The sequence below is a fragment of the Melanostigma gelatinosum genome, assembly GCF_949748355.1.
Source record: "Melanostigma gelatinosum genome assembly, chromosome: 12".
In the NCBI taxonomy this organism is placed as follows: domain Eukaryota; kingdom Metazoa; phylum Chordata; class Actinopteri; order Perciformes; family Zoarcidae; genus Melanostigma; species Melanostigma gelatinosum.
The window spans coordinates 15522696-15811053 of NC_136645.1; the positions used below are offsets into that span (position 1 = coordinate 15522696).

At 42.2% G+C, this 288358-nt stretch overlaps 13 protein-coding genes across 27 annotated transcripts in view; 6 read left to right on the forward strand and 7 right to left on the reverse strand.

The window, feature by feature from the left end:
• Nucleotides 1–17511, reverse strand: part of lmbrd1 (LMBR1 domain containing 1) — a 52306-nt gene extending 34795 nt beyond the window's left edge. Inside the window, exons 1-3 of the mRNA XM_079280817.1 lie at nucleotides 17434–17511; nucleotides 15056–15232; nucleotides 14089–14152 (exon numbers count right to left, since the gene is read on the reverse strand). Of these exons, the coding sequence (XP_079136943.1) occupies nucleotides 14089–14152; nucleotides 15056–15232; nucleotides 17434–17499 (307 nt within the window). The 5' untranslated portion in view covers nucleotides 17500–17511. The remainder of the gene's footprint in view (nucleotides 1–14088; nucleotides 14153–15055; nucleotides 15233–17433) is intronic.
• A 10158-nt stretch (nucleotides 17512–27669) lies between these two features.
• LOC306785781 (uncharacterized protein) lies at nucleotides 27670–124846 on the forward strand. 7 transcript variants are annotated; one of them, XM_079280266.1, is made up of 53 exons: nucleotides 27670–27767; nucleotides 29710–29835; nucleotides 30500–30574; nucleotides 30665–30764; nucleotides 36188–36311; nucleotides 36407–36682; nucleotides 37347–37427; nucleotides 38124–38243; nucleotides 39138–39191; nucleotides 45008–45052; nucleotides 48392–48436; nucleotides 57756–57809; nucleotides 59547–59582; nucleotides 61339–61368; nucleotides 61476–61502; nucleotides 62030–62083; nucleotides 83795–83839; nucleotides 85317–85352; nucleotides 88951–89004; nucleotides 89080–89124; nucleotides 90252–90284; nucleotides 93459–93497; nucleotides 93624–93659; nucleotides 95108–95143; nucleotides 96176–96229; nucleotides 96710–96763; nucleotides 98166–98237; nucleotides 99780–99821; nucleotides 100714–100791; nucleotides 101175–101210; nucleotides 101399–101452; nucleotides 101672–101725; nucleotides 102465–102506; nucleotides 104444–104548; nucleotides 104729–104782; nucleotides 105231–105284; nucleotides 106482–106535; nucleotides 106661–106714; nucleotides 107139–107183; nucleotides 107972–108004; nucleotides 108159–108203; nucleotides 109154–109180; nucleotides 110305–110358; nucleotides 111143–111187; nucleotides 111557–111601; nucleotides 111699–111761; nucleotides 112182–112217; nucleotides 113662–113706; nucleotides 114107–114241; nucleotides 115089–115155; nucleotides 115247–115384; nucleotides 118408–118485; nucleotides 120867–124846. In XM_079280266.1, the coding sequence occupies exons 2-53, from the start codon at nucleotides 29745–29747 to the stop codon at nucleotides 120965–120967; spliced, it is 3300 nt and encodes a 1099-aa protein (XP_079136392.1). In that variant the 5' UTR covers nucleotides 27670–27767; nucleotides 29710–29744; the 3' UTR covers nucleotides 120968–124846. The 7 variants fall into 7 exon arrangements, with proteins under 7 accessions (XP_079136392.1, XP_079136395.1, XP_079136394.1 ...); XM_079280269.1 differs by lacking the exon at nucleotides 98166–98237; XM_079280268.1 differs by lacking the exon at nucleotides 93459–93497.
• Nucleotides 124847–124998: 152 nt separating this feature from the next.
• On the reverse strand, nucleotides 124999–137862 carry col9a1b (collagen, type IX, alpha 1b). The gene is made up of 32 exons (XM_079279670.1): nucleotides 137675–137862; nucleotides 137139–137201; nucleotides 137012–137047; nucleotides 136860–136922; nucleotides 135761–135814; nucleotides 135381–135416; nucleotides 135219–135242; nucleotides 135065–135118; nucleotides 134105–134158; nucleotides 133913–133945; nucleotides 133766–133822; nucleotides 133608–133661; nucleotides 132240–132293; nucleotides 132068–132121; nucleotides 131853–131906; nucleotides 131712–131765; nucleotides 131540–131593; nucleotides 131392–131445; nucleotides 131204–131257; nucleotides 130520–130564; nucleotides 130363–130416; nucleotides 130225–130278; nucleotides 130082–130135; nucleotides 129433–129504; nucleotides 129208–129243; nucleotides 129056–129100; nucleotides 128899–128931; nucleotides 128654–128800; nucleotides 127550–127604; nucleotides 126409–126597; nucleotides 126249–126326; nucleotides 124999–126050 (listed from the first exon to the last, which is right to left on the reverse strand). The coding sequence occupies exons 1-32, from the start codon at nucleotides 137747–137749 to the stop codon at nucleotides 125854–125856; spliced, it is 2040 nt and encodes a 679-aa protein (XP_079135796.1). The 5' UTR covers nucleotides 137750–137862; the 3' UTR covers nucleotides 124999–125853.
• A 5311-nt stretch (nucleotides 137863–143173) lies between these two features.
• On the reverse strand, nucleotides 143174–145801 carry LOC306785746 (collagen alpha-1(IX) chain-like; the record flags this gene model as incomplete). Its single annotated transcript, XM_079280201.1, is given in 6 exon segments — nucleotides 143174–143597; nucleotides 143930–144062; nucleotides 144382–144441; nucleotides 144444–144467; nucleotides 145544–145617; nucleotides 145785–145801. Coding segments are annotated over 6 exon segments (732 nt in total).
• Nucleotides 145802–146814: 1013 nt separating this feature from the next.
• fam135a (family with sequence similarity 135 member A) lies at nucleotides 146815–160742 on the forward strand. Of its 3 annotated transcripts, none has more exons than XM_079280339.1 (21): nucleotides 146815–147060; nucleotides 148556–148685; nucleotides 149463–149542; nucleotides 150397–150536; nucleotides 151062–151132; nucleotides 151261–151434; nucleotides 151687–151813; nucleotides 152697–152850; nucleotides 153351–153428; nucleotides 153813–153862; nucleotides 154939–155097; nucleotides 155242–155315; nucleotides 155408–155562; nucleotides 155687–157613; nucleotides 157716–157876; nucleotides 157969–158060; nucleotides 158138–158235; nucleotides 158509–158660; nucleotides 158788–158898; nucleotides 158985–159098; nucleotides 159211–160742. In XM_079280339.1, exons 2-21 carry the CDS (start codon nucleotides 148609–148611, stop codon nucleotides 159414–159416), a joined length of 4200 nt encoding a protein of 1399 aa, XP_079136465.1. In that variant the 5' UTR covers nucleotides 146815–147060; nucleotides 148556–148608; the 3' UTR covers nucleotides 159417–160742. The 3 variants fall into 3 exon arrangements, with proteins under 3 accessions (XP_079136465.1, XP_079136466.1, XP_079136467.1); XM_079280340.1 differs by having other exon boundaries at nucleotides 154942–155097; XM_079280341.1 differs by lacking the exon at nucleotides 153351–153428.
• A 1050-nt stretch (nucleotides 160743–161792) lies between these two features.
• Nucleotides 161793–170767, forward strand: LOC306785559 (FERM domain-containing protein 6). 3 transcript variants are annotated; one of them, XM_079279982.1, is made up of 14 exons: nucleotides 161793–161911; nucleotides 164258–164442; nucleotides 164570–164660; nucleotides 166124–166203; nucleotides 166408–166484; nucleotides 166604–166799; nucleotides 166914–167069; nucleotides 167554–167619; nucleotides 168036–168104; nucleotides 168209–168383; nucleotides 168644–168913; nucleotides 169149–169280; nucleotides 169362–169441; nucleotides 169549–170767. In XM_079279982.1, the coding sequence occupies exons 2-14, from the start codon at nucleotides 164365–164367 to the stop codon at nucleotides 169834–169836; spliced, it is 1758 nt and encodes a 585-aa protein (XP_079136108.1). In that variant the 5' UTR covers nucleotides 161793–161911; nucleotides 164258–164364; the 3' UTR covers nucleotides 169837–170767. The 3 variants fall into 3 exon arrangements, with proteins under 3 accessions (XP_079136108.1, XP_079136110.1, XP_079136109.1); XM_079279984.1 differs by having other exon boundaries at nucleotides 169371–169441; XM_079279983.1 differs by lacking the exon at nucleotides 161793–161911 and adding an exon at nucleotides 162405–162607.
• Nucleotides 170768–171022: 255 nt separating this feature from the next.
• On the forward strand, nucleotides 171023–183756 carry tarbp1 (TAR (HIV-1) RNA binding protein 1; the record flags this gene model as incomplete). The annotated part of the gene is made up of 29 exons (XM_079280954.1): nucleotides 171023–171959; nucleotides 172058–172155; nucleotides 172256–172325; nucleotides 172726–172880; nucleotides 172988–173040; nucleotides 173171–173268; nucleotides 173365–173500; nucleotides 173589–173685; nucleotides 174367–174456; nucleotides 174569–174716; nucleotides 174800–175057; nucleotides 175668–175765; nucleotides 175856–176014; nucleotides 176098–176318; nucleotides 176396–176639; nucleotides 176804–176992; nucleotides 177090–177280; nucleotides 177370–177441; nucleotides 177559–177679; nucleotides 178139–178249; nucleotides 178342–178491; nucleotides 178590–178676; nucleotides 178770–178975; nucleotides 179069–179150; nucleotides 179250–179421; nucleotides 179526–179711; nucleotides 180359–180483; nucleotides 181214–181350; nucleotides 183425–183756. The coding sequence occupies 29 exons, from the start codon at nucleotides 171023–171025 to the stop codon at nucleotides 183624–183626; spliced, it is 4893 nt and encodes a 1630-aa protein (XP_079137080.1). The 3' UTR covers nucleotides 183627–183756.
• A 630-nt stretch (nucleotides 183757–184386) lies between these two features.
• LOC306785748 (5-hydroxytryptamine receptor 1D) lies at nucleotides 184387–187157 on the forward strand (the record flags this gene model as incomplete). Its single annotated transcript, XM_079280203.1, has 3 exons — nucleotides 184387–184543; nucleotides 185579–185739; nucleotides 185892–187157. 3 exons carry the CDS (start codon nucleotides 184387–184389, stop codon nucleotides 187155–187157), a joined length of 1584 nt encoding a protein of 527 aa, XP_079136329.1.
• A 2625-nt stretch (nucleotides 187158–189782) lies between these two features.
• Nucleotides 189783–229887, reverse strand: slc35f3b (solute carrier family 35 member F3b; the record flags this gene model as incomplete). Its single annotated transcript, XM_079280034.1, has 8 exons — nucleotides 189783–190024; nucleotides 190290–190379; nucleotides 190518–190710; nucleotides 191205–191330; nucleotides 194248–194467; nucleotides 196897–197239; nucleotides 228538–228752; nucleotides 229790–229887. 8 exons carry the CDS (start codon nucleotides 229885–229887, stop codon nucleotides 189783–189785), a joined length of 1527 nt encoding a protein of 508 aa, XP_079136160.1.
• An 8962-nt stretch (nucleotides 229888–238849) lies between these two features.
• Nucleotides 238850–243675, reverse strand: kcnk1b (potassium channel, subfamily K, member 1b; the record flags this gene model as incomplete). The annotated part of the gene is made up of 3 exons (XM_079279840.1): nucleotides 238850–239488; nucleotides 241408–241803; nucleotides 243321–243675. 3 exons carry the CDS (start codon nucleotides 243673–243675, stop codon nucleotides 239229–239231), a joined length of 1011 nt encoding a protein of 336 aa, XP_079135966.1. The 3' UTR covers nucleotides 238850–239228.
• A 4213-nt stretch (nucleotides 243676–247888) lies between these two features.
• Nucleotides 247889–265349, forward strand: map3k4 (mitogen-activated protein kinase kinase kinase 4). Of its 4 annotated transcripts, none has more exons than XM_079280000.1 (27): nucleotides 247889–248066; nucleotides 254030–254220; nucleotides 254351–255786; nucleotides 256309–256569; nucleotides 256748–256900; nucleotides 256990–257147; nucleotides 257368–257484; nucleotides 257584–257683; nucleotides 257834–257917; nucleotides 258001–258270; nucleotides 258364–258513; nucleotides 258681–258842; nucleotides 259029–259162; nucleotides 259842–259920; nucleotides 260036–260114; nucleotides 260802–260895; nucleotides 261230–261352; nucleotides 262673–262773; nucleotides 262867–262947; nucleotides 263060–263251; nucleotides 263340–263410; nucleotides 263497–263613; nucleotides 263702–263861; nucleotides 263980–264102; nucleotides 264428–264534; nucleotides 264803–264982; nucleotides 265136–265349. In XM_079280000.1, the coding sequence occupies exons 1-27, from the start codon at nucleotides 248035–248037 to the stop codon at nucleotides 265154–265156; spliced, it is 4776 nt and encodes a 1591-aa protein (XP_079136126.1). In that variant the 5' UTR covers nucleotides 247889–248034; the 3' UTR covers nucleotides 265157–265349. The 4 variants fall into 4 exon arrangements, with proteins under 4 accessions (XP_079136126.1, XP_079136128.1, XP_079136127.1 ...); XM_079280001.1 differs by lacking the exon at nucleotides 247889–248066 and adding an exon at nucleotides 248204–248343; XM_079280003.1 differs by lacking the exon at nucleotides 247889–248066 and adding an exon at nucleotides 253635–253744.
• Nucleotides 265350–266103: 754 nt separating this feature from the next.
• Nucleotides 266104–273473, reverse strand: agpat4 (1-acylglycerol-3-phosphate O-acyltransferase 4 (lysophosphatidic acid acyltransferase, delta)). The gene is made up of 9 exons (XM_079279755.1): nucleotides 273379–273473; nucleotides 272433–272614; nucleotides 272057–272226; nucleotides 271698–271859; nucleotides 271467–271620; nucleotides 271262–271364; nucleotides 268021–268096; nucleotides 267582–267780; nucleotides 266104–267000 (listed from the first exon to the last, which is right to left on the reverse strand). Exons 2-9 carry the CDS (start codon nucleotides 272608–272610, stop codon nucleotides 266918–266920), a joined length of 1125 nt encoding a protein of 374 aa, XP_079135881.1. The 5' UTR covers nucleotides 272611–272614; nucleotides 273379–273473; the 3' UTR covers nucleotides 266104–266917.
• An 11718-nt stretch (nucleotides 273474–285191) lies between these two features.
• thbs2a (thrombospondin 2a) overlaps nucleotides 285192–288358 on the reverse strand; it is a 16372-nt gene continuing 13205 nt past the window's right edge. Inside the window, exons 19-23 of one of the 2 annotated variants that reach the window (XM_079280540.1) lie at nucleotides 288187–288358; nucleotides 288011–288108; nucleotides 287671–287810; nucleotides 287152–287182; nucleotides 285192–286795 (exon numbers count right to left, since the gene is read on the reverse strand). The exon at nucleotides 288187–288358 is cut by the window's right edge and continues 100 nt beyond it. In XM_079280540.1, the coding sequence (XP_079136666.1) occupies nucleotides 286792–286795; nucleotides 287152–287182; nucleotides 287671–287810; nucleotides 288011–288108; nucleotides 288187–288358 (445 nt within the window). In that variant the 3' untranslated portion in view covers nucleotides 285192–286791. The remainder of the gene's footprint in view (nucleotides 286796–287151; nucleotides 287183–287670; nucleotides 287811–288010; nucleotides 288109–288186) is intronic. The other variant, XM_079280541.1, reaches the window with a different exon arrangement.

Sequence of the window (288358 nt, forward strand, 5' to 3'; positions counted from 1 at the left end):
GCTTCATGTAGGAATTTAAAGGTGACTGAGTTAGTTTGTTAAGCAAAGCATTAAATAGCTCTATGAGTTGTTGTGAAATAAAATAAATAAAATCAGCTCCCTATTTGATTGAGGTGGTAATGCTGAATATTTTCATATCAAAGTGAAAATTATTAAATATGATACTTATCCTCCTGCCTATTTTTAGTGACATCCATCCATTTGTGTATACGTTTATTCAGCCCACCAGCATTATTAATGGTGCTTTATAGGCTTTTTTGCTGCTTGTTTAACAGTAGCTAAACAAGGCAGATGTTTATGTTGACCAGCTATCAACGTTTAAAAATGGTGTCTGATAATGTTTGACAAGACGTCCCAGGTTGAATAATTCATCTTGGGACAAAAGGTGGACCACAATTGCAAGCCACTTCATTAACAGCAGTGTTTTCTGGTTTATGTGCCATCTGTAAAAGCTGGTTAATAATACTACTGGGAGTGTTTTCAGAAAATTAAAAATGTTGCCGCTTCTTTTCTGATTGTAATCAGGAGCACTGAGCAGCTGATTCAAATAGGCATTTGTATTTCAACACATTATCCTTCACTCAGCATCACCGTTTAATATTGCTTTGGGCACCACTCACAAAGCCGGTACTCATCAGTCCCACTTCAATGTGTACCGCTAGACACGGTGGACGCAATACACCCGTCTGTAGTGAAAGAGCTCACTTTTCTCTCATTCAAGCCTTTGTTTGTTTGTTTGCTTCCTTCTGTACAAGATGCTTTTTTTTATTTTTGGAGAATCCAAAATGCATTAGAAATTCATAGAGCGGAGGTGAGGCAAAACACTTAAATAGAGATATGCCATTTCAGGCTGGGGAGCTCCTCTTTCTGTAGCAAATGGATGTTGGTGAAGACGGCCCAGACGACCCCAAAATAACCCAAAGAGAAGCATGTCACAGAGATGTGCTCCACAACATGGTCGGCACAGCCCAACGCCTCCTCGAGGTGATAATGTGAATCATCAGTGCACGTCACAATAGGATGCCAAATTTAAAAAAACGTGCACGGAGAAAAACAGCTCATCACATGTTTTTCAGACATGTTGAATACAGGTTTGGTATGACGGTGGTGCTTTGTAATTTATACATTTGGCCTTAAAGTTAGCTGAATTAAACACAATCGAAACACAGAACCGTTATTGTATAAAGAGATTCCGGACTACGCAGAAGACACAACAACTGAATACGTGCCATTAGAGCATGACAAACTACACAACAATTGTAAACTGAATATTGGTCTTGATGAACATTTAATCAATTACATTTACCACACTTCAACTGCAATGTACAAACAATGCTCCATATCAGTCAAGAATGCCCCCGTGAGTTGGACTATATTTCCCAAAATGCTCTCTCTCCTGCAGACAAATGTCATCGGAATAGCGGCTTGCTTTTTGCCAGCTGTGATTGTGACAAGGCATTACTTTCAATAAGCACATGCTCATTGCTCCACTAACGTATCCATTTACACTCATTGACAGCCGGGAACGCAGAGCTTAGGATGACGCCAGGAGCCAATAAAATGCAAGCCATGCACAGTATGCCGCCGCTGGAAATGCACTCGTGGGTTAAAGCATTGGGTGATATTAATCATAACACCATGAATATTAACATACTGAGAGAATAGGTCATATTGCTTTACCACGCATCATCCATTACTCTCGGAGCAGATCTTGTACTGGGAAGAAGGCCTGACCAGGGATAGAAGTTTAGCACATTTATCCCCCTGACAGAGAGCACAGGATAAATAATTGATTGTCCTCCCTCCACTTTATACAGCTCGTGTTCAAATATAGCACGGACTCCAATTTACTCGTAAGGGGAAGCAAAAAACAAATGAAGGAAAACATATTTTGAAAGGTTTTGGGAGAGGTGGCCATAAAAGCGTTCCATCTACCGATGGAGTGCCAGCTGGGGAAATAATGCGAGGACATCCACACAGGCAGTGGTCAATAGCTCATTATATTTTAATAATCATTTGTGGCAGTTTACAACAATTAGAACTATTACAAACTCTCAAGCAGAGCAGTAGTTTCACTCCTAATGAGAAGCATTAGAGCAGTGTCCTCGCCTTACTGTGGCTCTCCACAGAGACATTAGCACCTGGACTCCTGTCCCTGGCAGAATCTATTACATTCTTTTTTGGGGGGGGGGGATTAAATGCCAGGGGAGATTTCGCACAGAAATACAGACTCTAACAAAAGGACTCCAGAGACTGATGAAAATATATGTCTGTACAGACACTTGCTGAAAGCTATGACACTCTGAGCTAGCACTCTCATTTTCAGTCAAAATCAGGGAAGGCTATAATTTGTTCTGGGGGGCGAACATGGGATAAAACACGAGTGAATATTATGTATTAAAATATGAAGGAACTCAAATGTGATGGCCGTGTTGCTCCGCTTTTGTTGGATGAGTGAGTAAACACACGTTTGCTAACATTCAAGACAAAGGAACTTGATACGATGATGGATTATCAAGGCTCATTTGCTGCGAGTATGTGTTGGAGTCGTTCTTAAAGCCACCTAATGCAGTTTGTTTTGGGCTTTATTTTGCTTTCGTTGGGCAGAGCACAGTGTAGAGGCAGACTGGAGAAAAGTCCCACGGCTGGAATGGAACCAGGGACTTTACAGTTGCGTGGCACGCGCTGTGTAATTGCTGCTTTTAACTACGCTTACAATCTGTATACAACCAAGAAAGAGCAGGGCCAGATCAACATGCATATGTATGAGTATGCAAATGTGGGATAAATTAGTATTTTAATATCGAACTCAAAGTACTTGACAGAGAGCAAAAACAATCATGGTCAATCCTATTTCTAATTGTTTTTTCTACTATTTAACCTACGTCATGGCAAAGTCATGTATAACAGTAAGAACACATATACTCACCGGCCACTTTATTGGGCACACCTGTTCAATTGCTTGTTAACACAAATCGCGAATCAGCCAATCACATGGCAGCAACTCAATGCATTTAGGCATCTAGACGTGGTGAAGACGACTTGCTGAAGTTCAAAGCGAGCACCAGAATGGGGAAGAAAGGGGATTTAAGTGACTTTGAACGTGGCATGGTTGTTGGTGCCACACGGGCTGGTCTGAGTATTTCAAAAACTGCTGATCTACTGGGATTTTCACGCACAACCATCTCCAGGGTTTACAGAGAATGGTCCGAAAAAGAGAAAATATCCAGTGAGCGGCAGTTGTGTGGACGACAATGCCTTGTTGATGTCAGAGGAGAATGGGCAGATGGTCGGGTCAGAATTTGGCGTCAATAACATGAAAGCATGGATCCATCCTGCCTTGTATCAACGGTTCAGGCTGGTGGTGGTGCTGCAATGGGGTGGGGGATATTTTCTTGGCACACTTTGGGCCCCTTAGTACCAATTGAGCATCGTTTAAACGCCACGGTCAGTATTGTTGCTGACCATGTCCATCCCTTTATGACCAGTGTACCCATCTTCTGATGGCTACTTCCAGCAGGATAATGCAGCATGTCACAAAGCTCAAATCATCTCAAACTGCTTTCTTGAACATGACAATGAGTTCACTGTCACCACATCTCAATCCAACGGAGCACCTTTGGGATGTGGTGGAACGGGAGATTCGCATTCATGGATGTGCAGCCGACAAATCTGCAGCAACTGCGTGATGCTGTCATGTCAATATGGACTAAAATCTGTGAGGAATGTTTCCAACACCTTGTTGAATCTATGCTACGAAGAATTAAGGCAGTTCTGAAGGCAAAAGGGGGTCCAACCTGGTACTAGCAAGGTGTACCTAATAAAGTGGCTGGTGAGTGTATGTTGAGACATCTCTGCACTAGCCAAAGAAGAATAAAGGAAGCTTGCGTTATCTGGCCAACAGACTCTTGAAAAACATTTTTTTAACATTTATTGACTCCAAACATTACTTGTAAGATGGCAGCAACTGGTGAACCTAACTCCAGACTTCTATGTGGAAACCTAGAGCTCATCTCTAGCGCCGCATGTTACTCTAGTTAGTTGCCATCTGCTTGTGACAATGGACTGTCACGAAATGAAACATCCTGTTGTCATATCCTATGATTTTGTTTCACTTCACAGCTCAACGGCATATTTTGTTTGGTTGACAAGAGGACCCCGTATACCCACTATAGGACAAATGGACTCCACAGGGCTCCTCGTGCATTGTTACAGGAAGTGGGGGCCATCGATTTCAAAGACGAGCCTTGAAGGACATGAAGAGTGAGCCGATACAGAAGAACTTCTTCATGGGAACAACATCTTAATGCGCCACCTTATCAAGGCAAGGCAAGTTTATTTGTATAGCACATTTCAACAACAAGGTAATTCAAAGTGCTTCACATAAAACCATTAAAAGCATCAAAACACAAGGCAAAAGAAAAGGAGATTTCAAAAACAATTAAAAAACAGTGTAAGAAATAAAATGCAGTAGTAAAATGCGGAAATGCAGGAAATTGATTAATATATTAATTGAATGTGGTTCAATTAAAGGCAGCAGCAAACAGAAAGGTCTTCAATCTTGATTTAAATGAGCTGAGGGTCTCAGCAGACCTGCAGCTTTCTGGAACTTTGTTCCAAGTTTTTCCAAATCCTGTTGAGACATAAGTCCTCTAATCCTTGATATATTCTTCAGGTGATAGTAGGCTGATTTTGTAATTGTCTTGATATGGCTGTTCAGGTTGAGGTCTGAATCCATAACTACACCTAGATTTCTGGCTTGGTTTGTGGGTTTTAACATCAGTGACTGAAGCTGAGCGGTGATTTTCAATTGTTCGTCCTTGGTACCAAAAACAATTACTTCTGTTTTATCTCTGTTTAATTGAAGAAAATTCTGGCACATCCAGTTGTTTATTTGTTCAATGCAGTTACCCAGCCCTTGTATGGGATTATAGTCCCCTGGTGACATAGTTATGTCGATTTGTGTGTCGTCTGCATAATTATGATAACACACTTTGTTGTTTTCCATAATCTGAGCTAGTGGAAGCATGTAGATGTTGAACAGAGGAGGCCCCAGTATTGAGCCTTGGGGAACACCACATGTCATTTTAGTCAGCTCTGATGTGTAATCAGCTACAGACAAAGTATTCTCGGCCCTTCAAGTAGGATTCAAACCAGTTAAGTGCTGTGCCAGAGAGTCCCACCCAGATTTTTAGTCTTTCTAGGAATATGGCATGGTCGACCGTGTCGAATGCAGCACTGAGATCCAGTAACACTAAGACTGAACTTCTGCCATTGTCTATGTTCAAGTGGATGTCGTTGAAGACCTTAACAAGAGCAGTTTCAGTGCTGTGGTGCTGTTGAAAGCCTGACTGGAAAACATCAAAGCAGTTATTTACGGCCAAGAAGTTGGTCAGCTGTTGGAAAACCGCTTTTTCAATTATTTTACTTAAAAATGGGAGGTTTGATATTGGCCTATAATTTTTCATCGTTGCAGTCTAAACTAGCTTTCTTTAAGAGTGGTTTAATAACTGCAGTTTTTAGGGCTTGTGGGAAGATACCTGAGAGAAGGGATGCGTTTACAATTTGTAAAAGATCAGTGCTCATGCAGTTTGAAATATTTTTGAAAAAGTGTGTTGGTAGAATATCCAAGCAGCAGGAGGATGACTTCAGATGTTGTATGATGTCTTCTATAGGCTTCTACGGTTGATTGAATGAAATTGTGTCATGATACTTGAATGGATGTCAGATCGGGACAACACATATCCTGTGGTTGATGTGGAGGCACTGACTGCTTGTCTAATTTTCTGAATTTTTTCAGTAAAAAAGGTGGCAAATTGATTGCATGCCCAGGTGGATTGGAGTTCAGCAGCTACCGACACTGGAGGGTTTGTTAGCCTGTCGACGGTAGCAAATAAGGCGCGTGTGTTGTTCTTGTTTTTGGTTATGATGTCAGAGAAGAATGACTGCCTTGCATTTCTAAGTTCCAAATTATAATTGCGAAGTCTCTCTTTATAGATGTCACAGTGAACCTGGAGATTAGTTTTTCGCCACCTGCGCTCAGCTTTCCGACACTCTCGTTTCTCTATTCTGACCAGCGTAGCATTTCTCCAAGGAGATCTTTGCTTACCCGAGACAACCTTCACTTTAGTGGGTGCAATGGCATCAATAATATTTTTAACTTTAAAATTGAAGCCATCTACAAGCTCATTGACTGAGAGGCAAGAGAGGGCTGGTGTGGAGGAGAACTTCTGAATAAATAGTTCACTGGTGTTTTCAGAGATGTAACGCTTTGTCACAACCTTGGTTTGGACATTTGTGTGCAAGGAGATTGCACTCTCAAAGAAAACACAGAAATGATCAGAGAGTGCAACATCAGTCACAGCAACCTTGGAAATGTTTACACCTTTGGTGATGATTAGATCCAGAGTGTACCCCCTGTTGTGGGTGGGTCCTGTCACATGCTGAGTCAGATCATAGTTATCAAGGACACCACATAGTTCTATAGACTCTCTGTCCTGGAGCTTATCAACATGGATATTAAAGTCACCAACAATAACAACACAGTCAAAATCAATACAGATTACAGACAGCAGTTCAGTAAACTCATCAAAGAAGGTTGCACAGTATTTAGGCGGTCTGTAAATGTTTAGGAATAAAGCTTGAGTGGAATTCAGAGCCACATATTCAAAATAACTAAAATGACCAAAGGGCATCTGCTTGCATTGAAGAGAATCATTAAATAAAATTGCAACTCCACCTCCTTTCTTATGCGCTCTTGTTTCACTCATGAAACTGAAGTTGGGAGGTCTTGATTTAACCAAGTTTCAGTTAAAAACAAAATGTCCAGTTTGTGCCGAACAATAAAATCATTGATTAAAAATGTTTTTCCTGACAGAGACCTGACATTTAATAAAGCTAAGTTTAATGTGGTTAAGTTTAATGTGGTTAAAGCTTTCTTTGTGCAAATGTGTTTTTAACTGTATTTTGTCGCATCAAATCCATGCGTTTAACATGTTGATGAGTAGTAAAAACATGTGAAATGTTAAAATGAATACATATAAGAAAAGAAAACTGGCTGAATTCAGACTGAGTTTTCTTCAACCTTGTCTTCTTATTGGGTCCTTGTGCAGAACTGGGGACGTTAATGATGAATGGTACCAGGGCTGCTTTTAATGATATTAACTTCAGAGCCTGAGAGATTGATCTCGTCTTCATTGGAGTTTCCTTTCAAAGATCAGTTGCCAGAAACGTCCATCAATGAGTTACTTGGTTAAAACAGATTCACTCTCACAGTTAGAGAAGTGTTCACTCACTCAACAAAGCTTTGGTGAAGGCTTGATAATGCTTTAGCACGAAAGTATTAAATTAATTGGCTGGATTAAAGCAACAATGACAAAGTGGGCAGACACACTGGTGTAATATTGAACATTAGAGCCTGACCAGTACATCACAACGGCAAACATTATCGGCCAATATTAGCTTACTACGGATATATTGGTGTTACCGTATTTGTAAGCCGATGACTAACAAGTAATTACCTTACAGAACTGACAAAGACATGTTTAAAAGGTTCTATATACGAGATGTATATTGCCTCTCAACATGGCAACGGCTGAGACGGCGGCTCACAGCTAACTGTGCTAACAGCGCTAATGGAACAAACTACGGCTAAAGTGCTGACAGAGCACTTCCCAGACGACGTCTTTGAAGTGAAGTGAAGTGAAGAGCTATCCGTGTTGTGGTTTTTTGCACATAGTGGCAAGAAAAGTGTTTTTTGTTTCTGATGCACACTGGACTTCAGAATGGACTTCAGACTTCAGAACGTCTTCAGAATGCTCTTACAAGAAGCACCAGACTACCACTCTCCTCCAAGATTCAGTCAGCGCATGTAGGCTGGGTGGACAAGAATCGCAGAGAAAAACAAAGTACTTGCGGAATATTTACAAGAGGATTGCATCCTCTCTAACTTCTCCCCTACAAATGGCATTAAAAAGGCAGAGAGAGAGAGAGCCAATGACTTATTTAAAGGTCCAAGGGGTATTTTTGCCCTGTTGCTTAAGGGCCTTATGCATCACTGCTTTGAAGTACTAAGCAGTTCAAGGAAATGTATAAATGGATAGAGGCTGGAATTGAAAGGCTGGGCTTTCAAACTTAGGGTTCATCAAAGATCACAAAAAGCTATTTGGGCTTTAAAAGGAAGTGGGTGTTTCAGTTACAAACATGTACATCCTCTGTGAAGTCGAAGGTAGAGTGTATCTGATACTACACTGCGTAAAATGGATCAACAACCGCCGGGTTTATTCTCTAGTCACAAAGTAACATTTCACTTACACATTTTCACTTCCTGTAGCTTGGCATTGCAGTTGCGTTGTGATACAGCCGTTATCTCTTCATCACAGGTACTCTCAAAATGCATTCTGATGCAACTTACTATCCCCATGCGCTCACACATGCATGCCTGTATCTGTGTGAGATGTAACACAGCTGAAATGTATTTACTTGACCTACTTCTGATGTTACTGGCAACATGTAGCGTAGCCTTCACAAGAAAAGTGTCTGAGCAACTGTGAGATTTTAAAATTAAACACACATGCAGTTTAATAATGAACAAAAGGGTGCAAAATAACCTAAATATACCACAATATCATCCACTCCCACACATTCAGTATAATTGTGTGGATTCTAAATATGAATACAAATCTGGTACAAAAGTAACAATCCATTCAAATTAAAATGGAATTGTGCCATATTATCATTATCTCCACTATCATGGTAAATGGTAAAATGTACAAATGACAGCTATGTAAGGCCATCAAATGGTTCCACAAACAAACTAAATAATGCAGAGAAATCTTAAAATCACTGTACTTATTAACTGTGATCAACACTGAATGCAAGTCAGTCACCTTTAAGGAAAGCGTGTCTAAGTGGAGGAAATAGGAGATCTCTATGTCAAACCTGCAGTTACTCAGTGACAGCACTGTCAAATGTGGCCTTAAAGAAAATCCAACTTTAAAGGTTAGACTTGGAAGGAGACACACGTGGAGCTTGGTCTCCACCTACTGGCAAATAAAAAAGCAATGCCCCTCAGAGAGGAGCGAGTCCCTGGTTCTTCATGAACAACAGGATACTTAAAGAGAACGAAAGGAAGAATATATTCTTCAGCAAAGACGTACAGGCCTCTCAAAATGTCATCTTCACAAACATCACATGCATCATGAATGTGCACCATTTTACTTAGTATGTAGAGTATGTATTTAAATCTGTAACAATTTCACTCAATATGTGATATTATAATATATAGTTGGCATCCCTAAGCTATAACTGTATTCCCAATATATGCTTTGAGGAACTAAGCACAATATCGGATTTTTTGTATTTTAGGCCGTTTTGCAAGCACTCAACCCTCCTTATCGACAGCCAAAGGTTGCAGGACCGCAACAAATTGGCAGGCGGAAGATTCTGCAGCACACACTCCCAGAGCTGTGATCACACAGATACATGCTAGAGGCAGGTAGCTAACTCTTTCAAGCCTCTCTCTTATCCCTCTGCTAGATCCTCCTCTTGGAAGATTTTTTTGAAACTGGATAAGAAAATGTATATAATGGTATGACAAACTATGTGCGTAATATGAAGCCTACTTAACACACTATATAGAATCAAAGCATGTATGTGGAATAAGGACTTGGCATGACGCACAGCAACTTCAGCAACCACTCTATAAACAATGCTAGAGATTGTGATTTAAGAGTCACCCTCAAATGTTCTACTTTACTAAACCAACGAAGTAACCTTCTTCCGTTCATGTGTGACACATTGCTTGAGCTTGGACTGTTGCACCACGAACATGGTTTCCAGGCAATTTGGCCATTAAATGAATTAAACTACTGGCGGGAAACAGCCCCGCATCCCAGACTAAGCCAACAGGATTATTAATTTAGGAAGTCTCTATAGAAGTTTCTGTTAAAAGGGGACGTCGAATCCAAACCATGGATGGTCACACAGAGAATTGATCTTGAGTAGGAAATCATATTTGTGAATGCTGGATTCAGATGACGTGTTCATGGTCTGTGAAAGCCAATTTTCTGATGTCATTATACAATGAGAAGTGGTTTCTTTGATTGGGCTGTCTGGGCAGGGAGACAGCTTGTCTTCCTTGCATTTGGCATTTCTGAACAGACGGTACATAACAGTGTTGCTGACAGGCACTTTAAGGCAGCATCTGTTAGAAAACGTGTGATTTAGTGTCTTTGGTATGACTGAATTTGCCACCGACAAAGACAACAAACTCATGCTTTCCTTTAATATGACAATCGTAAAGAAATTCCGGTAGAACTATTAGCTCTCGGTTAGGAATTCATCAGCCAAACGGCCGAGATACTGTCCCCATGATTTGCAACCACACTCAAATACTGGAATTATGGAGTGATCCATGGGGACGGGACCTGCTCGTAGCTAGAGAGTCGTGCAGGACGATCCAAAGATGCCTGACTGAACGCTTGACAAACCTACAAAATGATACGACACAGTTTGCCTCAAGCCAAAAACAAATTGCCTGTGCCAGTAAAGAGTTGTTTTTGGAAAGCAACACTGTGGCTAGACTTCTGTAGAAAAATAAAATTAAAATAAAAATAGAAATCGAGATTACTTGGTTCTGTGCACTGTTTGTTTGTTATCGTTTTGTTTCGCCAAGTTGAATAGGGCGAGGAACACGAGCCTTGAAATGATCGCAACGGTTGTAAACAAACCTTTTTTTTTTTAAACCTTTGATGAAGAGCCACGTTCAAACCTTTATTGATGAAGAGCCACGTTCACTCAGGTTTAGTTCCATCATTGTTCATACTAAAATGATGGAGACGATGTAAGTAACAATACTACATACCATTAAGGAGCAGTTTTAGTTTTTTATGCTTATGTGTTGCTAAGAAGACACCCCAGAAGATGGGTCACTCAGGTATAGTTCCATCATTGTTCGAAGTCAAAGAATAACTTTATGATGTACTTGATTTTAAAATACATTTATTCATTACAACTTACATTTCTCTGGCATTTATAGTTTTCTACTGTACCGAAACATACCGAACCGTGGCTCCACTGTACCGTACCGAACCGTGAATTTTGTGAACCGTTACACCCCTAATATCTCTGCATTTATTTGATATATTTTGTTTTACAAAGTTAGGAAAGCAAAGTGTAGTTCAAGCCCGATGTTGCCTTACACACAAAAGAATGGTCCCAGTCTCTTCCGCATACAGCTTAGTAATCAAACACCGATATCGGATTGGAACTCAACCGATACCCAAAGCCAAGGTATCAGTATCAGGACTTAAGTTGGATCGGTGCATCTCTAATTTTCTTTTTTACCTAACCCATATTTAAACAGGTATGGCTTGTTGAGTGTAATAAAATAGTAAACTGTTAAAACTACCGAAAAGGAGCAGTCACACTCAATACCTGTAGGTGGCGCAAGTGTCAACATTGCAGCAGCTATTTCCTTACTTGCCTGTAGAAGGCGCTATCAAAAGGTTAACTTCTATCCATTCAAACTGCAGCAGAAACTCATTTCTTTAACGATGGCCTAGTAAGCCCCGACGGTGAGCTGGTGAGCGTACACATTGCTAGAAGTACTCGACACCGGAAGTACCTGACATGAATCTAATGCAGTCGTCTTTTACAGTTATCAATTCCACTTTTGCTGCTACAACAAGTCAACATGTCTGCTCTGAGAAGGGTCCGTTAACAGGTGTTTTCACTTATTCTGGTTAATTGGACTTCTGCTCAGGCTGAAGTTGGGCTGAGCTATGCTTTCAATTACATGAGGCGGCCACATTTCATGAAGCAATAAAAATGATAAAAGGTGTAATGTGAAACCAGGAGCAGCACCAGACAAATGTCAATCACTATAAATCAATAAAAAACACCCGTGTGGATAGCCCATGGGTGTGTGTGTGTGTGTGGGGGGGGGGGGGGGGGGGGCCTTTAAAAAGGAGTTGTTGTCTTACTACAGGTTATAGAAGAGAAAAAGTAGGAGGGAGACTTTGGCTGTGAACAAGAAATGCAAAACATAAACTGCAAACGGTGTAATGATGCGAGTGACCACGATATTGGCCATCATTAAGACACAGTGGCCAAAGTATCAATGATTCTAAAATGTCTTCATATGAAGGTCATGAAAACCATTCACCTCGTGTTCCCCGGTAGTAGAGATGGGAATACTGTATGTGCGCTCCATCTACTGTCACCTCCAATGAAAACACTTTCAGCATACTTAATATGCAACAGGAAATGGAATTTATTATTGAGCTTTAGTTGACTGCTATTTGACACATTCCACCCATTCGTAATGGGCATTTTGCCAGGAAATGCAGTAAATGTTTGATATCTGTGACACATTGCATGATCATAGAAAACAAACTGCTCGGTTTTCCATTACCCGGTGAAAAGGGCTTTCTAGTTTCAAAGGTACGGCCCATTGTAGTTTATTAACTCAACTTGCAGGAGGTTATGTTTGGTCGTGTGTGCGCGTGCGTGAATCTGTCCATGGCTAACCTTGCATACCCCTGACCCATCAGCCTAATAACTCTTGTGCTCATCTATGACTGCATGCTCAAGGACCTCTGGTGGTTGCTGTGACACTGTGCACACTTTTTGAAAAACACTATTGACTGCTGCTTACTTGCTTCTCTTCTCTACAGAGCAGACGTCAGTCCAGTAGTATTCCTGACCTATTTCAGTGTAGGCAGTGGTGGGCCATGCATTTTATACCTGGGCCTTCTGTGCTGTCCTACGGTTATTTGTTTCTATTGGTGTAATAATACACGTATTCGTATTAAACCGTTTGGTACGAGGCTTACAAACCGAACAATACGTTTGAATAATACTAGTGCATTTTGAAAATGCAGAAGCTTAAATTGTGGGAAATATAATGTTTTCGGTGGACTGCGCTCACGTTACAGACAACGGGATGTGTGACCTTTTGAACCCGGAACAATAACAAAAAACAGCTGAGGCGCGTTCGCCGGCCGGCGTTTTGCGTTCGCCGGCCGGCGTTTTGCGTTCGCCGGCTGGCGTTTGCGTTATGGCGTCCTCAGGTTAGCATAGCATAGCTCCAAACTCATATATATATATATATATATATAAAATGAAACACATTCCCAGCCATAAAATGTGCGATGCTGTCAGCCAGGAACACCGTTCATACAAATCATTTTCCTGGCTGAGTCAACCATTGAGTGTTAAAAAACAAAGCTATGTAAAAAAAGAAATAATCTACACCAAGCAAAACCCTAAAAATGTTATTTCTTCCATATCTTTCAATTTGAACTCTTACTACTCCAACTAACTTCTGCCAGCTTCCTTCAGTTTCACATTAGTCACGTGCTCGCCCACTGACCAATCACAGCGCACGTTAATGTTCACGTACTTAGCAGGCTACCTGGATAGCATCAGCACGTCAACGAATAAGCCATGAACATGTCAAACTAAAGATCTGATTGGTTGAAGACTATGACAATCAACAATATCGTCCCCATTCACTTAAACTGCAAAGTCTACCTAGAGGACCTCGGGACTCTCTCCTTACATAGAGACATAGAGGCTGAATCTGATTGGAAAAAAGCTCTCCTTAAAACAAGCTGTGCTGGAAGCAGAGCAACAGAAGAAGACAGGAGCTGTGCAATGAGAAAATAAGCTAATGGGAAAAAATAAGAATACATGTACCAGTGTATTTGTGAAAAATTATAAAATAGCTATAACTTTGTGATTCTGTTTAGGCCAGCAGAGAAGGCTTAGCTGGCCCTGACGGCCCACCACTGAGTCTAGGTTATAGTTTGCCCTCGAATATACACTAAAAATAATATTCGTCAATACCCAAGGAGTTTCTGCGTATTGTTTCCAAGGTTGATATCATAGGAGAATGACGCAGCACACTTATAATCATTCATCGCAAAACAGCCAATTTCAGAGAAAATATTCAAACAGAAGAGCTAATTCAGAGAAGCAGATACATTTCTTCTAAATTCGTCAGTAAATAATACTCGAGCTATTGTATTATTTAATTTTTTTAAGGTGCCCCCACATAGACTGGTATTAAAAAAATGCACTTACTGTAATATCCATACAGCACAGTGTCTTCAATCTGTCCTCTTGTCTCATTGTTTGCTGCCCATTCCTGGAAAAGTCCATGGTGAAGAATTCAAATTAAGTTCAACAGCAAAAGGAATGACACAAGTATACAAATAAATAACAACAGGCATCAATTAGATTAAAGATCATTACAAAAAACATTATCAAGTATAACATATAGTGTGATAATTAACACACGCAGTGGGGGATACGGTGCATTTATCTAGTTTTATTCATGCATAGCACAGGTGTGGGAAAATGTCCAACATTGTTTGCATTTCCTGCATTTTACTCTCAGACCGAATTCTCCAGAAGCCGCAAAAAGATTAAAAACAATGTAATTATTTAAAGAGTAACAGCCTAAAATAAAATGTATGTGTCCGTTTCTGCAGGAACATGATTCTCACTGCAAAGAGACATGCTCAAATGATCTTTTCCTGTCACAAAAGTGTTATTATTCTTCATTTTCTCTTCACACTTGGCTAAATTTCATCAGAAAACCCACCACTTGCTTTCATGCCTCTTTGCTTATTTGTATTTTTTTTTTTATTACAAAGTATAATCACCAAGAGATCATCAAAATATCATGTTTGATTAATGAATAAGGGATGAGTTAACATGTGCAGCCTATCTTGGCCATGACTAAGTGGTACAAATAAAAACAGAGCAGCTCTAAACCCACAGAAACAAGGAAATGACCTGCTGTTCAAATTAAGATGCTATTACACACTGGTAAATCTTCAAATAGATAGAAGCAAATGCAATGACTTTGCAAAAAAAAAGAAAATGTATGAGCCCAGAAAACGCATTCAGCTTTTAGATTGGACTAAAACAACGTCCACGTTGTCTAATTCTAGGAAAATCACATGGCGAAGTTAAAAGCTGCCTCAGGACAACTCTATTCCTCAAATATATTTTTACTGGCGCTGTTAGCATAACAGATACTCACCTTATAGGTACCGTTGGGATACTTCATGAAGGAGACGAGGAATATATCCACCGGCAGAAGTGCTGAAGTTATCAAAGCAATGGCCAGTGCACATATTGCTGTGATAGTTGAAACAACCTCACTCTCCTGCCGACTTTGAAATTTCCGAATGTAGACCCAACAGAAAGCCAGGATGATCTGAACAGAGAAAAACAACAATTGACTATTTACTTGAGTCACTTTTCTCCTTCCAGTGACTTCACGTACAAGTCAATGGTAAATGGACTTGGACTTGTAAAGCGCTTTTACACTACATGTCGTTCACCCATTCACCCACTGAAGGGAGGGGCTACCATTCATGTTGCCTCCTGCCCATCAGGACTATCTACCCCCTCATACTCAGCTGGTAGCAGTTTTTGGGATTAAGTGTCTTGCCCAAGGACATATCGACATGGACTAGCGGAGCTGGGGAATCAAACCGCCGAACATCTGATTGAAGGATGACCCGCTCTTACACTGTGCCGCAGTCTGGTGATTGCCGTGTGTGTGTGTGTGTGTGTGTGTGTGTGTGTGTGTGTACCTGCCCAGGCACTTCAGATGGAAATTGATAACAGCTAAATCTGGCATCAAAAATGTTCTAATTTTGAAATTATGTTTTTGTACACGGCCCCAGTTTGATAAAGACTAATTATGACTCACTCCATACTTCTGAGTTTCCAGGATGTGAGGTTTTCTTCACATGAGCTTCAATTTGTCAATTTCTAATTTTTATTTTCCAATGAAAGGCCACTGACCAGGAAGCAAAAAACGAAAACAACAGGAAGCCTGTTTACTGCTTATCCATCCTGTCATTTACAACCTGATGTAATATTCCCTCTGATCAGAGACAAGCAGTCAGAGTGTACAGTACATGTACGTGCACTTTATCAGTTTTTGCTGACTTTGACCCATTAGGTCAGAAACCCATCTGTTCTTTAACTTTAAACGGTACAATTTCATTTGTCTATAATCGCAGAAAGATTTGGTAAATAAAATAATTTGAAGGAATTAAATACATTGAGAGAACTATTAAATAGTCACACAGGGGTTGGAAGAACTGTAAAACATGATGCAATCAAATATAATACCCTGCGAAAGATTTTACCTTTGTGCAGTTTAAATTGATCGCTGTTGCTGTGCATCTAGTCTATTCAACAGTTGCTGATTGCCAAAAATAATGACTCAAACGGTGCTAGGGAACAAGTGATCTGATTACATCATACTTCCTCCCCAGCACATGAGTGAATGCAGACTCACTAACATTGTTAAGCACTGACAGGAAATACCACAAATTAACTTTTTTTATGAAGCAAAAATAGACAATTATGCAATAAAGCTTTTCGTTTTCAACTTTGACTTAATTCATGAATTTGCTGATGCATGTGTTGCTGCTTAACATGAGCGAGAGCGAGCGAGAGATTGTAACTGGCAGGAAAGTCATTAGACAAGGAAGCAAATAAGGGTCTCCAAAATGACAAGGACGTATTCGAGGCACACAAGCGGTAAGAAGTGAGGACACTGCTAAAACTAGTCCCTTTAGATCAAGGCCTGCCATTCACAGACAGGATCAATTAAAGGCCTGCAACCTTAAGCCTCTGGCTGCCTGTTTTGCCGGGTAATGACGCGGGTTTTGCATCTAAATAAGATGCATTTGAAATGTTTGTTCAAATAGAAGGGTGGTGGGTTTGGGAAGCGGAGCAATTTAATAGCATTCTTCTATTCGGCTTCTGAATTAGCCACGCGACTGAGTGACAGCTGAGATAATGAGTGCTAAACCGGTCCGGGCAGCAGATTTCCGGGCAGCAGATTACCTGGCTGAGCAAATTCTCGCCAGTCAGTACAAGTCACGTTACCAGTGAAGTCATTAAGTGAGTCAAAAATAATGACTCGCAGGAACGGAGAGGTGACATGTATGCGTGTTTGCAGCGTCTGTGGTGGAATGTTCTTGTTTTCAGCGGCACTCACGTGGTTATACGGCAGACCGTAACCTTTCTAAAGCGCATTTTAAAACCTTGTGGGTGAAAGCTAACTACGATACAGCATAGTTGGACGCTGTTACCGAGAAACATCTAAACAGAAATGTTCATTTTCTGTATAGAAGAGTAAAAATACTCGGCCTCCCATTCTCGCCTTAGTGGTGTTTCACTCCACCCTGCTTCTAATAGTCTGGTATGTAAACGTATCATAAACTACACTGGCCACAAGCCTGCAACTGTGTCATGGCTAATGTTAGCTGAAAGCCCAGTATTGACGGTGATACACGTAATACCTTTACCACTCACCTGCTGGAACACCTCAAAATACTCGTGTAACAATACGCACTTGGTGAAACGGACTAGACAACTTCAAAAGTCGCTTACCAGCAGTATACAGGTGAAAATAGACCACCCGAGCGCAGACTCGGCGAGCAGCGGCTGATCCGCCATCTTCACTTCCTGCAATAACAAAGCCATGTGGTCTCGCTGACGTCACCACGGCGGAGAGCGAGCAGCAGGCGTGACGTCTGTTGATGTGTCCGTGTGTGTATGTTGTCTCTATATGTGTGTGGGCTGCACTGTTACAGCAGTTTAGTGAACTGTAGAATGTAAAAGCTTCACTGGTGGCGGGTCAGGGAGGCCATACACGAGCAGTAGATTCCAACAATACAATATAGGCCCAGCCTGATAGTGAGCCTGGTGACAAATAAATGTTAGGGTCAGCTGTCCTCGAAGTTTTAGTTTCATAGAACACCCTGACCCTACCATCTGTGAGGGAAAAAAGTATTTAGATGCCATGAGTAAATTGCATTAAGTAAAAGGTTGGCTTATAAAACCACAGAAGCATGAGCAGCAAAATGTTCTTGCATTTCAAATACGTTTTTATAACTGTTATTATAGGCTTTTATTTTAATTGGATTGGTGTTTTTATAGCATCAACATATCAGAATAATTTGGCAGTGTTAGGTATTCTCATTAAGCAATGGATCATAACTTGTAAGCTGATAGAAATGTTTTATATAAAATATTTACACGGGCACTTTGGCTCACCTGGGCAGTACTTCTGGGGGCAATTGTACTATCAATTTGGCACATGGCCTGACAGGTGGACACAGGGCCCTTAAACTGACATTCAGTATTCATCCAGTATATACGGAAAACTCATCTGGTACCGTGAGCTTTAAATTTGTTGAAAAACTAGAAGTAGGTCACTGTAAATTAGGGTGCAGTAGCAGCATTCCCATGTGTATAGCAAATCATTGGGGTAATACTCGCAATCAATTATCCACCGCAGTGGCCCACACAAGCAAACAGACACTGTCTTTGGTGCTGACGGTAATAGTCCCCTGATATGATTGTGTATTTCTCGTAAAATGCTTATTGTTAACAAGTCAAATGCAAAATTCCATATTAGCACAGCTGTCTGAGCAGTGGCTCACTGCAGTGTGTTTCATGAAGAACATATATTTGCTCTCTGTACATTAGACTTCGTTTCCTTCAGTTTTCTCTCTTGGTGTTGGCCTCTTAAATATATACTTTTCCCTTGAAGTTTATTTTGTCTCCTCTCTTTGGTTAGTACTTTTCAGCTAGTTTAGGCAATGACTTTACTCTGTACTGTATGCCTGACATGTTTGCTTAAATTTCCACTTTCAGGAATATGTAAAGCCAATATCTATTTTTCTACTACCCCGTATGTGTCCTATCATGGCCAACTTAAGAGTAATTTTCACAGTATAATCAGTTCTGTCAGATATCCCTGCTGCTACCTGAGAAACATGTTATGGGTCTTTCCAATTGTATATTCCTCATCTTAATGTTGAGAGGGACCATGAATTCCTAAAAGCCAGTGCATGTATTTATTTGAAGTACAAAAATGTATTCATAGCAATACCACTTAATAAAAAAAACAACTCTTTAGTGGTATGAGCTTCCGGTTCGTTCAGCAGGGGATCCAGACTTATGCGGCAGTGGGATTATCTAAACTGTTTCAGACAAAGTGTTACAATCATCTTGGGTTTTGATGTGCGTGCACAGGTTCCACACACACTGTATGCCAGGCACGCTCACCACTTCTTTCAGTTCATATCCATTTGTCTTGCAGGCAGACCCCATGGTATCTAAATATAAAGCATTTCTGGCTTTTCATTCTACCACCCTTCTCACAGTTGTAGGCACTTAGTGTCTGGAGAAGTACTCCATTTAAGGAGTATATTGTCCCTTAAATTACAACAGTGCAAGAGTGTGCAGTCATGCTTCACCATGTCTGCAATTATTGAGAGAAAATTAAATTATTACTTGAGTAATTACTTTTGCGAGGGGTAGACTATAACAGGCCACGGTGACATTGAGGCTCTAAAGTTTTCTGAAAGTGAAAATTCTCGATATTGTATTGGAGGAAATTAGTCGGTTACTAATTGGAATGAGGAACATTCTGACCAGTTAATTAGTCGGTCACTATTGGTTTGGACGCTTTCAGAATTCAACTCACAAAAATCAATAACCATAAATCTGAACTTCATTTATGCCCCTGACTTGAAAAAAAAAAGAAATTTAATTAAACTAATGTAATTTGTTCAGAACCCATTATTCACTTGCACAGAGAAGGTAGGTCAACTTAATTCATGCAACCTTTCAAAACTGAAAATGCCTTTGTCACGCAGCTTGGCAACGTGCCCTAATGGAAGCCATGTACCTGAGTCTGTCTGAAGGGGCTTGCTGGGAAAAATGTTCAAGAATATCAAGAATGTGTCAATCATGGAGGGTTTGGGGAATAGATGACTTACTTTTGATTGGCGTACATTATCTTAATCCTTCTTTAATTTCATAATGAGATGAGTCAGCTGCAGGAGTTCCTGCAGTGAGCAGATCACAAAACCCATGTTACCTATAATCCATTTTTTTTCTCTCGAGAATGATACTTCAGTCGCAGCAAAATTATACTACCACATCCACCTCTCATCCACTCAGCTGAAAAGCACTCGAGACGGTGCAGAAACACCTCCAAACATGTCCAATAGCTGTGTCCCTGAAGCGCTTGGTCCCCCATCAAATTTGTCCTTTCATTTTGAAAATGAAAAAAAAATGCACTGTCACCAGTTAATGTGACGTCCTCCCACTGACTGGCTGAGAGTAATAGACTCACATGACTTTAACAGACAGTGATGAAGCACAGGGATATGGCTGTGTGTTGTTGATGTGATATCTGATGTGGTGATAGGGGGTCAGTTTGTGAATATATTTCTAATTTAGCGTGACTAAAGCTGCACAGCAACCTGAACTATCATGTGAGAGCAGGTTGCTAAAGAACACCCGGAATGTAATGTACTATAAAGCAAGTGTCGTGTTTTTGTACAGACAGCAGAAATGTACAATATACAACCACATTAAATGCAGGATATACAAATACTGTTGGTGCAACACTGTAAAACACAATGTAAAATAAATAAAACAACAATGTCATCCAGGGTCAAATATTGTACTTTTGATTGTGGTGCCATTTAAAGCTGCCAAGACTATAGTCGATTTATCATCTGTTTGTGACTCCTTAAATGTGTGAATTTGACTTACCTCACAGTTTTTTGAATATCTTTGGGTTTTGGACTGTTGGTCGGACCAAACATTTGGTTCCATAACTTTGGGCAATAAACTGAAATAGGCATTTTTGTGTAGACCAAAGAATGAATCGATTAATTGAGAAAATAATCAGCAGAGATAATGAAAATAACCGTTAGTTGCGGTCCTTATGTCATCGCTATAATCAGGAAATTAGAAAAGTAAAAACACAAAAATCGAATTAATTGGCTGTTTAATAAGGTCCTTAAAGAGAGTGTTTTAACAAAGATGTTCTGAATTGAATATGTATTATATGGCTTCTGAAGAAGATTGCATTTACAGTTTCTGTCACCACGAATTGACTTTGGTTGGTTTTGATTTGACACATTAATTAAAGTACTCATGTCTGCACTTGTGCCTCAGGTTTAGAATTGATACCAAACCATTGAGCGTTTGAGTTGATATCAAAGAGAGCCACTTAATACAGACAGCTCAGTGAATTTGCCACCGACTGCCTTTTCTTTCATTAGATTTCAATAGATGACTCAATTATGTGATATTTCCAGAATACCCTATAGCTGTAGGCCAAACTGACATGTTATTGTATCCTTTTTAATTATTTTCCTTTTATTGTCTACATGGACGCTTTCATGCCCAGGTGAGCTCTCAGAAAAGATGAATGAGACTCCTAAATGGCTTTTTATAAGCACATGAAAGGTCCGCATCAATAGTTATGTCTGCATACAGATCAGTGACACACGGTATGCTTTCTTTGTCTTGTGCTTTGGCAAATATCAAGTTCGTAGATGATGAAACGGTAAAACGGACAGGTGTTTCTGCGTCTAAAGCCCTTCAACAATAGGGACTTGACTGGCGTAATGAAGAATCTGAACACAGCCATGAGTGTGTTTGTATCCAAGACAAACAACTGCTTGCCGAAAACAATCGTGTTTGCTGAGGTTGCGTTCATACATGTCCTGTACCAATACGATGCTACACACACGCAAAAGCACACACACACACACACACACACACACACACACGCACACACACACCAATACACATATAAACCCAAAGAGGAGAGTGCTGTATTTGTCTTCAAATGACCAACCAGACACAGGTCAAGCATTCAACATCAGAAGAGAGTTAGTTCAGTTTGTTTGTCACAAGATGGTTTTACAGCCCTTTGCAATTTAAACACCAGAAATACTGATGTTATGATCAACAGATTTAACAAGCAAAGCATGGTGTTGGTCACAGCACATTAAAACCTGATGAACCTTGAACCATCATATATTGAACACTTATCAGTGATGTGACTTGATGGCATTATTTCCCTTTTGATTAAAACAATGTGAAAACAATGAATTATAAACAGATTATACGGATATACTGAAACTTGCGGAGTTCAAACTCTGCTTTAACCTGCAGCTACTTTACCAGAGAGTCATTTTGTTTGGGTAATATGTTCAGGTCATGAATACGACCACTGAGAGCAGTTCCAGTTGGATCAATACACTGAAAATGTGTCCCATAATCACTCAGAATAACGCTCACATGTTCTGTGATGTCAGCAGTGGCAAGCAAAAAAAAGGTTTATGGCACATATTTTATCTCTGCACGTGGGTAGCATTTACTTATTAGTTTAAACTTGCATTCGTTTATTTCTGCACTGTACACTGCACCGCTCTGGTTTATGCTCTTAGATGCTTGTTTGAAGAGAGGAGATGCACTTATGACTTTTGGTGACGAGCAGTTCTCTCGAAAACCGATGTTGAATGCACTTATTGTAAGTCGCTTTGGATAAAAGCGTCTGCTAAATGACTGTAATGTAATGTAATGTAATGTAGTGGTGACAGTGAGAGGATACAGTGTGTATTGGGTGACGTCACTTATACAATTAGCATGCTATCCATAGTTAAATCTGGCAAAGATTATCTACAGCATTTAGTTTGATGGAAATGCTGAGATTACAGATTCATAGAGGAACCCAAAACAAAATATCATGCAGAAAGGAGGCTTTTTGAGCATAGCCTATGTTGTGCATCCTAACAGCCACTGGAGGGAAGACAAGCTAAGAATGCATAAGTAAATTAATGCGTCCGTTTGCGTCCAAAAATGTAATTTTGTCCTGTAGATGGAACACCAGTAAATCAAGTCCATGATAGTAAGATTCAGAGGTTGGCAAATTTCTGTTGACAGCTCTAATTTGCTTGTTGAATATACTTTGAACCTGAATGGCGGTTTGGTGTACCTAGCAATCTGTCATCATTTGATGCTGTCTGTTTGATGGGACAGGCATTGTTCTCTTTATACAGCCATGCTGACAGGTATTCAGCTAGCTATTGCTCAACTGTTATATGTGTCCCATAAAATCAAGAGAAAATGTCTGTTAATCCCACAATTCCCTTTAGTTAAGGTTACAGTAAGCTTAACGCTACTCATAGCTTCGTGCTAGCTTAGCTAACGATACCAAGACAAGGCTGTTAGTCATTATGTCACATGAATGTTTAATGTGAGCATAAGACATTCACAGGAGGAATGTAACAGGCTTTCTGTCTAGAGGACAGTAATGTACAAGTAAGCAAGATATATGAACAATAAATTGTGTCTCTTCTTATAGCCAAAGATGGTAAATTAGCCAACTAACTCCTTTGCTCATCTTGACTGTTCACCAAAACCGAAAGTGTTATCAGCTAAATTTATGTATTTACATTATATTTTCATTGTTTCAAAAATGTTGGTGTCCAACATTGATCATTATTGTACACTGTGAGCCAATGTTTTAGTATACTGTTTTATGTGGAACAGACACAATGTTTGCCATTCCAGCTGGATGAACCTCAAATGTCTTCAGAACACTGAAATGTTGTCAAAGGGTAAGTGGGGTTTGAAATTTCTCTTTTTGAAGAATATAATTGCTGACTCAAATAATATCGCCAATGCAAAACGTTCAAATGGAAAACAGTGATAGAGGGCACAAGCTGCGGCTAACCATATGTGAGAATAAACACTTTGTTAGTCTGAATAAAACATGAGATGCTTTAAGTGCACAGATAGGAAAGAATCTCTGAAAGTGCAATTTCTGCCATTATGTCTTGGAAAACTTTCCGAGTTACATCAGGAGGGCGCCAAACATGTAAATGTGTTGTCTTGGGGTCAGAAACAGCATGACCATCTGTTGCTTGTCGCATCCCCATGCACACTCCCTTGTCATCCTACTTTTCACTGAAATGCGAACTGACTTTTAAAGCTGAAATGAAAATAGTATTTCGAAAGACAATTCCAGAAATGCAATGGTCTTCTTAAAAACAAATTTCTGTTGAGTTATACAATGAATTTCTGCCCTCTGACAGGTGGTTTAGTTTATATGTCTGCAGTATCTGAGAAACTAGATTTTAATACTCAATGCGGCTGAGATTTCTGTCTCCAGCTCAATACAGTGGAAGGAGAAAGGAATTTCATTTGAGCACCATTAAAATAAAATGAACAGCAGTGTATCTTTTTGACAACAATGTACTCTGATTAATCCGCAGACGTCACTGAACCGTCTTATGTTGTAACTGCCAAAGAAATGCCCTGGAGACATTTAACAGCATTGGATTTGGTGAGGATTTTAAGGATAGTACAAGTGGAGCACCAACCCTAAAATTCAAGCTGACACATTTTAAAATGTTACCCTATTTCATACAGGTTAGACACCCACACACTCTGTCTTTGCCCAGTGAGAAGCGACCAAGCAACAGCATGCCTTTTCAAAACATTGTGAGAGGACTGTTCCAAATGAAGACAGTGATGCAGAATCCAGATTGTTGGACTTTTATAAAAAAAAGAAAAAATATATCAAATTCTCAAAAATTGAAGTCTGCTCGGGCCAACAATGAACTACAGTCAGGATTCTAGTTGTTACCTGAATAACAACTAATGAGCTCATTCAATAACTTGACAATGGAGTATTTATTGGGAAAACAATCATTTTGAAACTGAGACTTATTCATTAACATATTTTTTTGTGCTTTGCGAGTGAATGATAGCCAGGCATGGCTTAAGTTACATACATTCTAATTTAATTTCCCTTTCTTGTACAAATTACTTTTTCCGAAGTGCTGTTCCGTCTCGTGTGAATACTCTCACAGAATATTTCTCAAGCAACAATCATCTCCAGGGTGTTTCAGAGCCTCCTGACAGCTCTGGGGACCTTGGAGTTTATAAGACGTCACTCCAGTAAGATGTGCTTGGAACATTTACCGTGATGCAGCACTTGGTGGGCTGCATTTGTCACCTGTTTTTGCGCCGACACTCACTTTTATCTTTTTAGTGACAGCAAAGGTACATAAGTTTAGGTGATGCATTGACCATGAAGTCAAGGCAGTAGATGATGCATTCCCCAAATACTGCACTATGTTTGCGATGGGAGAAAATGTTCTGTGTGGGTAGGCTATTAGTATCTTTAAAGTATATTACTTCTTTATAAATTCATTTAAAAAAAGCTATTGTTTGAATAGCACTCATTGAAATTTTGCTGTTATCATGTTGCACCACGGACCAGTTCGTGGCATGCATTTTAAGATGCAATACGCACACATTGAATATGAGACAACAGTTTGTGTTATGGTTAAACACATTAAAAACACCGATCATTAAAGCCCACAACTGACTAATTGTGGGCACATTTGAAGTTGCTGTTAAATGGTTTATGGTACAGCCTGCATGCTGAGCCATACCATTTTCATTATTTCACCATGTCCCCAATCCTCCCCAAGCCTTTAAAGGGTCACCCAAATAACAAAACCCCACATATTGCTTGTGGGACTGAGCGATTCAGTTTCTTTTTTGTTTGCAAGGGTTTTGAGTTATTTACTGCTGAGACCCCTGCTGCCATAATAGCTATAGCTATAATAGAGGTGGAGAAAATGTCTTTTCAAGGAAAACTGGGACATTTTTTCTTTTCAGAGTTAACAATCCACCGACCTCACAGCGAACAGCTTTTATTTCAAGTATTTGGTATTGAAGAAAAATTACACTGTTTAAGTGTTGTAGATGCCATCTTGAAGAAAATCTGGAATTCCATCCCTGTATGTCAGGTTGAAGAAATGATTCAAGGTAAAATAATCTGGTTGCCGATGGAGAGGTTGTCCTTGTTGAATGGAGAAACCTTCCCTCTAATTTCCGGTGCAGAACCTTGTTATCAATTCATAGTAGGGGTGTAACAATACGCGTATTCGTATTGAACCGTTCGGTACGAGGCTCACGGTTCGGTACGCATGACGAACTGAATACGTTTGAATAAAAAAAAAAAGAAAAATTATTTATTATTTTATTTTTTTAAAAACCTTTATTTAACCAGGTAGTCCCATTGAGATTAAAAATCTCTTTTGCAAGATGTAAGTAACAATACAAGATGTAAGCAAGATGTAAGTAACAATACTACATACCATTAAGGAGCAGTTTTGTTTTTTATGCTGATGTGTTGCTAAGAAGACACCCCAGAGGATGGGTCACTCAGGTATAGTTCCATCATTGTTCAAAGTCAAAGAATAACTTTATGATGTTAGTTGTCATGAATAAATATATTTTAAAATCAAGTACATTTCTCTGGCATTTATAGTTTTCGACTGTACCGAAACGTACCGAACCGTGGCTCCACTGTATCGTACCGAACCGAGAATTTTGTGAACCGTTACACCCCTAATTCATAGTTAGTCGATCAAGGCTCAAATGAACTGTGAGTGAAATGAGAGCCAACACTGAGGGCATGGATCTACCAGACTGAACACCGGGGCTTTATTTCAGCTGAAAATACGAATAATAATATTTTAATTGAAAGACTCCCACCACATCACCACTTTCATGCAAAGTGATATATTCTTATATATCACTATATATATACTATATATATATATTAAAAAGATACGAGTAACAGAAAAGTAAAGATAGCTCTTTTCCTAACTTTACTGCGAGACAGACGGCAATTTATCTACCGCTAACAAGTAATTCAGTCCTCACTCGGAACAAAAACATAACTACTGAAAGACCAAAAATACATTCAATGCTTATGTTTGTTCACCGATGAAATATAGCCATCTGCTTCACTGTAAGCGTCTGTAGCTCTTTAGACCATTTTCTCTTTGTTTCTTTGAACACATGACTGAAAAGTCTGCCTGTCTGTGTGTCCCCATGTGGTGAAGGGGCTGGTGCACTGAAATCATCTGTCTAAACAGTGACGTGTGGGGACCCTGAGCACCTGTTTCTGTGTCTTGAACTGTTGGTGTGCTCTTTCAACAAAAACATATACCTGTGCTTTAACCTTCCTTTACTTTTAAAATCACAGTAATGCAATATGGATGTGGCATATATAGGCCTCGGTGGGTTGCTGTCTGTTACTGTGAAAGTGGATGTTGAAGTTGTTGCCTTCCACTAGCAATGAAGTATTGCGACATGGCATTCTGACTAAAATAGTATGTGTATGTTGCTGTAGCACTTTCTGCTGAGAGCTGTCTCTTTATTAGATCGTATAATCCATTCTACTCTTTCGACATGTATCATTTGCTCTGTGTGTGTGTGTGTGTGTGTGTGTGTGTGTGTGTGTGTGTGTGTGTGTGTGCTGGTTAGGCTGTACGTGGTTAACAGACAGGTGCAAATTTTGTATCAACGTGTATCGAGATGGTTTATGCGTAAAGACTCTTTGTATTGTTCCGATATTTTATTTTTTTTGCTTGATTTAGTGATAATAACACGCACGGAGTCCCATGCCCGGCAAATCCACGTGGATTAGTCCTTCTATTTAGAAGAGTTGATTTAAAAAAGAGAGAAGAAAAGATAAAAACATCAAACGGTGTTTTAATTCCCGCACCTGGCTGAGTTAAACAATAGAGTTTGTTTGGATCCCCGCTGGGCATTTATGTCCCCTAATGTGAAAGCTTTCAGCGCGTGTTCCTCCTGTTTGCCGAAGTCTCTTGACAGTGCCTTTCAGTGATAATGACAGAGTGGGAGGGCCACTCGGTGTAACTAATAAGGACTGCGATCCAGCAGGCGATCCCACTGTGACTTTTATTTCCAAGTCCTGGAATCCGGAATCAGACTGATCGTAGTCACACATGGATTATACTCTTCTTTTCGCTGCTTTTTGTTTGTTTCTGCCTTAGAGGAAAACTTTCTCACCAACTGTAAGTACTTATAGACCAAAATTAATTTAACAGTAAATAAACAAAAAAACCTGCTTCGTGTTAACCTGTTGAAATCCCTTTATAACGGACTCCTTTTGCATCTTTTTGTCGCTCGGTATTAAGTCGTTTTATTTCCCCCCGCGTGGTTTGATCGCTCTAACTTGCCTGTTGTCCGGTACACGAGAGGTTATTGCTGCTGATTTATGAACGCTCTGCAGCAGTGAGCGCGTGGACCGCAGCTTACTGCATCACTTGTTAGCGGTAAAGTGCGAAATGTTCCGGAGACTGAAGGAACATCATACTGCAATTATTTAAAAAAATAACTACATCCAGCCAATCAGCGGTCGCGCGGAGGAAACACGCTTCTTTGAATATTGCAGTGAAGTTATTGCGATTGACTGAAAAGTGGCTGATTGAATGATGGAGAGTAACTTGTCCAGAGTTTAGTGTTGTGTTGTTAGACGTGTCTGATGGATTAAAATACAAATAAAATGATCAATTGAGGATTAAAATCCCTGCAGATGGTGCAGCAGCATTGCTGCACACTGAACGAACTACATTTGGTAAAACAACGCCTGATCTTAAAGCACCAATTAAACTCCTAAAAACCAGTCATGTATGTAGAGTAACTGTGTCTGCAGGCTTTAGAGATGCCCATGCATGCATTTGCAGAAATGAGGGGAATAACATTACACCTTCACACAGACAAGGAACGTGATACCCCTGTAGTGCTGCTTGTCTACAGCCCATGCATGGTTGGAGTTGTAAGTGGCATGGTCACTTCATCTCCTGGTGCCATGATACTGTCGGCCTGCATGCACAACTTTATGATCCGGTGGGAGAACGCTCAAGTGCTTGCAGCATGAATGGGAATGAATCGTTGGCAAGATACATTTGGATAAAGACAGTGGCAGTTAAGGTGTGTATTGTGAAAGATAATGTTGGTGACACTGTGCACATAAATTCACTTAATGTGTCAAAGCCGTATTCTGGTGTGCGGAGGTCAAGTTCAGTATCGGCTCTGTCTTCTGTCCGTTCCTTCCCCAGTGGGAATAGATAGATGTGCGCCTGTAAAGAGGGATTATAGTCTTTGCAACGGGATTACAGATACATTCCAGCTGGTACTGAAAAAAAGCACGTCAGTCATTTTGAGTTAGGATTTGCCGCCTAATTGTCAGGACTAACGAACAGATGTGACCCGTTCTGTTGTTTTTAGAGAATAAAAGACAATATATTGTATATTTATTTATTTGGTGTCACGCATAGATAATGTGCAAATGTGGGCTTTCTTTTGAGTTATTTTTCAAGTCCTGGAAAGCGCCTGAAATGATATATTTTCTTCTTTGTGTGTCCAGTCATCAGCAGTGCACATTTATTTGCTGGCAAAGCAATCCAGAAGTTACTGAAAGTGTTTTGTTTGAGTTGGAGTAGTCTGCCAAAATGGATTGACTTCACTTTGGAACACACTTTTACCATCCTGGTTTGGCAGCGCTGTCGAACAGCCCGAGAGACCTACAGCACTTGTAACTGGAGGTTTACATATTTGATCACTACATGCGACGTCCTTGAACAAGACACTGCTGACAGTTTACAGACCAAAACACAACAGGGCGCTCAGATTTGAAGTTAATTAATAGAACACTGTGAAATATGATTGCAACTAGAAAGTAGTGAAATCTGTTTTTGAGTTGTATCCATCTCAGCTTGCTTAGTGATCACCCCAGAGTCAATGTTTCTGCTGCACCCGACAGAGTAGCGCGTTTGTAATGAAAATCAATCGAGCTTCCTTGTTTGCTTCTGTCTGCTGTTATCTTCTGTCTGTTAGCCCTGCCTTTGTTGCCACTTGCATTCGGGGAAAAAAAACATTTAATGGCACCCAATTTGACCAAGTATTACGATTGAACTGCATTGTGAAATAAAAAACTGTTCTGTCTGCATCCAGGTTTTGAAGTGGGACTGCTTCCTAGTGACGGAGCCATGATGATTTACCTGTTAAGATGGACTTCTTTCCTTTGGACTGTACATTTCATTCCTTGCACTTTTGGAATGGCACTGAGTGAACGAACAGGTATGTGTGCTTTTTGCCCATGCAACTCATGTCTTTCAACAGTGGAGTGCCATTTTGAAAAGTATCAGTTCAAGTTTTTCTCTCAAATGTCCTGGTATCAGCACAGAGCAGACACGTGTCACTGCATCTCTGAAACGAGTGATCCCTCATTAATATTGCAGATGTATTGACGTTTAAATGTTTTATGGTTAAAAGGGTTTTGTATTGCCTTTATCATATATATCAATATGTATGCTTCTTAATTTGTTTAAATTGGAATCCACCCTTTGTGATGGCATTATTTGGGGAATCCACTTTATATGTTTGAAAAGACGAAGAGTGTGGCAGCTTGAACTAAAACTTTAGACTTGTATAAATGTCATCAATCAGTATTCAAACAGTCATTTTCCAGTTCGTTTTTTGGTAAAGCAGATCTACGCTTGCCTCTGAATTACATCCCAGTCTTGTCTCGGTTACTTATTATTTTAAGGTTAATGGGAAACAAAGTGAATTGATTTTCTGCTCTGATGTCGATTTCTGCTGTAGAACTGGAAAGGAAATGCACTGTGGAAATGAATTCATGATTCAATTTATCCTCTCCTCTTCTGTAATACTCAAAACTGGTCCAAAATATAAATGAACACCTGTCCCCGGCACGACCAACGTCTTGGTGGCTTCTCTCTAGATGGCTCTTGTCCCCCTCTGAGTGTAGAGGATCACATGTTTTCTGATGTCTTAGATCGTCCCCTGGAAATCACAGGTATGCTCTGAGTGAACACACTTGCTTTGTAAGAATAAGTCAACAGCGGCTTGTTCAAAATCGAGTGACACGTTGTTAACCCGTTCGCAGGATTTGACCTCACGGAGAAGTTTCTTCTCCGGAAGGGAACGATCACAGAGGACCTGCCGTCGTTTCGTTTAGGAGGCAGTCCACTCATTAAGCCAACAAAGTGAGTAGCATCCTCGTGTGTGCGTTAGCATGCTTGTGTTTGTGATCTGCATCATTTGGGTTCAGATGTTGTACTCTGGTTCCTTATACCATCTCAGGACATCTCAGGATCATCTGGATTAACACCTACAGGATATTACTGTTTTGCTCCCTCATGTACAGGTTCTGAATATGGATTTATTTCATACAAGACCACATGACGCTGTGCAGAACATGAGGGTTTAAGCTTGCTTTCCTTCAGATCCGGTGATATTGTAAGATATAAAACAGTGTCGCCATAACTGGTTTTCATGAAAGAGCTGGCTTGAGGCAAACCAGATATACCCTGTTCAGAGCAATAGTTCCATTTGCCTTGTCTCATAAGGGCAAGCTGTGAGGTGAGCTGTTAGACAGGGAATCATTTCAACAGAATTAATATATATATCGCGTTTATTCTAGAAATCTCCTAAGGGCAAAAAGTGGGACATAAAGGAATGAAAAAAAATGTGGGAGCACGTATTATAAGACAGGAATATTAAAATAACCTCTTAAATGAATCACTGAGGTGCCATTTACTGAAGACCTTTATTCCCCTGGTCAACTGGTTCACCTTGATGCTAAAATGATGATTATATTAGGGATTTAAATTGTATATAATATTTTACACTTTTACATTTAGTACCATCAGTTGTATCAAGAAAGACCTGCACAAACAGTATGAACCTGTATGAGTTTCCAAACTTGGCTTTACAGTGAACTTTATGGAAAAAAAAGAAGTGTTTTGTGACGTTCATTGTTTCGTGTAACAGTGAATTACAACTCTGTGTCATTCTCCAGGGTGGGGACGATATATTCAGCGTTTTTACATGACATGCGACTGCAAACATTTACTGCCACTCGCTCCCTCTCTGGCTGTAGGTGAAAGAATCATAGAGCCAGGTGATTTGTGATCTGCTTCCCTGTTCAGTCAGCCAGCCGAAAATACATTTACCTCAGTGCTTCCCCTCAGTCCGCGGCCGTAGTGCAAGAAGATGCTGGCTCTCAATGACACTGCTGACAGTGTCATTGGTTATAGTGGCGAGACTGCGATCCCTCTCATATCCAATTATCTAAGTACTTTGACAGGTGATACTGCATGTCAGCTGAGGAAGGAAAGCGAGGGCAATTGCACGGAGCAGGAGGCCCCTCTGCCGCCCCCCCCCCCCCCCCCCCCCCACCGCAGCCACTAAAACATTGCTCTCTTTTACTCGCAAGATATGCAGCAATAGATGCTCGACTCTCTAGATCTCGCTAATGTTCTGCCCGCTCCTTGGCACAGAACACATTATGGCGCATAGATCAGAGCTGACACACTCGAGTACCGGTAACATTTGTGTGTTGGTGAGAAATTGCCCTGCAAAAATGCCACATGTATTCAAGAATTGCTCTCAAAGTATTAAAAGCACAGTGCTGCGGTTGCTGTCTGTCTGAAGAATACAGTGCTTTTCTTTCTCCTGCTGTTCGGCAAAAGAAGATCAATGGGCGATTTTTCTTTTTCTTTTCTTGTTATTTGCAGTAAAGTAGCAGCAACCTCATTGCATTAAAGTTTTAGGACTGACATTATAGTCTTTGTTTTGCAAAATAAAACAAACCCAAGTATAAAGGAAGAATGCACACATGAAGCCCAGCACAAAACGACTTAATTCATTTTCCAAATAATTTGACATAACAGCCATTGCTCATTTTGGAATAGGAATGAAACTAACACTTCCTTTGAATGTGCCCATAATGTCTCGTAATGTGATATGTGGTACTGGAATGCTAACTCTTATTAAAAATAACTAGTAACAGGTCAAATGTTCAATGGAATACAGTAAACCATTATCTTATAATATGTAGAAGCTAAATATATTATGAATAGTAGCGTGAATTATAGATTCAAAGGAGCCACTGAGGCTGATATATAGCGTATCAATCAATCACCAGGGTTCGTGTTTGTTTATCAACCTGTGGCTTCGGTGGTTTATGACTCTCTTGTCAGCTAATTAATCATATTTTCCGCAATCGATACTGTCAAGCTGATTCACTCTTTTTTTGATTCATAAGCATCTAGATTATTTATGGGAAAATACAGTGCTTGTCTGTACTTTTGATTTTCTGTCCAGAAATATATTTTGTAACCATTTGCATTGACGTCAATGACCTTTTAGTGTACGGCCTCACACATCCTAGCAACTTGAAGTGCTTTAACTTGCCCACATTTGCTGCCAAATCCGCATGCAAGGACTGTAATTTGTGTCATCGTGTGTGTTCAAGGAAAGTGACTCAAACGCACACAAGCAGACAGACAGACAATTAATGTTACAAAACAAAACAAATCACCTGATTTGGCTTCATCCAATTAATAGTTATTGTTCTTGCAGTATAAAAAGTTGGTCTGTGGTAAACAGATGTTCAGGTGAGACTTCCAATAACAACAATAGCTTTCTCCATTTCGTTTTTCATGTTTTTCCAAAATGTTTGTATTTCTTTGGCAGTCCCAAACTATACGTATGATTATGGTCACCGAGCACACCACAGTTTCTCCAGCATTGGTTGGTCGGATTGTTTTTACAGACACAGGCTGTCAGCGCAGTCCTAAAAAAATCTAATTTGAACCTTCCAATCAAATTCTATCCATAGCTGCCAACAGCTACTGTAGAACATGTGTTTTCCCAATTGTCATCATCGACTATTGAATTGACTCGTGGGAAAATGGGTGGACGGAAAATGGCAGGTCTGGGAAGTAATGCTTGGGCCGGGGGGAAGTGAGAAACAACTAAGGTAGCCGTCGCGACAACTTGTTTCATAGTCACAGCAGACGTTTTGTTATGTCATGTGATTTTCTACCAATGAACGATTGCACATTTTGATAAAACACTTCAGTCACTGGTGGCTTGCTGCTATCACAGTGTTATCTCTCCATTATGTATGCACTGGAATGACGATAACATAGCAGTCTCACACCCCTCAGCGACACACATGCACACTCAATCAGTTGTATAACGTCTCTTCACTTTCTAAGATATCCTTCTCCCAGATCACAGGCATACTTTTAATTTGACTCCATCACCGTCTATCATGCTGACAAGCATAGCACTTCCACATTTAAACAGAGAGGAGTTATGGTCCTTGCTAGCAGGAAGGATGCATTTAGTGTATGAACTGACATGGTTGATCGTCCGCTTTGATCTGTTGGAGGATTCAGTGTCAGTGATAGGGATGTGAGCCAACTACTCTAACATTTAGGGTTTGATTGTTTCAGCTACGGCAATCTGATTCCTCTGACTCATTTGAAAAAATCCCCCATGATAGGATTGCTTATAAGCCAGGACACTAAAGCCGCTTCCGGGAGATTCTCTAGCGGACTGGTAGTGTTGCTGTGACATGCTGTCAAACCATCGCCTTTGATTATACAAGGAGTAGTGCCTGCCAAGCACTATGCATGGCCAAAGACCGTTTCCAAGAGGGCTGATAGTTTCCAGAAAGCACATGGTGGTTCTTTATCAAACAAATGGAATTAGTTGTGATTATAACTCTTGTGGTGCACTATTTGAGAATATACAGTACTTATGCACAAGTAACTGTTGCATAAAAGATACGTAGCTCAAGATACATTTTTTATGCTGCTCCTCATCGTTGTGGCTGTTTCAGTCATTTGGCTTGGAACCAGACGAGACTATTTACATTGTAGAATCCAAGCCTGTTGAACAGCATACAAACGTCACAGGACTCGCATTGGAACAAATGTTGTTATTGAATCTAGGAGGCTGTTTTTTTCTAAAATTTGGCAACGTAAATTTGTTATAAATAAAAGGAAGTTTGAAGATACAGGGTTGGCAAAAGCCAAAGTATATTGTAAAAGTTCGTTTTTTAGCATTGTAGCATGAAAGCAGGGGAGATGAATGCAGAGCCGCTTCGTTCCCTCACTTACTTAAACATGCAGAGTAGCGTTTTCTTCAGAGTCTCAGGATAACAGCGTTCAAACCAACCTACTGCCATTTAGCCACAAATGCCAGTCAACACGAGGTCAAGAACTTTAACCCTGTGGGCCCCCAAAGATCAAGTGTGCCACACTGTAGACAGACTGTGTTATGAAATAAGATCAGACTTCATGGGGGACTTCGTAAAGAAGGGAGAGAACTCCAACAGAAAACAGCCCAGCGGTGTATTTCGCAGAGTATCTCTGTTGTATTAAACCTGCTTAAATGTGTTACGTTATGCTATGTTCCATGAGTTGCAGTGTCGTGCAAAGGCTCTTGGAGTTTTCTTTTACATTTGTCTTTTATGTTACTCCCTGCGTCTTACAATAACGTGTAACACATTTGCTACAAGTAGTTAAACGTACATGCAGCATGGAAATACTCTCTGTTGAATGCATTTTGTAAATCCTCATTTTTATAAATTACCTTGCCACTTTTCACATTGATTTGCAGCTAAAATAGTCCTTTAGCCCTTGGGCAGCAAATAACCTTCCCAGCCCTTGGCCTCTCAAAGAGGCATTTTTCGGGAGCTTTAACTCGGTGTATTCATCATCTTAGTCATGTACAGTTTACGCCGAAATCTCAAAGAATGCAAGGGACACAATAGAAGAGGCGATGAGGCTCTGAGAGGAGATGATATATTGGAGTGAAAACTAATTTCCAACCTGTCTAAAGAAACTCTCTCTCTCCTCTCCCCGAGGCTGTGCTCTGCCTTCTCAATGACCTTATCATTGCGTTATTATTATTTTTACTGATCTTGATTTATTATGTTTATGCTCTTCCACTTTTGACTGTTAATCTGGGTTCAGAGTTAGGGTGAGAGCATTTTGAAGGGTACAATGTTTGTTTATTTTATTTGTGCAATTTACACAATTAGGGAGGGTGTGTGTTGAGAGATGAGTTACCGAATACATCCATTTTAGAGTGGGTGTGTCTTTACTGTTTATTCCCTATTTTCTCTGCATAGTTTGCTGCAGCTGGAACATATTTTCATCTGTGAACACCGGATTGCTATTTGACTTTACAGAGCCGCTGAGGTCATATAAAGCTATAACTGCATTGCACTAGGCAGCCATAACTGTAGCACATAGTATCTCAGTGAGGTAAAAGATTGGCTTCTGAGAGTTTGGATCAATTTCTACATGTTTTCATTATCTGAAAGACAGGGACGCCAGTATTCAATTCATCAAGCTAAATCAAGGTTGTCAGGTTTATTTGTGCGCATAATTCTGCAGCAGGAGGTTATTGCAATGTTTTATTGATCATTGAAGTTGATTGGCTGGTTCATTGTTCAGCCACTGAAAGCTTTGAAAGAGTCAACATTCAATATTGAGAAATGAAACTTGACACGGTCATCTTTCATTTTTGTTGTTGTTTTAATGATGATTTATTATGTAAATCCTGGGAGAATCTGACTGTGTTATATGATGTTTTTTTTTTTTAGAGAAATATTTCCAAATGGGCTTTCAAGTGAATACTCCCTTGTCACCATCTTCCGGGTAAGAAAAACGACAAAAAAAGACCGCTGGTATCTTTGGCAGATATTCGACCAGTCGGGAGGTAGTCAGGTGGGCCCCGAACGTTTTAATATCACATATCAGTTTCAATATCAACAAATATAATAGAATATCATGAGCTGCTTGTTTGTTTCTCTGCTCCTCAGGTATCTGTTGTGGTGGATGGTGGCAAGAAGGTGTTGGAGTTTTCGTTCCAGTGCCAGCTAAAGAAGGTTCTCCGCTACACATTTAAGAGCCGTGACCTACATGCCCTTTTTGATCGCCAGTGGCACAAGCTGAGCATTTCAGTACAGAGCAACATCGTCTCCATTTACATGGACTGCAAGCTAATAGAAAGGAGAGTGACTGATGAGAAGGACGGCATTGACTACAGTGGGCGCACACTCATCACCACACGAATTGAGGATGGACGACCTGTCGATGTATGTCCCACGCAAACTTTGTGAAAAACATTTTGCTCTCTCTCTCTCTCTCTCTCTCTCTCCCTCACTGTCTTTTGCTAAATCTACTTTTGATGCAGTCATTTTGTAACTCATCTCCATCAATAGTGTACTGTCTTCACAGACATTTCTGAAACACACGAGTGCTTTAAAAATATATTTAAACATGCCCCAGGGGCTTGTTTTTTAAAGCTCTGTAAATCCTCTATTGTGTTGTATGTGTTAGTCATGCTCATGCCCCCAAAGTGCTGAAAAAACCATTCGGTCAGCTTTGCGGTTTGGTCACCCAATGCCTCAGAGTAGAACTTGGCTTAAGTAGCATTAACAGCTGACTTCTTAGCCCGTGTGATTACGGTAGTAAAACTGTAAGTGAGTACATCTGAAAAAATGGTCGTGTTCAAGGTCTGCTCTGAAGCAGCTGCAATTCATGCAGAAGTTAAACACTTTTGATATATATAAATGTTTTTGAAGTGTTTTGTTGGCAATGGACAATGTCAGGAAAACTAAAACAGCTGACAATTGAACAACTTGTACGTTCTTAACCAGTGAAGAGCAGACCTTAGTCAGTAAAAACAGGAGCATGATGGGATGATGAAACGAACGTATGATGCTGTTCATGGTCCCTAATGAGAGCTCTTTCCCACAGATTGAACTGAAACAAATACTGATCTACTGTGACCCTTATATGGCCGAAATGGAAAACTGCTGTGAGCTGCTGGGGCCAAAGGTAAAACGCTATCATTCTTCACCTCAGTACTCTTTATTATAAATCAAAGTGATGAGTATTTATAGTTTGAGACTAAATGTATCATATATAATGCATTTCACCACTTAGAGCATAAAATGACAAGATGCAGTATAAGTGTGCCTTCCATTTTGCCTTTGAGACAGAAAACCATACATCAGTAGGTCACCTATTGGAGTAGATTCACCCGATGTCTCGGTGCTCTGTAGTAACAGACTGCACTAGCTTGTATTCTAACCGATGCGGTGAGATCAGACAATGAAAGTGTAACACGTTTTTGGTCTAGTCCGTGAGGGCACACGTCCCCAGATAGAAACTCGATAACAGAGATCTTCCATCACCCTAGAATCAATTCCAGCTAATGTTACGGAGATTCCAAATGGAGTGATAACCTTTGACCCCTTACCATTACACGTAAGCATGCTGTCATGTCAGTGTAAAATTACCCTGAGGGAATTGTCACAACCTTGAGAGAGACTTATCACTCCTTGTCTGCTTAGTACTATCCAAGTTTCCCTGCACAGTATGCATTTTATATGTGTTATGGCAGCATGATGTACATATATTACAGCTAAAATCCCAGGTGTGCTGCATCACAGTGAATTCTGCAGTTTTTTGCCATGTTGCAAACATGACAAAGAAAGATGGCTAAATGGTGAAATTTCTGTATTGATCCAGTGTGAAGCCAAGAAGACCTTTAATGGGACTTCACCTCCCCTCGTTACATCCCAGCTCCCCCAGATGCTGGCTCAGCCGGCCTCAAAGTCAATTGACAGATGTCACTGTCCAGCTGAAAAGGTACAATCAATTCCACTCAACAAGGGCCTCTAATTGAGTAAGTGTAATGTATGTTGTAACTGAACCAGCACTGATTTACTCATCCTGTATCGTCACTAAACTGCCAGTTAAAGGACATTTATACCACAAAAGGAGACAGTATAGCCATGTTGTAGAAGCAAACACTGGTATATTTCTCCCAAACTGTTCAGGGATGGGAAATCGGTACGCTGCTATGAATTTGTGAAAACAGGAAAGGATTTTTTAAACTGCCAATATTAATGTTCGATTAAAATGCAAATTGACACCTGAAAGCTGAAACACACAGCCTTTCTTTTGTCATTTTAAAAGTTAGCTTGTACGTTACAGACAGAATCAACTTTTCATAGATTAACAGACAAATCAACCTTTTGGGATCCAAGATTAGAACACTATTTCGCTACTCTATATCAATTAATGTTGACTAGGTTGTTGTTGTTGTTACAATCGGCTCAAATAATAAAGATTACACTTCGCCTCTACATTGCTAAATACCTATATGTCGTTATATCGTTAACAAAATCGTACAACTTCCGTCAAGAACTATTTTTCATTCAGAAATCATAAGACTTGTTTTTGTTGAATAGATTTGTTGAATAGATTTGTTGAATATAGTGCCGCGTATTTTCTGACAAATGACTGCTTTCTGTCATATTGTCAATAATATATGATGATAACAAATATACATATATACTGTATCAATATGCTCTGTGTCTGTGTGTGTGTGTGTGTGTGTGTGTGTGTATGTGTGTGTGTATGACTTTGTGCTTTATTGCAAAGGTTCAAAGTATGTATATGTATCCAACAACAATAGCCACATGTTCTCTTTGATTACAAGTCATCTTTTAACCCTACGAATGCATACCGTGTGCACAGGGAGATGCTGGTCTTCCAGGACTCCCAGGATTAAATGGAGAGAAAGGAGACAAGGTACGGACAACATTTGTATGATATTGATATTTAATTGATAGGGAACACGCAGGGGTTAAGCGAATGTTGTAGATGCAATATATTTTCACTCCAGTCTAGAGTTAAGAAGGTGGGCAACATCCCCGATTCACTGTTAGTCATACATCATTTAGAAACATTCACTCAATCTTAGAGTAGTATCACTGGGTCACCATGCTTTGTCCCATGTTGTAAATATTACCATACTTTTCTTCTCAAAGGATACTCTCAACTGTTCCTGTGGGTTTTCTCTGTGGCCAGTTCCATTAGTTTTCCAGGACAGTTGCAAGGTCTAAATGTGAAGAATGAGAGCACATGTCCCTGTAGGGTGAATCTGTCAGAAATGAATTCTCTCCCTCTCTCGTCTATGCTGTAGTGTCTGACATAGGGTCATGCAGCCATTAAGTTGTTTCAGAGAGCTACCTTGCAATTACCTTCACAAGATGAATTTTCTCACAAGTCTCCCAAGATGTGTGAATTAGGAAATCATTTTGAAATCAATTCGTCCAATCACTAGGAAGATAGTATCATTTCCTACATGACAGCTCAATAGACAGGTGGGAATGTAAACGGTAAATACCCCGTCACTGAAAATTGTAGGTGGAGGTGTTGGTTGGAGAGCAAGAAAAAAACATAAAAAACCCATCAAAAAACCCAGACAAATAATGGTATTTTTCTCCTGACAAATCGTTTGGAGGAAGACATCCCCCCTTTAGCTGTCTGTGCAAGGTTGAAAAACAACCAAGGGAGAATGCTTTCAGCTATGAATGGAATTCATAGGGATGAACAGGTGGTGGTACTGTATGCCTGATAAGACCAGATGGCTTCTGGGGTCAGTGTCATACTTACCATGATGTAGCTGTGGGGTTAAGATATGCAGGATGACTTGTTTCTGGAAAACCACTCATTCCTGGAAGGCACAAAATCAACATATATTTATTGGTGTAAAATCGTTGTTCCTGTAGAGCTCAGCACGGATATTCGGAATCGGGGTATTTCCTTTGTGCCGTCTAGTGAAGCATTCTTACTGTTTAAGTGTCATTGTGTTTAACGCTGTTTAGCCTACCAACCAGGTGCTGCTATTCTGGAACATTTTAGGTCTCTGTTCTGTATAAAATTGTGTAAAACGAATCTGAAATTAGATAGATGTCTTCATTATTAAGAAAGCACTTCACGTTTGACACATAGCTGCTATGTGTTCAGTCAATGTCAGTAACAAATTAGCATAATTCTGTTCAGAGAGATAGATGTTTTCAACACTTGTAGCTTTAAATCTTTATAATTGTTATTTCTAGTCAGTTAGTTTTTAAAAATGTTGTATGGATTCAGGAGGTGACAACCCTTAAAAACAGTCATAGATCTTCATATTAAATGTACTTTGTGCAAGCCTATTTTCTTCCATTTTCTTGTAGAATATAATTGTATTACCCAAATTGTGTATGTTGCAACAGATTGTACAAATCAGATTCGCAAATGTGTTTTAGTTGGCCTCTAATGACTCTTAATTGACCTCGCAGGGGTCAGCACTCAAGCTGTAATGTGTGTGTATATGTGCACTTTGAGTGTGTTGGCGGTCCTGGTAATTCATTTCTTGCTGCTCAGTAAAATCACGATAATCAGTGGGCAAGAATGTATCAGGCAATTTCACATTTCACAAAAGGCAGCATGTATGGCAGGCACCGTGACATGCTCTTTCTCAAACACTGATATATATATACACTGAGTTTTGAACGGAAGCCTAAGAGCACACCCAGAGAGACCCTTGGAGCACATGTCTTGTGTTACATTGCTCAACAATGACTTTAACATGGTTTTCCGGAGGCCATTCCATTTTTTCCCCCGAGTCTTTCTGCTGGCAATGGCTTGTGCTATGAGTCAGGGGATCATGCTGTTAACACTTGAAATCTAATTTTCAGGTCCTCAACAAATCAATACTTGGCACCAATTGTTTGCGTACTGAACAACAGAATTCTCGACAAATCCTATTACAGCCTTGAACACTAAATCAATGAAGTTAAGGAAAAACTTGATCAGGGACGAGACATTCAAGACTAACCGGCACAGTCAGTTTATAACACTCCATCATTGTTTTTCTCTTCCTATTTTTGTTATTTTTCTGAATATATTGGACCCGTTGTTCCACTTTGGATTAATAGTATGCTCAGGTGGATATGATTTGTTTGTCAAAAGCCTGGTAAATCTCCATGGTGAACTGAAACTGAACTGGACTTAACTACAATGCCATGTTTAATTCTGACGCAGGCTTATGCTTTATTATATGGCTGGTACACAGACAATTTACACAGCTCTTTATTTTTAATTAGCTTCAGCTTTTATGTCTGTCAGCACCAATTTTACCAATACCACGATCGAAACCTGGATGTCGTTGCTATGGCAAAGCATTGTATTTTATGGGATTTGTAAGTGTTTTTGTAAAAATAGAGCATAAACAGTGCAAACCACCAACAGTGATCACAGTTATAGTGATGTTGGGACAGAATCTCTCCTATACAAATGCTTTAAATAAAAATAAATAATTTGCTCATAGTAATCGAGTAGTTAGAGTTAGAGTTGTTTATTTTGCACAATTCAAACAATAAGATCTAAAATAATCAAACATAACAGAAATAAATGAATCACAGTGCAGGAAGAGACAGAAAGCCAACTTGGCTTATTTGAAGCCTCCACCTATATAATATTAAAATTTTACAAAATGACAAAGAAAAAATAAAATATGCATCAGACATTACATTACAACAAAACAAAGAGAGCCAAAAAATAATGTAATTGTGTCGAGTGTGAGTGAGCGTGTGTGTGTGCGTGTGTAATATAACAGCTAAAACAAGAAAGACATGAAAACTAATACATAAACAAACTGTTACAAAACAGCAATCAGATTTTCTTTTCGGCATCTTTTAAAACATTTTACAGAGGGACATTCTTTTGTTCGGTGGGTAGTCCACTTACAGTGTTCATTGTGGGTCCTTTAAAACAATAACTAGGAAACAAATTGCAAACTATAGCAATTCTATTTTTTACTTTAATCCCATGATGCTTTGCCTCACGGTCTGCTGGCTACCTGAGGCCGCAGCTGCCTGCATGTTAAAATGATGACCAGAAGAAGAGAGTAATGTGCTCTCAATGAAAAAGGTTGTCTCCTCGAGACTTATGACAAACTGACAAGAACAAGCCGCCGAGATGCAGCGGAACAAGCTGTTCCCCGGGCTACATTGTGTCGTCGACTCAAAGAACGAGAAACAGTCATAGCTGCTGGTGAAGGAGACAGAAAACGAATGTGTGCGGGGACAGCACCAGTGGTTGAGGCCACCTGTGAAACCATTAATAGTAGAGCTCTCTTTACATGTCGTAAATATTTTATAATATAAATGCTAATTAGTTTTTTATTAGTATTTATTAGTATTTATTGCTTTTTGCATGTGACACAAACATACACTTACCTAATATGAGGTTAAAAGAGTAATTTGCTGAATCTGAAGTTTTTTGGGGTTTCTTGAATTGTGTACATCATTTTCTTTTTTTTTAAATGATGAAATGTTGAAGTATAAATCAACAGTTATTTTTACACTTATTTTAAAAAGTGTGTATGGCATAAATATCTGACCTCCCGATAGCTTCCTCCCACCTCAGGTCTTCAGAGGTTCCTCCTTTTCTTCATTTAAAACTCCCTTTTCTCCTAATCCCCTTGTCCATCTCCTTGTACTGGCATACAATGCATTGTTGTTGCAGGATGAGAGCTGAAATCAGTTTGGAAAGATACCACGTAATCTAAAGTTTAGTCTTGATTGAATAAAATCAAACCAGATGCAGTGTGCTGTTCACTAGCATTAGCTAAAATGTTAGCGAAGTAAGCAACTGGAGCAGATACTTGAAGACAACAAAATGTCACTAATCATCCAGTGAAAATGTTTCTCATGTCTTGTGGGATTTGCAAATGATCATGTGCCACTACCACGAGGAGAAAAACAGCAGTGCAGTGTATCAGAAACGTCTCGCTTTAACACAATCACATGTAGTAATAGCTTTTCTCTTTTTTTGCCTCTGACCTTGTTGCACATTAATATGTCTGGTAAAGTGTCGTAGCAGTGGACCTCTGTTTAAGCGTCTTCAATTTATGATGATCCCTAAATTTCCAAGGGAGTTCCAGTGACTATGAAACGGTGCTGCACTATTTTAGATTTACATTCTAATACATGAAACAGGGGTAACAAAGTCAAAGCAAATACTCTTAATAAGTTAAGCTCATGAGACTTTCAATTACCAACATGAAAATCTCACTCCGTGTAAGATTAAAAAGTAGTCAGAGTATACTTATTAGCAATGTATCCTTACTTGTAGGGATTAATCAAAGACATTTGGGACATTTATAGCATTTGAAACATCCATAATGAGAGGTGCAGGCCAATCATAGTGATCTTCACAGAGGTTTCCTTCGGAAAGTGTGCGGGGATTACTTTGGCTGTGTTACTCCAACAGAAAGTATAGGATCCTGCATTACAGTCAGGAGTTTGATGGAGGATTCTAATGCACTGCAAAGGGATTAAACTGCTATGATTAATCCAGAATCCCTCAGGAAATTAAACAGATAAGGATTGGGTCATAAGAATGCAGCTTACTTGAAAGGAAATCCATTTTCTATGGCCTTGCACATAAACCCTGGTATTACTCGCTTTACAGCTCCTGCATTTACATGCAAAATGAAAAAAAAACACCACAGGCATCATGGTGAAATTAAAACTTCTCCCCCTTTTACAATACCTTTAATTTGTTTTTGACCATTTACAACTCTCCTGCTCTTATGGGTTGTGTTTTCAATTAGTACTCTCTAATTCAATTTATACCCATTGTACCTCCAAAGTGAATAATTCGAGGATTTTTACTCAAGACACTTTATTATTTCGCTGACAGTGAATTTTGATTAGCTGTCTCAACCTTCCATTTTTCCGATCATACTCATCAGTGTGAAAATGTTATTAGCTTTTCTAAAAAAAGAGTTTTGTGTCGGGGATCGAATCGAACATTTAAATGAAAGAAGAATTGAGAGCACTGTGAAACACATACATTCCCATATGCTTTTTTCTGGGAAGCTTATCTGTTCTTAATGAATCAGCGTCAGCAGCTGTGAATTTCCTTTGTCTCGTAAATGGAATAATCATCTCGTTGCCGAGTCCAGGGAAAGTGTAACAACCTGCCACGTGCTTGATGTCCAGTCAAAGAACAGTATTTGATCAGATCCTGCTCAGTATTTATAAAAGGTAGACTGAGAGTGTTTTCGAGAATAATGGGGTTCATAACCCATAGTGTAGAGATGGCATCTCAGTTATTAGGATTTGCCACATTTCCCTGTTCGTCCTAAACAAGCCGATTGAGTTGTGGTACTGAAGGTGTGACCGTGAATAGACATCACATTTAATTAGATTCTTAGCTTGCAGCAAGTTCTGTGTGAGCTCCATCTTCTCTCTCTTAACAATACTGTGGACAATCTCTTTCCATTTCTCTCCCATTATGTCTTGACCTACACCACCCTGTATAAATGTCCTGTCCTCTGTTTTTTTTAAATGATGTTATTAGGACAGTAAAATGAACCCAAATAACAAGGTTCAGATTTGAGCTTTCCAGTTGTTGGGAAACAGTATCCGCAGCTGCTGAGTCACTATGTCAGCAGTAACTTGTGGAACAGCTGTAGGAGCTGCTGAAATGGCATTCCGTCATTAAGCTATTCACTAATGTGTGAACGAGAGACCTTTCACTCACTGTTCTGTGTGTTGTTTCCGTCACAGGGGGACACGGGGGAGGACGGGCCTTCGGGAAACCTAGGACATAAGGTAGGCTTCTCACTAATGAAACAACTTCAAAATCTTACCATCACAATTCCCTGGTGTTGCTTTTCCCTTTAAAGCTGTGATTTAAGCTGTGATTGACATGAACTCAGTTGTGAGCTTCAGGTTTTTTGAGGCTTTCTGCCTCCCTTTGCTTTCGTTTCATATCGACTGCATGCTTTTACTGCGTGTTTTTTTGTTGATGCCGTGAAGAGCAGGTGGCACGTATTGTTTTGGTGATTTATGGAATCTGTCACTGCCCGTCTCTGAGATGATTTTCTGACATCATCGGATTGAATCGCTGGCTTGCCTTTGGCGTTGACCCCGCCACAGCAACACAGAAAACAAAGCCATCTGAAAATCAAATTGAATCAGCAAGTGGGTGCTTGGTTGGCGCAGAGTGAATGGCGCTGCTACAAGAGACGCAACTTCCAACGTCCCAAGCAACGCCAGCGCCAGGGGCCCCATCGGCCACAGTTGGCAGTAGTCCTGGGTGTGAAGCCAGTCAGCGATTGTGTCCTTGTTGTAGTTGGAGAGGGTCGGCGAGAGGGCTGGGATCTGTGGTGTGAACATCAGTGTAGATATTCACTGTGAAAAACAAAAGGCTTGCTGTGGAGTCAGACATTTAAATTGGGAGAAAAGTGCATATTTAAATGGGAGCTTGAACACTGGCTAAGTGCTCTTTTTGTAATTGGGTGTTGCTGTTGCAATCCTAAAGAGCTGAGAAAATAGCCAGATTTCACATGCTCACGATCATCACTGTTTTGCTGCTTGCCGTTTGCGTTCTAAAATACTGCCATCGGTGAGATTGTGGGCCATTAAATGTGTTTATCTCTTTCAGTGAGGGGGGGGGGGGGGTACAATTGTGTGTAATGCCAGTACATGGCTGTTGTTTCCATGTCTTAAAGTAAGAATGTCCCGTAGTAAGCATTGAAATGAGAGGGTTTAAGATTGTGATTCTATTGTCAGAAACAAAAAAGAAATGCACAGCAAGAAAATATTCATATCTGCTAAATATTTCATTGTATTAACGTGAGCGATTGTACTACAGATGGTTGTGGTAGCAGGTTATGCATCGGCTGAAAAGAAGATTACTCCTGGACGGGAAAGATGACTTAATCCTGGACTTATATCTGTAGAAGATGTTAAGCTCACCGTGGGGGACATTTGGAGATTAAGCTTGATGTAATATGGAATAACACTTAGTGGCACAGCATCTCTCTCTCTCTTTCTGAGATGAGGTTCAGGAGCTAAAGCTGTTTCGCTACACAACAGTGCACAGGAAAAGTCTACACTAAGTGCACCGGCAGTAGTATCGATATTAATGCTAATGCACAGCACCACGTTTCATAGAAATTTATACCTATAAGGTCAACTCCTCATCAATGAATCTTTTTCTCGCATTTTCGTATCTCCCTCTTCGGTCTTAAATGGTGCCCTTGGAGAAAATCACACACATTTTGGGACTCTTTTGTTAGCCACAATGTGAGAAAAACAATTTCATGCAGCTGTCGATATAAGAGTAATGATATGGTTGCCCTTGGACAATATAATATGGCGGTTTTGCGTGAGCTTTTTACGGGCCATGCTGAGGTCATGAAACTGTATAGGTCACATTCTCATAACAGAGCCAACAAGTTCCAAGACATCTCACATATTGCTGGCAGAGAGTGTGGAAAGCAGGGGCTGGGTAGCTTTGGGAGAATCAGTGATCACAAAGATATTTGTGGAAATAAGCCTCGACCAGCTTATTCCCAGACAACAGCCAGTATAATATATTACCTATGCTACAGACTTTGCTGGAGCTGAAATGACGCAGTGATACAAACAATATTGCTGGGAATTTGGTATCTGGTTCCCAAAATGTGTGCGTGGTTCCCTGCTAAGCTCAGTTCGAAGGAGCTGCAAGTGAGTGTTCGAGCTTGGGATTTAGCTTCATTCCACCAATGAGGAGTGGAAATGAAGTTCCACTTTCACCCCTTTAGCACAGTTTTACTTTCATGAATAGATGCATTTAGGAAGGATTTCTTTTTCATGTCCTGCCACGTGGCACCTGGCAGTGTATGGGGAACACAATGTCACCCTGCTGACGTGTAGGTATTTGTGTGTGACTGTAGACACGTTCTTGGAACCACAATAACTCAATACAAATACATGATAGAAATAGCATACTCACACCAAACAGTCCATCTGTACAGTGCTGTGATTAGATTGTGGAGCCCCTTCCCTTGGTGCTTACATTTACATGTTGATGTGGATATACTGTTTCCTTGTAACTGCTAAAGCTCCTTAGTGCTTTAAGTGAGTGATTAACAGAGGAATGCTCACATTTAGTAAAAATCGTTCTTAATGAATGTATTCATTGCCTAATGTTATAAATCTGATCATCTATGAAACACTGAAGACCCTTTCAGTGTAAACTCATTCATAGGGCTCATTGGATCAATGCAAGAGTTTCCGAAATGTACAAGGATCCGAACCCTAACTGTATGAGAGCTAACATGCATCCTGCAGATCATGTACACATGTTTTGGTGATGCTCATCTCTTGCTGGGTTCTGGAATGACTATCTTTATGACACTCTCAAAAATATGCGGCGCACAGATTGGACTCGAGCCTTTTATTGCATTATTTAGGTGTTTTTTCTCGTGCACAATGCAACTGACCAAAACCAATAACAATGCAATCGCCTTTGTTACTTTGTGGTCAAGACAATTCATTTTGCTTCGATGGAAAGCCTCTGCACCCCCCTCTCGTGCCCTTTGGATTAAAGCCGTTTTAAATTGCATGAGGTTGCAAAAAGTCAAACACACACTTATTGGGTTTAAAAACTAATTCTGTGCAGTGTGGGCCACCTTCTGAAACATTTCCCTGCAGATCCAGAGTGATGTTAAGGATTGTACTGTCTGATCAAGTTGACCTGCAAACTGTTTTATGTAACCTTATATATATATATATATATATATATATATATATATGTGTGTGTGTGTGTGTGTGTACTTTTCTGTTCCTGTGACGGCCCTGTCTTGTCGTAATATTGTTTATGATGTGTTGTTCTATTAACTTACAAATGCAATTATTTTATAAATGCTGGTTACGTTGAAAATCCAATGAATAAAGTTAAAGAAAACGAAAACAAGCTTTTTGGAGTGACCGTGTCCCTCATTAATCTTGCTCGAGAGGTTCTGGTTCACGCCAATCAGAAATGTGGTATTAAAGTGGTATTAACTGTACCAAATTATTAAGACCTTCTGGGTGTAAAAGTGTGGGGGGAAAAAAGATTAAATTCCAAAACTTTCCAAGGGTGCTTTCCTTGCCTTTCAACTTTCAATCTTGTCATTGCAGGGGGACCTTGGATCAGATGGGAAAAAGGGAATCGATGGGGGGAAGGTAAGTACTTCTATCTCCAGCAGACACATATTCCATACATAGCACATCAGCCAGATCTAGTTTCGTCAGGGAATCAATTCTTATAGGTTTTTCATCTTCTGTGCGATGCCCCGGGGGGTCGGAGTAAAGCGCAGCTTTCTGTGTGGCTGTTTTCAGGTGCCTGTCATATCTGAAGTGGATCTAAGTGTGTTTGAGCCTGCAGTGTCCTTCTGTAGTGAAATTAATTGATATGTATGCTACCATAGACTTTGCATACTAATGGCCGAACCTAATTTTTCAAATGAACATGGTCCCTTCTATGTCATTTCAGGTTAAACTTTATTGCTTGCTCCTAAATCTGGCTGCAGTGATGAAACTAATGTATGTACAGGCATGTGAACCACGACAAGAAATGCTAGTAAATAATTCAATTTCTTCTTCCACTTAATGCAAATGCACTAGAAGTGATTTACTATTCTTCTTCGGTCTTACTGAAGTTCTTTTTGCCAACAGCAAATCAGTGCAGTCCTTCTAAAGTATTAGTTAAATCAAAGTATGTTTCATGTTGGACAGCATTTGTTTGCCCAACATGTCACCCTCTCAGTAGATGGTGTGCAGATGGTCAGTTTAAAGTGGCTCAATAAAGAGACTTTCTTTTCATCACCATCACCCCCTTGAGTAGAATAACAGCTGCCCCAGAAATCAGCCTCCCTGCAGGCTGCGGATGTGCCCTAACAGTCACTCTGAGAGAAAGCAGAAAAGAAAGCCAGGCATAAACACAAGTATGTACAGCTGAAGGAGTATTGACCTACAGTGTACTCGAAGTAGAAGTACTTGGTATTCAAAAAATAGGAAGAAAGCCGTAAAAAATGCACTAAAAGTAAATTTACAGGAGTGCGTAGGTTCCCAGAAGAATCAGTTCATAAAGTTACACAGTAAAATAGTACATAACCTGCAGCTGTACAGTGACTTGTGAAATTCTCTATGAATTTGTTTTGAGGATTTCAAGAAAACACACACTGCTGCTGAAGTGAGTAACAGATATAAAACACATGAGCAGAATTAGAAATACTGATTCTATATATGTTTGCATTTTGCAACAGAAACAAATCGCTATGTCGCGTTAAAGGTTAAGCTGCTGGTGATGTGAAAGGGAAGGCAGCTTACCGTTACTCTGCTCCTCATGAAAGAGAAGGAGGGTGTTGGTCAACTTGGAAGGTTCAGATCAGACAGGATAGATTCTGTACTTCTTGCTTTTCAGGATATCCCTTAAGTGCAACAATTGAAGTGAAATTCAGATTAAAGGAAAAAGAAAATAATCGATTATAAACTCAAGCGTTAGTATGTCCTGCCACCACCAGCATAGCTCTCTTTGTTCCAAGGTAAGTAGCAATTTGCTGCTTAAAAAGCCAGTTGACGTCATGTGTGTATTTGCATATGAATGACACAATCAGGTTTATTTGCGTAGAAATTTGAAGTAGAGCAAGACCACCCACCTGGAAAGTTAACTCCATCTACCGGTACATCAGAAACGGACTGATTTGTACCGTAGTTATAATATTAAATGGGAACTGTAACACGAGTGTACATGATTCCTCTGGTTTAAGTTCACTGATTGCTTCTGGTTCTACAGCAATCAGGAGGAAACAGCGACAGAGCTTGTGAGCAGCCTTTGTTTGTTCGCTCACTGATTCACCCATGGGCTTCAGTCGACTGGACAACAGCGCTACGTAGACTGTAAAAACAGCTGGAAGCGTGTGCACTGTGAAGAGACTGTGTTGATGACCCTTGTCCAAGAAAAGCAGCTGCTCAAAACGTAGCCGAGGTGTCAACAGTTGATGTTATTTGCTAAATTGCATTTCAGTATATATAGTGTGTATGGGGAGGCAGGGGTCTTGACCAAGGGTGTGCTGACAGGCCGGTCTGCTCCCGTCTACTCTCTGTGTGTGTGGGGGCATCATCGTTAGTGGTGCTCAGTCGGAAACTTTGTCACCAGAAATGAGATTCTTGTTATTGTGTCCTGTATTCAGTCAGTGATTAGAAATACAGAAAGAGACAGTTCCAGTTTTCAGCAGGAGGTGACTTTTTTTTTTTTGCATCCCAAATGGCCGGTTGGGCTTTCTTTGGTCATGCTCACATGGCTCAACATGCATATCCTATCGGGATTTATTATACTGTGCCTCATCCTTGACCGATTTGAAACAAAGTTGGGACTACATTTTGGTAGCATTTCCTCCAGCAGGCTTGGTTGTCCAGCATTAAGCACCCATAATGGATAATAATGGATAGCTCTGGGGTATGGTTAGCCTCGCGCAAAGACAGCCAGTCGAGCTAAATCAAAAGTGAACAGAAAGTGCTTGAAAAAGGCTGTATCTTGTCAGATAGCAGGCCAGTTGCCAACACATTGAGGAGCCACAAGGGATTTGTCTTTGAGCTTAGTTAGGTTAAACATGGCTTGGACCTGCTTTTGTCTGGAAGCACAGAGATGACATTGACACGGTGGTTCTTTTAAAGGGATAGTTTGGGTGTTTTGAAGTGGGGTTGTATGAGGTAATCATCCATAGTCAGTGTATTATCTTCTGTAGATGGCGGTTGGCACGCCACCAGTTATTGCAAAGCAATATACTGCTGTGTTCAGGGCCAGCTGCAAAACTCATTTTAAACACGTAAAGAAAAAGGCCCGCCGAAAAAAACTCAATATCTGTTTGTCTTCGCTGCATGTTGAATATTTTCACCCCATTATCTTGCCATCAGACAGCCCTTTTTGACAGGGAACTGAACTGTAAGAAAAGCTTCTCTATACTCTCTTTAACGCCACAAGACTTTGTTGACAAAAACAGTATCGATAAGTTTCACATTTCCATGTCACAAAATACAAGTTTATATTTCCATTACCTGCAGTAACAGGTTTGTTTTTGGACACTTGGTGGGAGCGGAAACAAGCTGTAAATATATCAGAAATAACTTACAGCAGTATCGCCTTTTAGGTTTATATGCTAAACTTGATGGTAAACGGTTGCCTGCTTACACATACAGCAGTTACAGAGCATCAACATCATGAATTCAAGTCCATTCGTCACTTTTCTTTTAGCTCTGCTTTTGGTCTTCACTACCTCTTTGGCTCTTAAATGTGCTGAGATAAGCAATTTGATATTCAGAGCATTGATAAAGCAGCAAACACTATTTGCAATGTAAAGATAAAGTGGAGTAATGTCTACCTGAGCAGAGAATGAAGCCACTCTCCTGTATGTGTTCTAATCCGAGCTTCTTTGTTCTTTGTTGACAAAACCAGGCCGGCCGTGCGTGCTTTGAGTGCGTGGTCCTGCATGTTAGCGTGCCTTAATGGCTAGCTCACCGCAGCTCTGCACTACGCTCATAAGGCGGTTATAGCTGATAAGGCCGTCCCAACCAATGGGGTCAATGCGGAAACATAGCACCCTCCCTCTGGTTCCCCCTCAGTTAAACTCTGTTGTCGATGTTGGCACTGATAGCACCGTTAGCACCGTTATCTGCAAGTCGCTCAGCCGTTGCCATGTTGAGAGCACCGTTATCTGCAAGTCGCTCAGCCGTTGCCATGTTGAGAGCCGTTGACAGGCAATAGAAACACACTCAATCTCGTATGCGACGCCTGCAGTCAGCAGGGCAGGTACAGAAGCATGCAGTAGGTATTTAGGGCCTTTTTTTGCTGGAAATGACGGATGCTAAGAACGGGGAGAGTGAACCAGAACAGTAACATTGTGGACAATAAAACCAACCAGAGCTAATTGACTCTAAAGTCCTCTGTAGAGCTGAGGGGAACAACAAAGTAGGCTAATATTCTCTGTTGGTTTGTCACCCAGAACAACTCCTTTCACATTCAATTAGTGGCTCCGTTGTTCATGTAGAAATATTGATTCTAGCCGCTTTCAAGTGAAGAGATTAACCAGAATTTGTCATTTCCACCCTTTGTGTTTTTTCTAAGCAAATAATCCCAGTTGACATTGGTGGGTGTCACACATACATTTTTACCATTTATCCCAATTGATGCATTTTTCTTGTATGCATCCTCCTAGAATTTCAGTGGAAACCAAGAAAATCCACGATTTAACACATTCTCCCCAACCATGAAATTGTAGCATTATTAGCAGTATTAGTCTTTTTCACAGCTGTTTTTCTTTGATTTATTCGATTTTTTTGACCAAACCCTTGTATTTGATTTCGATTAATTTGAAATCAGGACACGTAATAAAAGATATGAGGTAAACTAGCCCAATGTTTTATCAGTGAGCATGGAGCAGGACAGGATTAATGGGTTACAACCAGTACGCCCAGTGCCTCCGTAAGTCAGTGAATGAGGTTGAGCCTCAGCGACTGAATAAGGCTGCCCCTTCTTAACCAGTTAATCACTTACAATAATCAGTTATAAAAGACTTGAGAAAGCCCAAAAGACATTATTTGTAAAATCTGCAGATGTCCCGGTCTGTAATGTAGATATCGAACAGAGCTATTGACTGTTGCTTGGTTCCTTAAGGCCTGTAAAACTGTGAGAGCCTTATTTAACATTATAAAGGTGGATCAGGTGGTCATATATATAATTAATATACTGCTACATATAATTGTATCTGTCATCAAGTAGTGGTTGACTGATTTGATTTAGTTTCAGTTGCTTCAATATTGATAAAAAGCTCAGCCAGTGAATTGAATGCTGCTCTGTGTCTTTTAATGCTCCCGTTGTAACATTCAACTTTAACTTCAGTAAATTGGGGTTGTGCTCCTTGCATTTGAAAAGGAAGCATGTAGGGAGCAAGAAGAAGGCAGTAAGAACAGCAGAGAACACGTAGGTTACTATCTTGTAAACAAATTTTAAAAAATGGATGTTGCACAACTAAACCTTCTTGATGATTTCAGTTAACCTATTTACTGTGAGACGCTAATACCCGATGTGTCCCTTTACTGCAATTTGCTCATATTCCATTTTTAAAGCTAGTATGTTATTTCAGGCGCGAGTAGACACCTGAGAACCCAGAATTCTATGTATGAGCATGTGATCTCGTCTCATTTTGCAGATACACGTCCTGTGGGGACAGAGGGAGTGCGCACCATGTTGTCTTGTGGGTAATCCAAGTTACATTTGTGGATACATGTTCAGTCGAAAACTGAAGTGTTGCAGAAAAGTCAAAACATTGCTGGCAGAACATGATATCTAGAGGATCTCTGACAGTGAACTTTGATATCCTCACACAGTGGCCCTTTTATTTAGGTTACCTTGGAAGCTGTATACATTCATATAGTGTAAAAAGACATGCTATTAAGCAAACTTTGTCACCACTCAATGGGATTCATCTTATATCACCGCACTGTATGCGGTGGTGTATCGCTGAGCAAATGGAAAGTCACAAAAGGCATTTCCTGCTGTAACCTCCCTGGCATTTGTAGGCCGGCACTCAAGATATCTATGTTACCTAGAGATCCTGTTCCAGCCAGCTTTAACGGCCTGTCATTCAGTAGTACAACATCTCCCCACCAGAATGTTTGGAATACATACAGTAGTACAGCTACAATTTTTTGATTTAGCCTCTCCCTAATAGGCCGAACCCAGGATTGTGATGATTAAATTGTGTACAGTAACTAAAACTTGCAATTATTCCCCCTCTTGTCAGACGAGGGCAGTGACCTGCAGCTGCTCTGGCTGGTAAATGGTAGAAGTAAACATAATTAGACTGCATTTGTGCATCCCCGCTTCTCTCTCGCTTTAGTGCTCCTGTGCTGGGGAGTTGCCAGATTGTCTTGTGGCCTCACCGCTACAGGAGTGACGAGACACAGTGGTGTGTGTAATTAGCAGGCAAGTGTACACAGCTCCCCACAGTGTTCTGACCTCGTGCTGCAGAAACAGACGACAACACAACCTGCGCCGGCATATTCCCAGCCCCTTCATCCCTCCTTCATCCTTCCCTGTAAATGATACAAAGCCAACAGCTTGTGAGAAAAGCGAACAATATATCCTGGCCTTCTCGCGTACACTTCCCTCCGTGTCGTTCTGCACGTAAATTGGGTTTTCGACTGAGTCCAGATTAGACAGAGGGGCAGCATCTTAACTGGGCTATAGAAGACAGGATAATAAAGGAAAAAAGGTTTTCCCTTAATGGGTCCTATTTCAGAGATGGGATGTTTCATACGTCAGAGATGGGACCTTCTGGACAGTAATCAAAATACATAATTGAATGATTTAGTGTTGCTCAATTGAGACGATTCAAATCAGTGTCGTTTCGATTTACATCTCAGTTATTGCTTTGCAAACAACCACATTCAGTCATTCAGTCAAGAATCCTTTCTATACTTTAAGATGATCTCATCCCTTGGTAATATAATAAGAAGTATTGCCTTGTTTGTAAAGATCAAGTGATAAATGGGTTCCTAGATGTTTCTTGCCACTACTGTGTGTGTTTGCAGAGCAAATATTGTGATATATGACATAATTCAAATATAAGGTATGTTTTCCCTATCTATCTCAATCAATTAGACATCTAGTTTTGCTGTTATTTAACTGATACCAAAACACATTTATTATTTCTAACACCTTATTTCACTTGAACAACATAAGAACGAGTCTTTTGAAATGATCTATATGTGGAGGCTTGGAGAAGGGAGAATGCAAGGACAAGAGAGTTCTGGCACAACTTTACACAGTGACACAAAGAAGATTGGTAGGTAACACTTGACTGCACAACTTTGAACAATATTTGCAACAGTGACAACAAGAACGTTTTTTAAAAAAAGAGCAGATTTTGGCTCAGGGGAAACCTTGTCATGTGTAAATTAGAATAAATAAATGTTTGTCCATAACATTGAATTTCTGCTCTCGTGAAGTTGAACAAATTTAAACCTTCTGTAATTGTGTTAATTGACATATAGTATACTTACATATATATTATTAAACAGCATTACATTCCCCACAGTGAATCGTCACATAAAAGTGAAAGAAACAACAAAAATATTTTAAATATTCAACCACAAACTCTGGTGTATGGCCACGGCTGAGGGAAAAGGAGACAATTAGAGCAAAAATATTTTGTGTGTCCCCGGGTAAGATTTAATGCTAAATTTGCAAGACTGCCAAGAGCCTTCGCCAAAAAAAGTGAGGGCTCACTTTTTAATTGCGCTGGTTGTCATTACGGATATTACTACAGACAAGTCCAGATGCTGTGCAGTTCCACAGGTTCTATCAATGACAATACTGCCATCTTGGAATTATCTGAAGAATCACACAGTTGAGCCAAGTTGTTGTCAAAAACACTAATTTGTCGAAGTCAAAGCGCCTTTTTGTCACAGTAAATTAACAACCGCAAGTACACATGGGAATTTGAGCATCACTCAGCATAAGTTGAGAGAGTGCATTGTTAGCATTTTGGCAAACTTAATCAATTCTGGAGCTTTTATGTAAAACTGCTGTGTTGACTCTTGTTATTAAAATATTTACCAGCAGGAAACTTTTATTTTCTGGCACACATATTGGCCACAGCAGTTGCAAAGTTGAGCGAAATTGTAAAACACGGGGAGCGACTGTCATTCAACATGTGGCGAGAGAGGGACTTTTCTTTTTGACTGACCTGTATTTGGTTTCCGATGGACATGTGCCCTGGGAAACATTACTCACCACCCTGCATGAGTTCTTCCCAGTTGCATTCGTTTGAATCATGGTAGTTCCATGTCAACAGGGAAAGCATAACCTTAAATATTTATGATTTATAACAGAACCCAATAGTGTTGTTAAACTGGATGTATAGTAGCTCCAGGGATTCATTTAAAGCAGGTGTGGTTTTTGATTGGTGTTCCAGTGGTCAGCTTTTTGCAGGATGCTTATGTTGAGGTCATGTATATACTGTATAGTAAGATTATAATACCCTCCGAACAGAGTTAAGCACCACTTCAGATGAATTGCAAGCATAATTTAAGAGATGATGCTGAAGTATTTACGTCTACATTACTGTAGTGAATCATGTGTAGTCGTGTTGTTTTGTAAGTGTGTTTAAAATGTGCTCGTCACAAACGCAAAGCTTCGATTGGGAACACACGTCAAAATAACAAGAGGAAACCACATAATGACTGTAAAAGGATCACAATAACAACAAAACATGTTTATTAGGACACGTTTCACCAACAACAACGAGACAAGCTCTCCTCATCACAAAAATGGTGGCAAATTTCTGACAAGATGAATCAAAATCTCTTCTGTAATTGACAGAACCTGAAGTTGTTTACGAGCTTGTTATCAGGTGAGCCTTGTAGTCTCCTTCGTTTCTGCCTCAGCTCTGGTAATAACTCAGAGGGGAATTTGCTTCTGGATATCCCCGTGTCAGATTGCCCCAGTAAAGCGGTTAGGCTGTCGATTTGAATCAAGAATTGGGCTCTCATGTGCAGCTATGGGACAGCTGCCCTATTATTGACAGTGTGCGTGGGCAGAGGGTCCACACAAACTCATAAAATCATGTCACAATCATGTCATCATAAACCCAATTTATAGGCAAGCTGCATTATGTGTTGTTACCATCAGGGCAATTATGTTACACCGGTATTACCACTGCTTCAGTTTTTCTGAATGGTCGTAGGAATAGGCAACGGATGAGTCACGTCTCTAGTGGAGCCATCAGACTTAATGTGACAAAGGCAGGTCATCGTCTTCTGCAGATATGTAACTCGCGATTAATACCCTTTGTAACTCTAAATTGAATCATGAGAAATGATTGTATTGCTGAATCATTTTACAGACCGCTCACGCACCCCCATCTTTCCTTACCCGTTCCAAAGAGCCGCTGCTACTGGCCCAAATGTGTCACACCTAACAAGGCTCGCTGCAAATGCAGTCTGTCAATATGTCTCAAGCCTCATTCATCAGCTATCGCTCTTTATCTCAGCTGTCACTCCTCTTTCACATTTCACCACCGAGAGGCTTGCCTTTGCCCCGAGCTTTGTGTTCAATTCCACCCCCGGGTCCTCTGCTTTAGGGTGTAAAAGCAATGGCAATCACAGTTCCTTGCTAAACCCAAGTGTGACAAGGGAAAACAGAGAAGGGGTTTGGGGCACAGAAACTGTGTAACCAGCTGATTTAGAATCTCTCAGCAGATGTTTTATTTTATTTTGGTACACGCAGCATCTAATGATTGACATTATCTGCTCTTCTCTCATTAACTGGTTGTGACAGGCATGGGAATCTCACACCTGCATGACATACCTGTCTACTGAGTGTCAACATACTGACATACAGTAACACATGTTGGGTCCTTTTTTTTTGAACAAGTTTTTAATCCGTAACTCTCACTAAAAAGAAACATACTTCAATATGTTGTATGTGTTTTGTTCCCAGGGTCTAAAAGGTGACCCAGGGCCAGTTGGTCCAGTTGGTCCTGAAGGCAACAAAGTGAGTGAGTCTGCCCATACAGACTGGCCCGGACAAAATGACACCATAATTGTTTTTCGTTGTTCTTTTTCAAATGCAAATAGATACTTCAGGGAATCAGCTTGACTTTCATGAGCTGTAGTGTCAATAACAAGTGTGCCCATCTGTTTGAAGTGCTGCTATGATTGCTACTCCAAACATGGCCAGCCAAAGAATATAGTTATTGCTGTCTTAACTTAAGTCATTGATGGTCCTATAGAGCAGCTTATAGCCCGGCAGAGAGAAAATGTTCCGCTCACTATATTTGCAGAGTATTTGTATATTCATAGGGAGAGCTGTTTGTAATAGACATAGCCAACAAAATCCCTTTATCTTGCTCTCTCCAAACTGGTTTTTATTATAAAGCCTACAGCAAAGATGTGGATTGCATATTATTGCCTTCTTGTTTGTTCTTGTTTGTTTGTTTGACATTTGGTCCCAAATAAAATAAAAATCCAAGAGTTATGTAGCTACGTCATGTACATGACTGGTTTGATAATCCTGTGATTTAAGACAAGCTGGACGTGCAGTAGAGGAGTTTGATGCAAAACTTGAGCAGGTTTTTTATAGTCTGTCCACTGACATCACTGACATGAATTAGATAAACTCTTGTTGCAATGCAGAAAATATTGGTCTGTTTTAAACTTTACTTTTTCGTTTCATCCCATTGTGGGATTATTTTCCAGGTATGAGATGAAATGTTCTTCCTGTAATTAGTTGCCATATATCTCCAGCACTTTCATTCTTTTCCTCCCTTATTGGGGCTTTTTTTGTTTGTTGTTGTTGTCTTTTGGAAGAACTCATCACATAATTGTAGGTGCAATGCTCTGTCTGCCCGCCTTGAAGTTATAATGAGGTCTGTGTGTTTCTGTGAAGACAACAGAGAATCACAGCGCATTTTATCCTATTTTCCGGATGGGATGGTGGGGATGGCGGTGGCGAGAACCTTTGTTTGTATTGAAACTGACAGAGGGAGGCAGATTTGGAATATAAAGTAATGAGTCCCTTGCATATCCCATAGCAGGCATATTTTAGCTGTGACATTCATTGAGACAACAAAATGGATATGATCTACAAACAGCTTTTTTTCCCCCTTCATCCACATCTGATGAACAGGTATTGCCAGATTTAAAGTTCGCTGATCCTCAACTCAGAGCTTAATAACGTACTGTTGGGATTGCGGTGTAAAGGGGAGAGACCACAGCAATATTGGACAATGATACATGAGTTTTATCTGAAAGGGCACAAAACAAGTGAAGCAGTAAAAAGCATGCGAGATCATTGCTTACATTGGGTAATGCGTAAAAAAAAATAGTTCTTGACTGCCCGTATGTCACAGTCACCAAACAATGTTATCATACCTGGCCATTGTCAATACTGTACTGCAAAGCTTTTACATGATATAGTACGGCTGTGTTTATTTTAAGGCCTGTCACATTTAATGGCACCAGCCTGTGAGCCAATCTGGCAGTTTGAAAGACATCGGACTTCATTTTAAGACGTACTGTAAATACCGTAGTGCATATTGAGATATTACTGCTACGCATAGTAAAAACCTGACCTTCAGTTTTTATCACAAACATTATGACTGGCCTTTAGGCTAAATGTTTAAAAGTCAAAAATATATAGCTGTAGCCATTTCTAATGCAAACAGAATGTTAAAGATGCAGTTGACTGAAGATTTAAGTCTTTTTTACTCATTATTATCTTCGTTCACAGGGTGATGAAGGTCTGCCTGGAGATCCGGGGCTGCCTGTAAGTTCACACTGTTACATTTGCATCTCATTATGCTGTAAGGACATTCAAAAGAAGTATAAATATTGAAATGGGCTCATGGGGGTGTGAACTGAAATAGCTGGACTGAGCTTTGTAAATATCGCAGCCTTTTGGCTGACCGGGTGCTACACACGGTGTTAAAATGTCTGGCCCACAGAGATGGAAAGTGAGGCACTCAGGTGAGCAGTGTCTGTGTCACGTTACCATTACCTGGGAATGGGTCAAACAAGGAGCAGATAGACAGGGCTCAGTGGGCCTCCTCACTTCGGCCAAAAAGGATAAGGATGAGCAGCCAGGCAGAGAAGAATAGAGCTCCGAGCCTCAGGGGGGGGGGGGGGGGGGTGAAGGTTTGACAGGTAGTCGCTGGCTGTATCCCACATGGGTGAGAGAATGCACTTTTTGGGTTGGTGACTGTCCCTGCTGACTTCTTCTTTGCAGACACCAGGGAAGAACAACAGCGCACTTTATGTATTTCGATCTCATAATTGGACTGGCTGTACGAGCGCCTCCTCTGTGGTCTTGTAAAAGCGAGAGGACAGAGAACATAACCCAGAAATGTGCTCATTCCAGTGCCCACACAAATTGAGGGTACATGTGTCAAGTGGACAGCAGACATATGTACTAGCAGATGCTTCGTCACCTATCATGGCATGTAGTGAATGTGTGGGCACAGATGCAAACACACACACGCACGCTCTCGATGCATTGTAGCCAGGGAGTTGGCGGCTGCTGGAGATTAAAGGTGTACTGTGGGTGGTTAGCTAATTATGTACACATCATGAGGGGATCTGTCTGCCAGTTTAGATCACCACTGGAGTGATACAAAAACTGTGTCCTACTGCTTCTGGCTTGCCCCTTTTATGCCACCACAGTGCCTACGATACCCACGGAACACTGCTGCCATCCATTAGCTTTTCTCCAAAGCTAATTTTAACGGACAAGCAAAACAACACTCTTTCCCTGTAAAGCGAACATGTTTTTTTTGCAAAACCTCCTCACATAATGCCAGTGAATTGGGTGGTGAGTTTGAGCAGAAACTGTTGTGAGGAAGTTATTAAAGCAGTGGGTGAATTTGCATTGTACATTGTATTGCTTGTTAGTATCCAAGGTCAAAAATCTGTTCTCACAAGCCAACAAAAGTTGTACCGCTGTACATGAATAATTGATTTATAATCGAAAGCACTGCATGGACTAAGGCATGTTTTATTTAGGGTGTCACAGGTCAGCGCTGTCACTCTTTTCTTATAGATACAGCTGCAAATATCTCCGGGCTGTCAGCCTCCTTGTTCATTTTTCTTTTCTTTCATTGTTATTTCTTTGCATGAGGCCTCTGACTAACGTGAAAGACATATGTTATCGAATGTCCATTTCTGCAGCTGTTTCCAAGAAAAGTCAACAGAGTTTGACTTTTGGATGCCAATTGAAAGAGGACACCAATTATTCGGCCAGTCTTTGAAAGTCGAGATGCTGTATGTGTCCTTGTGTCCATTCTGTGGGCTGGTGGATAGACGACTCTGTCTGCCCTTTAATGACAGTGGCCAGCAGGGCGTCTGGGGAGTTGTAATAGCCATGCCCTGACTTCTCTTCGGGGTCATCGCAGCCAAAGATAATCACCTCCTGACCAACTGTGTTGCTTACCTATAACTGGAAAACATGTGTCGTTCAACAATCTATGAATGACGGGAGTCTTGCTTTCAGGCTGACTGACTGTTTTTGATTGTTGATTGATTCCTAGGCTGACAAAGAATGTCTCAAAGGAGATCAGGTACCCAAGTTAATGTTGTTTTCATCAGAAATATGGAAACATTCTGTACTTTTTGAGTTCATGCTTTTGTTTTCTTGTTTACATAACTTGTTATTTGTCACATTCAGGGCCCACCAGGTGACAAAGGAGAGGAGGTAATACATGCATCGCTTCATTTCATTGAAGTATCTCATTGTCCTCTGTTTGTTTCTCGTTGGACAGAGTGCATATATAATGTTCTCAAGCAACCAAGTACAACTATTAGGTTCAACCAGCAATTATTGAAGCACAATAAGTATATCTTCGCACAAGAACTCCCAAACAAAATCACCACTCAGTATGTACCTTGATTAACTTACTAATTGTTCCTTATCAAGATACTGTGTAGACTAATGAGATGCTTTGATCCTCTGAGGCTGAACGTTGCCTGTTAAAGGGATCCTGGATCCTGAAACTGCAGCTGTACATATTCCCTTCTATCTATTCATGCAATTTTAACGAAGCTAATGCTGCCTCTCCTATCACTGCAAATAAGCCCACTGTTTATCCACTGGTCTGTTGGGAACATATGACACAAACATCTGTCTGCATCTGCTTTTACAAGAAGCAAGCCATAATATCTTCCCGCAATACCGCATGAATGTAGCACCCAATTCACTATGATGTCTGTCCTATTCCCCAGGGATTTGCTGGGGTGCCGGGTCAGCCAGGGGAACCAGGCAAAGAGGGCAAAAGGGTGAGTAAACACCAACAGTCCACCAGTTGTGTTTCCTGGCTGGTGGTTGTACTGACTGAGAGGACCTGGCCAGGGAAAAGGCCAAACAGCAGCTGAGTGGCTGTTGTTGTTTTAAGGGAGGCTAAGATGATCTGTAGCAGAGAGACAAGAGAGGGGTGGGCTTGTTGACAATTAATTAATGGGCTTCATGGCCAAGGGGTCACACACGCTCACAGTTTGTCCGGCAGCACGCATTATTAAGTTTCCAAAAGGTCAGCTTCATTTGGGAGACTATGTCCATGACTAAATCAACTGAAACATTCCACCAGATGTATTTATTTGTCACCTCTGACTGGAGTAACTGTGGTTCGGAATACAAGTGTCAGGATTTGTGTTGTAAATGAAAAGTACCGGTACATACCATACATTTACTACAATAGGAGGGCTGCTTTTCAGAGCTTTGTACCATAAAACCATCAGTCTGCGTGGGAACATTTGCAAAAGTCCGGTTCATTTGAAAAGTACTTTTATATCATGCATGGTGTTCAGACATTCTTTTTGGGTGATTATAACGCTATGGTGGGCTGAAGACCAACAGCAAGAATGTTATTGTTCCCAGACATCACAGCTGAAAGGCAGTGTTCAAGAACAGGTGGAGAGAGAGTGTCCTTTTGTGTCCAATCGACCTGTGTCACCGTGATTAAAAACAGGCTCTCCCGACTCAGTATTCCGGCTTATATGACAGAAAATGGTCATTAAACAGGAAGATGTTGTCGCTGGAGCAAAATATAACATATAACTGTGTAGCAGGTCGAGCCATAGAGCAACCGTGTGTAGGTCTGGCAAACGTTGTTTTCAGATTACGAAAGAGCCGAGATGATGCACAATACTTGGAGCATCTGGACACAAGTATCTCAAGAATTCCCCCCTCTGTTTGTGAATACACTCAAACTCAAAACGTGGTCCCATAACAGGAACAATTTATGACCTGTCATCAGTTGTATTATTTCTCAATGGATCATTTCCCACAATGCATGAAGTAACAGGATCTAAAAGTGAGCTCAGAGTTTGTTTTGTTGGGGTTTTGTCAATGTTGTCCTTGCACTTCATCAGCTCGGTGTTAAGTAGGCACAAAGCGCCAAAGGGGCCGGGATAATGGTGTCCGCTTTTTATTCTGGAACACAGTTTTATGATGAATCTTTCAATCATAATTGGTGTTGAGGAATAGAAAGTCACTCTGCGTTTGATGTTGTGGCTTCTTGGTTTCCTATGTACTCGTAATATTCCTGCACTAGTTGTTTCTTTGAAGATGTTGTAGGTGAAACAGCCACGGGGCTTTAAGCTGGCCATTTCAGACGTTCTGCTGTTGTTGTAGTAGCTGTTGCTGAAGACACAGTTCTGATCTATTAATACCCTGTCTTTGATGACTGGCTGACTACATGGTGACTGTTCATGTGCTAAGGTTTCTGCTTATTCTTAGCTCCACGAGTCACATGTGGCCTTCGAAGTTGTTGACCGATCTGTGTTTCTGCAGTTTGACAGCCTATTTTAGGGAGGTGGACATGTATCATTATCAGGGGCTAGCTAGTGGCCAGCTGATCCAGCGAGAGACTCTCACCCAATTAGCAACTCTTGTCCACGCTTTCGACTTATCGGTTCTACAAAGAGCCGTAGCTGATGCACAAGTGATGCAGAATATCTTGACATCGAGTGACCACTCCGAAACCTTCATAGAATAGCTGGGAGTAGAAAGCTTTCAAAAGGCCTTAGATTCAAGCCAGAACATCTCTCACACTGTCCACTTGAATTAATTGTTGAGGAAAATACAAGCACTCGAGGCAATTTAGATTTACTCCAAGGAGATGTGGAGGGCATAGCGTGGAGAAGAGGAATGATGCCATTTTCACTGATCCTTCTCTGAAGCTCAAAGCAACATATGCAAGAGTGGCTATCAAGGGCAGTCACCCAGCCCCCTCCGGGACCCCGTGTAGAACATTCACAGAATCCTGATTTTATATTATTACCCTGATGGATGGCTAATTCAGTTTCTCAGGGTGGAGGTAAGGGCCAGTCCAACCATATCTATGAATTTATGGGAATGTATTTTCCCCACATTACACATTGCCATCAATAGTAATGGGAATGGCTTGGTTTTATCTATTATGGATGGCATTGACACAGAATGGCAGGCAAAGAGTATGACTTTGGGATTCAGTGGCACATTACAACAGATCAAAACAGAAGATGGGGCGCACCAGTGAAAAAGGGATATGTCCCCCTCACCAACTGCATTGTGGTAAAATATAAATCAGGTGCTCTGATGCTGTGCTAAGCTCTGTGTTGTCATTGTTGGCTGACCCTCTCCTACACAGGTTGAGGAGAAGAGATATGCGCATGCTGAAGGGAACAACCTTGGAATTTTAGAGTTTTCAGTGTAGTCATTTGTATTTGTATTCTCGTACAGCATGCAGTGCAGAGAAGCGTCTGGCTGACACCCATCAATATATACATTCGAGGGACTGTAAGTGTTAATAAAGTGTTGTGCGCATACAAAAGTGATGTGGGATTTGGTGGCAGAAAGCATTGCAATAGTACCAAATGACATATTTTTGCATGCTTAAAATAAACCTACGCTTGCCTGGTCAATGCGCACTGCTTCCTTAAAGCCAAAATGCACTGGAATGCCACGGCAAGCTTGGTTTATTCATGCCGTGACAAGTCTTCCCAGCATACTTTTGCTTCGGTAGTTGGCACAGGGATGTGAGTGGGTTCACCCCTGGGCAAGGCAGTAGGTTCCTGTGGATTGATAAATAATCACCTTAAGGAATCCCCCATTACAAGGTGGGTCTTGGAGTTGTAATCCATGCCTAACACCACATCAAGCCTTATTAGTGGTATAAATGTACCTGTGTAGCCTTATAAATAGATTCTCTCTATACATACTGCGATATTATTTTGGTTGAAAAAACGATTTACTTTCTTCTTTGATTCCTTTCGGTGCATTTTGCTGAATCTAAATAATGTGTATGCAACACATTTTAAATCGCCGTTCATCAGCCGAGGGCCTCTACTGTGCCAAGTACTGTTTGTTCTGACATGCTGTAGCTGTGCTAGTGCAGAGATGATGAAACTCCAGCAAGACCGAGAGGAAGCACAACTGCTCTGTCTACGTATGTGTTCTCTTCAAATGAATAATGCAGTGTAGATCCTCTGACTGATTTATTATTTTATTTATTTAAATTGAGATGGTTGGTTATTTATTTAGTTGTTTTGCTTAGAGAGTGAACTAGTTGGCACAGTTTGCAAATGATATGGATTGATAACTGGTGATTCGTAGCTCAGTAAGAAACATGCAGGTATCTTTTATCGTGCATGAGGTGAAGAGATTTCTGTCATCTTTGATGCTGCAAAGACTTAAACCATCAGGTAAGAGGTGACATTTTCAACTGCCTGCCTTCCGAATTGTCTCTAGTGTCTCTCCCCTGTTAAATGGCTCCTGTTTCTCATGGGAATATTCGTCCGCGTGCCTCAGCTGTGGATGTGGGTGGATGACACGGTGCCACATGAGATGCCTGCCTCATATGTCAAGGAGAGAGGACAAAAGTCACAATAAAGGTGAAAAGGCTCGGAGACCATTACTTGCTAGGCCACACAAGATGACCTAGTGGAGGGAAAAGCATTTAAAGAGAGACTTCCAATCTGGAAAGAATCATTTTCTCACTAAATCATTTGATGTGCCACTCGCAGAAGGTTTAGCTTGAATGCATTCATATCCTGTGACTGTAGACATGCAGCAGTATGGAGCCTTGAACCAGAGTGCTTTTTATTTCCCCAGCACATTTAGTGATGTCATAAGGCATGTACAGCTTATGCCGGAAGTCGAATGAAACTAGCGAAGAACTTTGGTGCAAACTTGATGTTCACTTGTTGAAGACAGTAAATCGACTCTCCTCCAGTTATATGGCAGAGATGGTCAACTGCTGTCACATCGCATTCGTCAGCTGTCATCACTTCACATCATGTGATAGCACGGTCCCAGATCAATGCACGTCAGTAATTGTCGTGCGGGCACACTTTCGGTTCTTCACTCGTGTCAAAATATGTAACAAACCTCAGCGACAGCTGCCTGGGCACTTTAAAGTGGTGTGGATACAACCTGTCAAAGCGGTAGAAAAGATTGTTTGTCTTATCTTTGCTTGCAACTGGAATGGTCCAGATTTCCAAAGAAGAGTGAGGTAATTGTGTCGTTTGGAAGTGATAGTGGTGTTTACATTTTCCATTCAAGCCCTGTGCTGAATGACTGAGACAGCTGTCTGTAACTCCTGACCAAAGCCAAAGGCATGTTTTTCTCCACATATTTTGTTCCTTCGTCCTTGTGCCAGCATATGTCTCAAAAGGTCATCCGTACATTGGATGCTTAAAGGGCCAGTGTGTAGAATTTCGGGGGCTCTATTAGCAGATATGTGATATAATATGAACAATGACGTTTTCATGAGTGTATTTGCACCTGAAACTAAGATGTGTTGTGTTTTCGTTAGATAAGACTGAGTCCTTCATATCTACAAAGTAGAGCTGGTCCTCTTCACGGAGTCCGCTGTGTTTTTGGTGGCGGAACTTTCCGGTTGATGCACTCGCTGGACCAATTGTCCTTCCTGTAATCCAGCTCTGGGTTTTTGCCTTATGGGTCCACCACCTCGGCCTCCTCTACCAAGAAAGGCTGTGAGCAATACTCGCTGAACAGCGTCACTATCATGTGCAACGCGCTTCTTGCCTTGGTCAGGTCTTCAGCTGTGCACTCTTCTTCTTCTTTGGCTTCAGGGTGATTTTTGAATGGCCACCACTGGTGATAGGGGGAATGGACATTGGTATTCAATTGAATATAACCACACCACTCGACACCACGAAATCCATTTGACCACTATTCCCGTCAGACGACTGGTCAAATGTTGTCTTTCACACCAGGGAACAACTATAACATTTCACTTGTGCCATTTTCTCTACTACCAAGCTGTCGATTTCTCTCTGCACAAAGTGCACGAGCACATGCGCAGTATCCTACTGGTATTCTCTAGATGGCGTAATGCAGGTCAAAACATTAGTGTCAGATTGGATACAATAACATTCATCTACTTTAAAACGAAGTCGATGTATCCTCGCTACACAATAGCGTTTGTCATTTAACCCAATTTGGTTTGACAAAGGCTGCTGTTCTCTGAAAACCAAATGCATGCCGTAACCCGAATGCAGCTGACTCTCTTCTACAGGGTCCAGCTAATGTTGTTTTGAGATAATTGAGCCACCGCAGTATATATAATATTCATATTACATCTGATGCACTTGGCTCAGGTCCGCTTGGATCAGTCTGTGTTTGTCTGCAGGGACCGAGGCAGGCAGTGACAGTGATAGGGAAAGAGATATTGTTCGGCGTGTTGGGACTGGGACATTTGGCGGCGGTTTCCTGCTCCATAGGTGGAGGCAGACATGAACAGCGATGCAACTGTAACAGACTGTTGACCTCTACCAGAGCACCTGCAGGGTGAGATTATGAAGTAACGAGTCCCTGGTGAGAATACCAGCCTTTCCTGCCAGAAGTTCTCCATGGGAGGCTTTCGCTGATTCGGGTGATACAGTAAATCGAAAGTTACGGACGTAACTACGGTTCTATGAATCCTGGATGACCGCCAGAGGCAGTGCTTAACACTGGATGTATCCCGTCTCGCGCATGCGCAGGTCGAATATTTATATCAACAAAGTCACGTGTGACCTCGGATGACCACCGTCATCTATAAGTTCCGGTGTCATCCTGAGCTCAGTCCTATGGAATCTTCTCGCGAGTTCACGGGATTCCGAGTGACCAAGAACTCTGGCGGTCATCCAGGATTCATAGAACCGTAGTTACGTCCGTAACTTTCGTTCTATTTCATCCTTACTGACCGCCAGAGGCAGTGCTTAACACTGGATGACTTATACCAAAAGAGTCACGAGGAAGCACAGTAACTACCCCTTATAGCTCCGGCAGAGAAAATTGGCCAAGAACCCTCCCCAGTGGGTGAGGGCCGGCAACGTTAACTCTGTAGTGTTTGGTGAATGTGCTCGGCGATGCCCCTGAGGCCGCCGCACATGTATCCCCCACAGGCACACCACTCAGGCTTGCCCTCGGTGTGGAGACACTCTTGGTAGTGACCCTTCACCCCGGATGGCCGAGCGCAGCCGCTCGCCTTGTATGTATCGGCAATGGCCTCCACTATCCAGTGGGACAGGTGCCGTTTTTCCTTTTTCCCTTAAAAAGGAGCACAGCCCTTCTTAGGCTCACCATAACTGACTATGCAGGCGGTGGCTGCCATATAAGCTCTGAGGGCCCACACTGGGCACAGCAGCCTTGACCTCTCCTCTCCCGATGGGCGAGGGGGGGGGGGGGTCAACTTTGCCAGCTGGATAGGCCGGTTTATATGTGACCGTATCCACCCCCTTGGGAGAAACACTGCCTTAGGCCAGAAAGTGACACCCAAGCCATCTGAGTTCCACCTCAGACATGATTCTTTCACTGATAGGGCATGCAGCTCGCCCCCACATTGAGCTGAATTGACAGCAAGGAGAAAACCGTCTTGCTGATAGCCATCTAGGCTCCGCCTGTGCCAGGGGTTCAAAAGGACAAGCATAAGCTGTCCAGTACCAAGGGTAGGTCCCATGCAGGGGAGACCGGCCCTTATCCAGGAGAGACTGTAGAAACTCAGTACAGCAGGCACGGGGCGCTGTACTGGGACCTTGTTCTGAGCCGCACACTAGTCGGAGAACAGCTTCCACCTGTTTCTTGTACTGCAGGCAGGTAGACCGCGCACTGGCATTCAGAATAGTCCGTCAGACTGGTTCTATGCAGCCACTCAGCATCCGGTCGGGCCCTCCCGTGACCCCTAATTGAAGGCGGCAGGGATTGGAATGCCAAATCCGACCCTCTAGTTGCGACAGGAGATCCCTCCTGTCGGGGAAGAACTCTGACAAGCCTACAGCAAAAGCAGAGGGAATGGTGGAAAGGCATAAAGAAGATCCTCTGGCCACGTGTGAGCCAGGGCATCTTGACCCAGAGGGCTGGTCCTCCGTCAGGGAGACCCAGTGGGGGCAGTGGGTCGACACGTCTGGCTGCAGCCGCCACTCTCCCGGTGGAGGCTTGTAACGGAACAGGAAAACCACAACCTTGTTCCATTCTCCTGGTGGGTACATTGCCCACAGGCTGGTCAGGCGAGGGGCCTCCCAAGTCAGAAGGCCACGGTGATCCCCGTAGCAACTTCTGCAGATCTGGTGCCCCATCGATAGTTCATGGGAAATCACAGCAGAGGTGCTGTCCACCGGACAAGCACATGCTTTCCCTTCAACATGGAAGGAAGTGCTCGAGCGCTAGCTCTAGAACCTGGACCTGCGGTCTTTCAGCAGACAACTGCCCCCAGGCTGTCCCGTTCTGTCACCCTGCACCCGCCTTGAGAGGCAGGTAACTGTTGTGACAATCTCCTGGTGGAATGGAACCGAGCCCCTGGGGCTCGGTTCCTGGGACACTGTTCGCCAGATATGCACTCCCTCCATGGGGATAGTGAATAGATGAATAGACACTGTTTCGATAATATTATTGCCCTGTATCTGTGCCACTTGGCATCCAAGTGAAGGCTGTTCAGCCATCCGCACTGGGGCGACAGACAGGCCCTCATAGGGCCACCCTAATGAAGGTTATGCTCTGAGAAGGGCTCAGGTAGCTCCTCTCCATGTTCACCTTGAGGCCTACCGGGCCACGTGAGAGAAGGCGAGCAGTGTCCTGTGGCGCCTGAAGCCGGGACGGCGCCTAGGTCAGCCAGTCGTCTAAGTACGGCAGTATGTTCACGCCCTGCGATTGCAGGGGGAAAGGACAGCAGTAACACACTGTGGACACCCATGGGGAGATGGGAGAGTCCGAATGGAAGCACCCAGGACTGAAAGTTGTGGTGACGCACCATGGGAACAGGCGTCGATAGACGTGCACCACTCTCCCTTGGAAATCCGCTGATGGGAGAAAGAACCCTGACAGCCGGCCTGGAGACATCTCCTGGCACCCCTGCCGGGGGGGACGGGGACGTAAGTAGGGTTGTATAGGTAGCGGTCCGGCCTCTCAGCAGGACGCCGAGGCCTGTTGCGCTACTAGGGTAAGCTGGAGGCTGAGAAACGGCCTTGTGGGCCAAAAATGGGACCCCTAGGTCTGGGGGTGCAGGCATGTCCCTGCAAAGACCAGAGAACTGCTGCCAGGTCTGGCTAGCTCTAACAGTCCGCTGAAGCGCCTGTACAGCAGCTGACTCGAACAGCTCACCAGGCTCCACTGGGACAGTATGGAGGGTCCTCCTACATGTCTCAGATAGGGGTGACTGCGCCAGCCAAACCTGGCGGCGAGTCTGAACCAGGGTGGACATCATACATCCACGTTCCCTCGATATGAGCGCAAACGCCTGCAATGAAGCATCACTGAGCAGAAGCGTCGAAGTAGCCCGCTGCAGAGAATCTGCGAGGGAAAGCATGAGGTGGGAGAGGGAGTTGTCGATACGGTGCACAGCGCTGCTGTGTCCTAAGCCCTGGATAGCAGGTCATCTTTGACCCGACATTGGGTCGAGGGCACCTGGCATCGGGCCTCAGAGTCTCCTCAGGGGAAACTGATGGACGCCATAGTCGTCGAACTGGCTGGCATACGTGCAAGGCCAGATTTGCCACCTCCTGCATGGTCTGATGTAAGGCGGGAGAGAGCCCTGGTGTCTCCACCATGCACGCAACTCCCTCAGATATTCCTCGGAGGGAGGAACAGAAAAGGTGGTGAGGGCGGGAAGGTGCCTGAAGAAGGCACTCACAGGTGGATGCTCCAGCTGCTGTGTATGCCCGGCGTGCAAGCGCCATACCAATGACCAGGGTAGGTTGGTCTGGATTCAGCTGCCCTGACAGGGGGAGGTAGACCTCCCGCATCAGGTGTTCCACTTCGGCCAGCCTAGCAGACCTTACTGCTCAAGGCGTGATGCCGCAGGTCCTGCCTGGGTTCTCCCTGCTAGGGCAAGAGGTCAGGGCCGTCCTCCGGCTGAAGAGGAGCTATACAGGTCCTACAGCCGGGAGAGTTGAACATGGCCGCGATTCTGGGGGAACCCTTGTCCCACTAGTTTATGCGGAATTCCCAATCAGTCCGAGCGAGAGCGCTCTGCTGAAGGTTGAGAGAACAGGCAGGGGGCAGTCAGTGGCGAGTGATCCTTCGGACACTCTTCCCTTAGCCAGCCGCTGCGGATATTGGTGACCCACCAGTTAGCCTGAGCGAGAGCACTCTGCAACTGCGGAAACAGGTCAGGCAAAGTCCTTATAGTGAGAGGGGCGAGGACACTCTCTAAGCCCACTCTCTTCACTAAGATAGTTGCTGCAGATATTAGTGTCCCCCCAGTTAGCTTGAGCGAGAGCACTCTGTTACCGTAAAAACGGACAACACAGACCACAGTCCGTACAGTGAGAGGGGAGCGAGGACACTCTTCACTAAGATAGTTGCTGCCGATATTGGTGTCCCACCAGTTAGCTTGAGCGAGAGCACTCTGCCACTGTGGAAACAGGTCAGGCAAAGTCCTTATAGTGAGAGGGGCGAGGACACTCTTCACTAAACTAGTTGCTGCCGATATTGGTGTCCCACCAGTTAGCTTGAGCGAGAGCACTCTGCTACTGTGAAAAACGGACAAAAAAACCCACAGTCCTTACAGTGCGAGGACACTCTCCACTTGGACAGGCGCTGTAACTCTTGGTGTGCTACCAGTTAGCCTGAGCGAGGGCACTCTGCTAACTGATATCCGCTACCGATATGTCCATAATGTTTACAACAATCAATGGACACACCGAGTATTAGCTTCTAGTTAGCCGGAGCGAACTCGACAGCCGTAATGCGTCAAAACCATCCATGGGCACAACCTCAATGCTGATTTAGTACAACTAGCATTCACCGAGTTAGCCTGAGCGAGCACATTCCGCTAACTGTGATCGTTGTAATGCTACAAAGTTGATGGCCACAGCCCCAGTACCAGCTTTGTTTATCTAGTTTCCCACTGAGTTAACCTGAGCGAGGACGCTCTGTTAACTGTGACAGCCGTAAGGATACAAAGTTGCTGGACGCAGTCCCAGTATCAGCTTTTGTTTAGCTAGTTTCCCACTGAGTTAACCTGAGCGAGGACGCTCTGTTAACTGTGACAGCTGTAAGGATACAAAGTTGATGGCTACAGCCCCAGCATCAGCTTTGTTTAGCTAGTTTTCTACTGAGTTAACCTGAGCGAGGACGCTCTGTTAACTGTGACAGCCGTAAGGATACAAAGTCGATGGACGCAGTCCCAGTATCAGCTCTGTTTAGCTAGTTTCCCACTGAGTTAACCTGAGCGAGGACGCTCTGTTAACTGTGACAGCTCTGTTAACTGTGACAGCCGTAAGGATACAAAGTTGATGGACGCAGTCCCAGTATCAGCTTTTGTTTTAGCTAGTTTCCCACTGAGTTAACCTGAGCGAGGACGCTCTGTTAACTGTGACAGCTGTAAGGATACAAAGTTGATGGCTACAGCCCCAGTATCAGCTTTGTTTAGCTAGCCAGCTAGCATCCAAGTTAGCCTGAGTGAAGACACTGCTAACTGCGAATTACGTCAGATGTAAAGATTAAATCTCCATGTACACAACGCCAATGCGGACTAGTGTCTCACAAAGTTTGCCTGAGCAGGAACACTCTGCTAACTGTGATAGCCGTAACACTGTGAAGGGCGGGCCGACAGCGTAATTCTACGCTCTCGTTAGCGCGCCACTCGATTACTAGAGCGGAAGCGCTCTGCCAACCGTGGAACAAACAACTGTTATAGAAAACAATGTTAATCGATCTTACCGATTGCTGTCATCACGACTTAGCTGACCCTTATCAGACTGGTGACGACCGATGATAGGGGCGTCCACCCGTCCGGGGCTCGATGTCCGAACGGCGAACACACCGTTCCCTCCGAAGAGGGACAGCTCGTCGCAGCCTTTGGAGGGCGAGAGAACCGCAACTCCGACCGGTAGTCACAAGGCTACAGCGACGAGCTCTAATATGTCTTGATCGTAGACACATCCTTGTTTAAGCTACCATGGTAGCTAACCTGCGACGCGAGAAGAAAAAAAGGACTGAGCTCAGGATGACACCGGAACTTATAGATGACGGTGGTCATCCGAGGTCACACGTGACTTTGTTGATATAAATATTCGACCTGCGCATGCGCGAGACGGGATACATCCAGTGTTAAGCACTGCCTCTGGCGGTCAGTAAGGATGAAATAGAAGCATGAATTTACAGCAGCTATTTGACTGGAGCCAAGCTATTTGTTGTCCAGCTCAGTGCACAGCTTTAATTATGTGGTAAATGAATTTCTCCCAACGGCTTTCAGTCAGATTTGATCTGATATGCCGCTGATCTGTTTAATATACTTTTGTATCCTAAATACATGCATTCATGTATTGCACATTGAAGATAAATAAATTATAAATCATGGCTAAATGCAAATGTTCTCCCACATTTGCATTCTTCTGCAAGAATGTGTCACCTTGACACATTTGGCATATCTTGATTTATTTTGTCGTACATTTTCGAAAAATCGATTTAAGAAAAATTGAAATTGAGTATATCCCATAAATACACATTCACATTTATGTCAAATTCAGCGTGACTCAATTGAACATGTACATATGCACACGTAGCACCCGTAAAACCATATGTTGAACCATTGAGACACGGCTGGGGACCATATTGATGGTGTGTGTCTTTAAAGCAGTGTTTAACCACAGTAGCGTGATGCAGGTATGTAGTTACAGTATTGGCCCGACCCGTTGAAGCTCAATGGCAGAGTAACACAGAGAGAAGAATTTACAGGTCAGCAGGGCTCACAGCTGAGATTTAATGGCAAGATTTACACCCCCGTGCGATTTTACAAGCAGGGGGGGGAGGATTCATTAACCCTTCGTCGAACAAAATGGAAAAGGTTATTCTTCTCAATCCCTGTCCAGATTCATGTGGAGGAAATCCAGAGAGCCACGCTTGTGACACCTGTATTGCATCAGGAGGTAGCACGTTTGCCCAGTGCACAAGGCAATTCATCTTGTCAATGTCGAGTGCATTGGGACAGAGGATGAAACAAAGATTTGACCTGATTGCCTATGAAAAGGTCTCCCATTTGGGCCCAGTTGGGAATATGGAGGGTTACAGGGGGAAGCGTTTGGCACATGCAAGGACAGATGCACAAAGCTTTGATTTATCTGTCTGACTCTCATCTTTCCCAGAGAGCCTCAGTATGGCCACGTCCATGGGTGTCTACAATAAACACACATCAATTGGCCAATTAATTACAGGGACGAATACAGGGGGCAAGACTTTGAGGGGGCAGCTTTGATTGCACATTGTTCACTGGCCTTTATAGTCACTGCGCGTGTATGTTTGTGTGTGTCTGTGAGTTGATGTGTGTATGTATTTGTGAAAAGGCTGATGTTCAACAAGGGGTAATGTAGGTCAACCCATCCTCTGAGCATTAGATAGGCTCGCTATACTTGGCCAGGGCACGGCCCTCATTCACACATCTACGACCTCACGACTTCCTCAGGAGACAGAGCTGCACCACACAACAGGGACACTGCAAGCGATATGCCCGTGCTTGCTGCTCCAGTGTTAGGATTCATGAAGGCCTGCCATCGCCTTGGCCTGTGTCTAATACCACGGCTTCAGTCATCCAAACAATGGGATCTCTCTGGCTCCAAACTGTCTAGTAATATACAAAGACACTCTCCTGGCATTTTAGGTCAGTTTGAGGAGGAGACAGCGGTTGGGAAATGCTGTGAATGTAAATACCTTTAAAAGGGCATTTTGGATCTGGGATGCTTGGATGATTGAAGCATGCCCCGAGTAATGTCCCCCCGAGCTCCCTCTATGTCTGCCGTTTCTTTGGCCAAGGGGGGGGGGGGGGGGGAGGCTGGAACGGGGAGGAGATGAAGCCCTGAACACTGCAGAACACGGAGGCGCGGCAGTGGGAGGCTGCATCACCGTTACATCCATATTTTAGATTCTTCACACTCTCATCCTGCCCGCAACCAATTTAGATACATTCATCTGTGTCCACTTTAATGGCATGCCAGGAAACAGCGCATTTACAGTGGCCTGATACTATACAGATGGTTGTGTGTGGGACCTTAGTGTAATCTGTTATGTGTGGTGAGTGATATGAAGCATAAGACTCGCCGAGGCTACAGTACCTGGAGTGAGCGCCCTGTGGATCTTTGCACAGTGTATTCTCTCAAATATTTGGTTTGTAAAATGAAGCAGGGTTTATTCAATGGAGACTTTCAGCCTCTCCTATTCACTTGTTGGATAATGCATGAATGAAACATTCAGTATCTGTAAACATAGGACGGGAGCAGTCTGCTCCGGATGAATAATACGGCCAAAAGTCCAGATGAGACTGTGAAATTTGTAAGAGCCAAGACTAATAACAGCATCCATTAGGGGAAGAGAGCATCCGAGTGGCAGCGTCTGCCTTGTGAGGAGCCAACGCGATATAGGCACCCGACTAGCATGGAAACGCTGCACAGACATTCAGCTGATAGGTGGGGATTGAGCTCATAGTTGAATATAGATTTATCATCTTCACCGCATAAAAATGTAAATTCAGATCATCAGCCCTCTTTCCTCTCCTTAGGAGTTGTTAAAATCAATGAGCTCTTAAAACTCAGACGCGGTAGAGACGTGGCTGTGGTAAGGAGCTGTTCTGAGGCTCCCTTGGGACGGCCTTGCCTTAGTTTCCACAGACATCCCCTGTCTGCATTCCCTGTGTTTGCCTTTGACTGTTGTGTTTGCATACTGTGTGGCGGTGAGGATTTTGGTGTTTGCTGAAGTAGCTCTTGGTTATTTTACCCAATGAGCGGCTGCGTTCTATGACAGCGTACCCTTGTAATGCCACCTGTGTCCCCTTGTGTTGTGTGGTAGTTGAAAAGAGTCACAATGCGGTGTGAAAATGATTGTCCCTTTTTCTCTCACTCTTGCTCTTGTCTATTTCCTTCTTCCCTCATCGTTGTAAGCCCTCTACAGAAAAATCTCCTTTACGGTGTTCAGAGCCTAATTGCCAGATTGCCTAATTAGGGATGTTACCCAACACACATCATACATTCATCCATTGAGGATGTCTATCCACTCTCTTAGAGAGCTTACAGCCTCCTCATTGGCTCTGTCCCCCACCGTGTGCAATGTTTGTGATGAAGCTAGTTTGCCATCTAGTGGCACATGTACAAATCACCACTTAGTCACGTGGGATCTGCGATTGAGTCTCTGTGAGGAAAGCCTTCATCGAAAGCTCTAGCCAATAGCCTATATGTGCAATCTTGGCCAGCTGAGCTGTGTCTTAAGTCGGCTGCAGTGTCCGCCATCTCTTTATACGTCCCTGAATATTTAGATGGCTGGAAGTTAAAGAGAGCATTGTGTGCCAGTCAGAATGGTGAAAATGCTAAGCTGCATTTGAGTCCCTGCCAGGCAGCTGTCGGCTTTGCCGTTCTCTTCCTGCCCCAGCCGCTCCTCTTAACCCTCAGTAAACAACTGGAACAAATCCTGTTTTATTGAGGCTTTTACCAAGTGCAAGGGATCTTTGCAAGCTCCAGTGCCCAGGCATTCTCTGAGCCTGTGCAGTGTCCTAAGATGGCATCCAGGGAGTCAGAACTAGGGAATTTGCACTTGTCTGTCTCTAATTGGATCCTTATTCTGAAGCAGGTGAGGCTGCAGCCTCTACAGTGTGTTTTGTGACATTTCAAGCACGCAGTATAATCAATGTTTACCTCGGAAGCGTTGATAGCTGATTTGACACAGTGAAAAGGGCTTTAGTGAGAATTCTGTCAACTGTAGCAGATTGAGCTGCATAGTTGGTGTGAAGTTGGGTGATTTGTCCTCTTCTCCAACTGATACTCAGCTGAAATCTTAAAGCTTTACACCCAGAAGCAGCTGGGCTGATGTAGTGTGAGGAAATGTGATTAATGTCGGTGAAGCTGAGGATGCATATTAGAGAGCTCTGTAGATTATTTTATGTCAATTTGCTATTTATTTGAAGGGGGGGGGGGATTCCTTTTAAGTGACACTGGAATGTATGTAATGTTTACATTCATTCCCAACATATTAATTGATAATTAGACACGTACAGTACTGTAGTTGAGTTTAACGTGGTACAAGCTTTAAAAGGTCGCTGCAGACATCTTGGTATTTCAGAGATTCTTTGTGCATATTGATGCTGTTTTTCCCGAGTCTTGCTGATTCTTATGGTTCACGGTGCACATTTAAAAAAATGAGAAATCAGAAAAGATTTGCAAGCGGGAGGGATGACATTTCAGAATTAATTACAGAATAAATGAGCTTTTGCTGGCAGTGTGAGTAATTGTATGTATCTTGTCTGAATCTGGATTCAATGAGAGTTCCTGAGGGACTCGAGGTTTGACCGTAGAAATGAGGGGATAAAGTGCATCTGGTTGTAATTTTTTCTAATATCTTTCACAGGCCGCGAGCAGACAAGCTTCTACACTTGGGAATAAATATTGTGACAGGCTGTGCTGTGGCAAACCTTCTGTGTGTGTGTGTGTGTGTGTGTGTGTGTGTGTGTGTGTGTGTGTGTGTGTGTGTGTGTGTGTGTGTGTGTGTGTGTGTGTGCACGGGGCAAGTGCACATTTGTCTGTTTGTGTTTCTGTCTTCTTTGGGTGTGAATACACAAGTTCACACTTCTGGATGTCCATGTGTTTTTTTGGACGGTCTAAATCGTCCTTTTGAACATCTGTGTGGAAGAGTCTTTTCTTTTTGTCTTTGGCCCCTCGCCGCAAGTGCAGCTTGCACAAAAACAATAACACAAATCTCCACACCATCTACTCTTTGTTTGTTCAGTGGCATGAGGACATTATGAGGAGGCTGTATTATCTGTTTTGTACACATTTGTTTACCAAGCAAATGCAGCTGCTGCTCATACGCCACATAGTCAGTTCCACTTTAACACAGTAGAGCAGTGAGACAAAAGGCTCAGGTGGCCTGACTACATGTCCCTAGAGGGAGACGGGACTCAGCTCAGGCAGAAAGAGTGGGAGTGGCATGTGAGTTTTTTCAGTCAAGAAAAGGTCATCTCTCCTATGAGCCACACGGCATGGCAGACCAACATGGCTTTGGTAATGTCAGATAGATTTCCCTTCAGGACATGAAACTTCTCTGTCACACGTAAGACAGGCAGAGGAAAGAAAAGCAGTACACCGTATGAGGCTTCTGACGATTAGTCGGTCAAGGTGTTTGTGTCGAACCAGGCAATATTTGGTCAAAAGTGTAAAGTAAACCGTTTCCAAAAGTAAACGGTTCGGTGGTAGATGAATAGGTGGTTATGTACAATGTGTGACTTAATGGGAAAAACAGTTTCTCCTAAACTTCCAAGCCCTTCTGAAATGGTCACATTGTGGCTCCTACAAATACAATTGGGATGTCAAAGTAAAAATAGATTTCTAATTCAGCAGAAAATAAATGTAAATAGGAAATAGAGATTTTAACTTTTGGGAGAATTCGCCTTTTCTCTTTACACAGAGGGGCAAAAATCAAAGATGAGGTGTTTGAAATAAGATTAGACCGTACATGTTGAAATTAGTTCAAATTGATTTACCCACTGATAGCTGACCCTGCATGTGAAAGGAGAAGCATCATAATCCCTCTCTGCTGTGTGTCAGGTTTGAGTTGGGTCCTGCCCTGTTCATCTCGGGAGGCTCCTCCGGCTTATCTACTGACCCCTCTTGACAGAGGCATTTGTCAGGTGGATTATGTGGCTTTTTGATGGCATATCTGCTTTATTGCTGAAAATGCAACACCTTCTGGCCTCTCCATTTTACACCACTGTGTTATCCCGGTACGGGTAGTCAAACAGGGAATGTCTCAGAGAACATGTTGACATTTGGGATAAGGATTATGGAGTTATCATGAACGAGTGCCTCTGCTGTGTGTCACTGTCGCTGTTGACTTTGCCCTCCGATTGGGGCTTGTGTTGCAGCGCTGAGCCGGGGCCACATGTCAGCGCTTTCCTTCCGCACTTTACAACTCATAGCAGAGTTGAAGCTGGTTCGGGGGCCGGGATCCATGTGGATTAAAAATACGCTGTCAATCTACCGAGGCCTCCTTCTTACCACAGCTCAGACGTAGCTTTACTGGCACCATTATTGAATTAGTAGTTAATGTGGAGTGCTTTTCATACTTCTGCTATGCGGTTTGCAGGAGGGTGGAACAGATAAATAGTGTTTGTGAATATGTGTTAATTCTTGTCAGCCCGTCTTTCGTTTACTCAAGGAGCCAGTTCATCTTTCACTCCGACTCTCTCTCCTTTCCTCCTCAATCCCTTCATGTTTCTCCATCTTCTTCCCTCCCTCTCGTCCCTCATTTCCTTCCTTGCCTCCCTCGATCTCTCCCTCCCTCTAATCTACTGCAATGACCTGGAGGAGGGCTTCACACTGCAGCGCTCAAATAATAATCAAGCGCTAGGATGTTGTCAAATTTATAGGACACTAAGCGTTGCATAGCAACAGAGATTGCCAGGGTGATCCACCAGGCGCTGGAAGTTGGGCGAGGGAGGAACATGGCGAGTGACAGGAGACAGGAGAAGGAAGGAGAGATGACGAGGAAAGCAGGAAAGAGGGATGAGATGAGAGTAATGGATGAGAGTAATGGAGTTATGCCATTATACACAAAGGGAGAGATACATGAGAGATGCAACAGAAGGGGAGATTAAAACGTTTCACACACACTGCTGCCTGGTCTTGTGTGCTTGCCACTCTGTTAAAATATAAGTTATATCCTAGTTATCATCGGTTGGACACATCCTACCTCGGCATACAGAGGTTGTGTTAAGTTTAAGAGTCTCTTGAATTTAGCAGAGCAGAATTAACGATCCAACTCCAACTGCAAGCTGCTCTCTTGCTCTCGCTACACTGTTTTTCACTTTGTCTTATGTTTCTTTCGATCTTTTTTGAAGTTGAAATCATCATTTTGAGTTTGCTGTTCATCCCTGTTGCCTAGAGACTGCTTTGGAGTGCAGTTTACAGTACAGTTTACTGACATTTTTGTTCTGGTTTTTCATTTTTTTCATTTTTTTCTGGTTTTTCTTCTGGTTTTTCATTTTTCTTCTGGTGTTGTGTCTGCCTTCTTCACCACAAACATTGTCAAAAAAAGAGCAAAAACAATAAGACAGAACTACAATGAAGCTTTGTATCCAGGTATACAACTCATGGAATTTTCTTGAACTTTTTGAAAATTTGCAGTTTTGATAAACTAGAAAACAACCATCGACATCATTTGAATGCTTTTATTTTGACAATAATATACTGAATTATTTATTTTTCGAACAGTTAATGCAAATGTGTCGCCTTAACTTTGTGTATCCTTCAGAAAAGCATGATTAACTGTTATAAAAGTGAGAAATATTATGTGATGTTTTTTTTTTTCATGTTTCTAAAATGAAGGCAAGTAGAAATGGTATCAAAGCTATTTTTATGCCGGAGGCATTATGTTTTTGGGTTGTCTCTCCGTCCAGTCCATTCTGGTGAACATAAGTAATATCCCAGGAACGCCTGGAGAGAATTTCAAATGTGGCACAAACCTCCACAGACATGTATGTAAACTGCAACACGACTGGTTGGCGGAGGAATGCAACCCTGAGATCGTAATTGTAGCTTTAGCTTGTGCCAATACGCATGTATTGTTCTCTGCAATGACCACAAACAGTTTACAGTAACAGAAGAAAAAGATCTGTTCCATGACTGAAAAATGATTATAAAATGACCTCAATTCCAAATGTCAGAGTATCCTGTTAGACAGACTTTTACAAAAGTCTAGGAGGTCCAAGCATGACATTTAGACTTGATCGAAACGGCATCAACACAGAATTCAACTTAAAACCCGGAGTTAATGCTGCGAAACACCTCACGCACTTGTGCTAAAGGCTGGACCGTTTAATCTGTTGCTGTAGTATTTGGGTGCTCATGGGCACTACGGCGATTGCCGGCATCTTGATTATCTCAGCATTGCAGAGCCAGTATGTCCCTTCAGAGGCAGTTATCTCATCGTGTCACTGGCAGGTGTTTTAGTTTGGAGAGTCAACTGAGTGCAAACGGTGATGACAGCTGTGCTCTGGACAAATTGTTTCTTGTCACTGTGCACAGATTTGCTGAGGACGGCGTACTAACCAGAGGTCGTCTGTACACAGAAGTGTCGGTCTCACCCCAATGTCACCTGGTGTAGTCTTTTTGATGGATTGCTTTGCAGTGAACATTAGTGAGCTGTTGGTGTTTATGGATATCACATAAATGATCATGAAATGGTACGCTTCCTGTGATTGTTTTCGAACGGTGTTCACACCTGAAATGAACCGCTCCAGATATTGTTGATCAGAAACCAACACTTCGAGGCCGACCAGAAAGCGGTTGTTTGTCCGGCGTTCACACCAAGACAAACGAACCGCACCAAGGGGGTAAAAGCGCCAGAGTTTGGTTCAACCGGACTAAGTAAGGCTGGTTTAACGCACGATTAATATTAGAAACACCTCTTAGTACAATGAAATACAATTCAGCAGCGCCACAACAAAAAGTTCCCCTAAATGGCCATAGAGTTGAATCAACACCTCTCTACACCAGTTTCAACAAAAACTGATTATGATCACCAGGAAATCGACTTCATAGCAGGGCCGTTGAATTACAATGCATTAGTTTAGGTGTACCTAGTAAACTGGCAAGTGAATATAAATCCAATGTGACTCATATTTCATAAAGCCAGTGATTCTTTTTTGTGAGCCGAATGTACGAAAGAAAGAAAGGAAATCTTTACCAAATGGGGAAATTAAGTCACAAACAAAATAGATTCGTTGAGAACTGAGATAGCGTAACGCTGTTTATTTTGCTGACAATATGCAAATAAGTGGACACCAAATTAATTTGGCGTTAAAAGAGCTTTACGGGTAAATGTGGAGAAATTATTTAGAAAACTGCATAATTCATGACCTGTTTGGAATAATAGCAAATGAAATATTCATTAGCTAAATTACTTATCTATGTAATCTGCTTTTGTTGTTGAGTTCAGGTGAGAAAGGGCAGCAGAGGGCGATAAGGCTCGAAATCAGTCTGAACTTTATGCAAATGAAGCAACGATTCAATGTCAGCCAATTCGCGGTGAAAGTAAAAACGGTCCACCTTCACCAAAACAGCATCTTTCTCTGTGAGAAGTAGACCTTCTACACAAACGTGATGTGTTCGGAACCTGCACGAGCGCTGACTGATTACTTTGGCTCTTTTTCTGCACATCAGCGCAGTTCCAGCTCTTCTCTAGGTGGCACTCGTTCATGCTCACATCAAAGCACATGTTTCCTCAAAGCCACGTCAACACAGATGATCAAAAGGCGCTGGCCAAACCTTTGTTGCCACATCAAACAGCATGAACAGAGGAACGCGTGCAATTCCCAAAAGGAGGCACACGCAGGTTCCACTGTGTCATTATTAGGGTTAATATTTACTCTACTACACCTTAGCTTCTCCAGCTTTCCATTATTCCTGTAATCTGTGGACTACAAACAGAAACACCAACAGCATGTAAGCATGAGCGCACATACAAACAGATGATTAAAAGCAATCGCTCTCAGTGTTCCTTGCTTTGTTTTGTTTTTTTGCAGGCAAACGTACACGTCAAATTCGACCCAGTTAATCAAAGTCTGCATACATGGAGTTTCAGAAGGAACGATTCGGGGGCGTTGCTTTGTGATTCTCTATTTTTGTTCTCAGCCGCCAGTGATCCGTCCTCCTCCACAGAACTAACTAACTCGCTGGAGGAGAGAAGTTTTTTTATGCGAACCACTCTGACACGTACAGTAGGAGAGAGATACAATGTTTCAATATTGCAATTTGTCAGATGATGAAACTCTTATTAGCAGGTAATCATGTGTAGCCATAATACAGATATCTGTATTGTCTCCTACTTCTGCCATTGATTACACTGTTGTACAGTGAAATGATACTGGCCAGAGTATTACCGTCTCCTAATTGAGTTGATTTTACATCCGTCTTGTGTGTGTGAAAGCCAGCTAATTCCAGGGATTCCTTATAACACATGGCCAGTGATGCTCTGCCAGTTTATAGGATAGCTGTAAGGATATCCACAGAGCTTTATCCTCTTTTCTCACAAGGACATAAACCCTCTTAATGTACATCATACCAACTTTGGTTTGGTTCGGATCGCATTACATCTCATTACGCTTTTCAAGCCTCGCTGACTTTCAAGCGCTGAGGCCTTTTGCAATTCACAAGTTGTCAAAAAGGGAAGCGCCTTCGAAAACAAGCGGAAACGGTTGAAAATGGTTGCTTCCTTCTGACCTCGTTTTGCATTGCTGGACAGCACATGGCTGGCTTGGCCTGTTTGCGGCTGTATCTGCTCCTCGGGTTGATTGATGCACTGAGGGAATCACACAGCTGGAAAGGAGGCAGTAAACCAGAGGAGGGAACAAAGACTAGTGGGCTGCACGGGGTGCAGCAATTAAGCTGTTTTCTTGTTGTTAATTAAAAGCAAATTAGAGACTGTGAGTTGCTGTCTAGGCTTAATTGCTGGCAGCATGTATGCCCAACCACACCTGTTGTTTTATCTCCACTCACTCATCTTAATCTTATTTTTTTATTCTTCCTTAGGGACGGAGAGGAAAGACTGGGGAGCCTGGACTCAGAGGCCTGCCTGTAAATGATATCCAGTAACACAGACACACACATAACATTTTTTATTTTTGATTTAAGGAAAAAAGATGAATAAACCAACAACTATATAAAAACAACTAGACATACAATATATTTTAGTTTTATGCATCCATCTCAATGTTCGGAATAATAACCTGAAACGGCTTTTACAGCTTCAAAATCTATTTTAAACTTCATTTGACCAGTAATTCCCCCTGAGATTACCAGTGTCTATTTCAGTTGAGGCATATGGCTAAAAGTGGACACATAACAAAAGTTGCAAAGTGATCATAATTACAAAGGCATATTAAAGCAGACAGTCAATCAGCACAACAGACATGCACTATAAAATCCAGCTTTAAAAGGAGGAATTACACTCTCACTTGCGAAACATCTCTGGAAACTTTGTGCATTAATTCCGTGCTTAGGCTGTATTGATCTGTTCAAAATCCTCTCCCATACCGCTGCAAGCAGGCTATATTAATTGCACAAAAAGGGTTGTTTTAAGATAGCTCTTGAGAATGCTTGTATTGATGAGCATGACAGGTTTTCCTTAAAGGCCCGTTGAATTGTGGTGTTTTCCTCAGGCGTCCAAACCAATCCCAGACACTGTTTAGTGTGTTTGTGTCGTGACCCACAAAGCAAAGGGCACAAACACCACGATGTGTTCAAGGAGACAGCGTGTCAGACCCTTAACTGCTCTGATGTCAGGACAAAAAGGAGCATAAAGGCATCATGTAGCTCCGTAGCTTTGGGTGACCGATTATTTTCATGCACTATCGCCCTAATTACACTCGTGATCAGGACATCTTGGTTTGTCGTACTTTATATCATCCAGAAAGCCAGAAAGGTTCTGTTCTGCTTCTATCACCGTTACGCTCAATAGATTAAATTATCTTGAGTAGAATTTGAGCTACTCACTGTTAAACCTCTTCTGCATGACTGAATGTATCCCCTGCCTCCTTAATAACTCATAAAGTTGTAGGACAAAAGAAAGACACGACGGAGAAGGTATGACATTTCTGAATGGCAATGTCCTGATGATACCCTTAGCATGTGCCAGCTTTGCCTCCATCCCCTGGTATTGGCATTGACGAGTCACCTGTTTTGCTGAGCTAGATCTCGGGGGCAAAATCATCTTTTCGAAACACACACCAGGGCATCACTTTCTCTTGTGCAGTGGCACCAGGACGGTGCTTGCATTTGAGGGGGCAGCGGTTATTTTGAAGCCAAATTAGCATTGTGCGACAACGAGAGAGTCTGTGATAGGCATTCAACAGACACCGTTAAAGATAATCTATAGCCTGCCTGTGGCCAGCCATGTCATCATGATGTTTTTTAAAAGTAAACATGACAAGGTCGGCAAAGCTTAGGGTGGTTAAAGAGCATTGATTAGACATAAATCATCTTTTATTTGTGGCATGAAATCCTTCTATGCTTTCTCTGTGTGTAAAGACTGTTTCACTGCTTGTAATTCCAGGGTCCCCCAGGAACCCTGGAAGGAGCAAGTGTCAAGGTACCCCTCAAAGCATTGTTCATCACAAAACAAAGTACTGACATGTAGCATTTAAAGTAGATTTGAGCTGTCTCCCCGTTTGATAAACTGGCCCTTACCCGCACTTCCAGCAAGGGTGAATTGTCAAGATGACTGAGCAGTGGTCATTCTAGCAGTCCTCCAAAAAGGAGAGCAGTTTAATCATCTGCACTGTGTTGTCTGTATGAAGGCGTACAGTGTGTAAGTAATTGTCCCAAGTCGTCTGCCAAAACAAATCAGACGTATATGCGACCAGACATCTGTCCTTGACTGACATTTTTTTTCTGTTTGCAGTCAGGAACGGATCTCCCTTGTCGGAAATGGCACATTTCAGTCAATTGTAGCCTATCTAGTGTGCAAGGCAAGGCAAGGCAAGTTTATTTGTATAGCACATTTCAACAACAAGGTAATTCAAAGTGCTTCACATAAAACCATTAAAAGCATCAAAACATAAGGCAAAAGAAAAGGAGATTTAAAAACAATTAAAGAAACAGTGTAAGAAATAAAATTCAGTTAAATAGATGTTCCCACCTTGCACCTCCTGCAGCGCAGCACATAGCGTGACTCAGTGTTCACACTCCAAACAGACAGATGGCCATTACGTACAGTGCTTTTGCAAAAAAAAAAGGGTCTGTAATCATTTTCACGAAGCCCAGGGGTGCTGTAGCTCACTAGAGGCTCCTGAGTGTGAAAAGAACGTGCAGACATGGACCTCTACCAGGCCTCCTGCTGTCTTTGTTGCTACTCGCCTCCTTCACAAGCCCAACCGTACCCCCTCAGCCCCCACCAACAACCTACCGGGCCTCCAGTGGCCCACTTGTGATCATGCTGAGAGTGAAAGCTATTGTGTAGCGGACAACCTCCCGACCGCAGCTGTTCATTTGATGTATAGGTGCGTCGTTTTGCTGGGTTTGTCAGCTCAGGCCGCAGAATTCCTTCTGCTCCCTCTGCCCAGAGGAAGGAGAAGTGTCAGCCGGCCAACCTTGAAAAGGAAAGTTTCCTGCATGAGGACACACGTATTATGCCTGAAAACAAATGGGATAGCCGCAGATACACCATAGGTGAAGGCAAAATGGATCGTGGCTTCATTTGGATGAGAAATAACACGATTTTTCCATGCCCTTGTAAGTCATGCTTGAGAATAAAATGGCAAACAGAGATTACCTTGATTAACTTTTCATGAGTTTTCTGTAATTGCAGTTTTATTATCTCGCTTGAATCAGTCTCATATCATAAAATGGAGCCGTAAAATGTCAGTTGGCAGAGAGGAAAATAGCTCTGAGGTTTTGGGTCCAGCATATGTTTTCATCGTTCTTTTTGATTTTCCTCACCAGTGATGAAAGTGCAGTAACGGTAACACATAATTATTGTTCGACATTGTGGGTTAAACTCTAACACAAGTTTTTACAGAAAGCAAATCTATCGGCTTTCTGTCAAACTGATTTCGGACTGATGAAAGGTAGAGTAACACCTGCAGGTGACAAAGCCCGCAGGAGACCAAAGCTACCCGTTTGAGATTAGATTAAGGCTTGCATTATGATTACATAATATGATTAAAGCGTTCCTTTGACTCCTGCTGATGTTATGGAGAAACGCACCACAAAGAATGCTTACATTCAACGTGCATGCCAGCCGTGCCCTTGCCACGAATCAGCCATGCCCTTACATTACAGATACATCTTCCGTTTGTTCTAAAAATGCATGCTTACTGTGGATGACAAGAAAAAGGCTCTTGTCCCAGAGAATCACTTCACATTTGAATCCCTTAAAGCGAAAGCACAGCCCCACGTTTAAAGAAATGTACACAATCCAACATAATGAGGACGAGAAGCTAAATGGAATGGAAAGTAAACAGTAATAATTGAGCAGCATCAGAGATTCTCCCTGCCTCTCAATGGCCATCCTTGTGCATTGTTTAGCTTCGACCAAACAGACGCAAGTTAGACTAAACTGCAGCTCATGTAACATCTGTGTGAGCCCGGCCCCCCCTCACTCGCTCAGCAGAGTGTGAATGTTTTAAAGTGGAGAAACTGAAAAGCCTGTGCCGGGAAGGCGGTGTTCTCATGAATCACATCTCCATAACACGGTATCTCCCACTGACAGCCGCATACGGGCTCTGACAGAATGCTGCAGACATTGATGGAGAGACGGAGAGAGGAATGCAGACAGGCTAAATTACAGTTTGATGGCTCGAGGTGCCTCAACGTGAACATATCACCCACAGACTTCCGCAGTTGGACCATTTCACTGTCTCATTGTGTAAATACAGTGATAATCTAGATAAATACGGCCCGTGCTGCAGTTAATTTCCTTTGAAAGGTGTATTAACTTGTACCCCTCTGCCAATAAACTGACTTTGAATGATCTTCCATGGCGGTCTTACAACAGAAATATTTAAACATACATAAGTCTGTGATTTACATTGACTGACGACTCAATGTGAAGACATTTTCTGTGTAAAGCATAGCATGTAGTTACTGTAAGACAGATGTTGTACTGTATTGTGAGCAGCCTTCGTTAAGAAAAAGGCCTCTGAGTGATAGCAGGCCAACAATGATAAAACAATAAGATTATGTTAAGATTATGGTGGTGAAATCACGAGTTCCCATGTGGTTGATGAAGCTGAACAGAATTCAATTCAAAGTCAATTTTGCCACTAGTCCCCCCCCCCCCTAAAATATTAATAGAACAATCCATCTGTTCATACATCGCAGCAGTGTACTGACTTAATAACAGCTCATAAATTGGATGAGGAAACAGTGACTATAACTCATTAAATGAACGGTATCACAGCGGCTGTCGTTAGCGGGGGCAAGGCGTGGGGGAGGGGCTGCACAACTGAATGGCAGACAGTGTTTGTTCGAGTCAAGGCGCCGCGAAGGAGTGTGCAAATATGCTGCAACCTTTCTCAGATGTCTCTCCGTCTTCTCAGATTGCTAAACAGATGCTCCGCAATGTCGTAATCGCTGGAGCGTTCCCTACACATCTGCGCACGTCATACAAAAGAACTACAATCTCTGTTGGACAAGCTATATGTTTGCATTTGGTGAATTATTTGCCAAACATCTGCTATGTCACTAAAATGAGTGCTGGTAATCAGTGGGAAATGCATACAGTGTGATTCTGCTGATGCGTTAAGAATTTGACAGTGTTCTAACACACATCTTTTTAATTACCCATTCGCTGCGTGTCTTGACAAAGGTTTCTGTTTACTTAGAGGACTCTCCACAGAACTGACAGGAAGAAATCCTATTGAAATACTCGTAAGGACAGCTCACCAGCAGTCATAAAGTGCCATCTATTGGCAGCCAGGGGAATGATTCTAACATGGAAATGTGCTGCAATGCAACAGGGGCTTGAGTTTATCATGATCCTGCTAGACCTTCAACACCACAGCATCACAAAGCCACATATTGTTCCCTTTTATTCCTACCGGTTTTATTGTGAGATGACACACTTCCGGGTATGTTTTTTCTGATTAAGTCTGCCCTTGTCTAAGTTTCACTCTCTGAGCGTTCCATCTTTTTTGCCCTGCCTTCGCTGTCAGTCACTGTCAAAGATCTACTCTGTTCATACACAGGGGGAGCGGGGTGAGTCTGCAGTCCCGTGGGGAAGAGGAGAGAAAGGAGACCCTGTAGGTGTTTTCCGGCAGTGACGTTTACAATGCCGTCATGTTACAGAGTCATTAACCAAGGTCTCCCTTCCACAGGGTCAGCCAAGTGCGGAAGGCGCCGGCGTGATGAAAGGACAAAAAGTAAGTCACATCAATGCCAAGTGTCATACATGTTGATTCACTCTGTGTGTGGAAGAAGCAGATCAGAGGATCACAAAAGTCATTCGAATGTGTTGTATGGTCACCATGGATATATGTACCAAATTCCATGATAATCCATCTAATAGTTGTTGAGATATTCCACATAAGCCCAAAATGTCACGCTGATGGTAGTGCTAGAGGAGTAATGGGATCACCAAAGTCAGTTGGACTCATACTGTGGGAACCACGCATCTGTACAACATCAGAGGAGGTTTGACTGTTTCATCTTCTGGACCCAAGTGATGGACCGAGTGACTTTGACACATTCCCCGAGCATGGCTAATATCCTTTACCTGACCTAACCTTACCTTCACGATGTCATGGTAGCCAAAAATCAAAAGATAACATGAGAATATAGCGTGGTAAATTGCACAGCTGTGCGACTTGTTTAATCAAACCCTTAAATCCTTATGTTCCCAGGATTAAGGTTTATGCTTGAAACCTAGATTCTACACTTCCAAACCTTTTCTGTTATTAAAATTGCTCATTTAGAGGATTGTGTGGGCTCGGTACGGTACAGCATGTATTTACGGAGTGCTTTTTATTTGATAATGGTACTGCAATATGCAGATGTTGTGCTTTGTTCTTGCTTTGTTAAAAGCACACCAGTTATAGCTTGTAAATTATGAATGGAAGAGTCGAGGCTGCCAAATGCAATGCATCACAATTAAGGACTGTCTATGGTCCCCTGGAGCACCCAGTACGCCCATTAATATATACATGCGTACCATTGTTCTGCAGGATGCACATGCACCATTGAAGTATGCTCTTCTTCAGAGTTTTTTGGTTTTTTTCTTTCCACTCATCTCATGGCTCTTTTTAGATCTCTTGAGCGGGCCAGTATTTTCTCTGACGTCTGGTCGTGTTATTGCCTCTTTTATTGTTGCTTTAAAATCCATTGATGCAGCTGTTTGAGGTCATCTGTGGCAATTTGCTTTCAAAAGTAGTTTCTCACATTTTTGCTGTGTATTTCTTTCTATTACTGCGCCTGTTTTTGTCGCTGTCTTTCTCTCTGTCGCTCAGTCTTTTAAACAGTGAGTGATATTATGTTTCTGTTGTATTTTCAGGGTGATGTCGGGCCTCCTGGTCCTCCTGGTCCCGTAAGTACAAAAAAACACACCTTACAGAGTATCGTTCATTGTCAATTAGTATGACATTGCATTGACGTCTCCAACATGGGGACATGTCCTCTTGAGACCATTTTCCATTCTTTGACAAGCCTGCAGAATTGTTCAGTCTTTAGATTAGTTTTAACACAGACTTATTAAAAACAATACAACAGTGGATCAGGATTGATGAAGGGCATGAAACATGGACAGTCTTTTCAAGGCGGTTGAGATTAGCGCTGTTGAAAGAGCTTCTTTTTTACAGGTAGTTGGCAACAAGCTCCCAGTGATTTATTTGTTTTCAATGTTCTCAGCATTAAAATAACTGTGATTTCCTTTTCCTAGCTAGTATTAAATGATCACATTTGTACTAGCCATCACCCACTGATGTCGTAATCTTTCACTTGGAGCAAAAAAAATAAATCTTTACAGTGTAGATTAATGGGGGCCGTGCAGAACATGACCTGTTTATAATGTCCATAATTATAAATTACAGTAAAAGGATTTTTGTTGGAAGACACCACAGTAGTGCTGCTTTTAGTGGAGAAAGGGATAAAAGCACAGAAACCCTGACGTCATGGTGGCTGTCTGATGCACGCTGAAGGTGACACAGGGTGGGTGGTGCTGGGATGAGAGAACTCATTGCTCCGACGGTTCAAAGTCAGAAACGCATTGTGACAAATCAGTAAAAGATCTGCGAGGGGGCAGAAATGACTCCAAAAAAATGCTGCAACTGTAAGAGTACACAAGTATATAAAAGTGTCAAACGAAAGCATGGCGTTGGAGTTCACGTCTCGCAAAGTGAGGGGGTTTGACGTTTCGGTGACTCTGTCCTAATGGGTTTTGTTTCTAAAGACTTGTTAAGCCTCTGAAAGCTTCAGACACGAGTTTCGGAAACAAAGTTTGATTGCTTTCATTCTTATTCTCATTGCTTGTTAGCAAGCGATTCATATGGAAATTTGACAACTTAATTACACGGAGAACAAATATCGCTCACCCTCCACTGGTTTCACTGGTTTCTGTCTAACCATCAGCAAGTCTACTCCCTTAATAATAAGAATAGATATCAATAGAGGCGGTTGTAATGCCTTTTCAAAACATTGAGGTCTTGCTTTGCAATTATTTTTTGAACAGTTGTCTCTTTTCCCCAAATTCAACTTTCATTTCAACGAAGGAAGCAAGACAAATGTTCTGTCAAAACGAAAAGTCAGTTGTGTTCATTGTTGTGCAATGAGGTATGGGCCACCCGAGATATAGGAGATGTATACAATGCGATAGCACACTGCAGAGGGGAAAACATTAGTCATTTGATAAATGAGGCTGTTTGAATATTTAGTGCCAGTCTCTGTCTGTGCTCTGCTTTCCCATGGCAGATCATTTTGGCAGTTAAGCGTTGATTTCCCTTACACAGCAGAAGCAAGGGTTTGGATCATTACCCTCCCTTCATAAACCTTCTCGTGCCTCTGTTTATTAGTGACGGGGAGGAGCAGTGGGCTTAAAGCCATGCATTGCCATCACTTCCCCAGACCCCCTTAAGTGGCAAAACAGTTTCCAGCTCTGAGGCTGTCCTGTTTTTATTGCTGCCAGTGTTGCTTTACAATAGAATTATATAATCTATTAAACTGAAACAGGTTTTCCAAGTTATTTTAAAGAAAATATTCGATGTGGTGTTTCACTTTTTCTTTCAAAAAATAAAAAACCTGGCTGACATTTCTGATCTGGTCACATACTGATGGAACTGAGACACTGTTCAGCATCTGAGGCACAAAAATAAAATGCCAGCAGCTGCTTTGGTGAGTGACTGCAGGTTGAAGGTTGACTGATGATTATGCAGACAATCCAGCGGGGCTAACAGTGGATTCAGTACCTTACCGAAGGTTATTTTTATCGTTGCTTCTGAAGGAGGGCTTCATGTCAAGTTTCTTTGTACAGCCCTATATCACAGTAACACTCTCAAAGGGCTCGCTGGCACACACTAGTCTGGAAACAATGACACCCGAACAGGTGGACATGACCTCATAAGAAGGCACATCCTTCCAAAATTGAAGTGCCATGGGGGCACCAACATTTCCCCATCTTGATGTGCCTTTCAGTTCCAAGATTGCTTCTGTTGGCTCGTGCTTCTTTGCTCGTTATACCAAAACCACCCAAGACTGAACTGGTTATAACTGCATACATGGGGTGAAACATGTGGTTAACACAACACAAAGGGCCCAAGGACATTTAGATGTAACGCGTTCTGATTATTACAGGTGGATAATAGGGTTTGCGCTCTAGATTGCTTTGCAATGGTTGATTCCTTTTTATAATACACTGGGATGTAAGCATTGCCCTCGCTTTTGAAACATTGTGTGCAATTTACACCAACATTAATTCTGCATCTCAAATCCAGATTGTGTCTAGATGTGCCTGTGTCACCTGCTTTTATGATATAGATCCCAGTGTCAATAAAGAAATGTGATGATGAGCAGTCCAACTGAAACCTTTTATCTTCAGTGAGGACACCGTCTCTCCCTGGTGTGTGCGGCTTAAAAAGATAATTGTGGCCATTCTTAGAACTGCAATTTAGAGACAAATTTTATATTTATAAAGTGGTGAAAATAAACATTCGACAACTGGAATGCATTTTCGTATACGTTTGAGTTCAATGTGCTCTTTTCAGTCAGTAGTTTGGCCATTGAATAGCAATTAGTCCTCAGTGTGTCCTGGGTGTATTTCCAGTGCTGTCAGATTGTGTTCTGATCCATTGTAATGTTATTAGAAGGTCTTCAATTGCATGTGTAACCTCTACAACGAATAATACGAGGATCAAGTAACTCTGTAGAAACAATTGCTGCTTTGATTTGGGTATAAATGTGGACATTTCTTCTCTTCACATGCAGCAGTTTTCATGCATCAGCCCACCTCCGCTGGTTGCTCTTGACCTTGCCCCTTTCATTTCATTTAGTTTTGTTGTAAGAAGCTCTGCACCATTTCTGGGATTCACTTAAGATCTAAAATAAATATAAAAACATTCTATCTAGATAGGAATTTATTTTATATTTGCTAACCAAGAAAACATTTTTACTTCTATATTGCCTTTAAACACAATCACCAGCTGTCACTTGCAGTAATTGTGAGATCAGAGGAGACTGTTCAGGGAACACTGTCTTTTTTCCCTACTTCTAGGTGATGACAGCTCATGGATTAAGACAGCTCTCTGAAACTGTAAGCAGCTGTTTGTATCATAAAAGTTGAACTGTTAGTGTGTGGTGTCTGTGGTCCCTCTTCAAATTGTAAACAATGTACACTTCAGTCAGATTCTGAAGTGGTCTGCTTTCTCTTATGTTGTAGGACGAAATGAAGGAGACGGGAGAAAAGGGAGATGAGGTAAATATCTTCCCTCATGATTACTATATTTCTGAGTGAAGACAATTTCATTATAAGAAAGTCAGCATTAGTTTTCATTGCATCCACCATATGACACCACAGCGTGCGATCATGTTAGACGCGCTTGTAATACATCACGATGGGCTTTTCAAAAAGTTCCGAAGGTATAGACAAAGCCAGTTTACTTGTTTTTTGTCTGTAGTTGTTGCCTGTAGTATCACCTTAATATGACGTCGTTGAGTACATACTTCGGCTTCTGCAGAACACGTCCGTTGAGTGGATGGCCCATGGTGGCCCCGGAGCACATTCACGTAAACACTAAACATTACACTGCTAAAAGAACGTGGCCATATGCTGCCCAATATACCTCTGTCCTCAATGCCCGTTGGACGCATTCATACTTGCACTTAGAGCTGTGCACTTGTGATCGGATCACTCGAGACGCATGTTAATACCAGGTGTGAACAGGGCCTTTGTGCACCACAGAGGTGGAACACAGAATAAATTGGCATGCGATGATTGTTTGGACTTCAAAACAACAGATGCATCTACTTGAAGCAAGCAGATTACAAAGCCACTGATGCAGCGATTAACCTAACATCAAAAGACAATAAATGACATGTGGAGATATAAGAAGCTGCAAATGAAAGAGATTCACTGACGTGTAGCAGGCATCCAAACCAAACACTCAGCATACAACCACGATGAGTAAGTGGTATTAATGCGAGAGCATAAAAGGTTCTGTATGGTATCTCAGGGGTATTTTTTTGGAAGTTACTGCTTTGATTCTATTCACATTCACAAAGGAGCAAACTTGGCAAAGGAAACACTGTTCCTAACCTTCACACATGAAAGCTTACTTCATGAAGTTCAGGACATTTTGTTCAGCCTAACCCCATCAGGAGGTGACTTACATGACTATTTTCTTCATGCACTTCTTGACAAATGATGGTGTTCTCCTTTTACGTTCTAAAGGGGGAGAGAGGAACTCAAGGGCCGCTAGGCTTCAATGTAGCTTGTTGTAAGACTTAAGACTTGCACTAGGAGTTCAGCGTTGATACCCACTGCCAACAAAATAGGGCTCCAAAGTCTTCCAAACCCATTGAGTGTTACTCTGTGTTGTGCGGTTACAACAGGGTGAATCTGTGAGGAGTATACATGTTGTTGATGAAAGCCATTTGTATTGTATGAAAAAAATGACTTTCTTTGATATACAGTAAGTCCAGCACGACAACATTCCAGATATCATACGTATCCTTTTTGGTGTTTTTGAGCCTCATATTTCGATAGCAACACACCTTAAGTTCTGTCCGTTGTCGACTTTTATGCCTCTACATTCTTTTCTATCTTGAATTCAGATATTGTATTGTGACGAGCCTGATGCTTTTTTCCTCCATTTCCCTGCCTCCCGCATACCTCTCACTCATCCTTTGTTTGTGCTGTAACAGGGAAAGATCGGGCTCAAGGGGGCTCAAGGACCAGAGGTGAGTCTCTGTATTTATCTTCTGTCAGCTTTACCACTTACACGAGGTCAAACGGAGAAGAAAACCTGCTGAATATAAGCAACAGTGAGACCAAGGTTTCAAATTGCAAAGTTCAAAGTTTAAGTCATGAATAAAACTGGAAGAAAATAATTCCTGACACGGTTTATCTTTTAATAAGGGGATGAATGTAAAGGATAATTGCATATTACACTTTTAACAAGCTAATGCCTCGTCTACATAACTAGTCTACATAAATATTGCAAATGCATTCACTGTAAACCAAACCAAGGCAAGGCAAGTATATTTGTATAGCACATTTCAACAACAAGGTAATTCAAAGTGCTTCACATAAAACCATTAAAAGCATCAAAACACAAGGCAAAAGAAAAGGAGATTTCAAAAACAATTAAGAACATTCATTGCATTAAAACATTAAAAAACAGTGTGAGAAATAAAATGCAGAAATGCAGGAAATTGATTAATATATTAATTAAATGTGGTTCAATTAAAGGCAGCAGCAAACAAAACAAAGTCTTGGTTCATAAAAATATTATAAAACTATCATAATAATACAGATAACCTTTTATCCCAATCATGAAAAAGGCTTATATACATAGAAGCCAGGTACTGATGCTTGTGTAGCCATTTTATCAGTTGTTTCAACGTAAGCTCAGTTTCCATAGTAACATGTGGATCGTTCATTTTATACAAACGCAGTAATGAGTCTCAAAGGGGAACGCTTTTAGAGTTTATCTAGAATTACGGCATAACCAGGATATAAGCTTGTATTTGAAATAAGAAAAACCTACTGTTCCCCTGTCATGATGATATCCTCGTCATACAGTAATTGCCATGAAACTAACCATGGCTTATTAAAAAAGTGTTGTTGAACAACACTGCTATTTGAAATACTCTCGAATGTCGTGTCCAGTGTAGCGGGCCGGGCTGTAACATTTGAAAGCCCAGACAGTTCTGTCACCAAACAAATGGAGAAAATAGCCCAACGTATTGGTTTCCTTTGTGTTTTGCCAGGGTAAGCAAGGCCAGCCTGGACCCACTGGTCTCCCAGGACTGCCAGGCGAGCCCGTAAGTATATTGGCGCTAGACACAAGCACTTCATGTCAAGCCGTCCTTTCTTTCATGGCCTTATCTGTCACCTTGCCATATCCTCGACTCTCTAAGTCAGCCTGCCAAAATGAAAGAGAGAGATAAACAGATAAACCTCAACAGGCAGAGACAGAGCGGAAGTCGGGAGAAAAGTCCAGAATTTTTACACAGACAATCAGTAATCAAATTTAAGAATTAATGAGTGGAAAGAGGCAAATCTAAGCTCTTTATGCCAGGAACGGAGGCAGAGGCTCAATCTGTTCTCCACACCTGCTTCGGTAATGAGCATCTGTCTTTACTCAAAAGCAGGGAGGGAAAAGAGGCATTTCATAAATCCTGGCTAAGGGAAATTATGTTGGAACACGGCAGCCCGCTGAAGCAGTGAGGAGGAGGAGATAAATGTGCGTGAGGAGATGAAGGCCTGGTGATAGATGTGTCTCTTTTCACCACTATTTACAGGGCTCGCTAGGGGAGTCAGGGTTGCCTGGGAGAGATGGCCTGAAAGGAGAAAAGGTAAGTAATCTTCAAATCAAGTTCTCGCCTCAAAGAAAAATATGAAGCTATGATGTTTTATCACACGTTGAACATGCTAGACAACTCATGACGACACCTTTCAGATTACTGGCCCTGCATGCCGTTCTCAATCAAGGTTCAACTTGGTGTTGCTGCCTCTGATGCCTCTGAGAACTCTGCCATTTCTGCACACATTTCTTCTTGCAGTCGGACTTGTTCCAAACACTGTGTTGAAAGTGGAAGAGTGTGCAGTTGAGCTGCACAGTTGTTGGTGTTTGTCACTCGTCAAAATAAAGAAAGTAAGACTCCCCACCCACTGGAGTCACTCTGTTACACCCACGGGCAGAGAAATAAAACCTAAAGTGCTGGAGCCTTCTGCATCCATTCACACATATACTGTATATATTCCTCTCTGCTGTACTGTCACTTCTGATCCATTCATATGGTAGTCTATAGAAAAATGTGAAAAGACAAACAATGTCTGTATACGGTAAATATGAAGCTGGAGACTAGAGCACTTAGTTTGGCATAAATACTGTGAGCAGGGGCCTACTTCTAGACAAGCTCTTTGGATACGTAAAATGAATTCAATTTTCACGTTTTACATTACCACCATAGTTCTATGACACACTTGTGAAACTGCGGGGTGCAAAAACGTGGAACCGCGTGCCACAGTCTGACTTACTTTGCTCCTAAAGTTGTGGGATTATGGTAACGGTGTTACCATGGTTCAAGACTCGAAAAGGAGGAGTGAGCAAAGGAGTATCCAGATGATTGCAATATGCAACCACAGCGCTAGATGCAACCAGATTTGAGTTCCATACGGTTCTACAGTAAAGTTTAGACCGACAGGAAGGCAACGTGAGCCTCAGGGAGTCATCAGCCAATTTAGTCCAATCTCTAGCATGGAACTCTCCAGGTTTTATTTTTAGTGCATTTTCATCAAATGTACAGTTCCAGTTGTAGTAAAGAGTAGAAGAAGACATTCAGCTGGATAGTTATCCACGGGATCTTGGTTATAATGGTGATATTGCCGTTGAAATTTAGAATACATGCTATGCAAGGATGAAAATCTGATAGAAATAGGTGATAGAAATAAGTTGGGCGACTGCGGCTCAGTGTCCTTCAATCTGTGGATCGGCTGTTCAATCAATTTCCAACCTACAAACGTGATGGTTTTGTAAGGTCCATGCAGTGCCAAAAGCTGTGCCCTCGAACAAACAATGACAGCGTTCATGCTTATTGATGTGCCAAGTGATCCTGGTAAATGTTGTGTGCCCCTGCTTCACCCTCCAGACGATTCCCTGTTCACCTCCCAGTGTGTAATACAGTAAACCCTTTGCATTGACAGAGCCAGTCTGACATACGGTCTGTGGAGAAACTTCTGTTTTTCGGTTTGTAGGGAGACTCTGGTGGCGTGATGGGGCCACTGGCACATAAGGGTGAGCCTGGAGAGCTTGGAGGTGGCTATATGGTGCGTACTATCAAGTTTAGAAAGTCACTTTCATCTAACCGTGTTGGCTTTAGCTCTTGAGTCACAGGACACAAACATAGAAACTGTAAAACAGGAGAACAACAATACAACTGATTTTCCCAAGACAGCTGTAAGAGCAGCAAAAACAAAGTACAATAAACTCGGTCTTCTAACTGCCATGACACTATGGAGATGCAATGCCATTAAGGAATCCACCATTGGATAACCCCAGCCTGGGTAATCACCTATCCTCCCACTTTGGAGCTTATATCTGTTGAAGCACTCTCTTTTATGGATGTAGCTTTGCACATAGAAATGTTCATTATGGCGTTCCCAAAAAAGGCGGCACGTGTGCAGCCACGGCCTCAGTCCTTGTTGACGTCGCTTGCACTCCTCAATTACTGGCAAGTGCTCTGTGGCTTTAAACTTCATGTTTGTTCATGTGTGGAAACGCTGAAATGACCATTAAACCGACAACAGACCTACTCATCAAGCAACTGGTAGTGTGTTCTGTTTCGCCGAGTAATTAGGGAAAGACTGACGTGTTTAACCTCTTTCATGTACTCCAGCACCGTGAAAATTGCTATATACTGTAGATATAGCAATTTTCACTGGAACATGTGTGTGCAAGGGTCATAGGGTCAATGACCTCTTACGTTGTTACACAGTGAAACAACGAAAGCTGTCTTTAAGACCTTTACGAACACCATTTATGTTTGGAGGCATTGGAGGAAAATGGATTCTCAGCACTTTATGGTCTTTGTTATGTAAGACAAAAAAATGGAAAAAAGCAATGAAGAGAAGTTATTGCAGATGGTCTGAGGGTCTTTAACAGCGTGCTCAAGTAGTTAATGTAACTTTATTGATTTTGCCTTTCAATGAATAATGAACAATTTGCGTTTCTTTCGACTTTTATTATTTGCATAGATTAGCAATCTTGCTCTACTCTCAAGGACTGATATAAAGGTTTGTCTCAGTGGAGTGCCATTGCATAATGGCTAATGGATTTCTTTCTTTTCTCTTTTTTTCCAAAAAGAAAATGCATTCATATCCCAAATAGTTCCGCACTTTCCAAACTTTTCTGGTTCATGTTTCAGTTAATTGGTGCGTTTCTCCCTGTAACTGCAGAATTGCTGTGTTTGTTGAAATCCAACTTATGTACAGCTAATTTATATTGTGCAGTGTCGGACTTGTACCACTATTACATGCTGACCACAGAAATCAATGTCTCATCAGAACCGTACAGTAAATAATACTTACAGTAGCCTCAATTCCAATCAAGGTTTTTCTCTGAAATGGCATTATCAGTCTGCCTCTGTACGCAGAAACTATTACACAAGTTGGAAACGGTATTGAGCATCAGCTCATAATGCTGTGTTCAGACAGTGTGCACTGTGGATTGTAGCTCATCCAATTTTCCCGCTTTAATTCCAGCACTCCAGAACAGCTTTTTGTTGGGCTGCACCTCGGGTCCCACAGTGAATTGCTGATGAAAGTGCAGTGAATCCCTATTCTGATGTTCTTCTTCCGGTTGTTTTGTAGGGCGATGGGTTGTCTCCAAGCAGAGGGACTCGCGGGCCCAAGGTAGGAAGCACTGTGGTGGTGGAGCGTCGCCAACACAGCCATCTGTGCTGCCCACTATTATAACTTCTGCAGATAGATAAGTGCTATTTATGGTTTTACATTCATACTGCGAAGAAAAAACGTTTGTCATGTTCAGGTACAGTTCAGGTCAGTGGTTCCCAATTATTTTTGTCAGACTGAACTCTACAGTCCTGTCAGATGAACTCAAGCACTCCTTCATGAACAACACCTTTCATGTTTAAATGTGTTCATTTGAATTGATTTTAAACTGAAACATTGTCAATCATTTAAAGGTGGATATTGTAAGCCAAGAGTAATATTTTCATACTATTTGGTTGACGCTGGATGTTCTATCCATTATTTTTAGCAATTTCAACAGTTTATTCATTACGTTTAGTTATCTCAATTATGTATCCATCATTTTTAGCATCTATTTCAAAAGTGTATCTCTTACTTTCAGCTACCTGTTTCCTCACGAACTAGTTTTCATCGAAACCAAAATACGCTCACATACTGTATATCTAAATGAAATAACTGTCGTAGATTTCAAGGATTTCCGATGATATCATGCCGAGTTTGTTTGCGGGTTTGGAAAAAAATGCACCAAAGACGCCCCAATAATCAAAGGTGTCGTCTTCGAAAAGATAATGATCCATGTGACCATACTGCGTATCCCAGCACACGCATGAGTTCAAATGAAATGCAAAATGAACATGTGCACGCCATTAACATTGAGCGTACTTGTGCTTCTTACCCTTAAAGCTCAAAGCGTAAAGGGAAAATGAGCTCGGGCAGAGTTTAAATAGTTAATGATCACGCAGTGCAGCTCTGCTTGACTTCTGGATTCACTTTTCCTAAAACCCCACTGACTGCTCCCTTGTGTTCTTGTCAGGGAGAGAGAGGTGTCCCAGGACTGCCAGGAGACCACGCTGAAAAAGGCGAACCTGGAGAGAGTGTCATCGGCTCGCCTGTGAGTATGATGTTGTATTGACAGTCAATCATTACTTCATTCAGACGACGATATCTTCAGATTATTGTCTTCAGTCATCGAAAGATAGAGATCCCTTTTTGAATATCAAGATCAGCATTCATTAAACACACTCTCAGAAGAAAACGCTGGTTATTACTGTGAGGTGCTGGCGTGTTGCACTCTTCCATCATCATATCTCTCTGCACAGCTAGTTTGAACCCAGCACGAATTTGATTGTGAGCGATGTCTGCTTTCATTTTTGAAATACGGGATTGTTGGAGACAGACAATCAATAGAGCAAGAGGTGTCCAACACAATTCCTTTATTGGATCCTGGGTGCCCGAGGGCAGATGGTCTTAACAAGATGTGTGATGTGTTTTCAGGGCCGCACGGGACCCCAAGGAAAGCAGGGAATTGAGGTATGTGGAAAATTGTTCAACAACACTCAAACAACAAGTTTATTTTTACAGGTTTTTCGGCATATTGATGCTGCGGCCAGTGGTCATGCAATTATTTTACAATAGAAATAACATCCTGTGTTTATCAGGTATCTGGTTGTATGAAGTAGGATTGTTAAAGGCATCAGAGTGCTCTGCATGTTTTTCAGGGCCCTCGTGGAACCCCAGGTTTATCTGGCTCTCCTGGAGCTCCAGGAAGAGAGGTGAGTGAGATCAGTCTGTGCTTTCACTCTTATTCGCTCCCTTATATATCTCCAGATAAAAGACAGCTGAAAAGCACAAACAATGTCAGCTACCACTGTGGAATGAACAAGTACGATGTATCCGGGCTCCTGGACACAAATTCCCACCAAATGAGATGTGTGCATGTCTGCTATCATAGCCAGGAGGATCATTAACTCCTTTCTTTGTCTCAATTAAAGGGCTCCTCTGGTAGGCCAGGACCTCCGGGCCCTGCTGGACCGCCAGGTGAACGAGTAAGTGAGAAGATGTCTTTTTCGCTCTCTGTAGTTCAGCATCACTGATCTGCAATAAGAACTGAGCTAACCTGTAAGTCAAAATCACCATTCACAGTGCAGCTCCAGTTTTTTAGATGATTAGCAGCAAGTGCTGCCGTTCACTAACCAACATCACTTTGAGGAAAGTGTTGCAGTTTACCACTAAATTGGCAGCACCCTGTTGTTAGCACATGTTCGTGTCTAAGCAACACGTACTATAGTTCTCAAAGCTTTAGTGTGAGTACAATACGAGTGGTGCATCAAAGCCTTGATTGTTTAGCATTTTGACCCATTTATATTTGTGCATGGTGAAGAGCCATAAAACCCATTTATTGTCCATTATATATTTTTAAATGGGCTGCAGTTCAAAATGTTCCTCTCGGCTCCAGAGAACAACACTATTTTGAAGATGTGAAGACTGTCTTCCAGCAACAAAGTGATTGAACTCTTTCCTCAAGCGTTGCAGATAAAAAGTGAAAACAAAACACTGATACAGAAGTTTGTTAAAAAATAGATTTGTTTGGGGTATAATCACATTCCTTAACGTCATATACAACTTTGTCAGAAATTGGTGTCTTGAGAGATTTAGTAGATGCATTTGCACCAAACAAACAACAACAACAATAGAATATTTCCCAAACATGAAAGATATGTGAGCTTTGAGATTCAGACTGTGGTTATGTTTCATGGAGTTTTTTTGCTCTTCTTTCTTTGACAGACTGCCCTGCCAATTGTTGGAGACATGAGTGCATTACTCAAGGTATTTCATCTTCATGGTTAATGATAATTACAGTTTTTCACAAGCAATAACATGCAAAAGGTTTCCTGGGTTCGTGGTTGAAAATGATCAATATGTGTTCATTTGAAAGACTATTTTATCAATGTATGGATGCTATCAGTCTAGAGAGATAGCATCAGGTGCACTGTCAAGCCATACTGCAGGACAACATGATATATAAAGCCTGTCAATTTAACATGCTTATTTAGTTTTGTTGAAATTATTGCTATGTGGCAATTTTCCTTGCACTGTATGAAGAGTCATACATCATTTAATATTGGTTTATTTCACAACAGGCATCCCTCGTGTAAGAAAGCTTTTGTAGTGTGAATTGTGAGAAAGTGTAAAATGCCGTCAGTAATAGGTTGTTTCTCTTTGCTCGAGGATGCTGCATGCTGGATAACAACCGACATACATCATTTAGGGGATGACTATACTTCGGGATGATAATACTCCATCAATCAGTCTTAATGGGGTAGCAAAAACCAAGTGTCAGACATGGAAAATGTTGTTATGTCCCTCATTGTGTTTGTCCTTTTAATTAAATTAACATTACATTCTTTATCTGACATACAGATATAACTTTAACCAATGTAGATATACAATGAAAATACAAAATCATCATGTATCACAAATGAACATATATATAAACCTGGCAGAACAACATGGCCTCTTATAGGTTTACAGAACGTGAGTTTGATCAACCATGATGAAACCTGGTATGCACCACTGTTGTTTCAAGCACACTATTCTACGTATTTCAGATCCCATCTAATCGCGCCAAAACCTCCAAATAAGCCTCTGAGAATAGCGCCCACCTCTCCTACTTCTCAAATCCTTTAATTTAATTTCCTCTGGTAGATTTCCCTTGTCACTTAAACCTTCACCTCCAATTACCAAACGTTAAAGCAGCTGATAAGAATGCAAAAAAAAAAAAAATGTCTTATCAAAGATTTGAAAGAAGGTCTCATTTTGAAAGGCTGGAAATTGCCCCTAATTGTTTTCATCAATCACTGACCAAATGCAGGATTTGCACTGGGACCGCGAGGTCCAAACGTGATGTGAAACACTTTTCAGCCGTCAGCCTTTATTACCCGAGTTTCTTTTGCGGTTGTACCTTTAATAATGGCCATTTCCATCAAAGTCTATGCAAATTACCGATTTATTGTTTTTTTATTTTTCTTCTGATTGAAGCAGGTTAGTCACCTTATTAAATGATGTTACCTGCAGGACAGCACTTAGCTAAATCATGATAATAATTTATAATGCCTAATGCATTTCAACTCTGACAATAAATATAATGCATCACATGACTAAGCATAAAAGCTAATGCCAGAAGTCTTATCATTTTCTGTCACCTCTCAGGGTCAAATTATTTCATCCAACTCATTCAAATGAGTTATGTGCTTTTCTATACTAAATAATAACATGTTGCTTCATTGATAACATTTCCTTGGAGAATAACTAGATACCCAGTGTGTGCAGATTCATTTCTATTTGGTATTCCAGGCTCAGCTTCTTTTTAATGCTGCTTTTTAATGGTGCACGGTGCGTGTTTCCATCGCCTGCCTCTAACTTCGAGCTCCATAGCTATTTTCTGGAAGGTGCCGTGCCGATACCTAGGCTGGATGAGAGACGATGATATTTAAGATGCTCACCTGATTCTCACCTAAATGTCACAGCCAATGAGTTTGACAAAGTTCACCGCTCAGATGAGAGACACTCTCGGAGACACCCTTGGTTGGTTCACATCATTCTGCTCTGCAGACATTTAGAGAGCACTTTGTGTCAGTTAGGGTCTTATCCTCCGCCCAGTGTCTGTGACATAAAAAAGGGGCGAAATTGCAGTACTCCAGCTCAACTTGATGAAATCTTATCTGTGCCACCACTTTTGCTTCCTGCGTTGCCTGCGCTGGCAGAATGCCTGCAGCGTGTGCCTGACGAGAATCCCAGGGCTTCCTGGGCAGAAGGGGGAGAAGGGGTCCCATGGAGCGCAAGGAATAGAAGGCATGGTGGGAGAAAAGGTACAAGCAACTCATCAGCATGGCAGGCAATTTGGAACAGATGCTGTAAACATGTTAATCTGACCATGCTTCTCTGCATTACATGACACTCGTTATATTTACTCTCGGGGTTGCTGATTGAATACTTTAAGAGCATGTGTGCTTACACCCACGTTCATTGTGTGCTTCTATGTTAAACAGGGGGATCCAGGTGTAAGGGGTCCTATGGGTAACCCTGGGAAGGAAGGCCCAAAGGTAGGCAAAGGAAATATCCGGCGTAAATATACTCACATACTACGACACGTTTTAGATACAACTGTTTGTTCAGATCGAAATGAATTATTCAGCTTCTCAGCATGGCAGAATGTAATATGTAAGGCTAATAGCCTCATTCTATGATATTGTTGATTTAAATGTGTGTTTAAACGAATATAGAGAGATCTACGTTGACGCTCGCTTTCATAAATAGCCTTTTGGATTATCGCTGGAAGCCTAACCAGCTGTTATTCTACTCTTATGTGCTCGCTGCAGAAGTTGTTGCTATGGATACAGCGTTGTGCCACGGCGAGGCTATTTCAAGTCGTGTGTGTTAAAGAGGGAAAGAGACATTTTGACGCTTACACCCATCAGCCTTTAGTTTTAAGCCTTTTCATGTTTGGTGAAAAACACTTTTCCCTCCCTCGCTGGTTGTGCCTCCCTGCAGGGAGTAAAAGGAGAGAGAGGGTTCCCAGGCCCCGCGGGAGATAAAGGTGACGAGGTGAGTGAATCCAAACACAAATGAATCCGGTCGTTATCTAACCTTCCGGAAGTCACTGTGACATTGAGAAGTAGCTCTTTCAAAAGAATGTAAATGTTTTGTGATGTCTGCCTCATCTTCAAGCCCGTCTACGCTGAAAGTCTGTTTTCAAAAGAAGCTATCAAAAGCCATCCACAGGGCTGCATGTGCACTGTGCCCTATCTGTTGCACTCCAAGGAGCTGCTTTAGAAAAGAGCCTGCCCTGCATGTGTATGTGTGTGTGTGTGTGTGTGTGTGTGTGTGTGCTAATTAAAAAGCAAGGCACTCTTTAGAGGAGCTGAGAAGCATTTCATAGGTCAACCTTCAGCATTGAATTGCAATGGCAGGATATTTTCACTAACAGGCAGACTTGTTACGAGATTTTATAGGCTTAATAAAACACATTTTATATCCCCTGTTGAAAGGGGGGGGGGCGGGTTTCAACGATAAACGAAATCATTGAGAGAAACATGTGCAAGGCCATCTACAAAATACATCAAACAATACAGAATTGCCTTATCTGAACACATGTACACAGATGCTGCATGTAGACGAACGTTTCACAGCTTCTGTACGTGTTCAATGACGCTATAAAGAGAAGACAATGTCAACATAATCCCAGCAGTTGTTGCAGTGAATATGAAAGTTTCAGCATTTATGCCCTACAGTTGAGTTGCAATCACTATGTGCAGTATTATTTCTGTGATTTCTGTCACTCATGGATTCCTAGAAAGCTGTTCCAGGCATCAAGAAATTGGATAAGACACGGGCCATTACATTATACTTCAGCCTTTAGGTTTGCAGTACCTGCTGTGGTCTGTAGGGAACAGACAGCAATACAACAGATCCAGATGCCCACGTCACCTATTTCGCTATATATATGGAAATATTACAAATGGGCCGACTGTCTGTTTTGCTTTGCACACATGAGAACACATCTGTAAAAGTGTGAGCTGCTTTTGTGTTCACAGTGAAGTACAAACCAATACAAAGTCAACATCCTGAACAGGTGTGAGGCACAAACAGAGAACAGAGCACGATGAGTTCTCCTACAGCTGTATTTCTCCACAGTGTTTTTAAATGAGTCAAGGAGACATACTGTACGTCCAGTGTTCCTGTGAAATATGAATCTGTTTCAACATGATTTTACAAAATGGTGATCCACTTTGTGACCTCCAGGCAACTCCTGGAGTACCAGGACTTCCTGGTGTGACCGGTCGCACAGGGGCCCCAGTAAGAATCTCTTTCATTATTTCACAACACAAAGTACCTTTTTTTATGTTGACTGTATCTCAACATGTTGTGAGTTCCTCATTCTTAAATTAATGCTTAAAAAAGGGATGCTGTTCTGTTTGCAGGGGCTTCTGGGTAGACCTGGGCCAATGGGCCAACTAGGAGGCAAAGGAGAAAGAGTAAGGTGTTTTAATATTCAAGCGTTTATCTACATAATGTAGGGAGTGTGTATGTCTTACGGGGGCTTTATCAACAATATACATTGGATGAATGTGTACTCATTATGACTGATTCAAAACTGTATGTTTGCTCATTTGCATTGCAAGTATTCGTGGCTCAAAGCCTGTAATAAATAAATGTGTTTTCCAGGAAGTATAAGTAACTTTGGAACTATATGTTTTTCCCCTTAAAATGTAGGTTTATCAAATATTTTGAATATAATTCAAGGCTTTTAATTATTGCTCATTTAATTATAGATATTTTTTTGTTGTCAGAGTTGGGAAATGAGGTTCCTTATCATTAGATTACATTAGCAGGGGACTGTGCTTGATAATCATTTCCATTCCCACATGTTTAACGATTCCTCTGGTTTGTGTTTGGTAGGGAAATGAAGGACCGACGGGCAGACCCGGGCTTCCAGGGCCTCCGGTAAGTTCCTCCCAAGAGCCAGATGGTGATAGCAAGTCTCAAACCCTCTGTTAAGGTCAACGATTCTATGTCGCCGTACATGTTCACTTAAATACAGTTTGTTGTTATTTTTCTTCACATTTAACCTTCTTCATTTTTAAGGTTACAGACTTAAAGCCGTGCATTCAACACAGCTGGCACATTGAAAGCATTTAATCATCCTGCTTTTCTCAGCGCTATGCAAAGATCTTCTTTTCCCATCACGTAAAGGTCAGAGACAAAACCTTGCCTCGGCAACAATTCCGACAGAAATAACCAACTTTTGCACTTATATTTTGCTCAGTCGAACAGTATTTAGTGTTACAAGAAACACAGAACTGACAAACAGGCACAAATATGACGGAACTGTGGCGACCTGCTCACTGGCATTGAATCTTGCTCGTACCCTTTAAAAGGCCAGTGAGTAAGCACTTCTTAAGACAAATCTATAATTCATCAGCCGTCCCCTTGAACCCCACCACACACCAACACCCAGGTCTCATAAACTGCAGTACGGGAGGACAGTGGATGGCTCAGTGGCCTGAAAAGGGCACAGGCATCCACTTGCTTCTAAATGAGAACCTTGACTCCTTCTACATGTACAAGAGCTGCCCTCTACCAATCGATCATGGGAAATAACATTCTTTTATGTTCTAATACTACCCAAGAAGATGCGATTACCTAGTTCTTCATACCCGGATTACTTTTAATCACTGTGCTCTTTTGTGTTTCTGAAATGCTTTCTTTCTCTGATGTTTCCCGATGTGCAGGGCAATGGGATGAGCAGCCTGTACAAGCTCCAGGTAAAGACTTTTCAAATGACTTCAACTCAGCGACACTGTCATTGTATGCACGTCACAGTGCCTTCAATCAAATCGGCAGAAAGGTAGTCTGCAGCTTGTGTTTGACCCACATTGTAAAATATATCGTCGTAACATTAAAACGATGTCTTTTCAGAGTGGTGGAGCTATTTTAGGACCCCCTGGAGCTCCCGGTGCTCCGGTAAGCATAATCATTGTTATGCCTGAAGCAAATCCTTTACAATGTTCTGTGGAGAGTCACAAGCACACAGGCACGTTGATACTGTACGAGCCGCAGAACATGGGAGAGCTGAATGACAAATACCCTGAGCGGCCCTCCAGTGTTATTTTTCGACTACCGAGTCCCTCTCACAGTCAATCATGTTCATTGAGAGCTGGTGTTTGGTGAAGGCCAAGAGGCTTCCTGACTGTCAAACAGGTGTTTCTGACCTGCCCCAGGACACACAACATCATTGATATGTAAAAACAGACTTAGAAGTTCAGTTGCAAAAAACTGAAGTGACCCGATTTGCTTATCAGCTCCCCCTGCTCCGCCTTATCAGACAGTTTATAATCTCGTCCAGTCTCCTGGGAGACATTCATTTACAGGCCCTGCCGGGATCCATCCACCAACACGAAAGGTGGAGGGGAAAATAGACACTCCAATATCCCCAGTGCACAATGCACATGAACCACAGCTCAATCCTGAGGAAGCTTCTCCCTCGACTGCATCCATTACAGGCCAACAGCTCCGAGAGCATCTCCATCGGTGTTAAGACGGACAAGAGGCCAAATGTATCAAGACTCCTTGTTTTGATTGTGTTGGAAATGTGGGAATGCTTTACTGAAAATGTAAACATGTATGACCAGTGTTTTGTTAAGCATGTGTGATAGCCAGACTGGATCATATGATCCTGATCATTTTAAATCTTGCTTGACAAAGACCGCAGTCTCAGCAGTGTCATATAACACCATGTCAGCGTGATTTACAGACAGAAATTGTGAGACAAGAGGAGCAATAATGAATGCTATAAATTTTTGATGACACTAACATACAGTACCCACATGTCATTTCAGACTATATTTATGATTTTTACGGGAGCGGTTGTCGCGTTCACGGGAGTAATCTGTCCCTTTTCTCTCTTTTCTAAGGGTCTCAAAGGAGACGAAGGACTTGCAGTGAGTAGAAGCTTTTCATTCTGGAATATATATATTTTATGAAATATTTGTCTATTTTTCTGAGTTCCCAGTTGCTTTCTCTCAATGTCTCCGTGGTTCTCCACAGCATAAGTCAATAAACCCTCAAGCCTGAACACTTAACCACTCGCAGTCGAGCTCCAACACACAGTGGAAAAATGATCATGTCTCCTGCAAATATGAAACCGCTGTACCATATTGTCTTGCCAGTGGGAACCTATGAACTCTTTCTGCACTTCAAATGCCCCCTACCTCCCCCCCCATACTGATGCCTGAAAACACTCCACGCAGACATGGAAACAATCCCACGGCATCAACTTGAATTCTTTATTCTCACGGGGCCAATTGCGTTTTTTTATTCTTTTGTTGCACAGTGATTTTTCACCAGGATGTTAATTTGACATTTTAATAAATTGTGTGAGCGGCTCCAGTGCTGTGGTGGAATTGCCCCAATCTGTCTCACAGCTGATCCTGTGGCTGGCCCACTCTCCCCTTACTCGCACTCGCTTATTCATGACAATCTACATGTGTGACAATTACCTGCACGATCCGTCTATGTCAGCACCGGTTGCCCCTCTCTTCTGTGTAACGGCATTTCTCCATGGCAGCTTGAGCAAGATGAGGTGGATAGAGGCCATCACTTGCTCGAGCACTAGTAGCAATGGGTCTCTAGTTTTAGTGTGGAAAGCACGTCTGATTCTGATTGTCAGATGGGGCTCTTTGTCATCCCGTCTATAGCAGGTGAGACAGCATGCGTCATAGGTCATGTGACATAATACACTCAGGTCGAAGTATTGTCCTCTGAGGATTATCTTCATATTGAGACATGAAGAGTATCAATATGTCACAGAGAATATCAAGAGGCAAGATGAAAATGTGCTCCTGCAGAATTTCATTGACTCGTCTTTACGTAGCTTTGGTCTGTCTGTGCTTGTTTAATGTTTACTGACGGCCTCATAATGATTCCACTTACGTCCCGGCAGCTCATCACCAAACAATAGCGTCATTCTTGTTTGTGAAAAGGGCAAACTACCAGCCCTCAGTCGATATCAGTTTCGTGACTTTTTTAGTCTTGACTCAGCCGGCGGTGTGCTTTTCTCTCATAGGGGGAACCAGGGGCCATGGGGTTACCCGGGCTTGAAGGGCTACCCGGTGCCAAGGTAAGCAACGGGATCAGCCCAGAGAAGCGTTTCATGATCTGCCGTGACCTAACCTGATTACACAGTGAGGGGAAGTGCTTTCTCTCTCCTTCTTCTCATTACAGAGCATTTCAAGATTGTGTGTCTGAAATGAGATTTCCAGCTACAAGTGTGAAAGTGAAACACACTATGGGTCCCTGTTGTAGTTATGAGTCAACTTAAGGGGAAAAATAATTGTGTTTGAAATTCAATCGCGGAATTTCAGATTTTAGATATCTGAACTTGATATGCAGTAAAACCACAGGAATTTGGAGCCAAAGCATTCATGCTGTTGGTCACCATCTTGCACAATTACAAAGCTAGTCCTGCATGCAACTTCCTCAATCGAAACTTGTTTGGAAAAGTTGCCACTGATTGACAGTGTGTGACTGCGTGTTTTCAGGGGTGGAACGTTCCAGTTTCTGTGACGTTCAGAGTAATTTATCCTTTTCGGGGAAATACTGTCAAAGGTGTGACATATGCAAAGTGTTTGCTGTTGAAATATGAAGACTGAAGTTCACAAGGAGGTTGTTTATCATAACTCCCTATTTGTGATTTTTTCAAAGGAGAGACTTGAGTTTTTAAGCGACAAAGACTATTTGCATTGCATTTGTCCAAACAGTGAGAAAGCCCAAGAAGACCATTAGAACACGTTTTAGGCCGTTTCTGACATCATTATCTCTGCGTCTGCTTGACAGTGATGTATGTGTATTGTTTATGTATTGTGCATGTCATTTATCTGAAACGTCTGCAATGTTTCCTTCAGGGTGATAACGGTTTGCTCGGTCCACCTGGGATACAAGGTTCTCCAGTAAGTTTTTTTTAAATTATTTTTTCACAATTTACGCAGACTCACTTTCCTCCTTGATGTATCATCTGGGTTGTTCAAGTCTGCTGCTGGCAACAATTCGATGATGTTTCACAATGCACACAGACTAACAACGATCAAAACAGAAGTGCCATAACACAACACTACTTTGATTAATAACTCGGAATAACACAACACTACTTTGATTAATAACTCGGACGTTTACTTGTGGTCTGTTCAGTGGATTTCCTGTGGAGCTATAGTAAGCTGGTTGGTATATTATAAACTGGAGGCTGCAGAGGTGCTGTAGATAGGACACCATTGAGGACCTGTCAAACGCGGTCTGTTCTCTTCCCATGTTGTGATTGACAGGGGAAGCCCGGCACTCGTGGAGAGCCAGGGATCCCAGGAGAGCCGGTGAGCCTCAGCCTCTAACTCTCTTTGAGCTGTCAATCCACGTGTCATTCCTTTGTCATGGCAGACTGACACATCGGCTATCTCTGTTCTCCGACAGGGTGAGAGGGGGCCGCTCGGAGAGACAGGATTTCCAGGGCCCGAGGGACCCCAAGGTGTTGCTGTAAGGATGCTACATGAATTATGTTGCTTTTCCCAATAAAATCAGGACTAACTGTTGCAACAGCACCTTCCGGTAATGCAGGCTGGAAGTACATCAGGGCTTTGAGTAACACACTGCTCCTTTATCAACAGTTGCTTTCACCATGATATGAGAGAGAGAAAAAGCTTGATTCGAGGACAATATGGATAAATATGTACGTTAGCGACCACTTGTCCTGTAGATGATTGCGATCCTCTCTGCAATTACCATCAGAGATGTAAGCGCACAATGGAACAGTGTTCGCACAGCAATCAGGATCATTATCCCTCGGTTGAGATATCTCATTAGCTGTGGAGATGACTAGGAGTGCAACAGTGCTGATCCAATCGAAGGTGGGAGCTGATATAAAATGTCTTTGTTTGTGTTGCACTCCTTGAGCAGGGGAGACCTGGAAAAGATGGAACTCCTGGATACAAGGTGAGTTGTGCAAATCCCCTTATAGAAAGTGCTTTACATCAGCCGAGCTGCGGAAAGATGGCACAGCAGATTTGTATCCCCCCCCCCCCCCCCCCTCTCTAGCTACAGCATCCTGAGTGCATTAAACCGATTTGCATATTTGAGATTTTAATGATAAAAACGAAATGGAATGCTGCAGATTTAAGGCGATGTTGACTTTTAGACTTTTTACACTAATTGTAGAGTTAATGCTGTCAGGCAATGATAAAATGTTTGTAGCTAATAGAGGGCAGCAGACACTTAGATTAAATACGTGTTTTCCTGCCTGATGAACCGGGCTAAAATTGAAACAAATACTGCAGCAAAGTCTGCTTCATGGTGACTGATCAAATATATTACACGCTATTTACACAGAATCACACAGAATGGGCTATGCTTTGGCTATGCTGTTTTGCTGTCTGATTGGCATCATGTTTTGCACCTTAATGACAACTCCAACAGTTCATTGTTTGCTTATTATTATTAATATTATTCCACCAAACTATCAGCATTGCATGAAGCCCTTGGACAGCTTCACCCTCATGTCTTGCTGCTATAGCTCCTGACTTTTTGGTGGGGCAACAGTGCCACCTAGCAGGTGGCTTTGCTCCTCTACCCAGACTCCGTGCGCACTGCTTTGAGGTTCAATATAATGCTCGGGGAAGCACATTTCAGTGGGCAAGATGATAGATTTAAGCCTCCCATCAGGCATTGGGGAATACAGAGTACTGCAGATTAAAGCAGGCAGGGGAGAACAGCATCACAAAGGGATGCCCATTTTAGAACCACATCATGCCAGATTGTCTTTTGCATGGCTCCTGTAATCCAGTAAGGAAATTGATACAAAGATGCTCCCGGGGGTATTGCTGCACGGTGAAAGGGAAGCAATGAGGAGTGACAGGGAGGGATTGGAAGACACAAGGCGTTGTGACATGAAGCCTGGGACAGGTACTTTCTCTCCCAGCTCCCCCATACAGTAGAGACAGCTGGCGGGGAAGCAGGCGTTTCACAAACGAAAGCAGCAGTGATGCAGAGAAGCCGTGACATTGCAGAAGGTGAAACACTGTACAGGGAGATATTATACAAGCGGTGCACCTGAGCTGAGTAAGAAGCAATCAATGCACAGTTATTTGAAATGTGTACGTTTCTCAAAGTCAAGTAATTCGGGAAAAGCTTGCTCGCAGTTATTTCTTCAGGCAACAGAACAGAAACTTCTATAAACGCCAATATGATGGGTTTAAATACTAGAAATATCTGCTTAATATCTACAGAGTATTTTGTGTGCCTCTGCATGTTACTGAACACCAATGCTTTGTGTGTAGTGGGTGAAAAGCTTCGAAGTCATCTTCATTTCTTTTTCTAATGATTTAGTTGTTACTCCTTTACCAACAATGTCTTAAAACACGTGTCTCTGCTTTTTCTAAAGGGATCAACAGGTGTAACAGGGGACAGAGGATCCAAAGGAGAACGTGTAAGCAGCATCATTACTAAAAAGAAGCTGTACTTGTGACTCAGACTATAATGCACAAAAAAAGGTTTTGATGAACAGTCATGAAAGTCTTCACTTCAGCACAAACACGACTAATCCCCACAAGCACGTAAGCAGTAGATAAAGGCATTTAACGCTCGGCGCAGTTTCCTGTTGTATTTGCAAGGCAAAATTAAAGAGCTCCGTCACACTCACGCAGTAATCGTTTTGCAAACAGAGAATGCAAAATGAGGCTTTTAGCTTTATAGTTGGCAACATGAGCTCAGGAGTCAGGCTGGGAAATAGTGAAATGCAGTTGTCATTGTTGTACTGCAAAACTCAACGGCTCGGCCAGTGCGTCCATCATATGAAGCTGAGAGATGTCTGGGCTTCCTCACTGCAGGGTGATCCAGGGATTCCTGGAGAAAGAGGTGTTCAAGGCGAGAGGGGTCGCGCAGGAGATTCCGGACAGATCGGACCGCTAGGTCATAAAGGAGATCCTGGCCCCCCAGGACATTTGGAGACCGTAAACCTCTTGGTGAGTTGTACATTTGCAGATACCACCGATAACAAGAAGAGTATCCCCCCGCCGCATGATTAAAACCTTTATCAGCCTACTTCCTCCCTGAGCTTGTGTAACTAGTTCAGTTCTCGTTCCCTGTATGAAAAAATGCTGCAGCTACAGATTTCTGCATGAAACATCAAACGAGGCTGTGCAAGGGAGGCTGCTGTTCTCCTCCTGCTCAGCGCTTCCCACTCCACAAGCAGGCGCAGCAGAAGGTCAGAGAGGGAGGAATATGGAGACAAGAGAGAGAAAAAGACAGAGATATGTGGGCGTGCCTAGAGCTCTGCGGAGCAGTGAAAACACCTCTTAAGCACAGACGGATTCCGTTTTATACCTCGCTGGATTTGAGGCACAGATGTGATATTATCATGCAAGGTAGTATTTCGCCGAATAGTGTTACTACTCCCAGAACCCAAAAGCACAAATTCAGAAGCAGCTAAGCGTCCACAATCCTTTTAATCAGTCACAATCCAGGAAGGCAAAACAGCTGAGGGACAGACTTTAACCAGTAATCAGGCAGGCAGAATTCAACTTGATCAAAATGAAATTCAAAAAAAGAATTGAGTGACTGATGAGGATAATGAGGTCCAGGCGTGGACATTGGCAGGTAGGCTCAGGTAGGAGGACTTGAGGTGATAGCAGGGCAGATGAGGCAATGACGGGAGAGTGAGTGATCTCTCCTCCCTGTTGTTGTTTTCAACACAGATGCTCTGTAGTGCAGGTATTTTAGTTGAGAAAGCTGCCTCCTCTGTATCTCCTCTGCTGCCAATTCGCTGTGAACAAAGATTTGTTTGTCTTCTTCTCCACTGCACACACACAGGGTGATCCCAGCTTCATGGAAGAACTCAAAATGTTCATCAGAAAAGAAGTACTGAGGGTCTTCGAAGGTAGAACATTTTCCCGAATGACATTTTTCTGTTTTTTCTGGGGTTTTTTCTGCATTCTGACTGTGAATTTTTGATTTTTCTTACCTTGTAGAGAAGCTATCGAGCACTGCCGTGCAGCAGAAGACACCTGCAGGGATCTTGGCTTCACAAATCCACGGGCCTCCAGGACCTCCTGGAAAAGACGGATTACCAGGAACGCCAGGAGAGCCCGGACCTCCTGGTACTCATGGTAAGAGCTCAGGCTGCCAGACTGAGCTGCTGGATGTGAACACCACCCTGGAAAAAAAAAAACCCCACTCCCGTTAAAATATGAAATGCAAATAACACTGATGTTAAATCCACCAATTAGTCCAACTACCATGTAGCTGGAGCGCACCTATTTAAAGCAGGCAGCATTTACTACTGCGTACACAGAGCTGCAGGTTGACATGAACCACAACATCCATCACTTAAATATGTTTTCCTGTACATAAAAAGTTGGTTTGGAGCTGGATCAGGATGGGGGAAGCAGTATAGGTTGATACGTGTGTTTTGTAGGGATTCATGGCGATTTTTCTCTTGCTTGGACCCGTATATCATTGCAGACTGAGGGGCGGGGAGCAGAGGAAAGGCCAGGAGTGTGGTGCACAGCGGCTCTCTTGGAAATATGAAGACAAACGAAGAATTGACTGTGAATAAGAGACAGTATTATCAATGTGGACAGGAAAGAGGCCCAGTATTGATACCTCACTCCGGGAAAGAAAGCTTCTACAGTAGAAAAGGAGCCTAGTCAGGAAAGAGGGTGGACGTTCTTTATCTGACTGCTCATTCAGCACTAACGGTTTGCTGGTCGGGCTTTATGCCTCATCCTTTGCTGAGAATTGTATTGTGTCCGCAGCAGAACTACGACGTCTTTAACTTTTGAAGAGGAGGAGTGTGTTAACGTGTTGTTGCAGATCAAAGCACCACTGCGTTGGCCTTTCTCTTTGTATCTACCTCACATTATTCAAGACCATTTACATTTTTAACCCACTGCTGTAACATAAAATGCTGCTTTCATTCATGGATAATGCAGTTAAAGTAGGCAACTACTCGACTATGAATATGTGTGCTGTGTTAATGCCATTTGCATTACACGTCTTTTTGTTCAGCTTGTTTTTTTAATGCTTCCAACGAGTGTTTTATCGGTGATTCTTAATGCAGCTTTGCAATAAATATTTATTGAAAACAAAAAAAGGAAAGTTTTTTTCCCCCTTGATAAATCTAAAATTCAACAACTTCTTAATTTTTTCTTTGTTGACTTGTGCCTCAACTCAGCTGGGGAGAGAGTTTGGGGTAATATTTCCTCATTATTTCTCGTCATCCTCTGCTGGAGACTGTGCTCCTCAGGAATATCCAACTTGACTTCTTTATGGAGAAGAATAACCCCTCTGTTGAATTATTATTGTTTTTTTTATCCTCATGGTTTGATTTCACATGGTTGAGTGCTCATTGATCATTCTATTCATCTTTTATATTTGAGAGCGTAGTGACAAAACTCACTGTTAGTTATGGTGTTTTAAGTGCATTTCATTAATTCAGCATTTTGTTGTTTTTAACATTCATTTTTAATTTTGTATGTCAGTGCATTCTGTATATTTATTGTTACTGACTGAAACCAAGTGTCTGTTATTATATCAGCCCATAATCTCTGCTTTGTGCTGGAACATATCAGTAAATATCCCACAGTAATTGGTCTTTGATGGAGGAGCAGCTCAAAAAAAGGTGTTTTTTTTTTCTTTTTCTTTTGTAAGGCATCGCATGAATATTTAGATGTTTCTGCAATCCTATCAATCAAGCATGGAAAACCACTCTGTGGCAATATTATTTTCGATGAACATATTGTGTCCATTACTGCCCCCAAGAAAACAATTGGTTTCTACCAAGTGCAGACCCAGGGTGGCATTTTCGATTTATCAGAGTCCACATATCCAGCGTGCCACCCAACCTTATTGCCCTGTGTGCTATTCAGCATTTTTTTGCTTAAGGTACAGGGCTATTTTCTCCATGGATCGTCTCCTTACCCTGAATGAATGCCCCAAGCTCTGTGAGTGTTGAAAGAAGTCTCATTATCGTGACAATGTGTGGCCAGACCCTCTCTCTTTGAAACTCGGTTTCGGAGCATTCATAAGCCTTTTTTTTTTCTTAGATTTTCCTCTGACACGTAAGCGTTGGAGCGTTTACCCCTTTGGGCCGGGCGCTGCGATGCTTGATACTCCTGTCAATGTTTCTGATGCACTCTATGCAACCGCTGGTCCTGACACTCCATTACTTTAAGTGCCTCATGGGGATATATTTTCACAGCCCCTCAAATTCGTACTTGTATGCTGCTGTTTGGAACTGGAAAGACTCCCAGGCTTTGCATGGAGTGAGAAAGCCTTTGAATAACGTGTTTGTGAGCATATTGTTACAATCAATGCACTTGTTGGCCTGACTTGAACATACTCATTTCTCTTCAGCCTTAAGCATGTTGTTGTGTTCATCTCTGCTTGTTCAGTCACATGAGAGGTTATCATGCAGCAGCCAGTCCCCATCATAGAAAATACACAATGTTTTAACCCAAGATGATTTGGGTCAAACAGAACAAAAGGCGTCATGATCATGTTCATGTTTTATCCAGTGAAGTACACGTCTGGGTTTAGTTTTCATGAATAGACGTGACTGTTTCCTGCATCTGTGGAATGGAAACATCTTTTTTACTCTCTGAATGCCTTTAGTGACCCACATATCTGACCTGCGATTGAAAAAAAAAGCGTCTTTGCTCTTTTTTTTAATTACTATTCAAAGACGTGCGCTTGAGGTCCTGTTGTTGACGGGAAGCCGTACAAGCTCGCAACGCCTCCTTCTTGGAGCACGAACTTAAAGATGGCTCGTTTAATGATGAACATTTGGACAGGATATCAGTACGTCTTTCATTATTCAGACATCTGGGATTGAAACTTGGAATCCAGAATAGCCCGTTTACATCAACAAAAAGTGCAGACTTGATGCCTGACCGTGCCATCGTATTGATGATATATCATCAATAAAGCTAATGAAGCTGTTCGAGTCCCTGGACAGATATAAGAGAATCCTTATTTTGACAGTTTTGACTTTAACATGTTTTGACATTTGAACTAATCTCACTAATTGTGCCAACACACGCACTCCGTAAACACGCCCGCCCCCACAGCTCTACTTCATCTTCTGCTACAGTATTTCTTTGCTCAGCCAGAGTTTTGTGTCTGTCCTCAGGGTACAGGGGTCAGAAAGGAGAACGAGGTCAGCTCGGTCTGGGGTTACCAGGAGACACAGGATCCACGGGGCCGCCAGGTAAGAGGCATCTTCTTTAGTACGATGTGATGCATGCATTTGAAGTATGTGGTCAAACGGAGGCTTGATCTATTGCTTGAGCAAACGTGTAGAAAGTAGAATGTAAGGAGTAAAACAGTGGAAAGCGTATCTGAAAATTGTGTGAGTCAGCAACATGCATCAGCGAAGATGTTGGTGGACTGGTGTTTCATGCTCTTTTGTTTTCCACTGGTGATTTTTTACTAAACTGCATGAATTATTAATACAACTATTACTTAAACTGTCCCCATTAATGTGTAGATTAACAATGGATCAGATGTGTGTAGAGTAGAAAGGGTCATTCATTGTGTTGAACCCCAATACATTAATTCTTTAAATCTTAATTCTACACCTAGGATTTAACAGTACTCAAAGTTTAAAGATAACATGATTTGAAGGATTTTTAAGATATTTTTGGACTGCCACTTAACCATCAGCCAGAGTAAAACATAAGGAAGTATTTGTACCTGTATAAAATAGCACACGCTTCATTCACAGTCTGCATCGCCCTCCTCCACATCTACTGCTGTTCATCAGATTTTAGGACCTGGCCACCCAAGGGCGGGAAGAGTAGCCAATCTCACTGTGATGAGAACTTTGGTTGTGTCAAGTCTCATACCTCAAATTCTATTTAACATCTCATATTGGAGATAAACGCAACTCCCAGATGACATTATGTTGACATTAAAACTCTGAACGCTGCTGTGACACAAATAGACTCTCAACAGAGGACGAAATGCTGCAATGACGTCCGTTCTGTAAAGTAACAGCTCCGCTTGGTGTTGTCCTCATCAAAAGTTTCCCTGACCAAAGCTGTCAGCCTGTCCCCTGCTCCTGTGAGCTCAAAAATAACTCCCCCGTGCCCCGGTGGAGCGATGAGAAGTGGAATACTTGACTTTCAGCCTGTGACAGGAGTGTATCACTGAACCTAAAGTCACCCATCCAACTATGTGCGTAATGCATGTGTCGGGCAAAGGGAACTTGGCTGTAGCTCCTCTTTAAAGGACAAATCACGGCTGTTAAAAGACATCTTCTCCAGGAATAGTGACAGGAAGAACCTTTTGGCACAACTGGCGGGGGGTTACACTTCAGCTGGATCTTGGAACGAATTTAAAAGTTTGAACAAACTGCCACAGTGTCTGGCCACTGCTTTGGCTCACTTCCTATCGTCCCTGTTCAACAGAAGATTATTTTTTACCAACCAAACTTTCTGTCTCTCGGCCATTGTAATGAGCTCGTACCCCGTGAGTTCCACATAGAGCAGGCTCCCCGTGGACCACCGGCAGGTTCATGGAGACTGCGACAAAGTAAATCACATACGGGGGATTTTCCAGTGTTGTTGGTTCCCATTACGACACTGGCGACAAGACTGGGAGCATCTCAGTGAATGACAGCTGCTGTGATATATGTGAGAGTGACCACCATCGCCTCTCGCTGTCTTTTTTTCCCCTGGGCTCTTTGTACCCTGATAGAAGCTATGCTCGCCGGCGGTGCATTAACTCTGTGCAATAGCTAATTAGCAGAGTTGAGCTAGCAGCTGGAAGAAGCCACCTAGACACAGGGGAGGGAAGCATTTTTGATAATGATTGTGCACCTTTGCTCCGCTACCACCACAGCACTGTGGAGAGTTTGTGTGCGAGCAGTTAAGCAGGAGATGGATGTGGCAGTAACGAAAAGGGCATGTTGTGTTTTCAGAGGGAGGAAAAGGACAAGGCTGTACCGGTACTTGCAATTGCTTTTGTATAAACTGTAGAGGGCACAGGGCTCCCCCGAGCTGTGACTGGTCTGATTGATGTAATGGACACCTTGCTGGACTGCAGTGGGGAGATTTTCTTTTTATCATAGGCTTACGTGTTAGCTGTGTTGTATGGACAGTATATGAGAAGCAAAGTGGACACCTTTGCCACTTCAGCAAGCTGTTGCTAAGTAACGTGAGATACTAATGTCTCATCTGCCGTGATGACCTCACCGTTTTGGAGAATGAGGAAACGTACCTTCTCTGTCCTAACAGTGAAATTAAAGAATTGGTTATTTATCTGCACCAGGAAGATGCTTGCATGAGTCGGTAGAGTGTCCACGGCTAATCTCACATTCTGCTGCATGGAACTGCATTATGTTTTGTTATGTCTGCCGGCCCAAGGGCTTTCTCAAAGCACCTATTTATTGCTCGTTTTAAGCTGCCATTGATTGCCTGCCGGCTCCTCACTTACTATCTGAGGTGGATATAAAGCAGACTGTAGCCTTTTGAATTAAAACCAGTCATATATAATATAATATATACTTTAATGCAATATATCACCCTACTGAAATGTGATAAAGTGCAGCCCGGCTCAGGAATTAATAATGACTAATTCTCTGTCAAGGCCCTCCTGGGATCACTACTCAGGGCCCACCTGGCTCTCCGGGGCCCCGTGGACCTCAAGGGACATGCGACTCCAGTGACTGTCTCCTTCCACCCCTCTGAACCCAGCAGAGGATGTTCCAAGTGCTGGCGTCCAGCTCAGTGCTGCAGCCACAGAGCAGGATCCGGTCGGCCTCGCTTCCTCAGCTCTGGTTTATCGGACAGACTCACAACTGACCTCTTTTGATCACTTCACAACAGCATTTTGCATGCAGTCAGGATTATTCTTTGATGGGTTTTGTTTTGAATGACAAAGAAAATCTTTTGAGGGTTTTTCTTTATTTTGCAATGCTGTACTTTAAAGTTATTTCTTGCTTTCACATCCCCTACTGTTATGTAATTCATTCCTTGTCAACTCTCATTATGTCTTTCAAGACCATGAAATGACTTTGTTTCATCAAGTTCAGTCCTGTCAAAAAAACATGATCTTAATTATTTGTTTGCCTCCTTAATGGGCGTGCCTTTTCACTCTTCTGTCCTTATTTGGATTAAGCCAATGTGCTGGCAGAAGGGACATCTCACATCTATGTGTGTGTGTGTGTGTGTGTGTGTGTGTGTGTGTGTGTGTGTGTGTGTGTGTGTGTGTGTGTGTGTGTGTGTGTGTGTGTGTGTGTGTGTGTGTGTGTGTGTGTGTGTGTGTGTGTGTGTGTGTGTGTGTGTGTGTGAGAGAGAGAGAGAGAGACAGCGCGAGAAAGAGATGAGCTGAATGAATATACTTGTTTTATGTGGAGGTGTGAGAAAATATTAGATTTTTGAAAGTCCTTATGCAACCAAAGTGCATCAGATGTGTCTGATATGGAAATTATTTATTAGAAGCGTGTTCTTCAAGAATGTACGTAAAGATGGAAACACTAAATGTCATAAATGTAGCATGGATATTCAGTATTGTTATTACTAGAAGTTGGATTAATGCATTTCTGGATGACTGATATGCATTATCACTGACACATTTACATTGTGCATGATCCATTTTTTCAAAGAATCTGCAGTATAATCATTGACACAGATGTCCCGTCTGTCTGTTGTCTGTCGGTTGCGTGTCGGTACTGACCGCCATATCTTTTGTGGTACAAAAACCCACAGCTCGTACTTTTTGTCTGAAACTACTGTGTTTGTAATACATCGAGGGCAGATTTGAAGAATGTACTTTAAATGTTGTGTTTATTTAACGAGTGTGACGTGACCTCACATTCACCTCTACTGTTGGTTTATTCTGAAGAGAAGTTGAATGAGTGATTGTGATTTTTCTTTTTTTCTTCCTGTCTAATGGGGCCTGTAATGGGACCTGACAATACAATTACATAAGCAATTTGTCATTGCAATGATCTGATAAGGTTCTCACTTATATTGTCACTGTGTGTGTGTGTGTGTGTGTAGGTGTGTGTGTGTGTGTGTGTGTGTGTGTGTGTGTGTGTGTGTGTGTGTGTGTGTGTGTGTGTGTGTGTGTGTGTGAGATGGTGGTGATTAACATTTACTGTTGACATGGTGTTGTGTATGATGATTGCTCTGGTTTATTTGTATATTTATGATTTTCAGCCACAAAAAGGAAATCGGACTACTTCACTACAACTTCAGACTTTTTGCTTTTGGTGTGCTCATTATTTCATTCTCGTACTTGAACCTTCTCATTGTTTTAACAGTATCATGGTCTACATCCTGGTTTTTCACTCACTGACCAGCGTGTGTCACGATGTATAGTCTCGCGGTTTGGATTTATTTATTTGCTATAAGAGGTTTTAAAGCCATTTTAATGTTCTCAACTAATTTCAGAAGGTTTTGAGTCAACTTTACCAAAAAGTAAACTTTATAATCACGCTAAACATTTAACTTTTCTATATTTTCTTAAAGCTTTTTATTTTTAGCGCTGTTTTAATGAGTTTTGACTCAAAGGCTTTCATTTTACTTCTAAGTGTCCTGCTGTGATTAATGTTTGAAAACGTCGGTGGGTGTATATCTGACATTTTGTGCCGTTATAAACTTGGTTCTTCCTGTATATCATCCGTTAAGATCTGTTTGACACTTTTCTTTTTTTACTTCACCATATTAACATCATAAAAAGTCGTCAGGCTTCTTTTACACATATGAATCAAGAGTATTTTTTCTCAGCATGCAGGCTTGGTTTTATCTCTGTCCCTGTGAGTGGGTCTAATTTCAAATGGGTATTGAATCAAATGTCTGCTGCTGCTTTCATTTGTGAGTTTAAAGAGCCCCCTGCTGGACACGCAGCATTCATTTTCTCATTGCTTGTAATGTGAATGGAAAACAATCTTTCTTTGGGTTATAGGCAACATAAAATCCCCTCCTTTTATTGGCTTCTGCCCTTTCGTCATGCCAATTTAATATTTGTTGTAATGGCTTCCCCTTGGAGAGAATAACGCCGACCTTGACCAAATTCAAATGAGGCAGCATCAGTGGACTAATGTGATCTGAACTTTTTGGTGTACTGTTGAGAGCAACTCTGCGCATATTGAATTGAGCTTGAATTGATATTGATGTGCGCCGGTTTGTGACTTCAATTTTGCTCAACTCTATGATAACTAGGGAGGACACAAGATGCCCACTAATGTCACAGCCCACTTCACTAGCAATTTGGTGCCAGCCAGTTTTACATCGCTCCGAGTTCAAATCCATTCATTCTAAGTGTGAAATGTTAGATGAAAGCAAACTGAGAAGATGGAGGTTGGAGCATCCTTCAAATTGAGTGACGTTAAACATCCAAAGATTGGCTTGTCAAATGAGGCAAAAGTCCTTTGAAACAATATGTGTTGTACTTTATATTTCATTATTGCTTTTTTTTATTATTGTAATGTAAGTTGATCCTGCTGCAGCATAAAATAGAATCTTGTAAATGAGCTTGTAATGAGGGGGAATGTGGATCAGCCTCTCAGCACGGTCCCTCGGATTAAAAAGGTCTGCCTGCTGCTCTCAGTGTAACTCCTCCCTGCTCCTCTGTAAGCTCATGTCCTGCTGTGGGACTTGAATGTGTGTTTTTGAAAAGTCTTTGTTCCGTTTAATATCTACCTCAGTCTTGGTTTACCACATGTCGACACGATTAGCCATTTTAGAGAAGAAAAAAAGAAAAGAATACAACACAAACTGTTGCCTTTAACTGAAAAAAAGTAATCAATACCTCATCTGTATGTAGAAACAGACAGTCCTGGATGTTGACATCGGTGTGCTGCAGGTCGACTTACTGGACTTTCGACAAAAAATAAGGGGAGCGCTGATCTAGTGTGTGTGTGTGTGTGTGGTTACCAGGTATCAGAGGTTATATTTTACACCTTTCTTTGCAGCATCTTTTATTTACACTGATTAATGGCACCTGCCTTACCTGTGTGCAATAAATGTTATTCAGTGCTTTATTTCCTGTGTTCTTGTGTTTTTGGGCTCTAACACAACCTGGCTTACAGGTTTCTTGTTTTTACAAGTAAAATGTATTTTATGATACACTTTGTTTGTTGAACGGCAGTTATATATATATATATCTATATATATTTAATATTAAGTTAGTGTTAACAACATGAACGTCTTTAAGAAGTTATATCATGTGAAAAAATATATTTTTTTCATTGTCTAACCAAGACTTTACTTTTCAGTTGTCTTTAAAATTAAAATAAGTTTTTTAAACATTAATGAAAATGTAAAAATATGTTTAAATGCTATTCTGAATGAAGGTTTAAAGTTGATTCTTGACCTTGGAAACAGCTTTTGACGAAAATAATCCCGCCTTAAAGTACAGTTAAAATTGGACTTTTCGCATCAAATGATCTTCATCAGCAGATGGAGTTTGTCCAGTTGTCATGGAAATGTAGATGGAAGACAGTAGATTAGACTGGACACCCTTGAGCTGCTCCAAAAAGATGGATATGAGCATCTACATTTCAACAATCTGCTGATGAAGATCTTGTGATATGATCGAAAGCTCCAGAGCAGCTAGTAAACGGATCGTGAGGTGAGATTGTTTCGTCAACTGTGATATCTTTGTTTTTATTTTCGGTTTTAGAAAAACTACTGAGAACTTCAATTTTGCATTTGCTCATATTTGTCACAGAATTTATCATCACAAAATGATACCAGAATACAGAATGCAATAATCACTTCATGTGTTGTTGTCTTTATTTGTAACATTAATGAGGGTCCCCCTCATCCCTAAAATATCTTTCCATACATGCACGACTGCACTCTGTTGTCATTCTGTACAATGAGGCAAAATCTCACATCAGGTTGTTTTGTAGGAAATATAGTTAACCACAATTCAAACGTTTTTTTTTACAGATTTACAACATTTTCAAAAAACTGAAGTCAGTGTGACTTGATTACATTTCATCCTCTCTCTACTTTCTATTTTGAACGGCGACGCTGAAACAACAGCCAGACAAGTAGAACAATATATTTTTAAAAGGGGGCTTCATCAGGCTTTATCGGGTTTATCTTTGGTACATTAGCACATAGCAGAACAAAGTAATTGGAAAAAGGCACTTAAACCAAACAAAATCCTGATCCTGATTTGCTTTGGGGGGGGGGGGGGGGGGTGAAAGTGGAGGAGCTTTTATTGAAGAAACCTGTAATTGGTGAACATAAAAAGAAAATGCAGGCAGAGGGTAGAAGGAGAGTGGGATAAACAAACATCTCTGGTCATTTCATTTCATCTCAGAAATGCGAGCGCACTTTCCTGAAGATATCAAAACATCTCTCAGGTAGAAGAAAAAAAAACAAGAACAAGCTCGATTTTTGCAGCACATCAAAAACAATGTTTGGGTTTTTTTTTTACATGAAGAGGCTGGCTCATGATGCTGATGTGGCCGGCACAAAACATGCTCACAAGAATAGAGGTTAATGGATGGAAGGCACCACACCAACCGCAGGCCCTGGGGAAAAAAAACTGGGAAAAATATTGTGTGCTCAGAGGAGCTAATCCAACAGTCTTTCTGTCCATGTCAGAGTGGCTCTTAGTTCCCTGCAGGTCCCTTCACATCCAGAGACTGATGGGCGGCCCCTGCCTGGAGGTTACAAGATGACGGGTCGCAGTAACCATTGGGACCGGCTGTACCGGGAGGCCCAGGTACACCGGACTGTCCGTGAACGCCAGGAGGTCCCCTCTGCCCGTCCCGACCATCCTGACCGTAGCCAGGTTTGCCTGGCTCACCTGTGATCACAGCATTCATTTTAGGATGCCAGGTGCTACATTTAAAGGATTGGTTCTCATTGTATAGATCTATTTTTGTACAACAGTCCCGTGCCCTTAAATGCAGCGAAACACTTTTGGGTTATTGTAATAGACGGACTCAGAAAAGTGTACCCTTTAAGATAGAAAGGCAAGTTTAAAAAGGCAAAAGTTACTCACCAGGAAGTCCGGGAGGTCCTGGCTGACCTTTAGGTCCTCGCGCAATGGGCCCCCTGGAGCCTCTGTCTCCCAGTTCACCTGTAACACGTATTACGTAATGAAGATGTTTGTGTACAAACATGTCATTGTTTTATTTGATGCATGCCAATACATTGATTACCTTTGGGTCCTTTCGTTCCAATAGATCCTGATGGCCCTTTGAGTCCTGGAAGGCCCCTTGCTCCACCCTGCCCAGGGAAACCATTGTCTCCTGGAGGACCAGGTTGCCCTGGAGGTCCAGGTTTTCCAGGTAAACCAGCTACGCCAGTCTCTGGCCTCCTTAAACTAGCAGCTAACTGGGCCAGCTGTTCTGTTGGAGCAGAAAGAAGACGATGAACCGGATGAACTTAAATAAATCAAAATGTGATGTAATTCATATGCATAACTAGCTGCAAGACACTGAGTGTTTCCAAACAGTTGTAGCTGACAGTTATCGAGGGACTTTTTAATACATAACACTTTGTTATAAACCATGCGGTAGCATAAGTAAGCTCATCTCTGAAAGCCCCAAAGCAACTCTCATAGAGGAGATAGTCCAAACGCTCTTGTACTTGAGTCAGAGTGAAGCAGAGCGAGGTGAAACTCTGGTCACGATATCCCTCGAGCTTCTCCTGATTTTCAATCTCTTTCTATGGAACCTCAGTAAATTGAGCAGAAAATAGATCATACTCTTTATTTCAGGCAATCAGCAACAGGAAATGTACATTCTTGGTGCAAAGGATCTAATATTAATCTCCTCTGGCTCCTTGCAGCATGGTATTCTGCTCCTGAGATTTTAGTTGTATGGCTCCTGATGAAAATTCATGCAGCAGCTGCTTGACTGCTCTTTTCTTTTATATTTCCTTGCCAAGCAGACTATTTGCATTGAGTGGAGGAGAGCTGTTCTGCTGAAGGTGAAATTAATTTTTCAGCACATCGGGAATGAAAAAGTCATGAGTGTAGGAGATGAGTTGTGGAGAGACGTACAGTAAGAGCAACAGAACGAACAGAAGAGAACAGAGGTTGTGACTTCAGAGAAACATCTCTGAAGAGGGGAATCTTTCATCCATCACATTAACGGAGACTGAAGCTCATTTCATGTTTTGGTCATTAGGCCGTCCCTTTTTCGAGCTTCAGAGTATTCAGCCGCCACCCAGATCAATGAGACAACGGAGGGGCGGCTCGATGTGTGGTTGTGTAATGAGGCATTGTGGGAAAGATTAAAGACATAAAATGAGGCACAAGGGAATGATAAATGGGGTCAAAGGCCCATCAGTTCTTACCGTGCATGACTCGCATGCAAACTTGTCTGATGTGCTGATCGCTTGGCTCTTTACCCTAGAGGGAAGAAAAAGACGACTTATTAGATTTCATGACCATGTCGAAAACATTGACTGTGTGTTAAAACTCCACAGTACTGTTTCACAGTACGCTTCCTGTTTTACTGACCTGCTTTCACTACATTTGAAAGATTACTTTGGTGGAGAAAATTCTGCTATTTTGAGCTTTTAAATACTGTTTTATTGTACGGAACATTTTCAGGGCATGTTGATGTCATTTGATGTGTTACTGCTGCACAATTTGGGGTTCAGTGTTTTAGTATGAGCACAAGTTGAAATTATAACATGGACATAAAAATATGAAGATAGTAGTGTGTAGGGATTTATTAATGGCCTTCACATTTAAAAAAACCGTTCAATAGTCTTTGAGGAAGAAATACTTCTAAAAACTAGCACCTCTTTATCCTCTCAAGAGTAGACCCTAACTATACCTTTTGAGAAGATGAGTAGGTGGGAAGGAAGGTTTGAAAGTAAAACATGAAGTGACATACTTGTACAGGATGCCACTTTGGATGGTGAAGTCATGACCCGCCCTACTCTGCGGTATGAAGATCAGGGTAAGCCAATCAGAGGCAGAGTAGGGCGGGTCATGCTGTCACCATCCTATGAAAATAAATGTTGCGTACAGGACACAGGGAGGTTTAATTCATTAATTGCAAACACATTAGATTCAGTTAGGAAAGAGGAGGTATAAAACCCAGAACACTATCGTGGCTTTAATTGCTACCAATACACTGAATTCAGTGCATCAAACTCTCTTTTGATGTCAAAATTTAAAAAAAATTATCATGAAAAATAAGCCATGGGGTTTCTTGGTAAATTGTCTACTGTACATCAGGAAAATCTGCTGACATGGACAAACAACAAAACAAATTACATATTAACCCCCTGACCAGACAGTTTTGCCCCTTCTATACAGAGCTATTGTGTAAAATGAAGAAATCACAACTGAACAACGTGATACATACTGCTGTACAGATATTGCAGTTATCCTCAAACACTTTTTTCAAAACATTTATTCCTCAAAGTGTCTACTCTTGGACCTACCGCAGGGCCCTGGGACCCTCTGACTCCAGGCGGACCCCTGTTCCCCTGCATGCCCCTCGGTCCAGGTGTGCCAGGCGGCCCCTCGATTCCCGGCTGGCCTCGACTTCCCTCGGGACCTCTTTTGCCAACTTCGCCGAGGTTACCGACCTTCACAGAAAGTGAGACCGGAGAAATGTTTCAAAGCTGCAGCACTTCCTCAATCGAAATACTGAGACGCCAGGTCAGAATGATCTGTTTGAACTCACCTCTCCTTTAGATCCAGAATCTCCTGACTCACCCTAGAACACCATTTATAAAACACGGAGAAAAGAAAGGACAAATGCACTCTGTTGAGATCCTCCTCTGTTATGAATAGTTCAAATAAGTTCAATTAATAGTGTTAGTGTTGGTGTAACAACTTACAGAATCCCCTTTGTCTCCAGGGTTTCCGTCATCCCCTTGTGTTCCCTATGACAACACAATCTGTAAATGATTCATGCAAAGCAACCCACTTTGTATTTAAACGCAGCATTAATGTTAAGAGTGAATTAACAATTAGTATGAGGGCTTTATACCTGTTCTCCTTTGGGTCCTCCCTCTCCCCGTTCTCCCTGTAATAACCGAGACAAATGAGTTCACTTTGCGAAATGATCATTAGTGTTGTGAATATTTGTCCACACTAGAGGGAGCTGATCAGCTGCTTGTTGCTGAGCATTGATCTCTCTCTCTCTCTCTTACTGTTTCGGACAATTGTCCTAAAGTGTAAAAGGTCTCTGAATGGGACTGTGCTGCTTTCTCACCCTCTCTCCCTTCACCCCGGGCAGGCCAGAAGGACCAGGGAGACCGTGAAGGCCGGGGTCACCTTTGGGTCCCTACAACAAAGAAACACGCACATCTGATGAGAAGAGACATCTAAGCAGGTTTATATCTAAGGTATGCTGAGATCACAACAGCCTTTAAAAGACAACATTATGCACTTTGCTCTTTATTTGTAAGCTATTTCACAAAGCATACCACCTGTTAATCAATAGTGAAAATCTGAAAAGCTGAAATATCAATAGTAGTAAAACAACGATAATGTTGGGCATGTTTGTGTGCGCCACTGCCCCTTTGATCACCGAGCGACTGTCTGAGGAATGCCAGGAGAACAGAGAGCTCATTCAGCCCGCTGCTTACTCGTCTCCCCTTACTGTGAAAATAGACCTCATGTGAGATGCAGCCTCAGTCTATTCTCTGAGACATTCCAGTGAAACAACAGATACACTCTGAGGCGTCCCCTCCTTCTTCAGCTCCATTCACTCAAAGTATCAAATGTGCATGTAGTCTGGCTGCTCAGCCTTTATTTCCAAAATAAAGGCATGGATAAAAGAAAAAAAGAATGGATATAAGTTCAAATCTAACTTTAATCGAATTGTGCTCTTCAACTCTTCAACTGTGCTTGTTACTTACCCTGGCACCTGTCTTGCCAGCTGAACCTATAGGGCCTTGTTCTCCTCCAGCTCCCTGGGAAGAAGAGAAAATAATAAGAAAGTAAATGTTAAAATGAACATTTGAACAAAGTAAAAAACAGTTGAAACAGGAGAAATACTCACAGGTTCACCAATCGGTCCAATAGATCCTAGCGCTCCCTGTTCTCCGCGCTCACCCTGAGGTGTGACAGTGAAATGACACAGTGACACAACGGAGGTGACAAAAGTCACGACGGTGTCTTAACATGAGCGGCTACTTACTGCTTTGCCGGCAGGTCCCATTGTTCCGGGGAGGCCTGCTGTGCCAGCGTCTCCCTGTGCAGAAACAAACAAAGTTGCTTTCAGACTTTGACTTAAGAAAAACTCAATGGATGCAAGAAGTAACTGATAATATTTGATCATTGATGGAGCAAACTACCTTAAGGCCACTCAAGCCTTTTGGTCCAGGTGCACCAGGCAAACCCTAAAAAAGAGAGAGCATGTCTTAAAGAGACGCAAAGGAGAACAATTTCGACCAGGAAGTGTCATTTGTAAAACAAAATGCAGCTCGCTGTGAGAAACACTGGATGATAAAGAAGGCTTAGAGGATACAAAACACATTTGGTTTGAGCTTTTGACCCGAACAAGCTTAAGGTGATAAACGTGCTCTGGATATTTGAATTAGGTGACGACTTTTACGCCTACGGAAACCTTTCTTAATGCTGCCAAAGGCGGGCTGCTCGTGTTTGCCAACCTTTTCTCATTAGTGCTCTTCATGAGACTAATCACAGATTAGTGAGCTGGAAAAACTTCCCTTTCATTTTTGTGCCAGAGGAAGACAGAGATTAGTGTCTCACAGCATGGCCTGCTGTATGTGTACCATATCACAGAGGGATGGAATTCAATCATATTTCAATTCAATTTCAACCTACAGAAACTTTACTGTGTACTATAAAATGTGAGATATGAATACGTTGTGACATGTTACTGCAATACAGAAGTGGAAATGAGGAGTATTGTACTGCAGCAGGCATGGGCCATGGCGCTTTAAACTGGTCCTGAGGAGTACACAGAGGTGCATCCAATCAGACTCCGTCAGTTTGGGGTCAAAGGTCATACTCACTGGAAGCCCCTGAAGTCCGACCTCTCCAGGAACGCCTGACTTCCCAATGCCTCCCTGCAGGGAAACAGAGAGGGAAAGAATGACGCTCCAAACAGAAAAAGACTTCAGGGGAATACAGTTTAATATCATGAACTGTACCATTAAAACATACTAGTTTTAGTAATAAAGTAGCAGAAATGTTTCTCTACCTTTGTTCCAGGCATCCCAGGAATACCCTCGCGACCGTCCACACCCGACAAGCCCTGGTGATAAAAAGCACAAACTGAAATGAGCTGTTGGCAGACAAATGTGTCCGGACATTTAAGCTTTATTTGTCATCATTGATCGGACACTCACAGCCCCTCCCTTGGGACCTGGAACACCTGTGATTCCTCTCAGCCCTAGAATACCCTGAAAAACAAAGCAACAGCTCATTCGGTCGGTTTTGTCTAAACCGTACAGCCAAATTCCAGTGAGTCCATGTTTATTTCTTCACCTCAAAAGGTCTTATTAACTTCGATCAACTTACCGTTTCACCTTTAGGCCCAAGCTCGCCCATCACGCCTCTCTGGCCATGATCCCCCTGAAATAATGTATTGAATCACACGCTACTCAATCGTACTTTATTTGCTGCCAAATTGTAAGCACGTGTGTTGTTGGAGAAACTTACAGTTGCCCCTGCTACACCCTGGGGACCTGGACCTCCATCAAGACCTCGAACTCCCTGCCGGAGAACAAGATTAGTTTTGGTATTATGATCTGTTTAGATGATAAACATTTCAATAGATATCTAATATGGAATTCACCCCGAATTCACAAGTTATTTTGGAAGAAGCTGACATATATGAAAGGTGCTATAGGTTTAGAAATCATAGGGACATTTACCAGTTCTCCCTTGGGGCCCAACATTCCCATGGCTCCACGAGTTCCCTGAGGGCCCTGAAATAACAAACAAAAAAGGTGCCTCAGTGAGCAAAAGAAGGAGAACCTGACACAGAAAAAGAACAAACTGCAACTTGAAAGACTCTAATATCATATCATAAATGTGGTTTCTAACCATTGGTCCTTGAGATCCGACCTCCCCTAGACTTCCCTGGTCTCCCTCCTCACCCTGAGCGAACGAAAGAGAAAGAACGTCAGCGGAAAAGCAGCATGAAGTCAATCAGATGAAACACTGAACAGCAAATTTAACTTCATTATATAAGTAAAACAATTTTAACTGAGGCTGCTCATCAACTTAGTGTTAATTAGAAAGTTAGGCAGCCTTCCTTGAATATGTTAAACACCTATTTTTTTTTAATGAATTGCACAGGGGGCAAAAGCAAAGAAATGAAATTCAAATTATCGCTCTCCTGCTTTGCTAATTACAAGTAATTGATATGCTGACTCTGTGGTCGACCTGAGGAGGCATATCCATTTCGGTGGATAGGGGCTCGGGTGTGAGGCTGCATGCGCACTTTTTCTGTGGTTAAAAAGGCAATTTCTTCATTTATGTGTATCAGAAATGGCTATTAAGACATGTAAATAAAACATAGCTTATAATCAAATATTACACAACAAACAGAAATGCTTGAAAGGAAATGATCCTGCTTGACTGTCTGATCTTAAAAAAATCTCCAATGAGTGAAAGATGAAAGTCTGAGTCAGCCAGACTGTTGAACTATTAATAGAAATATTTGATTGATATATTTTATGTTATTGTTATATATCTAATATAGAATTAATGGAGGATATAATTGTTCCTGTTTGTTTCAAATAAAAAATAAAGCACTGCATGTTTCTAACTGGGTCACACAATCACATTTCTCCCAGGGTGCAATCTTACTTATATTTTAACATTTAATGTTCTTCTTTAATGTTATGACTTTATGCATTTCCAACCCCGGCACAACATCTGGCTATTCTGTTGTGAGCTGTAAACACCTTTATATCTGTGGGTGGAAAACAGGCAGAAGGAGAAAATCATTCTTGGGTACGCGGCTGCAGCCTGACAGTAAATCATATCGTGGCATGGGGTGATAAAGGGAGATAGGCCCAGACTCATTTCCATTTATATAGTGCATAGACACATTACAGGGAGAAGCTAGCTGTGCTTGAACATCATTTCAGATAAATCATCCTCCATGCATTGCAAGGAGTGAGAGGCATTACACACAGGCATGTACCACTTCCTCTTGAAATAGAGCAGCGCAAATAATACTTGTCTCAAAGGTGCAAAGAATCCCTTCTTCATATTTAAGTCATGCATCATTTTTTCTCTGATGTGGAGCGTTGTGTCAAGTGTGACAGTTGTGGAGGAAAAATTCATATTTTCAAGTAACTATGCAGTTTTATGTGTGCATAAATTTAAACTTGATGTTTAAAACATTTCATATGATTAGAAATACTTGGCTTTGGAGTTACGAACAAGAATGACTTATTTTACCTTGTGCCCTTGTTTCCCAGGTTCTCCTGATTCACCTTTTCCACCTTTGTGACCCTTGAAACATACAGAGAATAAAAACAGCACAGATTAAAAACGTTATATTTTCGGGCACGAACGGGATTTCAGTGCAAAACAAAAGCTTAATCTGCGCTTCTCACCTTCATGCCAGGAAGGCCAGGATGTCCCGAGGTCCCGGGCGGACAAGAGTTTGGACACTAAACAACAACATGAAAGTAAGAAAATGTTCCTGACAATTTATGAAAAGTCAAATGTCATTCATTAGCAACAGAAAAACAAAGCTTTACCAGGTCAGCACTGCCTTGCATTCCAGCTGCACCCTGAAGTGGAGAAAAAGCGGCCACTTTTATAATGTGATTTATCAACATCATGATGGATCTAAAGAGCTTGTAAATCACCAGATAAAAGGCTGTGTGCAATGGTGGTATCACCAACAAGGCAAAGTCAAATGTAATCATTTGCAAATCTGTGTCACTTACTCTGGCCCCCGTTGGTCCACGGGGTCCCTGTGGCCCTCTCACACCAATGGACCCCTGCAAAAGGACATCAAATGTGTCAAAAACTACACAAAGACAATAGATGCATTGCACTCTCTATTGTGTCATTAGGAGTCCTGGCATGGACATTGCTCTTCTTTGCTTTACTGTGAATTATACATTAGTTAGGATTGTCAAAAGTTAACTTCTAGCTCACAATGACACATTATACTACAAATCCTTTAGGCCAAGTCAACACTCTTGATGCAAGCTTTTTTTTGATCATTAGAATGTTTGTGTTTTCCAAAATAAAATATTGTTTGGATCAGTGCCCTCTATGGTGAAATGCATTCAGTAGAAACATCCATAAAACAAATACATTTGTTTCAGTTTCCCTTTCTGACACAAATGTACCACAACCAGATTTTAATCAGTAAGATCGAGCGTGCCTTCAAGTCTGCAAATACACTTCAGCTAGCTCACTTGTTAGATGTGTATGTTATATACTCATTCAGGAGAATTTGAAGTTACTGTTCTTACTCTGAAAGTCCATGTTTCATGTATAGCAGAAGGTGATGCTGGTTTAAATGCACTATGAGACATTAGGAGCTAAACCCAGATCGCAACCCTGACATTATATCTAAAACCACTGCTTTGAAATCCAATGTAAGCTGATGGTGGACTTATGAAATAAAAAATACAGATACATTGTATTTATATGAATCAAATCATGATCTGTAAACAGCTTTCTGGTGGCAGTGGCTTCACCTACATTCAGTATTTTTCACTGCAGCTTGGAGCAACTTTCACTTTTTTGTTACCATGGCCGACACGTGAAGATGAACAGGTCTGTTCCGTCATTGGCTAATGGTAGCATTCCACCACCTCAGTGCTCATGTTGGTCGTATTTGATGCTGCAGTGTATTTTCTAGTATAACAGCCCATTCCTCAGTCTCTACTCACAAGTAGTCCAACTTTTCCCACTTCACCCAGACGTCCTCCAGGCCCGGGTGGTCCCTGTTCAAAGTAACATTTCAGGTATTCAGTATTAACACATTTTAGACCACCAAAATGTAATATAAACTGTAGTATTTGTTGTGTAGCATAAATGACTTACGGGGGGTCCATCGGGCCCAACACCCTGAAAAGAGACATATACAGTGTGACAAGACAGATTTAAACAATAAAATGTAGACAGCTTCTACATTATGTGATTTCCAGATAGTCACGGTTGATCTGATCCTTGGATCGACGGGTCTAGAGAGGAAAAGATACTCACAGTGGCTCCACGAGGACCAGATTGTCCAGGTTCACCCTAAAGAACAAAGACAAACACATTAGATACATAGAAGTAGAAATAACTACTGAAACACTGTGTTCAGGTAAAATTGAGCCGTGTGAGCCTGCAGTTAACATTCCTCCAGCTCGTCACATGACTGCGCCGGCCACACTTGACCCAGCAATGTTCAGCCTAATGAGGGCCGATGTTGGGGCTTCGCTCCCCACGGAGATTACACAGAAGACTTGTAGGATTAAGTCTCATTTGTCATGAGGAATTGGTTTATGCACTGCGGCTCCTGCTGCTATGCCAAAAAGACTGGACAGCAGCTTGGCACCATTTCACTGAAGCAGGAAAGCAAAGGCTCATTAGTCACTCACTTTGTGTCCGAAGGGACCATCGGGCCCAGCATCGCCAACAGGGCCGGTCAAACCCTGCAGAGGAGAGACATCATGCTGAACTAATGCATCATAAACAAAAAAAACTTAGAGCACTTCAGCAGCTAATTATTTTCACCTTACATTTGAAAATGATTCAACAGGCAATACTTATTTCCCCATCTGTCAATATTTGTAAATCCAGCATCAGATGTCCATGTCTTACATCATCATACCATAATCATACTCCAGTGGGAGGAGTCCTTCGATTCATCAATGGGATTAACTAGACCACAACCCCCCTCCTCTAAAGTGGTTCAATATATACTGCACTGCAGCTCCACGCTGGTCAGTCACATTTAAATCAAAGCTCTGTTTTCGTGCACGTCATGACGTCCACAGGAGCAACTTCACAGACACACAGAAAAAGTCGGCAAAGGGGCAGAGGGCAAAACTCACAGACTGCAACATTCCTCTGGCTCATTTCAAACAAGTGCACTGAAAGGAATCATTCCACACCGTTTTGAGGATTCTCAACAGCAGATACCAACAGCGGCCAGCCAACAAAGCTGCTATTGTTCTCATAATTCTGGTAGATGTATCAAGGCATAACACACCAACAATGGATCATAATGCATAAAACAACTGCATTATATGAAATGGCATTCTGAAACTCGTACTTTATCAACCTAAGCCTTTATGGTGAACTAAAAATCACCTACAGTCCCTCTTTGTCAGTCTATCGTCAGCACCAGTGTGATTGGATGTTTTCCTAACCCTCCTTTAAACTCTAGGGAGCAAAGTTAATTTCACACAGTTCCTGGTTTACCTTCTTAAAAAAGGAAATTTGAATTTGTTCATCCTGTTTAATAAATTCCTCACATTTTTGCACACATTCCCCCAACATCCCATGCTGAATGTGAAATCCCACTGGTCACTCTGCAAGACTAAAAAGTGTAAACATGATCTTTGATGGTTGGAGGATCACAATTTGTAGTTCCACCCCCTTGCAGACTTGCATATTGCCCTTGTTGTGGCCAACAATGCAGATGTACTGTATGAAATGTGCATGTATTGTCAATATCAAACAAAGAGTACTCACATCATTTCCAGGAATTCCAGGTAATCCCGAAGAGCCGGGTTTACCTGCATCTCCATCAGGTCCCTGAAAAAACATACACACATATTTCAGTGAAAAGCCCTACCATGAAAAGTAATGTATTGATTTATTTTCGTATTAAATGTAATAATTACAGAAAATCCCTCCTCGCCATCTTCTCCCCTTTCCCCCTGAAATGAAAGAGATGAAATGCTTTAAGGTGAGCCGAGCTTAGTGTTTGCTACGTGATCTGGATAAAGTTACAGAACTAAGAGCACTTACAGCAATGCCATCAATTCCTGGGACACCTGCAGGTCCAGGAGGGCCAGCAGGTCCTTGGCTCCTCTGAGTAACAAAATGATGACAATACTATTAATAATATCTGAAAATGTTATAGCTTACATTTCAAAAAAGGCCCGAACAACTTGTGCCATTTCTCATATGACAATATGAAAAATGAGAACAGGTGTATCGGCTTATTGTACGTAGAGACTCTCTGGGACATATTGACATTGCTTACAGTCTATAGAGGTGATTTGTGATTGCAGAATACATCAGCATTCTAAGGACTTTGCAAAAGGAAACATTTAAAAAGGACACTGCAGACAATAGACTCGTCCTTGACTTTTTTTTCAAGGCACTTGGCCAATCAATTTACTGGATGAAACAACCTCATCATCTCGCCAAAATGTATCATGTTATTCGGCACCAGAAGAACACTCACCTGCACCTCTGTCACATCGGTCTACAGAGACAAATAGAGACAGATAGAGACAGATAGAGACACCAGAGAGAGAGAGAAAATTAACAAGTCTTACTTGAGCGGAGCAGATAAGGACAAGCTGCAGAAGCAGACCCAAAAGTGACCCTCTAATGCTGGGGGCCCGAGCCATGATCTCCCCGTGGGCAGGAAGGGTAAACGTTGTAGTCCTTTCTCTGGGATTTGTTGGGTTGAAGGAGCCCCCGACAAAACAAGCCAACTGAATCGGCTTCAGCTATCTAGACTGTCCGAGGTCCCATAGCCATCGGGGCACTCATGTATATTCATACAATGTTTGGTTACAGGAAGGGATTGGAGGGTTTGCAGACGGGGCACCGCGGGGAGGGGCCTCAATGCAAACACCACCAATAGGCAGGGCCAGCGGGTCATTCAACCTCTGCTAATGATTTTATTCCAACTATATTTTAGATGAGACAAGTGTAAGTTTTCACTGAAGTCATCAAATTTATCTCGAGAGCTATGTGGGCAAGTGAAGCAAAGTTTAAAGACATAAAACAACAGTATCGCTTTTATGCACACAATTTGTGCAGGGCCGAGATCCTTCTTGTGGCACTGGCACCTCTGTGTCACTCAGCGTCAGTCTGTGGCAGTTCAGCGGAGAGAGTCAGCTGTGGCAGGCGAGCATAGTTCGGCACCTGTCAAGAAGCTGCGGCGCTGAGGGGGCGGAGCCACATTTCCTGAGACATTTCCTGAGAACACCCATTGTTGTTACGACAGATCAGCTTCCATAAATCAGTTTTCAAAAAAAATTGAGTATTCAAAAACTCAATTTTAGTTGAGTCACCGGAGTCCCCTGTTCTCTGTATGCATCCTTAGAGTAAGTACGTTGTACTTTTTTGTTTCTCATTAATTTTATTTAAGTATGATTTTTCTGGTTTTGCAACAAAATGGAACATAATACACTCTTTCCAAATTATTACTTTTATAGTCATTTACAACAATCGGCTAAAATAATGAAAATAAATCATCCATTTTATTATCATTTAAAAGTATATATATAAAAAATTAAAATTAAAATTAAAACCCATAAAATGTCCAATCCAAAAATACATGTTTGAAAATATCTTCACTCTTCCTCTGCTTATATGTATATGTATGTCAGTAGGTGCCACAAGTTGCCAGAGAGTGCCAGAGAGTGGCACAGGGTCACGCAGAGTGACGCAGGGTGACGCAGGGTGACAGAGAGTGATGCAGAGTGACGGAGGGTGACAGAGAGTGACGCAGAGTGTTGCGACAGTTACCACCGTTTTGTGGTACCTGCCACTACTTTTCGCGACAGTTTTCACTGTTTCCGACAGCTGCCACTAGCATCTTGTGGCAGCTGCCACTCTTTCAGAGCGGATTCCGCCGTAGTTTAGCCTTTATTTGTCGTTATTTGACATTATGTGACAATACATTAAGGTCATTGAAGGCATGACTGTTGGTAGTTGTAATTAGTTTATTAAAAAAAGGCAGAATTGTAATGGTATGGCCACTCGTTTTTGTCAACAAGCTAATTGCGGGCTAACTTCAATTGGTACTTGTTGCCCAAAAAAAAGTCATGTTTGTTCCAGCGAGCAACTGGGACAACCAGGTATGTGCAACATGAGTGGCAACTCAACTCTATTTTATTTATATGGCACTTCACACACAACACAGTTGAAAAGTTCAGTTTTATGTAAGTAACTTATGATTCGAGGGAAAATGCATTTTGGAATATTTGCAATTGACGAACCTGATAGTAATTAAAAATGTGTGGAATATTGGCAGTTGTCCCACCTCTGTTTTTTCATAGGGTTTTCCATGACCACATAAAGAACTACCAATGGGTTCAATGCTCAACTTGCAAAAATTGGCTGCATTTCGAGTGTGCTGGTGTGGAAGGTGACTGGACATCAAAGGATTTCTTTTGTGGATGCAACATTGTCCCAGATGTGTAAGAATCATCTCATTAATTCATTGATTGATATAAAAGTGACAATTGTTTTAGTTGCGTTTGATATAAATTAGGGAAGAATTTCCCTTTGTGTCTCCAATAATTTCTCCAAAAAGTATCATATATTGAACATAATTCATGGATCACTGGAGTTAACACATAATAACATTGTAAAATTAACAAATAAATAAATAGATAACGTAAAAAAGACTGTTAATGACAAAGAAATATACGATTACCCAAACAACATTCATAGCCTTTAGCGATTTACAGTATATACTGGCAACAAGCTAGTTATATATACAGTATAACCAATGTAAAATTTGATACATGGTAATTAAAGGTGTATGTTGTAAAACTACAACATGTAAAGATTTTCGTCAAATTCAGGCAATGCTTCTGTCTTAAACAGAGACAACATCTTGGAGTCTGTTAAAGCAGAAGAAATTCTTAAGGATGAAGAAATAAAGGTAAAACATACATTGTACATTTTCTCCAGTGAGCTGGACAAAGGTTATTCACATAAAAATGGTATTCACTAATTATACATAACACTGAATCTACAACTACATATACATCTCATATTTCAGGACTTGGAAAGAAATCTGCAGAGTGGGCATTTTCTCTCCAACAGAATGTATCTGTGGAAACACAGAGGATTGGATGCAGCCCTTCGAAAATATTACAGTGAACATTTCACTTTATTCAGTGACATGAAGGTAGAGTGTGCTCTTTTTGTCTTATTTGTACACACAGCATTTTAGGCAGAGGAGGGGAAAAGGTAGGAATAGATTGATAGAGAAATGTTGCCGTGACATTTTCTTGTTCTCCTCTTTCAGGATGGTATACAAAAAGTGTTGTATTTGTTTCTTATTTACTTGTTTTCCCAGACAGAACCGATTATCCAACGTCTAGAAAGACTACTGTCAGTGCCTGGAACTGTAGCTGAGAAGCAGCTATTCGTCACAGAGGTCATTTTGCCAGAGGTGAGCTATTGAGGATGTGTACCAAATTAACAATTAGTTTAAGAATTACGTTTACAGCAGAAAATGAGTGAGTTATTAATGGGATAGGCCTCTGAGAGATACAAGTGTCAATAGACATTTGAGAACACCATTTGGAGAATATAAACTAAAACTACAACTGGAAGAATAACTTAGTATCAATGTGCTAACTTAACTGGGTAACCTGGTACAGGTAAGTATCAATTGAAATGAAATATAAATGTATGTATGTAATGACTGACAATTAACATTTGGTAAAAACTGTCAAATTGATTTAACATACTTTATAATTATTATTATCGATACATTTTTGTAGGTTGTGATTCAGTGGTTGCAAAGGACCAGCAACATGTGCAGATACCAGGCAGAATCTGTGCTGCTGGAGAACACATATAAAGAGAAAAGGTAGACTACCGGTACATGACTTGTGTTTGAATTGTGGGTGAGCATGCATATGTGTAACATCACGAAATCCATTATGCCAATCCTGGCTAAGAGTGGTTTTGCATGTGAAGTTGACATAACTGTAATGACTGAATGTGGCAGTGGTTCATTTACAGATAATATATATTTTTTCAGTGCTCCAGAGTTGTCAACAAGTGACAGAGAAAGCACAGAAGAGGTAAGAAATGTTAAAATCTTTGCAGTCAGAGACACAGATGCTGGTGCGTAGTTTGATTTACAGTGACTTTATTTCTGCATGAAACAACAAAGCAGAGTATATTTGATTTAATCCACAAGACAAATTCTATTTTTTGCTGAAATAACTTTTTACGGATTCATGTGCTCAAGGGCGACACCTGATGGCGGAAACCATGCAGCACATTTACAAACATCAGAACTTCATATTATGTATTGCATGCATGTACAGGAATAACAATTAAGCTGAATATAAACCGATGAGATGAATGAAGTAGATTCTTTAATACAAAAATAAGAAATAATAGATTTTGGGCTGCCTGATAAACAATAAAAAATGTATTAGCATGAAATACTAAAACTGTAAATATAAATGAATGTCATTTAGCCTTTCACATAAGATCCATCATGAAGGTATGTTGCATGATCATAAGACAAGATATTACATTACAATCATTTTTATCCAAAGCGACTTACAATTCAGTCTATCACATTTCTACACTGTAGGCACAGCTACGGGAGCAATTTTGGGATCAAGTGTCTTGCTCAAGGACACATCGACATGCGACAAGCAGAACCGGAGCCAGGGATTGAACCGCCGACCCTCTGATTGAAAGACGGCCCTGCTATCCACTTAGCCACAGTCGCCCTATATAGAATCACTTCACTGTAAAGTGAATTAAGCGGTTTTTGTGAACTCACAGGATATCTAATAAGATTGGTACTTAATTATGCGTATGGATTAACGTCTGGCTAGAATTGGTTTGCAACTATTTATTGTCAGTATTAATTTACATAAAAAAATACAGGTACATCTTATTATATACTGCCATTCAATTTGGAAGGCTCTCGATGGAACCCATCCAGCATTAGTTTGTTCTTTGTTGCTTATTTCTCTAAATAGAGATTTGACTTTTAGATGTTGAATGACACAAAATGTTGATAAAGACAACATTTGTTGTAACAAAATATCTATTCGTTAATTAGGTACTGTAAATGCTGTACAAGTTTGAAGTATTAGTTAGTTACGACACCAATATACAATAAATACTTTGAGTACACTTTATTCTTTACTGCAGGTAAATGTTCTTCTGAGAGACAGCCTGGCTGCAGCTGGTGTCGCAAGACACAATTCGATGGAGGGTTTAAAGTTCCCGCTGTCCTTTCCATGGATGAAAAGGAACAACAGCAAGCCCTCCAGGAGCTGCACAACTGCGAAGATGACCCAAGTGAAGAGTCTCCAGCAGAGCTTTTCACTTTTGTTTTTGATAAACAGAAGGACTATGACAAATTCTGCACAGAGCTTATTGATAAAAACAATTTTAAAGTGTTTTCGAGGTTTGAGGAGAAATAATTATTCTACATGTGCTTTCCAAGTGTTGTAACTAACTAACCTTTCACTGTCAATGTATGTTAGTTTAAATGTCTGTATTTTGCTGTTATTATTGACAATATGTCAAATTGTTAATTTTTGTTGTTCAATACATTTTTTTTTAAATAAACCATCGACGAAACAGCCGTGTCACCTTTCCCAAAACTTGTGACAACCCACACGTTATATGGGTTGCCATCATTCTAAACAGTACAATGCATATCATCCATATTTACAACCTGCATTCCTTTAGTCTGCAGCATGAAAGTGTTTATCGTTGCCATGGGCAACAAGTACCAATTGAAGTTAGCCCGCAATTAGCTTGTTGACAAAAACGAGTGGCCATACCATTACAAGTCTGCCTTTTTTTAATAATTTTTTTTTTTTTTATCACTCTGTAGAGTGTATAAATAAAAGTGTATTTATATAATAAAGATTTGATATAGTGCATGTTTTTTTGATCCCTTTTACAATGACAAATTGAAAATTGTGGAATAATGTTGTATGGTGCTTGAGAAACGTGTTGGGGTGTAGCTGTGGAAGTGTGAACTTTAGTGTACTGTGGTGTAATTCTAAAATTCCAGAAATGTATAGATATTGCGTTAGTTACAACAGCAGGTTTGACAGACGTACCAGAATTGCCACCACTGGATTGTCTTTGAGTTTCCCTGTCAACGTGAAGCCATCCAGACTGACTCTTTGTCGGGGTGGTATATTCTGAGACCCGACCATGACACAGTCCACGAAAAGGATAACAGAGCGCCTGCTGACTTGTAGCAGGACTTGGTGCCACTGATCATTGAAAAGAAAAGCCAGACGGCTGAAAGCAACAGTCTGCCTCCCGGTGTGCAGCGCTGTGAAGGTAAACTCCAGAGACTGAGGCTCCCCGTTGAGTCTGACGGCCAGCTGCTCCTTTCCATTTTCATTCTGCATTTGCCAGATATTCCAGTTTTTATTGATGACGCTGCCACTCATGCGCAGCACAGCCACAAATGCAAACTCCTCCGGCAGCCCAAGGGGATAAGCTGATCTGAAACATAAAGGATGGGCTATTATACAGTCACCTTTAATGTTCGATTAAAAAAAAAAATCAATATTCCAATGAGGATTTATGAAGTCTGTAGTAAACATTAATTATATCATCCACTATTGTCCCCTTTATAATGGTCAAATCATATATCTCATCATATAAATGCAATTTTTGTGTGGTTTCTTTTTAAAGTTGTATTCCAGAAGGAATGTGGTGGTACAGGTAAAGTCAGTCTCTAATGTTCAGGACCATGGAGAGGGTAAATAAGCGTTATACCAGCTCAACCACTAGGGCTCAGTATTCACTCAGTATTCACTCGCCCCGACGCTTACCTTGTGTTGATCCTGAAATTGAACGCTGGGCCTATTCGATAAGCAACGTGCTGTGGAGATGATCCTGCCACCTTTTTAACTGTGCCCCTTCTTGCCAGCTCAGCAATGTGGAACTGGGACATAATATAAAACCCTATAAGAGCGCAGGGACAGAAGAGTGGTTAAATGCAAAAATCATCTTGCAGGTCCATGACCTTGGCTAAATCCTACTGTATGACAACTTGCTATCATGATTATATGGAAGGGTGAAACAATATACACTTACAGTATACCTTGTTGCTTTTTCCAAACTATGGTAATATAAGATGCTTTTTTACAGTTTCACAAACATACAGTATCAGCATAATAAGTATGAGTTGTACTGTTTGTGGGACTAAAATGATGTAGTTCTATTTTTGTGCAGGTAGGGCAAATATAAAAACAAACTGTGCTCATGGTTTTTGTGAATCCACCTGGGAAATGATCCTCCCCAATGCTGATCTGAGGGCACATGGACTGCTGCTCCATATGATACCAACTTGAGATGAAAATCTCACAGCTGCAAGATGGAAACAGAAAGCATCCGGTTAGCAGTCAAAGTGTGTGTGTGTGTGTGTGTGTGTGTGTGTGTGTGTGTGTGTGTGTGTGTGTGTGTGTGTGTGTGTGTGTGTGTGTGTGTGTGTGTGTGTGTGTGTGTGTGTGCGTGTGTGTGTGTGTTGTGGGGAGGGAATAAAAGCTCAGTGTTTGGAAAGCTGCACCACTGCCTTGAATAAATATTAGGCTAGCTGTTTGTGGCGTCCTCTTTAACACTTAAGTTCTAGATTTGCCTATTTTAACACATCTGGACAGCAAGTTAAATGTCTTAAGTTTGAATAAATGCTTCACATACAACAAGTTGTTCCTTTTGACATTTGACAAGCAAGCTGCCAGCATTGTATTAATTATCTGACACTGTTCACATGACCACAGTTGATACTGTAATATAATACTTTGATGCTTTGTCAGTATGTATTTATCAGTGTATGTGTACCATTTAATGCACAGCTGAGTCTATTCAGGCACACAGCTGGACTCTCTAACCCAGCAATGTTAGTGCTGCTACACAGACCCACATAGGATACATGTCATCAAATATAGATAAGAGCAGCAGTGTGTAAGGAGGTAAGACAAATTATGTGAATGCCTCATGGAACAAAAACTATATGTAGTTATATAATAAGTGCCTTATATCAATGACTATCAATAAACAGAGTTTGACAGCTATAAATGAGGTCTGCAGCATAAACAGGTAACTGAGCTCCACAGACCTTGCAAATGCAGTAACAAAAAACGGCACAATTATTCAATTTGTCAAGAGGAACATATGCCGCAACACATGCCGAGCACAGAGAAAGTGCTTCAGCAAAGACGAACAGCAGCAGAGGTATAATTAACATATTGAGTATGTAGTGGGTTGACAAATACTGATAATCGGCATTCAAGTGAACATCACTCGTCTTTTGCAGCAATGCACTGCACTGGTAATTGTGTTACTCTAATGTTGAGGTGCTTTTATGTGAAATGTTCACATTATTTTGTCCACCTTTGTCACTAGTATCTCACCAATTGCACCTTGCAGTGCAGAAGACGACTTACTTTGAGAATGAAGTCCTGTGCAAAGATATTGTGGGATCAAATAGCAACAGCACAATGAGTACAGAAGGGTATTTCTGGAATGCAATCAGAAAAAAAACGTAGCCGTTCAGTTTGAGTTAGAAATGTATTTGTTTGCCTTATGCCTGTCATGTATAATTGAAATTATAGACTGGTGCAGTTTTGGCATCAATTACATGTCAGTCATAACACTCACATGGTCACTGTTACATGCATTGTTTACCTTTTGACTCCACGCATTTCATAGTCTCATCTGGAAATGAAAAAAACAAAAAAACACCTGCCCCTGGATGTTTCTATAGATCAGCTTGCAGGAGAGAACAAGACCCTGGATGCTCCCTCAGCAAGAGTGAAAACCTTCAGGTCACAGCGAGGGGTCTCTTATAGGCTCGACTGTCATTTATTTGGGGGAGTGAGTCAACAGTCTCCACAGTGTCAACTTTACACTCCACTGGAGTTATCTTGCTCCCACCTTGGATTTAATGTCAATGCTTTTTCAAGTACAAAGTTATAGTATTGTACCCCATTTTTTGTTCTATTATTACGATTTTGTACCATAAGTAATATAAGGTAAATTAGTTATGGAAAAGATGATGTTACCCTGCTTTGGCTTTATTTGTCCAGCACTTTTGGGAACTGCATTCTCTGTTGTCTCTATGGTTGCACGGCATTCAGACAGCATTTTTTCCAGTGCAGTCCAAACTGAAAATCAAGAGATGCTGACTAAAAAGCAATTCGAGCTGGGTTTGCTCTGTCAGACAGAGTGGCAGGAAAAAAATTCTCATTCTGCAATTCCTGAAATAAGGTGGAGGACTTGTATCTTTAAATTGGAGTGAAATCATCCAGAATCCATTCAAATACATTGTGTTTATTACCAAGAAACCCAGCTTTCGTGATGTTTTCACAGGGAAATTGTTTTCAGAATTTTAAACCGTGCAAGGAAATTAAAAGCCAACTCATAGTTGATATACACAGAGAATAAAAACGCAGTTGTTTTAACCTCATAACAAGTGGCATGCACAGTGTCACAAGATGTGAATATATTTATTTTTCAAAAACTGTTTACGGCTAATAATACAATTTATAATAATAGTAATCATGATAATATTGTTATTATCATCATCACATGCATCCAACACTTCAACGCTCTATTTATAGGCAGCAATTTTGCATGTGCGTCAGATGTGCAGTAACGCGCAGTTAAATGTTCGTGAGCGTGCAGGTGGAGCAGCGCTTGCTGGTGCTGTCAGCTCTTCAGATTGAGCACAGTTAGCTTGATGGCTAGCAAACACAAACAACCCCGTTCATGGAGATCCATGGCCACTCTACTCTGTGTGTCATTGTAAGGGCGTTTCTCCTTTAACGCTTGCCAAACTAGGACGTGACATAGTCAGCACAATAGTGTTTTCTGTCCGCAGCTTACAGCGAAAGGACGGCGAGAGGACTGAAATTGGAGCTAACGTTGGTTAGCTAGCTGCTGTTAGCTTGCCAACGCAATGGTGAGTAGCGTTAGCTTTCTTTTGCGGCTAATGTTAGACCCACTGATAACTGTTCGGTGGGTGGCTAATGTTACGCTAACTGTTACTGTTAGCTAGCTACGAGCAATAGTTTATTTCCCCGTTGGTCCAGTATGTTATGTGTTTTTCAGATCGTTCCTGACCTGATGTGGGCCCTTGGCAACAACATGTAACGTTAGCTTCCCACCTGTAACCCATAAAATACCCTTGCCGAGATTCTGCCCACTTGCCAGGGACCTGTGCCACCTCACTTAGCTGACGTTACTCCAGTCACAGCGTCACAATAATGCAGCTAACGTTAAGTCATAACGTTAACTTTATTAACTTTGATGCTCCGGTTTCCAAAATTGGTCTGTCTCAGTTTTGGGGTTTTAGCTGGTGACGTACAGGTTCCCGGTTTTTAAAGAAGAAACTGTTCGCCGGAGTATGTTAAGGCCTTCTCATGTGTGTATATATATTTAATAAGACTACGTTAGATGTTTTAGTTTTCCTTTCTTCGAGGTGGTTTGTAGACTTGAATTATATGAAGTGCTGGCGACATATTAATTGTTGGAGGCTAATTTTGTAACTGTGGCATTTTATTTTCTTATCATTTTTTTCCAAACTACAATCTTGTGTTGATTGTGAGTTTATTTACAAACGTTTCATCCGCATTGGCAGCTCAGTTGGTTTATTGGCACCAACGTGTCAGCCTTCTAAACAGTCAACACCTTAAATGTACAGTTGCTCCTTTTTGAGTTTATTCTTAGCAGAGATGTTTGTGTAAATATTCATAGACTCCTCCATTAGAAACTGGAGAACTGTTTGTCTATTGTACAGGTTTAACAATGCCCCCCCCCCCTTCAGTGTCATTATTGTTCACCTCACAGTGTAGTTACAAAGCAGCTGTCAGTGGTTTGACATGACTGAATAATTCAGCTTGGTGTAAATTGTACTTGGTTTGACTCATGATGTCTGCCAAAATAACAATTTGTGCCAATTTCTGTAAAACGGTGATAAAGTGGTTGTTTCAAGGTGTTGATAAAGGGAATTAAACCCTAAGTTAAAACATAAATATGCAGGGACAGCCAGTGTATTCATTTAAACTACTCTTGTCCTTGTACCTCTTCTGTGTCGTGCCCGGTTTAATTTAGTTTTTAACAGACGGCTTTTAAAGATAACTGATCCTATTCACTCTGCATTAGGCATCTGTGTCAACCAGGTCAGATTCCTGGTGGCCGTTTGCATCTCATGTTGGTTTTCACTTGCATGGCTACAATGCCTTGTGGTCTGCCAGTGGATGATTTATTCATTTCATTTCATGACTAATTTAGGGACCGTCTGTATGATTATTTTTGCCAGTGCCAATACTTTCCCCGACCCTGTCATACCAATGCTATAATTGGCAGGGCTTTTAACCAATTAGGCCCTGAGGATAGTTTTTTTACAAAAGAATCCTGGAGCTGAAATAACCAATTTTGATTTGTTTAACCCGTAGGCCTACAGGTGTATCCCAGACAATGTGAGGCACCCCTCCCTGTAGAGACAAAGATGACTGAAGTCCAGGCCACAGTGGAGTTCTCTGTGGAGCTCCACAAGTTCTACAACGTGGACCTGTTCCAAAGAGGGTGAGTGTCGTCTCATTGTCTCTGCTCTTTTTTTTATTTTTACATGTGTTTCCAGTAGGTGGCAATTCATTCATGCTTCACCAAAGAAGTGTTTTTCTAACGTACATTACAGACAAGCCTACCTTACTAATGAAAAAACAGCAGCTATGATTTATTCCATGAGTGTCCCAGACAATCTGGGGGAGTCGGTCATCTTTCTAGAGTTTCTCCACAAAGAATCACTCAAAAGCACCATTTTAAACCTTGTGGTCACCAGAGACATGTTCATATTTGTTGGAAGTCATTCAGCATGAAAAAAGCTTTAAAAAATGACTAATTGATTAAAGGATTCTTAGTCGACTAAGACAAACGGATGATTAATCTTAACTAATCGTCTAAGAGGAAGCAGCGCTATCTGACTCACCTCCCACTAAATTTTTAATACATCGTGATTACTGTGGTGCTGCAGGCATTGTAAAATCGTGAAGCCATTTGTGTTTAGTTGAAACCTAAAAAATGGATGTCTTAGGAAGCCTCTATTGACAGAGCTTCATGTAGTCAAAATTCCGTTTTCACAGCAGCCGTGTAATGACACGTCACTTTGCTGAGATACAACTCCTGCTCCCGGCTCGTCGCTGCTATCAGAGCTCAGGTTTACTCCCCGAGTGACCGCAGCAGAAAGTGCTCATTGTTTATTCACGCAAGTTGTAGTGTCATTTTGCAAGTGCTCGTGGCTAACCCGTGCGGTTTGGATGCTGCTTTGGACCGAGCTAACGCACAGTTTGTCTGCATTTTCAGCTTCTACCAGATTCGTGCCGGTCTGAAGGTGCCGCCCCGGATTCCACACAAAGTTGAGACCGGCCTGCTTCACCCGGGAGGTAAATACATTTCAGATGATGCAAAGAGAGGATTCATGTACCCTTTATGGCTCCAATTGGTCAACCCAAGCCCTGCCCCTTCCCTTTCAATTCTCCAATTAAAAGCAGTAGCAATGCTATGTAACTTGTAGTATGCAAAAAGTAATGATGTTTGTGTCCCTGTGACACTATTTAAGTCATACTTGAACTTCAGGTGGCTTGCGTACAGCTCTTTCAGCGCTCTGATGTTAGCACCGTTTCGCTGAAAGTTGTTATTGCAGATTTGGTTTACTTATTGTTTTGTTTACGGGGAGTTTCTGGGAGTATCTCACAGGCTGATCCTTGTTCTCATTGTTCCTCTCAGGTTTAGTGCATACGCTGCACCCCCCCCCCCCCCCCCCCCTGCTTAGAGACCTGCGCTGCTCATTTTGTTGCACAAAGCACTCAATTTGTGTTTCATAAATAAATGGGATCATCAAGGGGTGTGTAGTTCCAATGCTTAAATGTTTTAAATTCCATTTGTATTACCGTACTTTGAAAGCCTTGCTCAGTAGAGTAGACGGGGAAACAGCACTTCACACTTTCATCTTCAATGCAGACCTGATGAGGTCTGATAATTCCTGGCACCGGTTCTACGGAGATTATTATCTGTAGGTTTGCGCGTTCATGATCTTTTTTTTGGGGATCTGCAAAATCCATCTAGATGTCTCTCCATCTTTGAACTGTGAGCCATGTGTAACAGCACCTGACATACTAATGCTTCGGTGCCCGGTGTTTCTAAAAGTTTATACAGAAATGATCTAAAGCAGGCATGTTTGCTATAACCATTTATATTTTTCTTAAACACACAGTTAATTCTGGTGGCTTTTGTCTAGGCTCTGATCTGGCGTTTCCCGCTTCAGTCCAAGATGATGTCATCTGCAGCAAAACCTTCCAAATTCTCTACAAGAACGAAGAGGTTGTGATCAACGACGTCCTCCTCTTCAAAGTGATGATGCTGCTGGATGAGAAGAAGGTACATTTCTCTGCGTATATTTTTAAATCGGTGCACAATGTGATCGGAGATGTGACTATAAAATAATTTAAAAAGGTATTTTCATTTCATCTCAACTTTAAAAAAAGAAAAAGAGGTGATGCTTTTAGTGCGGTGCTGTCTTCAAGCAAGAGCAGTACATTAGAAGCATGAAGCACCTGCAAAATGTCACGGAAATAGATTCAAAGGGATTCTTTGATCAACCCCCAAGAAAGCTGTCGGGATGAATATCTTGTGTGAGAAAGCTTCTGCCTCGTTTGTGCTGCTCGAGCCTTGTTTTTGGTGCTGAGGTTCAACTGTTCTAACGGTGCACATCGGAGTGTTTTTGGCATCAGGGTGACTCATTACGATCACCAAAGGCTTCAAAAATGCATGTGGCTTAGAGCTGGTACCATCGAGTGACAAAGACGCACCTTGAATGATGTTGTGTAGATCTTTCTGATGGACTAGGGACACCATATGCCCTCACACAGTGGCTCTAACACGACTGTTTTTCAATATTCTCAGGTGGAAGAGTCCCTCAATGACATTGATTTCCAGCTATTCTTGGATTTATATTTCACAGATGGTGATTACACGTAGGTGTTGCAACATTTTAACTGCATGTTCCCTTTTCAGTGGATTTGATATTTGCACCTCCTTATAAAAAAGAAAAAGGCGGCACTGATGTATTTCTCTGTATCTTCCTTTTATTTAACTTCCACAGGCCAGATGATCCAACCTCTCTACAGAACATCAGTGGCCGCACACTTCGTTTGCACTTTAGCCTTCAGCGAGGCATCCACCAGCACGTCAACGTCATGTTTGACTACTTCCACCTGTCTGTCATGTCTGTAGCCGTCCATGCCTCCCTCGTGGCTCTCCATCAGCCCCTTATCAGGTCAGACTGCTCCCTAACACCAGAGAACAAGTGCTGCAGCGCTTTCATGGATCTCCATCATGTTATCTAATATTGTTTACTCCACACAACACATTTAACATTACAGTTGAAGTAAACAACAAAGCTCTTATTTTGAACTTGACATGCATGTGCAGCCGTGTGTGATATGAGGAGAAGAAACCTCATTAGAAGTGCTCATTAAAGTCTTGTGGCGATTATCAGAGATTGACGTCACTCTGTGTGTTTACCAAGTTTGCCTCGACCGGTGAAAAGCACATGGCTGAACCGCAACGCTCCACCGCAGAGCAAAGACTCCGTCATCCCACCTCTGGAGAACGTGGTGTTCGGGGGCAGTTATGTCAAGCAAGTATCGGCAGACGTAAGTGGACCTCCTTCATGGCAATGTCAAATAGCTGTATTGCATTTGTAGATGCTTCTCAACTACTGAGTTGTCATGAAAGTCTGCAAGCTTGCTGTAACACAAAGAGCTAAATTAAGCACTTGATGAAAAGTAAATGGTTGTCATAAGCCTAATAATACTTCCTTTTATGAGGAAGAAATAAAGCTGAAGAATAAAAACAAGCATGCGTGTATTGTTAAGGCAAGGCTGCCTGCCAGTAATGCAGCCTTTTGATTATTACATGGACCGTGCTGTGGACTTGACAGTTGTTCACCACAGGTGGAATGGTGTGTTACATTCACTGCGTCTGAAGCACGGGCAGAAGGGTCGGGATGTTGACAGAGAGGGCATCCGTCAGACCATTGTCACATTTGGCCAGGAGTAATTGGCCTCTCCTGCCAGAGCTAAAGCTGCCCCTGAGATGCGGTAGTGTGAGTGTACCGGAGTCATTCGGACAGAACAGAGGCAATAACCCTCGTCCGTCCTTGATTCATCACTAACGGGCAGCTTGGGAACAACAACACATCAACCGCTATTCATTTCACGAAGGGCATTTGTGCCGAAAGCACAATAGAGTGTTGACCCCCCGGATATCGCTCACTAAATAAATGTCTAGTAACTGGCAGGATAATCTGTTGGCATGTTTTAGGGCTGTGGTGTTTACTGTAATACAGTCTCAAACCGTTTTCTCCTCTATATAATGATATATGGGTATAATACTATCGATCAATGTTGAATTCATCATCAAGAATCATGTTTCCACCCCTGGTAAAGGCTGTGAACCGAACGTTTACAACTGCTTCGGATGTTTAAACCAGAATGACATCATCTACGCCGTGTCTTCTGTGTCGTGATCCCTCAGGGCCGGACGTTCCTGGTGTCTGACCACTGTCTGCAGCACGCCTTCAGTCTGCACCATGACCTCTGCTCCAACCTCCTACTGGCCTACCAGGGCCTCTTTGACTACTTCACCTCCATCACCAAGGACCTGCCCTCCTCCCATCGCATGGAACTAGGTACACAGCGCTATGGCTTCACTGTCGTGTCACAGTGGGGGGGATAACAACAGGTTGTATGAAATCCTAAATCCCAGACTTGGTATTCTCAACGGCATACTGTACAATACCGTCTGAATCATTATTTTTTTTTTTTGCTTTGGTTGGATTTTCATTGTTTTGTCTTTTCAGCGTCGCTGTTGAGTTCTCATATCATTTCACCTGATCCCCACACATTGACTTATTTTACCCTCTAAACAGACGACACAACCAGCAACCCGCTAAGTTCACTCAGGAATCTGTCTTTAATTAATCTTAGTTCATTATACTTACAAAACTAATCTGTCACTCATTCGATAAGTCTGGTAACCACTAAGTAGAAGCCTAATTGTAACATCTCCTCAATACAAGTCATCGTTGTAACTGTGGCTCACTAAAGCTAACCCTCACAATTAAACGGATACTAACCCCTCCCAGAAGACCAGATAATAAACCGGTTTAAATATGTCCAATCTTACTAGCCAAGCCCAGCATGCAAGTCCTATATGAGCGAGTACTCAGAAGACCCTATCCCCGAAGTCAGAGGCACGTCTACATAGGTATGTCCCGACGCTCACAGTACCGCAGCTCAGCCTGCCTTTCTCTCTTTGACTCCTCTTCACTCTAGTGTCCTCTTTATAGAAAACACCACTTCCTCTTTGTGTGCCATTTCCCAGACACATTATACTTAAAACTGCTGTCATGCCACATGTGTATATATACACTATCTTTCTTTCTTTCTTTCGAACTAGGCATTGGTCAAAGAGTCTAAACTTCTCTAGAATTTGTAGTGACTCTCTGCTCAAGTCATGTAAAATGTACTTTCTAACACCACTTCCTTATTCTGCCTGTATTACCGGCCCTTTTAAAAACAACATTCTGTATAAATAAACGGGTCAATTATAGAAGTGATTCTTAGTAATGCTGTTCCTCTGCCTTCCCAGAACAACTCGACTTAGAGGCCCGTCTCGCTGAGTTGTGTGAACATGTCAAGGTAAGACCTTTTTTTTTCATATTTCCTCATTGGGCAATGATGCAAAAACATTCATAGGAAGCAACTAGCCTGGTGCTAAGTGTATAGGGCAGGAGGAGGTAACACAGCATATGGCAAAGGGACATATAGAAGCACAAACAGGCTGAGGGAATGCGGTTTACTTGTTCATTTGTAAGCAGACTGGCGAGCTCTCCAATGTTTCTTCACAGTTGGTAGATTTACCTTTTTAAAACTAGTCTCTGGAACGTTCCATACTTGTGTAGGTGAGATAACCTCTCTTTAGTGGTTGGATCCTGATAGGTTAGCCCGCTTGTGTTGCAGAGCTGTGGAATGATGGGCGTTTCTGTAGACGGTGGTGGTACATTATGCAAGTCAAGTTCCTCTTGTGCGTTTCATCGCACAGCACTTTCTTTCTAAATATAGTATTTCATATTAGATATGCAACAACGGTTACGACAGACGGACACACGAATGGAGATGGATTAACTTTATGTATTTAGGAGATTTCATAATGCAGCTTCATTTGATTATAACAAGCAGGTTTTTATGATCGTAATACTGTTCATTTGTTTGTCAGCAGTGCATAAAAAAACATGAAAAACCATAATGGCCTAATTATTATTGCTTAACTTGACTATTAAGTGTTTAGAAGACACTTGTGGAAGTGAAGACTGACAGTACTCCCGTGTCTTTGAGAGAGGTCCTTGTGACAAAAATGATTAACGGCACAATGAGTAGGATTTGTCATTTTAAGGTTTGTAATTACAACCTTCAGATTTGGCCCCTCCTCCCCGGCTCAACAAGGGTTACACAGTCTGACACGTGGTCGCCATGTTGTTTTAGGGGTTGATGCCCGAAAACACAGAAAATTGAAAAGGAAATAAAATACAGGCAGACCAGGGCAGGGTCACTGAGAGGGATTATCGGTGTTTGTGCTTAGACATTTATTTATTTTTTGAGGAAAGCCCTACTCAATGTGCCACGTCCTGTTTCATAGAACTGCATGCCATTGTTCTTTGGGGAATAACGCTCGCTTGAGCCCTCTGGTGGGTGACTTGTGTCTTCATACTTTTTAGCAGAAAGCGGAGTCCCCTGACGAGCTGGCAGAACTGGTCAATATGAACCTGGCCCAGCTCTGCTCTCTGCTCATGGCTCTCTGGGGACAATTCCTGGAGGTAGTGTCCCTGCAGGAGCATGTTGCTGCCCTACTAGCTATGGAGCACCATTCACTGAGAGTGAGTCCCGACTTCTTAAATCCTCTGCAAGTTGGAATAAGTCACAAGTTACCTTTTTGAATTACAAGAATCCTCTTTTGATCTGATGGCTAATTCAAAACTATACTCAAGAGACTGAATCTTGAACGTGGGTTTTTGTTACAGGTAAGGCGCTTTGCTGAGGCTTTCTTTTGTCTCGAACATCCAAGACAAGCTGCACTCGCGTATCAGGAGCTACAGTAAGTTGCAGTGTTTGTGGAGGTTACGAAATAGTGTTGGACAAAAGATTTATATATTTTTTTTGTCTTACTCTCCTTCCCTCCTCCCCCAGTGCTCACAGTCACCAGCAGATGACGAACGCTATCAAAAGCTCCAGCTACTTCCTGTCTTTGCCTCCACTTCCAGTGGAATGTGCAGACCTAGATGGTGACGTTAGCTCCCTGCCGATCATCTTTGAGGATAGATACCTGGATTCTATCACTGAAGGTCAGTAATGCAGTGTTACCACTCGACTACACGTACAGTCAGCAGGCATCGACTATGTTTTTTAAAACCAATGTGTTTTTGTTTGTTGCCTTTTTTTGCTGTTCAACACGGTTTGAATGTGAAGATCGTGACGGACCCTGGCTGGGCATGCACAACGCGAGGACTGGCTCTGTGTCCAGCAAAGCGGACAAGCCCAACTCCAAGGAGTGCAGTGCTGCAGCCAGCCCCATACCAGAGTCTCTGTGTGCCCCTATGGATAACACCTGGCCAGACAGCTACGATCCACCACCCAAGTCCAAAGGCAAGTCGGTCAAACTGAAGAAAAATGCAAAGACTGAGAACTCAAAGAAGCTGATCAGACAGGCCTCCAAGGACTCCGTGGTGTTGGTGGGCTACAAGAACCTCAAAGCTCCTTATGGTGACCCAAAGCACAAGGAAGGGGAAGCCCCCCTAAACCAGGAAGAGGATCGAAATGCATTACAGAGGGACTCGAGTAGTTATTTAAGGACTTATGCAAATTCAGCTTTTGACTCTGGTGCCACTTCAGCACACTGTGGAGACGGTGCTGTGGACTGTGTCGCAGATGACAATATCAGTTCTGCTGCTTGTCAAAGAGGTTCCTTCAAAAAGACAAATGCAGACGCACAGAGCAATCCTCAGGCTGGTACTGGGGTTATTGCTACATGCAACCAACCGCTTTGCAAAGATCAGCAGGTTGACCCTGGTGGCCAAACGCTGCCAGAGTGGTCTGCTGGGCTGAAGCAGATTGAGGTGAAACCAAGTTTAAAGGATCCATACCAAGGGGACAAAGTAACGGTCCTGCTCCCATGTCGGACTGATGGAACCGTAAGCGGGAATGTTCCTGAGACGGACGTGTGTGAATCAAAGCGGTCCGTAGTGGACTCTGTTTTCGAAAGGCCCGGTAAAGAGGCAGCGCAGCGTAGCCAGTCCTGTCTGGTCTCAGCCCAGGTGAAGAGTGATTGTTTCAGGCTGCCGGACGGCAGAGCCCCCAGTGCCTCGTCGCGACTCTCGGACTCGGGCATCGAAAGCGAGCCCAGCTCTTTCGCCGCTCAGCTGGTTCCGGGCCTTCAGACTTTCGCAGGACTAGGCGTCTCTGAATCGGGCACAGCTGCCCCCCAGGCCGAGAGACCCCTCCCGAGTCCTGCACCACGGCCGGTTCAGCAAAGCTCGGTGCAAAAGCCCAGCGGGGGGGCAGCAGAACTTCTTTACCCAGAGAACACCAGCGCTGTCAGTGGAGTCCAGTCCTCTCTCACTTCCATCAACTCCCTGCCCTCGGATGATGAGGGCGAAAGCGCCTCAAGGGGCTCCAGTGGAGCTGAAGTCCGAGGCAGGAAGTCCAGTGTTTTGGTGCAGGAGCAGAGTGTAGTGTTCTCTGGAGATCTCACCATCAGACCGGCCGTCGACACTGCTGCAGGGGATTCCCATCTTACGAAACCTCCCTTTGACTTTGAAACGGACCCCAAATCATTAGGTACTTCTGATCTTGGACTAGAGGGAGCAGCTGCTTCTGGGACTGTTAAAGAACCCAGTAGTGACCCCCATACCGCCTGCCCTTCCAGTAACTCTGCCACCAGCAGCACTGACCTGGTGAAACGTGGGATGGTGGAGAACTACTTTGGCTCGTGCTCCAGCACAGACGCGTCTGAGATCAGCCCGGTGGAGACATCCGCCATCACACTGGGAATCCATGCCGGGCCACAGGTGGAGGACGACGAGGACGAGGCCGAACACGAGATGATCGAGAACGGTTACTACGAGGAAGGGGACGGCTACGCTTTTGTCAATGGCGTCATTGCCGACGAGGAGCAAAGCGCGGTCGGGGACGCGGCCGCTTCAGAGGCGAGTCTTCTGTTCGAGCAGCTCGGCATCGGCTACCCCCATGAAACAAAGGACTTATCAAAAGCGCCCATCTGCTCCAACCTGGCCTCCAGCAGTGCCGGGTGTAGCTTGGGCAGACCTCCCTGTCCCTCCGCCTCCTTCTCCTCCAGTCTGCGGTGGTATGACTGTGCACCCACGCCACACATGAAAGCGTGAGTCGGCTCGCACAATTATTCGTGCTATACTTTCTGCAGATATTTATCCTTTCTGGCACATTATAATTAATATTCAACTGTTTTCTTCTAATTCTGCAGGTTCATTAAGGCAAAGGAAGAAATGAAACACCTGAAGCTGCCTGGCTTCCTGTACAGTGACGTGTCTGAGCTGGCATCCACTGTGCCCTACTTCAGCCTGGAGGAAGATGAAACTTGCGAAGAAGGCATCCATCTCATAGTCTGCGTCCACGGCCTGGACGGTAGGAAACCGTATCTTCTAGGGTGAATTAGTTCCTTTTATTTTTGTTTTCCAAAAACACATATTGGTGTTGTGTTCCCTTTACTGCTGCAGGTAACAGTGCAGACCTGAGACTGGTGAAGACTTACCTGGAGCTTGGACTGCCGGGCGCTCGTATAGACTTCCTGATGTCAGAGAGGAACCAGGTGAGTGGATGAGCACACGGACACTGTCAGCATGGATGAGCTGTGCCACAATCTTTTAATGCTCTTTTCATCCACAGAATGACACTTTTGCTGACTTTGAGTCGATGACGGACCGACTGCTGGATGAAATAGTCCAGTACATTCAGATATACAACCTCACAGTGTCAAAGATAAGGTAACATGTTCTATCCTACCCACGTGTAATATATCGTGTATTATCTAATTAATTACTTTAGGGGTTCGTTAGGTAGCTACATGATGCAGCATCAACAGAATCATAAATAAATATGTCAAAAGTTTAACCTTTGCAACCAGTTTAATTTTTCCAAGTTTTTAAGCCAACTTCATCACTCGGATTGTGTCCGATTCTGTTATTTGAATGTGTTGTGTAAATGAGTCAAAGATGTGCATATAAATGTTGTTTGGTGTCGTCCTGGTCTCTCTGCAGCTTTGTGGGTCACTCCTTGGGGAACCTCATCGTTCGCTCGGTGCTAACTAGGCCCAGGTTTAAATGTTACCTGAGCAGGCTGCACACCTTCCTCTCCCTCTCTGGACCTCACCTGGGCACATTGTACAACAGCTCTGCTCTGGTCAACACGGGTACGTTTAGCTGCTGGTCCAACAGCAAACCACTAGTTGCCATTACTCTCTCGCTCTCGCGCTCGCCTCCTCCTCCTCCGTCATTGTGGTGAAGCCTGTTAAGTGGTGGTTAATTGTGTGTTCCCAGGACTTTGGTTCATGCAGAAGTGGAAAAAGTCCGGCTCACTCCTTCAGCTGACTTGCCGTGATAACTCTGATCCTCGCCAAACTTTCCTCTACAAGCTCAGCAAGAAATCTGGTTTGTCTTCTATTTTAACAAAATACATTTCAGGCTGAATATGAGATTGTAGAGATAACTTTTCTACTGTTCATCTGCTTTTGAAGGTCTGCAGTTTTTCAGGAATGTGGTATTGGTCGGGTCACTGCAGGATCGTTACGTCCCGTATCATTCTGCTCGACTAGAAATGTGCAAAACTGCAGTAAAGGACAAACAAACAGGTGGGTTTGAATTGAATAATTATGTCTGCAAAACTAAATCGTATGCCATCCTACAAATGAACTAGAGTATCAAAAGTACCAAACCTTGGCCTGTTTCTCTCGTCCATACCAGGCCCTGTGTATGCTGAGATGATTGAGAACCTGCTGCTGCCAGTACTTCAGAACAAAGACTGTAATCTAGTGCGATATGATGTCATACATGCCCTGCCCAACACAGCCAACTCCCTGATTGGCCGGGCCGCCCACATTGCCGTCCTTGATTCTGAGATCTTCCTGGAGAAGTTCTTCCTCGTTGCAGGCCTCAAGTTCTTTCAGTAGAAATGAGGCAGAATCAACAAGAGGAATGTGGCGCTAATGCCTCGCTGCATCGAAACCTTATTCTGATTATTTTTGGTTTTTAAAATACATAGAATCACTTTACATAGAAGACATGAGCAAAATCACAATTATTCTTTCATCTCATGTTTATATTGGAGTCACAGTGGATATGGACATTTTTTATTTTTCTACTGCCATCTTTTAAGCATCGTTTTTATTGTGTTCGGGAAACTATCCCTCCCCCCCATCATATGCTATGTTTTCAGTGGTATTTATGTAATGATTATACTTTGAATTAGTTATTCAATTAATTGTAGATGCTGAACTGGAAATGTAGCTGCTACAAAAATGAAATGGCTGTTTCGGTGAGCTGGCCCGGGTCACGTCTGCACACACACGTACTGTCCTCACCATTGCAAACGTTTCCCATCGATTTTAAGAGACACTGCATTGATTTGCACCACAACTACATTTTACAAGCTTTTTGTACTGAAACATGGTCATTTGTACAAGTTACTTTTTTATCAACAATTTTCCATCATGTGTAATGGCAAAGATTGCATTTGAGATAGGATTGTTGCTCAGACTTCGCAGCATTTGCGTTGGTCTTAATACTTGCTACTCTTTGCCATTTTCCCAACCTGGTGTTGGGAGAATAAAGCTTTACCTATGACATAACAACATTTTGTTACAGGGGTTTTAAGCAATGATCATGATTTAGCAGAAGCACATAATGGTATTATGAACTTGTTTTATTGAAAGTATTTGGTTGTTATTTGGTGATTGTGTTTGAACTGGAAAGTATTGCTTTGAATTAAAAAAGTTTCTTGGAAAATTGTTTATATATCATCGTAATCTACCATTAAATCTGCATCTTATGAAGTTGGTTAAATTACTTTTCTTTCTTATGTGTCACTGCTAATCACAGGGCTTAGTACACTAAGTGCAGGAAACCCGTTCTGAAGTGATTTCATGTCAACTACTAATACAATCTCAGCTGTGCCGTTTATATCGGGGAAGAATTTCACGAGCTACCTAATGTTGGCCACGCTTGTTATGTTGAATTTAAGTCTATAGTTTTGATTAACATTGATATACATCTCTTGGGCTGGGTTCGTTATGATTGAACACATGTAGCAGTATAATTAATTATATCGTTTCTGCAGTTTGCGCTGTTATCGTGGTGCCTTTTCTTTCAATAATATTCATCTCTCCTTTCATTGTTTAGAATTTTTTTTTTTTCAATTGATCAAATGGCCCTGCAGATGGCAGTGTCATCACAGTGATGTGTTCGTTTAAAGACTAACAATAAAAGTGGGAACTTGTGTGGAGTGTTTTGCTCAGAACCTGGGTACGTGTATAAAAGTCAGAGGTTGTAATATCTCAACTCTTAAGTGCCAAAGTTATTAATTTATTAGAGCATCACTTAATGTTGTTCTACATACTGTAGGCCTGTATGATCACATGTTGAAGGTTTAATGTAAGTGTTAACTTGTCATTCCTACTGAGGAACTGTATATTTTACATCTTTTACATAAAGGGAATTTGAAACCTCATCTGCAACCCACTGATTGGAGACTATTGTGTTCTGCCAGAGCAATAATATTTTAAAAGGATGTATCGGGTTACTGGCTGATAGAAAAGAGATAGACGGAGGCTACAAAGTACACATGATTGGAGACTTATTTCCACAAGATTATGGCAGATGAACCACTTCCCCGTCTTTATTGAAATATTAAGTTAAGCCCACAGGAATACACAGTACAGGCATTCATATAAAAAATAAGTCATATTAAGTCCAGGAGAAACATTCCTATTTATTTGTATTCCAACATGGAAAGAGAAAATACAGCCGCATAAAGACTTCTCATGGGGTGAAACACATTCACCATAACAAGCGCCATGACAATAGGTCATATGGTGTGATTTGACTATCAGAGCAGCATTCATCCGCTTCAACAGCAGATACCATTGGAAACAAAAAAAATTCCATTCAGGGCCGAAATATTGGTCAAAATACAGAACTATATATACTAATTAAGCACTAGTCTATGTTCGAGGAAAACCTGATAGGAGCCTATTCAACGCAACAGCAAGGGTCCCATACGTTTATTGCCTCTAATTAGCACGAGATCGCTATACCAACTAAAAATAGGGGACATGTCTGTTGAGGACCACGTTAAAATCATGAATGTTTATTTTCATGAATGTATAAGTAATTATTATTTAATACCCGTACGATAAATATTAAAATAAATATTGAATACAACATGAAAATAGTAAGAACACTTCCAACAATCATTCACTCACAACAGACGCACCCCTACAACTATGCGAAATGGTATGGCTCAATCGTAAGGGCTGCAACACGCGATGGGGAGGGGATGAACTGGTGTCCTCCAAACTTCTGTAATGGTTTTATTCGGATAGGAAAAGTAGATTTTGAGTTTGACCAAAGCACTAAGAAGACCTGCGACTGAACATACGATGTGACGGTAAGTTACTTACCGCTTCATAGCGTGCTAACTAAGTTAAATGAGTGAAAACAGCCAGAGGTAGAGATGCACTTGTTGCGTTAGCGTTAACTTACCATCCAAGCAAACAAACTTCTCCCTTTGCTAAATGTTCAACGTTATCGCGGTATTGGTTCAAAAACAGTCTTGCTTTAGCCTCTCCTGCTGTTTTGTATTTGAGGAAGCTTACGCAGACTGTAAATAATTAACCAAGCTACAGCGGCACTTTGACAGAAGTAGAGGCTACTAGCTTGGGACGTTTTGTTGCGTTACGTGTGCCTGTCTGGGTTCTGCTCCCTCAACACTGAAGAGGCGGCTCACCTTATTGGTTTCAAGTGGCCGCGAGTACATCAAAGGTGGTGTTCCCCTGTTTATTCAGACACGTTACGCCCTCGTATGTCATTGTTTTACGGTTTTAGTGGGCTGTGCGGACCCCTCACCCTCCGGAGAGCTCGCGCAGTGCAGAGGGGTTTGCGACAGACAGCAGTGGATTATGACAGGCTTGTAATTAAGACGTACAGATGGCTCCTCTCATGTGATGCCAGGTTTCCTCCTGGTCAGCAGCGAGGGGATGTCTGAAGACGTCCAAACACTGTTTTGGGCTGATAGTGAACGTGTTATGGACGCAGTGAAGACTAGTGTAGCTGATCATTACTCTGGATTTAAGGCTGATTTAAGGTTAGTGTTGCTTCACTGTTACAGGCATATATTGACGTACAGTAATATGGCAGCATTAATAATTGCTTAACCTTATGTTTGCCCTGTGTCAATGATGACAATATTTTTTATTTAACTTTTCAGTCAGGGCAGATGCAAAAACAATGCAAAAAACACCCACAAGCCCAAATTGCTAGTATTTCCGTTTCTCCTTCTGTCTCTATTTTTCAGTCTCATTGCGTCACACATGAATTGCTCATAAATTGTTTGCATATGTCTGCAACCTCCAGCATCTCAGTCACAAAAAAACGTATAGTGCATTATCATTTGGTTATCATCATAGATTTGGTTTTATTGTATAAGTTTATGATGACCGAATACAATTATCCAAGTCATTGAGGACTATATAAAAATGCATGCGGTAGTATTGTAATATTTTCATCAGTATCACTCACTCATATAGTATATTGAACAACCAGAGTAGAGAGGTACAAAACCTTCATAATGGGCATACATTATATTGATGTAGCCTCAAAAACTAGTGATTAAAAATAATGATGCAAGACTTATTTATACATTGTATAAATGTACACACTAAATGTGTTAAGTGTGAAAATACATCATATATTTGAGTCTGTTCTTTACCACGTGCTGCATTAACAGTGTAAAAGTACAGTATAGTTTGACTCATAAACAAGTCTGATGTCCCAGCTTCTGGTATGTCAGGTTTTTTTTCCGCCTGTTTGCACTGACACACAGATGTGAGTGAGGCTGTGTTTCAACACGTCCATAATCGTATTTGGTACGACGAATCATTTTGCTCTCCGAGCGAAGAACGTATCAGTTCCCACAACTTGTTTTGTACACTGGCATCACCTTTTTTATAATGTTTCTCATGATGTATCTCAACAAACATATGCAAGCATATTTCTCCTCTACGAGAATGCCAAACTCCTAGAAAGTTTGGTGTAAAAAGACACAAGTGTGACGCAGAGAAGCAGACGTTTGTTTGTCCAAGTTGCCCCACCATGCTGGTTATCATCTACTTAACTAAGAGCAGTCTGCTTCACTTACGGGCCATTTGTTTTTTGTTGTCCCTTGTACCTTTTTCTTACTGGTTAACAGTCAAGAGCAGGATTTAAGTGGATCAGAGCCGGTACGGGCTTCAGGTCAGCGTCGCTGGGCAAGCTTCAGATGAGTAGACTGTCCCGGTTCACCACGGCCACTTGTTTTGATGTCTTAAGCCTCATCTGCAACAACACAAATCCTTTTTACCATTTAGTGTTGCTGCAGTTACCGCTGGAATAGAAAGGATTACAGTAAGGTAGACCAATGTATGTCATGTTTTTGATTCAGTTTTGGAAGATTAATGTGTTTCTGGAAGATGAATGTGTTAAAACATTTTACCTTTTTTTTTTTTTTTTTTTAGCCATGTTTGGTAGTAATGGGAGAAAGCCATGTAATTGTGTCTGAATATGGGATAATGTGTTTTTTGCTTTGGACTGATTGACAGCATGCTAATGCAATGTCAGAAGGTTACATGTTGCACAACAGAACCTAGATCTGTTTTAAATTCCACTCTGCCGTCTCCATCTTTCAGATTGAACTGTAGTCGCATCATGTTTTTTTTTTCAATTTCGTTGCTTATCTCACCCTGATGTAATCTGTCAGGTGCAATATGGACGAACATCCCGGGAACAGATAAGAACGTGAAGGACAGAGGAAGCCAGAGAAGACTGAGGCCTTTTAACAGAGCGAGAGTACTTATCGCCGACATCATGTCCACCTCTATAAAGCAGGAGAGAACCATTTGTGTTCTCCTCCCCAACAAAGACCAGCTGGACATCACTATCGGGGTGGGTGTCTTCATTTGTCTCTCGACGTCACTCTTGGTCAACGCTCTTTTTTTTTTTTCTTCTTTTTTTTTCTTTAAAGTTTGTGAATGTATATTGAATACAGACTTCTTTGTCTTCTCTGCTGCAGCCAAAGTCCACAGGACAGGATGTTTTCAATCGAGTGGCAGAGCTTCTTGGAATCAAAGAGCTGCACTTCTTTGGCCTCACGGTGGTGAGAGGTGAGTTCACTCCTCATTGAGCCTGAAAGGACCGTTCACACTAGAGTACACGGCAGTGTTTGTCGGAAGGCTTTTGATCAGTTTATGCACACATGCCGCATTTCAGTTAGATCGTAAACAAGAGCATCGTGTTTGGATTACGACGGTTTACTGCCGCGCCTCTCTTTTAGTGGCTCCTGTTGATGTAATGCGGATAAAGTTTCTGAACTTTCATGTTCCGTAATGTTTCTGTAATCTCGTGTGGCTCACCACTTGAACAGGCAGCCTTTTGTTTTTGTGGTGTTGGTTCAGCGAACACTTAGGCCTGGATTCCTGCGATATTAACTTCATTAAGCCTGGAATGCACCCTTGCATTCCTCCCTCTTCACTGAGGGGAAGGACGGAGTGATGATGAGAGGAGGAGGGTGAACTCATCATGACACGGGCTGGCTCACTAAACTCTTACTCAGAGACTTCAATGAAGGACGGGGGGGGGGGGTGTGAAGGAGTTGCAATGAGTCAGAGTAGGCTGAAAGGAAGGACAGGGGGGGGGTGTGAAGGAGTTGCAATGAGTCAGAGTAGGCTGAAAGGAGAGACGGATGGTTAAAGGAACGAGTTGTGAAACAGCTCGGCGAACATGATTTGGTTAAACAAAAGAGATAAGGTGGCTCAAATTAATAAATGCCCGTGTCATGACTCATAGGAGCAGGCTCCGAGTGATACAACATCCTCATTCCCGTCGCAGGTTGCAAACTGCATTTCAGCCCCCCATCTGAAATAGAAGCCAACATTAAAAAAACAACATAAAAGTTGGAAAATGGATACGTAAAAAGCTAAATATCAGGATAAAAGCTCTGCTTTGTTGAACCTCAACACATTTTCAGAATGTTAAACTGACAATTCAATTTATTTTTGTAGAGCCCAAAATCACAAATTTGCCTCAGAGGGCTTTACAATCTGTACACATGCGACATCCTCAGTCCCGGGACCCTCACATCGAAACAGGAACAACTGATGTCATGTGTACAGAATGAACAACATAGCAGAGTTTACAATACATTCAATGCACATGACATAAACTATTCATATAATGAGAGTAGCAAGCAGAAAAATGACTGCTAACAACAACAGCCTTGGATATAGTGGAATAATAATGATTATAAATGCAGTAATGGTATCGGTAACAGTAACAGTAATGTGACTAAAGCACAAAGACTCCGGGGAAGAAGCAAAGTTAGTAGCGAAGCCCCGTCCAGCAGTGTGTCTGTGCTGCCACGCTACGACATGAAAATAGAAACATTAAAATGAGCATTGTTGTCATCTGCTTCCTCGCAGCCTCATTCACAAAAGAAAGAACAGGGACTTTTTTTTGCTTTTGTGCTAATGAATTCCATTGTCGGGCACATTTTCCGCTTGGTTACATCCCGGTTTTGTGAGCTTGCTAAACTGTCTGCTGGTTTCCTGGCTGTCTCTCTCCGTCCCAGACAACGAGCACATCTTCTTAGACATGGAGGAGAAACTCACTCAATACTTCCCAAAGGAATGGAAGCAAGACTTTGGAAAGGTAAGGCTAGCTCGTTGCGAACGGCAGAACATTTTGATGGGAGTAAATTAGGAGCATTTTAGCTGCGACTCACCGTCCAAACTGTGGACCGTGTCGGTTAATTGGGAGGCACAGTTCTGTGGCCTACATGCACCAAACTCTTTACTTAGCATTACAAAAAGATGCACTCAGACCTTCTCTTAACGTGTCTATTTCTGTTTACAGGGATTACTGAGGAGACCCTTGCCTCTAGTGCTCTGCCTCAAAGTGCAGTACTACATAGAAAACGGTAGACTCTTTTGGTATGTCCTCCTATACATTGTCCACATGCATCTTCCTCACTACTGGATAAGCTTTCTATATTCATCCATCTTTGTCCTCCTTTCTGTTTCCCCCTCCTGTTTTTCTTTCGTGGTACCAGTGAACGTAAGGCACGCCATCTGTACTACTCTGACCTGCGGGAGCGGGTGCTTCGCTCTGAATGCCGTCAGCAGGAGGAGGTGTACTTCCAGCTGGCAGGGTACGCCTTCCAGGCTGATCTCGGTGACCACCCGCTGCCCAGGGAGGACATGGAGGTCACTCCTTACTTTGAACCCAAGGAGTACTTTCCCCCTTGGGTAGGTGTTACTGTGCGACAGCAACAAAACAACTTTCAATCTAACTTAATGCATTTTAACGTTTTACATTTTGAGGTCCCAATCCATGTCTGTCCCTTGTTCTTCCTTGTGTAGATTGTAGCTAAGCGTGGGGTGAGCTACCTCCTCTGCCACGGTCCCAAGGTGCATCAGGAGCTGTGGGGCGTGTCCTCTCGTGACGCCATGCTGCTCTTCATCAAGGAGTCATGTCGACTGGAGGACGTACCCGTCACGTTTTACAAACTGCAAAAGGTCAATTTAGCTTTTCAGTATCATAAGTTTAATGGCTTGAATAGATGTGTGTAGCACACACCACACTGCAGGGTGTTTGCACAATAATAAGTTGTGATTATTAAGGCGGGTGGGTAGTGGAATTTGATTTCAGCACATTTTTTATCTTCGGACATTCCAGACACATTACTTCCTTTTGACTGAAGTGCCCGTCTTTTCCAACACAAATGCAGCTTCATTTGAGCTTTGCTGGACAAACGACTATGGGACAGCTATGTAACCTTCCGCCTCATCCAGTTTGCTGTCCTCCCCATTCCAAAACCACTCGTCTACTGAGTGATCTTCTGAAGGCCGGCCCATCCATTGTGTGCTGTTCTATCACTTTGTGTGTTGTTATCAGCAGGCCCAGTGTTGCCCAGTGAAGCAGGAGAGGGGCTCAGCTGTGGGTTATCTCATCTGAACCGCTCACATGCCACTCTGACATCTTATCGTTCATTTTGTCCAGGACAAGAAGGCCGAGAGAGGAACGGCATTGCTCGGTCTGACCCTGCGAGGAATGCAAGTTTATCAGGTACGTGCATGTGCGAGTGTGTTGTTGGTGCGCAGCATATGCGTCAACGCGTGCGTATATAGGAGTGAATCTGCGTTGGCTCAAACTCTAGTCTTCTGACTAGACGTGTGAAGAATGTGGGAAGGCCACCAACAGCAGTGCATCAGGAGATACGAGCCGTTTGATCTGTCCATCAGGGGCCATCTGGGAGGGATTAGGGCTCCAGGCCTGGCTGATTAAAGAGCCAGCAGAGCGTGAGATACCTCGAGAAGCCCTTGGCCTCTTCAACAAGTCCAGATGGTTCCTGTGAACAAAGACAATTGATTGTTGATCAGTAATGTAAAAATATATCCCCGTAGACTGCAAATCCAGGCGCCTCTTGTTGCTCACAAACATTGGAGCCGTTTATTTTAATTGTGTGTGTTTTGTATTCATAGGAGGTAGACAACATGCGACAGCTGCTGTACGACTTCCCCTGGTCAAACGTGGGACGTCTGACCTTCCTGGTAGGCTCACTTCTCATTTCCATTCTGTTGTTCAGGTGGACTTGTGGTAATTATTTAAAGGGCATTAGCTATGTACACGCTGTATAACGTAGTGTCCCATTCAGGGTAAGAAATTCGAGATCCAGCCAGATGGCTTGCCGTCAGCCAGGAAGCTGGTTTACTACACCGGGTCATCGTTTCGCTCTCGCCACCTCCTCCTGCACCTGAGCAGCAGCCATCGCCTCTACCTCAGCCTCCAGCCTGCCCTCAAACACATACGCCAGCTGGAGGAGAGCGAAGGTAAGGGAGGGAGGGAGACTACGAGGACATGATTAGTACCAGTGATGATTGTAGTTTGGCCCGGGGGCCACTTGCACTCAGCAGAACTCTTCTGTAGCCACTGAAAGTTAAATGCATAACTGAGGAGAAGACACTTGTTCCCACACAAAGAAAGCAAAAGGGTTCTTGTTTTAATAATCCCAATTTGCTGCACAGTAGCTGTTCAAATGTATCTCTATTAGACGAGCTTAATAAAAGGCATTATCTTTTCTTCATTTCAGATAAGAAGCGTTACAGAGAGTCGTACATCAGCGATGACCTGGACCTGGACCCCGCCGGCAGTGAGAGCAGCCCTGGTCTGTCCCGACACTCCACCAGCAGCTCCGGAATCGAAGCAGACGCCCGCCAGCACAGCATCTCCATGGAGGAGGAAGGTCAACGGCAAGCCGAGAAGAGTTTGGGCTCAGCAGCCAGCCGTGGCAGCTCCCGCACCTCCGGGTTCGACACGGGCAGTAAGGCTCGGATGGAAGACGAGGGGTGGCAAGAGGAAGGTGAGAGGGTTTCTATACTGGACATTTGATCCATTCCTCTGCAGTAAACCAATGCTACATTTGTTTGATGAAATAGTTAGTTGGTGGACAGGAAAGCAGCTGTAAGTCATGCTGAACTTGTATGTTCAGGGATGTAAGAATAAATTAAATTCTAGTTCCATACAGTTGGGATAATTGCACAGTTTTTTTTTTTTTTCAGTTTCCCTAATCTGCTTTCTAAAACATATTTTCCCAGAGATCCAAAGCAACATTGGGAGTCCACAGGAGGTCCTCGTGGATGATCCTGATGAGATGTTCCAGTTGGCTGATCTTCTTGAAGGAGTGTCAGTGGATTGTTCAGAACTCTCCTCAGAGACTCGCTCACAAGGTATGAATAATTTGATAATGACACGATTACAGAATATTTTTCAAATACTGTATTATTTGTTCTCATGTCCAAATCTTTTAGTCTCTACAGAAAACAAAGCGTGTCCCCCAGACAGCGATGAAGACCTCGGGAAGTCACGTAGCAAGGATATGTTACAACAGGTTGGACGTCGTTCTTCTTTCCATTGACTTCCTTTTCTTTTCCGTTCCTTGGATTTCTCTGTTATATTGCATTTAGCTTTTATCTTTACTTCCTGTCCCCATTCTAGATACTGAAATCTAGGGCACAAGTTTGCGTGGATCGGCACAGCCACAGTCTAGATGATGTACGTCTGTTTCCACCTCCGGCGCCCCTGGGGACCACGCTGCCACCTGACTCCTCCCACAGCTACACCTTTGGCCTCCCAGACGCCTCAACAAACACAAAGACGCCCGTCGATCACAGCTATTACCCTCTTTTGCACAAAGACAAACCTTCCTTCTATGGCCGCAGGTCCACCAACTGCCTCTCCCTGGACATGTTAAGTGATGAACAGTTCCTGGAATTCATACTTTGAATCTGCCAATTACTGATGGCCACAAATACGCCTTCCCCTCCTCCATCTCCAGTGCAGATTAACTTGTAGGTTGCCAACACACTGATGTCTCGAGCGTTTTCGACTGCATGTGGGGATGATGACAACACGGGATGTGTGTGTTTCAAAACTGCAGAGAGACTTTATTGAAAATGACAAGACTCCTCATAGAAAAGCTGTGGATTAGAGAACAGAGCTAATTCAGCAACATTTCAAATCTGTGAACAGAGCATATTTATTAATGTTGTATATTGTGTACATACTACTTGCACTATTTTATTACATTTCTAATCGGTTTTCTTTTATAAGTTCATGCTGTTAAAATGTTTCTGAAATGTCGGGGGCATAACATTTGACAGTAACGGACATTTTTACTTTTTCCTTGCTAATGTAAACACGTGTTTATTTCCTTGTTTTATTCAGGAGAATCCTTTTATACCGTTTTTAAAAATCATATTTTTTAATATACTCTATTTTTGTATAGTGTACTCTGTCATGCTTTTCCTATTATTCTGCTACATCAATGTAGCTGCTGATGTGGAAAATGTAACCTCTTTACAGCTGGTAATGCATTCATCCAAAGCTTCTCTATTCTATACTCTCCCCGCTGTTGTAATTACAACAGAAAAGTAGTCTTTGTAAAGCACTGTTTCTGTAACGAGGTGTATAATGAATCTGCAGTATTTTTGTATTACGTAACTCTCAGACAAAGCCTCTCTGTCTTCTTTTTCTCAGACATTATCATCACTCTTTTGTAGATGATAATTGGTCTTCAAAAGAACTATTATGCCAATATGAACGCAGTTCGAACGGTTTCAAGTCTCAACACTTTCTTCCAATGCCAATAATGTATGAACAATTTATTTTTATCTAAAGCAACGTTTTTTTATTATGGTGAAAAATAAATTTTAAATCTCACTAAAGGAAACTGGGTGTCTTCAATTGTTTCATACGTGGCTTAAATTTGATATGTAAGATTTTTCAATTTGCACAACAACTTCACTGTTATTCCTTTACTTTCACTCCCACTTCTCGCGAGAGTTTGCGACTGCGTTTGCGGAAGTTTACATTCCGTTTGGAAAAACGTGTTGGCCATGAACGCCGCGAGAGGAGTCTGTTGCTGGGTGTCTTAGCTTGCTTGCTTCTTGCAGCGTAGCCGCTCATAACAATGTATTCCGTTTTAATTAACGCGGTCTTGTCCAGCTCTCCTGACTACGACCTGCTGTTCGAGTCTCTGACCTGGCCGAGTGACTCATGGCCAGCGACGGAGCGCGTGGAGGCGCTGACAGCTTTCATCGAAGGACTTGGACCAATCCTGGCCGACTCGGACACTACTCCGCTTTCAGCAGCAAAAAGAAGATCTATTGTGGATAAAATCGACTCGGTGGTTTGGACCCAGTGTCTACCTCTTCTCTCCAGGATATCAGCAGAATCTGGCAAAGGCACGCGCTGCAGGGAGAGCACCGCTGCTGCCTGCAGACTCGTGAGTGTCTGTGTCCCGCTGTGTGACGAGTCCGTACCGGGCCGAGTAGCTCTGTCTGTCCTGCCGTGGCTCCAGCAGTCTGATGAGGAGGAGGTGCCCGGCCCAGGACGACTCAGTGTGGAGGTCGCCAGTGAAGTCCTGGCTGCTCTCGTACCTTCTCTGGCAGCGGACGAACGGCTCACGTTCATCACCTTGTCATCCGCCTTGTCCTGCATCAAAACACTTCCCGACGCATTGGTCTCTAAAATCATCGTCAGGCTTCTCTTAACCGTGCTGAACTGCTGCAGCGGCGCGAGGTTAACGAGCGTCCTCCGGCTGGTCCTGGAGGACATGTGCAGCTGGCACTTCGCTGACCGCACACATGTGGTCGCGGAGCGGACACTGCTGTGTTTGACCGCCCTGTCGGACCACCTGCTGAAGCCTCGCAGCCTGCCATCATCATCATCCTCTTCCTCATGTGAGCTCGACCCTCGTCTGTCCGTCCGGTTCTGGAGGATGGTTCAGGATGGACTGACTCACAGAGACGGCGTGTCACGAAAGAGGGCGTTGTACCTGCTGAAAATGTGCGTGGCCATGTCGGAGGAGGAGGGGTTGGACTGTCCTCCCTCTCCATCAGAGGAAGGTGACCTGCTCAGATTTTGCTGACACTGTAACAAATTCAAGTTAACTGGTGTTGTTTTGTTTGTTTTTCTCACAGTTTTTTAAAATGAATTGTTGCAGATGCCATCTTGTTCAAATGGGCCCCTGACAGGAGTAAGTTGCTGAGAGAGTTCTGGGAGGACTACGCACTGGTGATGGAGACCCTGGAGGAAAACCAGGTGGAAATCCCCACACGGCTGTTGCTTTGCTACCAGTTCAAAGATGGGAATCATGATACAGTTTTGTAATCCTGATCGTCTGTTTTGTTTTCCTCTGCAGATTCATGTCGTCCGGCCAGTTCTTAACAGAATAGACACGTTGATTCAAACAACAGTAAATGATAGTCAAGGTAACGCTATAGACTTGGGTAATATAATGAAATACTTTAGTTTTGTTTGTTAAAACTTTATGGTTAAAAACTGGATCAGTTCATCCCATTAGTTCTCCATGAACCTAAAGTGCTGAACTGATCACATTCAATTTTCATCAACTACTGACAATTTCACAAACAAACTTTTGAAGTCTTATCACAACCACTTGTGAGGAGAGATTTCAATTTACAAAAACATGACTCAAATGAGAAAATAAATGAAGGGAAAAAGCCTTTTGTATGAATTGCAAACTTTTTATTCACTTGTAAACTATAATAACAATACAAAGGCAACATAATAGAAAAAAACCCAGTTATGTGAAGTGCTACCTGGTGGTCTGTACCTGCTCTCTTTATCAGTGCTCTGTGTGTGTCGCAGCTTCAGGTCAAGTCTTCTTCCACCCCTCCTGGCTGCTGTGTGTGTACCAGCGGATGTTCCACAGTGAGAATAAATCCCTCATGAGAGAGGGAGTGTGTCACCTGCTCGAGCTGCAGGTCCTCCAGCAGCCGGCCTTTGCTTTGGCCTTTTCTCAGGTACAGACTCGGACACAATCCCTTCAGTCTGATTCAGACTTATCAATGTAATGTCACAGAAATCATTCAAAGTGCATTCTTTCCTCTTCTGTCGCTCTGCTCCTCAGTTCATCGTTGGCCCTTTTATGGATGTTCTGTCTGAAACTTCGCTCTTTCACAAGTGAGGGTTTCAAAACACCAAGACAATAAATAAAAGCAGGGATTTCTGTGTAATTATGTTGTTATTGTTATTGTATTATAAATGTGCTTCTGCACCAAGCCTCATGAACCCTCCTTCTGCCCACATGTAGGTCAGTTGGGCAGAGTGTAGGAGATTGTCCTGAGCTCGGGGCTAAACTGCAAGTCTTCATGACCACCTTCATTACCAGTTTACCATCAGAGCATAGAGGTACAGGAAATCAGATGCTGCAGAGAATAAATGTTAAAGCCCTGACTCACGTCTCATGGATATAACATTAAAATGCCCATTTCTTTTGCTTTGTAGGCCGTATGTTGCTGCAGATGATTCAGCAGCTGTGCTCTAAGCACTGGTGTGCGGTGCCCCTCCTCTTCCTCGCCCAGGCTCTGTCCACACTGCCTCCAGCTCCACTGCTGGGGATGGAGGGGCTCACGGCTCTCAGGTACCTCATCACGGTTACAGGTACACAGACGGCGTCGTAGCTCGTCATGCTTGATACGGACGCTCATCTTATCCGCTGTGTTTTACAGGGAGGTGCTGCGCAGCACCATGATCACTCATCAGGTCCTGCTGAGAGGTGCCGCTCAGTGCTTCTTGCTGAATAGCGCGCTCTGTCTCACAGAAGTGGTAGGAAATACATAGTTTACTTGATGCTTGAACACCTTATTATATAATATGACAGCACGATTGCAAACAGCATGATGATCATTGTGTTTTTGTCTTTCTTTGACTCTTGAAAGTACCATGCATTTCTTTTTTTAAGAGAATATGCTGTGAAGTTTTTTTTTTTGTTCAACGGTGGTGAGGGTTGAGTTATGACCACACAGGTGCTGATGCAATAGGTCAGTATAAATTAATGTTTTAGTAGTTCATTTATATTGATGAACAGATAATCAATTCATCACTGAAGTCATTTATCAAGCCAAAATTAAATAATACAAATAAATTGCTAGTTTCACCTTATCAAATGTAAGGAGTTTTTTATTCTAAATGTAATGTAAAAAACGGTGTGGCGAAAGGAAACATCACCAAAATAATGAAAACGTGACGAACAAATGAAAAGTGCTTCGGCAAAGCGGATCAGTGGTTATACATTCACCTGATCCCCTCCAGAAATGTGCTCAGGAATAACAACCACCAACTCCAGCATCAGAAATGTCAAGTTGAATTAATTCCTCCGACACTAACTCACCGTAGGGCTTCTATGCTGCGTTGTGAGGTGTTTCTGTTATTTTGTCCAGCCCTTGAGCTTTCATACACAGCATTAAAGTTATTGAACTGCATAATTGAAAGAAAATCTCATTTCAGAGCGCAGTGACCCTCGATGATGTTTTTAGTTTCCTGGTGCATTTCCCTGCAGACGAGTCACTTTCTAGAGGGACGCAGATTTGGAATCGGGTACGATGTGTTGGAGACATTTGAAGGAACGTTTGACCGTGTTAAGATGAGACTTTAGAGAAGTTGTATGATGGACTAATGTCTACCCTACATATTTGTGACATTGCTGCAGTTGTGTGCCTGGCTGTTGGACAATGAGGGCAGTTTCAAGCCCAGTATTATGGATGGAGATAGCACTGGTGCTGCCGCAAAGAAAGAAACCGTAAGAGGCTACGTTCAAAGCGAGGTGCACACTTATCTCCGAGTCCCAGCGAGCGCAGGTAAGTCTGAAGTGGGACTGTCATAGATTTGGATTCTATCTGTGTAGAGGTTGGTTTAAGTTAAGTTTCCCCATGCTCTCCAGGTCACAGCGAGAGGTTACCTGACTCCAGAGAGGCTGATAAGTTGGCCAGGGCCATACTTCTGTGTGTGGACATGGAGCGGAATCCACCCGGGGCAAAGATCGGTACCGCTCTGGAGTCACTGCTGTCTCCACTGCTGGATACCTTGAGCAGAGTCAGCACCAATATCTACCTGCCACTGCGTAAGAGTGACAAGAGCCTGCAGCTCGTGCTCCGACTGTTCCAGCTCGGAGGAACACCAAGCTGTGGGGAGGAGCAAGGTTTGTATTGACAACACTGATCCATTGTTACAGCAGACAAGGCCACCCTCATGCATAAGCAGGCGCTGCAGTAGATGTATCGGTGCATTCATGCGATGAACAAATCGTTATACCTCGACTCCCAACTCATGTTCACACTATCTTTGTAAACATCCTCGTATCAATTTGTTATGCAATCTTACAAGGCGCTGAAGGAAATATTTTCTCCCATTGAAAAGTATCTTTGTGCTTTTTGACATTGAACTAAACAACTCAGGATTCTTGCTCTTTGTGGCTTTTTGCATCTTCGACTGAGATCTGCTTGTCGTCTCTATTCCTTTCTTATTCAGTCTATGACAGAACAATTGGTAGTTGGTCATTTTGCAAAAAGACTTTCATCATATAATTTAGTCCAGCTAGCTTCCGGAAATTCTGATGGTCAAATGGTTCAACTATAATTATGCCACAAGAACACATCTCGGCCACTTTAAGCACTTGTGCATCTGTAAAAACTTGACTTTTCTTTACGTCTTCTTGTAGCAGTGTGCTGATAGTATTTCCTGTCATGGTTCATGTATGAAGTGGCTCAGGAGTGTTTGACATTCGACTCTTCCCACTCTGCTTTTCACAGTGGATAACCTGATGGTAGCCATGGAGAGGCTCATTTTTAAACACGTCGATCCAATCCAGGAGTTCATCTCGCGGCGGCTGCTCGGGGAGCTGCAGGAGGTAAACGACCAGTCAAGCGAGTCGCCGTGACTTCAGTTGGCATACGTTGCCCCGGTGGCTGGCGCTGACGTGCTGCTGTGCTCTTTCCAGCTGTTTGATGTGGAGCGGGCAGAACTGTATCTGTGTGTCCTGAGGCAGATGGTGGTCCTGTACGGTTCTACACCGCAGCACCGCAGTCAAATCCAGCAGACCTATTTCCCCAAACTCATCACGTATAGCCTCAAGCTTCTGCAAGAACCAAACCAGCAGGTGCAAAAGCTCAGGCAGGAATATCATCATAAATCCGTTCGGTTGCTTGATTGTGTAACACAGATTATTTTCCCTATTGCCAGATCCACTCTGTGGCAAACCAGGTGGTTAGAGCGGTGGCTATGGCGTCCCTGGCTACGGTGTGTGGTCTCATGGAGCAGGAAGTGATTGACGTGCAACCGGAGACCATTTCTGCTTTGAAATCACTGAATGACTACTTCTACAATCTAGCGTCGTCTTCCTGCCAAAGTCTGGGCAACTTAAATAAACGGCTGCAAAAGCCACAAACAGCAGACGGGTCAAGGTCAGTGAACGTCTGCTTCGAGTACCCAGGAAGCCTTAACATGTGTGATAAATAAACATCATCATTCTTTTCTTCAGTGATGCGGGAGTGCAGGGTCGCCCGCTGCAGGACTGGGGACGCGTAGCCGCCACCTATATGCGGGACCAGTGGATTTGTCTGAGCTTCCTGATGAAGGCTTTTGGGATTCCCGAGTCTGTAGAGATTTCCAACAACGCAGAGACTCTCAAGGCTGCTGTGAGCTGCGCTGTGGAGGCCCTGGCTCTGCTGCCCAGTGACCTGGTGCTGCCTGTGCTCACCTTTATGGAGACAGTGCTGCCACAAGTGAGTCTCAAATCCAATTTTCGGTCAAATTTAAGCAATGCAAATGAGGTATGACAAGGAGTTCCTTGCAGTTACAGAATAAATCATTTCTTACAAAGACGTAGGTAATAAAGGTGAAGTGTGTTTCTGATGAAGTGTCTGATTTGGTGATGTTTTGATCCCAGTTACTACTTCATGAGGAGGCCATGTGTGTGGAAGCTGTGACTCTGAGCTTGGAGCTGGTGCAGGGGCTGAGCACCAACGCCCATGACTTCTGGCCGGCCCTGAAAGGCTTCATCTCCATGGCCTTCCACCCTAAACTGCTCGAGCTGACAGACACTTCTGCTCCGACACTTCTGGCCTCCTTGAAACAGGTGATTCAGATCCGGCTGGTTGACTTGGAAAGGTGCACTTTCAGCAATACATTTTCTATAATCTAATACATGTATATGTGTGATGTTTTTTTTTTAGATTGCCACTGAGTTGATGGAGCTGTCTCAGTCAAAGAGCGGTGTGTTCGGCGTGCTGCTTGAACACTGCTGTCAGACGTGGCTGCCCACAGACCGAGGCAGCGACCACACCGTGTTTTCTAGTGTTTTCAGCCACATCAACATACTGACTGAGGCATGTGTCTATGGACCAGTGTTCAGGAGAGATCAGCGGTAACTCAAAACGGCATTTTCTCAGATGTGTTACATTGTTTCTCTGGGCTTTTTTTATCTTTTTAAAATCTATTTATTCTTTTTCAAAGGCTCATCCAGGACGTCCAAACATATGTGGAGCGACTCGGTGAAGCGTGCGCCGCCAATGTTGCCGTTACAAGGTGAGCTGCAGTTCTCCACGAGGCAATCTGTGTTCTCCTTCATGGCTGTGATTTACCATAGTGCCACTAGAGGTCTCTTTTGGTGTGCAAATGATTTCACAAACTTCTATTTTCCAGCGATAACAGGGATGACCAGCTGCCCCGCACATGTGTACTAGCTTTCCTCAGCCGCCTGGATTCCTCTAATCTGCAGCATGAAAGACTGATGGAGGAACTAGTTATGGATCTGTTGAAAAAGGTAACCTATCTTAGGTAGTGTCACGTACTTATTTATTAGTCTTAATATTCTCCCAATTTTCTAAATACAGTAAGGTATATTAAATGTATGCAAAATCACAAATAAAATCATTTGAACACCGTTTTGTGAAGCAAAATCCTGATATGATTCTATCATCATGACACATTTCCAATGAAAGTCAACAAACAAGAACACTGTGTTATTACCAGTCTTAAGGATTTGTGTCTCTTGTATCCTGATTTTTGTTTTCATCTGAGAATAGTGTTGATCGTGACAGTTCATATTGCGACCTTAAATCATCTCACCCTCTCTCCTAATGTTCTGATCCCCAACAAAATGTAACACTACGTTCACGTATTGCACTTTTTCATTCGGATAATAAGTTGAACATCAGTTACAGCTCATTTAACAACGCTTAACCCCATTTTCCATTATCTCCCTCACCCCCCGCCCCTCTAGGATAATGACATCTCAAAGTCAAAAGTGCGTTACTATAGCAACTCCCTGCAGCATCGTGTGAAAAACAGAGTGTGGCAAACACTGCTGCTGATGCTGCCCAAACTCAGAGCGGTGAGACAATTACACTCGTACTTACGATCACACAGGAAATGACCACTCAGATACTGACAGTGTGTGTGTGTGTGTGTGTGTGTTGTGTGCAGGAGTTTGTCGCCACTATGCTGAACTGTGTGTTTGAAGCTGGATTCTGCAGCAACCAGGCCTCGGTCAAATACCTGATCGAGTGGACGATGACTCTGATCCTCGTCCGCTACCCGCATCACATTGACAGCTTTTGGGCCTGTTTCAACAGGGTGAGCTCCCACTCTGGTCACCTACCAACCAGAAAACACCGCATCATGAGTGAAATCGTTACATTATTCTGTTGTTTTTTTGTTTTGTTTCTGCACAGGATCATGACAAGACCAAGACCAGCATCTGCACCTTCTTGTCAGTCCTGGTCCATTTCAATGTCATCATTCCTAATCTGAAGGACAAGGTGAAGCCTTTGATGTTTGTCCTCCACTCACACAATATTCTCCTTGCACCGCAGCTCTACATCTGCTAAGATCTCTCCCCCTGTGCGTTAAAGGATGTGCATTTGCGTAAAGCGCTGGACGTCATCCTGCAGTGGTGTTTCAACCATAACTTCAGTGTGCGTCTGTATGCCTTACTGGCCCTGAAGAGGGTGTGGAGCTTGGCCGGGGTCCAGGCAGAGGAAGGGGCCGGTGGGCTGGGAGGACTGTCCGCTGTGATCAAGGCCTGTCTGAACCAGGCCGAGGCCATGCAGAGCACCGGGTGAGAGTGGAGCAGCTACAACAGTGACTAAAAGTATGTTGTCGTGTGTTAATGTATTTCATTGAGCATGCATTTGTTCTCTCACCTTTTTAGAAATGCCAACAAGAACTGGGCGAGGATTCAGGAGCACTTCTTCTTCGGTGCCTTCCATCCCATCAGGGATTACAGTGTTGAGGTTTGCTCGTATGTTTCTGCTGAACAAATTAAGCCAGCTAAAATACAGTGACGTGGTGTCACAACAAACTTGTTGTCTGTCTGTGTTTTGCTCTGCTAGACCATATTCTACACGTTCCCCAGTCTGTCAGAGATGGCTGATGATGAGTGGATTCCACCCTGGAAGTTTGAGAAACTGTTGTGTTTCTCTGAAAGTCCATCTTTTCCTTTGAGAAATCCTGCTGCTGACCTGAGCCGGCTCCAGCCTGGAGACTGGATCCAGCAAGACAAAGGTATAGTAGCCCCCCCCTTTTTACAAGCAGCAGGACTACTTGATACAACATACCACAACCTGAGCTCATCTCTGATTGAGTGGCCGCGGTGTTGCATCTCCCAGGCGAGCAGAATAAGGAGGAACGCTGGGCCGAGGTGCAGAAGAAGATCACTCCCTGGAGGCTGGGGATCCAGGAGCAGGAGCCTGAACTTCAGCTGGTTCCACAACAGAGGGCCGCTCGACTGGGCAAGCTGCACGGTGCCTTGCTGGTGGTAGCCTCGCTTATCGACAAGCCCACCAATCTAGGAGGTCAGCAGCAGCACTTCTTTACACTTACATCTTTACTTCTTCTTCGGGACATGATGTAAAATGTCCGTTCTTTGTGTAATAGTGTGAAGAACATTACAGGCTTTTGTTTGGTTTCACAATGACGATCTGGGCAAAGAGGTCAAACACAGCTGCGGCTGAAACCAATCACTTGAGCCCTCTTATCAGCTAATGTCTGGTTATGACAGGGAATGCCCAGCTTTAATCACAGATACTCCTATTTTATGTGCTCTGCAAGTGTACTCCTTTGCTTTTGTCTCGGATGATAAGGGGCTGAATCAATCAATGTGTTTATAGAGGACAAGATCCATTTTCAAAACCAATATTGATACTGGATGATGTAAGCAGGACCAATAGCTTGGCCGTTCTGTAAATGTTTTACTTCAAATTGCCCTCTCAGTTGCCATTACAGGCGTACCTTTTTATATCTCTTTGCCCATGATGATCGACCAGTACCGTTTTTTGCTGAGTCATCGCTGCCACCGATTATGTAAAAAGATAAAGTCCCCTTCCTACTTTTAGTGTATTTCTTTTTTTTTTCAACCATAGGTTCATATTGTGGGAATTGATATTTCAGTTCCTATGTAGATAGATCTCAGACTCATTTCTTTATTTGTTGTTGCTTTCAGGTCTGTGCAGGACCTGTGAGATCTTCGGGGCCAGCGCTCTGGTTCTCGATAGCCTCCGCCACGTCAGTGACAAACACTTTCAGTCCCTGAGCGTCTCGTCTGAGCTGTGGCTTCCTCTGTTAGAGGTGAAGTGCATAAAACCATCTCACATTTCACTCTAGCGATCATGGTGTCTGCTCCGTCTATAAGCTCTCCCGCAGTGAACTAGTGACCTGAGAATATGTGATTCTGACCGGCTACGCTCAGGGTTTAAATGATCTCAGTCAAAATCAATGCTGAGAGCACGCAGGGGACAGAACCGTTGGATGCCGAAGCCAATGCAGCAGTAAGCTGTAGTTTTACTAATGGGTAACTTGAAAGACCAGGAAAATATATTTTTCAATTTGACATTCTGGTTTCAATAACTAAATGAAGTTATGATGCTGTGTGCCTTGGTCGTGATCTAGAAAGAGTCTTGTTCATTTGAAACGTTTTGTGAGGTGCATGTTTGGGAACAATCTCCTTTTCTCATCTAGAAGTGGCGGATGCTAAATGCTACCTCCACTCCAGCTTCACCCAAGCTCTTTCTTTCGTCATACATTCTTCAGCTTTCTGTCTCTTGTATCGTAAAAAGTCTTTGGTAGTCTCAGATTTGTCTCTGTGAAACCTGCTGATACCCCGATGTTCATCTAAATCGGGAGCATCTGTTCATCTTCTGTGTTCACATCTGCTTTTGATGATGTCACAATGTGACAGGCTGGAGTCGCAGATTTTCACAAAGGTGAAAAGGGCTTAAAAGACGTTTCTTGATTTTGTGAATCATTGTTTAAAATGGAAAGATTATTAATCAGATTCTGAACTGTATCTGTTCATCAGGTGAAGCCAATGGAGCTGAGTGACTTCCTGCAGGTAAAGAAGAGTGAAGGGTACTGTATCGTTGGAGTGGAGCAGACGGCCAACAGTCGGAGCCTCCAGGACTACCAGTTCCCTGAGAAGACCCTGTTACTTTTAGGGTATGTTTCTGAAGCATGTATGCTTTTTCAAGGATTGGGGTTGCTAACAAGAGGGTTGCCCCTCTAAAGAAGAGCCACCTTATCGTGTTGGAGGGTTTGTGTGCCCCATTGAACCTGTGTTGGTGCGGGCAATAGCTCCTGGTATGTTCAAGTATCTCCAGGTCTTGTTCACGAGTGAGGGTAAAGTGGAGCTGTTGTAGTGAAGAGGGAGCAGAGGCAGAAGGCAAAGATCTTCTGAGAGGGACCAGCTAAGGTGGTTCGGGCATCTGATGAGGATGCCTCCTGGGCGCTTCCTTTTAGAGGTTTTCCAGGCACGTCCAACTGGTAAGAGGCCTTCGGGGTAGACCCAGAACATGCTGGAGTTCCACAGGAAGAGCTGGAAGACATTGCTGGGGAGAGGGAGGTCTGGAATACCCTGCTAAGCCTGGATAAGAGTAAAGATAATAACCCCACCTTCCACCATTTCTGGTTTCTGGTGTCCCCCCCATAGCCTATCGTCCTCCAGGTAAAGGTTACAGTCTCGTACCACATGGGAACAGATAGACTGGGTCGTGTACAAGCTGTGAAAATGTTTTCATCAATGCGAGAACCTATCAGTTAAATCAACTTACGGGAGATACACGCAAGCCTTCTGTCTTCCCATGCCCTTTGTGACTTTCACTCAGATAAAGGTGTGAGCTGACGAAGCTATTTAATGTTATGTCACCGGTTGAGAGTGTTTCCCTGCGGGGCCTGCGCCTCTCCTCTCCATGGTGTACCTGTCGGGGCATGCTGGACTGTAATTGGTTCTCCCTGAGGAGGAGACCACAGGACATAAATAACACAAACCAATACAAGCAGAGTGATGAAAGCAGCAGAAAAACCTTCACCTCCATCGAGTGTAGTTTGAGTCGGGATGCCTCTCTGTGGCGTTTATCAGTTGGGACATTGAACCATTTGTAGCCACTCAGAAGTGAACACGACTGTAATTATGAGCGGCACGATTCACTCTCCTCGCTAAATGTGCACTGCAGCCGTGCAGCTGGCCTGGCAGCGAAGGGAGGGGTTAATATTGATCACGTCTGTGTCGGCGTCCTGTTCAGTCACAGAGGTGTGAGTAGCGCTGTCAGCTTAAACAGCCCGCGTGTGAGCTGACCGGCTCTAATCTCCCATCAGTCCGCTATTATCTCACCCAGTTGCACTCACTATAAATGTAGCTCATCACATCAGGCTTTCTTACTGTGTGGCACCCTCTGTGGACTCCTTAAACTCATTACCTCTCAATGTTTGCTTTGCATGCCACCGTATTGCTGGGTCGCAGTATATACTCAGCCGGTTACAGTTTGAATGGCTCTTGGACTCTGTATGAAAAGCTTAATTGTGAAAATGATCAAGGATTAAGTTGGCTGCTCCAGCTAAGGGATCTTAAATGAAATAAAAAAACATTGTGGATTGTGGTCAAGATGTTAACGTGAGGGAACAGACGGCCTGATGTGTTCTATCAGATATGAAGAAGTCAATGTTGCCGTATTGCCGACAGGATGCACATTCCATTGTAAGTCACTTACTTTGACACAGAAGTGCTCATAAAATCTCTCTTTTGAGGTTAGTCTACATTCCAGTGGGTTTGTTTTATGTCCCTGTGAATTATCTTTCCTGTCTTACAAAAATCAAATTTAAAGGAATAATTTAATATTTTGGAAAATACGCTTATTTTTTAGTGTAGGATGAAAAGATGAATACCACTCTCTTGTCTGTAGAATATATGTAGCTAGAGCCAACAGCCCCTTAGCTTAGCATAAAGACTGAACGAAAGATAACAAAATAGACCCACCAGCACCTCTAAAGCTCACTAATTAACATCTTATGTCTTGTAATTATCTCTTCATGCAAATATCTGCAAGAAATAAACTAATCATATTTTCCAAACTCTTTAATTATTCCTTTAAAGATATCTATGAATCAGCTCTTAGTGGCTTCATTCCAAACTTTGTGGCACCGAACATGAAAAACTAATTTGTAAACTAGATGCAAAGTGTTCCTGTTTTTCTGTCCCACTCTACAGTTAGTTGGTTTTCTCTTTTCCTTCTTGCAGCAATGAACGAGAAGGCATTCCTGCCAATCTACTTCAGATGTTTGATGTGTGTGTGGAGATCCCTCAACAAGGGGTCACCCGCTCACTCAACGTGCACGTGAGCGCTGCCCTGCTGATTTGGGAGTATACACGGCAACGCCTCACCTCTGGCTCGGCTGAAGGAAGGAAACCAGCAGTGCAGCACAATGGATGTGACATTTGAACTCCAGATGTTTACCCCACGTGCTCCTCCCTGAAGCAGGACTGAGAGACTGGGGGGGGGGGGCAGACATGACATGACCACACGCCATACAGTTAATGCCACGGCTTAAACGATTGTCATGTTCTGTCTGCTTTTATTGTGGTTGGCCATCAGTGCTGCTCTTGTGGCTCAATGAGAGTCATGAATAGAGATCGGCTCTGGTTATTACATGTAAATATTCCACCGGGCAGGCTGTTATATTAATGGAGGCAATCTCTGTACTGGCAGAGCAGAGGCATTAAAGGAAATGTTCCCCTTTGAAGGGGAAGTACCTTGTTCATATGAGCAATTAGCGTATTCCTCATGGCACCAGGACCGGACTATAACGTCCATACCCAGGAAACTATCATACACAATGCAGAACTGCTACTTTTGTGTTTTCATTGCAGATTTTAAATCGCTCTTTTTTTGATAAAGTTGAATAAATAATACTTTGACATTGTTATCCATTTCATGTCCATGTGATTTTTCATTTATTTTGGTTGGAGATTGCGTCAACCAAGGGGGCACAGAGGGGGTTAAATACGGTTCAGCAGGTGCTCGTGCGTCCTGCTCCCTCCCCTTCCAGCAGTGAAGGAGTCGGTTCACCTGGAGACCGTCCGACCAGAGGGGGGGGGGGGGAGCAGATGGAGTACATTCGATCACACATTTGTTTTTTCCGTCAAGTCACGCTCGTCCGTGGCGCCATCATGTGAGGATTGCAGTTGTTTTCGGGTGGGACATGGATGACCTGGAGGGCTCCTGGTCGGCGTCCCTGCAGGCAGCAGCGGTAGCGGTCAACGCGAGCTTGACGGAGGGCGCGGGGCTCGGTGTGTCCAGGCAGACCCAGCTGGTCCTGGAGATCCTCATGGTGCTGATGTGTTTGTGCGCTGTGGCAGGTAAAGACTTAAACCGTTTTATTTATTTTAACCACACAATGTCCTGCTTAAAGTTTCCGATAATAACCTTACAGTAGGCCTACCCTTACAGACAAACATACATTCTGCATTATATTTCTTTCTTCCATCACCTCTATGATGTCACACATGAATAACTAGTGACCTCATTTTTATGACCGCACAAATGGAAAATTGTTAATATCTTGCGTTGGATGAAATTGAAAAGTTATTTGACATGAAATATTTGTATTTTGGCAGTTTAAGAAATCTTGCAAAAAGTTCTGTGGCACCTTTATGAAATTATTTGTAACAAATGGCTTTATTAGTGGTTAATACACCATTCACTTACGCTATAAATATGCATAATCCATTAATACGATTCCTTTGGCTGGTGTTCATCCTCCCCCAGCACGACATTTAAAGGATCTTTGTTTTTAGCTCTTTAGTTCATTAAAAAGAGCTTCTGGATCAAAATGAGTTGTTGAAATGTTGTAAAACGATTTTTTATCAAAGGCAGATTTGACATTTGAAACTACATGGTTGATTTGAAAGTTTCCCATTTTAAAGGACTTTCATTTATGACTGCAGGCTTGATGAGTAATTAGAAAGTCAGAAGTTCACGGGCTTTTGTTTTTGACTTTATTGACATTTTAAACTGACAAACTGATTGCCCACCGTTGCGTTTTTAAAATGTAAATACCAAAGCTTTGATTTCCACCAACACACCATAGATGTGAGTGTAATTGTGTTGGTGGTGGCACAAATGTCATATTTCAATACCTGAACAAATTGATTAATAATGATCTGCATGGAAAAACCTCAAGTTATATTCTTGAAATACTTGACCGACTGCACAATTAACTCACAGTCGTGGGCTCAGCATTCTGCAGTGCTGTATTGTACAATGTCAACAAATCAAAGGAGTCATTTGTCATGTTTGATTCCTTGCTATTCAGAGTGTCCACACTTTTCTGAATTCAGACATTAAATCACAGGTTTACGACTGTGTGTAAACTGTGTTGTATTTCTGTGTAGGTAATATCCTTGTTATTGTTATTGTGGCTGCAACCAAGACTTTCCACTCGGTGACGTCAGTGCTGATCATGAACCTGGCCATCAGTGACCTCCTGGTGGGCGTCGGAGTGATGCCTTTTGTTGCTTTGTCCGTCATGAACCGTGGATGGGTGGATTGTACTGTACGTCACCTCTGTCCAGTAATACAAAATGCTTTACAGTCATGTACATTGCAGCATTAGTGACGTGAAGCTGACCTCATAACACCTGTTTTCCTTTGCTCCAGTGAGTGTGTGCATGTGATGAGATTCTGTGTCTCTCTCCTGTCTGACAGGACCTCTGTTTGTACGTGGGTTACACCTCCTCTGTGTACTGTACAGCCTCTGTCTTGACATTGGCAGCTATCGCCCTCGACCGCTACCACTCCATCATGGACTGCCTGCTCTACAACTCCCGCTGCACCCTGTGGAGAACTTGTGCTGTGGTCCTGTGGATCTGGCTGCAGGCTCTGGTGACCAGTTGTCCTCCCCTGCTGGGCTGGAGCTCCGTCAGCTACGTGGTTCCCATGTTCAGCTGTGCGGTCAACTGGTCCAGCAGTCCCAGCTACACCGCTTTCATGGCTGCCCTGTCGTACCTCATCCCGGCAGTGGTCATCCTCTTCTGCTACGTGAACATTGTCAAGGTGGCCCGCAGCCACGCCAGGAGGATTCACACATTGGAGGACTCCGTCCAACGCAGCAGGAATCCAAGCTCTGTCTTCGCTCCTGCTGAGTCCTCTCACCAGCACCGTGGGAGCCTCCACAGCAGCCCCTCGACACTGATTTATCATGTGAGTGGACAGTTTGTGTCTGAGGTCAGTAGAGAGGAGGGGGATTATACCAGCCCCTCTCTCCCCGAATCTACGACGGAGCAGAGTAACCCTTCATCCAGACGTTTGTTCTCCTTCCGGGCTCAGAGCGCCTCCCAGCCGCCGCTGCCGAACTCCCATCAGCACCAGAGCCAGCACGGACTGGTGCGTCTCTTGCTGGTCATCGCAGCCTTCTTCCTCTGCTGGACACCTTACATAGGCGTGGCCCTGGTTCAGGCCACAGAAACTGCAATCTCGGGCCAATCCAGCCTCGTCCCACCCTCTGCCGTTACCTTTTCGTACTGGCTGGTGTTGCTGAACTCTGACATCAACCCGCTGCTGTACGCTCTGCTCAGCAAACGTTTCCAGGGCGCTCTTCAGTGTCTGAGGCAAAAAATAAGAGCACGCCTGGGGAGTGTGGTGGGCAGGGAGGGGGAGGTCAGAGCAGGGGGAGACGAAGGCAGGAGCACCACCCATCCTGGTCCGCCTTCCAGCTCTGAGAGTTCAACCTGTGATGAGTCCAAGTATTCCGCCTCCATTTTTACCGTCAGCACTGACTTCAAGCATCACTCTGCCTCCCCGTCCTTCTCAGTGTGGCAAGATGCTGGAGGTAAAGGGAGGCTGGACTGCCTGCAGGTCCCCTCTCAGCCACAAGATGGCAGCAGATTACCTTTCTCTGCTCTGACCAGGGAGCGTCAGGCCACTTTCTTCTACGGACAGATAACAGTCGGAGTGGAGCATGATGTTGGCTAGTCTAATACCTGCTGTTGCAGAAACAATCTTATAGGACGAACTGTTATTTTTTTTATTGTTGATCAATCTGTTGTTATTTTCTCAGTTAATTGATTCATCATTTGGTTCAGAAAATGTCATAGAAGACCAGCAAATGTTCTCATTTAAGAGGCTAGAATCTGATTTTTGGGGGCATTTTCGCTTTCAAAAAAGACTTAAATGATTAATCAATTCGTAAAATAGTTGCCTATTATATTTCTGACAATTGATTTTTCGATAATTTCAGCTGTAACATATCAGACATGTTCAAATGTCTTCTGTTGGCCACCTGATGTTCTACAACCCCGAAATATTCAAGAGAATATTCAATATATTAAAAGATTATCAAAGATCTGCAGATTAATTCAACATTGATCTATTAATCAAATGATCGTTTCATCTCTCGCGGAGATCACGACACTTTTTTAAACTTGTCATGTTGACTGCGGCCATTTCTAGTGATCGCACTGTAGCGCACAGCAGAGAGAACAAACCTGGACAGGGACGTGTGTTGAAAAGAAATCTTTTTATATAGTACATGTGATTACACTTGAAGACACCCAACAGTTGATCTAATAAACCCATCATTTATTCACGCTCTAAATATTCCCTCCTCAAATGTGATAATCATATGTTGCATCTTCGTGTAAAAATCATCATTCCTTACAAAGGTTTACATTTATGTCTAGCAACAATTCCAGAGGAATACAATATTATAATTTATTGTCATCGATCATGACAATGGGGGAACAGTGCTGATGTTTTCTATTGCGAAAGAAAGAAAAGGCAGTGAAGTGGACTTCAGCTGTATCTGCTCATACAGTACGGGCATGCTCGTCCTGCAGATGACCAAATGCAAAAAAGAAATATATAAAAAAGTCTTGTAAGATGAGTCAAGAGTTTGTTCCAAAAAAACTCAGTCGGATGAGTACAAGAAGGATAGTATTAAAGAGTCTGTGGTGGCACACTGTAGAAAACCCATGGCACGTATGCGAGCGTGTGTGGTGGAGTGATGGTCATACATTCACAACAAGGCAGAGTTCCCACCAGTAGCTTTGCAAGGCGTGTGCCTCAGTCTGTCTCAGGTTCATCTTGGTTGTTGTCTTGCCTCAGAAATGGGATTGATGGAAACAGATCGTGAAAGCGATACAGTAAGACAGTTTTTTGACGACAACAAAAAAGCAGAGGCGGACAAATGGGAGTTGTTCTCATGTGTTGGCACACCTCTTCTTCTCAAGCCACAGTGAGACATCTGTTACTTTCAACAGGAAAATAAAAAGTAATAATTGCTGCAGATTCGTTTGTGTGCACATATGTCTAGAAAGTTAAACATGAGAGGAATTCAAGGGGAGGCTCAGTGATAGCTGCTGTTCATGTTCAAAGTTATTAAAGGGGTAGTTCCAAGTTTCCATGTCAGTCTTATCATCAGCTGTTAGTGCTTTTTAGTCCACCCAAAGATTTGTATACCTGACACATTATTTGTGAATATGGACCAGTTAATAGTTTTGACAGGTTACAGTTAAAAACACATTTTATATTATATTTTAATGACAATACATGTCCTTTTTAATACATGTATTACCTATATTGCTTAGTTAATAAACAGTTTGCTGCCGGTGTCTCAGCAACAGAAAGAAAGTGAGGCAAGTGCTTTATTGATGGACTGGATGCTCGCACACTTTATGACAAACAAATCTCAACCGTCTCATGCATTGAAAAACGTCTGCAGTGGAGATACTGGTTTTAGATCTCTCGTGACTTAACTGAGCCTGAGCAACGGGTGTCGGCATCGACAGAGAGGGAGTTTAGCCTGAGGAAAGCACATAACCGCGGGTGGGGGGGGGGGGGGGGGCAATCAGTGTGGCCGAAAAAAGGACCCGACCTCTCAGGATGGACAGACAGAGAGAGGGGTTGCGAAAGCTTTCTTCATCTCTGATTGATCCTCAGGTGTTCAGACAAGTCCCTTCACACCTAATGAGCCCACTGGGTCCACAGCTCCAGGACATCCACGGTGTGATACACAGCTATGTACAGTGCACGAAAGGCAGGTGTTTGTCATTACGTTTACACCCGAGGGACGCCACTGTGGGCCTCCCTTTTGTTTTCAGGCATTTAGCATTTTAGGCATTCTTCTTTGGATCTTAAAGGTGTGTACTGAAATTGTGTACGTGTTAAGGACAAGCCAGTCCACATGGAGTTAGGCCTGCCCTGCTTCCAGAAAGTCTTTTTTTTTTTTTTCTTCTCAGAACTGAAAGATATCAGGCAAGTTGGCAAGTCTTCCCAGGCGCAGGGATGTAGTGAATCCATGGAATGATTAAGAGGTACAGCTAAATTAATACATGACTCAATCAGTTCCACCTGATAATCTTTTGGGTAAGAAGTGTAACAATTAGTATTGTCCGTGACACATCTCACCCTTTGACCGAAATGTTACTGATCAGAGGTCAGTCTGAGATACTTCTTCCATTCAGGGAGCTATACGTGAAAGAGAGGGCAGCTCACCGGACAGGTCAAATGTCACCATTTTAATTTAAAATGAACGTTAACGTGTCTCCCTCCCTTTGTCTGTGTGTTAGGTAAGTGTTTGCATGGTCAAATGTCATGGAGTCAATGTGCAAATGTTGACATGGGGGTCCTGGCTCTCCCTCTCCAGTTGAGCCCTGTGGTGGGGCCCGCCTCTGCGCTGCCCTCTGCTGGCTCGTCACGCTTGCGCAGCTTTGTGCTGAGCTGGATGATGCACTGGTCCCAGTCCTCAGGTAACAGCAGCATGAGGAAACCCAGGCAAATGATGAACACAGCGATGAGGCGCACTGTGTTGAAGTTAATTTCGCATGTGTAGAGGTCCACCACTGTAAAATGAAGAGGATGCATGGAGGAATTTGTAAATATTCGAATTAACCGACAAGAATTGAATGGGATTATTACAAATAGTTCATTTAGAAAGTGGAAGAAATAATATGTTTGTCACAGAAAAGTATGCAATGAGAATTTAAGATCTACATTCTATTCATCAAATATAGATGAGTACTTTTGGGGGGGATTTCAAAGCCATCAGATATTTAATGTTGGCCGGATTTAAAAAGTTACATCTGGGAGGAAAGCCAAGCGACTTACTGGCATTTACAGGAACACTTAGGACGATGCCAAGGGAGATTAATGTCGGGTACGTAATCGCTATGCCAAAGTTCACCAGGACGTTGAAAGCTGTGGGAAGAAGCACAATCAGAGCAGCAGTTGGCTACACAATGAGGGTGTGAAACCACAAAACCTGAAAAAGTTATATTCATTCGTTGCGGTATCAGATTTCTGCACAACACCGCTTCATATGTCATCTTTGCGTACCAAACTGCAGGCCTGCGACCCCACAGAGGTAGGCCCAGGGGACGTCTGCGAGCGAGCCGATGTACTCCACGTGTGTAAAATACAGGATGACCGGCACGAAGCTGATGAAAACAAAATTGGCGCTTCCAACGATGCTCAGAAAGAGCGCAGCCTCTCCAAATTTGGCACTGCCCAGGACCATCTTGAAGAGCACCTGAGGACAAGTAGGGAGGAGAGTGTCATGAATGCACAAAAGCTGCCCCCTTAAGGAGCAGAGGGATATTGCAGGGGGGGGGTGCATCACGTCTCTGGCACAGGGCCGCCGCCGTCTGTTTATCACATTAGGCAGCACAGACAGCAGGGCAGAGGAGACCTGAGCCCTGTCAAAATATAGCTATCTGGCCCGTAACCTCCTTGATCGGGACATCGCAGCCCGGGGGCCAGCCACCGAACGCTCACATATCACACGCTTCTGTCAGCTCAGTGTTACATTTCATAATCTCGTCCTGTCTTCTGCCACCTGGTTACATAAGGAGAAGGGAGCTAGTCCAGGATTTCTTACATAAGACCAGACTATTCATACATATGCTATTTTTTTTAATATACTTCTTGTTCCACTGCAGATGAAGGTGTCACTACAAGGGGAGGTTTATGGAAGGACACAGGCTTAGTAATGCTCTTTACAATTGATCGGATGCAAACAAATACCTTGTAGAGCGCTGACATCGAAGCAGAGGCCACGACCAAAGTAATGCCGATGACTGAACGGCTGTGGAATCCATCAGCATAGGTCATCATTACAATTCCTGCTATGGCCAAGATAGCAGCTACTATCTGTAGAGAGCGAGAGAGAGAGAGAGAGAGAGGGGGAGAGAGGGAGAGGAACATGAGCGAATGACGGATGGACGACACGCTGCTCGCAGTGTGGTGATAAAGACGCGCGAACCTTGAACACAGCAGGCACACATGGCACATTGTTTGTCACTGCAGAAGCATCGCAGGCGAGGCTTGTAATGTTATTATTAATATCAGCGTTTTGTTTTACAGTCAGCAGACGGCTCATTTGCTATTTACGTTTTCTCACATACAGGCAGACGCAAGCACATGTACACACTCAGTGGTGGAATATCACAGATTAGCTACATTTACATAAGAACTGTACACTGTAAGGTATTTATACCTTACTTGAGTATCTCCATTTTATTCTTTAATATTACATTTTGTATTTTTTACTTCTCTACATTTATTTATTAAGTTACTTTACAAATACAAATTGTACTGAAAAAATATATACAATATACAGTACATTGTTAAATATTTAATGGTTCCCAAGTTTTAGTTTTTTGTGTTTATGGTCCCTTTCCTCTCCCGTTAAATCATCTGATGACAGCTCAGATTTTTCTGAGGCAATAAGTAATAAATATATGTAATATATTATATCAGTCACAGGGGCTGATATTCTGCAAAACTTTCAGTAAATTAAGCTGATAATACTTTTGTACTTTTACTGAAGCATGATTCAAAATGCATAACGTGTACTTGTTATGGAGTATTTCTACATGAATGTATTGGTACTTTTACTGAAGTAAAGGATGCGAGTACATCCTCCACCACTGTACACGCTCTCAAATGAAACCTATTCTCAGATTCACAGCACAAGCGCTTCCAACATAGCACGGGCAGCTTCTACGATGTCGGCTCTCTTGTCTGACATTGATTTTCGTTACACTGCCGTCATGTTTACAAACCAAATAGCCCCCTCGCTCCACCACTTCTCACACCCACTCCCACTCCCTGCGATCACAGCTTCAAAACACCACCAAACCATCTGTTTCATCCCGCTCTCAATCAACCTTCAGAAATTCGGAGCCAAAATCGATGCTTTGTTCCCCTTCCAGAATTCGTCTTTGCTACTTGTTTGAGTGCATGTGTGTTTCGGCTGAAGAATAGCGAAAGGGACATGCTGCAGTCCAGCTGAGTGGATTAATGCGCTGCATTAAAGAGGTGTCAGGAAGATAAATGAGCCGTGTGTTTTTGCTTGGCCAGAGCCCTTGGGCACCTTTGGCAAAATGGCTCTTTCTGCACTGCAGGCCGTCTGTCAGTCACAGCTACACCTTTCTTCAAGTATTTCTTGTGATGGACTGTTTTCTAACAAGGTCAGTGACCCTGCTGTGTTGGTGATTTAGTTTTTTTTTAGATGTTTCAGCACAATGCGAGGGTCAGAGGAGGAAAAGGGTCACGACACCTGCGCATTGGGTAGCTTATGTGGATTCGGCTGAACTCCTCTTTACAACTGATAATTCCAAATGCAAGTCACACCCCAGCCGAAGGGCTCTTCGTTTAATTTAAGGACCGTCTAACCCGTCCGTTCTGACTTTGCCACCAAACTGAGCCTTATCTTATTATGAGCAGAAATCCCTGAAACAACCCATGCCATCCTGTTTAACAAGGATGATTTAGCAGCCCCCATCTCTCTCTCTCCCCTCCTTCACTTTCATCACAAACTCGTCCAAGATCCCCTGCATTGCTGCAGACATCCAAACACTGCAATCCCAGAGAGAGAGAGAGAGAGAGGGGCTGGGGGTGTGTAAGATACAGAAGCAGGATTATTACAGCATTTGTCTCCTACTGAGGCCTTTCATTGCAGATAATGGGGGTGGGGAGTTGGGGCATGCACTATGGAGAAATGGGGTGGTTGTGAGTGTGTGAAAGGAAAAATAAAGGGGGAAAGCCATTCTGCAGAGTGCAGGACGGCTGCAGATATGAAAGCAATGTGAGGAGAGCGGGAGATACCTCGAGTCACAGAGCTGAACCCTCACTCCCCTGCTTGTCTCTCTTCATCTGGATGAAGTCAGTGACAAACACCCACCAGGAGGCACATTTGAATATGAGCACGGTGATCACTGGAGGGGAATCACTCTGTCACACAGGTAACTTGCTCTCCACTCGACCGTGCTTGTGTGAGCAGCTCCTTTTTTGAGTTAAACGGAGGGTTTTTTTTGTCATTATGAGTGAACTCTAGTGCGAAATAGTTGGAAATAGTCCAAGAGGTCACAAGATAAACCTGAGCGGCGGCTACGTGGTTTACAGGACAGGAAGGAATAGAGAAGGCAAACACCACAAAGCTATATCTTTTTCTGACTTTTCTCTAATCTTGGCTTGGTTCTTGTGAAAAACATCATACTTTTGCCGTTTTAGAACTATAAACATGATCATATTGAGTCAGTGTGGGAGGGAAAAATCCAAATTTGGTGGAACAACTCATTAAATCAGATTTTCATGATTTCTTTTACTCACTTTTAATATAGATATTGGGATCTGCCTCAAAAGTGCAGCTCAAATCTCATCTGAATTTCGTTTGAGACTCCAGATAAAATTAGCACGATCAAAGCACTCGATGACAAGATAATATCATATGTTGTAGTTTCCAAGAACCAAAAGCTACTCTGATAATATGCAACCTGACGTAATAGCATGGACACAAGTGTTGCAAAATGTCATTTATGGGAATTTTGCACATTATTATTTTATATGAAATTGTAGCAATCACATTATGCAAATGCATTTATTTCATTGATTGTTTTTTATTATGTTGTTTATTACAAGTGAAAGTTGCCCAATGTGAGTGAGTAGCCTGCAGCGTAAATCATAGTTTAATGTCCACTTTCCTTTTGGTGACTCAGACTCGTCTTTAAAGATGCAGTGGAACATTTCCTCTTTCTCACACACACACACAGGCAGATGTACTCACCCTGACCCCCATGAAGCGGTCTCTCAGTACAATCCAGGACAGCAGGAAGACGAAGGCCTTGTTACAACAGAAGAGCGCCGACACGTCTGTCGTGTTGATCTTCCTGAGGGCCTGCACGTACAGGTAGTTGGTGAGGATCCACAGCAGGCCAAAGGGAGCTACCTTGGTGAAAAACACCTTGGGTGTGATCCCGTCGTCCCCGAAAAACCTACAGCACTCCCTGTGCAGAGACATGATGCAGAGCAGCGTCGGAATATTGAAAAATGGGGGCACAACTAATTTAAGAGTTGATACATGTTATTGCGATCTGGGACTTTCATCAATATTTATGAACACAAACAGCTCCGTCTGAACAAATGATACCAGAGAGACCAGAGACTCTAATCAGTGGTGAGTGTGTGAAGTCATCCCCATTTTAACATCTAAATATTGAACATTGCTCCACAGTGCATTTGGGACCGAGAGAAATCAGTAAATATTTACGAACACAATTGAATCTGCCACAAGGCAATAAATATTTCTGAGCTGTTTCCATTAATGAAATGAAACGATTTATTTCCTCCTCAGGTGTTTACAGTAATATGATTTGTTTAATATATTATACACTTATTCAAATGGTGCATTATGCTCATTCTAACTAAACATTCAAACTTTTTGTGATCTTGAAGAAGCGATGTAACTGGTCGTATACTATTCGGTGGATATCGTCTCGAAGTCTGGACTTGATTCCTGTCTAGAAGAGTTTTTAACTGCACAAGGAGCTGTAGGTTTTCAAGTGTGTGAAATCTAAAGTATCCTTGAAAGTGATCCTGTCGACTCTGTTGTTGTGAAATGTTCTAATCAATAAGACTTTGAGCAGCATCACTCTGGTGTGATGCCAAGACAAATACGTCATAATGTAACATTGATGCATTTTCGCTCTTTGTGCCAAAGTAGCACAGCGTTTTTGACTGAGTTTCACCGTTCACTCAGAAAGCTGCTGGCTCTGGGAAAGTGATGAAGCAGCAATCGCTGCAGGAGTGGCAGGTAGCACATTTGTAAGAGTCCTTGCTGGATACTGAGGAGCAGCACGATTATGAATCAACTCCAGAGGGCTGAGTCAGCACTACACACTCCCTGATTCGGTGGCAATCACATTAAAGTCATCATTTCATCACAGACACTGGATACGCCACCTCTGTGGTTTGTTTCTGCTCTACTCTTAATCTGCATTGATTTTAGAAAGACTCCCAGCTCTACAGCTGTGTCGAGGAAGCTGATTTGAAACCATCAAGCAGCTCATGAAGTCAACATACACTTTAAAGACACTGCATTTCAAATCAAAATATTTCAAATTAGCACGTCGGACTCTGGTGGACCTCATTTGTATTTGGTTTCTTTGGTATTGAGCAAATTAAAATCAGCAATAGAAGTGATGACATGTCTTTGCCTGTACTCTGGTCTCCGTTTTATGTAAAGAGACAGGACGACGATTACAAATGTCAACTCTTTGGTCTCTATTTCCCATTGTCTAAGATTCACCAGCAGGTACAATTTGAATAAACACAAAGGAAACGGAGTGCTAGGTATTCGGAGCACATCAGCTCCGGCCGAGGAGTGTGAGCTCCAGATCCTTGCGTAAGCCCTCCGAGAGTCAGAGCCACATCACAGAAGTGCATCACAAGCACAGAGCCAATCCCCCCCCCCCCCCCCCCGGCTCATCCGCCCACCACACCTTCCAAATACTTCCACCCTCTTTCGCTCTTTGTGCCAAAGTAGCACAGCAGGTTGCAGCGATAAGACTTTATTTTTCTGACGATCCCGATGAATGGACTGTTTCAAGTGTGAAAACACCGCTAACACACTTAGGATGTCATACTTTCTGTTTGCTGCAGCAGCATAACTGGAGGTGGCATAGGAACCGCATATTCCAAATAAGGTAAATGGTGGTGCTGTGTTGGAAATCAAATATTAACAGGGAGTGATTGTGCATAAATATTATAACCAGGCAGCAAACATGGAAGGTAAACACCTTCGGTCAGTGAGATCATCAATTATAAGACTGGCGTTAAGTAGCTGGCGTGTCTTGCGACCCTGTTTGAGGCTCTTGACCCCGTGTTGGGAACAGCGGCATTCACAGCAAGTCTTTTCAACAATCTCCACAGAATGTGTCTGAGCATTTCAGCAGACGAGTTCGACTTTTTGTCATCAACTTTCCAGAAACTGATTTCTAATGACTGCGTTGGATTCTGGTCTACTGAGGCTGTTGCTGATGGGGAAATTGCTTTCGTTGCTAGTCGGTGCATCGTCGGTGAGTGTTTTATAGAAAACAATTCCCTTTGACTGTGGTTGACTTCACTTTCACAGTTGATCATTTCCTCTTCCTCATTTCTGTTGTAGCTGCAGAATAAATATTTGTGTGTTGTGCGTATTTGGCTTGTCAGGCCTTAACAATAAGAAGAACTTTTGGCAATGAAACTTTGTTTTAATTGTTTCCAGTGTTTTAGTGTGGATAAGAAGTAGACCCCTATGCAACGATATGCGTGTTATTTTCCCCCTAAAGTTAGAAACCTTAAAGGAACAGCCTCCCACAACATCTCAGAGAAGCCACCTCAAAACCCCTGTTGTATTTTGACGCGCTTCGCTTGCATGCAGCGAGAGTCTTCTTACCTGAACCTCTGTCTGGCCGTCTGCCTCTCTGGACTCTTGCACAGATGGCCGATGTAGTAGAGCGGGAAGAAGAGGCAGTTCCAGGAGGTGGCGAACCAGGTGAGGGTGAAGGGGGCGTCGAACTGCTTAAAGGTGAGCTTGGCCAGCTGGGTGGACCCGGCCCAGGAGGAGCACACGCATATCACCATGGCCACCCCCCACAGGGCCTTCCGCACCTGTACGGTCGTCACTCTGATGCAGCAGTGGAGCTTCCGCTTGCTGGAGCCGGACTCCGCTCCGGCCGTACCGCCAGCCGACTGTGCTTCTGTGGGGCCCACCACATTCTCCTTGGGGCGGTCTTCTCCTAAACATGAACACAGACATGATAGATTGAACACACTGACAGTTTGTTCTATGATCAGGAATGTTTTTTTTTTTGATTTCTTCAGAAGAGGGAATTGTGCTTTAGAGTTCCCACATCAAAACCAATCTCATTCAGGCACAATTTCTAACTTAAAAACTAAATTATGCATATGTACTGATTGTATTGTAGTTCAGAAGCTCCTTAGAAAATATAGGTTAGCGTTACACAGACATTAGCATTCTACATACAGTACAATCATTCTTTGTTGATCTCTTGCATATAATCTGTCGTAAGAGCCGAGAGGAAACTCTTTTCTGCGTGTGAATGACTTCAGGTCACCCATGTCTTGCCAAGTTTTCTGGCTAAAGATAGCTTCTTCCACAGTTGAATTGAACTTGAAGGTAATCAATCAGACATCCGAGTTAAAAATGTGGTGATCAAGTGTGACAGGCTGCAGCCAAACAGAGGACAAAAGAGGGCAGATCTGATATCCAATCCAAGGCGACCTCTTCTCCACCCCGTGAGTTACAATGACGTGTGTGTGTGGGTGTGGGTGTGTGTGTGTGTGTGCGTGCCCCAGAGTGCCCAAAGGCACACACGGCACTGCTTAGCTTTGCTATTGCTCCCGTCACAACCTGATAGCCTCCATACATCTTCAGCAATGTGTGAATTGAGGCAAAGTGTTGACGTGCTGTTTTCGGTCCCACTCACACCCACTCCTGTGCGTCAAAGCTGATTCACTTACCTCGAGTCATTGAACTTACTTATGGACACCGTGTTCATTGTGTCCTCCAAACAATTCAGTTTTAACTGTATAATCCTGTGTCGAGGCATAGAAGCTAAGAAGCTCAAACACAACCTAACAACAGAGATATTATTCATTCATACAGCAGATCTCAGCCTCCCTCTATCTCACGATGACATTGTGTATAAACGATTCTTCAACGCATCTTCGCTAAGACTGTAGCGAACATCCACGGAAGGATGACAAAACTGAAATGTCAATGACACAATCTGAACGAATAAGCGCTCTCCAGAGACTGCTCTCAGGGCACTATATGAGACTATACTATACTGATATATATGACTATACTCAGAGGTTGAGTCCACCATGTTTTATGACTCTGACGTTGTTGTTTTTTTTACGAGCATCTACATTTCCGAGGTACACAGAGACCCATCCAATTGTGACTAAACGACTTAAAGCAACTGATTTTTGATGCAACATGTACTTTAACTGCTATGTTATGCTGAGCTAACATTCATTTCCATTCATTTGTTATGCATATAGGTACACATGTGTATCTAGATAGGTATATCTGTGTCATGATAACAATGTCTTTCTATGTTGTTTCATTCATTCTGTGTGTAATTGATCATGTTTTACTCAGTGATCTAACTGTTTGGTACCGTCCTGCAGCAGTCCTGTACACCTTGAGAAGAACTCCGTAGCAACCTTGAGATTCAGATTCAATTGATTAATATAAAATTTTGAAGTTTTCCCGATTCATCTCAAATTGGGTGGCGTCCTAAATTTAATTTTGTGTTAAATTCAGTTAGTTAAACTAATGCTGTCTTATGGCGTAAGCTGAGTACCATCATTCTTTTATACAAATGTATGGGTATATAAATCATAATTTAATTATTAATAATCATTACATATCTTGATATTGAGTAATTCTTATTTATTGAATCTACCAGCAACAACGCTACAAGACTCTAAATAATTGTATTTGTATTCAAGCAAACAGAGCCAGCAGCTATACTTTCACCACAGAGAACAAAACTACAAATCACAACTTTCCAATCAGCGAAGTGAGGGGACCGCACAGCAAACCACCTCGTATATCAGCCCTGTTTCATAACGGCTGCATAACATGCACCATGCGCCTTCTGTAGCTTCCCGCCTTCCAACAAAACAGAGGGATCTCCCGAACGGTGCTTCCAGAGGTAATGATGTGCCGCAGGGAGTCGATTCATCTCCACTGCTGGCTGGAATACAGAACGCACTTCAAAAAGACAACATAAATCTAACTGAAGTTGGGGTTTTACTGTGAAAGTTGTGATTGTATGGCATGAACAGGACACTGAACCCATGTTATTTTAGTTGGTGTTAGTTTATCATATAGCTAACACTGATGAAACCGTCTGCCTTCATGTTATTGAGCTCAGTCAAAGGGACACCTATCTTCTTTGACTCATTCTTCCTGGAAGAGCTGCTTCTGACCTCGCCAGGGGGCCACAGATTAACATCCCCGATGCCTATCGCCTCCCATGCTAATGCCCCGGCTTCCCCCGGCTCTCTGCCGAATGCGCAACAACAGCTTTTTATTTCTGTTCATCTGCTGTGAAAATGTGATGCAATTAAGATGGAATTGTGCTGCATTGTTCGCGTATCCTCAACGATGCCTCCTGCTCCTGAGAAGAAGAAAAAAAAAGCAATTGAGAGCTCTTACATTGCTGCGGCAAATTTGGCAGCAATGGAAGTTGATTCAAGATCATTGAACCTGTTCTTTGCGATGAAATGATGAATCAGCAAGGACCAAAACAAGAGCCAGACGCATGTGGATGCCTGTCAAAGTCTTGGGCACATGGGTGAGAGTTAAGTTTCTCTATTCTGAGCCACAAGCCTCTTTGTCTTGTTCTGAAGGTCATGTCTTGTTTACGCCGCCCAGTTTTTGTCCTTCCTGGGCCTCCGTCCCACGTCCCGTGGCCCTGGCCGCTGCTCAGTACTGCAGCACAGTTTAATCTTCCAAATGCAGTGATGGGGCCAAGCCAATCAGCCCCCAGAGTGGCCCTGGGGCCCAGCCAAGCATTTCCAAGCGCTGGCCCACGTGAACACACTGAGTGCAGTGTCATGACAACATTAAGGGTCCTGTCACACCTCAAATACGCTGTTACCGTAACACTCCCAAGATAACACGGTATCAATGTTATTAAATGAAACACGGTTGCATAAATTATTAATTAAAGCTGCTATGATTTAATGCTGAGGCGTCATTCATTTGTTACCGGACTTGATGGTAATGCACTTGTTTCTTGAGCCTGACGGTGACTAATGATTCTCTATCAACCTTGAAAGCCGTCGATGAACAATATGGAGCACTGCTGGACTCATCAGTGTGAGAGAGCTGGGTCAGTAGAGTGGCTGTGTGAGATAGAAAGGCTCCTCCGCTAATGACATTTGAAGCCATTGAAACACCTGGAAAGAGTCTCCTTCTTTAACTGCTCAATGATGAACTGAACGCTCTTAAACCTTATCGGTTTGTAATCAAATGTCAACTGTCAAGGTCAGACACGACTGCGGTAAAAAGCAGGCACTCGGAGCCTTTGGTTTGATTCAGTGTATTTGTTTCATATCTAATAATTAATCCCAGCATTTCACACGCTAAAACAGATAAGGATTAGGTGTAATTGCAGATTACTGTATTAACTGAGACGCTCAATTCAACACGAAATTTAAATATCTCTGCTCATTCAACACAGTCTATGTCCAGGTGTGCTTAACTGAACCTAACAGGCATCTGCGAAATCACTGGAGACAGGAAGAAAGTGTTCGGCATCCTGGTAGGTCCAGATTTGGATCCAATCTGACAGATGTACAGACGTCTTCTACTCCTGAAATGCTTCCATCCCAACCACTCAGCCTACTAACACCAATTCAATGTGCACAGGTAGAGGCGGTCTCAAGCTAAGAGAACATGTTCAAAGAAAGTTTTTATGATACCGGTAGTTAAAGCATTTATGGAAAGAAAAGGATAACATTTCAGCGCTGCTGGCTCTTTGTCACAGTGAACCGTACAATACTTTTTCTTCAATAAACATTTTTAGGAGGAAAATCCACTTCACCGGTGTGTAAATCTGTTGACAAATCAGTCCATTTACCACTACAGGCACAGCAAATCAATCTTTAGCTTATTTGTTCATTTGTCTGCCTCTGGTGTTTTAGTACCCTGAGCAGCTCGTACGGAGATATAATATAATATACGGATATATACGGAGATAATATACATTCTACTTCCAGTAGGGTCGAGGTACTCCAGTTGGTGTTTGGATTGTTCACATGTATATATATATACCGTATATATATATATATATATACGGTATATATATATATATATATACCGTATATATATATATATATACGGTATATATATATATATATATACCGTATATATATATATATATATACACTTTTTCTCTTGGATATATATTTATACTTATATTATAGCTAAATGTCTATACCTACATCCGTTCTACTTTTTTTGCTGCTCTTTTTTATTCTTTATACATATATTTTCTTGTTTATTGTAAATTTGTGTTTGTACATTGAGAGCGGAGTGGAAACCGGAGACAAATTCCATGTATGCGTAAGCACACATGGCCAATAAAGCTGATTCTGATTCTGATTCTGATTTATCCGGACTGTTTTCCAGTTTTTCGCCCATCTCAGTGAATGCTTCCCTGCTTCCCTGCTTCCCGACCAGCCTCGTTCCCACTCACGCTCTCCTCCCGCCCCCCTGCACACTCTGCAGTGCAGATCTCTCCTGCTGATAGCTGCAAATCCCAAACGTGCCAGCGAAGCCCTGCCTGACTGCCTTTTCTCACACTTCACAAAGCCTGGCCATGAAAGGCCAAGAAAGTCTAGCTATGTCTCTCTGTAGCTCCCTGAACAGGCCTCTCTCTCTGACCCCCCCCCCCGTGCTACAGATCAGAGATGCAGGCAGCAGTGACGACAGCGGGCAGCAGTGACGACAGCGGGCAGCAGTGACGACAGCGCCAGGCGTGCGTTGGTTCGCCGCGGCGGCCGTACAACTGTCGGGGCTGCTTCTCTGGGACCTCGAGTTAGAGACACCGAAGTAAGAAAAGTTTGTCTGTTTGTCTGTTTGGCGACACCTCTGTGGGAGTAAGAGTGCACTGCAGCGCTCTGCCTCAGTGATTCAAGAGGGTAAACAGATCAATCACCGATACACACTTCAGAGGAACCCGTCTCCTTGTCTTACTGTCTCTTGGGTCTCTGATGGTGATGAATATGAATTAACTGGTGCAACTTCCTCGTTCTGTCGTGCTCATAATCAAACATTATACCCTGCTGTACATAACATCAATTTCTGACGTGTCATAGTCTGAGCCTTACTGTTTAAAAAGTAAGACCATTTCTGAATATGTAAAGCAAGCTATAAATGACAAATGTCACACTACAGAAGGATGGGACTTTCATCCTGTCGGGTCAGACAGACAGGCTGAAGACAGACAGGCAGCAGTCACTGTCTTTGTAATGTCTAAGCCTGACAGACAGTGGGAGTCTGTGATACTTGGCTGTGACAGCTTGGTCAGGCCAAGCTGACACTCAGAGGCCTTTCAACTCACCAGAGCAGGCTCATCTGACAAGACTGTCTCGCTCAATAACACAACAGAGAGTCAGGCCGCAAACACCCCCCGCTGCGTCAACCAGCTGATAGGTGGGACCACATGGGCTGAGGGGGGCAAAGGCCCAGGAGGGCAGACAATGACGGGCCGACTGTTACCGATCCCACTCTCCCTAATTCCCGACCAGTTTCTCCTTCAACCTCAGAGGACGACGGAGCAACTTCCTTTACCGAGTTGCAAACTTGTTGTTTGTCACTGCCCTGACCTGCCCAGCTGGTTCAACAGATGCTCGCGATACAGGCCAATGCTGCGGCCCTCCGACGCCTCATTGGCGAGTGACACGACAAAACACTGGTGCAAGCAGGCCAGCGTGTGTTTGTGTGTGTGTGTGTGTGTGTCCATGCACTGTGTGTTACAGCAGAGCAATAGTAATTACTCACTTTTGGTAGCGGGCACACTGCCCAAAAGTACGTCCCACAGTCCTGAAGCGTTCCTCCCTCCCTCCATCTTGCAGTCCGTTACAATAGTGACTGTAGCGTGATGGACCTGCAGTTTAACAGACTGGCAAGAGTCCCGGCACTTTCCGACACAAATCAATATTTAAAATATGTGGCCACAGCGTCCCTGTTGAAGTAATGGATAGACAACCACGGCAGGTGTACACTCTCAGTGTCTGCCCAAACAGCGGTTTTACTCCCTTCCTGCACCCCGAGGCCACTGATAACACATGAACTCCATCAGACGTACATGATGGTGACTTTGGACTTCACTATTTCCAGATACAGTTCGACCTTTCCATTACATCGCTGCTGTAAAATGACCCTTACAGTTGACCGATACGTTTTTTTAACGGCACCAAAAGAAAAGGTTTGTCCAACAAGATTTAGATGGAGTGAACTGCCAACTAAGAGATTTTTAAAGATTAAGGAAACACGCAGCGCGCATTTTTACTGACTCACACTGGTCACAATTACAAGAAAGTTCTGTAGGGATGGTGTAAATATTTTGTTATTTCAGGTTTGTAATAATTAGCCCTATAGATCCACCACAAGTGTACCATCTGGTCTACTGGCTGCATTACATATTTAGAGAGGATAGGCAGCTGTCCTGCATCCTAAAGAAATCTTTCGGATCAACTCCCTCAATTCAGGATGAGAGTTTAGAGCTTCATCTTTACACATTTTGCCAGAGGATGTTGCTCAAAGATGAAACACTACCACACTGTTGCAGAAGGCACTTTCTTGTATGAAAAACAAATGAGATGTATGCGGCAAGGAAGTCGTGGCGGCAAACCTCAAATGAACTTATATTGATTTAGCGCACAACATCAATCCATCTGCTCAGCTAAATCTCATTCATTACAATGGAACTGGTGGCTTTCTTTGCACACACACACACACTCTGCATTACATAAACCAGAGCAAAAGCTTGGCCTCACAACCTGTCACAGTGTATTCATTGCACACTTATCAAGCAAGAAAGCCCCGTTTCACTTGCTTTTAAAATGATGTTAAAAGCGTTACTCCTCCGACTACCCTCAAAGTCAACTCCAATTACATCCAGAGGATTAAAGTGAGACGTCACATTTTAAGGAGCTTCAACAGGAAATCTTCAAAAATCCATCTTTTAACACCACTGATGCAGGTTAAACACGTATGTACGTCTGTTTGACCTTTGTCTTCATCTCCATACCGGGGGTTTTGCTGTTCACACAGGCCTGAATGCACATTTACATACAAATAGGACGCAGGCAAACGAGTTTGAAATGCAAGTTTCTATTTATGTCCCTTGTGGGTACGCTTGAACGAAACATGTTATTTTTGTGTTATTCTTGATTTTGTGCTCTTCCCCCCCCCCCCCAAATTGACAAAATCATTCATGTCTTAAAGTGGTAATCTCCCTCGCCCAGTGTGAATGCTGCTGCTGCTCTTTTGCTAAATGCACATATTTTATTAATAAGATGACTATGAATCATGCACTGTGCACTAGCAGCGGGGCAGACAGGACAAATCGACTGACTTTACATCCATCGCTTCAAGCAATATCCACACAAAGCAACAAGTGCCATTGCTACATTTCTCAACACATCTTTAAAATCTTTAAGCACACGGAATAAAGCAAACTGCCTGACTGTCCAGAATAGCATGACAATCCATCTCACTGGGAAACACTGAAAATCCAATTTGCTGCTAAATGAGTTCATTGTCTGCACATTTCATCCTCTACTTCTGAGTGTGAACCGTCATCATTTGCTATCGATCGATTGATGTGTGGTCAAGTTGCACGGGGCCCTGGAGAGAAGTTCAGCTCGCTCATAACAGAAGCTGGTAGAATATGACGAGCTTCCTCGGGGACGTATGCACTCTGAATCAGTTTTCAAAGACGCCTGTTCTGTTTCCAAGCGTGTAATGAAATTAAAGCCATTAAAGGGATTTTTATGAACTTCCCTCCCGATAACGACACAACAGATATTCCCCAAAGACATATTTAAAGAGAAGTCAATAGGTGTCAATCATGGGCCGTTAGTTGGGTGGATTCATCACAAGAGCACATATAATAAGAGATAAATACTGCGGATGAAGGCAGTGAATCTTTGGTCACAAAACAAAAGCATTAAGGGAACACAGGACGATTCTGGGATGTGCTCAGAATTCCACCACTAAGTCTGATGTCAAAATAGATTGGTGGCGGTTCCACCTTTCCCTCAAGGCGCAAAGCCTGGCTGCATCTGACTTGATAGTTCCAGAAGAGATGTTACGAATGTGGAAAAAAAATACAATTCCATGCTGAAATCAGAGAAAGAAACACCTCACCAGATTAGACTTCTGAATTTGTTTTTTTGCAGCTGACTATGTCGCAACATTTCCTCGATCTTGTTGTTTCTTGTGTTGTGGCTCACTAATACTCTGTGGATGCAAATAACAGAAGAAAACAGAGAGACCACTGAAGATTGACGCTGAAGAATGTACGGTAACTCTTTGACAGTTGGGTTATTATTAGTGATGGGAACAGAGGTTTTGGAGCCATGGTTATATAAACAGCAGAGTCTCTAAAAATCAGTGTGTTGATCCGCTGTGGCCCCCCTGCGATTCCCTCCTCCTTCAAAAGCAGCTGCTGAAATGGGGAGCCGTACTTTCGCATCACAAACCCAACAGTTTTGACTCCCTTCAACAATTTACAACACTGTATCAACCACAACACACACATCTACAATCCTTTCTCTATCCTCAGCTCTTGTTAATTCTTAATATAGAAGCTTAAATAGCAGCCTGCCGTCGCAGCTATTCTGAAAATAAAATATTTTGAGCTGACATATGCACTAATAAGCTTAACATCATTGGTTATCCAGAATGCCTTAAAGTGAATGAATATGCAACACAGTTTTAACAGCTGGTTAGTTAATTCCATTTCTGCAGTGTCCATATGAAACTGCGGAAAGATTCCTCATTCACATTCTAGCAGCTGGTCGAGTCATGAATTATGAATAATGAAGTATATTTTCATATATTTTCACATTAGTAAAACTCTCAAACAATAGGAGGTATAGCGTTAAGCTTCACTGACAAGTCTTAGTCAGCAAGATCTGGGTAAGTTTTGACTCCCAAAACTACTGCAGCAGAGCAGAAGTATTGTTTTTGTCTTCATAATTCACTTTTGTATGAAATATGATTTGAAAACGGCTTTTTTTCAGTACGACATTTTGGTAAATGACCTCTTCTTGCTGTGGTGTCACAAGTTGATTGGTTGCCAACAGTGTTTATTCAAGCACTACTTTACTGCACTGCACAAAGTACAGCTATACCTGCAGTGTAACATTTAGCTGGTCAAACCAAATCGTTTTTTATTTGGAAGTCATCACAACCTACTTTCTTGCACCATGACATGTGTGTATGTGTTTTAATCCTACAAACATTTATACAATAATAAGTTATGGAGACAAGAATATGCAAATAATGCAAATAATTGATCAATTCATTTTAATCCTTTTTTTCCCTTAAATTGCCTGAGATGTGGATTACTTCAGATGCAAAGCGCTAGAATGCTGTGAAACACTGAGACATCTGTGCTGAGGGGGGGATGAAAGAATGCATAACATGCTCCTTTGCACAAGCATGAGGCTGAGGACATCGTTGTTATGAATGACACTATGCGTGTTCAAGATGTCAAGACAGGTGATTCAGCAACACACACACACACACACACACACGGAGTCAGAGAGGAGTTGTGCCTGAATGATGTCAGTGAGAAATGTTGTAAAGGTGCTCCTGCAGATCAGAGGGACTCTCAGACAAGGCAGGGAGACCTGATGTAAGACTGACAGTGAAGCCACTGAAGGCAGACTGAAGACCAGTTTACTGGTGATTCATGTCTCATCTGCTCTGACATGGTGTTCTGGTATTCCAGCTGTGAGTCTTGCAGCCAGTGATGGGTGGAGGGTGGAGAGTGTGAGGGGGAATCCCTGCTGCAATAACATTCGATCCTCCCTATGGACCAGTACATTTAGCACAGTGTTCATCAGCCCGGCATGAGCCCCCCCCCCAAAAAAACAAATTTGAGATAAATCGATGCGTCAATGACACAGTATAATGCAGGTCTATTTCAGGCTACATTTGGGTTTTTTCAGCAACATCACGCGATGAAGGAAAATCATAAATAAATAATGTGATGAATGATGTGATGCATTTGACGACTTCCATGCAGAAAATTGATGAGGATGCTGCCCGATGTCAAATTGTTTGCAGAGCTGTTGCATCACAGGTTTAACGGTAAGTTGCGCGCTTGATTGATTCCCGTGTTGTTGCTTTTATCTCGCTCGCAGTAAGATTTTCTAAAGTTGACCCGTGTCTTGAATTAGATAGGGGGGGCTGGGGGGAGGAAAATATTCCGGTAGGAATCCTCTCTCCGTCAAATCAACAGAGCTTCTAAATTTAGAGTATTCTGTGAAAAGACATTACAGACTGCTTAACAGACAGCACGCGCACCAGCCCCGGGTTTGCGGGGCTGCAGATGTTCTAAACGATATGAACTCTCCCTACCTTCCACTTTGGTGAGGGTGAGCACCGGACTGTTGCAGGCGGACAGCGGGGCAACCCTTGCGGAGTGTTTCTTCATGACGATGAGCTCGGATGGGCTGAGCTCTAAACCGCTTCGACTACATCCCTGAAGCTGATTTGGTGCAGACACCAGACCACTTGATGGGACCCTTGATGTTCCTAGAGCCGGTCTCCTGCTCTCTGTCCCCCCGCATCCATCCAACTCCCCTCTTGAAGATGTTTTTTTTAAGTCCTACCTCTGTCGTATCCCCCCACCCCCCTTCCTCCACTTGCCTTCCCCTCCTCAAATCTGCTGTATTCAGTGCGTCCTGGCGGGTCTCTCCTCACGTACAGTTTGGCAATTGCTGCAATTCGCCAACGTCACACATCCATCAGTCCCCCTCACAGCATCACCACCTAACACCTCCCACCACCCACCAACCCCTCCGTCCCGAGGCAGGTGTGCCCGGCTGTCCGAGCCCCCGTGGCTGTGTGATGGAAGCAATGCAGTACGGTGTGTGTTTGTGTGGGGCGGTAGAGGTAGTTCAATCAATTATTGTGAAACGAACGAATCCTTTATTTGATCAAGGTATGGAATCTCCAAAATGAACACTAACTTAGGGTCCCTATATAGTTTATTTTTTATGCTAATGAATTTTGGTTTATGGCTTTTTTTTTTACACCCAGCTGAACAGAACAGCTTTTATTTTTGTTTTTTTAAACACCACATTTATGAACATTTGATAGAATATTTTATTTCACCTGTCACTCATTAAAGTTAACCGTTTTGCAGTCTAAATGGAAATGTTTAAAGTGTAAGTTTCTTAGAATGCAAAAAAACGTGGATTTCTTCTAATTTGTAGTTATGTTTTACTAATACTGCTGTTAGAGTGTGTCACAATGCTTGCGTTAACTCATTTGGTGAAGCTGTGTTTGCACAGAAAACCTACAACTTTGCTTTACTGAGAGAGTAATGTGTGTAGGTTTAATGTGTATTGTGTAAGATATTATTGCTTACTCAATATTGGGTAAGTTGAATTATACTTTTCTGTCTGATATTTGTATATGCTTAATATTTTTTGTAGGAACAACTTAAATTCTAATATGATTTGAAAATGGTGTCATTTAAACGAGACCGTAACTATTATTATTTTCAATATGTTTTCATACGTTTTTGCATTGAGTCAGGGCATACTTTAATGATGTTATATTATTGAGTATGATACAACGTAAGAGAAACATTCATGAAATATCAAACAGTTCTGGGACTATTAGCCTGTTTGTAATTAGCGTGCGGTTTACAGAGTTAAAGACAAGATTCAGAAAATGTCTTCACGGTCAAGTCAAACTTAATTATCCCACCAGGGTACATTTGGTTGCAGCCAGGTATACATTCTTTATGAAAACATAATGACATAATGCAACAATCTTTACAAATCACAGGAGCAAACACTACAAAGGTGAGATCACTTCAAATTAAGTGCAAAAAAACGTCTGAATGCTCAAGTCCTTGGTTTTTGACACGTGACGCAAACTCGCCGACTACTGCCGCATGACCTCGTTCATCTCCTCCAGGAGGCTTGATAGAACAGAATCATCGGCTTTATAATGTGTCTGGTCGGCTCTTTACTTTGACAGCTGTTTGTGCAAATAATATAAAGGAGGGGAGACAGGACACAACCTTGAGTTGAACCAGTGGAAGAGTGGAGCTTGTTGGTGTCCTTTCTAACAAGCTTCACTCTTCCACACATTCGGACTGGTCTGTCAAAAAGTCTAGAATCCATCCAGTCACGTTAGGGTCAAGATTCAAATCGAAAAGAAGTTTCTCTTGCAAGCAGATATAGTTGGAAAGTATTCTTTGCCCAGTCGGGTGTTTTGTTTTTAACAAAGAGGATATGGACATTAAATGCAGATTTAAAATGGGATTTATAATACAAAAAGAAAGTTGAATTGAATGAAGGTCAGTAGGGAGATAAAAAAGAAAAATGCAACTTCAAATTTAAGTCCATTTATAGCGAATATTTACCTCATATTATCGTTCTCATTTTTTTTTCATTACCATGATACAATGATGTAAGATTAACATGACAAAGACTGAATTACTCTACTGTGTACCGTGTGTGTGTGTGTGTAGTCTAATCGTCAGGTTTTGCAATTTAGTGCAAATCGACGCATATAGATTAGAGATGCACCGTCCTCCTTTTTATGTCCTACAGACTGTCCAATAACTCAAAATACACCTCTTCTATTGTTGTGCTTTACTTGACTACTGCCATGACCAGACTCTACATTAGTACCTCAGCTGTTCAGAGTTTCCTGTCGGCTATGGTTCGTTGAGTGATTGAGACCTAAGTCCCAGCTGACTGACCTGAGTCACAGTCCTGACAGCTTTCACTTTCACATCACCCTTTACAGCTCCTGTCTCTGACTTTGCCAAAGTCATCCCAGTCCCAAGTGTTGACGTTGGCAACACATTGCCTCTTGACTCTTCTCTGTCAGGTCTTTCTAACAGCCGCAGGAATTGTTTTTGAAACCTGAAGTGACAATTTAAAGCTTCACATCGAGCTTCATAATACTTTTTAAACTGAGAGCTGTCCAGCTCACTTTGTGGTAGAAGAAATTGGGCCTGAAATCCTCTCTCTATGTCTTTAATATGTCATTCTGCATGTCACTTGTGTTTTACACCTGAGGAGCCGTCGTACACAAACACGTGATCCATCGGAGGATAGAAGACCGCTGTCGGTGTTGCAAAAAAAAAGTGCCTGTGCCTGTTCCCACTCCTGTGTTTGGCTTTGAAAAGGGTAAATGTCAAGAACAGTGGATTTTAGCTAATTGATGAAGTGCAAGAGCTCACTTTGAACAAACTAAAAGAGCAGCCCAGGGTGTTTGATGGATAAACAGTATGAACACGTCACCTATATGAATTGTATTGTGTGTCTTGGTGAACATGTCACGTTTGTTTCTGTGTGTGTGTGTGTGTGTAGGTGTGTGTGTGTGTGTGTGTGTGAGTGAGTCCCATTTGGGCACAGCAGCTGCCACTTGAAACTAATGTTGTCAATGTTCAGCTGATATGGTAAGAAGATTCAGTTGGAGTGCGCATGCTATTGCTGATAGAAAAGACAGGGGGGTGGGAAAAGGTGGAGCGGGTGAGATCATTAAAAGATCCCAGTCAGTGACTCATATACTTTTATCTGTGAACACGGAGGAGGATCAAACCAGTCCATGCTCTGTGACACCACATGACGACTCTCTCTTTCTAACACGCGTACTGTATATGAATAGGGATAAGCGTGTGTGAGCAATAAAGAAGTGTTAAAAGGTCGCCGCATCGGCACAGCCTTTTGAATCCGTATTTCTACCCAGAGACTGAGGGAAGTAGATCCGAGAGGCGATACTTCTTCTACGCACAGACAGCGGGATGAACTAGTGCGCTCCAAAGAGAAGCTTTTCTTCAATGTTTATTCATGCCGAATAATGAGTGAGTGACATTTGCCGTTTTCCAGGTCAAACGTTCTTTAACTGCACCAATCAGTGCTGCTATTATGTTCCTACTGATGGTCGAAATCAACCAAAATTAGAAATGGAGGGCTGGAACATTAGGGGATAGGGCATTAGGAACAATGTTGCTGTTGGGTACCTATGGAGCAGAATTAGGCGGCTATATACAAAAGAGACGGATACATGATGAAAATGTTTCCTCGTAGCCAGCAAAAAGGCTATAACAAGACATTTGCACGAGGCTGATCCTCCAGGGAAACAGTAATGGCTTAGGATTGCTCAGGAAATGTTTTTTTTTGGGCAATTTCACCTTTTATTGGATGGCTGAGAAAAGCAGACTGGAAACCGGGAGAGACGGTATGACAAGGTGAACAAGGGTCACCACGCCTGCTGACATTGAACCGGGGACATTGCAGTTCGTGCTGTTACCATTCGCCGATCAGGACATTACTAATGGAATTACTTTGGATAGAAATTGGGAATATGGATCTTTTGTATGAAACAAGAAGCATAAAACGAATATATAACTGTATATATGGACTAATAGGAAATGAGTGTATCAAGTTCAAGTTACCACTATGTTGCTGTTACATGTTGTTGTTTCAAAATCTGAAAATCGATGCTCTGTGCTCACAATTACTCACAAGCCATCCAACAGTTGTTGAGACATTTCACTCAAAACCTGGTGACGGCGCTAGAAGACGTGTCAGAGGATCACTAAAGTCAAAAGATGTATCCTTTTTATCCTGGACACATTATTTCCCAATCCATCTCATAGAGATATTTTACATGAAAACTTTAACCTGCTAGTGGTGCTGGACGGAAAGTTATGTTTAATGGATGACAATATTGCAAAAACAAAATAGACTGTGTGTAAGAATGTGCACTCTTGATTTAATTCTAACACCAACTTCGTCCGGGGATACAGCCTTGATAGTTCCATCTACCTGATACATTATTTGTTCACCGCTTTCACATTCACAAATCAGCTGTTTGCTGTAAACCTACAGAGCAGGATGGAAAGGAGGACAATGAGGCAATCTGAAATCTATTCTATTGATGAAGCATAAAAGTGCTTCAGCTGCAAATCAGACTGCACAAAGCATTTGAACGTGGAAGATGGTTGACTTTGAATGCTAAAAGGTGTGTGTAAGAGTAAACGATGTATTGCAGTCTGATATAATTGAACCAACACTGCCAATGTGAGTAAACAGGCCCCAGTTCCTTTGTGTACAGCAGCTTTTTGGTACAGACTGTCTGCGCTGTAGCAGTTGCCTCTTTGCCAAAACATTAACATATTTGTTATTGGCATTTCATATCCAATGAAACAACTAATCTATCAATCACAAGGTTGCCACGCCCTAAAGCTTTATTTCACTTTCGATGGAACCGTACTTTACTAAATGAACATCATGCGGTGTTGAGGAAGACTTGGAACTGGAGATGGAGACCATGAACTCATGTTTACATTGTTTATTGAGGGAATAAGTAAAGTGAGAAGTAGGGTCATTTTCTCATAGACCTCTATACAAGCTGACTTCTTTTGCAATCAGAGGAGTTGCCCTCTGCTGTGAGGTGATTTTGGAAATACTCTGACTTTTCTTCTAGTGCATGGATACAAATTTTCCCTAAACCAGTTAAATATCTCAACATTTACCTTTTAGAATGGCATGAATAATTGTACAGACGTCGTTGTGATGCATTTAACTCAAAGCAATGCACACGGAGATGCTAGCATGGCTGCAAACTCTTAATGTTGTTGTACAATGGCACTTTCAATAACGTCAGTTTTTCCACACTTTTCCCAGCTTTAAAATCAACAGATATTATCAAGTTTCGCAGTACAAGTAAAACAGATGAGGTTATGTACACAGAAAAGGAAATGGGTCAATTCATTTTAATATTACTATGAATATTAATGCTGCAGTGATTATACTTCATATCAAATATTGACAGCATCCTCTTTTCAGTCAACTAAAAAGAGGATTTCAGTGTTTGCTTCTTTCTGAAAAACAAATAATAATATGTGACTTTCTAATCTTCTCTGAAGCATCTCTTCCTCCACTGTTCCAGCCCAGGTCACTTCTGGCTCCTTCTTAGCATGGGAAGGTGACATGGAGTCCTAAATAACAGCTTGTTTCAAGTACCAGAAAGGTCAAATCAAATGAACTTTCCCTGTTCCTCGGCCTAACACATCTTCAGAGCAGACACAACTCATCTGTGGAGGCAGGCGCCTGTCAAGGTACTGCATCCAACAGCAGTTTATTGGATTAATGGCCTTGAGGTGTAGGAGTTAGAACACAGTTGCCAAAACATTCTCCCCATTTTAGTTACATTACAGAGCTACATGGTGGCCAACACTTACATTGATCTTTCACTTACGTGTGTAACCGTACACTCTAAAAATGCTGCGATACTGTGACTGATGCCAAAACTGCGCTAATCATAATAGTGGATCATTAGCGTATAATGGAGGCAGATGTTTCCACATAAAAGTCACTCATCACAAGGATTTTTAATTTATCTTTTGCAAAGCACCCCCCTGTTGTCTGGGGGTAAATGAATACCTTCCTGCATTATTGTAATATAAATTCACTCCATGACAAGAGCAGCATGAAGTTATATTTGATGAGATGTTATGAACGTTGATAGTCTGCCCTATGAGACTTTCTCGTGATGTTGTTGTTGTCTGCAGTGGTTGGCAATGTATGATGAACACTGGAAAAACAAACAGACCATAAAGAAACAGTGAACAGTGGAACAAACTACTTTCTTATGTCTTTGTTGTCAGTCTGAAGATGCTACAAGATCAACAAAATAGTTGGATGTCATCAATACACATTACTTTAGGGCTGTAACGAACCATTATTTTAATTATTCATTCATATGACTTTCTCAAGTAATGGAATACTCATTAGGTCTATAAAATAATGAAAATACTCAAGTTTATATATATATATACAGTATATGTATATATATATATATATATATATAATTACATGTCTTGTTTTTTCAGAATAACAGTCCAAAACCCAGGGCAAAATATTCACATTCCAGAAGTTGGCACCATTATTATTATTGTTTGAACTCTCCATAGCATGCTCTTCCACATGATATGCCCGCTGCCACTAACACAAATAAAAAGTCTGACTGGGAACTTGTGTTAGAGAAGTGTAAATGAGTCGGAGAGCTTGTAATCTCACCCACAAAACACAGAGCTGTCCAGGAGGAAGGCTGAACGTATAATCAAGTAATGTGGGACTTCCTCTTAATTACAACCACAGCTAATAAAGTCCAGCAGCATCTATTCGATGCTGTCAAGTTGTAGTACCAAGTGATATCCCTTATAATCACTCGCTACCCCTATGGCCCACGCTTAATCATGAGGAGTGAGTCTCTCCATTCAATTTACATCCCACCAGAGGAATCGACCCCCGGCGGCACATTTCTACTTTCCAATTAAGGTTGTTTCAGAGCCACAAGGTGTGATGGGTAAAAGTTTAATTTGTGGTGCACATGTGCAGGCAGGCCTAGAGGCTTTGGTCCAGTATCGGACCCTGTACTCTGTGGGATGAGATGCTTTAACTGAGACATTCATGATTCTGACCAGTACATGATGCAAAGGACAGTCTTTGCAGAAACACAACGATCACTCACACAGCTGCACACACCTGGAAGCTGCCCGGTGCAATCCCTTTGCCCACCCGGTTTTATTCAGCTTGTCCGGGAATCAAACCTCCAACCTACCGGTCACAAGTCTCTCAAACTCTTCCTGCAGACGGCAGCAAAATAGTTCACTTGGTTTTGAGGGTGCAGGACTAATGAAGTGGGCTATTCTATCCATTGTCTGGTTTTACTTGTCAAATTATCCTTGAGGAGGCTACTTAACTCCTAACGCCAAGAACAGAGAAACTGGCCTTTGCACCCCAGCTGCTGGTTGAAGAGACGTTTCAGTAGGAGGTAGTTCATGCCCAACAGAGAAAGACATTTTGTTTCTCTCCCATAAAGGGCGCTGGCTCCCTCTGTTGTCAAGCTACAGTATTTCATTTTTTACTCGGCAGGTAAATAGCCTAAATAACAACTTTCGTTAAAGTTTAGCTGTATTATGTAATGTACTGTTTAATAACTTAGGTTTTGATTTTGCACCTGCCCAGTGTTAAATTCAAATGCATTTCTTATATTCAGAGTTGTCCGTGGTTCTAAAACAGAGAAAAAAAGCCTCCCAGCTATTGTTGTTCTGAAGCTGCTCCTCTTTAAACTGCACTTAGCTGTACTTAACGCTATTCAAATTGTTCTAAATTGCTGTAATTATGGTGCGCCCTTTCCAAAAGCTTCTCTCCGCCACTCCACAATTATATGAGGGTATTACCTGAGCCTGCAAAGTGTGGGCATGAAGCTCTCCCATATTTTGTAATGCCGTTTTTTTTTCTTTCTGTAAAATAGTCCTAATGTAAAGAAAGTAGGCTCTTGGATGATGCATTTAGTTTCACTTATGACAAGTAAACCAACTCATTTATACATACAGTCCCAAAATGTATATATTTTATTTACATATTATGTAGCTGTGTTTTGACAGTAGTATGATCCAAATGGAAATGGAAATATGAGACAATCGTACATGCTGTCTTGAAGTAACATTACGCAGACTCTGCAGCGCCTCCATTGTGCCTGTAGGGGGCACTGTGACCACTTGTAATCTGACACAAAGACACCTGCTCAGGGTTTGGATGAAAAGTCACCAAGAAATCAAAAAGCAGCACAGCAACGGAGCGGAAAGTGGGACAGCAGTAATGGCGATGATGTGACCCAAATAAACACCTGTATAGAACACTTACATGAAAACACACATACACATTTAGAAGCACACATCTGTGCTGAAAGATTTTACATGAAAACACCAATACTACACACACACACACACACACACACACACACACACACACTGGTGCGAAATAGCAACAAAAGCCATTGCGGCTCTTTGTGATCACGTCTCACTTTCTCTTGTCTCTCGTGTCTTTTCTAAGGACAGTATTAGAGCTCGGCCACACTGTGAGGCACTCGCTCAAGTTTTCGATTTGTTGTTTTTTCAAAGGACATCCTTCATAGTGAGGTTACAAAATGTTAGAGTGAATTCAGAGTGACCTGCAAAAAGCAACTCTTGTCAGCGGCCATGTATATTTGGTTTCCAAAAATAGACACTTGCCAAAGCAAATAATTTGAGCTTTAAATAACTTAAAAACTGCGACACAGGTGGGCCATTTTAGGTTGAATACAATTAGTGTTATTTGTTTTAAAGGGGTTTCAGCTTAAGCACTTTGAAATGCAAGTTTTAAAGGAATATTTAACAGTTGGCAAAGTTCCAAAGACACCAAATCATTGTGTAACACTGAAGGTGGACTGGGTAAAAAAAACTAAAATGCATTTAAAAGATAAGATGGGTGTTGTTCTGGATTTTTCTTATCGCCAACAAATCCCATGAAAGGACCAACAATGTGTTTGACCGTCTCTTCATGCTTTCCAACTACCTTGTTTTGGACTGAAAATCTACAACTTTGAAAACGGGTCTGACGTGTACTTTCATTTTCTAGAAAGGCCAAATGATTTCCTAAATCAGCTGAGCAATGCTACTTTTTTATCAAGTGTTACACGAGTAAGTCTCAGCCACGGTTTAATACTTGTTTGGTTCTCTGGTATTTACAGCAGCGGGGGTGGGATTTACTCAAAATAACTACAATGCCTAGGTTTGTTGTAATAATGCTTTTTTTAAATGTTTTTTGACAACGATGGAGGTCACTGGCACAGAGCTTTGGCTGCACAGACGATAATTGTCTGCAGCATCATTTCATAGTGTTGGTCTCTACATGGGTGAGGTTGTTGTTAAAAATATTTATAGATTATTTCCAGCCTTTCCTTTGAATTTGTCAGTGTGAGTAAGCTAAAAAATAATGCCATTGTATTCATGATATTGATATATATATATATATATTGTCTGAGGCATACACAGGGATTTGTTTGAATGCATCACAGTATGAGGCAGCTTTCATGTACTGCAGGTTATTTTACCTCCAGGCAGTTTAATTAACGGTAACACAAATAGCAATCGGCAACATGAATTCCAACAAGGCTCGGCTAAATTTATTTTCTTGCCTGAATTTATGATATGCTTTTATTGATCCCTCAGGCGGGAAATCTTCTTTTCCTCCTTCCTAGTTTGGATGTTGCACTGGAAAGCCAGTATGTTACTGCTGATGAAAGGGTTGCAGAAGGAGTGAGGAGTTATTTATGCTGCTGAAGGATGCTTCCACACGTACGGCCACACCGGGGATCAAACCTCTAACGTTCATCCTTAATCATTAAAGCACCGAAACAACAAATGAGAAGAACATTATCTGAGCCTGAGCAGTGACTAGGCACAGAATCCTGCTGTGGACGTTGTAAATAGAAGACCTGTTGCTACCTTTTATTCCCTGCTCCTGCAAAAACAGCCTAACACAGCCTGTCATGGGACCTTTTTAAATGAGGGATTCATCTTGGTTCCAGACGGTGCCATGGAGACTGCTGACACGACAGTGAACATCCGGAGCACAAATGAGACCGTCGAAAAACAGTAAAATAATACACCCGAGACTCCACGCATCAATTATGCAGATATTTGGTGATATGAATCATTTAGCTTGATCATAATTGAGGTTGGCAGACTGACAAACGCTGGGCGTAGGACTGCCTTTTGTGGTAAATAATTCAAAGCTAGGGAATAGGTTGAAACACCAGAACAAAAACACTAGTGGTTAAATACAGTTGGCAGTTGCAGCAGTAACAATATGAAAGAGGAGTGGTGTTTATTGATGGCGAATAGAAAGAGAAAATGAACCCTGTCCTGTATCAAGCTTTAGATCTGTCAGATGTTGTCTTTGAAGTGTTGAGATTGGATGGCGAGTCCAGTCGGGTCGCTTTCAACACTGATCAGACTGGTTTCTTATCACTAGAGAACCCATCTTTCCATCCACTTACAGCAGCAGATGTTAGGCCCTTCAAAAGGCCAGGAGCAGGTGTGTGTGTGTGTGTGTGTGTGTGTGTGTGTGTGTGTGTGTGTGTGTGTGTGTGTGCATGTCGGTATAGTAAAAACTTCCCTCTTTGTCTCCTCCATCTCCACATCTGCAGTCCAATCTCAAACAGTGAGAGCACCCAGGCAAAATGCGAGCCATCAGTGTTGGATACAAATAGAACTTGATGTCCTTGCGTTCCCAAGGCTGTAAATGCACAGCATTGTGATTTTAGGGTTTATGGGAGAGCTATATTTTCTTGATAAGCTGGTGATGGAATTGGCAAAAATGAGGAATTTTTTCATTCCAATGAGGCTGCTTCCCATTATAGGGAAGTCTCCTCATTGTAAGTGTGGAGTAAACAACATGGGTGACAAATGTCACCTGCAATCACGCTCCATTCTCCACAGTAATTACCCAGAATTCACAGTGTGGAAAGGGATTGCTGTTTGAGAATATTTGCAGCACTTGTAAGATTAGCCTTTACAAACTGAGAGCATGAAGAAACTTAAAAACTCTTTTTTACAGTAGACAAACTCAATAACCTGTTTTAAACTCATTAATTACGAATATATTGGCTGTCAGTGGAAACAAAACACACTCAATCAAAGCTTTTAAGCTTGACACAATTTCCAATCATAAACAGTTCTGTCAGAGTGCGCTCCTTTATGCGTGGAGTGATTGTGCATAGTAAGTACTTGGGCAAATGGAGGTGCGTTGGCTTGATTTGAATAATCATTGTGATTAAGTGGTTGTTCTTTGCACGCAGTGGGCTGAGGGATGTGGACCAGTCAGCTCCCTGAGGGGGAGAGGAGGTTCAAGCTTCCCCGGCTCCTTCTGCACTCCCCCATTGGCTGTCGGCTCTCATCCATGTCCACAGCTCCCTTAATTGCCTGATTCCCCGACCCCACGTTGAATGCTTTGTACACTAAGGGCTGGGAGTTATAATAATGACTTGTAGTGACATGCATGGGGAAGACTCGCTCCCTTGGCTCTCACAGGCTGACTGTAGCCCCATCACGGACCTTTTACAACTTAAATGACAATACTCGTATTTAGTACAAGAGCGTTTCTCACAGAAAATATTCTGGGTCTGTCTGAGGACCAAAACTTTCAGATGAAGCCAGTGCAAAATGAAGAGGGACTTTATTCTTCTTCTTCTTCAGCTGTACGAAGAAACTGGAAAACAAAACGTTGCACGAAAACAAACCTTACAGAAATATTTCATCCTCTTCAAAAGAACAGAGAGGTCAAAACCAAAAGTCTCAACAGTACTTTCTGTTTTAGGTGATGGAACAAACATGACTGATCTTGAACCATTTCAATCATCAATGAATTATCTCTCAGTCAAGTGGAGATGGAACATTTAGTCAAGTCATTTATTCGTCAATCAGTAGCAACACGTTTGATAACTGATCAATTGGTATTTACTGATTATCAAATGTTTGCATGATGACATGCTTCACATCATTACCACTGTGTAGCGCTTCATGGTAGCATTACCACTGTACGCATGCAGAGGTTAGCATTTAGCTCAAGTACAGCCTCATAGAGCTGCGAGCATGACTCTTCGCCTTGTTGGACAATGCAGCATGGTAACAGGCATTTCTTTCTATTATTTTCTGATATTTTATAGACTAAACAACCAGTTAATCAAGAAAATAATTAGTAGATTAATTTATCATTAAATAATTGATATCATTTTCTGCTTAAGTCTTTTATTTTCTTAATTGTAAATTAAATATCTTCGTGTTTTGGACTGACTGTTTGGACTAACTTGGACTATTGGTGAGACAAAACAAGTCATTTGATGACCTTGGTCTTTGGAAAAATTATTTCCATTTTTACTGTACATATTAATTGCTCATCAAACCTAGATTGCAGTTTTACTTTTGAGTTGTGTTTGCAAAGACAAAGTAAAGTGGTATCTTGCTCAAAAATGTTTTCCTGACAGAATCTTTCAAAGAGTAAATGAGAGAAAGAACACGAAATATCTTTTTAAGTCACGATCTACTCATCATCTTCAGCACTTTGTAATGTAGTGCATCAATACTTTAAAGCACTTCAGCTGTATTACAGTCAGGACACATGAAAACTCATCATCTGGGGAGTTTTCCGTGCTTGCACCGTGCTATTGTTCACTATTTATGAATCTCTACATGCAGTGAGAATAGTCGGATGCACTCGCTTATAGCTTTTGGATTCCAAAGGAAATCCACTGCTTATACTCTCACAGTCGCAGTGACATTCCTCCGAGCTCACCAATAATCCATGAGATGGAACGAGAAATTATGAGACTCTGCTAGACAACAGTGTGCTGTACAAATTCATCATTCACATCATTCTGAACAAGTCAAATATTTAAAATCTGTGTAAAACTAGCTATTTCAATTTACCAAATCCTTCATTGTGATTTGAATGTCACGGCTCCGCTGTGACCTCAGCTCGTGTCGGAGTCTCCCCTCTGTTCTCTCTGTCAGTGTGTGTGTGTGTGTGTGTGTGTGTGTATGGCATGGGCGCGGCTTCAATCATCCGGCACCTGGGCCCATCTCCACACCTGCCATCAATCAGACCATCATCACAGACAACTCACACCGCCTCACCTTCCTACCTGCATGCTCCACGAACAAACTAAATAAAACCTTTTATTTCGCCTACGCTGTTGTCCCGGTGTCTGCGCATGGGTCCAGAACAACTGACCGTAACGTTGAACTTGTGAAACCGATCATCTGGTTGTACTCCAGATTTCTATCTACGTTTTAATTAAATATCAATTCAACCAGCACATAAAAACAAACAAAAACACTTGCCGGAAACATCAAAGTCTTCAGTGAGGATTATTCCCCTTTGAATTTGAGTTTCACACAAAAGGGATCTTTTCAAACATTCACGAGTGAATAATTCTTCTCATGCAAGAGACACCAGTTAGCTGGCCTGTCACAGCCGATACATACTACAGAGGCAGTGTGAGGCTCTCTATCAGCTCGAAATAGATTCATCCAGTTGGTCGTCTTTGTTGTTGCTCTTCTGAGTCTCAGCCTCTTTCTCTGACGGATCTGTTTAGACTTTGTGTGGCTCTCTAAAGAAGCAACTCGCTTTCACACATTTACAGTAGCTTGTCTGTGCGCCATCAGCATCTTATAAGGAAACAGATCCCCCTACATCAAGAAATAGTACCACTTTTTTTGGGAGTCGCTTTCTTGCAGAGAGTTAGCTGAGAAGTTGAACACCGCTCTTCAGTCTGTGTAGCAAATATGAAGGTACCGCTGAAGAAACGGCACTTTAATATTTTTCATCTACATTTTCGTTTACACAACGGATCTGTGGGAAATCATTCACACCTGGAAAACAAAGCAAACAGTCAACCAAGGAGAGCTGCTGAGGGGTAAATATGTCTTCCTGTGGCCTTGTGCGTCTTCAGCAAAGTCTAGTCTGGACCGACTGTAATCCTGGCATGTAATATAGACTGTGTGCTGCCAACAAGATGCTCCCAGGACATCGTAATGGACTGTCGCTGTAGCCCACCGTTATAGAACTGAGTTTTTATACCATTTCACATCTAAAATACACTCCAGAAAGCGAGCAGGGCTGTACACATGTTGGCATGTGCAGGAAGTGAGTAAAACAAAGTGATGTGTAAACGAGAATATGGCCAAAACATTGTTGTTCGGCATACAGCAACATAAAAACTGTGAACAGTATTATACTATTTAATATCCCAGTGAACATTTTTCCACTGAAGAGGCGTTTAGAAAACAACTGGTCACCGGCGAAAATACATTTAAAACTGGTTCAAAAGTGAATCTTTCTTTTTAATCCTTGCCGACTGTTTCTTTTTCTACTCTTCCACACTTTCACTCTTGACACTTTGCACGGATACAAGTGTCAACATTGCAGGTCTCATCTCTGTTTTAGACATTTTATTTCTGTCACATCTATGACGTTCTAACTCCTTTGAAAGCAGAACAAGTGAACACAAAATGATGTTTAAGTCTCACACTTATGCAAGATAAGTTGACAAAAGGCTTGTGTTTGTGTGTCAGTGCTTCACGCTGCCATCAATACTCATCCTCTCCCATCAAGATGTCCACATAAGCCTCCTAATTGCTTGGACAACACCATTTACACTTTGCCCTCCCTGTTCCCAAGCACCGCTCTTCTGTGGCCAACAGCAGACTCTGGATTAATTACGCTGAGGTAGGAGTCTTCACTTCACAACTTCTAATTAACAGCAGATAAAAGGAGTGAGGAGGAGAGAGGGATGACAGCAGGACAGGATTTGGCATTAAACTGGCAGGATTTTCCTTACAAGGAAGAGTGAGCGCTGAGAACATAGAACTACACAGCCATGATTCACTTAGGGTTATTGTCTTCAGGGTTAATTCTGGGAAACACAAGCACGAATGATTTCAAGCTCAGGCAACCAGTTGTCTCGGTTATTACATAAGGTATACAGATGCCCCACAAGTTTATGCATGCAAAATATATGTCTCTGTGCAAGAAATAGCAAAGAAATATCCAACTCTGAACTAAGACGGTATGTTTTTCCACAATACTGTTTTATACCCACTGAATTTGCGGGCTCATTTGCTCCTCTGCAACTGCCCCTCGCTCCACGGTTCTCTGCACCCCTTTGGATGACACTGAGATTAAAGACGAGCATCTGAAAGAGACAAGACTGGAGGTTTGTTCTTCTTCAAAGCGGTATAGCTGATTCGCAGCTCCTGAAGTCCAGTGGGCACAAGCAGGACTTCAGGAGCAGGTGTCTGATGATCTATGCATTCTCCTCAATTATGTGATGTTACGCAACAGAAGCTGCTTCTACTGTACTGGAGACGGTAAAAAAGCCTGAGCTCAGCGAAGTCTTGCTTGCAGCACTTTGGCAGAACACTAGAAATGTTCAGCTCACACAGTGTTTTTTGAAACAATGGGGAAATTATTCAAGGACCGGTTGGAGTCAGACATGGCTGTGATTTGGGTGCTAATACAGTAACTGACTGTTTCTGACTGTTTTTCAAGACGCTCCAACCGTAGACATGTTTTCATTTTTAATTCCAGGGCCAATTCGCTCGGTACTTCACTGAATACTTGATTTGTTTTAAATTAGGATAAGCCCAAAAACCACGGTCATCAATGTATCCTGCACTAAATGATGTGCTTGTTCCTTTCATTGCTGTTTTCCAGTCCCTTTGTGGTCGACTGAGAGCTGGTTCAGTTCACTATTCATACTCCTGCAGAGACAATGACTCAGTTCCTTAGTAACGGTAAGACTCCACCGTCATCAAAGGATAACAGTGGACAAGGACTGTATGTCTGAACACGTCAGATGCTAGCACCATATGGTCATATAAGCCATTTACATTAAATACTAAATATATCATGATGCTTGCACCCTCGACCGCACATCAGCCTGCATAGCAAGACTCGCTCCTGTTCTGTGCGCGCATGTTCCCTTGGCTTGAATTATTGCAACAGATGCAGAGGAAGCCGATCAAGGATGGAGAGGTTTCACTTTCAGTCTAATGGACCCAATGAACACAGAGAGCAAAAAGGATCAAACTAATGTTCTTATCGTCACTGAATCAATGCACTGATCTCTGTGTGGCTGTGACAACTTAACAATGAAAATGCCAGTACTGTTCTGCGTTTATGCACCATTGTGTAAATACCAACAAGGCTATTTTTAAAGAGAACTTCACCCACTTATGATGTCACATATCATCAGTCTGGGACTAGCTTTTATTTGACGTTGTGATTGACTACATTTCCCAGAGTGCCTCTTCCCACTCGGCTGTGGATTAGACTTCAAAGAGAGCTACAGTAATGAAAGAACAACTACGTGAGGAAAACAGTATGGGCGGTACCCTTTGCTCACAATGCAACTTCTTCTTTGCATTTTTGGTTGATGGAGAAACTGGTATGTTTTTACTTATTAATTGTTAGACACTGGTGTAAATGCAGATTTAGAGAAAGGGCTCTTGTTCTTTGAGTTTGAGTTTGCAATCCTGCCGGTATGCAAAATGGATTTATCCGTAAACAGCTGGGTGTATCTGCATAACTATTCCCGTCTTTCTCCTCAACTCAAGCTGAGGTGAAAGCTGTCATTATCACAGTCGGCCCAGACCTTGCCCATCCCTTCCAGCTGTCCTGTTGCTGCCAGCAGTGAATGTGTACATGCGTACATAGGCTCTCTCCAACCTGCTCCACTGTTGCATCTCACCATCATCAAACCCTGAGCTCAAAATACAATCCAACCTCATTTCATGCCTCTTGAAGCTCTAAATTTGCACCAGAGGGGACGTTACATTTGTGATAGATAGCGCGAGTAAATTGGGAAAAGAACAGAGTCTGTTTGTCTGACAAACGTTTCACTTCGAAGTGGAACTTCATAAACCTAAAGGGACAACTTTACCGGGCAAAGGAAAGGCCTAATCCATTAACCAGTAAGATAACTGAAGTGAAAATTATATATAAAATAAGAACAAATAAATAAAATACAATGCCAAAAAACATTGAATTCAGAATTATTGTAAATGTAAATGGTATCAGCTAAAACTGTGTCTTTTGTCCTGACGGAATCCTCACGCAAAAGGGAAAGTGATGACACTCTCAGTTTAAAAATAAGTTTTTACTTTTCCTGCATGTGAATAGAGTTCCCTTGTATCGCTAAGTCGATAAACTGGAGCAGTGATATCAAATTCTATTTCTGTTCGGGCAAACTCATTCATTTATGTTTTAATAATCATGACGTGAGTTGGTGTATTAGGATGACATTTAGTTTGAATTCAGCAGAAGTAATCCTCCAATAAATTAGATAATATGTCAGCATTTCTGCAGCACTGATTGTACCATTGCTCTGCCACTTTATGTCAAAGCTGACTCGTGAATACGGGTCTTTGCTCTCATGTTGCTGCTTGTTTGATTGAACCTAGAAAGTACAAATCGTACGCCAGGTTTGCAGGAATAGAAGAAGAATACTGAATCTTCAGTCAAAATCAATGAAAAGTGGTTTTCTTTATGAATAATATATATTATCTCTCTCCAGTAGCATTTCTTCAGTAACCATTGACCTTTTCTTTGACATCAATCCCGCCATATACCACCATTTGGAGTAAGTGTTTTTCTCTAGGTAGGGTCCATGTGATAATTTGTTGATCTGCACTGAGAATAGAATTGATTAATGTTGTGTATTTTTGTGTTTATCAATCGAATGCAGTGGATAGAGAGGAGAGACATAGAGGTATAGCGCATTAAGTCCCGCCCAAACCGGAGGGAAAATCTATGAATTACTCTCCATTGACTTATTATTGTATAAAGGTACCTCCTTGTCACTTTCGTCTGCTAGCAAACAGAAATATGCCTAAAAGGGGCTGTTTGGTTGGATGCACAACCAACAGGGTAAAGTACTCAGAATGAAGTTTTAATCCAATTCTGAACCCGAAAAACTGAGGACACGGGCAGTAAGATGCAAAGGCACCAACAGGAAGAATGGGAAAGCTGTGGCATCCTCTGGTTCTGAACAGTGAAGCCAGTGCAGAAATGCCTTAAACATTCTTTGTAATGGCCATCAGGGGGTGACTCCTTTGCTGCAAAAACAAGTCAGATTGTGAAGAAGTCTATGAGAAAATGACCCCACTTCTCACTTGGTTTGTTTCGTAAACATTGTGAACATGAGCTTATGACCTGAATCGCTAGTTTCAGGTATTCCGCAAAACGGCATGTATTTCATTGAGTTAATTATGTTCCCATTTAGAGTAAAATAGATGATAAAGCAGGGTATGCTTTAGGGCTCAGCTACCTTGTGATTGACAGGACGCCAGCACAGCATTGTCTGGTCTGGGAGTTGTCCGGTTTTCATATTACAACTTTCAGTTTGTGAAAGTTGATTTTAACATTTTTGTTGAATTCAGCGTTCGGTTGTACTTAGCCTCACTCTCAACGCTGGTTGAAATAAAACAAGATGGTGTCGGTCAAAATGCCAAACTCAAGACTTCAAAACCAATGGGTGACGTCACAGTCTACGGTTGCGCTCTGTCTCTAAGTCTGAGACAATATTCAAACAGAAGACATTACAGGTACATGGTATGTAGCTTAGCGCGTGCATAGCTGGGTCCAAACATGCTCAACACAGCCTGAATAAAGGGCTGTTGCATCCTGGGATAAAAAGGACACACCTGCAGTATATTCCACATATATCGAATACATCAATTCTGCTTTGACTTTACATCACTCAAGGGGAAGAGACTTTGATATGAGCAAGGTTTTCATGTTGCATTTGGCCCCGTTACACATGCAGTTATATGTTGAGAGGGCTATAACGGCATCATACATGTTTGTGATGCCTGCAGTCTCATATTCAGATGACCTAGTCACACAGGCAACTTTCATTCTCAGCCTGAGTCATGGCATAGAAGTACTCAGCCTCCCACCTCTTTGGGAATTGGCTGCCTTCAGCATCAGCCCTCCACTCTTCAGCCGTTAGCCATTGCTTTCTAGTTGCCAGTGCATCCTGAGTGCTCCTGTTGTGTGTGCCGGAGGAGGTTGTGGGTTGATTCTGTTCTCCAACTACTGTATGGGGGTCCAGAATGAAATGACAACTGTGTGGATTTGGAAGATTTTAAGTTGACTTTACGTTTGATTTGCAAGGAACAGAAAAAAAAGCTGAACCAAACTTTTCCTGAAAGGTAAAATGAAACACAAATTAATGGCAAAATAATAATCCCCATGACGGCCACGCACGCAGGAATATGTCTGAGGCAACGGTGCAACTCATCATGAAATCTTATAATTGCTCTGCTACTGCTGTCATCAAAATGCTGTTTCAGGGGAGAGACTACACTATATGACTAAAGTAGTGGCTGCTTTTTTTCAGGGATTTCTTCTCTCAACAGCATCATTGTGTTGTGAAGTTAAACCCACGAGTCATGTCATTTACCATGAAGTGGACACTTCATAACTTTCATTCAATTTAATAAAAACACTCTAGCAAGCAACTTGCCATTTGTTTTTACACAACTAATCAAAATTAGACTAAATGGCAAATCTATTTATTGCTGCTTACATCAATAAACGTTAGCAATATTTATGGATCCATTGAACTCCTCAGATGTTATTTGAAGGCCAACTATACTTTAATGAAAAACTTCTCAACATGCAGCTCCTTTAATAACAGTTCGGTGTGTAAAATATGAAGCACGTCTTACGTCTATCAAAGGACATAACATATTGTAAGTATATTTAACTACAGTTGCTTTGGCAGCCAATGTATATTACATCAAATTTAAATCAATATGAATCTCTCTACTTCTAACAGGAATAGATATCTTTCAATCATCCCTGTATTCAATCAGGCCTTTGTCGAATGATCTACTTGACGATCCTTCGCCTTGACACAGCACCAGTAGTTACGAAAGAAGTAAAGACAAATTCAGATCTGAACAGCAGCTGTCTTGTGAAGTCTGCAGTTTTCAGATGTTAGGTATAGGCCTATGCATTTTAAAGTGGCCTTGCAGCTGTTTAATGCAGTCTCTCATATGAAATTTACAAAATGTTCCACCAGCTAACCAACTAATGCTCATCAACCAGCAAAATCCCACTGAGTAACAGACAAATGCACAGAAGACTGACAGTTGTTAAGACTGCGCTTCGTCCCGACACCACCACAGCACGATGAAGACACGGAGCAAGTGAAGCAAGACGGTAATCCATCAGCAGCGCAGATGATGCAGAGAAACGAAACGAGAGAGGAAAATAAAAGCTACTTTGACAACTTCTTTTCTCCCCAAAGAATCAAACGCTCAGAGCAACATTCCCACTGGTGTCTGGCTCCAAACGCAACAAACATTAGCTCCACTGTCTGACGCAACCGCCAGCAACACTGATGCTTTAGCAGCCAATCCTCAATGTGCAAATTCATATTCTGTGGAAACAATGATGATCACCATATGTGTAGCATTATGTTTTTGTACAAGCTCTCTTGTACATGTGCATGGCACACCAGCACATGCACTTTGTTTTAACACCAAATTCTGGTTGATGTAAAAAGGATGAGGATGAAAGGGATGGAATGAAAGAACTGGTGGATTGAAGAAGGACACATCACCCTGCTTTTAAACTGATCCTGTGAACTCCCACAGTCCGGTGTTCCCGGTCCTCTAACTCCAGCTCCGTGTCAACATGGCAGTTAAAGCACACACGTCAATCTTTTTCTATTACATCACAGTCACCCGTACTCTTGTGTTATCTGAGTGTCTGTGTCAGATGTGTCAATAGTCTGGTTGTGTGGGCCCACAGTGCATAAACAGACTACTCATGATCAGGAAGTCAACAGCTCCATGCATGCAAACTGACTCACTGTTGTAGCTTGCATTCCAGGGCTGATATCCATAATAGCCGGTGATTCGCAGTATTCGCTCTTCTATGGACGCGCTGTTGATGTCCTCAACTGAGCGCGAGGACTTGAGTTCCTCTTTGATGGCCTCGTCCACCACCAGGTACTTGAGCTGTCTGAGCTGAGGGCTGATGTCCGAAAGCCTTCTGGGGCTCATGTCGGGCGACTTGCGCATCCCGCTGGGAAGAGAGAACAAGGGGTGTTACAAGACAGAAGTGAGAGCACTCAGAAAAAAGGAAGGGGAGCCTGTAAAAGTTGACTATAACTTGATAAGACAAGGGGTTTTATTGGCAAAAGCAGGAAAGTAAGTGTAGTAGCTATGCTCCACAGAGGCGGTATGGGCCCCTGCAGCTCCTCTCTTGTAAATCATCATCCTTCACTGGCCCTGAGTCCTCACGACAACACTGTGAAACGACACGAAGGGGAGGTGACTGCTTCTGCAACTGTTGTATAGGCTACAATGCACTGTGCAACTCCTACTATCGGCGTATAGGCGGCCGAAACGAATGAATCGATCCCGAGTGAATTCTTGAGATGACTTCATGAAGGCACTGGAGCACAAACTGCGTGCAGCCCACAGGCTGTACAGTAGCCTGAATATAATGTATCAGAGATAAATAGGCTACTTTATGTCCAGCAGGTGAGACAAAACGAAAACAGATAGACAGATAGATAGACAGACAGACAGACAGATAGATAGATAGATAGACAGACAGACAGACAGACAGACAGACAGACAGACAGACAGACAGACAGACAGACAGACAGACAGACAGACAGACAGACAGACAGACAGACAGACAGACAGACAGATAGATACTTTATTAATCCCGCAAGGGGAAATTTGTTCGCTACAGCAGCTTTATGGTACAGGTAAGAAATCAAAGTAACAGAGTAAAAATAAAAAATAGAGTATAAAAATGCACAATATATACAATATAAAATAGCAGTAAAAAATATTAACTGTAAAAAAATGATGATTGAATGATAGAATGCTGCACAAATACTGACCCAATCCGCTAAAAATTCAAGCAGTGGAATTTTACACATCAATCTAATTCAAAGAGAACACTCTCCATCTATACTGGATATGTTAACACCTCTGTCAGAAGTCCATTTACTTTATCAATGCACTGTGTGATCAAGTGAGCAACAGGTGTGGCGCTGCCTCCTGTCGTTCGGCTGCGATGCATTTGTAAAAGTTGAAATGTCTTACATGGGCATCAAAGTAGTAGGAGGTCCAAGGTAGCACATGCAGTCTCGGTGGGGCCGCACAACCCGGTCCCACACTGTGCCCTCTCCATCACCGTACATCCTTAAGGCCACTAAGCAGGGCAGCTACTGTAAAACATCTAAATCCTCATCAAGGCTGACGGAGACAAGTACCATCGTCCTGCCCCTTCTCACCGCCACAAACACATATACCTGCCTGGCCACTACAGTACAGACTGTTTCTACATCAAAAGGGTGCGCTTTGCTCTGGATGCTGCTGCTGGGTCCTGGAGCCACTGCAACAGCGCCATCTACCGGACTAAGTGGAATTATCATTATGTGTAAATCTGAAATACAGAGAATGAATTGTACCAGATGCAATCATTTTAAATGATACAAACATATACACATGAGACGTCCAACAGTTACACTTTGATCTGAATTTGCTGTCTTTCTCTTACCTCACAAAGACACCTGGTGGCCCTTGAATCTCAATTTGCCTCTAAACTGATCTCAGGTCTCACCCTCGCTGAGCTAAAGCTTTGTGACTCAAAGTGTATTATCAGTGACTCATACAGCAGACACTAATTGGCAGCTGTCATACTTTGAAAAATAGCAATTTTTCTCGTTCTTTGCCCTCAAACTGTCACATTCAGACAGGCACAGCGAGTCTCCCCGGCTCAAGTTTTTTTTTAAACGCACACATAACCTTACTTTGAAGGATCAAGTAGGTGTTTTATTTTTAATCTGATAGTGCCAATTATTTGTGTCTTAGAACAGTAACTGTTATTGGTATTCAAAAGACTATCGAGCTAAAAAGGAGATGTGAATGTGAGACATAATTATCTTGAATATACTGGCATCTGTCAAACAATAAAGCTCCTCTTTTGACATCAGCTTAATTTTGCCCAAATCCTTTTATGTCAGTCATATTATCTCAGCGAAAGAAAGAAACGTTGCTTTCCTTGACATTTTTTTGTTGCTGTTACTTTTCATTTTAGGTAGCTGTGGTGTGTGGATGAGAAAGAATGGATTTTGCGGAATATCGCAGACATATTGATTGGTCAAGCCCAGGCTGGTTGATGTTTTTCAGCTGTACTATTACCAGACAACTTTTTCCAGCAACTATAGATTTTGTTTTTAAATTCACAGCCCACTGGGTTATCCTGTGATCTATTATTCACAATCTACTTTACCTAAGGAGTCCACCAGCATTTTGAGATGATAGTAGGGCCTGTATTTCAAAAGTCTGGGTGAACAGAGGTAGAAATGAAACAGGAGACATGTTGTTTCTATTTAATTCCTCAGAATCAAAGACAATTACAGCTGGTTGATTGCATCCAATCAGAGCAATGCTTCCAGTAATGAGGTAATTATGTTCACTGGTCGTGATTACCTGGAAAACTAAATGAAGTAAGTGTCTTTGTCTTGAGCGTTGTGAACTGTGCAACAATAACATAACAAGTACCGGTAATAGGTTTTTAAAAGTCTCTGAGGTAATACAAAGAACTATTGATCGTAAAACCGATGGAGCTTAAGATGCGCTAAATGTCATGCAAATGTTTCCTTAAATTTGGCAAAGTTTAGATGAACTTCTGCCCCTAGATTAACCTAAACGGTACATGCAGTTGTAACAATGAAGAAAAGTGGCGCTCTACCTTAGATGGATGGGGTAGTGTTGCCCAAAGGTCCCAGGTCTGTGGTCCACCGGCTGGATTGCGTCAACATTCTGTGAGCTCCTGACTGCAGAGAGCAGCAAAAGTACAGTGATTGTTTTTGGTAGACAGGTTTCGCATGGATCAATGACCAGCCACAGCTTTCACGTCCACACAGTGTTTGTGTGTAGGTGTGAGTGGTGGTGGGGTCTGTGCTTACTCACGCAAGAAAAAAAGTGAAGTCTAGTTGTCAATAGACGGGTCAACACCTCCTATCGGCAGCCATAGCGAAGAGAGGATCAGGTGCATTTTGCATAATGCACCTCTCTACTTTAACAGCTCAGCCAAATCAATTCTCACTGTTCGACCGTCTGCTTTAGACTAAATAATGTGCACACCTTCCCTCTGAGACACAGCCCATGAATATCAAAACAGTTCATATTAAAGGAGTGCTGATATATCTAAGTCTTCCACTGCCATCCAGCACACCATCTTCCACCTCAGCAGTCCTCTAATAGCGATTTAATTGGTGGTCCAATCTACGGGGGCACTGCTCTCCTTTCTAAATTTGAATCAGAGATGAGGTGAAAGTCAATGCTCAAGGCCAAGAAACAAGACCTGTCAAACACAGGAGTCACGAATAATAGTAATGCGGTCGGTCTTTGGAATGGTGTAAGCTGGCTCACTGGCATGTTGAATGTCTATTGGTAATGGTAATGATAATGTTTATGTTACAAATGCACATGACAAGTCAAATAAAATGAAATGCAGTATTTGTTCCACAGTATGAATGAATGGTGCATTTATAATGAGAAAAATGAGCATATCTTGATGGTAATATTACCAGCCTGTGGTCCTGATAAAGGGCATAGAAATACTTGCCTTTGCTTTCCCCACCAACATAACAAAATGTCACATTTCTCAAGGGAGCTCTTATGCTGTGAAATTGGAAAAACAAAATAATACAAAAGAGTCTACAGTTTTCCCCTCAGCATATGATGGTTCATATATTTCTAGAATGTAGAGGGAATTTAAAATGCAAAGGCTCAGGTTACTTATGGAAATCATAGTCATGGCAAAATCGGTGAAAGAGTGGGAATCGAGATTTTATCCTTCATCACAACCTCTCCTTTAGCTCTTTCCTGTGTTCTCAACAACATGTACTTCAGTGCTGAGCCAAAAGCCTGAGTTTTATTTCCCTCATTTCCATTATTTCTCTTAACCTCCTGTGTCCAGTTTCATACACTTTAAATAAGTGTGGTGTAAATCATTTCTCTTCTCACCATCAATATTTAATGCAGCCCTCAGCCTGGAAACAGTACAACAGGCCTCTGCTGATTGGCCGATGCAGGGGGAGAAGTGAAACTCTCAGCCTGTAAAAAAAAGTCACATTCATCACTGTGTATGTATTTAAGTAATTCGTTTTGTAAACATTTTAAACTCATTACTCTGCATTTAATTAGTGACTTTTTGTATTTATTGTTAAAATCCAGAGGGACACATCTGTTCCTCTGTGGCTGAAGAAGACATGCTATTTCAGCCAGGAGGAAACCACCTTTATGGAATCGGCAGACTTAACTGATTTCCATTCTTAGATGTTCCCATTTTAGTTTTGCTGACAAATGAAAACAAGATAAAAATACATGACTAAAGTTCTGGAAGTATCCATGACTAGTCCCTTGTCTGATGCGCTGCTATTTATACCTCTGAAATAGCAGGAAAATGGCACTTTAGAGGTGCTTTTCAGCTTCACAATAGTTCACACAGAATGTGTTGTGGAAAATACGTACAGATGATAAACTCTCAGCTCATAGACATCAAATATATGTAGTCATTGACTAAACTGGGGTCCCCTCCAATTGAAACACACATTACTTTTGACCTTGAGAGACATTCACAGCCATATCGTTCAATAAACCGTATTATGCATTGAACAAATGCACTGGGTGTAAAATGCAAACTTGCTGTTTGTTTTCCATAGGCATATTTATACAACATTGAAGCATTATCCCTTATTAGACTGAAAATCTGTCCACCTTTCTTGACGTATAAATCCTCCTGCTTTTGATGTCTTAGTCAAAGTTCACCTCTCCTGTCATAAATGTCTGTGCCGCATATCTTTTGCAAAGGGAAATGGAGTAATTGGTCACCCCGATGTTGGCGAGGGGAAAACTTAGCACCATTCTTCTGCAAGTGCCGAGATTTGTCTGACATTCACCACTCGAAACAAGTGATTCCTCTGAATATTTACCACTAATTATTTTTGGTGAGTTGTGGGGTGTGAAGACTTGGCATGGAAGAGATTTCGTGAATCAGGCCATGTTGAGGTTATTGTGACGGCACTCTGAGAGCGTTAGATAGCTGACATGGCAATTGTCAGTGTTGTTCCTTCATGCGCTCACGATTATAATCGGTTTGGTCAAAGGCCACATGGCGATTTGCCTTTTGTCATCCAATTAGTGGAGATTCTCGCAGCATTTTCACAGCTGGATACCAAACTCTGATCTGATTAATTATAGTGTGATAATAAAGTATAAAGCATGACTGATGATGTTTCGACCTGTGATGGCTTTCGTCAGACGTCAGAACTCCTGAGAACAGCACAGTACAGCTTTTGTTTCTCCTGGTACCCTTTTCATTTATTCATGTTTATCATTCCGCCTCTAATAAATATGCCTGTGCCGTCTTTATATGAAACATGAAGGGAGCCGACTGTGAGTTGTGATGTTCTCTACTGGTTGCAAGAGAGAGAATGCCGGCAGCATCCATTCGCCCCTCCTTCTCTTCTCTCCTGCCGTCTTCTGGTCCTTAGTTTGTCTCAACTCGTATACATTCAAGACAGAGTTAACTGGGGCAGTGTGTATGTCCTGCTAAGTCTTTGCTGGTGCATGTATGCACATATACGTACATACATGTTTTTTATGCAGAGAAAATAGGACTGTTGTGCACTACCACAACCTCAAATGCCCAATTACGTATTTCATTTTGGTTATTCCTTGTGTACATTCATAAAACCCAATCCATACTATAATTTAGAAGATGTAATCAGCACAAATGAAAGCATTGTGTTTGCAGTAGCTAAGGCGAGCAGTTACAGGGTTGGCAGAGGGTAATGTTGGTGGCCGAGGCCTCCTGCATTCCCATAGTCCCAGTTTGTGTGTCAGGATATAAATAGAGTTGCTCCACCACCAGAAAGCGGTGCTATCGGTTAGATGCCAGTAGTTGCCTCAGTCCAGAAGAACCCACCCACCCTCTGTCCCTTGTGACCCCTGAGTCTCTGGACCACGAGCATATGAGCCCAAGTCGCAACAATGGACTTGTTGTAAAACCTGATAAAATGTCTGGCATCACACATTTTGCTGCAGTGTGTGTTACTCTTGGGCTTGCACAAGAGCATCAAGCTCAAACATGCATTATGTGTACACTTATAGAGCTAAAGGCACATGCAGGTTCCTTTAAACATCGCTTTAGAGTTTAGATTCAGTGTAATGATGCATTTCTCAACGTGACGCTGAACTCTTTTTATCGTCACAGCTCCGGCTCAGGTAGTTTCCTGTGTGCATATGAATGATGCAAAAAGATCAAATAGCAATATTAATGACAAGGACCTGTGGGTGTAGAAATGGGTCTTCGGGGGATAGTCCTGTTCTGCTCTGATACCATCGTGACTGACAACCCGGCTGCGTCTACTGACAGTTGTACTGCATGTACGCGTTTGTGTGTAGCAACAAATGAAAAGCAAATAAAGGAGAGAAAAAGGTTGGGGCGTTAGAAGATGTGAAGTCCTTAAGTGTAGGTGTGTGAAGTGGACCGACCCTCTTACTAATACAGTAAATGCGCTGTTGCTTTTGCATTGTTTTCATCATTTTTCTCATTATTTCTTGAGCCTTTCCAAACAATAATGTATTATTTTGTTCTTTTGCATGCATTGTAAATGTGATGGTCGTCTATTTGAGGGTCAGCTGATTTATTTATACTATGTTTTTGATGAAGCTTACTTTATTTTGTACAGAAGCAGGGCTGTGGGAAGTTAATAGTTTGTTTTCTACATAGAAAGGTGCAGTTTTATGGTGACCACTGACCATTGTACCGTGTCCCTGTTTGAAATGCTGCTGCTTAAATATCCTACAAGCGGAGCTCATGTGATGTATAAGGATTATCTGCAGCGCACAAATCAAATGAGTCGTTTGTGGTTTGGGTTTTGAGCCTGTTCGCTTATATGTTTTTCTAAAATTGAACTTGCAGAAACGCACAATGCATAATACAAATTCAAGCAGATTGTCATCAACAGACAATTGCTTTTCAGTGCAGATTCTGAATATGGCGGATTTGCACTTCCTCGGTAGTTATTTGCTGCAACTGTAAGCCCCTAGCTTATTGTTTTCTCATAACATGCATCCAATAAATACTTTGCCAGGCGCTGCCTTCTCCTCATCTTCATTCTGGTACTTCAACTTGATAACATGAATGTCGGCTCAAGCATCACAACTGCTGAATAAAACAAGTGTTGTATTTACTTTTAGCACCCTCAGAATTTCTAATAAAATTCTCTCTCCTCAGAGAGACGTATTCTGCTCACGGCCATAAAACACAATATATTCTGTGGTACTGTGACGAACGCTGAGGTAGAAAGGAATCAGAATACTGAATACGCCTACTTTTTAAATTTCTTGTCTTGTTCACCTCCAACTTTAATTACTGCTCTTCTATGACGGAGACAATGATGGAGTCCACATAGTGTGTTAAACTAACCCAAGACTACCCAAGAGCCAACAGACAATCATAATCATTGCCATTTGTTCCGCTCTTCTTTCCAATTCACCCAGGTGTTTTTGTGTGCTGAAAAACGTAATGATTGTCCACAACTCTCACCCTAATTGTTCACTTTTATGCTAAATACATGTTATAAAGTCACACGTGTTGCTGCAGGGAGACAGCTTAGCACAAAACTCATGACCTACCACTGGATCAGCTGGTTTCGATTGGCATTGAGCATTATGTACAGTAGTAGTATCACTTTATTTAAGACACTGATATTTTACAGTTCATGGATTCACTTCTTATGCAAAAATGAATTTGACTGAAACCGTCGGTGCTTCATGGCAATCCTACAATACTTCACCGGTGCACATGAATCTACAACAACTGAAGAGATATGTACAGAAATCTGTGATCCCAAATTCTTTCAATGTGTTACTTTTGATCGTATAAATAAATAATGTCAGTGTGCTCCCATTTTGAACCCTTGACACAATGTTTTACTCCCTGAACAGAACTACTTGACCTGCAGCCCTCACCCTCAAGACAAACTGCACGTGCATGACAAACAACGGGCAAAACAGTAACGCTGAAGGGTAAAAGCCTTGACATCAATCTGTTTAATGTATCTACAAAACAGTGAAACATCTTACAGTGAATGAGAAACCCCACCTTAGCGAAATTCAAGTTCTGTTTTTTTTCTCAGCAGACAATATGAACAGTTTCAATGCATCACAGTTTACACGAAGGCCCAGACTGGTGGGGAAAAAAAAAAACGACCCCACTGATCTATAAAACACTAAAGTAAAGATCAGTGAGTAACTCAGATGATGACACACTCATCATAGCTAATTTCGCAAGCGGTCATGCTACCGTGCCACAGTTTACCGATTCAAATACACTTGTCACTAAACTAACAGAGCCAGCAGAGCAGCAAGGAGTAATGCTGCGCTCTGGTCAGGCCTCGAATCTCACTAACAAACGGCATTAAAAAAACATTACATTCAAGACTTCATAAAAGGCTGTGACCGCGTCATGATTTTTCAATGTAACAGAGAAAGATGAGGTCAGAACTTCAGCTCCACACAGAGCCTGAGACATACTTAAAATGCACAACAAATGCCAGTCTTTCTATTAAATGTACTAAACGGTATATACGACCAATAAGTCTGCGTTGCAGCAGTACACAGCTACACTGTACGTGTGGGTGTCTATTTACGCCAAACAGAATATTACAGGATGGATAATGGCATGAAATGAAGTACTTTGTCACATAATTCTTGCTCCAGATACACATGTTTTTTTAAATACACAGAGGAGTGCAATGTCAATTTCATACAAAATTGTAATCGTGTATATCCACTGGTTTGAATTCCAATCATGGACAGTTCCCTCCTTGGTTGAGGAGCAGATCAAAGACCGATGTGATAGAACTGTTGTTGTTTTAGCTGCATTCCTGCTGCTTGATTTTATAGCTTCAGGTTTTCTCGTACAGAATTACTTTTCTATCAATTAAAAACCTTCCTCAAGTTCAAAAAAATATACATTTCTACATTCAAATTATGTAAATACAGTCAAATAGTTTCTGTCTGACAGCTCGCTCTTTTCTAGCTGAGAGCAATCATCGAGCCTTTACAGATCATCCACATCAAAAGTACCAATAGTTTTTGATGATTTCTATCATTTGATTTTTGTCCGTTTTTTGTTTTTACAGATACAATCTTTAGAACCATGTCCCTTTTCTTTCTGAGAAATCCCAAACAGTGTTTTCTGTGTTACTGGCTCCATGTGCAAACTGAGCTCTCTTTACGGTACAATGCAACAGGCCAGCCAGCAAGCTGTGCTTCCCTTTTTAATCTATAGGCTGACCTCTATTTCAGTCAAGCACACATTAAGCCATTCAGACAAATCAATAAATTACAGTGCGTATCATCTCACAATGACAACTTTGAAATAGGACTGCAACAATTTGAGAAATTGCCCATACATGTAGACATATACTATCCCTCACAATGAAATGTGTGACACCATGAAGTCCAAAAAGAATAGTTAACACCCCCATAAAGATGAGCCAGAAATGCTACAAAACATAAATTGTTAAATTGTGTTTCTTCTTGGCAGTTATGTTAAAAAAAGCCTGTTGTTTGCAAACTTTATATTCACACTTACAGGATATCTTCTTCTGAGCTCAGATTACCTTGTAATTCATACAATATACTGTCTCTTCTTTCAGACGCTTTGCTCAGGATTGACTGCATGTGTGACACACATGATGCAATGGAATAACAGGCCACGGAATCTGCAGCCGATCCAACTGAAAATAATCCAGTAAAGCATGTCAGGATTTACGCACGAATAAAATTTGATCAGTTTGCAACAAACACTGCCAGAAAACATCGTCTCAAAGTTCCATGTAAAACTAGAATAACGGACAACCCGAAGACATACTGCTTCTGGCTTTCGGTTGAGTTGTTCTTATGTTTTGACTTCACTTTGGCTCATCTTTAACAGGAGTGATTATTCTAGATGGCACTATACTGTACATCTTAAAACACTCACCGGAATATGTCAATTCCACATACCTATCTCTAATTATAAGATACATACGTGTTTATGCTTTATTTAGTGACAGACTACAGAGATTCGTCCTATATTTCAGCAAGATTTAAGAGTCAAATTCTTTTGTAAAATGTTCCTAAAGATGCAATAAATAGCGCAGCTCATAAAGGAGCTTGTCTCCCGTGAGTCATACATACAGCAGAGGGCTTTTCTTTTATCATTGCCTATGTCTTTATCGTCACTGTTAATCCCTTATTAATGTGCATACATTTAATCTCTCCTGCATCGCACTATATTGTCAGTATTTTGGTGCGATGAAGGAGATTATTTGCTTGAGCCGTACAGTCTCAATTAGTTATACTACTAACGTTTGCAGAATGCCTACAGCTGAGACTCACGATCTACTCATTCTGTCTACTTCTAGTCTAGTGTGCATTACCCTCTACTTTCATACGGTCATCCTTCGGGTGTTTACTGGATCATGGGATCATCATTGGGAGAGGACAGATGAGTTGGGACACTGGTAAAGGACTGGACCTTGCCCTGGGAGTAAACCGTGGCTCTGTTCGACACAGTAGTGAAGGACAGGTGGTCGTGCTCCAAAATGGCGACGCGGTCCTGCGCCTTCTCCTTCTTCAGGTAGAACATCCTCCTCAGCTGCTTCAGTTGCTGCAGCTCGCAGAAGGTCTCCAGCACCACCAGCATGACGATCAGACCCAGGATCAGGTAGACTGACGAGACAAACGCACAGGCAAGGAAAGGGACGACAAGAAGGATCAGTGAGTAGGATCATTCCATTTCACCATGTCAAAAACAATAGCCACACATTTTCAACACTGACAATAAAATACCGTAGTTTTTATTTTCTGAAGGACTTTATGCTGTTTATACTTTTTATTGTCTTTTTGTTATTACTGTAGAATTTTTGTGTTTTTGGTACGATGGCAGCTGCTGGTGTATTTATACAGGAAGACTAAATGATTTATATATATATATATATTTATTTTTTTTGTAAATATGTTTTATTGCTTTTCACAGTTTTTATCCCACCAGGGATGATACACAATATACATAAATTACAGATGAAATTGAAGTCCTCATTTTCCAACCTACAGAAACATATTTTAGGATTTCTGTAAAACACAAGTTATTAATATTTTATTCATATTTTTTCTTTATTAAAAACTGTTGTTTGTATGCACAGACAGAAGAGGGCAGTGGCTGGCTAACCATGATAAGAACAGAGTGTGTGTGCTTTGTTGAATGATGAGATGAAGTGAGAAACAGACAAATTCACTGTTTACACATCGCTGTTTGTTCATCGGTGCCTGCAGTAAAATGTTTCCCTGATTGGCTTTCATAGCAAACCATCTTTAGCAGTATCCAACATGAACAATCCCCCTGAAACCCCCGAGCAACCCAAGGTATTTCTAGACCGGTGTATGAACTACATGAACCGTAATACAACTACTGCATGAGCACGACTGTCATTTATTAGGCTTTTTCTTTTTTTCTAATTCTCGTCACGATTAGCCCCGCCAGTGGCGCTGACAGGAAGCTGCACGATCAACCAGGAAATGCAACCAATGCCTTGCTGATCTCCATCAGGCCACGGCTCAATGTTTCTTCCACACTGCACTGTGCTGTGTTGCCTGACTGATTATGTAAAAAGCAATGAATATGTCAACATTTTGCTTTATCAGCAGCATCCAGCAAGTTAAAGAAATAGTGTGGAATAGGGTGGAAAAGGCCACAGTGAACCCCTTTTGAAAGAGCTACGCATTGTTTAGAAGTTTGCAGTGAAACGTTATCTTGCAGAATATATGCTTCCTGTTCCATTACACTCTGTGTGAGTAGGATAGGCGAATTATTACCCCTAATTATATATGCACTGTTTCATTTCTATTTATTTTTGTTTTGTTTCTGGTTTTGTTTTGTAATAGAAGCCTATTTTAATATCGAAGCAATGTAATTACTACTGAATCTGTCAGGTAAAACATAATTTTGTCTATAACCCAAAGCTGTGCGTCAGGATTAAGGTTTTAGGATCAACCACGTATATCTGATTCCCGTCTGTGTGTTTGTCATTTTAAGAAGAAGAAAGAAGAAGAACAAGAAGAACAAGAAGAAAGAAGAAAGAAGAAGAAGAAGAAGAAGAATTTAAAGCAAGCGTTCACCATATTGCACACTAAATAAGACATGTCTTACTTATGTTTTAACAATATGTTGTCAGACAGGTAAAACAATTGACCCAGATGATTGTGTCACACCCAGGTAGTACAAAGTTCACCATCATAAAACATGTCATATGTGATCTTCTCGTATCAGTTCAAACGTATTCTGCGATATTGGGACTATTTAACTTGAGCAAATGTACATTACACTACATGTTACAGTTATAGTGTTGCACACATTATGAATCATCTTCAGGGGTTTGTTTCATAAACAATACCACAGCTGTGTGCCAGTCGTCTCACCCGTAACATGTTTTGTTGCTCACAGCACATATTATATTAAAAAGATATGCTGTTTAAAATTATCCATACAGTTCCATTACAAACACCTCAATGAGAATGACAGTGGACAGTAGGCGGAATCAATTTGAGACGTTACCGCTGCCACGAAAACAAGAAGAATCGTCGGCACTCACCAGTGATGCCCACTTTGTAGAGCTCCCTGAACCTCTGATTGGCCGCCTCTCCGGGTACGTAGTCACCCAGGCCGATGGTGCTGAGGGAAATGAAGCAGAAGTAGAAGGACTCCAGGAAGTTCCAGTTCTCCTCCAGCGCTGAGAAGACGGCGGCGGGGATGAGAAAGAAGCAAGAGACGGCCAACGTGGCGAGCACAGTGGCGTGAACGATGGCCACCAGTGGCTTGGACAGGCCCCAGCGCCTGTGGATGTACATGACCGGCCTCCGCGTGCTGAACACCATGATCCTTTGCACCACGGCAGTGAGGAAGAGGAGGGTGAAGGGGATGCCAATCACTGAGTAGATGATGCAGAAGGCCTTCCCGCCATCCGACAGTGGTGCTGTGTGACCATATCCTGTAGAACAAACAAACGGGACAGAAAATCAATATTTGTAAACGTTCGCCCAACGGGTTTTGGAATTCAGCCCGTTTCTGGTTTATTTAAACTGATCGAAACTTAATTTAATACACGGCAGGTTCATGAGCATACGTGCTCTTTTAAAGCAACAACCTGTTATCGTTTTTACTGAGAAATAAAATAACAGGCAGTGTCACTAACTAAGTATAAGAGTCAATAACAGAGGAACAGACAGTGAAACATGTACAAGCTCAATTAAAGCAATTACTGGCAGGTGGAGGATGAGTTTTGATGTCATGTTAATGTGAAAAAAAGGGTTTGCAGTAAAAACCTAACATGCTCTCATGAAGTGTACCAAACAAGAGTGTTAAATATACCATGGGTCACTAACACGGGTGTGTGAGTGAAGAAATTGCAGTAGGCTTGCTTGTGGTGTATTGTTAAAAATATTAAACAATCAACTTTCAGCTTCCGCTTGGTATTCATTCAATACAACTGCTTCTGTTTTCACACTGGTTCCCTTCCTCTTTTTCTCTGATGAGAATTAGGTAGTTTCAACATGGTGTCTAATTCGGTGTAGTGTACTAGTATTTCTGCCTGAACTTCTGAGTAACAAAAGCAGCAGGTGTTTGGTAGATCATGGTTGGTGAGACAAAATGAGGAACAAACTCATTTAGAAAATACCACAGCATAAATGCAAAAGGTTTGAGACGACGAAAGCACAATGAATCAGAAAGAGTCAGAGCTCGACTACACGTCAGTCAAGTCGAGACTTGAACAGGAAAGCTTTTATGCAGCCAGGCAGGAACTGCTGTTCATGGTATCAGCACAATCGTGTATGTTGAAGCTTCCGAGATAGCTGCTGCCATGCGGTCAGGCTGCAGTTCTTCAGGTATCCTCACAGATCACCTGCAAGAGCTAAGCTAGCAATACTAGAAAAAAACCCTCCATGCACAGTGTCATGCAAAAACTTTGCAAATACCTGAAGAGAAAACTCACTCACACACACACACACACACACACACACACACACACAACTATTTGTTAAAGGCTTTACCTGAATCATATGACTGCCTGGGGGAGGAATAGCGATGATGTTGACATAGACAATGTCTCGTGTTTGTGTGCTGTATGTTTTGCAATAGGGCTGTTCACATACAGCAATGATGATCAAATCAGATTCTACCGACTGCAAGGCGATGTTTATTGTGGCAACACACATGCGAGATGTAAACACACGTCTGAAGCGTCTGTATCTATATAACCAGAGCAACAAATACAAACAGACCTGATTGTTAAGTAATTAAGTTACAATTACCATGACCCATGTTTAGTTCCCTCAACCGGCCTAGTTACATTCAGTCGGCCAAAGGTTTGTGTGAGTAGTGGCTCAGGTACCTTACAGGGCAGACAAACAGGGGCCCGCTTAAGACATGGACTTAAACATAGTTGTGTCTTATTGTGGGCACCTGATTGGCTGCAGCATCACCTGTAATACTCTCATCAACGCTTACCTGTGGTGGACAGCACGGTGCTCGCAAAAAACAGGGCAGAAGTGAAGTCCCAGTTCCAGTTAGCCGAGGCGTTGTTGAGGATGGAAACCCCATAATTACTGGCATCCAGGGCTTTCTTTAGGAACCGCTCCAGACGCTCCTCCGATAGACATTCATTCTCCTGGAGGAACTGTTTCTTGATGGCCCTCAGCTCCTGGCGCAGGAGGTCTTCATAAGGCAGCTCAACCGAGGAAAAGACAACAGCGCCGAATACGAGATAAAGGATGTACCCCAAGACTAGAGACACAAAACACCACGTCGATTTGTGACTCTGTATCAACCGCACACACGAATTGCTGGCTAGAGACGGAAGCATTTTCAAGAGGTATCCCCTCGGTGTTACGCTCCGGGTTGATATAAATCAATAGCCTTCAAAACTAATGGTATTGTAATCGCCCCGCGCGTTGTATGAGCGCAATGTAGCCTAAAGAGGGATGTTGTTACAGACAAAGCTCAATGAGATCTCTTCCCCCCTCCGCGAAACCTGCGGTGGCACTTGAGGCTTTCAGGTGCAGTCGGAAATATCCAAGTTGTTGGATGAGAACTAGCCTATTTTGGCTTGAGATGCTGAGATTCCCCCACGTGATAGGCTCTTATGGTTGTGGTCTTCATGGGTGGATAAAAGATCATTTAAATTGATAGAAGCACGTGGAACGGGTGCAACCCTCGTTTACGCTCCTTTCTCTCTAATGCTATCTTAGGCTGCAAAAAAAACATTTGAGTCGGATTTTTTAAATGATACAAATCAGCAACTTCTACCATTTACACCCTATATTTATATTTATTTCAGAAAAATGAACACAAAGTCAAAGGCTCCTACATGTAGTTTTCGTGTTTCCGAGCTTAAAAGGGCACCTGAAGGCAGCAAGTGATTTGGCGACAAAGGCCGACAAAGGCCGTGTGACGTAAGAGTTTCCTCTTCTCTCCTCCCGGGTCGCTGAGGCGGGTTGTGTTTTGACGTCTTTCAGTTTTAATTCAAAGCCAATCGAAAACGTCAGACAGCTATCTCCTCGACCATTGTTTTGTAACTTAAGATAGTGACGAGGAAGAGTGAACATGACACGCCCAACATTACATACAAAGAACATCAGCAGGTTGAGTGCTGTGGCATGTGGGATGTGGAGGAGAGACAGGTTTGCCTTAGAATAGCCTTTCCTTGAAATAATCTTTTAGAATAATCAATGAAATATGCCTCCAAATCTAGCAGCATATTTGTGTCCGTATTGACATTCAACTAAGGGGCCGAGTCCACCAGAGCGGTTTTTCCCCTGAGGGCAGTGTATTTTTATCTTTATTTTTTAAATATTATTTTCAATTATTTTCGCGTTTTTATCTGATTGCCGAAAGTTGAAAAATGTTCAACTTTTGTTAAAACGCTGCGCGTCCAATCACAGTGGAGTAGGGCCGGGACAAACACCGAATGTGTACCATGTTGTGGCCTTATCATACACTGTATATAAGAAGGGCCTTATTGTGTATGTTATGCTGTTGCTTTTACTTTGGACATCATTGTGCCCTCATGTCTGGAGCATTGGAAACCAAACGAATTTCCCCATGTGGGATAATACAGTTGATGTGAATACGAACAATCCCTCCAACATCTTATGAGTCACATTGATATGCAGCCTGTCGTCTCTCCCAACGTGCTTCATCCAGAGCAAGTACTCTTCCTTGTATAGACCGCAGTGAACTCAGCCTACACACATCTCCGTGGTCAACTCAGCAGACACTTGAATTTTAGTGCGCCTATATGCTGAGGTTCACGGTAAACGCATTCAAACGGAACAGAGCGGGAGCGAGCGAAGGCTTTTGCAAAGTTAGCGGAGGGATTAACGTGAGCCAACATCCGTCTTTCAAAATAAGATGGCATCTAAACGGGAACGATTTACATGAGACAACATCCGGTTTCCATAATAAGATGTCAACTAAGCGTATATACAAATGTCATTCTGTGGAAATAAGATTAAATTAATTATATTTACAATGTAAAGTAAATATATCAGATTTTCAGTATGGTTGGAGTCAACGATGTCCTGATTACATATACATCAGTCATTGTATGGAATTATTGAGAAAAATATTTTTATAGCACCTCAAATATTCAGTTATTAGATATTTTCTCGGTACAGATGTATGACATTTACTTTGACATATCTCTTAATTGGTACAGTAAAAATGTCAGATTTTCAGTCTGTGTGGAGTCAAAGATGTCCTGAACACATATACATCAGTCATTGTATGGAAATATTGACAAGAATATTAGCACCTTAAACATTCCAGAAATTTGCTATTTGAAGGTGCAATTTCAGTTCACAGTTTGTACTTAATAAAATATCTCAATTGGTACAGTTAACATGTTTGATTTTTGTTTGGATGTGGTCAGAAATGTCCTGAACACATACATATCAGTAAGTCAGATATTATTAATTTCATTATCTTTCCAGTAACCCTCAAATCAAAGAATAAAGACACAATTTAGTTGTATTTTCCCTTTAACTCACGAGATGCAGGTAACATGTTTTATATTTAATGTTAATATAATTAATTTAATCTTATTTCCACAAATGCAATTTGTATATATACGCTTAGGTGACATCTGTCATCTTATTTTGAAAACTGGATGTTGTCTCATGTTAATCTTTCCGCTAACTTTGCAAAGTCCTTCGCGCACACCCGATCTGTGCCGTTTCAATACGTTTACCGTGAATTTCAGCATATAGGCGCACTAAAAGTTAAGTGTCTGCTGGGTTGACCACAGTTTGTGTAGAAATTTTCACTTCCTCAGATATTCCGTATCATAGAAACCAGACGCAAACAAAGGCTCTCAGCTGAAAAAAAAGAAACCTCCAAAGTGCCCTATGCTATGGAAGCCCATTTCTGCCACTGCGATGAAAAAAATGTAAGATCCTGTAAATCCTTATAATGAGAGAATTTCTGAAAATAATGACTTAGTATCTCATAATTAGATAGATAGATAGATAGATATAAACTTTATTCATCCCAGGGGGAAATTCGTTGAAATAATTATGATTTATGGATCATAATTATACTATCTCATGTATCATAATATCTCATATATCATAATTATGAGATCGCAATATGACTTAATATCTAGAGTATGATATACTAAGTCATTCTTTTTGAGAAACTTTCTCATTACAATAACTTACAGGATCTTTATTTTTTCATCACAGTTTCGGAAATGGGCTCCCAGCTAGAGGAGAGCTGGTGTTTTCAGCTGGGGTGAAAAAAACGCTTTGGTGGACACGGCCGAGCTTAAAGCCTACTTAACTATATTTTGAGGTATTTGTACTTTACTAATTAGGACCAACCAAATGATGTACATTAATGTGTCACTAATTATAAACCAGTAATGTAATATATCTTTTTTAATTATAAGCTTTTTAATCCAATACCTTTACTTCTAACAGAGTAGTTTTAGACTGTAGTCTTGGTACTTTTACCGAATTTCACTTTTACTTGCTGAATACTTCTTCCATGCTCATTTTTGCAGCAACTGAAGGAGCTTTTTGAAAGAGCTTTGATGTGTTATTCTTGATTCTTTTTGTTGTGATATGACTCAAAAGGAAACGGTAGGCTGAGTTGAATTTTGAGTGGATGTAATGTTTCCACCATGAATAGTTATTTGGTTCAGAAGGCTATTGATTAATAGCGAAAATAACATGTAGTGTTGATTATATTTGGATTCTAATACGTTTTTTTAAGGAAATTAAGAGATCCAATAATTGGCAGCACTAATTGTTGTATTTTATTGTACCTTATTCAAAGATGTGTTTTAGTCTTCACAGGGAAACACCAACTAAAGATTAAAGTGGTTTATTATTACTCATATAATTAGATTGTAACACATTTTGTATAGGTACATTTCAGTGTCACCACATAATATCTGTGTACAAATATTTCACATTAGTTGTTACATTTATAAATGTCAATATTTTTATAATGTCAGGCAAAAGACCACAAGGGGACCCCAGGACCAGAAATGCATGGGCTGTTGTAATGTTACAGGAAGGAATCCTGCATACAGTTAGAAACAAGGGGGGTCATAGGGGCCCAGCAGCTCACTCGCAGATACATCTGGCAATGGGCTGCTGGTGGTTACATTCATCAGACCATAGTCAGGGTTCTGCTGAACATGACAATGGGCCCATGACATCATGTCACACTGGGCCCCCAATACTGCAGTACTATTTAAAGCACATGCATTGGTGAAAGGCCATCTGAAATTAGTTCCCACTACAAACTAGGTTGTCATGAATAATTAACTCAAATTATCACCAGCAGTCATTGGTAGCATATTGGATTTTCCATGCACTATATGATTTACAGAATGATAATTAATAATATCGGTCAAGATGTGATAATATGATAACTGATTCCCTGTGACTCTAAGCAGTGGGGCCCCTGCAAAGTTAATGACCTATCCGGGCTGCCGTAGTAATGCAAGACCGTAGCACTCCTCCTCAATGAACGTTGGAAAGATGGCGACGGCATACGCACAAGCGAGAGTCAACTGTTCCGGCGGATAGAAAGTGCTCTAAAGAGACAAAAACCTGCCTCTTTTGCAAAGATTTAACGGTGCAAAGTCGGTCTGACATTGCTTAGACATGGTTTAGTCCATGCACGGCAAGGAACAAGAAGCCACTGCTTTGCTATGGAGCCTCCGGATCGTAACAAGCCCAGCAGGTATGCGAATTTGTTGAACAGGCACTACACCATCAGGACCTCGCACTTGCCAAATAGGGAGCTGAGCGTGACACTGCAGCGGGCGCTATGGGAGCGCTTGCGCATCGCTTAGAAATCCACTTCCTGTCAAATAGTGATACGCGTGCAGTTACTGCAACACTGGAGTTGCAAACTTTTTGGAGGAACATTTTTAGGCGTACTCTGTTGCAGATATTATCTTCTAGTCTGATTTTCAGTTGCTAGAGAGAAAAGAACAAAATGCTCACCAAATGATAAGGTAACATAACGAACAATTATCCACCGTGCAACATGTCAAACAAGCTAGCTAACGTCTAGCTACTTTAGCTGTCGCTTTCACTTTATTGTTCACCCGCAAGTTCACTCACAGAAACTGACCGCGCTGATGCTCGATACGTGTTGCAATGTGGGCTTGTATGGTCGACTTGGAAGAGTGTTTTCGATTTGTTTGAGTGTGCCAGACCATGCATTTCATAATAACGCCGAAGCGCAAACTTCGCTGGCTCTAGCTAGCATGTTGCTCCACTGTTATTGTTCACGTTAATCATCTAGCATGGTTTTGCGCTCGTGTTGTTGTCTCGCACCCCCTACTTGTGATATCGGGTGGTCGGTCGCGTTCAGTAAACACTTACTGCATTTGGAAAAAGCTAATTGAACACTTGGATGATTGTCCCACGTAGAGGTCTATAACTTTGTTGTCAAATATGTTGTGCAAAATAGATGTGCAGCAGCAAATGTCTCATCATGCTGCATGAATTCTTATTGTTTAGATGACAAGGTTACTGAACGAGACTTTTCTGCAATCTCGCTGGGGAATGCATACAGACAGACGGGTTTTTTTGTCATGTGTGCGCATCTCCTAATCGAAATGCGGCGTTGTTTGCCCCTGGGCGCTGGCGACAGACCCCCAGGAATCTGCTGTTATGTCTGCCCCTCTCCTCCCTTCTCCTCAACATGCAATGGTCTGTCTGCAGAGTGTATTTGAGGCCATTTATCACGTTGGATCAGCTCTGTTATCTGCTGTAATTTCTAGTTTTGAGTAGCAGCCGGTTGTTACTTCCTTGCAGCCTCAGTCCGAAGTGGACACACAAACAGCTTGCGTGATTGTGCAATACTTGTCCTGGTAAAGCAGTTACTGTCGGGCTTTGTTGCATAAAGAAAAAGACTGAGTCATGCTGTTGCTGGAAATGTGTGTCACAAGTTGTCGTGATTACAAGAGAGATTTATTTTCATGTTTATATCCGTGTGTGCTGTGTTCGCAAAGTTTTGGGTTAAAGGTAAAGCATGCGGAGAGCCCAACTCTGTGCCTTCCTTGGCAGTGTTGTACTAGTTAGCATGAACTGCCAATGAGCCTAAATGTAAAGTAAAGGAGAGGCCTTTAGTCGTTGTAACGGAGGGATCCTTACAGTATATCTGAGTTATGTGCTTGCTTGGCAAGTGAGGCCTATCACTAGCAAGTACAGAGGTCCATTGTCGATAATGTCTTGTTCTCAAAGCCGGTCTGAAGACATTGTGGCTTACAAGCATTCCAGGGATATCAGGATGTGGTGAACAGAAGGCAGTGGATAGCTGCCTGGAGCCACTCATGGGTAAAACTCATTAATGCCTTCATCTGCCAGGAGCACAGGCGGTAGAATACAGATGGACCGTCCTCTAGCATTTCCCAACTGCGTCCTGTCTCTGCCCACACCTGCTTTTAGAGAAAGTAGTGCTGCTCTCACATTCTGCCACGCTCATCTGCCATTTCAACATTTTAAACAAAAGGATTCTTTGTCACTACTAAAGCTAAGGCACTTGGTGTCACTTATGTGCTACTGGAGTAACATCATCGTCACAGAGAAGGAAAGAAAAGATGGCTAAGTTCTGCAGAGTAGCATCATGCTCGTCTCTTCAATTGGACATTTATGATTCGCGTGGCGCAACTGCAAGAAACTGAAACGCAAGTTGAAACTGACAAAGGTGTTACTTAAGACTCTCCAGTTTCAGATTACATTTCATAGGTGGAGCAGACTGCTGTCTGCACAGCACTTACGATGCAAGTGTCATTAGGTGAGAACATGCCATTACACCATTTACCTCACGCTGCCGCCCACACTCTGCAACCAGTGTCTTCATTTAGATACACTACATCATGTGACTTGTTTCGGTTAATGCCATGAGCTTCCACTGGTACTGTATGGTCTATGTCTTTTCTTAGACTGAGAGTTTTCCCTGGTGTCAAGTGATTTATAAGGCCAGATATATATAAAAAAGAAAGCACAGCAGTGTATTAGAAGTGCACTGTTTTTCTGATTCTTATGAATTATTATGTGGCTGTTTTCATGTAGTGTCATGCCTTGCAGAAGCTCAGTTGTGCAGCTCGTTACGTGTAGGAGTGGTTGAGAGGTCCACTCCTGTTATCATAATCTGTTCCAGAGAAGGGTGGGGTCAAGTACATCGTGTTCATTGTCTGAATCCTGTCATCAATTCTGCCTTTGATGCAAATTTGGATAGCTGCATCCTGTGTGTTTAGCAGGTATAGACAGGCAGAGCTCAGAGGTGCATACCCGTGCAAGTGTGGGGGGGTAATCAAAATCTGGATTCAGCCTACCGAGCGTCAGTCATGCCAGCATGACCTAATTGGTAGAGTGTGTGCTCTTACAAAAACCCCTGGCCTCCGTCTCCTCCTTTTCCTCTTTCTGAAAAAAAATCCCCCTGTAGTTTGGCCATTGTGAGCAAGTGTGCTCACCAACCAGCTGCGTGCTATTCAGCTGTGGGCCTCACGGGCCACGTGTCACAACTACACAATAGAGTGCCCCCCCTTCTGGTACAATGGTGTGGATGGCTGTGTCAAAGGTCAGCCCCCCCCCTGACTCTGGCAGCCCTTCATATAACTGCGTACAGAAAAGACTCTCGATTTTGTGCTGTTTATTATGCACTCAGTGTTTCTGCCTGGGGGCCGTAGCATTCCACTGGCCTTTATCGGCCCCCCCAATGAGCCATCAGATGAGCCATTGAGTCCAGCCAGACACCATCTGCAGTGATTATTCACCGGGGACAGCTTGAAGACCGTAGTGCCGCTGCTATGGATAACTGCAGGGCATTGCAGGCCTGTCATTTTCTCTGTGCCAGTCGGTTTTTAGGGAAAAAAGAGGAATTTGCACAGTCTTTACTGCAGCAAAACACAATCTGTGCTTGAAGTGTCTCATGGTAACCAAACAAAACAACCGGCAATGATGGCGTCATCGGTTCCGCTGTCATTCCTGAGTGATCCAGTCATGCTGTTCTGCGTAGAGTCTTTTTAAAACCTGGTCTCATTCCCTCTCACATGCATGTGCTATTTCTGTCTCCAGACACCGGATGGGTAGTTTACAAATGTGTGCACAATCTGATCATACCTTTTGATTGACACAGTAGGATGTTGATAGCGCAATCTTCTTCCTCTATGCAGGTTCTTGATACCTGTCTCGATTTTTGCATCGCAAAAGCAACGCAATCTGTCTGTTGTCGTTGTGCTAAACGCCTTTTTGCAACACACACACACGATTGCTTACTGTGCTTTCTTGTGCCTGCATACTGAGTTACCCATACAACACACTCATTAAGACACCAGTGTTCTTTTTCAAGCAAGAGTTAGCCTGTTCGTGTTACTGCAGTATGTATGTTCATGAAGTCGTCATTGCATCTGAGTTTTTAGTGCATTTGAAGTTGCAGGATTTTGCAGCAGGTGTCTGTGTGCCTCGTATTGAGTCACACAGCTGCTCCCTGGGGAGTCTGTGTGTGCATAGAGACAGATTCTGCAGTGGGGCAGATGGGCTATAGAAGTCAGGACTCTTCTCTATGTGGGCTGCTTGAAACGCTGAAGCCAGTGATTTCCAGATCAGCCCCCCTCCTTTGACACTCACTCCCCCAGCGAGTGTGCCCCTTTCAACTCCCTCTGCACAGATGCCAACAGGCGCGTGCTGGGGAATGCCTTTCACTCAGATGATCGATGGAAGGGACACATGGCGAAAAGCATATAGAATGCCCCCTCCTCCTCTTATCCTTATTCTTTTTGTTTTCGTTGGCGGGGTTAGACCTTTCAACCCGTCTCTCTAATCCTGTTAAAATCCCCTCAGAAAGGCATTAGGGAACAAAGCGGTGACATTCTAATCTGAAAAGGCTGCTCGCACTCTCGGTTTCTTTTCTTTTTTTCTTTTCTTTTCTGCCCAGAAGGAAGTGTTTCAAGTAGGGCTGGGCGATAAATCGATTTAATCGATTAATTCGAATGTGTGCTTTAAGGCGATGTGTTTTATTGAAAATCGAGAAAATCGCCCCCACTCCTCCCCCCCGTTGGGTTCCCGTAGTTGAGTGCGCGCGCATTGTTTACAAACGAAAACAATGGCGGCCAGCAGTGAAGCTCTCGTTCTTAAGAGAGGGAAGAATGTGTCTTCGGTGGTCTGGAAATGGTTCGGGTTCATGTCATCTGACACCGAACAAACAGCACCACGATGTAAGGTCTGTCTAAAAGCTATTGCTACAAAATCAAGCAGCACAACAAATTTAATGCAGCACCTCAAACAGAGGCATGCCGCCGAGTGGGAGAAGCGTTGCGCCCTGAGCAGGGAGCAGGACCGCGGGAGCACAAGCGATGCCGTCTTCCTGGCAAAAAATATTTAGAAAAAACATGCACTACTGTTTAATACTGTTGGTTATGTTGTGAATGCACTTGATTTTGTTTACATGCACTTATTTACTGTGCAAAATATGTTATGTTGATGTTAGATCAGATGTTGCACTTTTGAAAATGTGAATGTTAAAGGGTCACATACATTTTATTTCATGCTGTGTTTGTATCAGTGTATTCAGTTAGAAAAGCTTAGTGTAAAAAGTTACATTTGCACAGTTGTTTACAATGGAAGGCTACTATTTAATGCCATTTAATGTTATGTTTAATTTAATTTTATATTTAAATGATTCAGGGAAACAAAAGAGTGACCAAATACTTTTTGTATACTACAGGCACCTTTCTACAATGTTCAGGTTTTGTTTGCACTTTATTTTTATCAACCTACGAGGGAAAATCATCACAAAATAAAATAAAAAAATGTTTTCAACAGCTTCTGTCATCTGCAAAAATTTGTGGGGGAAAAAATCGATTTAAATCGTGAATCGGATTTTTTGTAAAAAAATCGGAGATTTTTTTTTTAGGCCATATCGCCCAGCCCTAGTTTCAAGTGATTATAGTGTTTCCTCTCTGCAGAACTAGGTGCGACATATTCTACTGTAGCCTTTCATAACCTCAAATTCACACTGAGAATGTTGTTAAGCGACCGTCTTCATTGTTGCTCCAGGTTTACTGTAAACGCATGTTATTTTGCATTAGTGCCGTGTGTGCATACGGTCTAACACATTCTACACACTGATGAGTGAGTCTCGGTGCTCCATGAATCTTGACTTGTGCAGCATGGTTGATGACTTGGCAGACTTTCACCCTCAGAGTTAATGAGGGCGACTATTCCTCCCTCCGCGGCTGAGCCAGTATGTTTACCTAGACCAAGAGAGGGTGCCAGCAGGGAACCCACAGCTTATTATCCTGCGTCTGGGCGGCCGTGGTCGTGCACAGAGCATTGCTGCTGCCGCACGTTTGGGAGGCAGCCAGCCAGGGTCCAGAGGACAAACGACTCGTCAGTCTGCGGAAGGTAGTGGCAGACATTCAGTCTGGTTGCAGTTTAGCGACCTGTTTGCCGCGGCATTAGAGGAGATTTGCTGCACTCTCTGTTATGAATACAAACAACCCAGCGCAGTTTGACCTTGCACACACATTCTGTTTGCTTTCGTCGTGATACGACTGAAATAGTTTCACAATACAAACCATCAGGCTTGCTGTTAACACCACCAGGTTACAGTGCTTATTGTAAAGATGCTAAGCTGCCTTGTGTCTACAGTTTGTTTGTTTTTGACACGTCGTCGTTGAATGCCGACAGGCAGGCGAAGCCAGTGGAAGATGCATCCCAACAGAACCCTGGATTGGATGACTCCTGGGACTCTCCCAGCGAGGAAGAGGAGGCTCTGTATGGCACTACACCTCCTTATACCTCCCGCCAGATGAAACGCATGTCGGGCAAACATCAACGAAACAGCCAGCTGAAGAGTGCTGGTCGGTCTCCCAACAAGGGTAAGTTAAATTATCTATTTGACTCCCGTAGATATGTAAAATAATACAAAAATATATATTTGACCTTGTTTTACATGTAGTTTTAACTTCATTGTGCTGACTGGGATGTTATTTCTGTGTTTTATGTCAGTGGACGGTACCCCACCTGTCCCTAAAGAGAGTCCCAAGCCGGCGGAGACCCCTGAGGAGCACAGCTACAAGCAGGGCAAGAAGCAGTGGGCCACGCTACGCTCCACGGAGAGAGACCACAAGAAGACTTTTGAAGGCTCCTTCATGCTGGACCCGCTCTCAAAGTCGAGCCCCTTTGGTGCCCTCAACATGGATCCCAGGAAGCATTACTTGAGCCTGGGCTGCAGCAGTTGCAAACTTCCCGTGTCTATGCCCCACATTGCCCGGACCCACCGCCAAACCTCGAGGACAGACTGTCCCGCCGACCGCCTCAAGTTCTTTGAAACTCTGCGTCTGCTGCTCAAGCTCACGTCTATGTCCTCCAAGAGGAAGGAGAAGGAGCAGAGAGGCCTGGAGAACATGGCCTTCATGGGCCACAACAACGAGGTCATCTGGTTGGAGCTGCAGGCGTGGCACGCCCGACGCACCACCGGCGACCAGGACCTTTTTCTTTTCACTGCCCGCCAGGCCATCCCCGACATCATCAAGGAGGTGCTGCAATTTAAGGTCAACTATGCCAGCCTGAGAGGGGCCCAGTGTTCAGGGTCTCAAGCAATCCAGGAGGGCTATCAGATTGTCCCAGATCTAGTCTGTGGAGAGGAGCGGGAGCCTGCTGTAGCGGTGACCAACCACTGTGGAGTAGACCCCTGGGGCTTCAGCGCCTACCCCTCACCGGCGATGAACGCAGCAGAGCCTCTGGGCTCCGGCGCTGATTGCAGGGAGCACCTTCAGCGCCAGCGGCTTGCGTTTGAGCAGGTCAAGCGGGTTATTGAGTTGCTGGAGTCCGTGGAAGCGTTGTACCCCTCTCTGCAGGCCCTGCAGAAGGAATATCAAAAGTATGCAGCGCGAGACTTCCAGGGCAGGGTGCAGGCGCTCTGTCTGTGGCTCAACATCACCCAGGACCTCAACCAGAAGCTGCGCGTCATGGCCACCGTTCTGGGCCTCCACGATCTATCCCGCATCGGGTGGCCCGTCTTCGAGATCCTTTCGCCTCGCAGCTCCCGCGGCACCGAAGAAGATGAGAACGAGGAAGACGAGGAGGATGACTCGACAGCCACTTTTACGGCGGAAAGCGATGGAGAGGACAGGGATGCTGAGGAGGAGGAGGAGGAGGAGGTGTTGGGATGTGTAGCAGAGGGAGAGTTGTCTCCCTCTTTTACTCCTAAATTTGCCCGCTTGTTGTCAGAAGAGGAGTTTCTCCCCGCTGCAACGGCAGGAAGTGCAGAGGCGATTGCGGGGGGAGGAGTGTTCCGCCCGACAGCCATTTACAGGCCGTTTGTGGATAAAGCTCTGAAACAGATGGGGCTGCGGAAACTGATCCTCCGACTGCACAAACTGATGGACCGCTCTCTGCAGAGGTCCAGAGCAGCGCTGCTCCGCCACACTCCTGAACTGGAGGTAAGGCTTTCATTTCTTTTGGTTACCATCATTTATTTATCCTCAATAAATGAAATCATTCCATAAATCATTATTACAGCCAATTCAATAACTGTTCAAACATCTATACTTCTATATAAGTGAGCAGGTAGACTTCTCTTTCTCACTAGCTCTGCGCTCACACACATGCACACTTCAGTGGAGAGCAAAAGCAGTCAAGCAGCTAATTGTAATGTTTGTAGTGCAAATGTTAGTTATTTAATTAGGCACTTGAGGAAAGGGCATTTGGAGCATAAAGAAGCCCGGGCCATAAACAACAGAGGATGTTTAAACACAAGCTCGTGAAAGAAAAACAGAGTTGAGAGGAGAGTACTGTCATTGAGTTTGTGGAGGTTCACATACTGTCCTCCACTTGCAAACTTACAGAGAGGAATGTGAATTTGAAATTTGAAAAGGCAGTATTATTTAGCCAACTGTTAACATACTAACCATGGCGCTCTGTAATACATGCTGAATTCCCTTCACGGGATCTTCCGCCCTCAGTTTGCAGACTTCCCAGACCCCATGCTGTACAGTGATTACCTGCCAGAGCTTTCCCGCCATGTGTCCTGCAGTTGTCCGGCTCACCCGGAGCTCGGCGCGGACCAGGTTTCCTGGGAGGATTTGCTGGACATGGACCTCCCGTCCTTCCGGCCGGCGTTCCTCGTGCTGTGCAGAGTCCTTCTCAACGTCATCCACGAATGCCTTAAACTGCGACTTGAACAGAGGCCTGCTGGAGAGCCCTCGCTGCTCAGTATCAAACAGGCAAGCAGCTGCTGACACACTAGATTATGAAATCAATGATTAAAGCTTGGTTCATTTGGTCTTAAAGAAAGAAATAGTGAGAATATCCAGAACCGTCCTTGAAGACGGTCGTACTACACGGGTCCGTCATATATTAGAGCTCATCTTAATGTTTTTACATGGTATTTGTGCTCCACAGTTGGTGCGTGAGTGTAAGGAGGTTCTTAAAGGTGGTCTTCTGATGAAGCAGTACTATCAGTTCATGCTGCGCGGCGTGGTGACTGATGCTCAGGGCTTGCAGACAAATGCCAATATTGACGAGTTTGAAGAGGACCTTCACAAGATGCTTATGGTAAGACTCCTAAATTTTCTTCAGTTCTTCAAATTACAGAGTTTAAATGTGAGTTGTGGTTATCTGATGTCTGTCGCTGTTTTTTGTAGGTCTACTTTGACTACATGCACAGTTGGATCCAGATGTTGCAGCAGCTGCCTCAGGCATCTCACAGCTTAAAGAACCTGTTGGAGGAGGAGTGGAACTTCACCAAAGTCATCACTCCTTACATCCGTGGAGGGGAGGCCCAGTCTGGGAAGCTTTTCTGGTCAGTCACATACCTGCAAAGCAAACTAGGATAAATGTAATTGTTGTTTTTTCAGTTAAATGATAGTTTCACAAGTTTGTGTTTGAGTTAAGGAGGAATGATGAAACCTGTTTCAATGATCATACAGGCACTTGGTTATTGTTTTAAGACTGTGAACGTGTCCTTTTGAGAGTGTTACTCATGGTTTATGTGAAGCTGAGGACTCTTCTGCTCGTTGCAGTGATATTGCCGGGATGCTGCTTAAATCCACTGGAGAGTTCCTTGAGGCCGGCTTGCAAAAGAGTGGTAATGAATTCTGGGAATGTGCAGATGACAGCACCGCCTCCGATGAGATCAGGCAAGGGGGATGATTTCTGTTTGTCACTGTGTTCATTTTTATTAAATTGTTTGGCCCAGTGGAGGTGTTTTCATTTCTGAACCTTTTTGATTCTTCAAGGCGGTCAGTCATCGAGACGAGTCGGTCACTGAAAGAGCTGTTTCACGAGGCCCGGGAGCGAGCGTCCAAGGCTCTGGGCTTTGCCAAAATGCTTCGCAAGGTGAGAGAAAGGAGTGGAGAGTTTTCACTCCCTTGAGATAGAACGCTACAACAGAACTGACTATGCAGTTAATCTGTGACCTAATCTTGCTCACCAAGGAACTGGGACTGTTTGTTCTGACACACACTTTGTTTGATTACCTCTGTGCAGGACTTAGAAGTCGCTGCAGTTTTCAGTTTCACTAACGGGGTGACTTGTCTCCTGGAGGCACTGAAGAAGGGAAACTATGTCAAGGTGCGGTTGCTTCTCTGTTACGTTTACAATATCTTTCTTTTCTGTTCTACGTTTAACCTCCTTCTTCTTCTTCTTTTCTCCAGGTTCAGATTCCAGGCTTGGAGGAGCTGCAAGTGTTTGTCCCCTGTGGCTTGATGGACCAGCGGCCTCTCATCCTGCAGCTTCTCAACGCCGCTGTCGGTAAAGACTGCTCCAAAGAGCCAGAGGAAATTCTAGACGAGGATGCCTACCTGCTGATGAGTAAACACGGAGCTGGAGACCCCACGACTGATTCTGACTGGACTCAGTGGGACGGAGAGCTGCTCAAGCTGGTCCCCCAGATGGAAACCGTTGACACTTTGAGAGCCATGACGGTTTGGGACATTTTTTATTTAAATCTCTGTGTATATCCATGTGTGTGTGTCCCCAGTGGTTACAAGCCTCCCATTGGTCCGATGTGCTTTCAGGTGGAGAACATACTCTTGATCGTGATGCAGTCGGCTCATCTGGTGGCCCAGCGAAAGGTCTTTCAGCAATCCATGGAGGATGTGCTCACTCTTAGCCGGGAGCAGACATCTAGTCAGCCTCTCATCGCGAGTGCTCTGGAGGAGCTCAAGGTACTTGCGTAACTACACGCTATCAGTTCTAAGCTGTTATAAACACTTCCTTTTTTTTAATGTGTCATTTTTAAGATTTGAATGCTTCCACTGATCGCTTCGACGTTTACAACATAACCTCTTTTTTTTAATCAGAAAATGTTAATAAAACTCTTCTCCGACCGCAGGATGAGGCGCTACAGCTGTGCATTAAGATCAGCACTGCCATCGACCGAGTGGAGTACATGTTCACCACAGAGTTCGAGGCAGAGGTGGAGGAGTCCGAGTCGGCCACTCTGCATCAGTACTACAGAGAGGCAATGATACAGGGCTACAACTTTGCCTTTGAGGTAACTGTAACACAGAAGCACATGCTTTAGATGCTACACATCTGTTGTTATGGGTGATATTTTGCAATGGGACAATACAGCTACATAAGGACTGAATTAATTGTGAAGTCATCAGATCGAGGGAAGTTGAGGCAGTAGTATTTAATATACTCCTGTGTGACTTTTTTTTTCTCCAAATATTTGCAGTACCACAAGGAGGTGGTGCGCCTGATGTCGGGGGAGTTCAGGCAGAGGATTGGGGAACGCTACATAACTTTCGCCCGTAAATGGATGACCTATGTCTTGACCAAGTGTGAGAGTGGCAGAGGCACCAAGCCCAGGTAAGGCCTTACCGTCTATCAATTGAGCGTATTCTTAAGTAGTTCACTTCGGCCTCTTTTCTTTTGCCCTCTGGTTCGGCACAGAGTCTGCCAGCTAGTGTGGCGTTCCTGAGGCAGCATTTAAGGGATTGAGTTTGGTGCTCAGTGAGGCGTATTGTAGCAAGAGAGTTAAAATGAGGCCCTCTGGTTTGGCATTAACCTTATTGATCAAAAAGACACGCTTCTGCTTTTAGCCAGAACAAGCTATCGTGGCAACAGTGTACAGAGTAAAGCCTGAAGGTTATTTTATGGAATTCAACTGCAGCACTAACATTTTGGAGACATAAATAAAAATAGACCCACTTGGCAGTGAGCAGGAGTCATCTTTGTTATATATTTAAAACTATTCCACCATATTACCTACTGTTACTGAGCGCCATGTGATGAGAACACAAGGAGCTACTTACCGTACATAATATAATCACAACTGTTAGACGTGTGATTAATACAATCAACTGACATGATTCTCAAACTAAAACATGCATCGGATTCATTTCATATTTGTGTATCAACCTGAAGTTTTGATGATTACCTGAATGTTGTGGAAAACGTGCTGATACACAGTCCAGTCCCGGTGTATCAGCACGGCACAGAGTGAAGCTTGGGGACGCACCGATCGACTGCCATGTTTAACCTACAGGTGGGCGACTCAGGGTTTTGACTTTCTTCAGGCTATCGAACCGGCCTTTATATCAGCATTGCCCGAGGATGACTTCCTGGTAATATTGCCCGTTTTCTTCTATATGTCGTTTTCTAAAAAATTGCACAACAAGCCTGGTTTGAATATGTTGTGTTTGTTATCTATTGACTGTGAACTTATCCGTCTTTCTTCAGAATCTACAAGCTCTGATGAATGAATGTATTGGACACGTGATTGGAAAACCTCATAGCCCAGTCACTGGCCTGTACATTGGTAAGGTGCTCCTCTGTGATACGTCTCTGGAGTTCAGGATCTATCTCAGCGTTTACATTCTGTTGCAAGTTTATAACTTGGGTGTCATGGGAACAAGCTGTTACATAAAACAGGCACAACTGTAACGTACCAACGAAGCGCAGACGTGACCTGAAGGTTGTTAGTCTGAGCCCTGATTACTCCGACTCCTTTGAGCAACTCGACGCTGTGAGGATGTAGGATGTGAGTGAAAAAAGAAGATGTTTGCTCAGCAAACATTTCCTGATGAAATAAAGATCGGGGGAAAAATAAGCGACACATAATAAAAACAGGCCAACTGCAGAATGTCACAGTCTTGTTCCTGCCATTTAAAACATTACTAAAGTAGTGTTTATAGAAATACAATGCTACAACAGGTGATGGAAAAGGTCTAAAGTCTGAGCAAACTAAGATATGTACCGTAGGCAACCAACTGCTACTAGAACTAAATGTCCTTCTTTGGCGTGGATGGAGTAAAGCAACACAATGAAGTGGTGACAGAACCGGACCACCGCGGTTGTAAAAACACGAGCACTTAGCCCCCCTCCAGCAGAATTAATGGTGGTACTTGTGATCTTTAATTTGTTGTAGATTTCTCCCAACCCATAAACAAAGTTTCCTTTTGTGGGCGGGGTGACCAAACGAAGCATTTGCTGTTTTTCTTTTCAGCTCCCAGGAATAGTCCTCGTCCTGTAAAGGTCCCTCGCTGCCACAGTGACCCACCAAACCCCAATCTGTTCATCTCTAATAACGAAGGTTTCAGGTAGGTGGTTTTAGTTTAGGTTTTTACAAGAGTCTGTGTGCGCACTGTGTTTTAATACTCTTTCCTGCATGGCTCATTATGCCTCATCAGCTCTGCTTTGTATGTGTACCGATGTCTTTGCACTGTAGTTGGTGAGCTTATGTGTGACGCAAGCTTCTCTGTGTTTTGTGTGTAAGCTCAGTGGTCCTTTTTAGTCTGTAGACTGTCTGAGTGAGTGTGCGTCTGTCCCTCAACCAGCCACCCAGTCACACACAAACATATCTCCACACTTCCCACTCAAGCCACCGTCCTTTCCCCAGGCAGACCCTCCTCAGTTTGCTTTTTCACCACACAGCTCTCGAAGTCTCCCCTGCGACCTCCGGAGCCAGCTGTTCCCCAACGGCCCTCGCCCAGTCCCTCAGGGCCCGGGGGAACACAGCCACACCAAAGCACCCAGCAGCAGCCCCAATGACGTCAGGTAGCTTTGCCCCCAAAGTTAACTGGTAGAAACTGCGGTCAAAACACAGTTGCAAAAACCAAAGCCATCATCACTGATTTTTACCATTAGGCTGCTGGAAATACTTTGTGTTCAAGTTTTGTAATATTTTATTTGCAGGACCTATAATAGTGAATTTCAAAAGGTATAAATAATGAAACGCTGTGCTTATGATCGTGCTTTAATGAAGTGATATATTTTATATTATGCTTGTTTTTATTCCATTATTAGGTTTTATAGATTTGATTTATATTTTTTATTGAAAGAATGCAGATTTTCTGCTTTTAGCCTTCTGATTGCATCTAAACGCGCACTCTACATTTGGATATTCAGACATGTTGGATTAACTGCCATCTCCACAGAGTCGGTCTCCCATTCTCTGTAAATTGAGCATTTCCTGGCTTTTTTTTTATATTTAGCATCAATCTTTGGTAGTTTTAGAGAAGTTTAAGTTTGTTTGCACAAAAAGGTTTGCTTTGTGGACTACAGGAACATTTTATTCAACTAAATAATGAGGCATTTCCCTTCACATTCTACCAGAAATGCAATTTTACTTGGAATTCAATGGATTTTTTTTAATGCATCGATGCTGCAATTACAGCATGGCTGTACAGATGTGAGCATTTCAATCACGATAGACTTGCTACAGCATAAAATAAGTGCATCGAAATAATACGCATGACATCGATGTAAGCTACAAAATAAAATCATTTAAATTCAAGAAAAACCTCAGATTACTGCTTATGAGGAGAAGCAGTTTTTTGAGCATTATAAGTGTTAATGTAGCTTTTACAACCCCGCTAAATTTGAACAAATCAGACAAATGGCTTTATATAAGTCTTGCTACTGATCAAAGGAAGAGAATGTGATTGTTATGCATGGTGTGAAGATGGGAAAAAAACCACGCGCTTCAATGACAGTGGGCTGTGATATTCTGCTTTTTAGTGCTATTAACATTAGTCTTGCTTTGATGCTGGTGATTCACTGCCATTAGATTGTGGGCTTTTTTTTGTGTGTGCTTTTGAAATCGGAACACTCTAGAGATCTAACCTTTACGTGCGTTTGAGCTGTATAATGACTCTGGTGCATGCTGAACTGTTAATGTTTTCCAAACTCATACTAAGAATCAGCTCAATCTTCTCTTTTTTTTCTCCTAAAAGGTCATAATGGTTTCATCATCTTTTATATATTGTCTTGAAACCCTAATACTGGTGCTGCAGCTTATAATCGTGTAGTATTTGACGGGTCTGAAACCTGCTTTCTGAACCAGTCGGTTGATTGGACCACCGTGTTTTTTTGCAGGGGATCCAGTTACCATGAAAATGACCGCTTGTCGTCTGTTGCAGCAGAGTTGCATTTCAAATCTCTGAGTCGCCACTCCAGCCCCACAGAGGACAGAGAAGGTGGGTGCATTCAGCGCTATGCATTATTTGAATCCACATGTGCATGTAAACGTTCTGATTGGCCGAATTTTCTCTTTTGGTTTCTTTCCCCAGAGCCGTCCTATCCTAAGGGAGACCCCAACAGCGCTGCTCGTCGAAGCTGGGAGCTCCGCACTTTCATCAGCCAGTCCAAGGGTGAGATTCTTAAGTGATGACGCGTGTTGGATCGACCAAAACATACAAAAGGGAAACTTTCCAACATGAAAAGAATAAATGATGAATCCTTTTTCCCGTCACCCCGTCTCAGACACCGCAGCACGGCAAAGCCCCATGGAGGCTGTCCGTCGCTCCATTCGCAAGTTTGAGGACAAACGGTACGCTGTGATGAAGCAGCGCAACATCATCGGCCAAGTGTGTCACACGCCCAAGTCCTACGACAACGTCATGCACGTCGGGCTCCGAAAGGTGACCTTCAAGTGGCAGAGGGGCAACAAGATAGGTACGGCTACCTGCTGACTGCATTGGTTATGAAGTGTGTCATGTAACGCACGTACAGGCTGTGATGCAGTGTTTTGTTTGTTTAACAGGTGAGGGCCAGTACGGGAAGGTGTACACCTGCATCAACGTTGACACGGGTGAACTAATGGCTATGAAGGAGGTATGTACAGCAAGACCAATTCAATAGTTAAAAAAACTAAATAAAACTGATCTGCAGGTAGCGTTAAGTCTTCTTTTTTAAACCAGATCCGATTCCAGCCAAACGATCACAAAACAATCAAGGAGACCGCAGATGAGCTGAAAATATTCGAAGGCATTAAACACCCGAACTTGGTGCGATACTTTGGAGTGGAGCTCCATCGGGTAAGATGCACACGTTTATTTTTGATCGGGGCGTCGCATGACGCACACTGATGCAGTTTGGTCTAACTTTTCACGCACTCACTCGTAGGAGGAGATGTACATCTTCATGGAGTACTGTGACGAGGGCACTCTGGAGGAGGTGTCCAGACTGGGGCTGCAGGAATATGTCATCAGGCTCTACAGTAAACAAATCACTACAGCCATCAATGTCCTCCATGAACACGGCATTGTCCACCGGGATATCAAGGGTCCGTTTCACACGCTCTTAGTTTCTTTTTCGTACTGGATATGCAGGAGATTGTGAGTGAACTGGGCATCCCTTTTCCCGCTGTTGATTCTCTGTTTTATGTGTTATTATTATAACAGGAGCCAACATCTTTTTGACATCATCTGGCCTTATTAAGCTCGGTGACTTTGGCTGTTCAGTCAAATTGAGGAACAACACTCACACCATGCCAGGGGAGGTGAACAGCACACTGGGAACAGCAGGTAAGAAATGATAGTGTGTCTGGATGCCACCACCAGGGGTCACTGTGGCGTGATATTTAATTTATTCTCTTTCACCAAATAGATGTCGACCCACATGCTGTGATTTATTACAAAAGTGTGTTCATATATGGGCGTGGTGTGTGTAACCCGGTCCTTAGCTTGTGTAGCGGATACAATGATCCTCATTTTAATATATTTGTTTGATGTGCATATTTAAATCAAACTTATTTCCCATCAATCACATGTAATTATATTTCTTAAACCTGTATCGTGTCTCTGATGAATACATTCTAGTGTTTAATAACTTGTTTTATGTCTAAATCAGCATACATGGCCCCTGAAGTCATCACCAGAGCAAAGGGGGAAGGTCATGGACGGGCGGCGGACATCTGGAGTTTGGGCTGCGTTCTCATTGAGATGGTGACTGGAAAGGTAAGGAGTGATAGTGCATCATGTATGTTGACCTAGTCACACCGGCTTGTAATTTTCCTATGCTGCAAGTATACCATGATGCAAGTAAGAGGGGCGGAAATACTTGTATTATTTTGGCTGTTGGACTCTGTTACTCGGCTCACCCACAACAAGTTTTGTCCACATGCTTTAATTTATTTCCCCCTTTCTTACCACTACAAGAAATTCACTGAACCAAAAACAGCCAGAGGCGATGATGTCACGTTCTCCCTTTTGTCTCAACCTGCAGAGGCCCTGGCACGAGTATGAGCACAACTTCCAGATCATGTACAAAGTGGGCATGGGCCATAAACCCCCCATCCCGGAGAAGCTGAGCACAGAAGGGAAGGACTATCTCGGTCACTGTCTGGAGAGCGAACCCAAACGCCGCTGGACAGCTAGCATGCTGCTAGACCACCCGTTTGTCAAGGTGAGACGCTGCGAGGGCATACATCTTAAAGGAGTCCTGCTTCATGTTGCAACTGCCAGACTGAAACCCAATGTAATGACAAAACAGCTAACAACCGTCATGGCTTGTCATCCACAAGGGCCCATTACAGCGTTTATCTTTTGTCCGTTTCAGGTTTGTACGGATGAAGAGTGAACGGACCTCCTCTGCGACTTTTACAAATGAAAGCACTACTGTACATGCTGTTGGCAAGAGACAAAAAAAGAACCGTGGACGCGGGGAAGAGGAAGTTACGGCTGAAGGCACATGGAGTTAAACTGAGGAACTAATACGATATCATTTCAGAGGACGACTGGACCTATGGAGTTTAGGGTTGTCTTCATGTACCCATGGACTGGGGGGGAGGAGGGGGGGGGATGGGACTGTACATACTGTAAGAATAGGATTGGCTTTAATTCTTGTATAAACAAAATTGTAAAGTTAAAGTAACTATTACCACATTTGTTGTCCTCACTGGTGAAAAGACCTCTCAAAAAGCAATGAGGGATACCTTCTTCTTTTTAACAAATGGGGAAGGGATGGGGGGGGGGGCAATATCTATGGCACTTTTAAACTGTTTACCCGAGGGACTGTTGAGTGGAGGAGGGAGGAATCGTAGCCCTTTGAGGCTGAAGGTGTGGTAAGTCTCACTGAATGGAAAGAGAGGCTGGTTTACCTTTTAATGAAATGAACACCATCCAAATATCCAAATTAATTTATCCATTGTTATTTGGCAAGCGCGGGCACGAGGAAGGATTTTCTTTTTTTTAATGTAGTTTTCTTTGCCTTGGCTGAGGAGTCGATGTCAAGTTGGAGCGATGTTCAAGTCTACTGGTCGCCGGTAACGAGCTGTTCATGTGACTGGAGCGTAGCCAACTGAGAGGAGAGCCGGGGCCTGCTCTCTCTCTCCTGCTGCTGCACACACAACATCCACGTAACCAAACAGACACTGACACTCACCACAACTTCTGGTCCTCTGCTGCTCTGTCAGTGTTTGCTATGTACAAACAATATCAATAAACCAATCGTTTTGTTTTTTTTAATGAAATTAGTTTGTGTTCTTCCACCATACAAAACATTGTATTATTGGTATTACACACGACTAATATAGGAAGGTAGTTCCGCTTTGATACAACAGTCACTGCATTGGAACTCTTACTGTCCAGTTTCATGATCTGACATCTGAGCAGGTACGCAATTATGAAAGTTTGCTAACTTTACAGGTGATTTATCAATTTGTAATCACATTTTAGCAAAAAAGTAATTCCACCCATTCAATCAAATGTTATCTTTTTCTTAAATCAAATTAGTTAACTATCTCTTTGAAAGTGTTAATGTTTCAAAACATACCTCCAGATAACATTTCTTTAAATTTTGCATTAAATGACATTTGTTGGTTACTGAGGACCAATAGATTCTATTTTTTTTGGTCACCGCCATTTAATGTAAGAATACTTGCAATAGCATGCAGTTGAATAGTGTTCACTCAACAGCAGGTTAAGTCTTGTAAAATGGATTATTGCACATTTATTTCATTTTACTAAATGTTGCGCTGCCCGGTATAAAATTGATTTGATGATTGCACCAATGTTTTGAGAAAAAAACTAAAAGAAATGTCTTTAATCACACAAATATTCATAGATGGCCCACATAATGAAGGCCAAGAGATGAGTCTGTTGAATATTAATTCCAGTTTGAGTGACCAGGGAAAAGATTTTTGTCGACTGTATTCAAATAATTACACTCAATGCGTTAAGATGAAACTATGCTGTCTGCATTGTGCTTTGTAGAGAAATGTTTGCACTTGTGGGACCAGTCCCGTCAGACATGTCAGACCTGTCAAACTTTCGGCTGCCTGCAGCTTGCAAATGAGTAACTGTGCAAAGTAGCAGCTTTTAGTAGGACAGGAGTGTTTAGTTATTGTTCAGAGGAATTATTCCCATAGTTTGAGCCTCTGTCAATCTCAGTCTGGCCAATCATCCAGCGAACTGCCAGTGAAGCTGTGAAGGAAAGATTTAGAAAGGGCACATTTAGAATATATGAGCGAGTCAAAAATAAGTTGTTGAAGCTAAGGGTTAATAACAATGTCTAGATTAAATCCAAAATTGTGTTCCAATTTAAAGGAACAGCGTGTAACCTTGAGTGTGATTCATTGGCAGGAATGGAATATAATAAGCAAAACTATATAATGACCTGAAACTAAGAATTGTTATGTTTTAATTTAGCTGAGAAAAAGCAGATTTTATCTACATAAGTAGTGCGTCCTCTTCCACGGAGTCCGCCATGTTGCACTGCCATGTTTCTACAGCAGCCCAGAACGGAAATCATATCTCTATTTAACATCTCAGACTTATTCAGATGGATGAATGCTTAACTTTGCTGAGTGAGCACATGCCTGAATGCTGTTAGGGACATGCTCCTGATGAATCATGTTTTCCAAAAAAGGGGACTTACATTAGAAGTGTCAAATCTGCTGCTTTAGGGGAACTTATGGACAAAAGGGAGCTGGTTAAATTGAGGGAAGGCCCTTCATGACCATTTCAGGATGACTTCACCTTGGACATGAATGCATATAACCAACCTGAGGCGCAGAGAGCCACGGAGGCTATGATGGTCATCATCGATCCAGAGCTGATCAGTTCAGCGAGTAGCAGGCCAAGTGGGTAGAGGAGCAAGCAGGCCCAGAACAGCCAGTTGATCAAGGCCCAGGGTCGGCGTGGAGTGCTCACTATGGGGCCAGGGAAGCGCCCTGTTTGGGTGTAGTGCTCCTGAAAGCTGTCCTGTTGACACATTAATGCAAACAACTCAGTACCAAAGTCCTGAACAAAAGCCAATTTTATTATTTCTGCCATGTTTACTACTATTAGTAGTGATAATTGCCAAGATGACGTTAGATAAATAAGTTTAATTTAATCGATTTAACTAAATGTTGCTTTCTCTAGAACGTGGTAGAAGCCAAAATGTAACCGTCATGTTTCAGGGGCTAAAAGGCTGAACTTCCACGTTCAACACACTCTTACCTTTTCCTGGTAGAGTTTATGGAGCCAAGATGCACACTCTACCTCATCTTCTGGGATCAACTCCAGAGGGATCCTCCTGCAAAGAAGAGGAAGTCAGATCATTGAGGTAAACAATGATCATCGACGGATTACCGCATGGGCAAAGTGGGCACGTGCCCAGGGCCCTGAGATTTAAAAAAAAATGTTTTATGTAAAGTATTTTTGTATAGAAAATCGAGTAAATGTGATTTCGAAAATGTTTGAATGTTTTATAAATTAACTGATGAAATAACAAATGCCGTCGGCCTCGTGACGTAGGGCCGTAGGTCAAATGTAAATCTTGCTGTCAACATGGAGGAGCGAGCCTAAACGCAAAGAAAGGAAAAGAAGAGAAAGATGTCGCTTTGGTACTACAAATACCCTCTGTTTCACATTTTCACAGCAACTGCGAGAGAGAACAGTATTTTTCATAAATGTCCAGGATCAAAAATGAACTATAAGGATGACATAGAAACGCCTCAACATGCCGGCACTCATGGTAATTGAATCGGATCTCGTCCGGGTGTTGAGCTTCGACGACCTAAACAATTACTTTTCTTCAAAGAAGTCCAGAAGAAAGATGGTGTTTAGGTAGGAAGGTATTCTTCACTGCGTTTTTGTGTGGTCGTATATATGGCTCTTTACCATAGACCGTATAGAGCTCTGTACTTAATACCATGTTCATTTATGTATTCTTTCACGGTTTGTTGTTGATAAGGATAAATACTGTGCTGCACATGGCATGTAGAGAAGGAAACGGGAAGCAGTTTAACAAGTCAAGATAAGAAATATAATTTCAAAGTACTCGTCATATTTTATGATGTCATCACCTTAAAACATTGGACTGTTGAACATGGTGGATGTTTTGCGAAATCGTGATGCCTCTACACAGCAAAGCCCGGGTTATCAGGAGTTAGAACAAGTCTCGCATAAGGTTGTACCTGTTAAACAGACATGCTTCTGTGGTCAAAAACCCTCTGTTGCACTGACGTGTACGGTTGGGCACACACACACACACACACACACACACCCAGGCGTGCTTCTCGGTTCATGAGAAGTGCAAGGCTGAGCCAGCAAGCTCACACAAAGAACGAAGATGGAGGCTTAGAATTGCCCGGGAGATGAAGGGGGCAGATTGCACTTACGATTCATCCGGGATGCCGGGGGCAGAGGCACCCGAACACGTTTTGGCCATTAAAGTAGTTAATCATTATTCTAGAGAATAGTAGAGACTTCCAGACAAAGTCACAAGACCGCGTCAGCAGTTCTAGGAAGTTGGTAGGGCGTTAAGGTCATTAGTTAGGCCCCGGGGTACACATAAATAAACATACCCTTGACAGTAAGGTCACTAAAAATGCTGATGGGTTCATATAAAGACAAAAGCATACCCGGGTTTCAAAGATCTCGCTGGAGTAAGGGTTTTTGTGTAATCAATCAAGTAATGTTTGAAATTCTGTTTGAAGATATGTTTGATGTGATGTGTAAAAATCCGTTTGAAGTCAGAGATCTGAGCCCCGGACGAGTATAAATAGGGGCAGTTTGAAACAGCAGAGGAGGTGTGTGGGGGAAACCAGAGAGCGGTGTTGGTTGATGGTTAAACGTTTCTCAGTAGATTGAACTCTGTCTGTAAACTACTCTGAAGGGGTTTTTGAATACGTAGGTGATTTTTCCGTATATTTTTCAGTTAACAATTTTTTTCTCTGTATTTTGGACCAAGAGATTATACTTTGATTTGAATACAAATAAATAAATAACGAATTAGTATTTTCGATCGACTCCATTTCTTCAAATTTCCAGAGAAGCCATAAGGAAGTGGTCACACCTCGTCGGACCTTCCTCAGCCCCTGAGATGAGTTTGAGCGCCATCCAGCACGGCACACTACTGATTGCATTCTTGATATGCTCCAAACACACTGATACTTATTCAAATTACTTTTGCTCTAGTTTAAGAGAGGACACCCGGGAGAGACCCGCTTGCATTTGAAAGAGCTTTATATCTGTTTGGGCTCTCAAGCAGGATCTTATCAATTACGAAAGGATTAAGAAAAATCTAAACAAAAGTAAATAAAAGAGACAAGTAAATACGGGACTCTTATAAAACCAAAGGCTAGTCGGAGCGACGGACTACACTGTCCATGTGAGTTACTGCGGATCGATTCAGATAAGACAGCAAGCCAGCCTTCGACCGGGCTGGTTGTCGGCAATTAAAGAATATTCGGTACAAGACTAGAGCCCGGTAAAGGTCACTCTTAGAGTAAAGCAGTGCGCGAGGCAAAACAGGGAGAAGAATTCGGGAACCCTTCTTCCCCAATATCTCCCGCAAGGTCAGGTGTGAAAATCATATAGGGAACGAATTAAAAAGCGTGTCACCAGGGGTACACACAGGGAGGGGCCGACTCCTCCGGGCACGAGTCACGTGGAGTCGTGGTCCCTCTGGTGGATCGCAAGGGTTGATCTATCGCCGGCAGAAACTCCTGCCTTCTGCGCATCAATGTTGGCACGGAGCTAAATCTACTCAAACTTTTGTGCGTTTCACACGAAAGGCCTCCTATTTGCTTATTACTAATTATTTACAGATAAATTGAAAACATTTACATAAGGAATCTAGTTTTAATAACTGAAATATAAATAATAATTTAAAATAAAATGAATTAATTAATTTTTCAATTTTTTTTTTTTTATCGAATAAAATAATTAAAAATCGTGAGGGGTCACCCCCCATATCACGTAACAGGACAAATTATGATTTTTTGTTCCTGTGGTGATATAAATGTAATTTATGAAGCGGTTATTGCTGCTAGACTATCCCTTTGCATGCTTCTGAAACTGTTGTTTTTGAAAAGCTAAACACCAACAAAATATGGCCTGAAGCAGAATATTTCATTAGATGAAATATGTTGTGAATTTTGTAAATGATTACATCTATCTTTTTCTCAATAAACTTGGACTTTTGGACCGAGTTAACTGACTGAGCGCCGCACCGTGTACGTGAGAAAGATTGAGGCGATAACACGCAATGTTTTTGTAAGTTATAAATAATAATAACTTGAATGCAAACGTTATGAATGAAGCTTCGAGCTATTCAGTATTGCCGTAACGGCGTGTGGTTTTGGGTTGCTTTTCCGTGTAATATTTTCTTGTCCAGTGGTCATGATAATCCGTCCACGACAAACGATTACACCAATAAATAGGAAATGAAATGTAGCAAAGCCTTTCTCTGTACCTCACATATAAATCTGCGTGATATTTCTTCCCATTAAGAATTCCAAGCAAGGTTGGCACTTCATTGTTTCTGAAGTTCAGAGTGCAATCATAAACTGCTGCAGCTACAGGAGACAAAACAGCAACAGTTAACTGTACATCAACACACAGTATCTGAGATTTACTGGTGGCCATATTTAAACACTTCATTAACGATGTACACTCACCGGTTCCTCTGAGGTTTTGGACAGTTATCCCGAATCCTTTGGTCCTGGGCAGGAGATGATACTTCAGTTTGGGTAAACCTTTGCTCTCAGCCACATGCATGCTGATCTGGTGTTTCTTTGGTGTGAAGCGTGTTCCTTCACAGAAAAGCAAGAACTACCCCCCGAGGAAAGTTGTTATTAATACCATTACTCAAAATATCTCCATAATAAATTCCACAGACCGAAACGTACCCAGAAGTTTTCTGGGTAATCCCACAAGTTCTGAAGGCTGTGAGCCACCGTCCTTCGGTCCTCCTCCCACTTCCTCTTGCAGAAAACTATCTCCAGGAAGTACCACATCCAGCCAACAACAGGTATATAACTCAACTCTTTTTTGACTAACGCTTTTGAGCTCTGGAAGAAGATGAAAAGGTAAAGCCTGTTAAAAGGACAGTTCGGATGTTTTTTGCCATACCACCATAGGTAATACAATGATGATAAGTACATTATACAACCCCACTTAAAAAAAATGTAAACTTCTCCCCGAAGGAATTGAAGAGTAGCTCTAAAAAACAAAACAAAACACAAACTTTGGGGATACTTTCTCTTACCCCAAGAACTCCGAATCTGTCACAGATGGTCCAGCCACACAGGAAGTCAATATCATAGCGGTGATTGAGAACCACAATTGCATTCTCCTTTCCATACAGTGGATAACTCTTCGGGTCTGTGTAGAGTGTGCATTCTGTCCCAGACCACCAATCCAGGACAGCTACCATCTCTGAGGACCATTAGGACACAATGACGTGGTAAAGTCCATATTATGTGAATAAGGATACATTACATTTGTGATGTGATTAATAATTCCACTGCGTAAATGCAACAAAGTTACCACTGAAAGGACAGATTTTTTTCCTTCCAGCAGCAGAACAAAACAGCTGACATCGGCATCATCTGTGTGCGGTAGAGAGTAAGAACGGTACTTACGGCTGCTGATGCAGTAACCCAGTCTGATGTTGACCCTGCGTGCCAGCTGCTTACTGACCAGCCACAGAGGTGAAGTGCAGATCTGCAACAGGTTGACAATGAGGCCGCTGACCAGGAACACATAGCAGATGATCAGGTAGCACAATAACTGGGATTTCAGCAGCTTCAGGAGGCCCATTGTTCTGTAAAAATGACCCAACTTGAATTAAAATGCAACCACTTCATGTGACACATCAGACACATTTCATCATCCAGAGATATCAGCTAGATCTGTCCCAGGCTGTGACTGCAACTGTTCTCACAGCACCCAGCCCACTCTGACATAAAGGTTCCCTTTGACTGGACTTTCTCGATTCAACGGCTGAATGGAGCCTTTGAGCTGGACTGTGCATAAACGGCCTATCTCAGGGCAAAAAAATCAGTGACCTTTTCAGGGATATGGAGCACTGTATCATCAATTATTCTTAGCCCAACCCATAGCTGTTGTTTTGTTACAGCACTTCCTGAAAGTCATGGCAATATAAATTTATATACATGTGCCGTGTTGTTGGATCAATGTGTTCTGAAAGGTCAGGGCAATCGTATCTTATCTTATAAGTATGTTCCTATTATCACACACACACACACGCGCGCGCACACACACGCACACGCACACACACACGCCTACACACACACACACACACACACACACACACACACACACACACACACACACACACACACACACACACACACACACACACATACACACACACACACACACACACACACACTCTCTTATTATTACTCATCCAATAACATTGAAAATCTTCCAGCAGCATTTACATAAAGGTTGTGAGATGAGGTGGAAAAAACCCAGAACTGCATTTGATAAAGGTCAAGTTATTACTCACCCAAAGTTGAACAGAAACACACCTTAACTTCTTCTGAAACAGGTGACATTTACCTTGATCAGACAGCTGTCCCGCCTCAGAGACCTTCAACCTTTTAACAATGACAAATAAGAAATATACAGTCTTCAATGTATGTCCATGCCACTGAGTTAAACTTTTCCTCTTCTTTTTTTTTCAGATTTCAGTGAAGATTCATTCAACATGTGGACTCGCCAGCCGACCTACAGTGGACAGAAAACTTCCCTGCACAAGGAACCGCACCCATCTGAAAAGCACGCCTGCACCGGAGGACGTGATCGTCTGTACTTTGCGAGACAAATCAAAATATTATGGAGAAACCATCAGTTCTTCACGGCATTTTATTCTATTTTGCGCGTCACTTTAAAAAAAATAATGCATGTGTGTGCACAAAAAAAAAGCCGCAATATGTGAACTGCCTCATAGGCGAATGTATAGACATCACATCTGCACCACAGTAGCGTATTTGTCACCAATTAGCCACTAAAGCATTCACTTAATCCGATGATAGCAGAAATACATTTTGCTTGTGGGTGATTAGACCAAAGTAAACCTTTAAAACACAAACTGCTTTTCATCAGTACCCCAAAGTCTTGCAACATTTGCATTTACACTGTCGTTTCTGGTTGCCACCAACTGGGACTGAGTGAGCCCTCTGTTGGTTTTTCCTTCCTCTCTGCGTTGCCTTTATTTGGTAACAGGAAACGCACGAGGAGGCTGTCAAACTGAAAGTGGTGCTCATGCGCAGTGGGCTACTCAGAATCAGAATCAACTTGTACAGTAAAGTATGTGTCCACGCCTATGGTGCACAAACGAGGAATGCGACTCCGAAGCACATTCATAAAGCACGTTGTTCAAAAATGTAACATAGTGTCATTGTAAAACAAAATAAAGCTAAATAATGTCTGAGCAACAAAGTCTTATATTTATATTTCTAAAATATCTTGACAACATGCCACCACTCTAACCACCACTGTGTGGTAGACTAGCATCGCTCCTGTGCAGTTTCTTATATATTTAGGATACTTTTCCAGGGCAGCTTTGTGCTGCTTCACGTGTAGTCAGGGACTTCACAGAACTGCGTCTTGGTGAACAGCACACCCTGCTGGTAATGTATCGTACGTGCATAAGAAAAAGTGACTTAGTTTACCCCAAATTGAATTCCGTCAGTATCTAGTCTGCATTGTTGAGTCAATTTAAACTGAAATTAAATTGTAGAAAAAAAAGTAGATAGAGGTTGGTACTTCTATGGAGGTATATGTACAAAACTTAATTATATATGAATTGACTTCACCACAATAAATAATTTTCCACATCCAAAAATGAAAGGTTCTCCAAGAGGCATGACAAACGCCACACTCCAGTGAGTCAAGCACTTGGGCATGAGTCAGGATTTTCACAGTTAATAATTACATCTGTATGAGTTCATAGAAAGACTTATTTTATTGTTCTCCTCCCACAGAAGTAACATTCCTCAGCTAAACAGTAAGATAGGGGGGAGCAGATACACTCATCACCTTTCAACCCAAGACATTCACTTTTATCGCTCACTTCAATTTGACCGAATAGAATATCTCAAACTATTTCCTCTTGCTAACGCTAGAGGGAAAGATACACTGCTCCCTTCGAAGAGAAAAACAGAATACATATCCCTGCGGCACATACTGTAAATAACACATCTGTGTGACTTTTTACTGTGCACATATTTATTTTCTGTTTTGTCTGCAAAAATCTAGTTTTGATATGTTATCTATATGGAACCTCCATCTCAAACCAAACAGTATTTGATAATTTTTCTTTGCAACCCAGAGAAACACTGAAAGGAGGTTGATGGGGTCCTGTGCCTGTTCCTCTATTGGGGGGTTGGCTCTTGTTTTACAAGTCCCATAATTCTTCAACCCTCATGTCCTTTAACGACCAACTATCCTTGAAGAGAGGACATACCTGTCTGCAGAGGTCCAAACATACAGTAAAGTACAGGAAGACTTTTATGTGTAAAGGGGCTCAAGGGAATGGTGTTGAGTAATGTGCCAGTCACTTTGGCTTCAGAAGTGGTGAAGCACTCTGAGCAGAACTGAGAAAGAATCACACATACTGTAGTTTCAATGTGTTAACGATTCGCAAATACCACAGCACCTTTACAAGGTAGCCAAAGTCAACATTGAGGTATGTCCAACTCACTTTCATGCAAGCATTTGTCAAACTGGTTTAATTGGCCAAAAGTTGTCTTGGTCATTATGTGCGATGAAGTCTGTGAGTATAATTGTTGTGATGCTTCACAAACAAAACAATGAACATTTAGTTTATTAATGCCAGGTTACATTCTTTGTTACATCCTAATGTTTTAGTCTTCTAAAAAGGTCAATAGCATGTCATCATGACATGAAGTAGGACAGAGAACACAAAATATGGTTTAATAATGCATTCAAAAGTGTCAATGCATTATATGCACTGCAGTTTAATAGGACAACAGAGGACACTTTGCGCTGCATCAAATGATTCCATGACTGAATAATGAAAGTATGGCACCGAAAGATCCCCTCCAGACACGTTTGATAGAAATAATCGGCTTTGAATACTAATTTTCTTATTTTGGGTTTTCAACAAAAAAAGGTGGATCTATACCTTTTCCCTGATTAAAAAAACACACATCTGTAAATATACAAATACAATTACTTAAAGTTGCATATTGGGCTGTGATTTGTTTCCAATTTGTGACGTCACACGATAATGCCCGTGCATGGTGTGTTCAACTCAGATTCATAAGCAATTTAGGAGGACATTGTGTCTCAAGTCTTTGTTTTTAAGGAAACATGTTATTGCATAAGCAAGAACAGTTTGGCAGCCCAAATGTACAAAAAGAGTGATAGATGCATTCAATCTAAATAAACTGCAAAAACTGACTGTCTTAAAGATGTAGCCCACACAATGTAGGTAGCCAGGAAGGAGAGTCTCATTCACATTTCACTGACTCTTTAATGGAAAAGTGCAGTTGATATGAGGTTACTGGATTGAGAGATATGTGTTTGGGGGGGGGGGGGCTTACCACAAGATGTAACCCTTTTCCAATGAATGTCAGCTTTCATCAAATGAGTTATGTGTTACTGTTTAAGTTGCCCGTCTGGGGCCCTTCTTTTGTACAGCAGGCAATTGGCCACCATATCAGAGTAATGTGAGCTTGAGTGCGGCTCTTGACTGATTTGGTGCATGACATCCCCCACACTCTTATTTATCGTCCACTGTTAAATCAAGTGGAGAGGCTGCAAAAATAATGTTGAAAAGATTCCTTGCTAGATCAAACTAAAGACCAGCTGTAATGAAGCTGGACTTCATGCTTCTTGTGGGAAAGCCGGTCAACTCGGCACCAAAACATTTGCTTTAATCTGGAAAATCTCTCACCCTTGGGGTGCAAAACGAATTCTCGATAGCTGATGCTTTTTCCTTTATTTTGAATTTAATCAGGTACTCTTTCAGAAATCAGTGGCTGCAGCTGACGTTTTTCAGTCAAGACTGAATCAGGTTGATGTAGCGGGCCAAACCCAACAGCTTTCAGCCAGGAAGAAGTATACTTTTGGCTCAGCAACACACCAGCCATTTGGATGAACATGCTGTATGAAGAATGCACCATGGATTCAGTGAAATCACTGCATAAGTGTGATTTATGTGCCTTTCAGCATCAATAGACTGTGACCGCCTGACCGGCTTTCACTCCTTTTACCCAAAACAAATTGACACTCATTACACCCCCTTACACAACTCTTTAAGCTAATAGCTCAGAAGACGTTGAGCGTTTTGATTCTCACTGTGAGAAAACTGTATATTCCTCACAATGTAATGAATTTACTCACTGTAGTACAAATCGTTGCTCAGTAAAAGATACGGAAGTGATCGCAAAAAACGGCTTTGAAAGAGTGATGAGGAGAGTATAGGCATGTTTGGAACACAAAATGCAGCTGCACAATTAAGTCTGAGGCAAATGATTTGACCAGACGGCACAGTCAGCAACATTTGTTGGTATTCTCACTCGGAAACTGTGACTGACAACATTTGTGCAAATTTACTGAATAAATCAGGAAGAACTCTGACCTGGAAAATGTTGCATTCATTTCGGTTGTGTGCAGGCTTTAGTAAATAAGGCGCTCAATCTGATGAAGTCATCCTGGACGACTGCATGTTGAAATGTCATGAAAGGAGATGATGCGCCCAGATGTTCTGAATGCATGCATTAGGCTCTTTGACGTATAGGAAAAAAGTGCAAATCAGAAAAAGTGACAACATAGCGCGGGGCCTAAACTTGATATGACACAGTGTATAAGCCAGTAAGCCAGTAATGAGATCCTGATGTATGCAGTGTCTGTTTCTCCGAGGACTCGGCCCTGCAGCCTATCGGCAAAGTATCTGTGGGCCCCCACCGACACATCCGACTGTCAGTGAAGCCCTGGGAGGTTTTCTGGAGACACCTGCTCTGCTGTGCTCTTGAGGCCGGGCTGAAGTGCCAAAAAGCACTGGCCTGAGTGAAGTCACTCGATGGAATGCCATCACAGAGGTGAAGAAGATTAAAATACTGCATGGTTATGCGATCACATGTCCTCTCTTTCAACTTTTACTCCGGCCTCCTTTGGCAGATGTCAGAATTGGGATTCGAATGCTCGGGGATGAAAAAGTGATTCAACATGAGGTCACATGTGCAGAACGGTGGATGTTGGTTTACAGCACATGTGTGAGAGCTATAGTTTGTGCTGTTAGTGTATTCAAATGAGAATAACATGATATTTCTAATGTTTTCACAGTTATTGTAATTAGTTATGAAATGACAATGTATGATGTGAAAGGGGTCAATCACAGCAATGAACCCCTCAGCTCTACAGAGTATGTTAGCGTCTCTCAGCTCATGGTCTTGGTTGTCTGTCTGTCAGAGTCTTTTACAGACAGACAAAGTTGGCGACGAGCTGGTCAACATGGTTGAGCATTTAGAAGCTAAAGAACAGGTTATTTTTCTCAAGGGTTATCACAGACAAAAACAGAATTTAAAGGAGAGTGAATATTGTATATAACATATCATCAGGCGGCCAGAAACATAGATTCAAATGAACACTGTTGCTTTGTATCTGCTAAATGTGGAAACTGTTTGCTAACACGTTGCCTTTAATAACTTAATAAATAGCACCTTAACACCCCCTTGAACATCTTTAACTTCTGAATTGCTGCAGTGATGTACAGATGTGCACCAGGACTCTGTGATATCATTGCTGGGTGCCACTACAGGTGCAACAAAGCACCATGTGACCACCCCAAAACACTTTCATCAGTGACGCTGGCTCTGGACAAACAGGCTTAACACATTCAACCAGAGAGGGCATCGAAACACAGCTTTTCAGCCGGGTTACTCTTTAAGGTATGACAGTGTTGTGTTTACAGCTTGTTGCGCTGCCCCCAGTGGCCAAACAAATACATTTAGGTAATAATGCATCTGTACTTTTAATCAAGTAATATTTGGAAGTAAAATGCAAACTATTTAGATTACATTTGTTTACGTTGTGGCTATTTTAGTTAAACCTGCACTAACTGCAATATGTTTCTGGCCACTTGGGGGCTGTGAACATTACACTGACATATAATTAATTACCTTTTAAGTTGATCTGGTGAACCTGTTTGTCAACAGTTCCTGTCTGATAAGTTGGACTTTATATCTGTGTTGATCCATTGTCCAGAGACGGTGTAAACTAAAATGAGAAATTGTGCAACCCTAAAAAGGATCTCACACATTGATTGCAAATACATACAATTGCAGATACATTACAAAAGTGGAATTAAACAGATTTTTAAAAAGTCCTATAAAGCAAAACCCTACATCAAAACTACACAGGTCAAAAGTGGCGAAATAATAAAAAGTAAAAAGTAAATAAAACACAGACAAAGAGATGAAGGTTCACACAAAAATAAAACTCGGTAACTACTTCCTCACAAGCACTACTAAAGTATGCTGGACCACCAGATCACTTCTGTAGTTCTGTGCCAGCATCATGAGAGATGACTGAGGTAATCAGGGCCATTTTTACTGCTCTGACAAGCATAAAAAGACCATCATGTTTTTTCCAAGCAGCTTGTGAAGACTTTTCGTGTTTGGTGGTGAGAGGATTGCCTCCAAAGATTTACATCCCACACACACTGACATTGTTTTAGACAATGCCAACAGCTGTGTGCGGTCAACAGCCCTCTCACAAAAGAGTCAAAAGAATGTTGACATTAAAAAAACTGGACTTGGCTTCATAACCATTCAGACTATATAAATCCAGCTGTATCATTAGTTTACGAGGCGGTGCATGCTGGTACAGCACATTTTTTAAGTTGAAAGCTGCTACAATTTTCACACTTTTAAGATAAATCAATTTCAAAGTTCAAAAGTTCAAAGTTTGCTTTACTGTCAATTCCACAATGTACTGAACATACAGGGGAGTTTAAAAGACGTTTCTCTCTAGTCCAACATAAACATATAAAGTGAATACAGTGCAATAGATTAAAAAACATCAAAAAACATTTTGACAATAAATATATATAATAAGAGAAAAAAAAACAAAAAAAGCTATCAATCTGTATTTAGCAGCAGTTGGACATGGGGAGTCTTAAAAGAGAGGAGGGAGAGATTCCAGAGAGTTCAGCTTCCTAACAGCCTGGTGGACGAAGCTGTTTGAGAGTCTGGTGGTGCGAGCACGGAGGCTCCGGTATCTTCTCCCAGAGGGCAGGAGGCTGAAGAGACTGTGTGAGGGGTGGCTGGAGTCGCGCACAATCATGGTCACTTTGCGGATGAGGCGAGTGTCATATATGTCCTGCAGGGAGGGGAGTGAGGCACCAATCAACATATACCCTGAATATCCTATATTTGAACCAATCAACATATACCCTGAAGTGTTGGCATTAAAATGTTGGTCTATTGAGGACACATGAATAACGTTAATGTCAGTTTCATTAATGTCTGTGTTCTTATCACGAAAAGGCAAAACTTATTACGTTTTTATTTCTTGATTTTTATAGCAATGTTGCCTAATTGGTTATAATTGGGTGTCGTTGAAATTCAGTCATCATTAATAAACAAAACTTTCATTCACAATAATACTACAAACCTGTCATTTATGGTTATTATAAATGTTTTTCTCTGTCTTTTCACCAGTTTAAAGATTTAGCAGTTAGGTAAAGACAATCATGAAATGTGTGAGAAACATCATTTGCATATCTTCAAATATCATTGAAATAAACTACTTTGACACCAAGACGTTCTGACAGATTTTCCAGCAGCTCTGTGATGCAAAAAAATTACAAAACAGGAGACAATGGCTGATAACTTCAACCAGCTTGCCATTTGTGTTTTCACGAGTGGATATTCCATTACAGCACAGCGCAACATGGCTGACAAACCCATCAGAGATGTAACAGGATATGGTCTGATCACTTGTTTCCACTGGTGAGAAAAGGGAGGGGAGCGTGCAGCATTGTAGTCTTGCTCATAAAGAGCAGACGCTGCCTTCGTCCACTGTCGTGTTGTTCCGTCAGGCCTGCCTGACATAGACACATAGTCACTAACATAGAGTACATAATACACCGCCATGCACTGAGTATTACCTCATGTTGTAAGCAGATATAAGGGCCTTTCACAAGTTACAATGCTCAATGAGTACGATTTTAAATTAGTTGACATGTCTTTATATGTGCTTACAACTATATTATTATAAACCATTTATCAAGTGTTCATATACGGATTATGAATACCACATATAGCAAACTATAGTGTAGCCGGTTAAATTCACTGTTAATTGAATTTCCTCACTTTAATTGGTTTGCAGTTTCTGTCAGCTAACAGAGGCGCAGTCTTGTTATAACACAACAACATGCACATGAGTTCGTTGTTATTCCAGGTGCAGGTGGAGCGTAACGTGATGTCTGGACTGTGTAAAGGTGTTTATGTGCGCCTAAAAGCTTTGACACTCCTCCCCATGCCTGCTGTGGACAGCACGCACTGCAGCACCCATCAGTGAGCATGGCAGAGCACACGCCTGGTTTCCAGCTGGAACTTGTGACTCTGTCACAAACTCTTACGTACTCTCATATAGAGTGTTGCAGCTGGACATTCAGTGCACTGAGTGATATTTGAATTTGCAGCAGATTAGATCAGTTTGACCTTCATGTGGCTCGGACAGTTAACTTCTTTCGAAGGGGGGGGGGGAGACATCAGATTGACTCACCATTCAGATTTTCTGGGGATTCAATCACATTTCGAGGTATTTTAAGAAGTTGAAATAGTTGGAAGTCATAATTTTCATGGACGTTTGCATTCTTGGATGACATCATGAAAAACAAAAGACAGGTGATTTACCTCAAAGCAAAGGAAAGTAAGGGATATCGTGATTGCTTCTGCTTTCTTAAAGATATGAGGAATTATTTGATCTGAGTTTATTTTTGTAAGTTCAATAAATCAGACTTTAGAGAGCCTGCAGCTATCTGCAAAGTCTGGCTTTGTTTTGTGCAAGGTTACTGCCAGGCCGAGACTTCACAACCTGATTTAATGAGATGAATGCATCTGTTCCCAGTTTCACACCGGTGCCATCAATACCTAAGTGGAAACAAGCCTTGCTCTGACACCATGGACATTTTTTAGGATCATACTTGTGCACTCTCTGTGAAATTTGCAGTTCTATTTGGTTTTCCCAAGGATGAGTGCCCCTTTTCAGTCTTGATTTGAGTAAATATCCATACGTATAATTACTTCTGCATGGGGAAACTTTCTCCTTTCCTTAGTTCTTGATTCTTGTACCACTCTCTAATGTCAGTCATTTAAAGCATCTGAAGTGAAGCATCTCAAACGCATGAGAGCTGGGTTCATGCAGACAGCTTGGAGCCCCTGTGCTGCAGGACTTCAGCTTGCAGCCCAACACTTCTGGCACCTCTGTTTTGTGGGAGCAACGAGTTTGCGCCCGTAGGTTGGCAGAGAGAAGGACAATGGATGTTTTTCCAATGACTAGGAGGAACTCATACCCTGAAATAAATGACTTACTTTATTTCAAATGACAGACCTACTTTTTTACTAGCTCACTTGCCCTTAGTCAATTTGGGCAAGTGAGCAGCAACATAGGTCCACTCATTAAAGGAGCCAGTGGGAACACTGACTGCTGATTTTACTTGGAATCCAGGAAGCAGAAGAAAAACAATATCATGCTTGCAGGGAGTCATAGCTACTATTGGTCTTTGATGAAAAACATGTTTCCATTGATGCACCAGACTGCGTGGCTGGAGTTTAAGTACATGTTATGGTTTGATTTTCTGATTTGAAATGGTCACTCCACTGAAAGCAGTTGTATGAAGTATTTTGTGGCTCCGTCGAAAGGCTGAAAAAAAACACTTCACCTTTTACCATTTTTAAAAAAGATCTGGCAAATGTAAATCTGCCAACTTAGAAGTACAATACTAAAGTGGCCCTTTAAAGCCCTTTTTAATAATATATCAGAAATGTCATGTAAGTCATATAATCTCCATTGACTTGAAACACATTTTTATATTTCATATGTTTTTATATCTTGATAAATATGCTACAGCAAGCAGCAGGTTAGCATAGGTCACTGAAGCTGGTATTTCACATCTCTGTGACTGAAGGAGAACATCACTCAGAGCTTTTCTCCTCTTGCACTTGTATTTGAATAAGAGGCTTTGTTGTGGAATATTTCCTTCAAAAGTTCAGGAGTGAAATTGGTTTCATCCAAAGTGTTTAACTTGATGAATGATCAAAGTTTCAAAAAGTCAATTTAATGTTTGCAAACAGAGAACACAAACACAACCACGAATTGCAGTGAAATGTGAAATGCTCTAGAGACGCAGAATCAAAACAAGGTATTTATACCGGCCGGCACAGAGGAGACAGATAACACTCAGGAGACTAAGGCAGAAATGTTTAGTCTAACAAGAAGCGGTTGATTGCAGAAAGAACACGTCGGTCGTTTGTCCTGAATAAGATAGAAAAGTGACCTCTGTACCAGAACAAATATGTCAATGTGTTCAGACATCCAGACGCCTGTACAAATGAATTTTCTAACAGCAACATATCTCACAGAAAATATGATGAGGACATGTTAAAACATTTTTATCATTACAGCTTCCCTATCTACCCTCAGCTTTCTGTCTCTCTGTTCTGTTAAAACTGACAATTGAGCTCCACATCCCTACCTCCAAAATAAATACACATCAACACCAAACTATCTCATCTTTGACTTGTTCATTGTGTCATTCCAAACCACTCACCTTGTGACACCTTTTGTTCGAAACCACAACTGAAAGGGAACTTTTCTTGATGCGCTTTCAGTTCATTGCAGCCAGTTTGCTTGAGGTTATTCATCGTTTTGAAATGCTTGCTGGTTGCTAAATAAAAGCCTCAGCAGAAAATGCTGGTTTACTGTGTCACACATTGACATACTCTGGCAAAGTTGTATGAACCACCCTGGAACGTGCTCTGGGCTTGAAACCAGAACCAGTGCCAAACCCACATAGACAATCTTTGGTGTGCGCCACGTGGACTATTTTCCAAGATCCTCAACCGAAATCTGCCACTGAGCTACGAAAGCAAGGTTTTGACTTCCCCATTTTCCCTAGCAGCACATTTCTTTCCTGGCCTCACCATCATTTACTTAACCCCTTCACTCCCTGGTTGCCACACTGTGAGACAGATGGTCTGGTGCAAAACCCCAGTCAAATGTATCTCTCTTAGCCATAGAATTCTGCAAACCCCAATGGTACATAGACCTCAGCTGAGGTACCGTAATGCAATTTTCCACATTATATTTGATTCTGAAGAGTATTTGAGGAAGTGGACTTGCAGTGGTGGGAGACTGACTTCATTTTAAGCTGAGAAAGATGTAGAAGTTTACAAGATATTGACTGTTAATATTCCCTTCTCTGTTGCATGTTAATGTCCTAGATAAAGTCCATCCCAGACACGGATAAGATAAGTGCTAACAGTCGATAAACCAACAGGTTATGTTTTCACATATATCCAGTGCGGAGATCTGTAAAGGTCATGTCAGCAAGATGAACAAAGATTGTCGCTGAGTGCAGCAGATTTGCAACAAAAATGATGGATAAAAATGTATGTTTTTGGAATCAGACTTAAAGGGTAAATGTGGTGGTATCATTTTTTTCTTATTGTCAAAAAATTATATAAAAAACTAAATAATTAATTGATTCTACTAGTATGGTATGCATATCCAAAGCCTGATCACATTCCTCTGTGCCATAGAGTTTCATCGTTTCATCAAACTATTAAAAACACACCAGCCAGTTGTAATGGGTGACATGTTACCTCATTATCATGACTGTGGTACTGTGGTTTATTTTCAGTCCACAAAAAAAACCGTCCTGCTGCCGTTAATACTTAGAGCACCAAACGTGGATCAGTCCACCACTGAAAATAGTCCCTGACAAATGTATAATGTTCTCCTGTTTGAGTAACATTTGCTAAACACTACGGTGACCAGCTGTTTAACAAGATTATTCAACTTTTAAATTAAAAAAAAATAGAAAAAAGGAAACTAAAAGATTTACATCGTCAGTAGTTAACAACTTAGTTTGGGGCTGAGGGCCAGATACAAAGTAAGGATGTCAGAAAGTATTGTGAAACTGTATCACACAACCTGGATTTAGTCTTTTTGTTATTTTTTGACAATGACAAATTCAAATGAACACTAGCCTTAACCTTAAAATGTATTTAGCTCATATTTCATACTGTCCGTGTTGGTTAAACAGCATTATTTCAATATGACAGTAATTATTATGGGATAACTGTCAGTCCATGTGCATATAATCAACAAAATGGTGTACAAGAGATTTATTTATGAAACAGAACAATCTTACACTGTTTGTAGAAAATGTAAATCTAACAACACAAGTATAAAATAAATGTACATTTTGTGCATTGCAAACTCCCAAAAAAATGAACAAGATGTAAACCAAACACGGAAGCACATGGCTGCTATACAGACTAACGACAACAAGGTGTACAGTAATACATCCTCGATCCACACTACACAGTCACACAGTCACACTTTGTTTTAGAGACCTTCATCTGATTCCATTTTAACCAACACTGTTATTTTTACAGTATTTGATCTTCACGACTCAATCACACACGATGACTAACTTTTGAACCTCAGACTCTCTGCTGTTGATGTGAAATTAATTTGGTGTTTGGTACACAACATTAGATCTCATCAGCCACTTAAACTGCAATTATATGTACTTAACCACCTTTAACTACCTTAACGTATGCTAAAACCTCGATCTATCCTCTTTTTTTGTAGACGTGTCGCAGATAGAAAGTGTTTCAATATCATGTAAGGAAAGGCTCTTTGCTGCAGTGACAGTAGCCCAACGTGCATAACCAGTCATAAGCTCCTCGTAGAGTAAAAGCACTGAAAACTGTTCCACGTGTACCAAAGTGATATATCACTTTGAGGACAGCGAGGCCCTGTCTGGACAGCAAAGAAAAATAAACAGTGGCTTTTTTGTAACATACACATACTACCAGAACGAACTCCCTCTGGCAGCTACTATCACATACATAAACACGTGCTGTAATTACAGTATGTATGTGATTACTTAAAAGCAGCTGATGTTTATCCTCTCCAAAGCTTTTCGCTACAGTTTATGTGTAATATTTAAAAAACTAACAAGTTAAGGATATGCATGTCAACATTAAAAATCTTGCGATACTATAATGTGTCATCTTGATGTTTGTGATATACAATTATGCGCTTTGTCAGTGTAAACAAATAAATAATTATTTACAAACTCTAGCAAAAGATGCAAACAAACAAAACAAGCGGAGCATAAATAATTTACAAAAAGGAATTATAATACAGACTTAGTATAAACATCTTTGGCATTTACTAAAATGGCTTATTTAAATTGTTCTCCATAAAAAATAAAAACACACATTCAGGATGAAAATAATGAGGAGAAATAATAATGGACTTGACAGCTGAATGATTATGCTTTTGTTACAGTTTATGTTTGTCAGACACTATGATTGGCCACAAATGAGCATCTTAATCCCAAAGCCGAAATGATGAAAGATAGAGAACGACAGGTAGGAAAGCATACAGCGTGTAAGTGGTTGTACAATTAAACCTTTAACATGTAGGTACACTTGGTATAATTAGGTAATCTGCTTTTCAAAAAAACAAAAAAACTCTCATAATTTATTTCATTACCATCTCAAGAAATGTATAAGTCAACAGGAAAACTGAAATCGGCCGTGGTTTCCTGTCCATTGGATGGATCAAGGCAAAGCGTGGAGAAGTATGGAAATCCTCATTTCCTTTGAAACGGATTTCGTGATGACGTGATGTTTACTTTGAGAGATTCTTGTCTTTTGCCCTCTGATGTATTTCTTTCTGTCAAACTTGATTCAGTTATCTGTGGAAAGATTGAGACAACAGCTTCCATTACCGCCACACTTATAATCAAAACTAGGACACTCAACAAGATTCACACAGTCAAAGCGCCAACGTGCAGCAACAACATGTGCACTGTGTGCGTCAGAAAGAAAGCGTGTCTGCAGTGTCTGCAGTGTCTGCGGCTGTGAAAAGGCTGCAGGCTCATTTTCCACTGTTTAGCACTCAACAGAAGATCAGAAGTCCTTGAACCAACACAAGGTCTTTCACAATGCATCTGAGGCATTGTAGATGGGCAAGCTGACAAGCAGAAACATAGCGTGACGATCCTTTTTTGCTTCAAATAACACAGAACACACAACCCCTTCTCATCATTACCTTATGAGCACAGTTGGAAACTCCATCTTATCTGAGGTTTGAAAAAGATGTTGAAGGTTTAAAGACTTTACCCACATTATTCAAGTCGTGAACAGAGGACAAAGGACGAATGTGTATATTACAGTGTGAATCATTCCATGTTATTCATTAAGAATAATTTTGATTTGACCGTTGAACCAAAAGCATTCAGTGCATTTTTCTCTGATTTGGTTGCAATATCCTACAGTTCCATAACAGCAATCAAACAAATCAAAAATAATTCCACATTGACTTTTACCTATTCTAAACATGTATTCCTATTGTCATTCTGCGAAAAAATCTTTGCTAGATTGATGAACTACTTTCACGTGAATCTTTTGGCATCCTGTAATGCATTGACGTCGGCGCATGAGGTTGTCCCATGTGGTGGTCAAAGTTTCTGTTAAACTCATACATGCACACATATACGTCATTATTGCTACAAGGACACAGACACATCTAACGTCAGAACTGAGTAGTAATCAAAGTGTTTGTACTAACCTCTGCATTCATACTTGAGGTCGGAGAAGAACACCAGCTCTTGCGAGAAGACAAACAAGCCTAACCTTCCTCCGGCAAACGTCTTGTCATAAACTGGTCCTGAGTCGGCCATGATTTGTTTACCTTCATAGACCACAACCCTGAAAATTACAGGACAGACATGAACCTCTTCGTGTGTTGAGATTAAGATGCTTACTAATGTACAGTTTCACTCTCCGTCACTACACAAACTACAGAGAAGCTGCAGTAGAGAAATACGAGTGATTTTATGAAATGACCAAAATTGTTGTTTTTTTGAGACAGAAAAACAACAACTGTCATTACAAGCTTCATTTATTACCTTATAAAACCAGTCTTCGGTCTGTGGATGAGATGCCACCTGTAAGCTGTGTAATCCTTCCAACCAATGTTTTTGGGGTCATGCCACAGAGTCCGCACCTATGTGAAACAGTTAGCAACACTTAATACTGCTTCAGTCTTTAAAACAGACCAAATAGCATTTAGATTGCAGCCCACCTGTCCAGCAGTGTTGCCCGTGTGCCACAAAGCATTCCTGAGGTGTTCTCCAGTGCCAGTAGTCGAGTTGACAACTTTGAGTGAAACGCCGGAGATGCCGAAGGCCTTGGAGGGCTTGTCCTCCCAGTAAGTCTGTGTGATCTGCTTCCACATCACGACGTAAAAGCGCCCA

What these genes read in the sequence shown, in the direction of transcription:
- LOC306785781 (XM_079280266.1), top strand. Translation starts at nt 29,745, where the DNA reads ATGATGATTTACCTGTTAAGATGGACTTCTTTCCTTTGGACTGTACAT. An exon ending in GGCACTGAGTGAACGAACAG is followed by an intron (nt 29,836 to 30,499) that starts GTATGTGTGCTT and finishes GCTTCTCTCTAG; the next exon opens with ATGGCTCTTGTCCCCCTCTG. An exon ending in GTCACTGTCCAGCTGAAAAG is followed by an intron (nt 38,244 to 39,137) that starts GTACAATCAATT and finishes CCGTGTGCACAG; the next exon opens with GGAGATGCTGGTCTTCCAGG.
- col9a1b (XM_079279670.1), bottom strand. Translation starts at nt 137,749, where the DNA reads ATGGCTCGGGCCCCCAGCATTAGAGGGTCACTTTTGGGTCTGCTTCTG. An exon ending in TGGGCCCCAAGGGAGAACTG is followed by an intron (nt 131,907 to 132,067) that starts GTAAATGTCCCT and finishes GTTCTCCGGCAG; the next exon opens with GGAGTTCGAGGTCTTGATGG. An exon ending in TGGGACCTGCCGGCAAAGCA is followed by an intron (nt 130,279 to 130,362) that starts GTAAGTAGCCGC and finishes GTCACACCTCAG; the next exon opens with GGTGAGCGCGGAGAACAGGG.
- fam135a (XM_079280339.1), top strand. Translation starts at nt 148,609, where the DNA reads ATGACTGAAGTCCAGGCCACAGTGGAGTTCTCTGTGGAGCTCCACAAG. An exon ending in TGGAGCACCATTCACTGAGA is followed by an intron (nt 155,098 to 155,241) that starts GTGAGTCCCGAC and finishes TTTTTGTTACAG; the next exon opens with GTAAGGCGCTTTGCTGAGGC. An exon ending in CCTGGATTCTATCACTGAAG is followed by an intron (nt 155,563 to 155,686) that starts GTCAGTAATGCA and finishes TTGAATGTGAAG; the next exon opens with ATCGTGACGGACCCTGGCTG.
- LOC306785559 (XM_079279982.1), top strand. Translation starts at nt 164,365, where the DNA reads ATGTCCACCTCTATAAAGCAGGAGAGAACCATTTGTGTTCTCCTCCCC. An exon ending in CCAGCTGGAGGAGAGCGAAG is followed by an intron (nt 168,384 to 168,643) that starts GTAAGGGAGGGA and finishes TCTTCATTTCAG; the next exon opens with ATAAGAAGCGTTACAGAGAG. An exon ending in GCAAGGATATGTTACAACAG is followed by an intron (nt 169,442 to 169,548) that starts GTTGGACGTCGT and finishes TCCCCATTCTAG; the next exon opens with ATACTGAAATCTAGGGCACA.
- map3k4 (XM_079280000.1), top strand. Translation starts at nt 248,035, where the DNA reads ATGGAGCCTCCGGATCGTAACAAGCCCAGCAG. An exon ending in AGTCACTGGCCTGTACATTG is followed by an intron (nt 260,115 to 260,801) that starts GTAAGGTGCTCC and finishes TTTTCTTTTCAG; the next exon opens with CTCCCAGGAATAGTCCTCGT. An exon ending in TTGGAGTGGAGCTCCATCGG is followed by an intron (nt 263,614 to 263,701) that starts GTAAGATGCACA and finishes ACTCACTCGTAG; the next exon opens with GAGGAGATGTACATCTTCAT.
- agpat4 (XM_079279755.1), bottom strand. Translation starts at nt 272,610, where the DNA reads ATGGGCCTCCTGAAGCTGCTGAAATCCCAGTTATTGTGCTACCTGATC. An exon ending in ATTACCCAGAAAACTTCTGG is followed by an intron (nt 271,621 to 271,697) that starts GTACGTTTCGGT and finishes CTCGGGGGGTAG; the next exon opens with TTCTTGCTTTTCTGTGAAGG. An exon ending in CGTGGCTCTCTGCGCCTCAG is followed by an intron (nt 267,001 to 267,581) that starts GTTGGTTATATG and finishes TTTCCTTCACAG; the next exon opens with CTTCACTGGCAGTTCGCTGG.